Source organism: Pteropus medius, unplaced genomic scaffold (genome assembly GCF_902729225.1).
Source record: "Pteropus medius unplaced genomic scaffold, Ma_sr-lr_union100, whole genome shotgun sequence".
Taxonomy (NCBI): Eukaryota; Metazoa; Chordata; class Mammalia; order Chiroptera; family Pteropodidae; genus Pteropus; species Pteropus medius.
Window position 1 is genome coordinate 16112816 of NW_024349803.1, and position 241376 is coordinate 16354191.

Sequence of the window (241376 nt, forward strand, 5' to 3'; positions counted from 1 at the left end):
AAGCCCAACAACAACAAAAGCCTTCTCTCCCTATCAAAGATGCAGCTTACCAAAGGACAAAACTTTTAGGCAAAAACGTTCTGCTCCGGCCAAACACCACAGAAAGAACTGCAGCCACCACATACCCACCAGCAAAGCCCAAGTGAAGAACCTCAGACTTCTACTCTCATGGGGTGGTAATGAGGTACCTTCTCAACTCCCCACCCTGCCAGGGCAGTTTAAGAGAAGACCAAGTAGGGAGCCACAGGCAGCAATGAGCCAAACTCGCCCACTGTCACTGAGGAGACAGAATTCCCCTCTCTGCCCAGTAATACTGAGGAGCCCCCTCCCTTCAGGGAGCCACAGAGGCCAGGTGGAGAACCTGGACTTTCACTCCCACCTGGCAGTAATGAGAGAGTGCTCCCACCTCCCCTGCTAGCACAGAGTCGACAAAAGCCAACTAAAACAGAAGATTTAAATAAGATCCAGAGCCTCATAACATAATACCCAAAATGTCCAGATTTCCACAAAAAAAAAAAAAAAGAAAACACTGGTCATACTTAAGAAACAAGGAAAATCTCGAATAAGAAGGGACAATTGGCTGATACCAACTCCAACATGACACAGAAGATAGAATTATCTGACAGACTTTAAAGCAGCCATCATAAAAAGGCTTCAATGAGCAATTACAAACATACTTGAAACAAATAAATTAAAAAATAGAAGATATATAGAACTAAATGAAAGTTTTAGAATTAAAACAACACAATAACTGAAGTAAAAAAAAATCGATGAATGAGCTCAACATTAATATGGAGGGGACAAAAAAATGAATCAGTAAACATGAAGACAGAACATAGAAATTCCTAATTTGAACGATCTGAGGGAAACTAGATTGAAAAATATTGTACAGAGCCTCAGGGACTGTGGGAGTATAACAAAAGATCTACATTCATATCACTGGAGTCTGGAAGGAGAGGAGAAAGAGGGCAGGATTGCATTCAGGATTCAAAGAAACAATGTCTAGAAACTTCCCAAATCTGGTAAAAGACATAAGCCAACAGATTCAAAAAGCAGGTAAACTCCAGAAAGGATAAACCCAAAGAAATCCATGCCAAAACACATATTAGTCAAACTTAAGAAAACTAAAGACTATAAAGATCTTGAAAGAAGCAAGAAATAACACCTTACCTTTGGGGGGAAAACAATTCAAATGACAGCAAACTCATAGAAATTATGGAAACCAAAAGAAAGCACATTTTTCGAGTGCTAAAAAAAAAAAAAAAAAAAAAGAACTGCCAATCCAATTTTATTTTCAGAAAAAAAAATCTTTCAAGAATGAAGGGAAATAAAACATAGTCGGATGAAGGAACACTAAAAGAATCTGTTGCCAGCACATCTGCTCTAAGACAATGGCTAAAGGAAGTTCTCTAAACAGAAAGAAAATAGTAAAAGAAGGAATCTTGAAACATCAAGAAGGAAGAAAAAACAACAGAGAGAGTAAAAACATGGAAAAATACAATGGACTATCCTACTCATGAGTTTTCTAAATTATGTTTGATGATCAATGTACGTAAAGGAAATATTTAAGACAATTATAAGTAGGGGAGAGTACAAAAATATAAAGGGATGTAAAGTTTCTATGTTTCACTTGAAATGGTAAAATGCTGACACCAGCAGACTGTAAGTCATATATATACAAATATATATACATATACATCTATATACTGAAGCAAGCACTAAAAAAGCTATACAAAGAGAAACACTAAAAAACTATACATAAATAAAAACTGAATTCTAAAAAATGTTTGAATTACTCAAAGGAATGCAAAAAAAGAAAACAATAAAAAAAGATCAAATAGAAAGCAAAAAATAAAAGAGCCGGCTTAAACTCTAATATATCAACGACTACATTAAATGTAAATGGTCTAAATATATAACTAAAAACAGAAACTGACAGAGCAAATAAAAGACATGATCCAATTACATACTTTCTACAATAAATTCACTTTAAATATAAAAATATAGGTAGGTTGAAAATAAATAAATGGGAAAAAATACACCATACAAACATTAATCAAAAGGAGTTATATTAATATCAGATAAAGCAGACTGCAGAGCAAAGAAAATTTCCATGGAGAGAGAAGAACATTATGTAATAATAAAAGAATAAATCTACCCGGAAGACATAAAGCTAAATGTATACGCATTAATCAGAGACGCAAAATATGTGACGCGAAACTGAGGAAGCGAAAGGAGAAATAGACAAATCCGCAGTTACGGCTGATGACTTTCCACGTCCAACTGACTGAAGAGCTAGAGAAAAAATAAGCAAAGATATAGATCTCAACGATACTATCAACCTAACATGTAAAAAAACAAACAAAAACAAAAAAAACGTTTGACAGAACACTCTGTCCGACAACAGAATTCCTTTCAAGCACCCACAGAACATACAGCAAAATGGAGCATATCTTGGGCCATAAAACAAACTGCAACAAATTTAAAAGAATTCATAAAAGGGTGTGTTCTATGACCACAATGTAATCTAACTAGAAATTAATAATAGAAAGGTAATGAAAACCTCCAAACACTTAAATATTAGGCAACACACAATTAAATAACCCATGGGTCAAAAAGGATGTTTCAAAAGAAATTTTAAAAATACACTAAACTGAATGAAAAGAAAAGCAAATGAAAATTTGTGAGACACAGCTAAAGCTGTGCTGAGAGGGAAATTTATAGCACTAAATGCTAACATTATAAGAGGGGAAAAACTCTCAATAATTTAAGCTCACATGTCAAAAAAATAAAAATTAAAAATTAAAAAAAAGAGGAAATAAAAAACCCAAAGCAGGCAAGAGGAAGAAAATAATAGAGTAGAAATCAATCTAACTGACAAGCAATAGAGAAAATCAAGGAAATAGAATGTTGATCCTTTGAAAAGGTCAATAAAATTGATAAACTTCTACCAAAAAAAAAAAAAAACGAGAAAAGGGACAAATTACCAATATCAAGCATCAAATAGCAGGGTATCACCACAGACAATACAGACATCAAAATAATAAGGGAATTCTACAAACAAATCTACACATATAAATCTGACAACATAAATGAAATGGTTTGATTCCTCGAAAATACAGATGTCCACAATTCCCCCATAGAAATTAGGCAATCTAAACAATCTTAGCTAAATCTCCTATTAAGAAAATTTCATCTGGAACTTAAAAATTTCTGAAAAGAAACTATCCAGGCCCAGATGGTTTCACTGGAGAATCGCACCAAACATTTAAAAAAGAATTAACCCCATTCTGCACAACCTCTTCCAAAAAACAGAAGAGGAGGAAACAATTCCAAATTCACTTTATAAAGCTAATGTTACCCCGATATCAAAACCAAAAACAGCAGAAACACAGAAAACTATAGACCAGTACTCCTCATGAACTTATATGCAAAAATCCTTAACAAAATGTTAACAGCTGGAATTCAGCAATATAATAAAAAGAATTAGACACCATAACCAAGTGGGATTTAATCCAGGATTCAAGGCTGGTTTAATAGTCTAAAATCAAACAATATAATCCATCAGATAAACAGGCTAATAAGAGGTCACACAATGATATCAATTAATACAGAAAGGGCATTTAACAAAATTTGACACCCATGCATAATAAAATTCTCAACAAAACAAGAATAGAGAACTTCCTCTACTTGATGAAGAGGATCCACAGAAAGCCTACAGCTAACATCACACTTAATAGTAAACATTTTCCCTCTAAAATCAGGAAGAAGGATGTCTGCTCTCACCAGTACTATTAAACACAGTACTGGAAGTTCTACCCAGTGTAATAATGCAAGAAAGAGCAAAAAAAGGCATATAGACAGGAAAGGAGGAAACAAAATTATTCCTATTTTCAGATGACGTAATTGTCTACATGGAAAATCCCAAAGAGCCAACAAACAAAATCTCCTAGAACAAATAGTTCAATGAGATTGCAAGATATAAGACCAACATACAAAAATCAATTGCATTTTTATATACTAGTAATGAACATGTAGAAACCAAATTAAAAATAAAACGCTATTTACAATCACTGCAAAAAATGATCTCAATAAAGCTATAACTTTTTCTTTCCCCTCTTTAATTCCTCCCCGCTCCACTTCCACTCCTAACCTATGGATGTTGCCGTCTCCCCTTAAGAACTGGATCGCTGAAAGCAGGGTGTCTCTTCCCATGTGCTTTCGGCAGGCACCCAGGGCCTGGCGCCTCCTGCGCACTCGGGGGGCCTGGTGCCCCGGGGGCCTGGTGCACCCGGGGTATGGTCCGTGGCTCCACCTGGGGTGCGAACCCAGGCGTGTAAAGCAGACGTGCTAACCACTACACTATGGAGCCACCCCTATAACTTTTTAAATGAAATACTTAGGTGTAAATCTAATTAAACATGTATAGGACTTGTATGCTGAAAACTACGAAACACTGCTGAAAGAAATCAAAAAAGCTCTAAATAGATGAAGAGATATACCATGTTCATGGATTGGAAGACTCAACATAGTAAAGATGTTAATTTTCTCCCAAATTAACATACAGGTTTAATGCAATTTCTGTAAAAATATCAATAAGTCAGTTTGTAGATATGGACAAAAAAATCTAAAATTAATATAGAAAGGAAAAGAAACTAAAATAGCTAAAATGATTTGAAAAGAGTAAAGTGGAAGGACCCATGCTATCTTATTTCAATAGTCATTATATAGCTACAGTAATCAAGATGTGTGGTATTGGCAGAGGAACAGACATATAGATCAATGGAATAGAACAGAGAACCCAGAAATAAACCTACACAAGTACAGCCAAATGATTTCTGACAATGGTGCAAGGGAAAAAAATTATTGGAGGAAGGATAGTCTTTTCAACAAATGATGATGGAGTAATGGATAACTACAGGGGGAAAAAAAATCTTGACCTAATCTCACACCCTTAGTAAAAATTAACTCAAAATATAAAAAGTAAAACTATAAAAGTGGAAGAAAACATAGGAGACCATCTTCAGGACCCAGGGAAGAGTTCTTAGATATGACACCAAAAGCACAAGCTATAAAAGAAAAATCAGCAAATTGGATTTCATCAAAATTGAAAATTTTTGCTTTGCAAAAGCCCATGTGAAAAGGATGAAAAGACAAGCTATAGACTGGGAGGAAATATTTGTAAACCACATATCTGATAAGGGACTCTAGATATCTAGAATTTATAAAGATCTCTCGAAATTCAACAGTTTAAAAAAAAAAACACACAAACAATCCAGTTATAAAATGCACAAAGCACATGAAACATTTTGCCAAAAAAGATGTGTATACAGATGGTGAACAGACACATGAAAAGATGTTCAGCATCACCAGCTATTAGGGGAAATGTAACTTAAGATCACAATGAGATAATACTACATATTCTATGAGAAGAACTAAAAAAAATTTAAGTGACAATATTCAATGCTGGCAAGCATGTACAAACTATGTCTCTCATACGTTACTAGTAAGACTGTAAAAGAGTACAGTCACTCTGGAAAACAGTTTGGCAGTGTCTCGTAAAACTAAACATGCAATTACCAAATGATCTATCAGTCACGCTCCTGGGCATTTATCCCAGAGGAGTGAAAATTTATATCCACACAAAAACCTGTGTACGATTGTTCATAATAGCTTTATTTGAAACAGTCGGATATTAGAAACAAACAAAATGCCCTACAAATAGTGAATGGTTAAACAAAACACAGCACATTCATAGCATGTACTACTCAGCAGTAAAAGGAATAAACTATTGAAACAGAACAACTTGGATGAATGGCAAGAGCCTTGGGTGAGTGAAAAAAAGCCAATCTCAAAAGGTCACATATATATGAATCCTTTAATGTAACATTCTGAAAATAACAAAATTATAGAAGTGAAGAACTGATTAATGGGTGCCAAGGGTTAGGGATGGTGAGGAAGAGGGGAATGGGTGTGACAATAAAGAGACAGCGAGAGGAAAATCATTGTGGTGATAGAATGATTCTGTATCTGGATTGTGACAGTGGTTACAGAAATCTGCACATGATAAAATGGCACAGAACTATACACACTTTATATTAATGTTAACTTCCTGGATTTGATATTATACTACAGTTATGTAAGATGTAATCAAAGGCAGAACCTAGGTAAACGGTATATGAGACTTCTCTGTACTATCTTTGCAACTTCCTGTGACTATAATTATTTTTTAAAAAAAGTTGAAAGAAAAGTATTAACAGGGTCTTTATACCACTTACTTACTCATACTTTTTATGTTCAAATGTCATTTTTTAAATATCTCTACTAGAATAATCTCTTCTGCTAATTAACTGTAGTTCTGATGATCTGTGCATGAATACTGAAGAGCACATTTTACACTGAGCAGCTCCACAACTACATGACATTTCCAGATGAGAAGGCACTATCATCTCAGGATTTGTTAAAATAAAAGCCACCTACAGATAACTAGTATTTAGTTTAAAACAGGAAAGCAGTGGAATTAATCAGGACAATCATACCATAATTACAGAAAAAATGTTATCAATTACACAAGGACAAAAGCAGCCTCAGAGTGCTTACCCTGGGACACTAGACCATCTTCCAGGTCTTATCGGCATCTTCTATAGGCCAGCAGACCTTGTAACCAGGCACTAGGCTTGCCACATATTAGGAAGTCCTCAAAAAAAATCTGCTAAGCAAATGAATGAATGACCTAGGGGGCTGCCTTATCGTTGCTCCCTGAAACAAGAAATGTGGATCTGCAGACCTTGCCATATTCTGATCTATATTTTTAACATTTCCCACAGTAAATCTCTACTTGGAGAGAAAAAGAGAAAGAGGTTTATATAGATAGAATTTCTTAAAAGTAGAAACTGAAGTAGTAATCAAACATAAAGTACCCAAGGTACTACTAGGTTTAATAAAAATATTTTAATCTGCCTCTCTCAATTCCTAAATCCTCTTTTCAGCTCTATTTATAAACTGTTCATGTCACAGATTATCTCCATTCTATTAGCAAAGATTCTGTGCTTAGTTGGAGGCCACCTTTGTTCCCACTGTTTTTTTTCCCCTGCCCTTTGCCCTTAACCCTCTCCCAAACCCCCATCACACTTATTCCTCCTCCTCCCTCCAGAAAGAAAGAAAAGCAGAAAGAAATACAGCATTAAATGACCAGGCCCTGCAAAAAAAGTAATTTAAACAAGCAAAACAAGTTTCATTTGGCATACAAATATTCGAACACAAGTTTTCACTTGTGTTTCACAATAAGGCATATTGCCCACTCCTCAAATACACAATACAGAAGACAAAGACAAAACTGAGTTATGTCACCCTTACTGAATTCACCTTAAGTCACAGGACTTGAGAACTGGCTACTTAAATTATAGATCAGGCAGGCTCCTTAGTTCCACATTGCTTGGGGATGGGGTTGGGAAGAGGGTAGAGGTCAACTCTATTATTTGTTAAGAACTAGGAAGAGTAAGGGACTAAACTTGATAGTAACAATTATTGTATGTCAGGTACTGGGCTAGGAACTTTTACACTGATAATGTTATTTAATGCTCATAACTGTGAGGTAGACATAATCTACACAAGACAGGTAGGAAAATTGTAGCTCCAAGGCTCAAGTGGTAGAGCCAGGATCCAAACCCAAACTTCATTACTTGAAATGTTCGAAAGCCTATGATCTTTCCACTACACTCTTGCTTTTCTAAATCCACTCTTTGGAATTACAGCTACTCTATTTCTCTAAAACAATTTCTTCTGGGGCACTGATACTCAAAACTAATCACAGATCTGTTAACAGATGAAGGAACAAGGCCTAAGGTTTCACTTGTTACAACTGTTCCTTACTCATTGTATTACTTTGAATAAATCAGTTTTCCTCTTTGACCATCAGTCACCTTTTGGATGTAGTTGATCTCTGAGGCTCTTTCTAAGAATCAAAAACTTCGGGACCCCAAAATGTCCTCTGTGTTATAAACACTTAGAGCTCTAACAACATTGTTTAAAATATATTTTCCAGAGAAAACGCTATTAGGTCAATTTAATTCTATTTAGCAATACTAAACCATTCTCAATTATTTACATTTTTATTTACTGAAATTATCTTTACTGAGATTAATTCCTTTGTAAAATTTAATGACAATGTACCCTATCCCTATCCATCGATCTGAGCTTTATTTTATTTTTCTGCCGATGTCACAAATTTCACCAATTAGTTTTTACCGCTGGTAATCTTCTTTTGTGGCTTTGATTCCTACACTCCTAATTTTTCCCGGAGTGCCTTATCCTTCTGGTTCTGGAAGTCTGGAGATCTGGACGTAAACCTACAATGGACACAAATGTACACCACCACCTCCTACACCTGACGTTAAGAAAAGCTAGTCCAGTGCATCCAGTATTTGGCAAACCAATTCATCTAATATCGGCATGCTAAGGGAAGTTTGCTATTAAAATTAAACAATACTCTGATGTGAGCTTCGTGGATAATAAACGAAACAATCGCCCGCTCTCCCCTTTGGACACACCCCGTCTCCTCCCCCTGGAGGCAGCGCTCTACGCGCATCTGTCAGCTGAAGGTTCCTGCTGGCGCGCACCTATGGGTGGATCCGGAGTCTGGAGAGCAACCAGCGGAAGAAAGGGGGACAGATGACTCCGAGAAGCCCCACGAAGCCCGGTGGGACTAGGCTCGGCCAGAGGGAGGGTCGGGCCTGGGGTCGCCTCTCCAGGCCCGCCCTGTGCCACACCCGACCCCGCCTGCTCTCGGTAACCGGCCGCGACGCCCGCCTCCGCCCGCCATCCCTCACCTCGCCTGGACGGCGGCCTCCAGAAGTCAGCGGCCTGCCTAGGTGCCGCGGCGCCACCCGCCGCCTCCTCCACAGCCTTAGCCCACCGGGCGAACCCGGCCCGGTCTCTGGCGGCCCGGGCGCAGGTAGGCGCCCGTGCGCATGCGCGAGTCTTGAACCTCCTCCCCCGTTCGCTGCTGCTAAGGGATACCCGCACTCGAACCGACCAATCCTGGCGCGCCTCCACCGCCCGTCCCGACAGAGTGGTTAATGAACCGGTTCTTAAAGGGCTGCAACCCAAATGCAGAGGGGGCGTGGATGGGGAGCGCGCCTCCCAACTTCCTACGCATCTCCCGACTCTCACACGCTTGGGTTTGAGGTCCAGGCCTGTAATTCCCACGTCTGGAGATGCGAGGAGGCTTCGCGGTGTAAGCTCGATTCCTGCCAGGGTAGCGGACAGGACTGACAAGCCGAGGCAAGGAGGTTCAGCGTAATGGCGTGACACGCCCTGGGCGTGGGTTCCGCTGTTCGCGTGGCTGGGCGGGAAGCCCGAGATAGGCGAACCAAAGAGCACAGCCTCCTGCCAGCCTGGATGCGGTACCAAAGTCTAAGAACTTGCAGAGTGCGTGATTTAGTATAGGGCCTTGCGCCCTCTGACTGGTGCAGTTGGTGTGGCTCAGGGACCACAATGTGTTGAGCATTTTGGCTCTAGGCTCCAGAGGCTTCTTTTCCAGGCCTCTACCCCTCCACTTCCAGGGTCACAGTGTAGACCACTGCATCACCACAGAAGAACCCCACCTCTGAAGTTGCAAATGCAGACACCTGATCTCTGACTCACCTTTTAGATGTTCTCTGAATTCCTCCCACTGTTCTTCAGCCTGAAGAAGCCTGAAGTCCACTTGTCCTTCTACTTTGTTCTATTTATCACCTCCCACAAGGCTTCATTTCCTTCTCCATTAGCTGAAAGTCCGGGGTTCACCACTTCCATCACATTCTTTCCAAAACGCATACCTGCGTGGCAGCACTCCAACCCCAGAAAAATCCAACCTCTGCCTTCTCCGAATCTGCTTCTGGGCTACAAGTGCTGCTGAACACAATCTCACAACCACACAGATCAGTGCTATATTTGTACATTGCTAGTCTCAACCAGGTCAGCAATACTGCCCAGCAGTCCTGTGTTTGCCAGGTTGGCTCTCTCCATTTCTCCTCAACAGCAACTTCAAAATCCCCAGCAGGCTCCCCAAATCTCCCACTTTTCTACCCCCTTGCTCTCCCACGTGCTTCCTTCACTGATGAAAGAGCAACCATTAAAGTGATGCCACTCCGTTGCCACCTACTTCTGCCCCTCCAACTACCATCTTTTCTTTTTCCCTTTTACGGACAAACTTCTTGGAAAAAGTGGCCTATGTTTGAAGACTCTATTGCTTCACCTTTCCCTTAATTGCTCAGTCCTCTGCAACTCTGACTTCTGCCTCACCATATTTCTAAAAGTTCCCTCATTAAAGTCATCACAGATCTACTTTCTATCTTGCTTGACCTTTCAACAGCATTTGTCATTGCTATTTGTCCTATCCCACGCTGCCCTGGATTTCCTCGTATATCTCTAATTTCTTTCTCTCATTCTCCTTCGTAGTTCCTTTTCCTCTGCCGTGAGGGAAGCCAACACACTCTCCTTGGGGAGTCTTATCCACTGCATGGTTCCAGTCAGTTCCCACAGTGATGCTTCTTAAAGTTTATAATGCCAGCCAAGTCCTTGGCCCTGAGTTACGGATCCAAATAGCCAGCCCCAGACTTCAACATCTCCATTTAACATCACCTCAAACAGTACATGTCCACAGCTGAATCTGTCACTCTCGTTTCCAGTCCAGCTTCTCCTCCACTCTTCCCTACCTCCATGAATGGCATCACCAGTCTCTGAGTTGCCCAAGGTAGAACCCAAAAGTTATCCCTAATTGCTCCTTCTTCCTCTCCCTCCACCATTAAGTCACTAAGGCCTGCCGACTCTACTCCTAATATGTTTCAAATGCATCCTCTTTTAAATTGCTCCCACCATTTCTGGCCTGCACACCTGCAGCAGCCTTCTCGCTGTTCTTTTTGCTTCTCATCTGGCTGCCTCACCTGCCTTTCGCCTTCCACCAGGAAAACTCTAAAATGCATCCCTGACGCCATTACTTCTCTACCTAAAACCATCCGTGGCTCCTGTAGATCCTAGGAAAGAGCCAAGACTCTGGACATCTGTCACCTGCATAACTTCCACTTCCTCTTCACATTGAGACATCTGCTCTCCTGGAGGGCTTTCTCTGTATGCTGGACCAGGTTGATCTCCTGCACCTGCCCCACCTTAACTCCATCTGATGTCATTGTCATTTCTCATTTGTCTAAATAGGAATGGGGCTGAGTAGGACTAATCAAGGCCCGCACCCTGCTCTTGATGGTTCCTCCTCTGTCCACTCTGTTTTCTGCAGAACCTCTGGGGACTTTTCCTGGGGAGGGAGCCTGGTTTGGAGATAGCAATACAGGCTTGGGGACCAGGAAGCCCTGAGTCCTGGCCCAGCTCAGGCATGTTGCCCCACTTCTCCCGCTGGGTTTATCCATTTGTGAAATGAGACGAAAGCTGCCTCCTCATAGGGTTGAATTAAAAAAAAAAAAAAAAGATTGTGGCGGGAAAGATTAACAAAAGCAGATGATGAGCCTGCTCTGGATCTGGGCCACCACTCAGAGAAATGACATTCTAGGAGGCAGAACTGCACTCAGACCTCTTTTGAGAAGTAAAGACTTCTAAGACTTCCAGAGGAACAAGCTTGGTATTCCCTGCCCAGCATGGGTGGGCTGGACAAGCAAGAAGACAACCACTTTAGAGTTTGGGTGGTTGCCAACGGTATAATTATGTGGCCCAGGAGGGTAAGCTCTGCTTTCTCCCTGTATCTCTCAGCAAACCACTTTTGCAGTAGGTGCATAGGTGGTATGGGATAGTAGTTAAGAGTGAGGATTCTAAAGCCAGACGGCCTCTGCCCTTAGTAGCTACGAGAACCTGGGCAGGTTACTTAACTTGTTTTCTCATCTGTAAAATGGAGAAAATAATATCGCATTTTAGGGTTGTAAATCTAAGGAAAAATAGGCATTTATGCGAATTTCTCCCTCAGCAAAGGGTGAAGCGCACACCAGTATTTTCTTGGGCCCTACAAGGTCTGGCTTGGCAGGAGGCAATGCCCAGGGTTCACGCTCCAAACGTAAACCTAGAGGCAGGAGAGTGTCAAAAGGAGTGGACTTGGGGCCAGACATCTGGGTTCCAACCCCCATTCTCGTGTGAGCCCAGCACGGTGCTCCCGCAAGCACCATGCACTGCGCGTAGAAATGAAGGGGCTGATGACGGACCCCGCCCCACGTTATCTCTCCAGACTGCGCAAACGCGAAGGACCCGCCGATTGCTCAGGGGCCCCAGGGGCTGGGTCCCAGAGGGACGCTGAGTGTCGCTCCTGCGCGCCCAATCACAAGCGACATTCGGTCCGTTCCCCGCCCTCTAGGCGGGAGGACCCGTGATCCAGCTGCGCGGAGGTCCGCGGACCCTGAGACCCAGTTCCAGTCTGGCTTCCCGCGATGTCGGTGGCCTTCGTCCCGGACTGGCTGAGAGGCAAGGCGCAAGTCAATCAGGAGACGATCCAGCAGGTGAGCGCTAACGCGGGCGGAGAGAATGGGTTTCTTAGTCGAGAACCGGAAGGGCTGCGGGTAGCTTCCGGGAGTGAGCGGCAGCCCATCTGAGACTTATGGGATGCCCAGGGTACTGACTTTCAGTGGTGCAAGTGAGATGGGAACAAAGTCAGCAAGGGGGCTGCGGCAGGACAGCCCGCCACTGGGCTATGAGACCTTTAGGCAGGTTACTTATCGTCTTGATGTCGCGCTGCGCTGACCCTTTTTATGATCTTTCAGCTTCTAGAGGAGAATGACCAGCTAATCCGCTGCATCGTGGAGTATCAGAACAAAGGCCGGGCCTATGAGTGCGTCCAGTAAGTCCCCAACTCCCTCCCCTTTGAGTGGAGGGGAAGCAGCGGGCCTGAATTAGGAGTCTTGGGAGATTGCTTGCAGATGAGAGTCAGGTTACTTACCTGCCAAAGACCAAAGGGACAGTACATTGTGAAGCCCAGAATCAGACATGGCACCCTCTTCAAAACTTGGATTACGCTCACTGCAATGCCTCCATCACGTAAAGCCATGACAGCTGATGACAGCAGGGGTGGGGAGGATAGCACACGGAAAACTAGTATTACGAGATGAGAGTGGTGGCCACTTTCCCATGGATTCCTGGCTCATCCTTTTTCAGTTAAGTGAGGAAATCATGACCATTTAACTGCTTTGTAACACACAAAAGCCAATAAAAGATTTCTAACTTTGTAACACACAAAAGCCAATAAAAGATTTCCAAGTTAAGGTAAGGTAAATTCTGCACAGTAATTTAATGTGCTCTCTAACCATATACCAAAATGGGAGGAAATAATCTCTTTTCTAAATGTAGTTCAGGAATTACACCTCATTTATTGTTAAAAGATATTATTTAATTGTTACTGAAGACATGTTTAAAAAAGCCATGCTTTCCCCACCCTCTGAAAAAAATACCTACAGCCCCTCAAACAGCTCAATGGAATAATAGAGATATCCACTTTTAGATAAGTCTTTACATTTGACTCTGGCATTTGGTAATTTGCTTTTTTTCACAGTTTATAATAAACACTTTCTCATTTTTCTATATGGAAAATAGTTGTAAAACATTCCATTTGGTGCAGTGATTCCCAACATATGGGTTAGAAAGTTATCAAAATCTCCTGATGGGCTTTTACACATTGCAGAGGCCACGCTTCCTACTTCCTAGTCTGATTTGTCTTCCTGTCCCCCCGATTGAGAATCCCTACTATAGAAAGTTCACATGGATCATGGGAAGTATCTCGTCCCTTCTTAAGTTTGTTAAATAGATATTTTATAACTACTACTGAGTACCAGGCACTGTTTCAGCTACTGGAGAATCAGTACCAAAACAGATACTAGCTCTGCTGTCCTGGAGCTTACATTCTAGACTCTAACATCTAGAGGGAGGAAATCATATAATTAGGCACCTGCTAATGAGCTCTTTGAATAAGAATAAAGCCAGGTAAGTACAGGGAGGGATGTTGTTTTATACAGGGTATCTCTGATGTGACATCTGAGTAGATACCCCCGGGCTGTAGTGTGCTGGATAGTTAGCTTCAGGTGGTAGCAAGGAGACTACTGTGGCCGGAACTCAGTGAACAAAGAGAAAGTGCTGGGAGATGAAATCAGAGAGGTAACTAGAGGCCCCAGTTACATAGGACCTTAAAGGCCACAAGAAGGACTCAGCTTTACTCAATGAGATGGGAGCCTTTGGAAGATTTTAAACAGAGGTAGGGCATGATCTTAAATTGTACAGTGATCACTCGGGTTGGTATATGGAGAATAGAGTAGGGGTACAAAGGTAGAGCAGGGAGTCCAGTTAGGAGACTGGTCCAATACCACAGTCTAAGCAAGAAGTGATAATAGCTTCGCCTAGAGAGGTAGCTATGGAAGTGATAAGGTAGAACAGGTAAGATTCTGGATATTTTTTCCTTAAATGTGTTAACAAGAAAGTTGATAACACTTTATCCAATTAATGGATAAACCATTCCACTAGAGAAGGTAAATTATTTTCCAGTTTCTAGTTCATGTTCAGTAAAAACAAGCCTCTAATTTTTGCCTATTTCTCACCCATAGGTACCAACATGTGTTACATAGAAATCTCATTTATTTGGCTACCATTGCAGATGCCAACCCAACCAGTCCTTCAAAAGTAGTGGAATAATCTTCCGGTTGGCTGTTGTGAGGAGTAATTGAATGTAATCCGTTTCCTGAGAAATGGAGCTGGGAGCTTTACCAACTCGGCTGCGTAAAATATGAATGAAACCTCTGTGGCTCTTTTAAAAGTATGAAAGTATGAAAATATGAAGAAGCTACCAAGTTAACTATTTCAATGTAAATATTTATTTAATAATTAAACAGTTTCCCTCAATTAAGTTGCCGCCAGGTGTCCTCTTTCTTGAAATAGGTATATTTGGATAAAAAAAATAACAAAACATGGGCTTCTTCAAGGCTCCTTTTTTACAACCTGAAGAGGAAACTTAGCAGGTGTTGGTGATGAGCAGGAATTGGTGTGACTCCAGAATGAGACCCTGCCAGATGGACATGAAACTATTCTCTCTTCTATGGAGTTTTTAGTTGTAGAACCCCTGACTGCTCTTTTCGAGTTGCTTTGAAATAAAGCTTGCCTTTCCACAAAAGACTAATATTGAGGTATAGAAATGTTCATGTAATAAGTGTTCCATTTGGTTTTTCAGAAAAACCGTAAGGACTTAATATATACTACACCATTATCATTGCTAACAAAATTAATAGTAATTCATAATTATTAACTAATATCTAATAATAGATAATATTATAGAAGAGGAAAAATACCTTTCTTTTAAAATTCTCAGCTGGGACTGTAGTAAAAGACATTAACAAAAGAAAACCATACAGATTTATTTAATAGAAGTTTTACATGACGTGAGCCTTCATAAGGAAATGAAGCAGTTGAATGTGAGCATTTTTATACTGGGTTGCGAAAATGTGATAGGACAAAAAGGTATGAGCTAAGTGTAGTGAACTGGAGGAAACAGCAAGGCTTGTTTGTTCAGTTTCCATGTCCCTCAGAGAGATAAGGATGCTCTTTTCCTCCAGGTATAGAGAGGGCCTCTCTCACATGCGGGTCTCATGACCTGCTTCAGGGAAGGTCAAAGAGTCTTTCTAGCATCTGCCACTTCTCAAATTCCTTCAGCTCAAAATATTCAATATGCCCGGGTGCCATATTTTTGAGTAGCGTGTCCTGAACCCCTTTAATCAGTTTTCAATTATCATAAAGTGTCTTTTGGTCTGAATTAGGATCTAAATAAGATTCACAGACTTGTTTTTTGTTGCTGTCCCTTTAGTCTCTTTAAAAATACTTAATCCTTTGTTTTTCTTTGCCAATTGTTGAAAAAACTAGGTCATTCGCCCTAAAATTTGTCAAATTCTGGATTTACCTAGTTGTATCCCTGTTATGTCATTAAATATGTTCCACTTTTGCCCACTTTTCCTATAAGCTGGTAGATCTACAGGCTCATTTAGACTCAGATTCTAATATTTTTGCAAGAATACATCATAGGAGGTGATGTTTTTGCATCACAATAGGAAGTGACCTGATTTGTTATTAAGTTCCCAAAAGCCTTAAATTATGATCTACTCATCTTTGATCTATTATTTCATTAGGGATTATATAATGGTGCAATCGACTGCTTAAAACATTTCTATTTTATTATTCCCTCTGCCTTTATTGGCTTTGTTCTGGTATGTGCTGCCTAACTGAGCACTATTGGCTTTGTTTTATAACTTTTCCCCTTTGAGACTTATCTGTAAAACAAGGCAAAGAGATTATTTTAAATAAACCCTAACTTAGAATATCAGGTTCTTGCTCCTTTCGCTGGACTCAAAGATTGCAACCTAGGGAAGCTGTAAGGTGTAAATAGTGAAGAGAGACCTAATTTTGAGTCCAGATCTAGCACTCAACCTCTGAAAGCTGTTGCCTCACCTCTAAAATGGGAGTAATCAAAGCGGCATCTGCCCCTGAGGTGGTGAGATTGGGATAACGGAGTTGAGAGCAGGGCACATGGTAAACACTGAATGTGTGTTGGCTCTGCTGTGTCATCTGAGGGCTCTGGCCCTTTCTCGGCCTTCTCAAGTCTGGGAGGGGGCCTGTTCTTTGCTCCCTTGCCCATTCTGCTATCTTTAGGGTTCTAGCCCATTAATGGTCTCCTTCCCCCACTGGTCTTGGGGTTCGTGCCCATACTCTGCCAAGTGGGCTGCTCATGGGCCTGATCTGGTCAGCAGATAGGGTGGGCACTGTGCAGTGTTTTTATTTTGAATTAGTTGCTAACATTTAAAGATGAGAAGATTTCCCATTCAAGCCTGGATTTCTAGCAATGCTGATCTTAGAGATCCACAGAGCAACCAGCAGCTGGAGTGGGAAGGCAGCTGCCCCCCTTTACTAGGCAGCTTGACTTGTTTGCATAGGACCTGACTCTGGCTGGAATGTGAGCACACAGGCGGGTGTTTCAATTCAGACCTCCCCTGAAGCACAGCCTGAGAGGAGGCCTTGGCGCAGGTTGTTTATTTGGGAGATGATCTCAAGAAACACAAATAAGGTAGTGGGGAGAGTGAGACACAGCCAATAAAAGGGTTTTATTACGGAGGTCACTGCTGTAGGCAATAGGGACTCAATTATTGTAGGAGAAGCATATAGAATGTCTCAGAAGTGTCCACCTGAGACATTGGTTGGGGGTTCCCTACAAGGGAGTTAGCGTCCCCTACATTAATAAGCAGCCTTTGTGGCCAAGTGGGCCCCAGATGTCAGAGGAAACAGAAGAAAGTAGAAAGTCAAGGGCAGCCCCAGAAGTGGGCTTCTGCCAGTGCAAGGTGGGTCTGACCTTGAGGGATTGTCTGCTACTGGCAAGGTGGGTGAGGGTCTGTGACAGAGCAACAAAGGCTCCAATGCCTACAGCAGTCAAGTGCAGCTTGCTGCGTGGCAGGAAGTATACAGCCTTGAAGACAAAGCCCAGCTCTCCTCAGCAAAGAGTTTTGTGACCTGCTGTGTCCCGCTCCTTTTGTCTTGGATATTTCAGTCCACATGCAGAGAACTGAATTGGGGCAAATCAGAGCCTCTGAGAGCAGTCAAGGCTGCTTTAGACACAGTTTACCCTACACTCTAGACAACCTTTTTCTGGTGAGATACACGGGAGAAGCAGGCAAGGAGCAACAAGCCATCATCGTGAGCATTCCAGCCCATCTCTACATATCTGCTTCAGAGACAGCCTGAAGTACAAGCATCTGCCATCACTTTTGAAGGACCCAGAGTTCGGTACAGTTGTGAAAGATGATTTAAAAAAGGCAAAGACCAAACCTGACCAGCCTAAATTAACCACCTTCTCAGAGGACCTCCTGCTTCAAGAGTACAGCCTCCACTCAGCCTGTCAGTCTTTTTCCAACTCCGGGTCAAACTGCTCTCCCAATAGCAGAGACTGTTGTCCTGGGTTTCCAAGCCTGGATTTGCAACTGGTGACTTCTGTCATTATCACATTCTTCTGGGATGAGGATACAGTAGCTAAAATAAGAGCAGATAATTTGAGGTCAGGTTTATTCCACAAAATGATATTTTTCTACTTTGTGAGGCTTCCTAACACCACAGTCTGACCTTTGAGGACTCTGAGTAATGACGTGGCTAGGGAGGAAATGATGCTCAATGCTATCTCATGTACCCTTGAGCCTTTGCAGTAAACTTCCATTAGTGAGTCTATTTCTTGAGCAGGGTACGTAGTATCTTCATTTTACTGTTACTGTACCTCACACATGTATTGATTTGATTCCATTTTAATAAAAGCAATTTAAAGTTAATCTGTTCCCAATAAAAATTCCCAATAAAAATTCCTCTAGAATCCAGATGTTCTCCTTAGTCACTAGGGCATTCTCTTTCCTTCCTAAATCTTTAACAAGAGTATAGGATCCAAGGGGAGCTTGTTTTCATTTCTGTTGTCATTCATTCATTCATTCATTTAAAAATATTTTTTGATCAACTGGTATGTGCTAAAGGTACTGCAGTGAGGAAGCCAGACAATATTCCTGCTCTCATGGAACATTTATTCCTGTATAAAGAAGACAACACAGTATAAATCTACTTTTGGGGGAGACAAACAATAAAGTATAAGTCATCAAGGAAAGCTTCACATGGTAATAAGTGCTCTGCAGAGAATTACAACAGGGAATATTCTGGAGAGTGTCTGGATGGCTACTTTATGGAGTCAGGGATGACCTGAGAAAGTAATACTTCAGGTAAGATGAATAACAAGGAACCTGATATGTGATCATCAAGGGAACTAGTGCAGGCAGAAGCAAGATGCTTCATTTCAACTTTGTCTTTTTTTTCCTTTCTTGAGTCCATTATAGAACAGTATTCATCAACGTGCTCATCAATTCAATTATAATGTGAGTTCTCATTTGACCAGGCCTTGTGCTGGGCTCTACAGTGAGGAAAATAGAGGCGGGGCACTAGGCCCTGCTTTCAGGGAGCTCCTAATAATCTTGGCAAGATAAAAGAGACCCATACCCAGGCACGGATCAGGAGACCATGCAGGGCCAGAGATGCCTAAGAAACTGTTTAGATGATGAGGCTGCAGGAACTCCATGTGGAAATTATCAAGTGCTTCTTATATATCATAGAAGAAAAATCTATGCTTTTGAATTCCTGAGCACTCCTTTGTCTGCAAACAAAAAATTCCCAATTGTAGCAGAAGGTGTCAGCTTCCAACTCTCATTCCCTTAATTTTACTCCAACTGCATTGAACTTTCTTCCTTTGTCTTCCAACTGACTCCCAGAAGTCCATTTCTGTATCTCTATTTCTGAGGACTTTTTCCTAAAACTGGAAGTCTACTTTTCTCAAGCATAGCAGGCTGGTAGATCCTGGGGATTATCCCCTGGAGAACAGCTCTCAACGAATGACTCAGGTTTTCCACAAAAAAAGAAATCTAGGATTTCAAAATATATGTTCAAATTTTCAGTATAGATAGATTTTTTTTTTTATTACCAAATTCTGGTAATATTTCTGTTTTTGCTTCATGGATCCCAAGATCACCTCCAGGTTGGATGACTGGCTAGAAGGACTAATAGGACTTAGCACATAGTCGTACCCACAGCTATGATCTATTATAGCAAAAGAATTCAAAGCAAAATCAGCAAAGGGAAAAGGCGCAGGGGGCGAAGCCTGGAGGAAACCAGATTCAAATTTCCCTCTCCCAGTGGTGTCACATGAGACAAGCTTAATTCCTCCAGGGATGAATTGTGACAACATGTGAGGAATGTTGTCTACTGTAAGTTCATTACAGACTCAATGCTCCAAATTTTTATTAGAGGCTGGTCACATATGCATCCTCTGCCTAGCACATGCCAAAATTTCAGATTTCCAACAGGAAAGCAGGTGTTCTGCATAAACCATATTGTTTGTGCAAACAGTTTAGGCATAGTGAGGCACTCTTATAATGAAAGATTTCTATGAATGTAGGAAACATTACCATTCAAGTTTGCATCGAGATCACCCAAGGGCCAACCTGGTAAGTAGGCCTTTCTAAAGATAGCAGTCCCAGGCTTATTATATTAATTCTTTTCTGCACAATTCCTCATTTAAGATCTAGAATATCCTTTTATTTAAAAAATGGTATAAGGAAATAAGGCAGAATTGTGGTTATATCTTCTCATTGGATTTTTTCACTCACTTCTTGTCTCTCTTAAGTTATAAAAGTATAAAAGTTACTTTGGGGAGAGGTTGGAGTAGGAATCCCTACTAGAGGCTGAATCGTGTTATTCTGGAGGATATACTAAAGAAGCTGAGAGGCAATATATGGATAAGCAACACGCCACTGAGATAATCATGTGTCCTTTCTTTGATATGTTAATATGGTGAATGCTAGGAATAGATTTTCTGATGTTGAATCATCTTTGCATTCCTGAGTTAAAGCCAATTAGGTTACAATATTTAGGGTTCAAATACTGCTAAACTATATTTCTTAATATTTGGATTTTTAAATCCATGTTTATATAGAGATTGGTCTGTAACATTCTTGCCATTTTTGGTCTTAGTATCACAAGATAAATTAGGTAACTCTCTCTCCTTTACTATTTTCTGAAGTTTTTGATTAACAAAGGGATTATTGATCCCTGAAGATACAGCAAAATTTGCCTACGAAGCAATTTGGACCTTGTATTTTTTTGGAAAGAAAGACCATTTTTGTTAATTATTTTATGATGAGTAATTTCAAAGATTAAAAAAATAGAAAAGATAAATAAAAAACCCCCACATACTTATCACCTAGATGCAACAATTATTAAGATTTTGCCACAGTCATTTCACTCATTACCCATTTTAAAATATATTTTCTTTTTTCTTTGGTGAAGCATTTTAAAGCAAATCCCAGACAGACATCATGTGTCTTCATCCCTACATACTTAAGTATGCAGCTCTAAAAAACCAAGGACTTTTTTTACGTAACGAAAATTTCATTATCACACCTAGCAAAATGAAATATATTTCCTTGGTTTCATCTAAAATCTAGACCATAATCGAATTTCTCATATGGCTGTGTCACAATGTCTTTCACAGTTGTTTGGGGGGAGATTGGGATTACTAATTTAATTTCTTCAGTGGTTACTGGTTTATTCAAGCCTTCTATTTATTTTGAATCAAATATGGTAATTTCTACTTTCTAGAAAATCACGTATTTCATCTACGTTTCCCCACTAGCACTCCTGATTAGTTCCGTCACGGCCTTATCCATTGAAGTTGCAACTGCTGGTGTGATCCCACTCTAAAAGGCTAAATGCCCAGAATCATTACCAGAAAATTCCTACCAAGGGTTCTCCTTTGTGGTAATCACAGCGAAATTGAGCCTGAGTTTGTAAACTCCTTGGATAACAATTTTCTACCACTCTTGAGGATGAGGAAGAGGTATCAGTCCTATTGGTGGATGCTAGCCAGGCCTGCCTTGTCCTGGCAGTTTCTTCTCCTTAACCACAGCCCAAATAGCATACCTTACCATCAAATCATCTGAAATATAATTTCAACTCACAAAACGAAAGAATTTCGAGCAAGAAGGGAACTTAGATAAATGGTATTTCATCTTTCTTGTTTTACAGATGAAACAACTCTAGAGAAATTTAAAAAAAAGAAAATGATCAAATGACTTTAAAAACTACTTTACACAGCTACCATCAAAAACAATTTTTTAAAAAAGAGCCAGACTGGAAGAAAATATTCGCAATCATATATCAAGAAAAGATTTTGACTCAGAACATACATGTATCATCTATGTAGCAAACATTTGTATCCAGAACTCTTGCATTCAATAAGACGAAGAATGCGATTTAAAAATGGACAACGGACTTGAACTGACTCATAGAAGATGCAGAATCGCCATGAACAGAAACTATCCCAATGACACGGGCGCCAAAGCAGGAACGCACACACATCTCAGTCTTAAAGGCCTCTGAGGTGAGACGAACGGTCTAAAATTATGATGGCGTCATAAACTACTTCTAGCCGGGTTAAAAGGTCTGATGAATTTACTAAACCTCAACGACTTAATTCACATAGCTGGCTCGCGGCTGTCAACAGCGAAGCCTCGCGATATCGGGAGATGAGCGGAAGTTCACGGCCCTGTGGGACGACGAAAGTAGAGAGCGCAGGCGTTTCCAGGGCTCCCTGATTGGGCGACTGACTTCAATGGCAAAGAGGGAAGGGGCGGGGCAGAAAAGGACCAGCTCAAGTACAGGAGCGCCGGGCTGGAGGCTTCTCGAGAGAGCTCCCAGACACGCCTACGTGCGCCTCCTTTCGGTTAACCACCCCCTTCGAGACTGTGTTCTCGCGGTATTTGCCCCGACTCTCGCGGGGTTTAGCGTGGCACTAGGAGGCTGGGCCCGGGGAAGGGAGTAGTGGTCCGTTATCGGCGTTGGGCTCTGGCCGCTGTGGCCGCGCTTTCTCCTCTGCGCACGGGGAGCTGTTCAGGCTGGAGGCCAGCCAGGTGAAGAGCTCACCCGCTGTATGTGTGTGTGTGTGTGCGCGCCACCTGGGAGCCGGGAGGCTCGGGGCGGGAGGGGACGCCGTCTTACCATTCTGCACTGTCGCGACAGGCTGGCGCGAGGCGACCGTGGCTCGGGCTCCGCCCCAGCCCCTGCCCTGGCTCCCGACCTGACCGCTTTCCTCTCCCTGTCTCGCAGCTCTTGCCGTCGCTTCGGTAGCGATGGGGGCGCAGGACCGGCCGCAGTGCCACTTCGACATCGAGATCAACCGGGAGCCGGGTGAGCCGGAGACTGGGAAGCCCTCCTGGGGCCCGGGCTTGCCTTGGGGAAGGGGAGGGGTCTACCCTCAACTCTCCCCCAAACCTTTTTGGGAGTGGATAGTCTACACTCCCTTTTCTCCTGAGCTAAAATCTGTGGAGAGAGGGTGGCTCGGCTACACCACTCCCACCCTACTAGGAGTCCAGGCCTCGCCCTCCCAAACTCCATGCCCCCTTGCACCCCGATACTGAGTGTTCATCCCATTCCTGGCGCCAAGAAAAGAGGTGCAATCCTTTTAGGACTTTTTCTCTCCCAGTGTCTCTAGGGGGCAACACTCCCAATTCCAATTTCAGTTATCTTCCTCTGTACTGTGAGGTTTGGATTCGTATATTCTGTATTTCCTAATTCTCGAACATTAAAGGGTTAACTCTGCCTCTATTATTTCTTAAATCTTTAGCCAGAATTTCTTGGTTCGTGGGAAAGTGATCTAGTCAAAGTTGTGCGATAAATCAAAGCATTTTGTGCTAACAGACCTGCAGCATGCATGCATGCACTTAGCGTTAATGTGTTGTCTGTATATTTTGTTGGAAATAAAATATTTTCTCCTAAAGGGTAGTTGTTTCATTCTGAGTAGCAGAGCCTGTAGGGTTCCATACTGTGTTCTTAGCTTTTTTTGGTATCTGAAACAACTTTTAATATAGTCTTTGTGCAGCTTTTTTGTTCAGCAGATTCTTATTGAGAGCCTTCTACTCTTCTAGATCCTAGGGATACAGAAATGGATAAAACAAAGGCCTCACTTCCTTGTAATTTAGATTCTGTTGGGGGGAATACAGACAATAAACCAGGGGAAAAAATATAGTTGCTTGTAGTAAGGGGTATTATTTTAATAGTTTGGTCAAAAAAAAGGCCATTTTGAGGAGATGACATTTAAGCAGACATCTGAAGGAGATGAGGAGGTGAGCCATGTGGATATCTGAGAAGAGCATTCCTGGTAGAGGGAACAATTAATCCGAAGGTCCCCAGGAGGGAGTGTATGTACTTACACGTTCAAGGAACGTGAAGAAGGCTTGGGTGGCTGGAATAGAGGGAAAAGAGTAGCAGGAAATGGCTGTAGGCCCTTACTTAGTAAGGACTTTGACTCAGTGAGATAAGTTATTAAAGGGATTTGAGCAAAGGAATGATGATGTGGCCTTAGAAACTTTGTTGCATTCTCTCAGGATGTTTTGAGCCTTGATGAATCCTTATTCATAGTGAATCTATACTTGACAACAGGGCTTTTTTTTTTTTAAGAATTAAAAACAAACTCAGAAAAGTATAAGTAAAACAAAGGTTCTTTAGACATACAAAGTACTCCTTTCCTAGTACATGTTCATATCCTAGATTTGAAAATAACTTGTGAAAAATCTCCAGACTGTTTTGTAAATGTTGAGTGAACTTCGGTCCCCAGCATCCAAGGTAATTCATTATAATACCATCCAGGTGAAAGTGACTAGCACTCTTGAGAAGACTGAATCATATACAGACAGAATGCTTACATTGTTTTAGGTCGAATCCATTGGTAATTGGCAATTTCTTATGGTTCGTTCTCATGTAATACTTCTTTAGCACTTTCAAGTACTAGATGCTTGATTTTTACACTTTTAAGGATCATTTCAGTTGTTTGAAGGATCCTGCTTTGTGGGATTTAACCATTAGTACGTTTGTCTTTGAGTAATTTAATTACTTATTCAAGTAATACTTGACTTCTTGTGTAGTTAATAATTCACTTGATGGAAATACAGAGTAATATCTTTGATTTACTTTGATGAGCAAAGATCCTTTAAGAGTAACTGTACTGGCCACATTAATGAGATCGAGAAGTATTGATAAAAATTGAGTCGAATACAGCACAGCATGCTTTCTCATTATTATCAGTGGAAATGTATATGTTTTATAACAATCATATGTATATGTTTTATAACTAGACTTTTGAATTATAAAGCCATCTAATGAATACAAGTATATGTTAAAAGAGGGAAAGTCTTTAAATTACATATGAGTTTTTCTTTCCTAAGTCCAATAAGGTGGTTCCTATTTGAAATAATTCCAGGAATGTTCCACAGAAAAATTTTTCGAAAGGTTTTAAATTAAGATTTTCATTTCTTTAATAGCTAAAGAACTATTCGTGTTATTTCTCCTTGAATGAGTTTTGATAGTTTGTGGCTTTTAAGAAATTGGTCCATTTTATCTAAGTTATTAACTTCATGTGCATAAGGTTGTTTGACCTAGTCCCTTAATATCTGTGGGATCTGTAGTGATATCTCCTCCTTCATTCCTAATATTGATAATTTGTGCGTTTTGTCTTTTTTCCTTGGTCAGTTTGGCTAGAGGTGTATCAATTTTATTATTTCAACCAGATTTTTATGTCATTGATTTTTTTCCTCTTGTTTTCAATTTCACTGATTTCTACTCCTATCTTTATTTCCTGTCTAATGCTCGCTTTGGCTTTATTTTGTTCTTTTTCTTGTTTCTTAAAGTGGAAACTTGGATTGTTGACTTGAGACCTTTCTTTTCTAATGTCAACATTTAATGCTATAAGTTTCCCTCTGTATGAAGGACCTGACATTTCGTGTACCCCATGAATTTTGATAGATTGCTTTCTTTCAGTTCAAAATATTTTCTAATTTTCCTTGAGACTTAGTCTTTGACTGATGAATGATTTAGAAGTGTTTTGATTTCCAACTACTTGAATATTTTGCACTTGTCTATTAATGATTTTACTTCTTTCAGTTCTCTTACTTTTTGCTTCATTTAAGACTCTTCTGTTAGATGGATGCGTACACATTTAGGATTGTTATGCCTTCTTACTGAATTGACCCTTTTATCATTATGTAATGATCCTTTTTATTTCTGGTAGTTTTCCTTGCTCTTAAGTCTACTTTGATACGAATACAGGTACTCCAGCTTTCTTTATATTAGTGTTTATATGGTTTGTCATTTTCTGTCCTTTTTCTTTTAACCTACTTATATCATTATATTTAAAGTGGGTTACTTGTACATAGCGAATAGATGTCTTGTTTTTTTATTCATTCTCTCAATCTCTTTTAATTGATATATTTAGACTGTTTACACTTAATGTAATTGTTACATTTGGATTTGTCTAACACTTGTTTTTACTTTCTCTGCTTTCATTCCATTTTCTTGCCTTTTGGATTATTTGAACATTTTTTAGTATTTTTAATTTTTATATTGAATTTTTGATGTTTTTTCTATGGTTTTTTAGTAGTTAACTCTAGAGATAACAGTATGTATACATGGCTTTTCATAGAGCGCTTAGAATTAATATTTGCCACTTCAAGTGCACTGTTGAAACCATCCTACTGTATGATATTCCTTTATCTCACCTTATGTTGTATTATTATTTACCACTTCAAGCGCACTGTTGAAACCATCCTACTGTATAATATTCCTTTATCTCACCTTATGTTGTATTTGTCATATGTATTAGAGCTACATTGAAAACTTTTGCTTTCAATTGTTACACATACTTGCAAGAGCTTAAAAGGAGAAAAAAATATTTCCTTTAGGCAGGAACCGCCATCTTTCAGTAATCCACCAAAATGACCAACACAAAGAGAAAGAGGAGAAGCACCCTCTGTATGTTTGCTAGGCCTTTTAGAAAACAGAGTTGTTTCTTTGGCCACATGCATGGGAATCTACAAGAAAGGTGATACTGTAGACATCGAGGCAATGGGCACTGTTCATAAAGGAATGGCCCTCAAATGTTACCTTGGCAAAACTGGAGGAGTCTACAGTGTTGCCCAGCATGCGGCTGGCAGTGTTGTAAACGGACAAGATTCTCACCAAGAGAATTAATGTGCGTATTAAGGACTCTAAGAGCTGAGGTAGCTTCCTGAAAGGTGTGAAGGAAGGTGATCAGGAAAAGAAGGAAGCCAAAGAGAAAGGTACCTGGGTTCAACTGAAGTGCCAGCCTGCTACGCCCAGAGAAGCTCACTTTGTGAGAACTAGTGGAAAGGAGCCCGAGCTGCTGGAACCCATTCCCCGTGAATTCATGGCATGACAGGTGTAAAAAAAGAAAAAAACCTCTGTACTGTTTAAAAGAAAAAATACTCATATTTAGCCACATTTTTACCATTTATTTTGCTTTGTTCATTCTTGAAGTTCCAATTTCCCTCTGGTATCATTTCCCTTCCACCTGAGGAGTGTTTAGCATTTTTATAGAGCTTATCTTCTGCCAGCAAATTCTTTGATTTCCTTCACCTGAAAATTTTATTTTTCCTTTATTCTTGAAAGATATTTTCACTAGACGTAGAATTCTGGGTTGACACCTATTTTCTTTTAGCGCTTGAAAAATGTTCTGTTGCTTTCTGATCTATGTGGTTTCTTATAAGAAATCCATAGTCATTCAAATTGTTGTTACCCCATATGTAATGTGTTATTATCTGGCTGTATTCAACATTTTTACTTTGTCTTTAGTTTTTAGCAGTTTGATTTTGCTGTGCCTGGGTCTGAATTTCTTTTTATATATTCTCTTTGGGGTTTACTTATTTTTTGAATCTGTCTGTCTTTGCTAAAGGAAAGTTTTAGGAAGTTTTCAGCTATTATTTCTTTAAATATGTTTTCTTTCCAGTACTCCTTTTTCCTCTCTTTCTGGGACTATGATGACACAGATATCAGATCTTTTTTTTTTTTTTTTTTTTTTTTTAACGCCTACAGCACCGGTCTTCCTAGGTGGTAGTCTCCCATCCAACTTCTGTTAACCAAGTCCGACTCTGGTTAGTTTCCTAGACTAGAACGAGATCGAGCAGATAGGGGTTGTTCAGAGTAGCATGGCCATGGCCAGATCTTTTGATATTGGCCAACAGATGCTATAGCATTCACCCAAGAGGTCTAGGTTTATTCATCCTTCCCCGCCCCCCCCCCCAGTCTTTTCTCTCTTTTTCAGATTGGGTAATTTCTGTTAGTTGGTCTTCACATTCACTGACTTTTGCCTATGTCATTTCCATTCTGTTGATGAGTCCACCCAATGAATTTCTCATTTTGATTATTGTGTTTAGAATTTCCTTTGGATTTTGCTTAAAGCTTTCTATTTTTCCATTCTTTTAAAGAGTGTTCGTCCTTAGTGGAGTATGGTTGTAATAGCTATTTTAAAGTCTGGAATAATTCCAACATTTGTATCATTGTGGAGTTACTGTCTTTGATTGTCTTTTCCTTTAAGAGAGAGTGTTTACTCGTTCCGAGACCAAAAAGTTTGAGAGCATTACTCATTTTGTATTTGTCAGAGGCTTAAAATTGGTTTTCGGAAGTGATAACCACGGTGTTCTTTGAAGGAGTGCTTGACATGGGAATTTTTCTTTACGTGGGCCTCAGAGCAATATCATAAAACCCTGGCAATTTATCAGTATAGATAAAAATGGGGATATAGTTGAAATGGGTAGTTTTACTTTACTGCTTAAGGTTCACATGGATCCAAAAAAACTGAACTGAAAATGTGTCCTTAATAAGTGATACCGAGAAATTTGTTTTAAGTAAAGAGCCAGACAGAAATTTGAGTATTGCTTGTGATCTTGAGCAAACCACTTGACCTCTTTGTAAATGTGGTTGTAAAGACAGCAGTATGGCAGAGTTTGCTTATATTCAAAATTACCTTTAAACTTTAGACTCAAGATAGCTCCTACTTTGAGAGAGGGTGAGGAAACCGATTTGTATTGAGGAAACAGGAGAAATCCATCTCCTCTCTAGCTCACTCTGGGTCATACATAAACTTATGCATGAATAGAGTAACTGCATGCAGTGGTCTGCACTATTTAAATGATTTCTCCCGTTTTTATATACTCATAAATTAAAGAAGACTTGGGCGTAATAGTGCCTATGTAATGTTGGGAAGAGTAATTAAGTAATACAACTACCTGTCTTACAGATTATCTTTTTGTAATATGAATTTATTCCAATGGAGAAGATTGCTTAATTAAGGAGCACTCTGTTAATTAGGCAGACTACTGTTTGTGTAATAACAATCAGAACAAGGTAGGGAACAAGTGCTGTGGGAGGAGAGGACAGTTAAGCAGCGCTGCCATCCTGAGTTATTCTTGTCTGTCCTAATGCTAAGACAGTGCTGAGAGAGGAAGCCAAAGCCAACTGTGATCAATTGTAGGATTTCCTCAGTGGTGTTCAGGTTTTATAACATACCCTCATAGCTGAAAACACGACTATTGATACTCTTAAAGAAAAAAATCCTTCTTCAACCTGAAATTACCTCGTCCCCCAACTCCCATTTTGCCATGGAAACAGTTGTTTCTACATGTGATTTTGAAATGCAGCGTTTCTTTAAATTCTATCATGTTATTGAAGAGCAGACTATATTTGTAAAAAACCGAGCACAGCATCTCACATAGTCGTTTTTAAAGTTGCTTTAATTGTATGAGCATAAGCACTGGCACTGAGTCAAGGGGCTTTCATATTAAGGTATTATGCAGACCTTTGTAGATTAAGAATTTTTGTTCACATTTTCAGAAAAAGGCTCGTTTCAGTTTGGTTCCCCGCCCACTCCTTTTCCTTTATTCTTTTAGAAATTGGGCCTGAAGAATCCCAGTAATAACACCAGGCCTGTTTGGATGGTTTTGAAGGCAGACTCATATGGAGTTTTACTGTAAACAGAGGGGGTAATTCACTCATCCAAGTTCACATAGCTGGTACTTGTCAAAGCCAAAGCTCTAGCCTTGGTTTTCTCTCGTATCCATTGTACCGTGACTACTGTGCCAAACGGATGATTTAATAGTTTAATATTGTGGAGTTCCTTGCAGATTCAAGTAGGGAAGGGAAGCATTGGGTTGCTTGTTGGCTGGAGGGTGAAGCACCTCAGGAAAGAAGGTAGATATGGCTGGAGGGAATTCTTTAAAAAAAAAACCCAAAAACTTATTTCCTAAGTTTATGTTCCACTGTCATTGCATACAGAAGGGAATGAGAAACTTCTCTTTTTACTTCTTCCACCCTTCCTAGAATTTAGGCTAATAGCGTTCATTTTATTTGCTTAATTACATTGGCATTATGCAATCAGGTAGGCTTTTTTGGCTGTTCTCAGAAGTTACTTGCCATTTAAAACATTGTTTTTATTAGCAAATGCTTTCTGAATTCCAAATCACCGATTTAAAGTTGATTTTTTAAATGTGTGAGATTTAGGATGGAGACTGCCACTATTTATGAATGACACTTTAGAGAAAGAAAGGAACATTATCATCAGGAAAGTTAATTTGCGAGTTCTAAATTGTGTGACCTGAACTCTTGTTGCATCTGTTTGGCCCCCTTTAAGCCATAAAAGACTTCTTTGTTTTTCTGTTAGTAAAAATAGTACATGCTCATTATAAAAATTCCAGTCATATTTTTTAAAAAGTAAACTTGCCTTGAAGTCCTGCCATGCAGGGATAATCATAACCTTTTCTGAATATCTTATCTGTGTACATGTACACACACATTTTAAAAAAATAATGTGCTACATGCTGTTTTCTGACTTGACTTTTTCTGTTGAACAGCACATTCTGCACCTTCTTTTTCTACTTTAATGAATTAAGCTTTATATAATCTTTTAATGGCTATATAGTCTACCATGGAATGAAAGTATCTATTAGTTAGAATATATTATAGTGTTGATTGCTAAGATAAAGACTAAATAACAGTGATTTAAATAAGACATAAGTTTTATTTACTTTTCTCAGACACAGCTTCTGTAGCGTCTGCATATTAGAGCTGACAATCTTTGCCTTGTTACTCCATCAATCTTGACGTGGGATGAGTTGGTGAACCTCTTAACAGAAGAATTAAAGCTGGATAAATATCGAAGAAATGATGGAATTAGAAGAATAATTTTGCAACCCTCAGTATAATAATTGTTTTAGGAAAAGATCATCAATGGCCAAACCTTTGGTTGAAAGTATCTTTAAAGTGGGGGAGGGAGTACCTTTACAGCTGAGAGATCTGGGTAATACTTCATGTTAGTATCACCAGTAATGGGTCAAACTGACATAAGCTTCCTGGTAAGATGTGAAAAAAGCCATAAAGATGGGGATTGTTTTCAATTGAAAGAGACCGAAGCATGACAGACAACTTAATTCATAATCCTCGGTTAGGTTACTAGTTTTTTAAAAAAAATAGATATAAGGGGCATTGTGGAAACAGTTGGGTAAATCTGAACATGGACTAAGTGTTAGACTGTATTGTTAAATTACTATTACATTTCTTGGGTATGATAGTGGTATTGAGGTTAAGGAGGAGAATATCCTTGTTCTTTAGGAGTACATACTAAAGTAATTAAGCATCACAGTGTCTTTAACTTTCAGTTTGTTCCAGAAAAAAATTGTGTAGAGCGGGAGGGAGGAAGTTTATATGGCAAAACATCTTTATAGAGTTAAAAATTTCAAAATAAAGTTTGCAAGATCAAGAGCAGTGTTGTGTTGCATGTTCATTCAAATGACCAAGATCATTTTGTCAAGTTCCTCTGGAAATCTCATTAGTACTTTTGGGGCTTGCAATTAAAGATAGGTTTCTTTAAGTAAAATTTGACAAATTTGCAATTTTGAGTCTTCTTTTCTAAGAAAAGCTATGTCTCTCCTTTTGTTCTGGTTACCTTTATGCCTCTCAGAGTTTTGTAGTTTTGTTTTTGTAGGTCCCACACGCTTACGGCTAAGTAGCTTAATGTTTTTTTGTTGCTGTTGAGAATGTGATTTTTATTATTTTTTCTACTAGTTCTTATTGGTCATAAGACAAATATCAACAATTTTAATGACTGTTAATATTTTAGTTCTTTTAGGTTTTTTAGGTGTGCAGTCATGTCTTCCAAATAATAAATTGCTCTTTTTATTGATAAATATACTTCTCATATTCTCTTGTCTACTTCATTGGCTAGAATTTCTAGAACAACATTCGACAATAGTGACACTAACAAGCACTTTTGACTTGTTACTTACATTAATGGGATTGGTGCTGTATTAGTGTTCCATTGTTAACCATAATGCTGGCTGTTGATTTGAAGGGTGTCTTAGGATATTTGTGTTTATGGTAAAGGGTGAATGCAGACTTTCATCAAATGCTCTTTTGATTTCCATCACAGGATTTTTATAGAGTTCTTCCTTCATTTCAATAAATTATATTAATAGATTTTCTAATATCTAATAGTGCCTATTTAAAAATGAGACTGCTATATAGGGTTTTGAATTTGTTTTATATCTTTCTCAGGCTTTGGTTTCAATTTAAATTGCTTCATAAAATTCGTTAAACTTCATCTTGCTGTGCTCTGAAACAGTTGAGATGATATCACACTTTAATGTTACTTCAAGATGAGAAGTAATTTACCCATGTCTGTAGAGTTATTTAATTTCTTTCTTGGGTCTGTTTTTTAGTCTGTATCAGCACGAAGTTGTAATCCATACTTACAATTTTTTATTCTAAATTTTAGTATTCCTCCTTTGTTTTTTCCCCGAAAGAGCCAGTTTTGGAATTTATTTATCAAGTCTAGTATCTTTCTGTTGTTTTAATTCATTCTGCTTTTACTTTTATTAAAACTTTTATATTTTTCTTAGATTTGTTTCTTTTTATCTTCCTGAGTTGAGTGATTAATTTATCTTTGGTCTGATTGATTAATGAAAATATTTACGACTGTATGCATTGATTGGGACCAAAAAATGGTGGTATTTAACACTTTTTGCCTTATGAGACCTGGCAGCTCTAAGAGTTAGCATCATTTCCCAACATCCTAGTTCTTATAGTTCTTTGAATCTGAGCCAGTGTCCTTGTCAGCTAACTACATGAGCCAATAAATTCTCTTTCGAGAATTTTTACTTGTACTATCTGCAGGATACCTCTAACTGGTTGTTGATTGACATGTTATGAAAAAAGTTGTATGTGCCTAAATAATTATAAAGCTGTTTGGTCTTTTACCTTATCTTACATCTTACTTATGTTTTCTGACTGCTTCCTTTGTTTTGTATCTTTCGACATGGGTTGCTCCATCGCAGTCTTTTGAAAGATGTTTAATATATTTTTAGTTTTACAGGTGATTGTGTTTAAGTGTTCCTAAACACATATTTCCTCTTTATCTACTTTGACAAAGTCTCCCTATTGACCCTGCCAGTGAAATAGAGAAAATGTACCTTTTCTTACCAACCCTGGTTGCTAGAAAGATTCTTTTCCTTTATATATCTGAAAATAAATAGATTTTGTTAAGCTCTATGTCTTGATGTTCTACTTGTAATAACTTTTGCTGGTATATAATGAATACTTTTGATCTGTATATTGAAGTAGTCCTTCATTTATATTTCATTAATCTTTATCTTTGAATAATTTTCTTTCAAGTGCTTTTATTATTATTATTCGAATATTGAGTACTCATTCTGTACCAGGCACCGTACAAATCAGTGGCGATGAGTAAAACAGCCCTGCCCCGACACGTATCAGTCAGGCCCAGGTTGGAGATAAGTGTACTTTGTTCATACCACTGATCACTTATCACATTGTACAGCAGTTTGTGTCCATCATTCCCAGCTAAGATATGAGCTCCCCAAAAGGGCATTGTGTCTTATATACCGTTGGAAAACCTGATTCATGGAGAGGATGTCAGTAAATAATGTTGGAGTAAATGGCTTGATTTTGTTGAAATGCTTAACCCCTGAATTTCCTCTTAGATTTTGCTCTCTGCCTACCCAGTATGAACTTTTCCTACCTTTGTTCTTATCCTTATTCGTAATTGTGTATATGATTTCTTTACCTTTTATAGTGTATCATCTCCTACATTATTTTCCCCACCAGTGTTCATTTTTACAACAACCATATCTTTTATGTCCATAATATGTGTCTCCTTCCTCACCATTGCACCTGCAATTCCAGCACAGCTGTTTCTGAGAACAAGGAACAGTAATACTGATATTTGATTTTATTCAGATTCTGGGTACTTGCTGATTTTATTCCTGCCAACTCGGGATTACTACATGACATAGGTGTGTCTTGGCTTTTCCTGTCTGTAGCCAACATTTAAAATGTGTTTTTATTACCTGATTAATCTCAGCATTGTTCTCTGTTTTTCTTCTTTTTAAGGATCTGCATGTTGGTATGTTGTGATTAAGGTCAGAAGCCATTGCTGCTCTTTGTTACTATTGTCCTTATTCATGTATTTTTTACCTTAAAAACACCAAACTAATGCTTACACTAACTAGTTTCAGACTTTAATCTTTACAGAGCAGTGTATTCATTGGCATAGTGGCAATTCTTTGGGAGAAATCTTAGTATATATAAAAGGCAATGTTGACAGTAGTGACTGATTCTAAAAGATTATTAAATCCCACTAAAGTATAAGAAGAATTGAGTAACAAATATTCCTGAGAGCTTATTCATTCAGAAGCAGCATTAGTTTCCACAGGCATCAGCAGAGTTCCTTAACTCAGGAGACAATATATTATGATGTAACTGTTCTGACAGCTGATGGAACATGCACTTGTGTATTTTTATGTTTGAAAAATATCTGAGTTTTCATTTATAACATGGAAAATAACAATAAATATAACCCACATTTTAAAAGTGCAATAATTTTTAAGAGTTGAAAGGAGTCCTGAGACCAAAAAGTTTGTGAAATGCTTCTTCTCTATGGCATAGTAAAATCGAACTTGCAGACTTGCTTCTTTCCATTTCCTGTTTATTGGAGGGGTGTTTTTGTTTTTGTTTTTAAGGCACCATAACCTATTCTCTTTCCTGCTGTCTCAGGGAATAGAATAACATTTTTATTTGCTGTTGGCAGTTCAGGAAGTTGTCTATAAATAGTTCTTGTGCAGAGGTGCAAAGCTGACTGTCGAGGACAGAAGTTCTTTCCTCTAACATTACTGGCCAGAATGACTGTCTTAGGATGCGATGTGCTCTCATTACCGGAGGGGTCCAAGCAGAGATTAGAAAACTGTTATCCAGAGTATTTTTAAAGAAGATTAATAGTTCAAGTAGGGTTCTCTACTGAAAGGAATCTAATAGGGCCCCTTAAAAGACACTTAAAATCTTACACTTTTAGGGCTTGGGCTGCATGTGAATTCTAACACTAGCAAAACAGTGGAGTTCTTATAGTTGGTATTGCCCAGTTAAATTCTTTCATGTGAAACCTAAGAAATTTAAATGAATTATAAAAATGGACTTTCCAGTTTTGTTAATTCTGTTGACCTATTTTATGTCTCCCATATAAAATGTATATTTAATCAACTTGCTTACTTTTTTTTTCTCATGTGTTTCATTTCAGTTGGTCGCATTATGTTTCAGCTCTTCTCAGACATATGTCCAAAAACATGCAAAAACTTCCTTTGCCTCTGCTCAGGTAAATGAATTATTAAATTATTTCCAGTGAGAAGTCATGGCTTACAATTTGACCTTACTTAACAGAGTAGATATTTTCCTAAAAAGTAACGGGCTGTGAAATGAGTTTGGCAAATAAAAATATTATTTTCATTGATATGAAATCAGAAAACCATTTCTTAAAGGGAAGAGAGAAGATGTGGTTTCAAAAATGAATAATAAAGTACTAGTGTGTGTAATGAAATCTTCTCTATACATTGTAGTTTATAAAATAATAGCATTTTCAAAACTGATTTGTTTGGGTAGAATTTTACAAATTTTGGTACTCTGAACAAATATAGCACTCCAGATTTCACAAGAAATTTAGGATTAGAAAATAGAGGGGCAAAACATAGTGAAGTTATTTTTTTATTATGTATAATTGGATTTATATTTTCAAAAAGTAGAAAAATTGGGAGGAAAAACATCTATACTGTTACTTTAAAAATGGAAATAGCAAATTTAAAATGTGAAATCCACACTTGGACACACACACATGCATACACAATCTTTGTACTACCTTCTTTTACTGGAGTGATAACCAGTTTTGATCTTTTCTCCTGTAGCATGTAGAGTCTATACCACACAATTTAACATTTGCATGCTGCTTTATGTTATTTATTTTGGTGTGTATGTATTAAATTGTCACACTGTACCTCTTGTGTCTCTTACAGCGCTCAACACACAGGAGGGATTTGACAAAGGATTAATTGAATGGTACTTTCCATGGAAGGATGTTTTTGTAGCTAAACTTCTTTTTTTTTTTCCCCCCTAGGGGAGAAAGGCCTTGGGAAAACAACTGGGAAGAAGTTATGTTATAAAGGTTCTACATTCCATCGTGTGGTTAAAAACTTTATGATTCAGGGTGGGGACTTCAGTGAAGGTAGAGCTAAAAGTTATGCTCCTAATAACTTGATCTGTCAGTTTCTAAAGTGCACATTATTATTTTTAACTGTAAATATTATATCACTTACAGTATGATATAAGTATTAGGTAATCAGTGAGTAGTTATTGGATGAATGAATGTTGTAGACCTAGAATGTATGAAAAAGCAAAATACTAAGACATTTTGTTTTTATGCAGTTTTAATAATATTATAATTACTTGGTGAATTACCTTACAACAAATGCCAAAATACTGTTTGATTGTTTTTATTGTTCTCAAATTTTATTGGTGTGGTTACTGTTTGAAATAAATGGGTTATGGAGATGATTACTTTAACAGTATTTATTATAATAGGGTTGCACTTATATTTTCAAGATGAGGTTTATTGAGGATTGTTAGAACGTTGATTATCTGCAACAATTACAAGGCATTATCTCCTTCAGCAAATTGAAACCATAAAAAGTAATTTATATGTATTAGTATATTTTTACTTTTCATTTTAGTTTAATGTAGTTCCTTATTTGCAGGTAATGGAAAAGGCGGAGAATCAATTTATGGTGGATATTTTAAAGGTAAGCCTTAGTATTTTATGATCTCTTGTTTCAGTTCTGATATTAAAGCAAGTTTGATCATGTACTTTTAATGAGAAGAGGTTTACTTATAGTTCACTTTTTGCATGAAACTAATGCTGCATGAAAATACTTTATTTGCATGAACTTGGGGATAAATTATACTGTAATATGTAACTTTTAATTGACAAGATTAATTAAGGCTAACGTTACAGTTAAACATGACTTTCAGCATGGAGGTTAGGCAACTATATACATGAAAACTCCTATCTTCCTGCCTAAAACTGTCAACATATTCTTTTGTTTATAGAGAATGTGGTCTTTTGCAAAATGAAAAGGTAAGAGAACGAAGCTCAGTAACACAAACTCCAATTCTGTTCCCTTGCACCCTTCCTAATAAATTTATGGACAGTCTGGGTCAGGTTGTGGCTGGATTTCAGTATTGCTTGAAGACTTGGAAAATTTTGTATACTGTTCCATACATGCATCTGTATCTTTTTTCTTTTCCTGATGGGTTATTAGTTCCACATCAGGGCAAAGAATCTGGTTGTGTTTTTTTTTTCCCTAAATCAAGCAATTTCTTTGAATAAAAGTTGGTATTTCTCCAAGGTTTGTATGTTTTCTTTTGTATACTAGAACTATATGATTGTGTATTATTCCTACAGTAGTAGCATTTACATAAATCTAACTATTACACTTGCCCCAAAAAGCCTTAGAAAAGTCAGTTGCAGAGATTTATAATGGGATCCAATATTACTAGGTTTTAATGCCATGATAGCTTCAGTGTTATAATAGTGTTTTATATTTCTTTTGGGGAAAAATGGATTACTACTCTTTTTCAGAAGCCTGTTCCCAAGGTAATCATTTTTTAAAGTTTTCTATGTTTCTGTTTGTTCTAAAGAAAGATTTGTTTGTATGAATGTTAAAAGGAAATTTAAATTCTCAAGATACTTCTGCTGGAATTAAAATAATCTCTAAGTAATCTTTATGACAGTTTTTCCTTTGAACTAGTAAGAAACAGCTTTCTGGCTGGTTCTGTTAGCATGTAGCTTTGAAATTAATGCTGGTAGGCCACTTTAATGTGGTTGTTCCCTGTGGCAGATACTGTGTATCTTAAAATTGTATTTTGCCAATTAAGTTGTTTTTACAGGACTTTCTGCCTTGCGTAATTTTGTGATCCTGTTGATTAGAAAGAATCCACATACTTAATTTAAACATGTCCCTACAACTTAATTTATATTATTTTGAATTTTTGCTCTTATAGTCTATAACTTCAGTTCAATTAAATAATACATTTACCATGTAGAAATTAAGCACATAAGAAGATTATTAGACATCTCCCATGTATAATGCATTAGGCAGGATAATTGGAAATTTGGAGGACATGAGATTTACTAAATAGAGATTTTTCTAAAATTTCTTTACTAGTTTTCCCTGAAAGTTATAGCTTAAATATTATTTAGCCAAAGTACGTTACTATTAAAAGTGACTGTTCTAAGGCTATTTGTATAAAGTATTAAATATATGTTCTTTTCCTCAAAGCTTTAAGTAGTGTTTCTTGGTGTTTTTATTCTTTTGTTATTCAATTAGTTAAAAAATTTTTTTCTAAATGTTCAGTCAAGTATCTGTACTGACCAGAAGAGGAATTTCACCTTTTGCTTTCTATTTATTTCTGTGAACATGACACTTTAAAAGTGGCTTATAATTGGAGACTGACGGATTTGTGCTTTCTTCAAACAGACGAAAACTTTGTTCTCAAACACGACAGAGCGTTCCTTTTGTCAATGGCGAACCGCGGGAAGCACACCAATGGGTCCCAGTTTTTCATGTGAGTGGGCGTGATCCGGAGATGAGCTTGTCTTAGACAGAGAAGCGCTGTTCATGGGAAAGGTGGTGTAGTTAAACCAAGTTTAATGCTAGCATGCTGTCAGCTTGGGTTTTATTTTTAATTTCTGATATAGTAATCGATCAGTTCTAGCAGCCACCTCAGCATTCAGCATATATTCTGGTTTTGAAGAATGGTACTTAAAAGACGTAACTTGAAGATGTATACATTATCTTTAAAATATGTTGTCATTTTACAAAAAGAAATTGACTTTGACTCTTAACAAATTTGGGTGCTTAGTTTACCAAAGCTAGATTGGAAAATAAGCTATGGATGAACATTTAAAAATTGTTCATAGACTGGGACTAGATGTGCCCATAGCGTGGAAAGCAGTTGGTTTGAATAAACCATTGTATGGTTGCTTTTTCTCTTACTGTTGCTCTTTGAGCCAGTTTGAGAGAGATACTATTATTTTCTGATACTGTATAGAAATAAGTGATTCGCTGTTGAGCCAGCATTTTTAAAAACTCAAACCTTATGAGAGCTCTATGCATAATTGAGATAACTCAATGATGCTGTCATTCCCACCACAATTTATGAGAGTATCACTCAGGAAACTTCAGAGCGCTAAATTTGCTTTTAAAAAAAGAAACACCTTTATATGTACATGCATGCACAACCAAAACCTTACTTATTTCTCATCTGAAAGACTTCTGGCATACTTTTATATTCTTTATCTACAGCTACTCCAAAACCTACTTTTTATTATAATCCCATGATATAAAATATGAAAGGTAATTGTCTAGCATGAAGTTTAATGCTTTAGATTGGAAGTAAATCACTACAGTTGTGCTGTGTATATTGGAGAAATATTTTACTCATGGTTTAATCAGAAAAAGTGGTTTTTTAGGTCATCTTTCTGAATGGATTAGTATGAATGGCGCTTCCCTGTCTTTAAAGGAGTTCATATATAATAAATCTCACATTGTAAATTTGTCTGATAAATAGATTTCCAACATGATCTGATAAAGTTCAGATAAGGGGCATTCTGTTCCTAAGAATGTCCTAAAAATGGAAAGCTGATAGAAGATGATAATGCTTGGAGTCGTACAGGAAAAAAAGGAAGACCTTAAACAGTAGTTCCTATATCTTGTTTTGATCCCAGAGAGTACTCGTTGTTACATTTCTTTATAGAGTATTTTTCTATTCTTAACCTTCCTCAGGGCCAAAAAAAGTAGTGGGAAATATCTTGAAAAACTTTTTAAATGGTAATTAAATATAGAAGCTGTTTACTCTTTGATTGAGTTTTCCCATTTCCATTTTTAAGCTTATCTGAACTGAACATGATAAACTAATGATTCATTGGTCAAGAAGCTACCACCTGAGGGCTCTAAAGTTTCTTTTAGATTTCCTTTTTTTATATCAGTACATGTAAAATTTGATTTATCAGATAGCAGCAACTTCTCATTGTTATCGATTAGCTTGTTTCTAAAATGTTAAGAGTTAAAACCAGTGTACTTACATATATTAGTTAAAATCTAGTATATGAAATTCTCCCTTCAAAAAATTTAGTGTCTTTTTTCTATGTTATTTAGTACTTGCTTAAGTCTTTCCTCAGAATGTTTAGCATCAAAACAAAATTAAGGCTATTTCTTAATTTTATAGCAGACTGCTGTTTTTGACAAGGAATACCAAATGAAAATTTTAACATCAGTAAATTAAGATTAAAAATTTTAAACTTGTTTTCCTAATTAACTGTAGATGGCATTAAAATCACTGTGAACCTGTGAGTGAAAGAAAATTTTCTAGTTTTAGTTTGAAATTTACTTCTGGAAATGAGTTTCCAGTTAAAAGCAGTCTTGGAAGTAATAGTGTTTTTGCACACACAAACAAATTCTTATCAATTTTTTTAAAGAAATTTTTATGAATGTGCTTTTTTAATGCTGGCTTGAAAATACCAGTTCCCAGTAGATTGCAGTGTAAAAATCAAACTAATGTTCATATCTCTAAACAAAACATTTCCTTGCTTTTATAGAAAGGATAGGTAAAGTGGAGAAGGTTTTTCCCATAAAAGAAAACTCTTTGAAAATCCATATCTCACAAGCCTAAATCCTTTAGAGTCAGAAGTTGTAAAAAAGTACAATGTGCTATCTTCAGGTTGTATATGTGATCACAGGTAATAGCTCTGAAACTTGAGGTTTTGAGGGTTGGTGATCTCAGAGCTCAGACGGCTTCCCTGCCTTTTACCCTCTTACCACACTCTTTCTATGGCACCTTGGGCAACAGTTCTGCAGTTTGAAAAAAGAAAGGATATTGTAAGAATGGATGGTAAAATGCCAAGAATTGCCTTTATAGTTCCTCTTTTATGGGCTTACTAAGGACTTTTACTGTATCCTTGCAAAATCGTATTTGTAGTTTATGTTCTAAATCTGTTACTTTGCAATTCCTAAGGAGTAAATTTGGTGCTATTTGTGTGGGTATTTTCAAAATGTTCCTCAAGGATTCTTGTGCTTCGTGCAATGACTATTGTCTTCATTACTTATCCATTTAGAGCCTCTCCTTCCTATGCATGCACCATTTTTATTACACATAATTTTGCATATATTGCTTTTTTGGGGTGGAACAATTATGTATATGATGAAAATCAGATTTTCTTCTATGAAGCTATTTGTAAGTTTTGCAATAACTGCTCATGTCTACTACTGTATTAGTTGTAGTGATTTTGTTTTGGGGGCCTGCATAGAAGAAAACTGATTCTTTTGGAAATAGTACTGCTCAAGAAACGTGAAAGAAGTGATATATGGTACTGTCCCCAAGAATCACTGAGGAAATAATGGTTCCTGTTGAGGTGTTTTTGAAGGAATTCAAAGGCCTTGAACCAAAGCAATAACTAAGTTAACTCAGTATTTAATCATTTTATTATTACTTATGTTTTAAGCCAAAGATAGGAGAAGCCACAATAAAAGCTTTTGAATATAAATATAAAGTCTTAGAGTGGAAAAGGATTTAGAGATCATCTAGTCCAACACTTTCATTTTATATATAATGCTAACTAAGGAAGAAAAACCATGTGAAGTCCGGGTTACAGAAATTTTATTCATAATCTAGGAGAAATTGATAGTTAGAGAATGCTGCCCACTGTAAGCCATGTGATCTTATTGACCTTCCTGCTCTGAATTGATTTCAGTTAGGTGTCAGAAGCATCGAGCCATTACTGGAAAATAAATTGATACATTTAAAAAACGCCACACTTTTCTTTTCCTTCAACTGTAAGTAAGAACAGCGTAGTAATTCTGGCCTTCATTTTCATTATCTTTGTATACATCAAAAAGATAAAGAAAATATAGCCTAAAGTACTCATGAAAAAGGTGAGGTAGGGAGTTTATAGCTTTATATCAAATAACTGTTCTGGAGTAGAGCACTAACCTAGATATCAGGAAGCTTTAGTTTTAGTTTTATTTACTATGGACCTTGAGTTTTATCTTTCCTTTTCCATTTATAAAACACACTCCACTTTCTAAAATAAAGTAAATATTTTGGTCTGAAAATGTAGACAAAAAGAAGAAAGTTTTGTAGGTTGATGCTAAGTTTCTAAATATGCGGAATGATTTACATGCAAACATTGTCTTAACCTGAAGGACACAGTTGTAACGGCCTGATTTTCATCAGTCTGAAAGGTGCTGCAAGCAGCTTTGGGCTCATTTGCCTAAATCAGCAGCAGCTGCAGTCTCTTCATCCACTGCTGTTAGAACAGGGGTGTGTGGCAGTTGCCGTTGTCCCCCTTCTCTTAGTCTTTGCAGGCCTTATATCACAACCATGGAGCAGAAAGACCTGCAGAGCTTTGGAGAACAGTTTCTGTCATTGGCCACTGTCGGTGGTCATGATAGTTATAAAAAGATGAGAAAACAAGATAATACAGAAAAGTCAAACTTGCCTTTAAGCAGAAGGCATTTGTTATATTTTAAAGGTCATAAATAGGACTATAGGAAGAAAACAAAAGAAGTTCTAGGATGTGTTCTGTCACTTGAGAATCGGACTTGCAAATGGCTACTCACCTGAATGAGAGGGAAGTCCTGATCATTTCAGAGTAGTGTAACTAAGGAAGTTGGTTTGGTTTTAAGGGGTTTATAAAGCTGTGTTGACATTTTGGGTAGCAAAAGTCGATTGAATAGAAATGCTTTTTTCCTCCACATATTCGTGAATTTGTGTGAGAAGAAATGCTAGTAAGTGTTGATAAGCTGAGAAGTTCTAGCTTTTTCCTTCCATTTTTGGGATAATAACTTTGTACGTTAATTTCAAGATTTTTCATGAACAGAGATGTTCGTTCATGAAACTTAACCATAAGCCAAGTTCTCTGAATATCAGATATCATTCCTAATACTCAGTCTTAATATCACTTAGTATTTATGTGACATATGTATTGATGTGTATTATGTTAATATTAGCGCTGAATTTTTCACAGCTCTTCTATTTTGGTGACTTTTGGAACACAGGCATAGAGCACTGTAATGTGGCTTGGTTAGTTTCTATTGCCCTTACACAAGCTTTGTCATTCTGTACAATTTGTTGCCTCTTCCATGATGGTGTGATAGTTTCAGGAGTTGAAGGGGAAAAAAATTGCATGTTAAAGGCTACATTAATCAGAAATATGTTATTTTTGTTTATTTATCCCATTCTACTTTATACCTAGAGTCACATTTTTTTTACAACATTCATTGAAAACGCCATATTATTTGAAACATATTCTTTTTTGATAGTAATTCATGGATCAATGCCTTTATGACAAATTAAAGCTTGTTTTTAAGTATTTCAATATTTAGTATGTCCAAAACCCCTATATAGAATTTTGTCCACAGTTTTGATCTGAGTAGCATATATTGAAAGTTTAATAGAGTAAAAATTGGTCAGACAGTATATATCCTTTGAAAAAAATATATGGGGAAAATCAGAGATTAGACAGGAAAAGGAAGTACTGTAGCCAAGATTTAATAGCATACTTATATTTTCATTTCTCTTGCCTTTTTCTCTTTTGAGAAGTTTCTTAAAATTCTAGTTATGCTGTGACTTATTTTCAATGACTTAACTTACAAATGTATCTGCAATGGCAATGAACAATAACTATCGTCCAAACATTTGCCTATTAACTTCTAATGTCTGTTGTGATATGTGACTGAAAAAAAAGTTTTCAAATGTAGAAGCATGAATGGTTCTTTAACTATTTGAAGTGAATTAATAAAAAATGTTCCCAGAAATTTGGTTTGTTTTGAATTCTCTTAACTCAGTTCTTTCCATTGAAATCTTTGCTTTCCACTGCTGTTAACTGCTCCTGGGCATTTAGGTTTTATGTTTATGTTTACCCAGGATACATTATTCTCTTTTTGAGAAAGATGTTAGTTGATTTAGCTAGTTTCTAGGATTTGTGAAATGAAATGTAATGTTTTGCTAATAGCTATTATTAACACTCTGATGTTACAATATGAGCAGGTTCCAACTTTCACCACAAAGCGTTTCTTAAGCACAGTTCATCTCTACATACATACTTATGTGAAAGAAAATTTAGAGCCCTCCATTTTAGAAAGCTTTCTTGCTTTGCATAAAACTTGAAAATATTTAATTTCAAAGTTATATTGATATTAAAACATAGATTCAGTCTTGTCTTAAAAGTGTATTACAATTTATTTCTTGCCATTTTTGTGTAAAATTTACAGAAAGAGTGTTACACCGTGCGATCCAAAGGTAATGTCTCATTACTCTAAGGCTCTTTTTCTTTCTTTGCCTTTATCTCTTTAATCCTATTGTTATATGTTCATTGAACAATTTTAAGAAAAAACTCTGCTTGATCTGTATGGCAGCAATATGTGTAAAACAACTGTGTTTTATTGTTCGCAATTAATCCTGGGAAGTCTGTTTTAATTTCAGTGGCTTGTTTCTACCAGGTTTCCATACATCTTTGGGGTGGGAGTTTTGTTGTATATAAAGGTTTTAGATCTCATTTTAGTACAGAGCCATTAATTCTGTATAAGGCCAATAGCTTCTTTGATAATGGTGTAAAAATGTACATTGTTTTTTGGAGTAACAGTGACATTAGGATTCACAAGGTTTAAATGAACCCTTGCGCATATATTTTTAAAGTAGATTCAGGGATCGGGGGAACCTGGAAAATCATTGCCTAAGTGACAGGAGAAGATGGAAATGTGAAAATATTGAAAGCTTTTATAATTTGAAATGTTCTTTGTGGTTGTTTCTCCTTTAGGTGTTTTTTCTTAAGCATGAACTTATTTACGATGGTCTCTGGCCTTAAGGTCTTAACTTACTGAGCATATGTCACCACTGCATGGATCTGTACAACTGTATAGTTTTGAAAGACCAGTACAGTTAAGAGTGTTGGGATGAAGTCTTTCTGTTCCTTTTAGTAGAATTGAACAGCTCGGATTGAACATACCCTCTGTTTATCCATGTCTAGGGTCAGCCCAATGTCAGTCAGTAAGCTTGCTTTATGTGTTGGGATTTCAGCTCCTGGAACGTAGGCTGGAACCCTAGAAGGCTTCTTTTTTTTAAGATAAGGTCCCTTCAGTATTCTTATTATGTTGTCAAACCCAGTTAAGGTAAAATTTGTACTTCTGCATCCTGAATTGCAGATGTGAATAATGGATTTAATTATTTATACCGGTCTAGGTACAGTGGGCCAGCTGAAATTTGTCCTTCAAAGAATTGTTGCTGCCTTCTACACTATTGCAGAAAAGGACCAAGTTCATTTGTCTTCAGTTTTCATTTGAATTAAAAACAAAACATGAATGTGTCATACATTTAGCTATTCTATCTTCAAATTGAGTCTCAGGTAGTATATTCCTACATCACTGCAGTTAGCTAGAATGTTTTAATCTTACCATTTGCTCCAAGGTTTGCTATAAGGTGGCTTTTACAGCACTCCTATTAGCCGAAGTGGCAAATCGAATTGGGCTCTGTGTGTTTTAGAAAAATCTGTAGACCTTCCCCCAGTACCAGAAGATTGAGGGTTGTGAGAAAGAGGATCAAGGAAGGAGGAGGAATAAATCTAACCAATAAACTATCTCGTTTTCGCTGCTACATATTTGAGACTGATGCCTTACATGGTAGAACATTTTCACCTTTACATTTTTTACCTCTTCACATCTTTCATGCAATGGAATCACTCCCCAGCATATGGACTGATTTCTTCCCATCTTTAGTGTGCTTTGATTAAGTTTTATAATTGTGGGAAACACATTTCTATCTTAAAGTTATTGTCCAAGGTAGTTTCTGGATGCTAGTTTAATGATTTAAGCATTAGTGCCTCACCAGTTTGCTAGATTTTCTTTTTTCTGCCTGTTTTTATTTATTTTTACTTTTACATTACTTGAATTACCACTTCTCAATTTTCTAAGGATCATTTGAGACTAGTGGTTTTAAAACTCAAGATTCCCTTTAAAATTCTGTAACTTCTTAAGTTGACATTTTAATTTTTAAATTAAATTATGTAGTGGTCTGCCAGAACTGAATTTTATTAATGTAAGTGTAAGTGTTACAATTCTTTGTAGAATAATGATTTTTAGTCTTATCGTGAAGGTTAAGTTGTATTTTATTGACTTACATGTCTTAGAATTACCTTAGAATGAATATAAAAATTGATATGGGAACTTCTGGTACAATTGACTGCTTTAACATGGCCTGATACCCAGTGACCTTTCTCTCAAATATCTATTTCTCATTCTTATAAACTAAAATGCTTGTGATGTATGCTTCTGAGTCTAGTTATACCTGCTTTTGATATTTTTTAACTGCATTTCACAAGTATGAAGATCTTTGAAAATTCTATGGGAAAACTAGCTTGAGTTCAAAATACCTTAAATTACATGTACCCCATAGGCTTCCCAAGAGTGACTATCTGCCAGTTTGTGACCATGGAAGAAGCTGGTTGGGTGTTTTCTGGGCCATGGAAATTTAAAATGTCTATAATGTTATCCATCATTACTTAATTTGCCGTCGGAAGCCGGGCCAGCTGAAATTTGAAAGAAGGGTTGCTCCCTATTGCATCTTCAGAGTTGCTGTGAGTGGCAGAGTTTCACCTTAGGTGAAGGAAGAGAGCAGGAAGTTCTAGAGATAGAATTCCTGAGGCATCCCTCCCAATCCCCCTGCCTAAAAGATACAGACTGACTCAATATGAGAAACAGTAAAAGAACTCACACTCACTTCAGCAGCAAATCTACAAAGAGAACTCATTTAAGTGTGTGGAGCAAGTGTTGGTCATACACTTTTCTTTCCATAGGGCAGAGGATAGGTACTTTTTTTATCTTGATAAATTTTAAGTTTGTTTTTATTGTTTTGGATTTGAGAGTAACTTGAATTTTAATATCTGTGCTATATATATCAAACCTATTGCATATGTATACATATAAATAGTTTTCATATTGGAGAAATAGACAAAATTTTTTAATTCTTTATAATCTTTAGAGTTTTAATCAGTAAATCGGTTAGTATTGTTTTTAAGGTTCTTAAGTATAGATGTATATCATGTTTAACTTTTCCCCCCTCTCTTTTTTATCTTCACCTCTTTGTTCTCCACATGCTGTGCTTTAAACCCTTCTGCTCTGTTCACCTGAACACCTGGGCTTTGCCATCCTCTTTGCGTTGATGTTTATTACACAGCACCACAAAACCTGCTCCGCACCTGGATGGGTAAGAGTTATGTTATTACCTTGGGGAGGTATTTGGGTGGCCAGTCCAAAACAGATTGGACCCTGAGCAAATTCTCAAGGGGGCGCTCTTGGTCTCTGAGTTAATATCTCACAGCCACATTATTCCTTGAGGATCACAGGGTACAGTAGCCTTGAGACCCCATGGCTCTCATGTCACTGAAGGGGTCTTTACTGGGGCCCATGATGAGCTTCTCAGCCGTGTAGTTTTGAGTGACCCTGTAAGGGTGGTTTCTGAGTATCACATACAATCTGACTGTTACAGGACTCTACTATGAAATAGTTAAGAACTATTGTTTTAAAGGCAGAAAACTAAGTTCTAATTCCCTTCTAGTGGTTTCATACATGAAACACTCTGCTTTTATTTTTAGGTCTATGGATACGTCATGTTACAGTAATTGTCTTGATTACTTGTCTTGGCTTAATTTTCAGCAAACCAATTTTTTCTTGAATCTGTATTGTGACAGGGTACATGTTGTCTTTGGACTTGTTATTTCTGGTTTTGAAGTAATCGAACAAATTGAAAATCTGAAAACTGATGCCGCAAGCAGACCTTATGCAGATGTGCGAGTTATTGACTGTGGGGTGCTTGCCACGAAATCAACAAAAGATGGTAAGGATTTTTTAGGGATAAAGGAAGCTAGGGTACAGGTAATGCATGTTGAAGACTATAACTTACAGATACCTCCTGGATGTCGGTAGTGGAAAAAAACTCACAAGCGGTATAGCAATAGCCCTGATACCTCTCTATCATACCCTGTATCCAGCCCATCAGCAAATAGACTTCATGAAGGCAAGGGCTTTGTTACTTCACAATCTCACCAGCAAATTGTATTATCACCTTGAAAAAAGTTTATTTAAATTTTTGTTTTTAGTTTGCAATCCATAAAGCATGTTTTACGATACTTAGTAATCACATTTTTTTCACTCTGAAAGGTAAGCACTGAAATCCAGTACTAATATTTTTGTTAATATTTCTTTAAAAGTTTTTGAGAAAAAAAGGAAGAAACCAACTCATTCAGAAGACTCGGATTCCTCTTCCAATTCCTCTTCCTCTTCAGAATCATCTTCAGAAAGTGAAATTGAACATGAGAGAAGCAGAAGAAGGAAACATAAGAGGAGACCAAAAGTTAAACATTCTAAAAAGAGACGAAAGGAAGCAGGCAGTTCAGAAGAGCCAAGGAATAAACACAGAGTGAGCCCCAAAGGGTACGTGTGAAACCCTAGGATAGTCTTACCAAAAAAACAGATGAACTCCCTGGAATGGGGAAAGCGTAATTCTGTAAACTTAGCTTTCCTACCTTTTGTTGAAAAAGGATAGCATTTTTTTACGTTAAATTGAAATCTGGCAAATCTAGGGGATAGCACAGACATTTCATATCAAGGATTTATGTATTTGCAGAAGAAAAAAATCTCTGAAACTCTTTAAAAAGTTAGGATTCACTCGACAATGTTCTTATCAGAATTTTAGTACTGTGGATTTTTGCTTGGGTTGATGTTTTATATCTTCTCTTTGAGAAAACTGTATAAACCTTTGGAGTGATCTTTGTAAGGCATCAGTAGTTTTACTTTTCAATATCTTAATTCTGTGTGCTTTTATTATAATGAAATCCAAACATTACACATCTTAATTGGTGACTTAATTTGTTCTCTCTAAGTCACTCTGAGAGAAGTGATACCAGTGAAAAAAGGTCAGTCGATTCAAATGCTAAAAGGGAAAAGCCAGTGGTCCGGCCGGAAGAGATTCCTCCAGTGCCCGAGAACCGATTTTTACTGAGAAGAGATATGCCTCTCGTCGCGGTGGAACCGGAACCGTAAGTAGGATGGTTAACCTGTGTGTTGTCATTTCTGATTGATGATTCCATCAGCTTGTTGCAGTTCCACACTCATTTATTGAGCAGAACCCAGAGTGAAAAAGCACTCTGAAAGTTACTGTGAGAGCTGCTAGATGAATGAATGACATGTACCCTGCCTTTCAGAGTTCACGTTCTACTAGTGGGAAAGGCAGGTCAGTCAGGGGAGAAGTTCTTACTGGTGGTCTGGAAGGATTTCATTACTAATCTTAGATCCTTGGCTTTTCATTAGAGGTGAGATTTTGCTTGTCAGAATTAGTTGAACTCTTTGGATCCAATTGAGTGATAAAAGATGTTCTAATCTGAATAATGTAAATCAGTTGCATGGCAGTCAGGGATATAATTTAGTATCATAAATATGTTGCTGTCATTAACTTCCTTGGTGATAAGTTCTCTGTGTTGGAAAAGCTAATGTATAGCTTTAAATTTGGTCTCAAAAAATAGTATTTGACGTATTCTGTATATTAGAATCGTTTACAATTAAAAGAAATGTGTGAACAGTAAACAGAAATAGAATATTGCTGGTATAATTAATATTTCCTATGAAGAGTTGTATTAAAGACTGAGAAGTTATGCAAATGTCCCTGTTTACAATCAGGTCTCTATCATGCAGTTCATTAAATATTTTTAAATCCTTGTGTTGTCTCATTTTAAAAAGCTAGTACAAAAAAAAAAGCTAGTACAAAACGGGATGTATCTTTGAATTAATAGCTTAACATGCTGATGGTTTTATTTTTTAAAATTCTGACTTGTGAATAAATTTTAGTAGAACCTTTTCTTAAAATACAAAACATCAAGTTCATTGATAAATCCATTTGGCTTTCAGAAGGTAGGAAACTTGAAAGGTCAATTTCAGTGCCATATGGCAGAGGTCAGCAAACTATGGTCTATGGACCAAATTTGGCCTTTTGCCTGTTTTTTTTTTTTTTTTTTAATAGACCATGAGCTGAAAATGGTTTTTATGGTTTTAAATGTTTGCAGAAAAAATCAAAAGACGAATAATGTTTTGTGATATATGGATATTGTGCGAAATTCAAATTCCAGTGCTCATAAATAAAGTTTTACTGGAACACAGCCACATCCATTTGTCCACAATTTTCTTGGGCTGTTTTTTGTACAACAGCAGGTGCGCTACACACATGTCGTGGTGATGCAGTTACAACTCTTCAGTATTTCAAGTGCCACACATATAATCCATGTATGTGCAAGAAATTCTCAAAGGTGAAATACGTAAAATTTTGTTACAGATTAGCATTACCATATGAACAGCATTAACATGTATTTTGATAGGAAACACTAATTATGAACCCTAATTAAGTGAAATGTTAACCTCCCAAAAAAGAATTCCACTCCTCTCATTAGTAGATCTGTATTCCAAAAAATGATACTCAGTTATTGTATTTTGAATTTTGTTAATAAAATATTTGTGAAAATTTGTTTTCTTTCTTGTTATATAAGTACTTAAATAATACCCTTAATTTTCTTTTTGGCTTACATATCCTAAAATACTCATGGACTCTTTAGAGAAACAGTTTGCCAAGCCCTGTTATCTGGTGTAGTTAAAATAGTTTATACCACTGTCTTGCATTTGTGATCGAATATTACTGATAAGTTTATTTGGTCATCACTTTTTTGTCACATAACATCTCTGGAAGTTATTTTGTGCAGAAGTATTTTAAATCGTAATTGGCTGCTAGTCGTATCATACGAAGAGAGCAGAGTGATCCATTTTATTCGGATCTTTGAGATCTTGAGCAGTTGTTTGGGAGCTAAAATTCACTATGTGTCAAGAACTCAACACACGCAACAATAAGAAATGGACTGCCAGCCATAATGAGCTTGCTGCCTTACTGACTTACCAGCATTCCAGCTCATTATCACTTACAGTTTGCTTAGCAGAAGCTGAGCTCCACACTTGCTGTAGTTCATTTATTCTCAACTTCAGCTGCACTTTAGAATAATTTAGCAAGCTTTTAAAAATTGCTGGGCCATATAGCAAATAAAATCAGGATGTTATGGGGAGGAGCAGGAGAGTGGCAGTGTCGGGTCAGTATCTAAAAGGTTCCCAGATGAACTTTATTTATTTCTTGCTGAACACCTGTTGGTAAGGCATTTGATGTTCAGTACTTTTTTTTCTTCATGAGGAAAATGGAGCTAACAGTTTCCTGCCAAGACTACTTAGCCATCTCATTGTGAGAATCAGGTGATGTCATGACTATGAAATGACTGAAAACGTTATAATGTACTTAAAAAAATTATTATTTTTTTAGTAACACTGTATATTTATCTGGATCCAGATTACTGGAACCTTAGAAAACCCCACGTCATTGTTATAAGAGTCAAGTGTCATTTCTTTCTGTGATCTTGGGCAAGATTTTTAACCTCTTAAAATTCTTCAAAATGGTGCTGACAGTAGTAACACCCTGTAGTGTTGTTATGAGTATTAGATGAGCTAATGCCTTTAAAACGCTTATTAACAACCAGCAATGAACAACCTGAAAAGGAAATTAAGAAAGCAGTTTCATTTAAAATAATATCTAAAAGAATAAAATACTTAGAAATAAATTTAATCAAGGAAGTGAAAGACATGCAATGAAAACTAGAATATTGCTGAAAGAAATTAAAGAAGACCCTAAATAAATGGAAAGACATTCTAAGTTCATGTATTGGAAGACTTAGTATTGTTAAGATGTCGGTACTACTCAAAGTGAGCTATGGATTCAATGCAGTCCCTGTCAAATTCCAGCAACCTTTTTGTAGAAGTGGAAAAGTCAACACCCAAATTCATATGGAATCGCAAGGGGTCCTGAATAGCCAAAACAGTCTTGAAAAAGGACAACAAAGTTTGAGGACTTGTACTTCTGATTTCAAAACTTACTACAAAGCTGTAGTCATCAAAATAGTATGACTCTGGCATAAGGATAGATATAGAGACCAACGGAATACAATTGAGAGTCCAGAAATAAATCCACACATCTATGGCCATTGATGGTAGACAGAATGCCAAGTCCATTCAGTGGAGAAGGAATAGACTCTTCAATAAATGGTACAGGGACTACTGGATTTCCATATGCAAAAGAATGAGGTTGGACGCAACCTCCCATCATACACAAAAATTAACTCAAATGGGTCAACAGTCTAAATATAAGAGCTAAGCCATAAAACTCTTAGAGGAAAGCATAGGGGTAAATCTTTGTGAGCTTGGATTTGGCAACAGATTCATATTTGACATCAAAATCATGAGCGACAATGACAAAAAGATATAACACCAGTTTTCATTGCAATATTACAATAGGAAAAAGGTGGAAATGACTCGAGTGTCCACCAATAGATGACTGGATAACCAAAATGTGGTATATGCATATAGTGGGGTGTTACTTGGCCATAAATTAGAAGCCGAGGGAATGGGGATGTTGGAGAGTTAGTGCTTAATGAGTAGAGTTTTGGTTTGGGGTGATGAAAAAGTTTCAGAAATGTAGTAGTGATGGTTATACAACATTGTGAATTTAATGAATGTCACTGAATCGAAAATGGTTAAAATGGCCAGTTTTATGTTATGTATATTTTACCCAATAATAAAAGTATTTTTGAAATGCTCATTAACATAATGCCTGACACATAGTACTCAATAAAAGCTAGCCATTATGTACTAATAACATACAAAACAAACAGATATAAAAAAGCTCGTGCATGGAGAACTGTAGCCACCACAAAACTCACACTCTTAGAATTGCCTTACATAAGATGAGACAGCAGATTCAGAGCATTGAAGGAGGGGCAGTTTATTGTAGAGAGGTGGGGACAAAGGATTAAAGAAATATAGAAGTAAAATAAAAAACTACTAAAAACACAGTTAAGCATCAGAGTAAGGAATAACTCAGGATTCCTTTAGAACATCACTGTTGGAACAAGACATCTAAAAAATTTTTTTGCTTAAAAATAGCACCGTGCTTAAAAAGATAGCTACTGGTAGTATGTATTCCTACCTAAATGGGTTATTTTTTATTACAGTTTTGACATTTAAAGGGTTTGCTTAGAAAATTAGGTTTTGTGGAGTGCCTCATTTTCCCAAAGTGTTTTATCTAAACGAAGTGTTTTTGTTTTATAGGAACACAAATTCTGCATTTATACATTGAGAAGACTATTTGCTTATTTTTAATTTCCAATCTTCTTTTCCAGGAAGATTCCTGATGTTGCACCCATTGTAAGTGAGCAAAAACCATCTGTATCGAAGTCTGGACGGAAGATTAAAGGAAGGGGCACAATTGTATGTTTGTTAAGACTTTTCTTTTTTGAATTGCTTATCTACACAGTAAAATGTTTTTACTTATAGACAAAATAAACCTTAGCTTTAATTTTAGGTATAATCCAAGATCTGTTCAAGGAACTAGTTGTATTCGCCGTAGTTTTGGGATAGTACTGCCATTAGACCAAGTATTTGGATGAGTTTAAGTATGAAATGAGCATGTGAAACAGTCAGTGCGTATGCTGAGAAATCTTAGTCTGTTGAGTAATCTAGGCTAATGAATGTAACCATTAGGACTTAGAAGAGGAAATTTTCATGTGTCGTTACAGGTAAATGTCAGCCTTTCCCATTTCTTCTAGTCACTCTACATTTGACATAACTTCATCTCATCTTTTGGTACTTCAGTCGTTGTTGTCTTTGAATAGAGTCTGAGATTGGGTCTTATACCTAATTCTGTCCTATGGCAGACTGTAATTGAGAGCTATTTTTAAAATAGTAATTCCTGTCTTTGTTTTCAAAGCGCTATCACACACCTCCAAGGTCAAGATCCTGCTCTGAATCAGATGATGACGATAGCAGCGAAACTCCTCCCCACTGGAAGGAGGAGATGCAGAGATTAAGAGCGTACAGACCACCAAGTGGAGAAAAATGGAGCAAAGGAGACAAGTAAGGGCTTTGAGCATGTGCGCACTCCTGTGTTAAGGGCACAGAGACTGACTTCTGGACTTTTCATTAAAGATGTAAATTTAAAGTTCGACTGTGACCTAAGAGTACTTGGGAATCCTTGATAAAAGTAGTGCCGTTAACTAGGGAAGCCGATTGGCTTGGGGATGCTTTTCTCAGTCAAAATTGTGTTTTCCCTCACAAGAATATAAACCTGCTGGATTTCTTAAAGATTTCGTGCTCAATATTTTAGATAATCAGGACTAAAAATTATATAGCAGGTACTTTCATAGCCAGGTCTCTGAGTCACTGACAAATGAATTAGTAGCTAGGACAGTCTGTACCCGTGTGTGTGCATTAACGTCTGACTTTAAGGACTGTGGCTTCTACAGAAGTGGACCGATCTCTTACCCTCAGTGACACAGCACAGTAGAACTTCTGTCTTAGAAAAGGGGCTGGCCTCAAAATAGCTAGAGAAAATGTACCAATGGGACCCTCTATAATCGTTCATGGTAAAATTCTCTTTTACCGTGTGTGGGTGTCCTGTAGCATGTTTGAGATTGGAAGGAGGGAAAAGTGTACATCTGTACGGAGGTGGTTTAGACATAGTGCTACTGAGAACTCTCGATTTTGAGTTCTGACAGTACCACTCATCATAAAGCTTACATCTACCTTTAGGTACTTTTTCTTCAGTTTCCATAGTAAGTAGTTTAAACCTTAAGGGAAAGTCTCGATTACCTCCGTGGGACTGAGATAAAACAATAATCTTGCTAGCTTCTTAAGCAAAAGAAATTTCTCTTATAGTTCAGGCAGCTATCCTGTGTCTACAGAGAATCAACAGAATCGTTTGAGAACTTGGTTTGACATTGTTTCTGGAGCCAGAGGGTTATGAGCCAGGAACTCGGTATGTCAGCAGTGCTCTTGTGACGAGTTGGTTTGTTTTCAAAACCATTTTCCTATCAAGTTTGAAATCCTTTGCTTAGCTTTGAAAAACTTTTTGTAAGCGAATCTATTAGCAGCTCTCTCTGTGTCTCTGAAATTACAAGGTCAAGACCAGGCCAGTCTTTGATTTACCCTTTCTACATGTGCTTAAAGTGACGATGGAGTCAGGACTTTGTTGTTACTTGGCTTTTGTCAATGCATTTGTATTGACAACGAACATGTTTTAATTTTAAAACAAAGAAAACATGCTTGCAAATAATCACGCATATTGTATCCTTTTCTACAGGTTAAGTGACCCCTGTTCAAGCCGATGGGATGAAAGAAGCTTGTCCCAGAGATCCAGATCATGGTCTTACAATGGTTATTATTCAGACCTTAGTACAGCAAGACACTCTGACGGTCACCATAAAAAACGCAGGAAAGAGAAAAAGGTTAAGCATAAAAAGAAAGCTAAAAAGCAAAAACATTGCAGAAGACACAAACAAACTAAGAAGAGAAGGATCATTGTACCATCTGACATAGAATCCTCAAAATCTTCCACCCGACGAGTGAAGTCCTCTTGTGATAGAGAAAGGAGGTCTCGTTCTTCCTCCTTGTCATCTCATCCCTCATCAAAGAGGGACTGGTCCAAATCTGATAAAGATGACCAGAGTTCTTCAACCCATTCCAGCAGAGACTCATACAGATCAAAGTCTCACTCGCAGTCTTATTCTAGAGGAAGCTCAAGATCAAGGACTCCATCAAAATCCTCGTCACATTCTCGAAGTAGATCAAAGTCCAGATCTAGTTCTAAGTCAGGGCACCAAAGGCCAGCATCGAAATCACCAAGAAGGACAGCCTCTCAGTTAAGTGAAAATAAGCCAGTTAAAACAGAACCTTTGAGAGCAGCAGTGCCACAAAATGAAAACGTCGTGGTACAACAGCCAGTGGTGGCAGAAAATATTCCTGTGATACCACTGAGTGACAGTCCCCCTCCTTCGAGGTGGAAGCCTGGACAGAAGCCCTGGAAGCCCTCTTATGAGCGAATTCAGGAAATGAAAGCGAAAACAACTCATTTGCTCCCCATCCAAAGTACATATAGTTTAGCAAATACTAAAGAGACTGGAAGTTCATCATCCTATCATAAAAGAGAAAAAAATTCAGAAAGTGATCGGAGTGCTTATTCAAAATATAGCGGTAGAAGTTCAGAAAGTTCACCGAGGTCGAGGAGCAGATCTTCCAGGAGTAGATCTTATTCCAGATCGTACACAAGATCACGATCGCGAAGTCTAGCAAGTTCACGTTCAAGGTCTCGGTCTCCCTCATCTAGATCTCATTCACGAAATAAATATAGTGATCGCTCACAGTGTAGTAGATCATCTTCATACTCTTCTGTTAGCAGTGATGATGGAAGACGAGCCAAGAGGAAATTTAGATCCAATGGGAAAAAAAATAACACTTCAAGTAAAAGGCACAGCAGCAGTTCTGAAAAGACACTTCGCAATAAGTACGTCAAAGGCAGAGACAAGTCTTCATGTCAGAGAAAGTATAGCGAAAGCAGGTCATCTTTAGATTATTCTTCAGACAGTGAACAGTCAAGTGTTCAGGTTACACAGTCAGCTCAGGAAAAAGAGAAGCAAGTCCACGTGGAAACAAATAATAAACAAGAGAAAAACAGAGATGAGGAGAAATCCAAGTCCGAACGGGAATGCCCTCGTTCAAAAAAAAGAACTTCGAAAGAGAATCCTTCTGATCACTTCAGAAAGGGCAGTAAGCCCAAAAGGAAGAATTATGCTGGGAGTAAATGGGACTCTGAGTCAAATTCTGAACGAGACATAACTAAAAACAGGAAAAATATTTCCCGACCATCTTCTGATAAGGAGGAAGGTGAGGCCACATCAGATTCAGAATCGGAGTTTGGCGAAATGCACATCAGAGCCAAACCCACAACAAAGTCCTCAGCAAATACTTCACCACCTGATGGAGATGGCACTTGGAAGGCAAGCAAACAGCGGTCATCAACCTCTGATTCTGAGGGGTCCTACTGCAACTCAGAAAACCCTCGAGGGAAGCCACGTAAGCACAAGCATGGGTCAAAGGAAAATTTTAAATGGGAACACGCCAAAAAAGTGAAAGAGAAATTGAAAGGGAAAAAAGACAAAAAGCACAAGGTTCCAAAACGAAAACAAGCCTTTCACTGGCAGCCGCCACTAGAATTTGGTGACGAGGAGGAGGAGGAGATGAATGAAAAACAAGTGACTCAGGAGTCACATGAGAAAAAACGAGTGTCTGAAAACAGTGAAACCATAAAAGAAAACATCTCCCGAATTGGGAAGGCCTGTGAAGACGGCAGCCTTTCAGGTAAACAGAGTACAGAGATGATTTCATCAGATATGGAGCAGCCTGCTAAAGACGACAGTAAACGCAGCATTTCTCCCACAGCTGTAAATACTGAGGAAAACGTAGCCAGTTCTCCCCCAGACATTCAGCGTATTGAAGAATGTGTCCCAAGCGGAATGGAGGACGTGTTTCAAGCAGATGACAACATGGAGATCTGCACCCCTGACAGGAGTTCCCCAGCAAAGGTGGAGGGAGCGTCCCCTCTAGGAAATTCGAAGCTTGACACCTCGGACATAGGCCTTGTGGTAAAGCAGACAGAGCATTCTGAGGCAGAGGTGGTAAAACAGGAAAGCAGCATGTCTGAAAGCCCAGTGGTGGGTGAAGTAGGGAAAGTGGACAGCAGCTCTGCCGGCTCGGCCAGTGCTGCGGACAGTGCTGTGAAGATGGAGGCGGCTGGGAAGAGCCAGGTGAGCCTCCTGGATAATAAATGGAAGCCCCTGCAAGGCGTGGGGAACCTGGCAGCGCCGACTGCTGCCACGTCCAATGCTGCAGAAGTGAAGGCATTGACTGCTGTGCCTGAAATGAAACCACAAGGCTTGAGGATAGAAATTAAAAGCAAAAATAAAGTTCGGCCCGGGTCTCTCTTTGATGAAGTAAGGAAGACGGCACGCTTAAACCGGAGGCCAAGAAATCGGGAGAGTTCAAGTGATGAGCAGACACCTAGTCGGGATGGTGATAGCCAGTCCAGGAGTCCAAGTAGATCTCGAAGTAAATCTGAAACCAAATCAAGACACAGAACGAGGTCTGTCTCCTACAGTCACTCAAGAAGTCGATCGCGAAGTTCTACATCATCATATCGGTGAGCAATGGTCTCTTTCTTTTCTTTCTCCGAAAGAGAATCTGTTATTGTTTAGCTTGGAAGAACATCAGAATTAGGGACAAGATTTCTATTTCCAGATATCTGGAAGGGAGTAAGGAGAAGTCTTGTGCTGTGTGACTCAGAGAGCAAATTGAGGACATGAGCAGTCCATTTTAGGGAAGAAATTGGGGCTCAATGTAAATAACTGTCGCTGTCAATTAAAGCTCTCCGGCCACAGAAATGAGTTGCCGTGATAGGAGGCAAGTTCTCCATCTTTAAAGGTGTGAGGCTGCTCTTTGGCCTGTCGGTGATGCCTTACGAAGGAGTCCTGAATTTATGGAATGTGTAGGATTTAAAGATCATCAGTCTAACCCTCCATTTTAAGTGGGAGGTGAGGGCCAGAGAGGCAAAGTTACCTGCTCAAGACAAGCATCTAGTTGATCTCTGTTCAGGAGGTGGGGATAGTAAAAATCACCTTTAGATTTATTTTTTCTGGTTCAAGTTCCATCTAACGTTTGTCATCAGCAAGACTGGATAAAATTTTTTTAAAACTAAAAAATTTGGTAATGGTGACAGGAAGTTAGTAAATAACTTGTGTTCTTTATGTTGTAAATATTTCTTGTTTTTACCTCATTGTCTCTTAATTACTCAAATCCCTTATTATGACATGCTTGATTTTCATCACTTGAACTTAAAATGCAATAATAGTCTTTGACCGTTTTTTTCCTTTCTAGTTATTTGTCAGTCTTTCTCTCCTCTTACCTAGATTTCTTTAAAAATAGGAACCAACACTTGCCACCTGTAATAACTGTCTCCCATTTACTCCTCAGTTGCTTGCAGTCTGTCTTCTGTGCCTTCCCTCCCCCATCTCACTGAACGGACTGAGGTTTTCAGGTACCACCGAATGGCCAGTGCCAGGGCATATTTTCAGTCCTCACCTTCTGGAAGCCCTCTGCTAACTCCCCTCATCCCTCTCGGACCGTTCCATGCTTGTGTTGTGGGCTCCTCTTCCTCCTCCCGCCCAGACTCCCAACAGGCCCAGCCCAGTGAGCTGGTGAGTCCTGGCCGTTTCTCCCTAGGTTCATATTCCTAGGTGCAGTGACCTGTTGAGCTCCGCCAGCCACCTGTCTGCTCAACAGGTACCTTACCATTTGCGCTTTCAGAGCTCTGAGCTGTTGGTGATGCTGCCGCTCTCATTTGGTAGTACCTTCCCACCACTATCTTTGAGATGGGTGGTACTTCGTTTTATAAATGAAGACAGTGAGGCATAGAAAGGCTACGGCATTTGCTCTACGCTATGCAGCTAAGGGTGGAGACCAAGGTAGCTAAACTCTGCCTCCCGGTTTTGGTTCCTGGCCTGGGCCTTACTTCCCGACTAGGCTGTGAACTCGTTGACGTCTGGGACTGCCTTGCAGGATATCTTGGTCCGTCCTGTCCAATCTAGAGACTGCTGATCTGGAGACTGTTTTCCTACTCATCTTTTAGTCACCTCACAGGGTCTGCTTTATAATTGTTTGTTTGAATAAATGACTAGCATCCTACCAGGACATTATGTGTTCACAACTGAATAAAACCTGTGAAGATATTATGTAAATAGCCTACACATAGGGTTATTGTGCTGCTCCTGAATGACAGATATACAGTAGGCAAAGGAGGGCAGGGGGCCAAGTGAATGCAGAGGGGCAGAATTGCATTACTTAAGTTTTTTGTTTCTTTTATTAAATATTAAATAGATATAAAAATAAAACAAACGATTAAGGCATAAAAATAATTTAAAATGTCATCTGGCTTCAAAAATAGAGCTTTGACGTACCTGATGTAGCCCCACCCAGTGTCACCCTACTTTCTCTCGTGTCTCCTAGACTTGAACGTTATTCTGAACTTTTGTTATAATTTTGTTTTCCTTTACAGTTTCCCACAATGTTCCTATCCCTATGCAGCGTTGCTTTTCATGTTTTCATACAAAATCCTTTCATTTATATAGATGTTCTACATTTGCCTTTTTCACTCAACATCATGTTCTAAAGAGATATCTCTGTTAACATATGTAGCTCTAGTTCATTCATTTCCTACTGTAGAATATTTCAGTATATTTCTTTGCATTAATTTTTTTAACTCATGCTGCCATTAATGGAGATTTGGATTATTTCCTCTTGGCATTACATATAGGGCTCCTATCAACATACCGGTGCCAGCCTTTTCTGGCTTTTCTTTCTTTCTGTTCAGTTTAAACCCTCATTAGCTGTCACTGTCACACCCACTCTGAGGAGTTCATGAGAGCCCTTTCCGAAGACCTGTCCTCTTACTGTGTTTTCCCCTTCCTGCCCTACAAGTAATTAATTTTAACAGCGTGGTGAGTGAAAATAATTATAGTTTTCCACACTTAATTGTAGATCAAGAAGCTACTCTAGAAGTCGGAGCAGAGGATGGTACAGCAGAGGCCGCACAAGAAGCCGGAGCAGCTCCGACCGGAGTTACAGAAGTCCTCGGTGAGCTTACGAACCCCGCCCCGTGTGTGCTCTGCTCTTCAGGGCCTGCACGGGCAGAGCGGGCCAGCAAGAGTGGCCCTGACCATGACCTCCGCCTCCTCCCCACCCCCAGTGCATCTTCTTTAACCGACATTCACATCTGCAGTCACCTCTCGACTTGGGTTAGAGATTGGGGTAGGACAGTGGTTAAAAGGGGACCAGAGGAGGAAGTGGGCGGGGAGTGACCCTGGGTTTCTGGTTCTCCCAACTTCTTTGTACCCTCTTTTGCCTCTCAAGTATTTCCAGTGCTGTGGCTTTGTTTTATTTATGTGTCCTACCTGGGCAGGCCTTTCTTCCTCCCCATTCAGATAGAACCTCCCCAGTGACTTTCTTCAGGTGCGTTTCATAGAAGAGTAGCATAAAACATAATCTTTCTTATGAAATCCAACATGCTTTTAAAAAACCCAATGTACTTTTGATATAGAAACGAAATAAATATAGCTGCTGGATTTCATTGTGTTTTCTCCTTGATGGGCAAATAAATGTCTAGATTTTTGATGTAGCCTGTCCTGATCCACGAGATGATGGTCCCTCATGTGATTAATACTAGGACGTCCAGCAGGAGCAGATCCCGGAGCAGCTCGTATGATGTCCACAGTCGGTCCAGGTATGGGCAAGGGGCGGGTCAGAATCGAAAGGCCTTGTTTTATGAAACCCTTCAGTCCCTTTAAAAAGAAGCATTGTGTTTTACTGAGAAACTTAAACACGTATTTGTCTCATGTAATCACACCCTTTTTAAGTGAAGTCTTCTTGACATTTTTTTTTCTGTCGGCCTGTTATACTCTTGTGTCAAAAGTGACAACTCATGTCATATTGTAATGGCAGGTATTTATTGACTATAATTGCCTAATACCCACCAGATTCAATCCAACTAACTCAGTGTTAATTTTGTGATATTTTTCAATGCAGAAAAGAATTAACATTTTTCTGTTTAATACGGTAAGTCCTGTTTGGGGCAATTTTTAAATGTTTCCAATACTTGTTATGCAAATGTGTCCTCATACTGTCACACAGTGCCCATGTTCAAAGAGAACACTCTTAAGCACCTAAAAAGAAATGGGAATATGAGTGTTTGAATGGGAAAATTTAGTGTTTGTCGTTGCTGTTAAAGCAGGTCCTACACTTACGACAGCTACTACAGCAGGAGTCGGAGTCGAAGTCGAAGCCAGAGGAGTGACAGTTACCATCGAGGCAGAAGTTACACCAGGCGGTCCAGGTGGGTCTCCAACCGTCAGAGCACTGCCAGCTCCTGTGGGCACTTGGTTTGTGAGGGGGACACTACAAGATGAGAAAGCGCAGCCTGCTCAGGACAGGAACACTTCTTTCTCTTCTTGAATTTCAGCAACGCACAGGCAGCTACTAAATGTGCCCTTTGTATTAAGAGTTGCTGGCAATGTTTATTGGTTATCGTTAACGTTTGGATCTAAAATGGATTTTTAAGTATTCACATGTCGTTGGACAGACATTTCTCTTGAAAGGAGTAAAAAGAGAAGGCCACCCAAACCACAGTCCGCTTCTTTAGATAGGGCTCATTGCTAGAAATAGCAAAGCCAATTTATCAATTTTTTAAATTAATAAAATGTCATAATTATTTGCTTCAGGATTGAGATTTATATCCAGTCAATTATTTAGTAAAAATGTGTTTTTTATATATTATATATTTATAATATGTTTTTATGTAACACATTTTGGCTAGTACTGTAAAAGATTTTATGGTGACTTTTTGTCATGTCCCTTTCCTGGTGGCTCCTGGTCTTCCCTTCCTTCTCCATCCACAGAAGCTACAGCCAGTGATCCTTGTAGAGTATCTGTATGGTCTGGACCACCCCTTGTTTGAAACTCTTCACAGGCTCCGCACTGCCCTCGGGCAAGGGAGCTCCTTAGCTCACGCACAAGGCGTCTCTGCTTCCCAGCTCCTTCCTGTACTTCTCTGTCTTCCTGCTTTAATATGCTGGAACCTTGGCTTTTGTCTAGGGACACCCACACCACTGTCTCCCCTCCTGCCTCTTGAAATGGCCAGTTCCCTCCTACCCTCCAGGTCTCCAACTACCCCTGGGAAGCCCTCACTGACTGCCAACCCTGAGAGATGCTGCCTCCACCCCTGCCCACCTTATCTGTTGTGCCTACAATTCTGTACTATCCTTGAGCCCAGGGAATTGTACTTGCTTGGTGTGTGTGTGTGTGTGTGTGTGTTTCTAGTATCTAGTAAAGTGACTGGCTCTCAGTAAACATTTTTCAAAATGGTGGACATAACCCTGTCCTTGGACTCACTCTCCCTGTGGTCCTGTCCACAGTCCACTCCACTCTCAACCCTCTTGGACTGCCATTTTGATGTCCATATCTTTATTTATTTATTTATTATTATTTATGCCTACAGCACCTGGTCTTCCTAGGTGGTCTCCCATTCAAGTACTAACCAGGCCTGACCCTGCTTAGCTTCCGAGATCAGACATCGGGCAGCATGGCCGTAGGCCATTGATGTCCATATCTTTCAGTGAAACACTGATGCCTTTTTTCCTTACTTCCTGTCTTAATTAAATATTGATGTTCATTTTGGATAACATGGAAAATTAGTCTACTCATTTGCTTGAGTGGATTTCAAGTAATTTCTCAAGATGTGGTGTTTCATTATTTTTATCTTAACCTTGATATTACTAGTATCATGAAAACATCTCTGAAAAGCCCACAGTGGTGCCACAGTCAGTACCCCACAGGTCCACCCACTGTGCTATGCTACATCAGTATTGCTTTCAAGCCACTCATATCAAAGAAGAAGCTACTAGAGGAATTCAAGGGTTGACAGCTAAAAGGTGTTTGTGTATTGTCTTGTTCTGTTACACAGGAGTTGTAGATCCTACGGCTCTGACAGTGAAAGCGACCGAAGTCACTCTCGTCACCGGAGTCCCAGTGAAAGCAGCAGATATAGTTGAAAATGTACCCCTTTTTTGATATGAATTATATCTTATTTGTAAATATCTGGTAACTTAAAAGTTTAAGAAACTTAACGGCAGTCTGTTGTTCTATTTCAATATTAGAGATGAATTTCAAAAATAGATACTTCTTAATTGTTACTTGTTTACGTGTGCGCAGGATTTAAAATACAGATATGTCTCCTAAAAATATTTTTATGCCACGTTTTACAGTAGCCAACTATGGAAGCGAATTTCATTTTCTTAAGAAACCATGAGATTTAATATAATTTGCAATATTATTTTAGATAGACTACTCTCCATCTCGTGTATTCCTTAGAATACAGATTTCTTTTTGCCCGGTTTTCAGATTTTAGCATATATGCTGCCAAGCATAGAACTGTGAAAGAGAACTGTTAAAGGTGGCCAAATATTTATATACAATTACAGAGTCTTAGACATATGTGCTCTTAAAAACAAACCACCCAGAATTGATAGTGACAGTAGCCTGGGGGTAAGGCAGTGGCTCTAGGGTTCTTAATTCCTTCCTCCTCTGTTGTCTCAGAGGATTGGGAGAGTGGTCATCATACAGCCCCAGTGTATTACTAAAGGCTGGCAGGTGAGATATGAATCAGCCTTAACTATAAACACCTGCACTGTCTCTAAGGACCTAATATTTTATGTGCTTTCTAAGTTTAGACTGTAGAAAACAATTCTGTTCCAGTTTATGCTTTGGTGCTTGGTACCTTTTGGTGCCTCTTTAAGCATTGTTTTTCTATACTATACATTACAATCTCATAAGAGAGAGAAGTGAACATATTTTTTATTATTCACTGGCACCAAACATGGATCCTTCTGCGCTGTATTCACTTTGAATATTGGAGAGGTTCTCTCGAGCCACAGGTGTGGGCTGGGAGGTCTCCGGACCAGGCAGGATCAGCATAGAGGGTTGTGTGGCCACTCGGGTCTACTGCACTTAACTGACGTGTGCCTCTGGGAGGGTATATCGAAGAGCGGACTTCAAAAGTAACACCAAAACCTAACTGCCACCGTCCTGGCCATTTGGCAGGGCTTCTGAATCTTTCACATGAGAGAGAGACCACCCAGTAGTTGAACAGTTCTAGGCATCAGCACGTTTTTCCTGTTTCTGCTGTGATCCACATGGGCTCCGGGAAGCCCTGCAGGACATGAGTACGCCCAGGACAGCAGACAGGGAGAGAGGGGTATGGCGCTGCGTAAATGTCACATCTTTCACAGTTCTGGGTGGTTCCTCCAAAAATGATATGACCTGTAAAAACTGTGTTTTTTTTTTTTTTTTTACTCTAGTTGGAGTTTTTTCCCCAAGTGTACTTAATCACCTTAGTGCCAGTTTAATCCAGAGATGCAGAAGAAATTCATATTAGCTGTTTGACGTCGAGCTCTGTGCCATCCTCCCCCAGGCCTTGCCTGGTGTTCTTGGAAGTGGGGAAGAGCCCTCTTGGAGGGATCTGACAACCCTTGATGGATGGAGGAATGACCTTGGATGTATTTAAACTATTACCCATAAAAGGTTCATTAAGAGGGTTTAAGTGGTCAGTTGTTGCCAAGTTGATAGCCAAGAGTACATTAAAAACAGGAATTAAGTCAAACAGATGCGCTTGCTAGTGAATACAAAACGGTATGTGATCGATATGAAGGGTTTTCAGAAGTTACCTGCAATGGACACTATTGCTTTACTATCACTCAGTGGAAAAACTGCATTCAGAACCCAAACCAAAACTGCCAAATCTAATGATGTTAAGAAAAGTTACCCTTGGGCAGTGTATTAGTTTTTCTATTGCTTTGTAAATAATTACCCGAAATTTAGCAGCTTAAGACAACACCCGTTTCTTAGCTTACAGTTCTGTAGCTCGTGAGTCCAGCACAGGATGGCTGGGTTCTCTGCTCAGGGTCTCACAAGGCTGAAATCGAGGGTCAGCAGGGCAGCATTCCTTCATGGAGGCTCTAGGGAAGAGCCTGCTCCGAGCCCACACAGATGGCTGGCAGCACACGGTTCCCGCTGGGGCCTTCGGCTCCTCAGGGTGGCCGGTGGCGTGCCTTCTTGGGCGCTCCCCTCCATCTCCAAACCAGCAAGTCCTCCTCCCATGCTTCATTCAGATCTCTGCCTTCCTCCTCTGTTTTAAGGTTCATGTGATTAGATCAAGCCCGCTGAGATAGTCTCCCTGTTTTAAGGTCAGCCGCGTCACAGAACATAACATCGTCAAAGGAGCGCTACCATGTGCCCAGGTTCCTGGGCCAGGCATGGAATGAGGGAGGTGGGGGGCGGGCGTTTTAAAATTCTGCCACCACAGGCACGAACTTTGCCCATTGCAGCTGCAGGTGGAATTTTATGCTGAAAAGGTGTGGGCCCTAGAAACCTCATTTTCTCCATGGAAAAGAACAGCCCTGGGCTGCAGCATTCAACTTGTGTGTTTACTGAATGAACTACAGAGATAGCTTTTCTTCCTGAGGGGATTGTTCTGTATTTTAAATTATTTTTTAATAAAACTGAATTATGTTGTGTATTGTGCTTCTTAATAGAAAATGCATCATTGGACTGGTTTTGTAACATCCTGTTTACTGCAATGAAACATGACATAGCTGGTACTGTTTAAAAACTAGAAAATACTTTTGTACATATCGGCAATGTCTAATTTGTATACACTTCATTTAAATTCCCCTAACACTTGAAAGGGGGACCTCGTAGAAATTAAAATATATACTTAGTCTAAGTCTGAGTCTGTGTATGTTTCATCTTTCTTTACTTATCCATCATTCAAACAGCCTTTCTCAAATGGAAAAGGAGACACTGAGTCTCTCATCTAGCTGGTATTAGTGGCCCGAGCAGGAGCTAGAGAACTTTAGGCAGAGACGTTCACCTGCCCAGAGAATCACTGATGGAAATCTGCACAGTCCAGATTGCCTCCAGGCTCTGCTGTTGTCATCCAGCTGCGGCCTGCATACTGGTGTCCTCACGGAGGAAGGAGTGTGTCCCGTTCCATCTATGAGTTGCCTAGGGACCCCACATTTACCTGCTAACCCACCTATAGCCACTACACCTCCTTCCTAACATTGGTTCACCAGATGGGCACGTGGCACTCACTCCTGGAGGAAACATTCATGGCGATATTTTTAGCTTCCACAGGAGAATTTGCAAGGCAAATACAATTAACTGTTTTCTCATGAAAACTCAGAGGAATTTGTATTTGCCTAGTGAATACAACATGCCCTCGCAGTAAGACTTACAGAGAGGTTCAATTTGCAAAGTTTAGTAACCAGTAGACTCCCAAGTCAGGCAATTCCTTGAAAGTAGTCCAATCCATGCGTTGCTTTAAAAGTGAAGGAAAGTCACAGGTTTGCTGTGGGGAAGTCCCCAAGTGAGCTTCCTTTGGGGTCTTGTGTTTTCGTGAGCTCTAGGGTCTTCTCTCCTGATGAGCTTCATCAGCTGTGCCATACTGGGGGGAAATGTATCAAGGGCTTTGGTCTTCCCTGCTCTGAATTAGCTGGGCATCGGATAGGGAGGTGAGAGAATTCAAGGAAGACGCCCCCCTCACAAGCGACTGTGAGTGCTGGCCAGACATCACTGGAAGGGAAAGAAGACTCCACCCAGTGTAGAGTGAGACTAGTGAGAAGCTGCACGTTAGTCTGGGTGACCAGGTGAGAGACCTGGACGCCAGGCCTCACAAGTTGGAAGAGCCTGGGCTCAAGTGGCTGGTTTTGAGAAGAGCATCAACTCTGCTGTTGCCCTTAGTGAGCTGAGAGCCTTAGTCCCCTTAGGAACTCGTGATAGAAGGAGCTGGGAAGCGTGCCTGGAGGATTCCTGCTTGGCAGGGAGAAGGTCTCGGATGCTGTAAAGGTGGCAGCCTCTTGAACATGCACAGGTGTCGGGGAGAGGAGCTGGGTGCTCTGAAAGGCACTGCCTGCTTGCCTCAACAGACTGAGCAGCTCCAGTCCGTGCCTGAGGAGGGTGAGGCATGAAGGGGCAGGTGGCTTCACGGTCTGTTTAAAGGTTTCCGTAGAAGTAGAGACAGTGCTCCCTTGCAGAAAGATAGACTGGGTGGGGGCTGTGCCAAGCTCGGGGCCAAGCACTTCTGCCTCTTGGAGGCCTCACACCCACCATTCGCCAGCTATAGCCAGCCCATCAAGCTCCAGCTCCCCAGACTGAGCTAGTTTCACAGCCAGCAGGACCCAGGAGGGGTGCATCTCTTCAACCAGCCTAGAGTCCTGAGGACATCAGGGTAAAAAAAGGAGTGACCCAAAGTCTGAGGGCAGATACCCGCATTCTGCATCTGGAGGCCTGACCCTGGGCCTCTGGCTGCTTATCTGTAATATGAGGTTAACAACAGTCCTTACACTGCTCATCTCTCAACTCCTAAGCCGGAAAGAGGGTGCACATGACCAGCACAACCAGACATGAGAACCAAGAGTGCTCACCCCTTCTCAGACCAGGCTGGGGACGAGTCAGCCTCCCGGGCAGCCCACGGGGGTAGGGGGTTGGGCTGGCACTTCAGCCTCAGGTCACCCAGGGCCTCCTGCAACTAAAATCTACCACCAAGCCAGATTCCCAGAGAAAGGCTGAGAAAGGATCCCACTGGCCTTCATGCCTCTGGCCCAACTTGATTTTATTTTGAAGAAATAAAGGACCTCTATGAGCAACTGTTCTGTGGCACAGTCCTTAAGGGTTTGGGGCCAGAGCCAGACTACCTGGGTTCAAGTTCTGCTCTTCCACTTCCTAAAATTAACTTTAGAGAAATTGCTTGGCCTTTATGCACCTCATCTGAAGAACTGAGATACTAAGATCTCCTCCCTCCTACAACTGCTAAGGATTAAAGCTTAGAAGCGAGCACACATCAAAGTAGTTAAGGGATGCTGGTCTCTGGGCTTGCCTCCAGGAGGAGGGGAGGAGTCCCAAGGGTTTCCTGTGGAGGGTCAGGCTCAGTCACAAATGAGAGGCCTGGGGCCCTTGAACCAGCAGGGTGGGAGAGGATCCTGGATGCTGCTAGAGAGGCCTCGAATCCCAAGGCCATGACGTTTGTGCTTTGGGAGGGAACCGGGCAACCTGCTGGTTTGAATTAGGCCCCCACTCCACCAGCAGCTGTAGCCTATTAGTGCCGAGCTCAGTGGAGGCAGAACACAACAAGAGCAACCTCCCCGCTCCAACTCCACACCCAGAGATCTATGCCTCTCCACCCTGTAGGGCCCTGGGTCAGCACCTAGTAGGGGGCTTGAATTTTCCTGCCATTCCACCGCCCCCGTGCTGCATTGTCACCTTCTGTTTCCTGGCAATGGCCGCTCCGCTCTCCATCCTTCCCTCATCTCAGCTAAAGCAGCATGCCCCTCGGGAAGGCTGAGCCCTGCACGTCCCCCACCCCACACCCCTGGCTTGGGCTGGTCTTTCCAAGTTCAGCAGGGGCAAGTCTGGGTTCCCCAACCAAGCCTGGGTCTGCTAATTCGAGTCTGTCTGTTCTTGCTCCCTGCATTGGAAGAGAAATCTGGGGCTAGATGCTTAGGGAAATTGTGAAAAAACCTGTGAGCTGGTCTTCAGGCAGGGGCAGGGCTGCAGACCGTGCCAGCACCCACCTCCAAGTGTCTGAAGGATCCCTCAAGCTCTGCCCTGGTGTCCACAAACTCCTGGCTTTCAACCAAGCTTCTGGTCTAGGAGTCACCCTCCCCAGTAACCTAGTCCCACCCTAGCCCCTCCAGAAAGCCTGTCTTGACCAAGCATGAGGTGAAGGTCCCATGAGAGAGCAATTCTGCCTATCTCCATCCAGATGGGCACTCCCAATGGACAAGAATCTGGACTTCACTGCATCGAATCCTTCTAGATCCTTGCAGATGCTAATCTGCCTCCTGCCTCCTGCCTCCTGCCTCCTGCAGGTGCTCTTTGTCTGCCTGCAGTGCCCTTCCTCTCTCCTCTGCTTTAGTTGATGTTCACTCAACTTTTTAGGCCTCAGATCTGAGCAGCCCCAGTAGAGCCCACCAGACTGGGCTCTCCAAACAGCCCCTTCCTGCCAGTTCTAGTGTGATCCAAGTGCCAAAGTCCTCTCATAGAGCTCAGGCTCTACCTGGGGCTCCCCCAAGAGATGGGCTGTAGGCCAGACAAGCAAGAGGGCAAACGGCTGGGGTCTTCATGGAGACTGAGATTCCCATTTCCTCCTTTTTCACTCAATCTTCAGTCCTTCCTTTGGCTTGACTGGCACAGTCGAGGCCAATCCCAAAGGGGCCAGCAGTCCTACCTTGGTCACGCTGGCCACAGCCCTGACCAAGCCTTGGCTGGGAAGTGGGCCCAGGAGAGACCCTGCAGTCCTTTCTGCCAGGCTCCTCCCAGCCTGTAAGGGAGACCACTCTCCTCCAGCCTCCCCTTTCCCTGGCTCCTGACGCTAGTGCCTAGCTGTGTGATCTGCCCTGCTCTAGGCCTTATCCAACCAGAGGGTATACAATCCCCCACTTGCCACCTCCCAGGCTGGTACACGGATCCACTGAGTCAGATGAGGAAGTGGGCTGGGAAGAAGAGACAGAAGGCAGCCCTGAGCTGACTGGCTAGTGAGGCACGTAGGCCACTCTGGCCTGGCCTCAGCCCGAGACCTCTGGGAGCTGAGCCAGCTGTCTACGAACCCACCATGGCCACAGAAGTGCCGATGTCTACAGTGGCTGCCTCTGGGGGCATGTCCCTCTCTGTGCCCCTCCCTCTCTTCCCATCTCCTTTTCCACCAGGGGCTCTCCTCACCCTCCATCTGGCTCTGTGCATTCTTCCTCTTCCTCTTGGCACTCTTTGGTCACCCCTGTCTTCACCCCTGAGGTGTTTTTTCGCTGTCTCCAGCATGTCTTGTCATGAAGGTCTCCCATCCTCACCTCAGGGGAGGCCTTTGCAATCTTATAGGACAGACCGATAGATTACAGGATGGTGCCGGCCTGAGATCTTAGCCTCTGCTCCATTCTCTCTTGGCACACCCAGACCAAGCCACTCTGAACAGGCCCCAGAGTCCTTGTCCACTCATGAGTAAGACGGCATGCCCAGAGGATGCTGCTACAGCTGGGCGCGGGCTGGTGTGTAAGCGTTTTAGTGCATGTGTGTGGGGAGGGATGCGGGTACTGTGCCGTACTGCCAGGATGGGGTCAATGGGGCAGCAGTCAGCTTGGGGTGAAGTGGGGCTGATGACATGGCTACAGGAAAGGCCCACAGAGGCTCCTTCTCCATAATGGTGGCCCAGCCACCACCTAGGCCTTGCCAGGCCCAGCACCCTGTGGTCCTCACCCTACTGCCTGCTCAGCCTGGCAGCATTCCTTTGTAGCCTCCTGCCAGCACAGCCAGCCCCCTGCCCCCACTGGTGTCCATGCCAGAGCAGCATTCCGCAGGCCTGGCTGCATCTCCCCAGCAGAGACTGAGCTGGGAGGCTACTGAGCAGCGGGTCAGTCACTCGGCGGGGGGCACAGTGGAGCCCCTGCGTCTGGCCTCACTCCTCTTCTCTAATCCTTTCTTGGTCCTGGGCCAGTCACCTTAAAGGATTTGCTCACTGCAGCTGTGGTCTGGGTTCTTGTATCTCCTGCGTCGTGTGGACCTGTGCAGCCGGAGGAAGCCACCAGGTAGGCGTGGGTTGACCAGAACCAAGTCCTGGAAGCACAGAGCAAGATGAGCGCTGGGCCTCCCTGGGGCAGAAGTGAGGGGCTCTGCAGGTTGGGGAGCCCAGACTCACCCGCAGGTCAGAGCAGCCCAAGTGGGGTTGGTGAGTGCAGCTAGGGTGCAGGTTTGGTTCCTCGGCATGGGGTCGCTCCGGGGAGCAGGTGGAAGCCTTTTCTGCAGCTGGTTGGGGCGCGGGAGCACCCTGCGTCCCCATCTCGGGCCGCCTCCTATCCGACCCCGCCTCTGTGCCGCAGCTGGAGGGCACCCAGGTTAGACTCTCGGACCAACTTCCTAGCGGTGGAAAGGGGGCTCAGGGAGGGAAAGTGAGGCCGGAGACCATCCGCTAGGACGGGAGCAGCAGGGCCTGGCTACTGGCCCCAGCGGCCTGAGGCTGAGCCGGCTGCTCCGGGACGGCGCGCACCACGCGTGTCCGCGCCCCGCGCCGGCACATTGGGCGGCCTGGCCCTTTAAGCGTCCAGACGGCGGCCCCAGCTGACGCGCGGGCTCCAATCGGCGCCCCGCGCCCCCCGCCCGCCGCGCCCGAGGCTCTGGGGCCGCAGCTGCTCGGCGGCTGGACTCGCCGCGGCCCTGCGCCTCCGCCCGCCCGGCCGCGCCCCCGGGGGCCATGGTCGCGGGGCCCTGCGCGGGGGCGGCCCCCAGCGCGGCGCTTCATGGAGCGGCCCCGGCCCGGCCGCCGGGGGCAGCGCGATCCCGCGGGGCCCTGTGAGCCCCCAGCGCCTCGGCACCATGGTACGCAAGGCCCTGCCTGTCCCCCTGCTTATCCGCCCACCTGCCCGCTCTGCCCTCCTGAGCGCACGGCCCGCCGGCTCGGGGTGGAGGGGCTAGAGGGATCTTTCCCCTCGCCGGGTCTCCCCGACCCCTTTCTCTTCGGTCTCCGCGCGCCTGGAATGCGTCGCTCCGGTGGGGCCCTCGGCGGGGAGGGGGTTAAATTCCTGGGGTGGGGGCCTGGACGCGAGTGGCTGAGTCTACTGGGCACCGGCAGAGGGGGGCGCTGCCCTGAGCCTGTATGGCACCGCCCTCCGACTGGGTGATGGGAGGGGGAAGGGGGAGGTCGGATTCCCGCCTGGGCCTTGGGCCACGTGGGCGCTGGAGACGCCCTGCCTGGGGATTCGGGGCTCCTGGGCCAAGCCGGGTGTGTGTAGGGAGACACCCGCAGCTCAGGTCTGAACTCCTGTGTGACCTTGGGCCAGTCTCCCGCCCTCTCTGGTCCTGTTTCTCTGGGGAAAGAGGGAGGCATTTAGCGCAGAAGAGACTGGCATAGACACCCCCTCCCCAAAAGGAGGAGCCTGGAAGTCATGAGCCTCTGCCCCTTGCTCCAACTGCGCCCACCCACTGCTGCCTGGCAGTGGAAGGGTTCGTGTGGGGGGTGGGGGTTGCAGATGGATGTCCAGGTTTCATCCTGGGACCTCCAGGGAGGTCCTGTCGCAGGGTGGGGAGCCAGTGGCTTCCCGGCCATGAGGCAAGGTACCCCTCAGGTGTAGAAGTTCTGAACCAGCTGAGCAGCCTGGGCAGGTGTCCCTGGCACCTGGCCTTCCCCCAGCCTAGCTTGTGGGGGAGGGTTTGAGGACATGAAACCCCCTGGCAACAGGAGTGCCTGACGACTCCCTCCGTCCTGCATCTTAGCCAGGCTGGCCTGGCCTGGACTTGGAGGTAGGGTGTGTGGTTGCAGCTGGTACAGCCAGATGGGGAGGGGCATCTGCAGCTTCAGGAAACTGGCACATCTGGCTGGGGAGGCGGGCACAGCTGGTGGGCCCTGCATGGAAGGTGCCGGGCTAGGGGCAGCTGTGCCCTGCTGAAGGGCTGCCAGTCATAGACTCAGGCAGCATCCGTCCGCCTTCTCAAAGAAGCCCAGTCACAGTTCTCGGCCCCTCAAGAGCTGAGGAGGGTGCTGGCTTAGCGGGGGGTACTGCCTTGTGAATGGAGTCTTTGGGGCACCCCTCTCCCCGTCTTCCCCTGCTGAAGTCAGAGGGCCCTGGCCAGGCCTCACCTGGGCCCTGGGCCTGGACCTGCACACGGGAAGGTTGCCCTTTCCCCATGGAGGGCATTCTGTGAAGGGGGAGCAAGGTAGATTGTGGCCCAGTGGCCTGGGGTGGATGCCACCCCAACAGACCTTGTCCAAGCCACATTCTCGGCCGCAATCTGGCCCCTGGAGGCCCTAAGGAACCCCTGTTACCACCGAAGTTGCACCCTGACCCCTTCCTGGCCTGCAGGTGGCAGCAGCTCTGGGGGGGCGGAGGTTGGGGGAGAGAATCTGAAGAAGCACAGCTGGTCCCCTGGGTAGGAGGGTCCCCAGATGCCTCTTTTTGCTTTGTAAGTCATTAAAGCCCAAGAAATCTACGTGTCCAGCCCAGCAGGGAAGGGTAGCCTTAGCAGAGCTGGGAGGCCAGGGACTCTGCCAGTGCTCACTGTGGGACCCTCCCATTCTGAGCCTCAGTTTCCCCGTCTGTGCAATAGGAGTTGGTCCCAGAAGATGAATCAGACTGAGTCAGGGGAGGGAGATGGGAGGAGCTTGGCACCATATCCCAGTTAGATTGATCGGTCCTGGACCGGCCAGCAGCCCTGAGACAAGGGCAGATGGGTGGCTTCTCGGCCGGGGGGCAGGAGGTGTGGCGGGAGAACTTGAGGAAGATGGTGTCCATGGCCAAGAGCCTGGCCACACTGGGATCTGGGAGGGTGTGGGTGGGTGCTGCCCTGGGCTGCTCGGGGTATATGGTGGGGCCTAGAGTAGGTTTGGGAGCAGGTTGTCCCTGGTGGCCCCTTGAGGCCCATCCCGAGGCCCAGGGCAGATTCTCATTCAGGTAATTGAGAAGTTGAGACTAGAAACCCCTGCCCCCACATCCTTCTGCTCACTTCAGACCTACCCAGTGCTGCCCCACCAGTGGAAGGACTGGCATGGGGGTTATGGGTGGGCCATGGATAGGTGGGACTGGGGTTTCATCCCAGGGCCTCCATGGAGGTGCTTGGGGGAGGGAAGCCGATGGCTTTGTGGCAATGGGGCAAGGTCCTCAAATGTAGGATGCTCTGATCCAGCTGGACAGGGTCCGAGGAGGGCTAGAACCTGGAATCTGTGGGGTTGGTAGGGAGGCAGGGAGTCGACAGATATTAATTGAGCACGTGCTATGCACCGGACCCATGCAAAGGACTGGGCAGTCTGCTGCCTGTGCTGCCCACCTTTTAGGGAAGCCTCCGTGGTGAGCCAGGACAGATTAAGCTGGTCCCTATTGTGGGCAAGTCACAGGTGCTGGATGTGGCCCAAGGGCCTGATAATCCGACCTATCAGACTTCAAAGGCTCCCCTGAGGCTGCAGAGGCCCCAGATGGTGTGGTCTCCAAGGTGGGGTCATCTCAGAGCCTCTGGGCCTGGACCATACCTGACCTGGGGTCTGGGGGAAAGGGTCTGGGGCAGGCCTTGAGGGCCTCCTGTGTCCTCCTACTCCCACAGAACCCCTGAGAGAGGGGGAGCTGCTGGCAGCCAGGCGTTAGGCCATGGGCCGTGGCCTGGTCCAAGCTCTGGCCGAGTAATGAGGGGCTGGCTGGCTCTCACCAGCCTCCTCTAGCAGGACAGCAGGACTTGGTGGGGAGAAGTCACAGGCCCTGGATTACATATATCACAGAAGTTTCTGCCTCTGCATCCCTCAGGCCCAGGCCTTGAGGCCCACTGCTGGTGAGGTAAGGGGTTCCCTCAGGTGCTGCCCCCAGGAGTACAGTAGCCAGAGGCCAGGTAGTCAGTGAGCCTGACTTCTCTTCTCCAGGTGTCGGGTTGGGCAGGCTTGGTTTTATTTGTGTGAGTGACAGCCGGGGAGAGAATCTGTGGGGCTCAGGAAATGCTGAAGGAATGTCTGTGTCCCTGCTGGGGTGACCACCTCGTCATGGTTTGCCCATGATGGCCCTCGTTTTAGCACTGAAAGTTCCACATCCCAGGAAACCCCTAGGTCCATGGCACAGCTGGACAATTGGTCACAGTAGTCCCTTTTCCTCTCTTCCCTTTCCCTTCCCTGGATGACTTCCTGTTTCACAGCTGAAGGGCTGGAGGCCCAGAAAAGTTAACTGCTCTTTGGCCTTAGGAGGTCATGATTGGAGTTTGAGCTCTGAGGGGCAGCTGCCTTGGTCTTGAATCCCCGTTCCCCCTCGTCCTTGCTTGAGCTTCGGCTCCTTTTCTGTAACATGGAGCCAGGAGTGATGGGTGGGCAGCCTCTGGGATGGTGGGCCCCACTGGCCTTGACCTAACCTGTGCCCTCTGCCCCGCAGTTGCTGGTTGAGAAGACGACCGACTCACCGGCGGCCGAGTTCTCGCTGGTGGAGGACGTGGCGCTGCACTTTGCCTGCTTGATGGGCCGTCTGAACGAGCAGCGTCTCTTTCAGCCTGACCTTTGCGACGTGGACCTGGTGCTGGTGCCCCAGCGCAGCGTCTTCCCAGCGCACAAGGGTGTGCTGGCCGCCTACAGCCAGTTCTTCCACTCGCTCTTCACTCAGAACAAGCAGCTGCAGCGTGTGGAGCTGTCCCTGGAGGCGCTGGCCCCCGGCGGCCTGCAGCAGATACTCAACTTCATCTACACGTCCAAGCTGCTGGTCAACGCGGCCAACGTCCACGAGGTGCTCAGCGCCGCCTCGTTGCTGCAGATGGCTGACATCGCCGCGTCCTGCCAGGAGTTGCTGGACGCCCGCTCCCTTGGCCCCCCGGGCCCCGCCAGCACCGTGGCCCTGGCCCAGCCAGCTGCCAGCTGCACCCCAGCTGCGCCACCCTACTACTGTGACATCAAGCAGGAGGCTGACGCCCCAGGCCTCCCCAAGATCTACGCTCGTGAGGGCCCTGACCCCTACTCCGTGCGTGTGGAGGACGGGGCAGGGACTGCAGGTGGCACAGTGCCTGCCACCCTTGGGCCAGCTCAGCCTTTCTTCAAGGAGGAGAAGGAGGGTGGTGTGGAGGAGGCTGGCGGGCCCCCAGCTGGTCTGTGCAAGCTGGAGGGTGGGGAGGAGCTGGAGGAAGAGCTTGGGGGTTCTGGCACCTACAGCCGCCGGGAGCAGTCACAGATCATCGTGGAGGTGAACCTCAACAACCAGACGCTGCACGTGTCCACGGGGCCCGAGGGCAAGCCGGGCGCTGCCACTGGCCCGGCCACCATGGTTTTGGGCCGGGAGGATGGGCTGCAGAGACACTTGTGGGACCTAGGACGGGGACGGACGCAGGAGGAGGAGGAAGAGGAGGAGGAGGAGGGGGTGGCAGTGGGGGGCTATGAGGACGAGAGGAGGAGGAAGGTGGCAGTCAGGGGGAAGAGGAGGACGAGGAGGAGGACGGCCACAGCGAGCAGGAGGAGGATGAGGAGGACGACGAGGAAGGACACAGCGAGCAGGACCAGGAGAGCTCGGAGGACGACGAGGAGGAGGAGCGGCCAGCGGGGCGCAGGGGCAGCCGGGAGGACCCCCCGCCCCTCGGGCGCATGGCTACTCGGTCCCGCGAGAGCGCCCGCCGCCGGGCCGCCCCTGAGCCCGAGGAGCCCGGGCAGCGTGGCGGGAAGCGGCCAAAGCCCCCGCCGGGAGTGGCCGCGGCACCGGCCCGGGGGGCCCAGACCACGGACGGGTTGGGGGCCAAGGTGAAGCTGGAGGAGAAGCAGCACCACCCATGCCAGAAGTGCCCGCGCGTCTTCAACAACCGCTGGTACCTGGAGAAGCACATGAACGTGACCCACAGCCGCATGCAGATCTGTGACCAGTGTGGCAAGCGTTTCCTGCTGGAGAGTGAGCTGCTGTTGCACCGGCAGACGGATTGTGAGCGCAACATCCAGGTGGGCTTCCTGGGGTAGACGGAGCGGGCGGGGCAGGAGCCCAGCTGAGGCCACACCCCAAGCAGGCGGGGCCAGGCCAGTCTGGGCCCTGGGCACCTGGGGTCCTGCAGCCTGCATTGCCAGAACAATCTGAGGAGACCAGACTTAGCCCCCGCCCCCGACACACGATGGGACCAGCCCAGGCCCAGCGTGAGCCAAGAGGGTGGGGCCCAGGTTGGTAAGAGTGTCAAGAAGAGCTTCCTGGAGGAGGGAGGTAGCCCTGGCTTTGACACGTGGAAAGATCATATATGCATATAGAGTTGGGACAAACAGTACCCTTGGCCAGAGGGGCAAGGGATCATGGACTTGGGAGGCTGAGAGGAGAGAGTTGACTGAGCACATGAAGCTGGGGAACAGCCAGCTCTGAGGAGGGATGAGTCAGTGTTTTAGCAAATCCTTACAGCTGCCAGAAGGCCAGCAGGGCCACGGTGCGTTTTTCGGCTTATACAGGGCATGAAAACACAGATGAAGGGAGGAGAGGTTTGCCCAGAGGGGGGCGCCATTTTCCACTTGCTACAAAGACTTATGTAGAGCATCTGACAGCTGGGCAGGAAGAAGGAAGCCCTTGCATTCAGTGCTTTGGAGGCGCCACCTGGCCTAGGCCTGGGGAAGAGGGACTGGATGAGAAATTTGGGAAGAGCAGGGGCTACTGAGGCCAAGCGGAGAAGATGGGCCGGCTGCCAGGCCTTGGGCCAGCTTGATTCTCTGCCAGCCTGGCCTCTCTGTACAGGCAGCACAGGGCCAGCCAGGCTGGTTTTAACTTTCTGGCTGGGAGGTGGGGAGGTGAGGGTAGCAGGTAGGTGGATGCTAATTGCTTGAACTAATTGCTAATTGCAGTGCCCTGTGGAGAAAGTGTTAACTAGGGGTCACCTGGTCTCCTGCCCTACCCTGTGTAACTGTTCTCACATGCCTGCCTGCCGGGCTGCCCTTTGACATTCCCTCCACCTGCCACACACCCGAGCTACCCTCCTGAAGGGGAAAGACACTTGTGCCCCTTCTGACCTGGGCAACCTGACCCGTCTCTGCCTGAGCCCTGGCCTTGCCTTCAGGCTTCTGGGGGTGTCCTGCAGGGATGGGCAGGACAAGGGTCCAAGGAAAGAGAAGAAAAGTGTGGCCCCAAAAGTCCCACTGCCTGATGGGAGCTAGTACTGCCTGCAGTCCCCTCCCCCCAACGCCTGCCCTTTGGGACCTATCTCCTTGGGGATCTCCACGGTATCAGGGAATGGGTCCCAGCAGAGGGAGGCAGAAGAGGGAATTCCCTGACTCTCTGGACTTGTCTTCTGAGGGGCTTCTTCACACCCAGTGTGGCCCTTCAGGCAGTTATGTGTCGCCCCTCTGTGGAGAGATGCCTTGTTGGAATGAGCACAAAGGAGGGACTTCCTAGAAGAGGTGACCGCTGGCCCTACTTAGTTCAAGGATGAAGCAGGGCCTAGGCTGCAGCCCTGGGTGGTGGGCAAGTAAACGTTTGGGGGGTCCCCCTCCCCACCTGCCAGAACGTCAGAACTGGCTGGGCCTTGGACATCCAGGGCTTTCTCTCCAGCACAAGTCTGGTGAGGAAACTGAGGCCCAGAGAGGCGCAGTGACTTGTACTTCGTCACATAGTCCTGACTCAGGACCCAGGGCCTAAGGTCCTCTCACCCCACAGTGTGTGACATGTGGCAAAGCTTTTAAGAAGCTCTGGTCCCTCCACGAGCACAATAAGATTGTACACGGCTACGCGGAGAAGAAGTTCTCGTGTGAGATCTGCGAGAAGAAGTTCTACACCATGGCCCACGTGCGCAAGCACATGGTCGGTAAGTCCGGGCCAGTGAGCAATGGAGCCTGAGGACAGAGCTGGGCCACCCCCGGGTGTGCTGGGAAGGACTTCGCATCCAAGGGCAATGTGAAGGGGTGAGGGGGCCCCTCCCCGTGGGGAGGCCTGGGGAGGCTGGTTGCAGTGGTGGGTGTGGTAGGGACAGGCCCCGGGGCCAGGGCTGCCCACCACGTTCAGCTGGGCAGGTTGCACACTGCACAAGGGCTCCTGGACAAGGTGGCAGGTGGGGACCAGAATCCCGCTGGCACAAGTCCTGTCTCAGTTTGAGGACAGCTGTGCCTCTGATTCTTTCTCACCTTCAGGCCCTCACAGGGCTCAGGCTTCTCTGAATACAACCCTTTCCCCAGGGTCATACCCGGACACAATAAAGAGGCCCAGGTGTGTGCTGGGCCGTACCTCTGCCTTGGGCAAGGCTGTCCGGTTGTCCTTTCCCTCTAGGTGGGCCTAGCTGAGAGTCTGGTATCTCTGCAGCCCTTCCTTCCTTGCCTGTTCAGGGGCTGGGGCTCAAGAGACAGGCGGGCAAGTTGGGCCTGACTCCCTTTCTCCACCAGACAGCGCTGGGGGCCTCCAGCGTGAACTGACTGGGAGCTGGGGCCCTGGGGTATTGAGTCTTGGCCAGGAGATACTGGGTAACTCAGGACTGGTGATCCTTCCTGGGCTCAGGTTCCCCAGCCCTGAGTTCTGCGGGGACACTGTCTCCAGTTGCTTCCCCCTAGATCGTCCACCTCCCCTATCGTGTCGTCCCCTGTAAAGCCCAGACACTGCTGAGGCGCAACCACTCCTCGCCTTTATAGAAGAGGACACTGAAGCCCATAGAGGCTGTGCAGGAAGCCTGTGGCTGGGCCAGGATTTGAGCTGAGGCCAGTCCCATTGGGATCTTTTCATCTTTCCCCAAAGCTTGGGGATCGAGGTAGCCTTGGCTATTGCCTTTGGCCAGAGGCTAAAGAAGCACAAGGGCCTCCATGCTTCTGACCAGACTTCAGAGCAGACAGAGACCTAGCCCAGGGAGGGGTCCTGGGACAGAGGCCGTGAGGGCAGGCCCCAGGACAGGTGGGGTCCCCCAGAGCTGTTGACGGCCATGGTGCCCGCCCCGTAGCCCACACCAAGGACATGCCCTTCACCTGCGAGACCTGTGGGAAGTCCTTCAAACGCAGCATGTCTCTCAAGGTGCACTCGCTGCAGCACTCCGGGGAGAAGCCCTTCCGATGCGAGGTGAGTTCCTTCCTCCCCCTGCCCCAGGGTCTAGTATTCAGAGAGGGACCCCCCCCTCTGTTATCTGAGGCCCTTGGCTCCCCTTTATCCTTACCCAGTCAGTCACCCACCAGCCTGCTCGCCACCACCCCACCCTTAACCCAAGCCACACACATTCTGCCTGGGCTGGAACCATGGGGCAGGCTTTCTGGAGAGGGGGAGAGGGGGAGAGAGGAGCCTCTCAGGCAGGGATGAGCGGTGGAGCTGCAGGTGGGGATCTGGAGACCTTGCTCCAGAGCCGGGAGGCCTCGGCTTTAAGCATGAGGTCTCCCTCCCTCTGCGGCCTGTCCTCACTTTGGGCCCCATTCCCATCTGGGCCCTGTGTGCCCCTGGCCTCCTCACCTTACCCGACGGGGCGCCTCCCGACGTGTGTCTTGGGCAAGGGCTTCCCTCCCCGAAGGCGGCCTCGGCTCTGGCCCCGGCCTCACCCCTCACCCCACCCTCAGAACTGCAACGAGCGTTTCCAGTACAAGTACCAGCTGCGGTCACACATGAGCATCCACATTGGCCATAAGCAGTTCATGTGCCAGTGGTGTGGCAAGGACTTCAACATGAAGCAGTACTTCGACGAGCACATGAAGACGCACACCGGTACGGCTGCCCCCGCCTCCCGGCGTCCGTGCGGCTGGTACAGCGCGGGCCAGGGTGGGGAGGGCCCGAGAGGGCCAGGGCCGAGCCCCACGGTGCTTCCACGGGCACAGGGCGGCTGGCCCCGGGCTGGGGTGCGGCAGCCGCACAGTGACACCCTGCTGCCCACCTCCAAACCCCAGGGGAGAAGCCGTACATCTGTGAGATCTGCGGGAAGAGCTTCACCAGCCGGCCCAACATGAAGCGGCACCGGCGCACTCACACGGGCGAGAAGCCGTACCCCTGTGACGTCTGCGGCCAGCGCTTCCGCTTCTCCAACATGCTCAAGGCGCACAAGGAGAAGTGCTTCCGCGTCAGCCACCCCCTGGCCAGCGACGGCCCCCCGTCTGCCCCCGGCCTGCCCCCCGCCCAGCCTCAGGCCCCTGTGCTGCCCCTGCTCCCGGGGCTGCCCCAGACCCTGCCGCCCCCGCCGCACCTGCCGCCCCCGCCTCCGCTCTTCCCCACCACTGCAACCAGCAGCGGGAGGATGACCGCCAACAACTAACCCCCACGTGCACACGCAGGACCTGGGGCCCGGGGCCCACTCCAGGAGCGACCCCGCTGCCCTCGCCTCCTTGTGGGAGGGTGGCGACACCCAGAGGTGGCCGGACATGCTCTGCCTGAGGCCCTTGCTGGGAGTGCAGGCTGGTGGCCCCCGGAGCTGGTTGAGGACACCTCGGTCCCCTGTTAGTGACTCCTTGAAGCCTTTGCTTTTTTTTTTTTTTTTTGGAAGTAGAGGAAAAAGAAAAGAAAGGAAACTATTTGCAGCCCCCCCCTCCAGGCGAGGGGGGTGCTGGAGGCAGCAGGTACAGCAGAAGGTGGGGGGGCCTGCAGAGCAGGTGCAACTGGTCACTGCTGAGGCCTGAGCCGGAGGGCTTGTCCAGGCTGAGCCTGGGTCTTAGCAGCTCAGCCCTGCCTCTCCTGTGTTCCCTAACTTGCCCCTTTGTCCCGGGGGGTCTGGGGAGAAGCTGGGATGCCAGCCCCCCCGTGGAGGAGTCGTGGATCCAGTCTGACAGCTGTGGACACCAAGGCAGGGGCTAGAGACTGAATGCCCATGAATGTGTTCGGTAGGGAAGGACAAGGTGTGAAGACCGCAGATCCCGCTCTGCGCCACGTGGAGTCGGGCAGGCAGGGGCTGGACCCCAGGCATTTGCATTTCCACCCATACCCTTGCCAGCAGGCACGGGGATCCCCGACCTGGGCCTCAGTGTGCTGTGGGCAGGCCTTGGGTGGGCAGAGAGGCAGGCTCCCGAAACACCAGTTCCCAAGGGCTACAGTCAAAGAGCCCCTGCAAATGGGTGGACCCCAGGAGCAGGGCCCTAAGGAGGAGACTTGGGCAAATGTTTTAAGGTTTCAAGGTGCTACCAGTGGGGCAGGGGCGGGGCTGCTGTCCGCAGAGCACTCCGCCCTTCACCAGCCCTGGCCGTGTCTCCCACGCTAGCGGAGACGTGTATGTCTGTGTCCGTCTCTGCCCCCTGAAGGCAGTGCCAGGCCTCATCCTCTCCCCAGACCCCACCACAACCTGCCCGCGGCTGGTGTCCAGCATCCTTGTCCCTCCTGAGCCTCTGCCCTGGCAGCGGGGTACCTGTGGCATTGTCAGTGGGAGGAGCCTGCATGTTCAGGCCCCAAGGGCCGGGGCGGGATCCTGGGGAGACCCCAGCCTGTGCCCAGTGCTTGCCCCCATGAGGCCAGCACTGCTAGGACACCCTTCTTTGTTGTCATTTAACATCTTTATTCCTGCCTTTAAAAGGGTGAGGAAGGTTCCATAAGCTACATGTTTCCTAGTTAAGCTCTTTCTTATTGTGTTTATATGGTTTTGTTTGTTATACTCTTTGCACCTTAAAACCCCCATGACTACCCCCACACCACCACCTTCCCAGCATGTGTGGAGCGGGAAGAGGCCTGAGCCCAAGGGGTCAGTGGGGGGACTGGGCCCCATCAGCCCAAGGGCTGAGGGGGTCGGAACTCTCTGACCTCCTTGTGAGGCCCGTGGCACTGGGGCAGGGGGCTGGGCACATTTTAATCATCAATAAACGAAGCACTTTATTCTGTACAGATGTGGGCAGGCCCAAGGAGCCCGAGTGATTTGAAGGTCTATAATGCAAGCCACACAACCTGATCGCTCTCTAGGCGTGGAGGGGGCAGTGCCCTGGCCTGTTTGAGTTTGGGGTGCAGCAGGAGCGGTACAAGCTAGAGCCTACAGACACCCCCTCAGGCTTCCTCTGGGGAGAGAAGGCTTCCTGTCTGGCTCCCAGCTCTGTGGCTCCCATCCCAAGGCTGGGCCTCCCAGGGCCCTGCTTTACTGTAGCTCTTTCCCGCTCCCGCACCCCTTATCTCTGGGCTTCCATGACGTCCTCAGGGTACTCCCCCCCCCGCCCCCCCGCCCGACAAGCCGTTTCCCCTCTGCCTTGCTATTTCTAACCTCTGGTCCCAGTGCCTGGCAGCTCTTCAGAGCTGACTCACAGTTTCCCCAAAAAAGTCGATCTCCCGCAATGGTCTGTAGACCAGGCCCCCCATGGGTTACACAATCCCTGTCACTGACACTAGGGGCTGGTGGCCTTGTCACCCACAAGCCCTACTGCAGCCTTAGCAAGCCTGGGAATGCTGGCCAGGCGGGCCGCTGGTCTGTCAGCCCGGACTTTGCCAAGCAGAGGCCGGAGATGGGTGTGGGGTGCTGGTGAACCCCTGTCTCAGCGCTCGGGCTTCCTGTCCTTATATACCTTCCCTCCTAGGGCAGGAGACGTCCAGACAGCAGGCCAGGCCCTGGTCAAATGGTCTTGTTGCTGTGAGTAGGCACAGCCAAGCCCTCTCCTGGGAGGCCCCATCCCAGTGGGGACAGGACCCCTGTGTCCTTGGTGCTAAATACTTTTGTCCCCTTGGGCCACTGTGGGTGGGAACTCCTTTCCAGCCAGATCACGAGTGTCTGAAGCAATAATGCAACCTCAGCAGTGTCAGTGTGGGTGAGGTTCTTATTTTACCAGCTTTTCCATTTCCTTTTTATTTTTAAAACAACAAGCCCCTGGATATTGGAATGAGGGGACTGGAGCGTTAGACCCACTTCCCGGGGCTGGCGGTGGTGGGCAGGGGGCTCAGGCTCACCACTTCCTGCTGGAGTTCAGCTCAGGGGGTGGTCTCTCTGTCCAGTTGGATTCAGCCCATTTGGCCAGACCTCAGGTCCAGAATCTGGGCCTGTCCCTACCCCAGTTCCCTTTGGGTTCCCTGGTCTTGGGCCAGCTGCGGGTGAGTGCCCAGAGAGATCAGGTGGCCTCAAGCCCCATAACCACAGTTGCGGGAGCTGGGGCTGGGCTCAGCGCCTGCGACACAGTGACCCTCACCGCGATGGCAGAACGGCTGTGCCCAGGCCCCCGGTGTCTGGTCACAGAGTTCGTGGGGGACAGCAGGTGCGTGAGTGAGAAGAGGGAATAAAGTTAGTGCAACTGTTCCTTGGCCCAGCCTTTTCTTTACATGTTGCCTGCCCTGATCTGGCTGGTAAGACTTGGACCAAAGCAAGGGACCCAACAGCTTGGCTGCGGACCACATGGACATTGAGCGCTGGAGCATCTGCGGACCCCACCTCCTTCCTTTAAGGGTGTGCTGGACTTTGGGGGACAGCCAGAGTCAAGATCAGAGGCAAGAGCAGAGATGCATCCCCAAACTGGTGCTGATTCTTGGGCGGAGTGTAGAGGGGCTTTAAAGAGGAGAGGTCCTGGGGTTACTGAGTCGAGGCCCCAAAGGCAGTGTCACAGGAGGCCAGGGCCCCCGCAGGTGTGGTTTTCTATGAGCACCGGGTGTGTAGCCAAGGAAGCCTCCCTCCTGTTCACGCGCTCAGCTCTGGGGGTGCTGTGGTGAGCAGTATGAACTCATCCATCCTTGGCAGGCAGGGGAAGTCTGAAGGAACCAGCTATCAGAGATGCTGACATAGTGCCTGGGAGGATGGCAGCTCAGATGGGAGGTAGTGGCCTCTGAGGAGGGAATTTGAGGCTCTCACAGGCAATACATGGAGCACTGGCTCTGTGCAGGGTGGAACACTAGGCCCCGGGGATACACGGTGAATGAGGCCCCTGCACTTAGTTCTGGATACAGGGGAAGGGGTTTCTGTGGGGTGGGGGACAGGAGGCTGGTGGGCGGGTTCATTAACCAGCCATAGAAGATGCCCAGGTTGCCATAGAAGACGTTGCCTTTCCACATAGCCCCACTTCCTTGACTGAAAGGAACGGGCTCCCTCAGGTCATCCTGAGTAAAAGGCCAGCTGGCAGATCCGAGGGCCTGGCTGCTCCCCCGGTCTCTTGTGGGGACTCTGCTTTTCTCCGTTTCTGCTCTCTTCCCTCTTGCTGCCCATCATTCGTGTGGCACCTCGCTACACACCCTTTTCCTTCAGCCACACTCCACCTCGCTTGTTCTCAAAATACAGTTGCCCCTGGAACAACGTGGGGATTGGGGGCGCCAAACCCCACGCAGTGGAAATCCCCCAAAACTTAACTAATAGCCTGCCGTTGAGTAGAAGCCTTGCCGCTAACGAAGTCGATGGACACATATTTTTTAATATGTATTATATCCTGTATTCGTACATTGAAATAAGCTAGAAAAAGGAAAATGTTACGAAAATCATAAAGAAGAGAAAATACATTCATAGTACATATCTATTAAAAATAAATTTGTGTAGAAGTGGACCTGTGCAGGTCACACCTGCATTATTCAAGGGTCAACTGTATTTCCAAGTTCACTCTCCAGAGAGTCTTGGGCGTGCGTCGCACGAGGCTGGGAGACAAAGGCCGCTGGGCGACTGCAGGCCATGGATGGCGGGCACCGTGGCTGGCATCTCTGGAGCATTCACTCTCCCCAGTTTTGCTCTTTGAGACTAAACAGCTCACTAACAGCTAACGACCTGGAGTACAGGCCAGGGCAGGGCCGGCCTGCTGGAGAAAGTTGGGCTTTCTTTCCCGCTCAGGCACAGTAGGAGTCAGTAAGATGAGAAAATGATGCTCCGCTGGCTTAGCAGTGCCCTCGGACCTACCCCCTGATTATGTGGCTTTCGAGAGCCATGACTGGTAAGTCAGGAGAGGTTATGCTCTTCTGCAATAACAGACCATCTCCAAGCCTCAGTGGCTCAACACCAGTGACTCAGAGTGAAGCTCTAGGGCAGCCTTTCTCCATGTGATGGCTCAGAATGCCAGGCTGCTTTGACCTTCAGGCATCTCTGTATTGACAAAGATCCTTATTGACCACAGCTCTTGTGCTGGGAAGGCTTGATAGTCACCCTTCACCTCACAACCTTCTAAGGTGGCCGAGGACCTAAGGAAATGGAGGCTCAGAAAGATAATGTAATTTTGTGCTTGGGCAGAAAGTGTTGAAATTAGGATTCAAATTCAGGTCTGATTCCAAAGCCAATGAACGTCCCCACGTTTGACTCCTTTGGGTCCCCTCCACTCAGCAGAGTTGGGCGCACAATGGTGTTTAGGAGAGAGCATGGCTGTGGATGGTGAACCGTGGCTATCGGCTGCAAATAACAGAGCCCCCTCTAGCTAATTTAAGCAGAAAACAATTTAACGAAAAGGCGTTAATGAAATCTCCAGGAGAACAAGAGACTCAGGCTCTTGGGTGACTCATCAGAGAACAAACCCAAACCACCCGGCAGGACTTGCCCCAGGGGAGGAGTGACTGCCGCCCCATCTGGGAACTAAGGATGCTGAGGGCTGTGCACTAGAAATGGTTTCTACCTCCCTCCAAAGCTAATCACTCCTCGACCACCCTCACAAAATGCCAGAGTCTGTGTGACGCCTGCTTCCTTGTTTCCTCTCCTCTGAATTGGTCTTGCATGGGTGTGTCTAATTGGCAGATCCAGGTCAAATATTTATACCCTAGCTGCAAGGGAGGCTGGAAAAGTGAGTTACGTTTTCTACTTTGGGCAGGCGGGACTTACAATCAGAAAAAGGCTTTCCAAATGTGCTGGTGGCCACGAAGTGTTAACTGATACACACCACAGTCCAGCCCTTCACTGCCCAATAACGACACCTTGACATCTTGCCTCATACAAAGAAAAAATGCGTTTATCCTCTTCCCAAAGGGGACAGCATCACTTCTCATCACTGACTGCCAACGGCCCCCAGTCCAGGATCTGCAGCGATAGCTGCTCTCTTCCGGTTCAGCTGGGATCTCTTTCTGTGTGTTCTGACGTGTACAGACTGTATTGTAAACGTGACCATCACCAACTAGACACTTTAAAAAATAAAAGGAGAATAGGAAGGGGAAAAGAAAACTAGACTAGTGAGAATGGACGCATATATCTTACCCAGCAATGAAGAACACAGGCAGAGGCTCACACCCCCATCCAGCTGCTGACGGGAAGGCCAAGGTGGTGCTGAAGATTTCTCCCTGCTCTCCCCTTGGATGTTCCCCTGCCCTCAAGCAGCACCCTAGAAGGTCACGGGAACTCACCCGGAGGATGCCTCAGGTCTGCAGTCTTGAAAAATAGGAGCCCCTGGAGGTCCTGTACGAGGTTGCTCTAGTCGCTCACTTATTTTTTTTTTTCAATTTTCTATTGAGGCGAAATTCACATTACATAAAATTAACCATTTTAAAGCGAACGACAATAACATTAAAAAGTAAACTTTAGTGACATTTGGTGCGTTCACCATGTTGTGTAACTACCACCTCTATCTAGTTCCAAAACATGTTCATCGCCTCGAAAGGAAACCCCACAAACACTAAGCAGTTGCTCCCCATTTTCCCTCTTCCTGGCCCCTGGAAATCACCGATCTGTGTTCCATCTCTATGGGTTTCTCATTCTGGATATTTCATATAAACAGAATACGTGGCCCTCCGTGTCCGGTTTCTCTCCCTTGATGTAATGTTTTCGAGGTTCATCCACGTTGTAGCATGTATCATTATTTCATTTCTTTTTATGGCTGAATAATATATTCCATTGTCTTCTCCCTCCCAGTATGGGGCAACAGGAATCACTCAAGAGGATCCCTGGGTTCCAGATGTGCTTCCTCCCCCCATCGTGAGGCAGCAACCGGATTTCCCCTTGAAGGCCAGGACCGATCACCCCAGTCCACACAAAGGCTCCCTCTTTTGCTTGTTCCAGGGGCACAGAGCCCCACATCGAAGGCCAGTGGCAGTCTCAGTTTCCGGCCGAATGGAAATAGAATTGAGTCCCCATGAAAACAATCCTCTCGGAGATACCACGGCCTCTCAGTCATCAGAGTCCAAGACGCAAGAACAAGGAGCAAAGTCCTGTGATTGAGCTGCGGGCTATAGGGGAGAGCAGGGTTCCTCTTACCCCACATCCTGATTGTGGGACCCAGGCATCCCGAGTACGTGTGTAGAGTGTATACCGCATCCCGTAGGAAGCCGGTGCTGTAATTGATTCTTCCCTAGACAGTGTCACCTTCCATAGTGTCAGCCGCTCCTGGGCTGTGGGTAAGACCAGGGCATGCTGTGAACACACCAGCCCAATGTCACGCAGCACTGTTTTCTATAGAATTCTTGGGAAAATGTCCATTTTTTTTTTAAATTAAAGTTTTACTTGGATGTAGTTTAAGAACCAAATATTTATAGAAGACTTTTTAAAAAAATAAGTGCGTGGATTCTTGCACCTCCTCTTTTCCAACTCCGAATAGGCAACCAGTTCCAAATCAGCTGGCATTTTTCGGTTTTACCTTTAGGATCCGGAAAAGTATGCATCCAACGCTGCTTCCTGATTTTTTTTTTTACAGTTTTAAGGCATTAGCTATTGATTTATTTCTTTGAAACTCCCATCTCTCTCTCTCTCTCTGTTTCTCTCTCTGTCTCTGTCTCTGTATCATCTCTCTCTGTCTGTCTCACACACACACACACACACACACTGCACACACACACAGGCTTCCCCTCCTCCTTTCTTCCAGTGTGGTTATATTATTATTTTGGGTTAGATTAATATTCAGTGTATATATTATTATGACCATGTAAACACTGATCTCAACTAAGCCATATAATAGAATATGATTCTTGAACAAATTTTAATTTTTGTCTTTTTTTTTTTTTTGGCGCCTACAGCACCTGGTCTTCCTAGGTGGTCTTCCATTCAAGTACTGACCAGGCCCGACCCTGCTTAGCTTCCGAAATCAGACAAGATCAGGCACGTTCAGGGTGGCATGGCTGTCGATTTGTCTTTTTTAAAAAAAATGATTTATTTCGGTTTCTACGTGCTCATTACAGCTGAGTCTCTGAACTCTTTGCCATGAAGGCAATTCTTCTTGCACTATGTGCAAACACAGTACATGTACTACTGGTTTCACTTGTCGTTATCTCTCTAGAACCCTGGTTCGAATCTGGACTGGCTGATCTTCCAGCTGCCGTCCGGAGAGACCTTCCTCCCCCACCCTCCTGAGGCGCCCCATGACCTGTTTTTTTGATGGAGCTCCCATTTCCCTGAATCCTCTCCCTTCCTTTATCTGGGCTTGCTCCCTCGATTTGGTGAAACGCATGCTCCAGGGGCTTCCTGACAAGGGGCTTGTGGACACATGGAAAGCCGTGGTCAGGCCTGATGTGACTGACTGGTCCTTCTCAAGTCTAGTATCGCAGGAAGCAACAGAACTATTGGTCATCATCACAGCTGCAAAGTGGCCACACACCGACAACACATAACCGTTATTGTAACCTGTGAACAGGGCAGCAAGATGGCTCTGCTGTGCACAATGCCGAAACCATCTCCCATAAGGAGACGTGAGAAATCGCTTGACAACACGCCCCAGTTTGACGTTCCTTGTCTCACTTTGCTGAGACTACATCACTCTGAGCCCACTGCAGAAATCTTTAACTTCTAGAAGCTTTATGTCTCAGCGGACTACTTTTTCCTAATCCTGAACTAAAATTTACCTTCTCCTCAGGACCACTACAGTGAATTAAATTCTGAAGATCTTGACCGTTTATTCACCCTGAGAGAGTTTGCCTGAGTATAGAGTTCTAGACTGGAAATTATTTTCCTTCAGAATTTTAGATGCCAGCTTTCAGGGCCTTTGCTTTGTCTCCAGTACTTGGTGTAGGTTTTTTCTCATCCATTCAGCTGGATTATTGATGACTCCTGGGAAACTTTTTTGAATCATGGCTTTAAATGGTCCCTTCCCTAAGTTTTTATCTGTGCTCTCTTAAGCTCCCGTTACGTAGGTATTAGACTTCTGGGATGGTTCTCTAATTCTCTTACCTAATCTCTCACATTCTTCATCTCTTTTTGTTCTACTTTTTGGGAAATTTCCTCCAATTTATCTTCCAACCCTTCTATTGAGTATTACGTTTCTGCCATTATACTTGTTAAATTCCAAAAGTTTTCTAGAAGTTCCTTTTTCACAGTGCTTTTTAAAAATAATTATGTAAGCATCTTATCTTTCCGATGATATTATTAATAGCAGTGCTTGAATTTTTTTCTGCTTTTTTTCTTTGTTTCTTCTAATTTCCTTTTTTTCTGTTTTTTTTTAAATTTTATAAAATTTTTTTAAATTTTTTATGTTGGAGACTTCCTGTAAATGTTGAGTGATCTTTGATCATTTTTTCAATTGAAAATTTTATCAAGATAATTATAGATTCATGTGCAGCTGTAGGAAATAATGCAGCCAGTTTCTCCTGATGGTAACATTTTGCAAAACTAGTATACTATGACAACCAGGATATTGACTGAATCCACTGATCTTATCCAGATTTACACAGTTTTACTCATCCTCATTTGTGTGTATATTTATTATATAGAATGTTATCACATGTTTAAGTCTATGTATCCACTACCATGATCAAGATATAGAACCGTTGTATAAAATAATATTGAATGTCAACTCTAATTGAAAAATAAAAGTGAAAAGAAAAGGACACAGAACTGTTTCATCACCACAAAGATCCCTCTCTTGACTTTTACAACCACATAGAACCCCCTCTTGCCACTGCCTACTCTGTCCCTAACCACTGGCAACTACCAATCTGCTCTCCATTAAAAAAAGTTTGTCATTTTAAAATGTTATATTAATGGAATCATACAGCATGGATGTCATCTTTTGGGATTGAGGTTTTTTTTTGTTTTTTACTCAGCCTAATTCCATGGAGATTGATCCAAGTTATTATGTGTATCAATAGTTTATTCTTTTTTATTGCTGAGTAGTGTTCCATGGTTTGCATGTACTACCTTTATCCACTGAGGGAAAACAGGGCTGTATGTAGTTTTTGCTATTATAAATACATCTGCTATGAATATTCCTGTATATGTTTTAATTTTTCAGAGATAGGTGCCCAAGGAGGCAAGTGCTGGGTTTCATAATAGTTTTATTATATGTTTTTATTACGTTTTATTATGTTTCATTTTACAAGAAACTGCCAAGCTATTTTCTAGAGAGGCTGTACCAGTTTGCACTCCTACTAGCAATGTCTGACTTTATCATTTTGGTGTTGTCACTATTTTTTATTTTAGCTACTCTGGTAGGTGTGTAATGTCATCTTATTGTGGTTTTAATTTGCATTTCCCTGTTGAGTAATGCTATAGAACACTTTTCAGGAGATTATTTGCTATCTGTATATCACTTATTTTCTAGATGGATTTTTTTTTTTAACTGTTGAGTTTTATAATTTCTTTGTGTCTAGATATTACAAATATTTTCTCCCAGTCTGTAGCTGGTCTTTTCATTTTCTTCACATGGGCTTTTGCAGATCAAAAGTTCTTTATTTTGACGAGTCTAATTTATCACATTTTTTTATGTATCATGCTTTTGATGTTGAGTCTAAGAACTCTTTCCCTAGCTCAAAGCTATTCTCCTGTTATTTTTTTTTAAGTTTTATAGTTTTATTTTACATTGTTTTTAAAAAGATGCCCATTTACTTTATTCTCTGAGTGAAATCCAGTCCTGAGACTGCCAAGGATCTCCGTTTTTTGTTGTTGTTGTTGTTTTTTTTAAATTGTAGCATAATATACATAACATAAAAGTTACTATCTTAATCATTTTTAAGTGTACAATTCAGTGACATTAAGTATATTACATTGTTGTGCGGCTATTACCGTCATCCATCCATAGAACTCTTTTCAATTTGCAAAACGAAATTATGTACCCATTAACAATTATGCCCTATTCCCTCCTGTCCGCTCCCTCAGCCCCAGGCAACAACCATTCTACTTGCTATATCTATAAATTTGACTATTCTAGGTACCTCATATAAATGGAATCATAGTGTTTGTTCTTCTCTGATTGGCTTATTTCACCTAGCACAATGTCCTCACAATTCATCCATGTTGTAGCCTGTGTCAGAATTTCCTTCCTTTCCAAAACTGAACAACATTCCAATGTATGTATATATGTGTGCGTACTACATTTTATTTGTACATTCATCTGTTTATTGTCTATTGTCATTTGGGTTACTTCTACCTTTTGGCTATTGTGAATAATGCTGCAATGAACATGGGTATACAAATATCTCATTGAGACCCTGCTTTCAATATCTTTGGGTATATAATCAGAAGTGGATTACTGGATCATACAGTAGTTCTATGTTTAACTTTATGATAAACTGCCATATTGTATTTTTGTAGTGGTTGCACCATTTTACATTCTCGCCAACTGTGCACAAGGCTTTCCATTTCTGTACATCTTCCTCACCAACACCTGTTATTTTGTTGTTTATTTTTTATAGTATCCATTCTAATGAGTGTGAGGTGGTAGCTTGTGGTTTTGGCTTACATTTCCCTAGTTTTTAGTAACATTGAACATCTTTTCATGTGCTTGTTGGTCACTTGTATATCTTCTTTGGGAAAAATGTCTAGTCAAGTCCTTTGCCCATTTTTTAAAATCACGTTTGTTTGTTGTTGTTATTGAGTTTTAGAAGTTCTTTATATATTTTGGATATTAACCCCTTATCAGATATATGATTTGCAAATATTTTCTACTATTCCATGGATTGCCTTTTCTGTCGACTGTGTCCTTTGATGTACAGAAGTTTTAAATTTTGATGTAATTCAACCAATTTTTTCTTTTGTTGCCTGGGCCTTCAGCGTCATATCCAAGAAACCGTCAGAGCCAACATCAGGAAACTTTCCTCCTCTGTTTTCTTCTAAAAGTTTTATACGTTTAGTTTTTACATTTTGAGTAATTTTTATATATAGTGTAAGATAACTTCATTCTTTTGCATATAGAAATCGAGTTCTCCAAATGTCGTTTTTTGAAAAGACTGTCTTTGCTTCTTTGAATGGTTTTGACACCCTTGTTGAAAATCATTTAACCATATATGTGAGGGTTTATTTCTGGGCTCTCTATTCTATTCTAGTGGTCTATGTATCTGTCCTTAGGCCAGCACCATACTGTTTCGATTTCTGTAGATTTGTAGTAAGTTTTGCTATTAGGAAGCCTGAGACTCTCAATTTGGTTCTTCTTTTCAAGATTGTTTTAGATGTTTTACATTTTAAGTCCATGATCCATTTTGAGTTAATTTGCTCACAAGGTGTGAGATTTAGGGTGAGGTTTGTTTTTGGCCTATGGATGTCTAATTGCTCCAGTACCATTTGTGGAAAAGTCTATCCTTTTTCCACTAAATTGCTTTTGACCTTTGTCAAAAACAGTTGAGCATATTTGGATTTAATTCTAGGTCCTCTCGTACATTCCATTGATCTATGTGTCTATCCCTCTGCCAGCATCACACAAGATTATTGTAGCTACACAAGAAGACTTTAAATAAGATAGAGTGAGTCGTCCCATTTTATTCTTCTTTGTCAGGATCATTTTAACTATTCTAGGGCCTTTGTCTTTCCATGTAGATTTTATAATAGCTTGTCTATGTCTATTAGAAACTTTTCTAGGATTTTAATAGGTGCTGAATTAAACCTATAGTTCAGTTTGGGGAGGACTGACATTTTTACTATGTTGAGTCTTCCAACCTATAAACTCAGTAATTGTCTCCATTTATTTAAGTCATCTATAATTTCCTTCATTACCATTTGGTAATTTTTGGTGTACAGATCCTGTATGTATTCTGTTAAGTGTATTTGTAAGTATTTCGCTTTCTTTGGAGTGATTATAAATGGTATTAAATTTTAAGTTTCGGTTTCTACATGTTCATTGTCAGTAGGTAGAAATGTAATTGATTTTTGTGTATTGATCTTATATTGTCTGACCTTGCTAAACTCATTTATTAGTTCCTGGAGGACTGATTGATTGATCGATCGATTGATTGATTCTCTGGGATTATTTCTTTTTCATTCCTAAAAGATAATTTCACCAGATATAGAATTCACCATTTCCAGTTCTTTCAGCTCTTGAGAAATGTCGTGACATATCCTCTTGGCCTCCACGGTTTCTGATGAGAAATCCATCATCATTTGAATTGCTGTTCACCTGTAGGTAATGTGTTGTTTCTCTCTGGTTGCTTTTGAGATTTTTTTCTTGTCTTTAGTTTTTGGAAGTTTAATTATAATGTGTCTTGGCATGGATTTCTTTGGGTTTATCCTCATTGGTATTTACTCAGCTCTTTGAATTTGCAGGTTTGTGTCTTTCAACAAATTTTGGAAGTTTTCAACCATTATACTTCAGTTACTATTTCAGTCCCAATCTCTCCTCTCTGAGACTATAATAATGCAAATGTTAATTTTTTTGTTGTTCTTGTCCCATGGGATGGAAATATCTTTTTTTTCACTCTCTCTGTTCTTCTGTTTGGTCATATTCTATCAATCTGCCCATGAGGACACTGATTTTATCCTTCGTCACTTCCTCCTCCCACCTTTCAGAGTTATCCTTTGAATGCCTCTTCTTTATTTCCATGGTATAGCACTAAAAAGCCTTTGGAAACCCAGCATTGTAAAGGTCCTTGTTAAATGCAGGGCATCACTGTACAATGATCTGGCCAGGTTGTTTCTTTGAAGTCCATTAGTTATTGATCTCTCTCTCTCTCTCTCTCTCTCTCTCTCTCTCTTTTTTTGGTCTTGGGATGTCAGATGCCAGGGAAACTGAGAAATAAGTTCTGGTTTCTACCTTGGGGAAGGACTACTGATATGGGAACTGTCCCAAATATAGGAAGGCTATTTGGGAGATGGGAGAAGATCACCCAATGTGACAATATCTGCCACATAAAGACATAGAGCGTGGCTACTCAAACAAATCCTCAACAGCTGAGTCACAATCCAGACCCAATATCTGGGTGGGACCTGCTCATCCAGGGAGGGTTGCAGACTGTGTTGTGTTTCTTGGTAAGGGGTTCTTTGACCTTGGCAAAATGAACGTAAATTTTCTGAAAAATTTCACATGGCATTTCTCTTAAATAAGCCTTGTGATGTGCTAAGATTCCTAATGAAGGCAGAACATGAGTAGACAACCTGGTTAAAGCTCAAAATAATTATCTGAGTGAAAGAAGTCAAAGAGAGAGAGAGAGAGAGAAAGAGAGAGAGAACACACTATATGATTCCACTCACATAAAACTTTAGAAAATGCAAATGAATTACAGTGACAGAAAGCAGATTAGTGATGGTCTTCTAGGCTGCGGGTGTTATGGGAAGATGAGGGAGGGATTATAAAAAGGCATGAGGAGATTTGTGTTGATGGGTCTGTCCTCTATCTTGATTGTGGTGTTGGTTTCATAGGTGTATATACATACATCAAAAGTGATCAGATTGTATGCTTTATGTATATACAGTTTATTGGATGTCATTTATGCCTCAACAAAGCTGTTTAAAAGCAACATACGACTGATTCCTATTTGCTGGCCATCTAAATTCCAGTGTCATAATTTTGGTGATTTGAAGATTAAATGAGTGAAGATTAAAAGGATGAAGTGAGGTGACATTTTCCTTCGATTCAATGAAAAGCAGTGGAGTCATGCTTTCTCCCTCTCTCTCCTACACCCGCATCCTACCCTGGGGCATCTCCCTGGGTGATGAACAGAGTGGGTGTGGCAGAGATCACGTAGGACTGGCCATGAATTGACAGTTGTTGAAATGGGGAGATGAGTACATGGGATGTCAGTATGCTATTCTACTTTTGTATATATATGCATTTTCCATAATTATAGCTTAAAAATAAACAGCAGCTCCGTATTTCACTGAGGGGAAAACCAACATCATCTCCTTCGAACCTGGTCCTGCCTGGTTTCCCCGACCCTTAGCTCTCTGACCTCATCTCATCCTACTCACTTCCTCGTTCACTGCTGCAGCTGCACGGGCCTCTGCGCCGTTCCTGGAATGTGTCAGTCACTCTCCTGCTTCAGGGCCTTTGCTCAAGTTGTTCCCGTGCCTAGAATCCTCCTCTCCCACAGCTTGAACCTGCTCCAATGTAGTCCTTGCAGTGAGTCCATTCTGATTACTCCATTTAAAATTTTCACCGCCCCCACCTGCCATTCTCCATACCCCCTTTTCTGCTATTTGTTATCATCATCTGACATCCCATATAACTGTTTATTGCTTTCTTCCCCGCCCCGCCCCTGTTTGGCTGATTGTAAGCTCCATTACGACCAGAATTCTTGCCTAATGTGTTCACTGCTGAATCTTCAGCAGTTAAAATAGTGCACAGTAGGTTCTCGATGAATGAACGAGCCACATATAAATATTCTAGTGGAGTAGGGAGTGAGCACTATCAGATTCATCGCAATCTAAAAATACATCATGGAGTCATTTGATAAACATAAGTTAATTGTTCGGTCAGTACCTTCCGTCTTGGCCTTTGGAAAAAGTGAGTACAATTAGTGGACCTTTTTTGTTAATTCATGAGAAGCAGCAAGGTAGGAAGGCACTCCTACAGTCTTTGGAGGTGGGCAGATCGGCTCCAAACCTAGGCTCAGCCACCTGCCAGCTGTGTGATTTGGCCGAGTCTGAGCCTCTCAGAGCCTGGTCTCCTCACTGACAGTAACTGTTGGAAGTGCCCTGCAGTCCGAGGCTGGGTTGGAAGCCCACCACTGGCCCTCCTCATCCTTTCCGAAAGATGGACAGGACCACCCCAGGACCTTCCCAGGTGCTGTGCCCTGTGGGACCTGCTGGTGGGATGGGCGAGTGATGGTCAGATGCGTTCATTGCTCAGGAGGGAAAGGCAGTGACATTGCTGAGATGACAAAAGCGGAGGTGACTCAGTCCTGGCTGGGCCTGAGGTTGCTTCTCCAATACCCCCGCCCCCAAGCCTGTGGTTATAAACAAGTGACTCAGAGGAATGATGGGAGAATGCCCCAGAAGAGTTCACACCAGCGTCTCGGGGGCTAAATTTAACCCACAGCTGCAGCCTCTGGCACTTTGGGAACAAGTTAATCTTGGTGGCTGAGGTTGTTGCGTGTGTATGAAGGGGGGTTGGGGTGGTCAGGAGTCCAAAGCAGTGTGGGCATGGAGACTGGCTGTCCTGGGCCTCCACCCTGACCCCTTAGATGGTAGACAGGGCCAAGCCTAGTATGGACCAAGATCGATAATTATAAACAGATAAAACCCTAGAATATTAAGCTCTTCGAGTGTCACTTTTTGAACACTAGGATCCAGAATGTCAATCCCTCATAACGTTAAAACCCTGGGGGTTTAAACACCTCGAATAGTCGAATTCTAGGAAATTAATTTTCTAGACACAATGTTAAAACCTTATGACTGTACTCGCAAGAATACAGAACCTCAGTGCTTCTGAGCCTCCGCAGCACTGACCTGAGGCTCTCAGAGTCAAATTCCTCCACCTCCTCATTGGGTAGGAAGGGAAACTGAGGCTGGACAGAGAGATCTGATCTGCCCTAGGCTCCACAAGAAAGTGGTGATCTTGTTTACCTCAGGCACCCTCTCGCTTTCCCACACAGTCCAAGGAAGTTCTCAGAGCTGGGGCAGAAAGAGGGAGAAGAAGTTCCCATTTTAAAGGTGGGACAATAAGGTCCCCAAAGAGTGAATGTCATGCTCAAGTTCACTGAGCACAAAACCCAAGCACACGGTATCCAGGGGTGGCTGGAGTGAGACATACTCCAGGGAGGAAGACAGAGGCACCTGGACAGAATGTCCCAGAAGGGATGAAGTAAGGGAGACTGGGAATTGGGACTCCAATGCTTGCCCCTCCCTGAACTGAAGGGCAGAGCTTGGGGCATCCACTTCCCACAGGGGCATTGCCCAACCAAGGCATGCTGCGCTCCATTTAGAAATGGGGCGGCGAGGCCCTCATCTTTCCGGGATGGCCCAGACACCCCGCTCTGCTCCCATGAGTCAAGGCTGCCCTGGAAGGGGGCCTCTGCCCAGCTGTCCCCTCCGCGTCATATGCAGGAGGCCAGGCAGCTCGCCTTACAGGGCCAGGTCCACCTCTATATATAGCCCCACGAAGACAGCTGCGTGGACAAAGCGCGACCCAACAGGAAAGCAGGGAGGACAGAGGAGGCCCCTGGAACTGTCGCCGCACCCTTGGCCACCCACCATGGCGCTGAGCTCGGAGCAGGCAGAGGAGCAGCGGTTGTACCAGCAGACGCTCCTGCAGGACGGGCTCAAGGATATGCTGGACCACGGCAAGTTCCTGGATTGTGTAGTGCGGGTGGGCGAGCGCGAGTTCCCGTGCCACCGCCTGGTGCTGGCCGCCTGTAGTCCCTACTTCCGGGCGCGCTTTCTGGCCGAGCCAGAGCGCGCGGGCGAGCTGCGCCTGGAGGAGGTGTCCCCGGAGGTGGTGGCCCAGGTGCTGCACTACCTGTACACGTCGGAGATAGCGCTGGACGAGGCGAGCGTGCAAGATTTGTTCGCCGCGGCGCACCGCTTCCAGATCCCGTCCATCTTCACCATCTGCGTGTCCTTTCTGCAGAAGCGCCTGTGTCTCTCCAACTGCCTGGCGGTCTTCCGCCTCGGACTCCTGCTCGACTGCGCGCGCCTGGCGGTGGCCGCCCGCGACTTCATCTGCGCGCGCTTCTCGCTGGTGGCGCGCGACGCCGACTTCCTCGGGCTTTCGGCCGACGAGCTCATCGCCATCATCTCCAGCGACGGCCTCAACGTGGAGAAGGAGGAGGCCGTGTTCGAGGCGGTGATGCGGTGGGCGGGCAGCGGCGACACCGAGGCGCAGGCCGAGCGCCAGCGCGCGCTGCCCACGGTCTTCGAGAGTGTGCGCTGCCGCCTGCTGCCGCGCTCCTTCCTGGAGAGCCGCGTGGAGCGCCACCCTCTCGTGCGGGCCCAGCCGGAGTTGCTGCGCAAGGTGCAGATGGTGAAGGATGCACACGAGGGCCGCCTCACCGTGCTGCGCAAGAAGAAGAAGGAGAAGGAGAAGGAGGCCGCTGGGGCCAAGGCGGCTGACAAGGGCGCAGGCGAAGCCAAGGCAGAGGACGCCGAGGAGGAGGCCGAGCGGGTCCTACCCGGCATCCTCAATGACACTCTGCGCTTCGGCATGTTCCTGCAGGACCTCATCTTCATGATCAGCGAGGAGGGCGCCGTGGCCTATGATCCGGCGGCCAATGAGTGCTACTGTGCCTCCCTCTCCACCCAGATCCCCAAGAACCACGTCAGCCTGGTGACCAAGGAGAACCAGGTCTTCGTGGCCGGGGGCCTCTTCTACAACGAGGACGACAAAGAGGACCCCATGAGTGCTTATTTCTTGCAGGTCCTGGCCAGCCCTGGGAGGGGCGGACAGTGTTGAGCTCTGGGCACTGGGGTCAGCTTTGAGGCCCAGGAGAGGCCTGTGTCTCCTTGTTGGGGAATGTCGTGGGTCTAGGGTGAGATGTAGACCAGGGAGGTTCACGGACAGCCACCGCCTGGAAGTTGAAGACAGTTACAGTCAGTTTACAATGAGCTGTATAACTTTGGTGTCTCCGTTTCAGAGGCATGTTGGCCCTGGGATGGTCTGATGTGTTGGAGGCCCTAGCTCTGCACAGGGTTTGGGTCAGGCACAGTGAGAAGGAGAAGCAAGGTCAGTGTAGGGGTCCTTGCCAGGGCCTTTGCATGAGGCTGGGACTGGAGTGGAACCGAGTGTCCCAGGCAAAGGGACCCTCCTTCCTAGTCCTCCCATTGTACAGATGAAGAAACTGAGGCCCAGGAAGGACCGGTAGAGCGGGATGCTCAGTCCAAGCTGTAGTGCGACAGTGGGGTCGCAGAGGACAGAAATGGAGACTGGCCTTGTGGGTTTGAGCACTGACAGTTGGGTGGAATTTGGGGACATGAAGGGGAGGGTGGTGCTGTTTCTGGCTAGGGAATGGTGAGCAAGGGATGAGTGACAGGAACGAGCCTCGCGAGTGGTGCATTCAGTGAGGCCTGACCAGGTGTGCGGGGGGTGAGGGCAGCTTGGCGCCAGGTTTAAGCAGAGGAGGTTGGTGGTGGTGGGGGCAGCTCCACCGGTTACCAGCCAAGGCACATCGTGGACACATTGTTTGTTCTCTCTGGGCCTCTGATTGCTAATGGGGATAGTCTCTTTCCTGCTGGTAAGGTTGTTTGAAGGTTAAATGGTGGTTATACAGCGCTCAGCCCTCAGAGAACATTCCCAAAAGGTGCGCTGCTAGTGGTGCTATCGTAAGACGGCCAGGTGGGCGGGGCCACAGACTTACGCTGTAGATCCTAAGGGGTGAGCAGCAGGGCTGTACCAGGGTTTTCTGTGCAGTGGGATGCGGTGGAGAACAGGGGCAGGCAGGTCTCAGTCACTTCAGGAGTTGTCCTGGGGAAGGGCCAGGGCCGCAACCGGCCGCCCTCTCAGAGGCCCGGTGTAGAGCTGCCCCACCGAGGTGCTATAATAATGGTGACGTCTGGGCACCTACCTGTGTGGGGGCTGGGGGTGGGGGACTCGGCTGTTGTCAGCCTGATGGGAAGAGAGACACTGTCTTCAGAAACCCCCTCCAGGTTGCACTGCCCCAACCGGGAGGCCCGGACTCCTCCGTGACCAGGGGTGGCCAGACGAGGCTGAGCTGTGGCTGGGGCTACGGGCTGGGGGCGTGGGGGGCGGTAGCTGACTGGACGCCCCGCCCGCAGTTTGACCATCTGGACTCCGAGTGGCTGGGAATGCCGCCGCTGCCCTCGCCGCGCTGCCTCTTCGGCCTGGGAGAGGCTCTCAACTCCATCTACGTGGTCGGCGGCCGGGAACTGAAGGACGGCGAGCGCAGCCTGGACTCGGTCATGTGCTACGACCGGCTGTGAGCGCGGGCGGAGGGCGGGGCCGGCCCGGGGGCGGGGTCGTGGATGCGGCCCGTGCCCGGAGGCCGGGGAATGGTCCTAGACGGCCGGCGCGGCGAGGGAACTAGATAGAGCCCCAGGCTTGGGGCGGAGGCGGGGTTGGGTAGCGGCGGGACAGTGGGGTTGGCAGGTGAGGTGGGAGCGAGCAAAGGAGACGTCTGGGGCGTTCCGGTAATGCAACGACAACGTGTTGCGTGGGGGCAGACAGGGACTTGGCGCGAGCCTGAGCCAGGTGTTCGCTCTACCCGCCTCCCCTCCCCTCCAGGTCGTTCAAATGGGGCGAATCGGACCCGCTGCCTTATGCCGTGTACGGCCACGCGGTGCTCTCCCATATGGACCTTGTCTACGTCATTGGCGGCAAAGGCAGCGACAGGTGAGGCTCGGGGCCTGGAGTGAGTGCAGCAGCAGGCGGCAGCAGGGTTGCACATTAGGAAAGGGAGCAGAATCTCCCCGAGGCCATTTGTCCTGGCTGCCTTGGGAGGCGGCTGGGAGCAACTGGGCCCAGGGGAGGGGCGCCTCTGTTTCTGCTGCTTTTCTCTCACTCACTGCCCCCCACCCCACAGGAAGTGCCTGAATAAGATGTGTGTCTATGACCCTAAGAAGTTCGCGTGGAAGGAGCTGGCGCCCATGCAGACTGCCCGATCGCTCTTCGGGGCCACCATCCATGACGGCCACATTTTTGTGGCTGCCGGGGTCACAGACACAGGGCTGACCAGTTCAGTGGAGGTGTACAGCATCACAGACAACAAGTATGGCTGTCAGCCTCCCTTCTTCCCGGTATCCCCCAGGCAGGACAGCCAGGGACCAAAGGCCTCATTAAAACTGCCTGGCTGTGTGGCTTTGGGCCTATGCCGGCCCTCTCTGTGTCTGCCCCACGGACACCATAGCCCCTGTCTTGGGTCTCTGCGGTTGAGCTCGGACAGCGGCACAGAAATAGCCCCTCTTCCCTGGTCAGTAGTGACGTGAGCTTCCCCCATAGGGTGGGGCAAGGGTTGTGGCCAGCCTGGTCTGCAGGAGAGAGCCCCCGGCCGTGGAGCAGGAGGTGCCAGGTTCCTCATTCAGGGACTCACACCAGGCACTGGCTTGTGCTAGGGATGTGGCAGTGGTCAGGCCGCCTTGCTCTGGGAGGCCCAGAGGAAAACAGCTGGTGGGCCAGTTGGACACAGCCAACAAAAGAGGAGCTGGGGACGGATGCCCCCGGCAAAGGAAAGCTGGTGCCAAGGCAGTTAGGAGAAAAAGGCAGGTCCGCTGGTGGAAAGGCCATTGCTCAGGTCGATTTGAAAGTCGCAGGTGAAGGGTGGGGAGGGGCACGGGGCTGGGGAGGTGGCAGGCGGGCTTTAGGGCTTTATCCTGAAGGCAGTGGAAGGGCTCTGAAGGGTTTTAAGCTCACGTCTGTGTTTTACTAAGATGAGGGTGATCCAGGGTGGGTTAGGGGGCAGGTTGGATGGAATGACGGATGGTGAAGGGAAGTGGGAGGCACAAAAGAGGGGGCGAAGGAAGTGGAGACCAGAGGGAAGGGGGAGGGCCACAGGGCTGGGACATCAGGCATTCCTGAGAGGGTCAAGAAACAGGAGGTTGAAGGGGTGCAGCTCGAGCTGTAGGCACAGGGGCGGGACAGTCCCTGGGCTTTGAGGCCCAAGGTGATGCATTCCTCCCCACCTCCCCGCCAGGTGGGCGCCCTTTGAGGCCTTCCCGCAGGAGCGCAGCTCACTCAGCCTGCTCAGCCTGGCGGGCACCCTCTATGCCCTTGGCGGCTTCGCCACACTGGAGACTGAGTCTGGGGAGCTGGTCCCCACAGAGCTCAACGACATCTGGAGGTGAGCCTGGCCCCAGGGAGGTGAGAGGGAATCATGGGAAAGGCTGATGGCCTGGGCACTGTGGCCAGCCACCAAGACACCTGGCAGGCTCATCTGGGGGCGCAGCTGATCCCTCTTCCAGGGAGTCTTGTGGAGAAGGGACAGCAAACACGCCCTGCCCAGCCCAGCCCAGCCCAGTTCTCTCCCATCTGGTTGGGAAAGTCTGGGTTTGCACACAAAGCATCAGGCCCCACTGTGGGGCCTCAACAGTGTCACAGTCAGGAGCTGACCCCAAGCTTGGGGCACAACACAGACCCACGGAAACAGGCCCCAGGAACAGAGGGGCCCTAAGAGGCAGCCACACTTTTCTTCTCCCTGCCCTCCTGGGTGCTTGCTCTGGGCCGGGGAGCTGGGGCCAGGATTGAGAAGTTGCTGGACTCCAGCTCTGCAGAGCCATTGCTTTCCGTGGCTGGTCCTTCCTGGGGAGGGCGGGAAGTGGTTTCGGCCACCTGGGGCACCTTCTTCCGAACCTTTAGTTATCCACTGTTGCAGGCAGCCCCTAGGGAGCAGCGCTGTTGGGAGAGTGGGAGTTGGGGGGACTTCTTAGAGTGCTGAGTAGGGAAAGTCTCAAGAGAAGGAGAGTGGGGAGATGTCCACTGCCTGGAGGAAGGTGACCCTTCCTGGAGTGTGTGGGGTGGGGGTTCTCTGGGGGTGAGCCTTGTGGGGGCTCCCTTTCCCAGAGCAGAGGAATTCTCCAGGGGCAGATCTTCCTAGAGATGGGGTGGGGCTGGGGTGAGGGAGCACTCCTCAGGGGTGGGCCTAGTGTGCCCAGATACTCCTTCCTGCTGGGCCCCACACAAGCTCCTTGTCGCTCCCGCCCCCAGATACAATGAGGATGAGAAGAAGTGGGAGGGCGTGCTGCGGGAGATTGCCTATGCCACGGGCGCTACCTTCCTACCTGTGCGGCTCAACGTGCTGCGCCTGACCAAGATGTGACCAGCCCAGAGGGTCTGAACTAAGCATCCCTCCCAACCTGTGGCCCGCACAGGCTGCGCCTTCCTGGGGCTCCAGGGAGGAGGCTGGGAGAGGCCAGAGTCCACCTGGATCTGTCGTGGTGCCCGCATGGCTGCTTCAGCCAGGGAAGGTAATAGCTGCCTCATCTTAGCCTTGGGGCAGGGACTAAGACCTTTAGGCCTCTCTGGTGTCTCCACATCCCCCTGTTCTTGGTCCATGAGCCGGAACCACAGGGCGATGTCCCAGGCTGCATCCTGGCCCAGCCCCCGCCTGGCTGTGTGTACTGGTAAACTTCCCACAGGATTTACTCCTTGCCTGTCAGATGGAAAGTGTCCCCATCAAGTGTACCCTGAAGCATAGATAAGTCTCCTTCCGTAAGAAGAATAAAGTGCCTTCTAAGCAAGCAGCTCAGGGTCTGGAATCGGGAGCCCCAAGAGTCAGTGACTAGCTGGTTTGAAGAGTCAGGGCTTCAGTGTTCAGCTGTCGGGTCACCCAGGAGATTAGTGTTTTCTGCCCTCATGTAGGTGTCCCCTCCACCCTCTGTGCGCCAAGAGCTTGACCTTCTCCCCGAGGCCCGGAACCCCCAGCTCCCCATCCAGCACGGACGAGGAGCCAGGAGACTGCTGGGGAGAGGGCAGGGAGCAGCCGCACTGTGGTAGAAAAGTCTTTTATTCTCTCGGTCGGGCCCCATGTGGTCTGGCCTGGGCCGGGGCCCAGGAAGAGCTGAGCAGAGCCCGTCCCTCCTCCCCCTCCCGCCTACTCCGGCTTTTCTTTGTCCTGCTCCTGTTCCTCCTCCAGCGCCAGGGTTCGCTCTCGCTCCTTCACCAGCTGGACGCCACAGTAGGTGACAAACAGGATGGCCAGGGTGGTCTGGGGGAACCCTACAGAGAGGAGGTCATCGATGCCTGGGAGCGACACTCACCTTGGCCACTGTTCTCTGCCCCATGCCTTTCCCCATCTGACTGGCCCCTCCTGCTGAGTCACTGGGGAATGGGGTGGGGTGGGGGCATTTCAGAAGGTCACAGTCCTCAAAGTGAACTCCTGGCACGTTCTGTATCCTCCCCTCCTCCCCTTCTGTCCCTCACCTGTGAGTAGCAGGCGCCGGGCAACCAGCTCTGTGAACTCAAGGCTGTTCAGGCTTACAAGGTTGTACATGATGATAGCCCAGAAGTTCATGGCCCCAAAGATGGCTCGGACCCTGCGAGACATCTGCTCCGACAGCGAGGCCTGCCCGGTTCAGGAAAGCATGGGCAGTGTGGCAGAGGCCCAGGGGAAAGAGGACACGGGTGGTCAGAGGTCCTGGGGGTGTGCCTGTCTCTGAGAGTCCCAGGTCAGCGCTCCCTCAGGGCTAAAGATGGGAAACTGAGGTTTGGAGAGAGGGCAGGGCCCGACCAACACCGGGAAGCCTGGATGCCCCACACCCCACAGAAGGTAGGGGGGACCAGGTACCCACAGGGTAAGCCATCGTCCTGGCAACCAGGAGGACGGTGCTGAGAAAGTTCGGGACTGGGGGCTCAGTGCGGCTGGAAGCCTCCACAGAGCAGCAGTGCCACCCGCTCCAGTGACCCAGCCACCTCCGGCCCCAGACCTTCCGTGCTCACCTCAATTCGTGCCAGGGGCCCCCACTCTGCCAGCTTCTGTACCCAGAGCTCAAAGTTGAGGCCAAAGCAGTTAAGGATTGACCACAGGTAGACAATATCACAAGGCCCAAGCCACAGAGTGGTGATGGCAAACGTGGCCACTGTGGCCACCAGCTCTGGGATCACCGCAGAGTGCTCCCCACCGATATGGTCATACACATACCTGTGGGAAAGGCGGGAGAAGAGAGGGGGCCGTGTGGGAGAAAGCGGGCAGGGGGTGGGCCAAGGACACGTGGCAGGGACAGCCTTCCTCAGTGCTGTCGCTTGGCACATTCAACATTCCTGACCTCGGGGGGCTGTTCTTCTTCCCAACTTCGAAATGTGGAGGGCTCAGCCTAGAACTCCGTACCTTCTCTAGCTAGGTTCAATCGGTCCCCAGATGATCTCATGCAGACCCAAGGCTGAAAGCTGTATCTCTGCTGGCGAGCCCCCCATCTGTCTTTAGCCCAGTCTCCTCCCGACTCCTATAGCCACTTGTCTCCAGACATCTCACCTGAACGACTGATTCCCCCATCTCTGCCCAAAGCCGCTTCATCCCCACGTCAGTTAATGGCACCGCCATCCGCTCAGTTGTAGGCCGGAAGCCTTAGCGCCATCTGGGACTCTCGCTTTCCTTCTCCACCCACATCCGAGCCGGCAAATCCGATGGGCTCCACTCAGTCCTGGCCACTCCACCGCCTTCCACGGCCACCACCACCACCCTAGTCCAGGCAACCTTCTCTTCTCACACGGATTACTGCAAGTCTCCTAAATCGGCTCCCTGCTTCCGCCCTCGCCCCTGCCATCTGTTCTCCACGCCGCAGCTAGAGGCATCCTTTACGAGTGTCACTTCCACGACCAAACCCTCCCCCAGTCGCTCCGCATTACAGTGCGAATAAACACAACTTCCTGCTGTGGCTGGAAGACCCCACGTTGTCGTTGTCGGGTGTCTGTCTGCCTCCCAGACCTCGCCGCCCACTCGCTCGCTCGCTCGCTCGCATTCACCCTGTTCTGGCCTTACTGGCCTCTGTCTGTCGCCCACGCAGAGCTGGTTTCTGCCTCGAGGCCTTTGTGCTTGTTCCCTCTGCCTCCAATTTCCTTCCCCAGAGTCCCTTATTGATCAAGTCTCAGCTCAAATGTCATCTCAACGGCCTGTGCAGATCTCCACTGAAAAAGCTCCTATCCCGTGGGCAGCTTCTATCCAATTACACCGTCTTTTTATTTATTTTTTTCCATAATGCTTACCGCTGTCTGAAATTACTTATGTGTTCGTTTACCTGTTTATGGTCTGTTTCTCCCCACTAGACTGTAAGCTCCATGAGTTCAGGGTCTTTGCCATGTTCACGGCTGTATCCCCAGTGCCTAGAACAGTGCCTGGCACATAGTAGGTGCTTAATAAATATTTGTTAAATAAATTCAGGAGAAGACCCTTGACCTCCTCGTTTCCAATGGTCTCTTCTCCACTCCGCCTCAGCCGCCCTCTCCCGTGGCTACACCCCAACTTTGTCACTACTTGAAATTTCACTCATTCCTAATTACCATTCTCCCCCCAGCCCCTCCTGACCTGGCCCCCCAGCTCCAGTTCTCCAGTTTCATCGACACCCGCCCTTCCTCATCTTGTGACCCCTCCTATCCACTATCTTCACCACCCTCCTTAGCAGTGAGTCACCGTTATGAATAACCCCAAACCCCTTATTCCCCACCTCTTCCTTCTCACGCATCTGGGAGAGCCCAGTCTCCCACTTTCTGCTCACCTGCGCCTCAGAAGCTAAGTGCTGTTGGGGAAAATCTCACACTTTCACATATTAGAGTCAATGAATCCACTATCTCTGACCCCACCTGGGCCCTCGATGCTCAGGTTTCTCTCCCAGGGTCTGTAGTGACCACTCCACCCTTATCTCCCCTTGCCAAGTATAAGTGGGTGTGGGGGGACCTGGGCAGGAATGGGGAGGACACACAGATACTATCTCCTTCCATGACCCCAACCCCGCCTCTCTCAGCTGATGACCTTGCCTCCTACTTCATGGAGAAAACCGAAGCCCTCAGGTGGAACCCCTCACCGTTCCGCGTTAACCTGCCAGCCATCCTTCCGCCTCACACTGGCTTCTCTACCTCCTCCCTGTCCTGAAGCCATCTCCTCCCTCTTCAGGGACCTCCCTCCATCCATCACCCCTCTCTCCAGCATCACCAGCTTCTTCCTCTCTCTGGAATAACTGCTCCCAGCGCCCGAGCATGTGCCACTACTTCCTGTCTGTGGAACGCCCCGCTCCTTCCTCGAGCCAGTCCTCTGTCTTCCCCGTCAGCACCAGGCTCCTTCCAGGAGCTGTCCCCACAGGGATTCATTCCCCTGTAATCCCTCAATTTCCTCTCACTGCTCACCTGCCTCTGCCTCTCCGGCGAAAGGCTGAACACCTCCATGCCGCCAACACGAACGCCGTCTCTAGCTTCCTTGACCCCAGCAGCATCTGACCCAGTGGCCCCCACCGTGCCTGGACGGTCTCCTCTTCGTTCCAGGGTGTCACAGGGCCTTGACTTTCTCCCTGCTCCTGCGGCCACTCCCCTCAGTCCTTTCTGCTGGCTCTTACTTCCCGGAAGCAGAGTCCTCCCAGGCCCAGTCTCAGCGCTCCCTTCCCTTCTTACTCTACGTTCTCTCCTTTCCGAAGGCTTAAAGGCCCCCCCACCCCGCACCCATGATGCGCAGAGCTCCACCAGTCCTCCAGACTTCTCTGGACCCCTGACCCAACCACCTCCCCGAACCGCCACAGTGATGTCTCCCAGATTCCAAGCAGACATTTCTCACATGAAACTCCTTTCTGGACACCGCCCCTCCACCCTTCTCCAGGCCGTCCATAGGAATCTGGAAGTCATCACCCTCTCCTTCCTGATACCCCAATTCGTGGCCAAGTCTTGTCCGGCTACTTGCTGTGTGTCTCTCTACTCCAACCATTTCTCTCACTTCTAAGGCTCCACCCAAGTTCAAACTTCTATGTCTTTCACCTAGACCTCCACAACGACCTCCTCACTGCCCTCCCTGCTTCCTCTGGCCCAGCGGCCATCTTTTTAATACGTGGACCGATCTCTGCACTGCCCTGCTCAGACCCCTGGCAAGATGGCTGTGAGCATCTCCCCACCGCACCCCAACTCACTTGCAAAGCCAGTCGTTGATGCCACGGTCAAAGTGCCTGTGGGAGGCGGGCAGAGGTGCGAATCAGACGGGAACGGGGCTCCCGGGGCCATGCGGGGAGAGGCCGAAGGGAGGTGGGGACCCCAGGGGCGTGTCCCCCCGACGCTCGCCCCGCCCCACTCACGTGTCTGCGAACACGTAGAGAGCCGTGATGCACTTGGGAGGCTGGGGTGGGTCCAGGTGGTCGAGGCGCGCCACGGTGTTGACGACGCCGAAGAGGACCGCTGCCTTCACCCAGTCGTACACCAGGTTTGAGTAGGCCAGGCCCGCTGGGGACAGCACGTCGTCACTGCCCGGGGGGCGTATTGCTCTGGCCTCCCCTCCCCCGGCACGCAAATCCTGGCGAGGCACTGCGCCCAGCCCTCCCCTTCCAACACAATCTCCCCAAGTCCGGGAGGAGGTCCTTGCAGCGGGACCACCCCCACGGAGATCCCACCGCCCACTTCCTGGGCCCTGGTTGCTCTGGGGAGACACCATCGGGTCATGGAAATCAGCCATCGCCCCAGTGAAATGAGAAGGACTCCGTCTGATACAAAGCTAACGAGTCCCACCATTTCAAAAACTAAACCCTCCTCCCTACCCCCAGCCTCTCCACCCGGGGGGAGGTGCTGTACCCTCTCGGGGTGTCAGCTCCGCCAGCTGTGAGGCCTTAAGGAAACAGAGGGTTTGTCTTTCTGGGGTGGCGGCCCAGCCCCCATCTCTGTTTTACCCCGCACACCCACCGAGGGCGCTGTCTGGGAGGCGGCTGGCAAACTTGAGGTCACTGGGGATGGTGAGGATGTAGAAGAAGTGGAAGAAGATGTCCACCGCCATGATGGCCACCACGCTGAGGCCCGCCTGGGCCCGAATGTGCCACAGCTCGCCCTCACGCCTCACCGGCTCCACCTGGCTCACCTGGGGATGCCAAACGTCTGAGGAGGCAAGCCCTGACAGAGGGGCTCTGTCTGAATGGGGAGTCGCCAACGGCCTGGGGGTGTGAGGGCGGGGGAAATCTTGGCTCCATCCTGACAGCCCTGCCTGAGGCTGGAAACACAGGCCACTCCGGAGGGTTCACAGCCTGCCAGGGAGACCCAGGCCTAACTTGGGAGTCCCATTTAAGCAGGAGGAGAGTCCTGTCTGAGGGAGGAGACACATCTCCATCCCGCGATCCCTGTCTGAGTGGGGGAAATGTGGCCCAGTCCGGGGGTCTGAGGAAGGGGAGTCGTGGCTTCGTCCTGGAGCCGAGCCTGAGGATGGGGACACAGCCCGCCCTGGGAAGTCCCTGTCCAAAGAGGGAGAGCCAGCCCTGCTCTGGGAGCCCCCGGGGCGTCCCCTCACCTGGCTGTGGAAGCGATCAAAGGTCATGATGGGCCCGAAGAAGAAGAAGGGCAGGTAGAAGTTGTACTTGAGCAGGTCGGCTAGGGCGTAGCGGCGATCCGGGTGGGCACAGCTCTCCAGCGCAAAGCTGGTGCAACGCAGCACCGTGAACCCGCTGCCCCCGTGAAACAGCACCTCTTGAAGATCAAAAGTGCCTGTTACAAACCCGTTCTGGATGGGAGAGAGCAGGCCGCCAGCTCACCAGGCGCCCCTGGTCTCTGGGAAGCCCACCCAGCTTCCCACAGGGGCCCTGCCTGGTTCTGCCCCTTCTTCTCTTCCAGAGCCAGTCAACATGGGCCGTTCAGGGCTGACTCAGGGTAAGCGCCGGGACAGAGCCGAGACCAAGCCGCACGCATCCCTGCCTGCTGGAGCTGACCACCGTGTAGGCGAGGGATGCTCCATGGTCAGAGGCGTGGAGACAGCTGGGTTTCGGATGGGGCGAGAGGTTTGGGGTCCTACCCCTGCACCCTCCACCCTTACCCCTCCCCAGTTCTCACCTGCCAGGAGATTAGGGGGTCCAGCTTGAACGAGGCGAGGCTGGCCATGCCTAGGCCAAGACAGAGCCAAGGCTGACCCGAGAGTGAAGCCACATAGAGGCCGACACAGTGGCTGAGTAGCAGCAGCAGGTACCAAGGGCCCATCGTGCCCAGCACAGCCAAGGCCCCGTAGGCGGCGTACATCCAGGAGCGGAGCTGTGGACAGCGAGAAGGCTTCGTTTACCTGCCACACACACGGAGGTGGGGCCCCAGCACGGAGTCCCCACAACTCCTGTCGCTGAGACGGAGCTGGTGGGGGGAGGCTGGGGTGGCTCAGGTCGTGCTCACCTGGGGGGCAACCATCGTGCAGAGTTTAGCAAACAGCACGTGTCCGGAGAGGGCGAAGATGATGACGTCGCGGAAGGAGGTGAACCACATCACCCACTCGAAGTCGGCCACGTCCTGGGGCAGGCCCGGGCAGGTTAAGGTGGGGCGGGGGCAGGATGTGCTGCCACCTAGTGGGTCGGAGTCCCCGCACCATCCCAGCCCCCACATCCTTCTTGTGCCATGCTGGAGGGGAGTACCAGGGAAGTACCGGCTAGGGGATGGGAAGCACCAGCGTGAGGGCTGCCCCGCCCCTCGGAGCTCCCCCTCCACCGCCTAACACCCACCGTCGGTGTGCTGTTCCCGGGAGGGGTGGTGCTGGAGGCCCCTGCTAAGGCACGGCTCGATTTATTAAATGAGCAGGGTCTGGGATGGGGGGACTTGATGTGGCCCCAAGAGGACATAGGAGGGGCCAGCGGAGAAACTGGAGGTGCTGAATCTCAAGCCAGAGGCCCCATTGTGAGGCCCCTGTTACGTGGGAACATCTGGAATGGGGGCAGTCAGGAAGGGTTCGGGATCAGAGAGATGTGCCAGGGGTCAGGGACGCCACTCAGGGACCCTGGGAGGACCTACCATCTTCCGACCAATGTATTCCCAGCCGGGTCTCATGGACTCCCGGAAGGCCTTCCTGTGGGCCCCATCTGAGAACAGAGTGTGGCCTCAGGGAGAGGAGACCCCTCACCCACTCCCCGATGCCGGCCCCTGCGTGGGGGGGATGCACCTGGGGGGAGGGGGCCGGGTCTGGGTTCCTCTCTGCCTCTGCTTCTCTCTGGGCCTCACCGTGTGTCTGGGGCCATTTCTCCCCAAGCATCTGGGTTTCTCTCTCTCTGTGTGGCTCTGTGCCCCGGTCTCTGTCAGTGCCTGTGCGTCTGTGTCTCCCTGTGACCACACCTGGCTCAGCCTAGCCCCCAGGGCTGAAGGAATACCCTGGGTCTGGAGCCTCTGAGTTTCTGGCCTTGCTGGTATGAACTGGGAGGCCCCCAGGAGAAGGGCCCCACCCCACTGCCCAGAGCCCAACTGTTACCTTGCGAAGCTTCGAGGAGGCCCCGGCCAGCATAGGCCAGGGCCCCACTCAGCACCAAGGAGTACAGGCCCAGCTCTGCCGCGGGCAACGCCGTCTTGATGCCCATAGCCTGGATGGGGCTGGGGGAGACAGGCTCGGTGAGGGCGCCGCTGCCTAGCCCCACCTCGTGGCCCCCACTGAGGTCGTGAGGGCCCCATTCTTGAGACTGCCCCTCCTGCCCCTCGGGGCTCTCATGCCATCGTTCCCCCCTGCTCCCATCCCCAACTCCTCCCAGGCCCTCTGACATCTGGCCCCCCGTCCTAGCTCTAGCTCCTGCCTTTCCCAGTGAAGCGTAATCTCCACTCTCACCTTCATTCACGCCTCCTACCTTGCAGGTGGACAGGTCCCCACCTGCTGCTCAAACTGCTCCTGCCAAGGCCTCAGGGGCCTTTCAAGTGGAGAAACCCCACCTGCGTCACCTTGATTATGTTTCTGGCTCCCGGGGGTCCCCATCCCCCTCAGTAAGCCTCCCTCAGCCCCCGACAAAAGCCCACCACCCTCCCTGTCCCTTCTCGAATTCCCACACCCTCCTGGGACACTTTTCCTTTCTGTGACCTCTCCAGGTGGGGCCCACACCACCAAGCCTCCATCTCTCTCATTCAGCCTCCAGCTTCTCACTGACCCCCCATTGCCCCAACTAGCCCCTGAGCCCCAGCCTGCCATGTCCCTGGTCCCTGGTCCCCAGAGGCCACACCGACACAGGCCACTCTCTCAGTGCTCGGTGTATTCAGGCCCTGGGTGCTGGCTGGAGGCTGTGCTATTTGAAGAAGTGCCCTGGGGTAGCTGGAGTGAGGTCAGGCGGTCACCAGGCTGGTGCTGGCCGCTGTCCAAGGTGCTGACCAGTATTCTGCTCAGAGTGAGCCTAGCCACTCCCTCCTATGAGGCCTAGTTTGTCCCAGGAGTTCTACTGGTCCATTCTTGGAGCCTCAGTTAGCACCTATTCCCTTTCTATATGGCTCCGACCTGGCCCAGGACCTTCCCAAGGACCCTGTGGGTAACAGACTCAGGGCCCAAATTAAAGGAATACGTCCCAGTATCCTCTCGGTCTGGGCTGAGCCAAGAGGTAGCTGGCATGTTTCTCCCTCCCTCCGCAGACCCTCTCCCAGCTCTCCCTCACCAACTATGAAAACACCTCTCCTGGGCCCCACAGTCAGCATTCTCCCTGTTACACAGATGGAGGGGGCACGGACCAGAGAGGGGCAGGGTCAAGGTCACACGGAGGAACCGGGACAGGGTCGAGTGTTCTCAGTAAGCTCCTCCAGAGTCGCGGATAAGAGAAGGCAGTCCACTGCCCCTGCCCACACCGGGGGTCTGCTGGGCCTCACTTCTGCACTGCCGGCCCGAGGGCTGAGGTGCTTCCTCATCAGCCAGGTGGGGGTGGGGAGGCCCCAAGGATCAGGTTAATGGAGCAGGAGCTTGAAACCGGAGCACGGTGAAGAGCCCGCGAAATAGCTTTGTCAGCTGCCTCCCACTCGCCACTTTCCAATTTTAGCTCCCCATGGCCGGTGTGGGATGTCCCCAGTGAGGCCTCTGTGAGCAGGGCCAGGGCTGGTCGCTAGCCCGGGACCTCTCCCAACAGACCCCCGGACCTGGACCAGCTTATGGACACAGGGGTCCCCCTATCCTCTGGTCCGGCCTACCTCAGGGACCCTTGGGGTCAAAGCCCGTTTTGGGGCCTGAGGTCTGGGATGAGGGGCCTGGGGTGGGCTCCGAAGTTCTAAAGGACCCAGAGTACCTGCATCCCCGGCTGGCACTGACCTTGAGGAGGCTGAGAGGGACCCTGGCACACTGCCCACCTCGAGGCTCCGGGGTCCTGTGTCCGACTGCGTGTCCGTCCGACCAGTTGGGCTCTGGGGCCACGGTGGGGTGTGTCCAGCCCTGGGGTCCCCACCCCCTCGAGGCTATGAGCGGTGAGTGGTGACAGCAGGAGAAGGGGGAGGAGGAGGGCAGGGAGGAGGTGGCCTTCCTGGAGCGAAGCTGAGCGGAGTGGAGTGGAGCAGAGCCGAGCCGAGTGCTGCAGAGCCGCTGGCCGCAGGGAGCCACAGGGAGGATATTGGAGGGGGGCGGGGAGGGGGAAGGGGTGGCCAGTGGCTGAGACGGGGACACCTGGGCCTCACTTCAACCCGCCTCCTCTGGTCCATAGAGGCTGTGCCTCCCTCTCACTGCTAGTCAGAACTCCTTTCCTCCTCCAGGAAGCCTTCCGGGTGGCCCCCACCCCATGGACACACACACGCGCACACACACACATGCATGCACTTTCACGCTCATCTCCATGAACTCCATCCTGCACCTTTACATGCGAACTCCCAAAGGCCACCCCAGGACAGACCATCTAGCTCCTCACCCGGTCCATTTTGTCATGCCAAGAGTCCCGGCTGGCCAGTCACTAGTGCCTGGGGGAGGACTGACTTGTCTAGTAGGATTGGAACTGGCACAAGACATGTGGCTGAGGGGGCCCCTGTACTCTAGCCCCACGGCCCAAGCGGAGGGGTGCGAGCAGGGTTACTTGGCCAGGCTTGAGTGGGTGCTTAGAGTGGCAGCCTCTCGATGGCAGGGTGGAGGCAGACAGTAATGTCCTGAACCAACTGGGACTCCTCTGGGAAAGGGCTTGGGGTGGGGACCGTGGCCTTCACAGCCAAGGCCTCAGCCCAGCCTGCCTGATGGGGGCAGATATCCTGAAGGCTACCCCTGAGAGGACAGGAACCTCTCATAGTTCACCCCGCTTTGGGACGACAGCCTCAGAGTCAGTGGAGGACTCGTCATACATGTGTTTAGGGGGCCAAGGCCTGGAGTCTGGGGTCAGATGGAGCTCTGTGACTGTCATCAGTCACAGGACAGGTCCTGGAGGCCCTGCTGATTGCAACCACAGCCCTGGGCTCGGGTATGACTAGGGGAAGAGGCGGCTGCTTCTCCACCCCCAACAAGGGCACTTCCAGGGCCTGAGTGAGGCCTGGGAAGGGGGGAGAGACTCCCACTGTCCCACAGTGCCTTTAGCCCATGAGCTTTTCCCCAAACATCAGATACGCTGGCCCAGAGGAAGGAGCAAGGAGACCCCGGCACACACTCGAAGAGAACGTCTCGGGGAAGCAGACAGGGTGGTTTGGCTCCATGGTCAAGAGCACAGATCAAGCCAGTTCGCTTGAACCTGAGCTGCACCTCACTGATGTGACCACTTCTCTGAGCCTCACTCAGATCCTCACGTATAAATAAATGGGCAGGCTGCTGGCTCTGACCATATTGGATTCTCCGGGTGTTCAACAACTCACTCCTTGCATGACAAGGGCTTGGCTCACTGAATCGGTCATAAAGGGAGGCTGTTGGAGACAGAAGCCCTCCCACTCCCGAGACCCAGAGAGGCAGGACTCACACACAGCAGGAGATGGTCACTGGGTTGGCCCCTCGCAGTTGGGTCTGTAGGGAGCAGGGCACGTGGGGCGGCAGGAAGAGGGAAGGGCATGGGAGGCCCCTCGGACTTGGAGCTGGAGGGCCAAGGTCAGCCCCACCCTGTGTGAGGGGTGCTGGGAGGAGTGCCTGGCGTGGCCAGCCCACAGAACTAGCAGCAGGAAGCTGACTGGGTTAAGACCAGCACAAGGACCTGGGGGCACTTTGCAGATGTCACAAGAGCCACTAGGAAAGGCATGGAGGGCAGAGTTCCTTTTCATCTCTTAGTGTTCTGTTGTTGTTGTTCAAGGTAAAATCGTGGGGAAAGTGTCCTGCATGTGTGTATAACTGTTTTGTGTTGGTCGTGTGTGGGGTGTGTGCTTATGTTTTGCATTGTATGTTGTTTACAGCATGTGTTGCGTGTGATGTGTGTACGGTGTTTGTGTGTGTGTGTAAGGCTCAGGGACTACAGGGGAGACAGCATGTGTGCAGAGCGGTGGGCAGGCAGGGACTCCCTTGTGGGTGGTGGAGGTGGACCGGCTGTGGGAGGAGATGCGGAGGAGAGGCTGGTTCTAGACACTGGATGTGGGGGCTCGGAGGAGGGGCTCGGGTCAGCCTGAGCCAGACTGCAGCCTTGTCCAGCTCAGCTGTAGTGCCCCAGAGGCCCCACGGGGACAGTGGCCAAGCCACACCCACGGCTCAACTGGGTCTCACCTGTCAGTGTGGGAACCTGAGCGCCCAGGACTGCGGCCCCCACCTGGGGTGCAGCCAGGGAGAGTTCACACGTGAGGCCTCTCTGATTGCCCTTGCCCCTCCCCCTACCACCTGTGGCTCTGGGCACATGTTCCCAACTGTGAAAAGCATGTCCAGCCCTCTTGCTGCCTGGGGGCTGGGAAGGTCATCTCAGGACCCCAGGCACAGATGGTGCTGCTCAGGAGGGGCCCCGGGCATTCACTCGAACGGACCGGGCTGTCCCACTCCCCACTGGGCCACCTGGGCTAGCTCCTGCAGGGACCCTGCCCTTGGTCCCTTTGACAACCCCTCTTTCCTTTAAAAATCCTGTTCCCAGGCTCACCTGGGCCTTCCCCTTCCACCCTCCCCGACTCAAACCTTAGGGAGATGTGGACAGCCCCCTCCCCACCCAGATCTGGGCAATGAGCCTGGGAGCTGAAGCAGGGGAGGTGGGAGGCTCTGAGGTGCCACACTACCCCGACCCTGTCCCCTCCCACCTGACACGGCCCTCTGTTTCCCAGGCCTCTCTGACTGGACCAGGAGCTCCGTGAGAGCTGCAGCAAGTCAGGTTCACCGGGAGTCCCTCACAGGCCCCGAGAGGCTGGCGTGCAGGCGGCACTCGCTGATCCCGATGGCAGGCCAGCTGGGTGGATGGGGGCCTGGGACTCACCTGGCACCCCTGTGCCTGGGGCAGAGGAGCTGTTCGATAAGTACTTGTTGAACTAATAGAGGTAGTACTAAGGCTAACATTTATTGAGCGCTTTCTGTGTGCCAGCTGCTACTCTAGCCCTTGGCACTTTTTAATTCAGTGACTCCTGAAGAGGGAGTCTGATGGGGGATGGAGCGGACCTGGTCTAAGTAAGCTGGGGTGCTGATGGCAGGTACCAGCAGACGTGACAGGGACCCCTGGCCCACAGCTCCACAGCAAAGCTCGCGAGGTTGCCCGTAGACTCCGTAAACTGTTAACAGCTGTCTTTATACCCACCTCTGGCCTAAGCAAGGACTGAATGCCCAGACCGATCTCTGCAAGATGCCGGCTAATCAGTTTACCCAAAAACGTGCAAACTAGATTTACTATGCCTGACTGAACTTTGCCCTCCTCTCTTTTACATAAATTCTGTTTTTATCTCTGTGGACCGAAATCAGTCTATCAATACTCGTCCCTTGTACAGAAGTAAACGGCAAGCTAATAATCAGTTACATGTCTTTGAGTTATTCTTTGACACCTGTGGCAGCCCTGGAGGAAGGGTTCTATTATTGTCCCCGTTTTACAGATAAGGGCATGGAGGATCAGGGACGTTTAGGAACTTGCCTGAGGTCACACAGTTGGTGAATGGGGAAAGAAATCTGTCCCACTCACCCCCATCTGTTCGGACCCTGGGACAGAGTGCCCCTCGCTCTCTCAGATGCAGCCCTGAGACAGGAAGGACAGCATCTGAGGTGACCCCTGAGGAAGGATGGCTGGTCCTATGCTTGTTTCTCTCCCTCAGGGACTCCACTGAGGGCCAGAGCCTGCACCCCTACGCACTCAGATCAATCCCAGGGGTCCCCAGAGCCAGCCGGTGAAGGCGGGTGACAACTATCGTCCTGGTGTTGGGACTGCATTGGGCCCACTCCTATCACACAGGCCCCGCCCCACACTGACCTTCGCCCTCGCTCTCTGCCTGGCCGGGAATCAGAGAAAAGCTCTTCCTTCTCACGGGCCTTGAGATCCATCAGAATCAGCGGCTTCTTCCTGACAGCCTTCCTTGGTCTGCCAGGCAGGGTGAGGGCCTCCCTGACTGGGGGTTCGGCATGGAGTCCCTCCACGGCCCTGTCCCGAGGAAGGGCCTGAGCAGACAGGGTCCCAGGAGCCCCAGCTGGCTTCCCCTGGGGAGGGGTGTTTTCCCAGTATGTGCACCCCTGTTTGTGAGTCACTGCACAAGTGACACGGGGACTGTTATTCATGCGTTGGAATGCGCGTCTACAGCCACCTGCCTGCTGTGTGCGCGTGGGCCTCTGTGGGGGGCCTGAGTGTGGGGTTGGCACTGTCTGTGGGTATGCGTGCGTGTACACGTGCCGTCGGTGCTCCCGGGTCTGGTATCTGTGTATGTCCACATCTGCGTGTGCACCTGCGCGTGCACAGGCATGGTCAGGGTGTCTGGGTCAGGCCTGGGGGCTCTCTGGCTGCAGATCTCCCGGCTCACCCCTGCACTGCAGCGAGGGTGGTGCACCACCTTCGCCTAGACTCACTGGCTCAAAAATCCTCCTGCCTGAAGCTCCAGCCCAGTCCCACCTCTGCCCCCTGCCACCAGCGGCCACCAGCTACAGCCTCTGGAAGCACGTGGAGGCGGCTCTTGGAGCAGCTGGCTGGGAGCGGAGCTGCCCAGCAGTGGGGCGGGCACGTCTGCCCTGGCTCATCTGCCAACTAGAGGACCCGGTTTTTGGGGTCAGGCTAGCCAGGGTTAAATATTAGCTCAGCTTCCTTCTGTGAGCCTCAGTTTCCTCATCTGTAAAATAGGGTGACAACCCCCTGGGTTACTAGAGGACTAGATGGGGTGAGGTCTCTACAGTAGATGCTCACTCACTGGGAGCTGCAGTGATTATAAAAAGAATCATTATTATTACAAGTCCGAGGGTCTGCATCTAAGGAAGAGCGCTGAGGCGTGGGCCGACAGGTGGCTGAGAGTGTGGTGCCCCAAGTCTGCAGAGGGTGCGGATGGCCTTGGATGGAGCCATGAGGCCGAGAGAGGTATAGGGACGGGGTGGGGCTGGGTGGCCTGGAGGGTGCTCCCAGCCCCGAGCACGAGGGCTCTCCTGTGTATACGGAGCCACGTGGGCATGCAAGGGCCCCTTGGGCCCTAGGACAAGGGCGATAAGCACCTGCCCAGTGGACGCATCTGTCCACAACCGGCCTGCTGTCCCAGAGCTCTTGCTGGCCCTTCCCTGTCGCAGCCACATCTCCCCGGGGCTCCTCCCTTTCCCTCCTGGCCTGATATGTTGGCTCTGTCACCCTCGGGGGGCCTCTTCCAGGAGAAGGGGCCGAGCTGACCGCTCCCGCTTGGCTTCCGGGAGCAGGTGGCATCCTTCGACAGAGGCTTGTCCTTTTAGGGCCTGAGGTTGCCCCGTGTGGCCAGGGTGACATGGGGCCACTGTCCTAGTGCTTGTCCGCCTTCTGCTGCCGCAGGGCCTGCAGGAAGACCCCTTTCACCTGGCCCAGGGTCTCGTGGTACATACGGAAGTCCTCCTCCTTTCCCCGCAGGGCGCTGGCCAGGGCAGCCTTCAGCATTTCATTCTCCTCCACCTGGATGGCCAGCCTGGACCGCATGGAGAGAGGGCTCAGTGCGGCCCGAGCTGGCGCATGTGTGTACACCTGTACCAAGGACCCTGTGTGTGTGTGGGATGGGGGGTGGGGTGGGGGGGTGGGGAGCGCTGACAGCGCGGCTGCTCTTCAGGCTCCGGGTTCTCTCTGGCCTGTCCCCTCCTCCCACAGACCTTTGGGGGAATACCATGTGGGATTCCTCTCCGGGCCGGCCCACAGCCCTGCGGCTGGCACCTGTTTGTTCCCCAAATGTTGGCCGCCTCAAGGATGGCACAAGGAGTGGTTCCCCTCCTTCCTGCCCCATCACTGCATTTGACCTTAAAAGATTTAACCGAGTGAGAAAAGTGGATTCTGCAACCCATGCTTAATAAAACTTCTCTTGGGACTTAGGGGTCATCAGTCATGGCTAAGTTTCTCTGCCCCCTGGGGGCCAGAGGCTGAATTGCAGGCCTACAACCCATGACGGAGAAAGATCAGCCTTCTGGGCAAACAGAAGTCAAGGGGCGCGGTGGTGGTGGACATCATCCTTTTGCCCATCAAAGCACCTCTACCCAGACAACGCCACCCTCAGGAAGACGGGGCCGGGAGCACCTGGTGGTCAGCTCCTCCATCTGGGACTCCACGGGCACGCTGGAGAGCTGGGCGACTGACGGGTCCTTCCTCTCGCTCTCATTCGGTTTGTGCCTGGTGTTAGAGGTGGGCAGACCTGTGGGGCAGCAGTGGCCACTTTCTGTGACGAAGCCATGGCCCTGTGTTTTCACTCTCCTTCTCCTCCCCCCAGCTGCCCACTTTCTGCTTTTCCACGCGTTGAAACATTATACCTCCTTCAAGGTGCAGGACAAGGGCTGCCGCCCTCCAGAAGCCCTCCATGATGTCTGCTCTGCATTCCCCGGGACCCTGGCTTTGTTCTCTGCCGTAGCACTGACTTTGGACCAGGGTAGTTCCTCTTGTTACTCCCTCCATCTTTGTACCTCATGAGTTTCTGGAAGGTAGCTGGGCCTGAGGTTTGGCCTTAGGTTGAGCCTGAGTCTAGGCTGTCACTTTATCTGATGCCCTCCCTCCAGGCCCTCCCTCCAGTCCCTCTCTCAGACATACCTACAGAGGGTCCAGGGTGGCTGGGGCCAGGGACCACAGAATGCTCAAAAAAAGATATCAAAGCCCAGCTGGTGGAGAACTTGGGCACGATCGCAGCATCAGAAAAACTCCACGGAAGAGCCCCTCGGAAGTGATGTAGCCCGGGGGAAATCACCTGGCATCAGCAGGCCTGGCTCTCACCCCCTCCTGTGTGGCCTCAGGTAAATCATCCACCTCTCTGAGTTCTGAGGATGATAGTTCTTGCTTCTGGAACTTTTTGAGACCTGGGTGAATTCACACGTAGCCCTCAAGACCCTGCGTGTTTGGACCACCTCCTCGGCACCCCGTGACTTCTCTGACCTCACGTCACATTTCTGTCCCTCACTACTCTCCAGCTCCGCCGCCTCCCTGCTCTTCCTCCGAGCCTCCGGCCAAGCTCCCGGAGCGATGCCTTGGCACATCCTCTTCCTTCGTGCTTCCGTGCCCCATCCCCCACTGCCACCACCTCTGCTCAGATGTCAACGTGTCGGCCGGCGAGGTCTTCACTGGTCACCCTATAGAAAACAGCTGCTCTCTCAGACAGCTCGGCCCCTTCCTCCGCTTCAAGCCAGAGCACCTGCCTCCATCTGACCTATCACGTCTTTTCCTGGTTTATTTATATGTCATCTCTCTTCCCCGCTGGAGTGGAACTGCCACGAGGGACCACATTCCAGAATCGGGTCCTCCTCATTTTACAGATTGCAGGGGGCGGGCGGGGTGCGCTATGCTTCCCAGAGGAGTATTGCTCTGCCCATGTCCCAGGCCAGCAGGTGGCAGAGGCCACATGGGCACTTTTGGGCAGTCGCTCCTCACTGTCCAGGCAGGATCGAGGTGGTTTTTCCCACCATGGCTTAGCCCTCCCCGGTGAGGAGCCTGGCTGCTGGCCAGGAGGTGAGCCCAAGGCCAGGAGACACCACATCCCGAGGGGACCTGCTCCTGACAGTCAGCAGGGCTACGCCCCAGGACCTTCCTCAACTCGGCCCCTCAGCAGAGCCTGGAAGGCCCCTCGAGTCCTGGGCCCTGCTGGTGAGAAAAGGCAGATGAGCACAGTTCCGCCTTTGTGTCTCTCTTCTGAAACGTTCTTATCTCATCTGGGCTGGGAACAAAAGTCCGAGTGTCCTTTGCTGGAGAAGAGATCGGGGGAGGCCTGGGGCGTTGAGAGGCAGGGCAGTGGGGACAGCACCTCCACCCCAGGGTCTTGTGGGGGTTGGGACGGGGATGTCAGACACTGGAGAGGCTTCCTCCCTGGGAGTCGGCCACCCCGGAAATGGCTTCTGGCTCTGGCAGTCTGTACCCCTAGCTTGCCCGAGCCCCACAAGATGCTAACACGGCTGGTCTGGAGACCAAACCTTGAGCACCACGGTGTTGGAGCAACAGACCTTTAGTTTTGGACAAGAAAAGCTCCCTCCAGAGCTGGGCATGGTCACACGACTGGGGTCGGCCCAGGGGAGGAAAGCAACTTTAGGGTCATTTCCTCAAAAGGCAAGGAGCAGGGTGTCCCCTGCCCTTCTGCCCTTCCTACTGCTGGTGGGGAAGCTGAAGAAGCCACCTTAGACTGGCTTAGGTGGCCAAAGGCATTCAGCGAGGGCACTGCCACCTTACACGAAGGGCCTGGGCCACCGGGCCACCAGGGCCTATGCTGCTCTGGGACTCCTGGGTCTGACAAGGAGGCCAGGAGAGGACGCGCAGCAGCAGGGGCCGGCAGAGCCCCACCTGGAAGGAGGCCTCTGCTTCCCACCTTTCCCTCTCAAGGCGGAAGGGGTACTGCCGATCGGCGCCTCCACGAGCCACAAGGCCCCTCCCCGCAGCAGCCACCGGGGCCCCTGGTCCAGCCTTTACCTGCTTTGCTCCTGGAAGCTGCCCTCTGAGAGGCCGGCGTCCTCCCCGGCTCCAGGCGCATCTTCTCCAGATGTTGCTCTAGCACCACGGCGCGCAGCCGCTCCTCCTGCAGCTTCCTCTCTGACTCCAGGAGCCTGCCGTTGCCGTCCTCCACCCTGGCGGGGACAGAAGAAGGGCTGCCACACTGCCCGGCAGGCAAAGAGGTGGGCACGCCTTACACTGGCGGTGGTGGGACTTGTTCTTCTTTATTTGTGTTGCGGGAACATAGGAACATGCATTTAAAAATCATATCGTTCTCTCCAAGGCTTAAAATGAAAAAAATCTGCACCCTCCCCACTCCTCCTCGCTCCCCGTTCCTGCTTGCCAGAAGCAACCGCTTCTAACACTTTTAGCTGCTTCTGTGACTATTTACTGCCTTCTTTCCACAGATGCTTTTCTTTTCATGCTGTTAGTTTTTAAGGTTTAAATATAATCTTTTGACTTCCTGCCATGCAACATGAGAATTTAGTTTTATTTCTGTACTCTTCCCTTACCAAATTGAATTGCCCGTCCACTTTCCAATGTGGTTATACTACGATTTTTTTGGCTGAATTAACATTAGGTGGTGTAGTTTTCTATTGCTGCTGTAACAAATCGCCACAAACTTAACCGCTTAAAACGACGCTGATTTATTCTCTCACAGTTCTGTAAGTCAGAGGTTCGGCAGGTTCTGTTGGTTTCTCAGCTCCGAGTTCCAGTGAGCCAGAATCAAGATGCTTGCTGACCTAGGCTCTTACCTGCAGGTTCTGGGGGAGAATCCGCTTCCAGGCTCATTCAGGCCGTGGGAAGAATTCAGCTCCAAATGAAAGACTGAGGTCCCTTTTTCCTGCTTGTTGTTGGCCGGGGCATTCTCTTTTATTTTTCAGTCGAGGCAACCCTTGGTTGACCTCACAGATTGCAAGGACCTTGTCCGCTTACAATCCCTTATTTATCTTTATTTTTTATTTTTTTTTATTTTTTACGCCTACAGCACCTGGTCTTCCTTGGTGGTGGCATTTCCATCTTTTAGGGGCCACTTGGCCTCCTCCATCTTCAAAGCCAGCCAGGTACCCTTATCATGCTTTGAATCTCTCTGGCTTCTGCAGCATCTCCCTGACTGACCCCAGCTGGAGAAATTTCTCTGCTTTTAAGGGCTCAAGTGATTAGATCAGGCCCACCTGGTAATCCAGGATAATCTTCCTATTTTAGGGTCCATAAGGAAAATTACATCTGCAAAGTCGTTTTTGCCATATAAAATAAAGTATTCACAGTCACAACAGCAGAAAGCAAAGGGCTTGGGAGACAAAATCTTGTTTACCACAGAAAGTTACATTAGAAACATAACCGTTCTATTTTATTTCTTTAATTGTTTTTTTTTTTTTGTAGTTATTGCTTTCCGTGCATTACTATTATTACTTTCTATGTGCCTGTCATGAATTCATGGGCCTCGAAGGCCCTGTTATTTGATTACTTCATGTGAAGGATTTGTTTAATCTCACTGAGGCTGGGGCTGAGGTCCTTCCTGCGGCTAGGCGTGGCATTTGAGACTTCTGTGACACTAAAGGCTAGGCTAGAAGGCCAGGACTCCCCAAGATTTAACACGGGCAAAGCTTATGTACTCACACAGATCAGAGCGGCAGCCTGGAAATTCAGTGTTGGCAAAAATGATCTTTCTGCTTTGGTAGAGAGTCAAGAAGAAACTGAATAGTGACAATTTTGAGCACTAACAACTACTAACACACAGTATGCTCACACAGTACACGGCCACGAACTTCTTTAAGCACGTTCCTTGAAACTCTTTGTAAAAGCCAAAAAAACTCAACCTGAAGATCCTACAACAGGGGAAAGACAAAGTAAGTGGTAACATATTCCTACTATGGAATACGATGGAAATTGACAGAGTTGCACTGGTCAACCCAGGGGCCGCCATCTTTGTGTCCACCAGCTAGCCATTTAAATTTAAATGAATGAAAATTACATAAAATTTAAAATTCCGCTCCTCAGTCACACCAGCCACATTTCAAATGCTAAATGGCTAGTGCATTGGCCGGCACTGAGAGAGAACGTCTCATCGTCACAGAAAGTTCTACTGGTCAGCACTGCTCTAGTGAGAACAAAGGAAGAGGCTATCTATGTATCTATACATACGAACGTGGACAAAGCTCCGAGTCACAGGACTGGAGAAAAGGAGCAAGTGCCGCACGGATACATTTAATACCCTTTTGTAAATAACTGGTAAATAAATCAAAGTGGATTAACGCAATAAAATACTCTGTAACCATGAAAAGAATATGTACCGACGTGGTGAGAATGTCTGCAATATATTACTAAGTGAAATACATAGCCGACTATGCAAAATATATGATCTAATTTTAAAATGTGTAACGAGTTAAAAATTAAAAACAAGTATTAACGCTAATGTAATCTAGCTGACGAATTAAAATTTAGGACTATGCAGTGGATATTGACTAGTTCGTTATCTGTGGGAGAGGGGCTTTGATTTTTCTATTGCATATTTCAGTAATGCCGGCATTTTGTTTAAGTTTGTATTCCCTTTGTGATGGGGGCAATAGTAAGAGAAAATAACAGCAAACGCCATATAAAACGCTAAGGCACTTTCTGAATTCTTATAAAATTTAGGAACAACCGCACTCTGAATTTCTCTCCTTCTCCCCAAAACGTGCCTTCCCCATCTTGGTAACTGTCACCCATCACTCAGGCAGGACCTTGGCCAAAAAACCCGGAGTCACTTGTCACTCTTGCCTTTTCTTTCTTCCTGGCTGCTTCAGGTTCTAATTCATCAGCAGGCCCTACAGCTTTTCCTCCAAATGCGCACAGAGCCAGGTGCTTCTCACTCCTTCCCCGCAGCAGCCCGCCCTTCGATTTCAGGTTCTCCTCAAGACCTCTCTGACCCACTGGTGTTCTGGTTATTCTCTTTTGGCCAGTCTTCGTTCTCACGGATTTTTTCTTCTTTATTATTTTCTTCATTAACTGGGCTAACCAACACAGCTAGACCTTCGTTTGGCAATGGCTCTGGGCGTGATTCTAACAGCTCTCCAGCACCGTGTGCATCAACCTCATGAAATTCCAAATATTTGTAGAGATTCGCCTTTTTACTTTGGAACTGATTTTTCATTCTATTTTAAGAGTTAGATCCAATGGCAGTGTGAAGGGATAAATATTAAGCGGTAAAGTCATCGGTGAATGCTTTGATGTTAAAAATTTGCTTTCATGGGGACTATCGTTGTTGGGATGCTGATGAAGAATACTCAGATTAGGGGGTGCCCCTACGCAGGAATTAATTTATACAAATGAGACCAGATCTTTATGAAGACAAACATACTCGGTATTATACATTACGTACATAAGACTATGTACATAATTTGTAAGGAGCTCTTTACAGATGTAAAGAAAAAATAGAAAGAATTCACTAAAAATATGCAATAGTATAAACAAGCAGTTAACAGAAAAGGACATGTAAAAGGTCATAAACATGTGAAAAACATGCTCATCCCCACTTTTGGTTATAGCAAAGTAGATAAAAATAACAATGAGATCTTAGTGTTTCCTTATTGGTTTGGCAAAAATGTTAAAGATTGATAAAACTCAGTATAGGGGAGGGTATGGGGAAACGGTCAATACTTCCTTCACATTATTGGCGGGAATGTAAATTGATTCATTTTAAAAGTACAATTATCCATTCGTTATTTGTAAACATTTTAAATGTGCATGTTCTCTGATTCAGCAATTCCACTGTTAGAAAGTCATGATGCTGATACACTCCATGAAAATATCAAGATGTATTTAGTGTGAGTCCATCTTTTAATAACATGCGTGTCATTTTTATAACGTGTGCATATTTATTTTAATAACATATATGTGCATATTTGTGTATATACGTATACACTTATATGCATGCATACTTTTGGATGTGCAAAGAAAACATTTTGGAAGTTCTAATAGTTCTTTTCTGTGAGGAACGGGAAACTGGGGGCGGAAAAAAGAGACTTTTTTGCAATAAGTAAGCGTACGTTTGTAACAGCGAAACTAATAAAACTTCCAATAGCATGAGGCAGGGGTTTTAATGCCAGTATGAGAGCAGAAGACATAAACTTGGGCTCATACAAGGCAGCAAGGTGCAAGCGAGTTCTCTGTATAATTCCGGAAGCCTCAAAAGCATGCCTTGTTTCCGATAAGAGGACTGAGACACTGTCCATCTATGAGCCAGGGAAGTGGGAAGGAAGCCCGCAGCCTACCAGGGCCTCGGTGGGGGACAAAAAGTACGGATCGTGAGAAAATTGTGCACAAGCAAAGCGCTCATGTGTTTCGTAAATCCTAAACCAACAAATTCGCATAAAGCACCAACCAGAGACCATAGAAACCCCCAAAGCTCCACAGTAACAAAAGCAGAACCACTCTGTAGAGTATTATCGTAACCTAAGAACCCCCACAAGTGAAAAATACACCGAAAACGAAAATACAAACCACCTGGGGAGATAATTCACCATGAGGAGCAGTCGACAGATGCCACTTAGGATGCTCAGTAAAGAAGATAACAGAGCAACTTTCAGGGACTAAGTCAGTTTAAAATTATTAAAAAGAGAAAGGCAAGAAATCTTAGTGAAAAAAAACACACAAATGCTATAAGGAAGAGAACAGGAGGTTTCACACAAAAAAGGAATGGCTAGAAATGAAGCGATACAGTTATTAAAATGAGTTTCATGGCAGACGCAGTGCAACTGAAGAGATGGAACGAGCGGAAAATAGATCTGAAGAAACCATCCAGTGATCAGCCCAAAATATCGAGAAAGTGTTAAGAGTTAGGGACAGAATAAACCAGTCCTAACATATGTTGACTAGGAATTTTAGATGGAAAAAAACAGAGACGACGGGGAGAGGCACTATAGGGATGGAAGTCCTCAGATCCAAAAGCACACTCGATTCCTAAATAGGAAAAATAAAATAAAAGACCTAGACACATCGAAGTGAAACGTCGAAATATCAAGACAAAGAGAAAGCAGAAGGGACACATGTACCAAGCAACAACATCGATCTGACAGCGCATATCTTTTAGCAACAGTGGATGATGCTCCAGGATGACGGACCATCTCGTAGCCTCCGAGTGCTGAGAAAAAAGACCCGTCTCTCTGGAATTCTGTGCTCAATCAAATTCTCGCTCAAGAGAAAGGCATAACAAAGACCTTTAAAAACAAACAAAGGCTCAGAGCTTGCCATTCGTATGGCCTCACCGAACTAGAGGATGCGGTTCAGTAAGAGAGAGAACGAGCCCAGAAGGAAGACTGAGATGCAAGAAGCAACATGTTTTCAAGCAAATGTTGGCAAAAGGAAATGAATATTGACTATTGTTTTTTTTTTAAGAAGACAAATTCGTAGGGTTCATTTTGGAGGGTTTTACAAAACGTAGAAGAGAAATATTAGAAAATAGTAACATGGAAGTCACAAGCAGGGAAATCAGAGTTAATGCATTGTAAATTCATTCCGTTGCTCAAAGCGATAATGAAGAAGCCCACTGACTTTAGACTTCCTGAGTTTTACGTTAAAAGTTAAGGGTAAGCCCCGAAAGGATAGAGAGAGAGTGTGTAACCTCTAAACTCGCAGAGAAGAGAAGGAAATAAGACTTGATCCATCCAATACTGTGAAGGAGAAGAATGAAGGGGAAAAAGGACACGAAACAATCATGGCAAATAGAAAATATTAATTGAGATGATCGATTCATTTGCAAATATTCCGAAAAAGAAAATGGGTTACGCTTTAGCGTTAAAACACCAACTCTCAGGTGGAATTTAAAAACAAAGCCAACTGTATGCTTTTTCACAAGAGACCTATTTAGTGACTCCCCTCGTGGCGGACTAACCGGACTAGTCCCTCCTGCTGTAAACGACTAGAAAAATGGCCGGTCGAAGAACTACGTTGTCCTCGGACACCGGACATTGGATGCAGGACTTGAGGGAAGAGAAACACATGACAGGAACTCTACCACCGTTTTCAGCCTGAGGCCCCTGTTTGCACAAGGGGGAGCGAGGGGGGATCCCAGGCAGAGCACGGGAGTCTCACTAGGATGCAGACCTGGGATGGGGGAGTCAGGGGAGGGGTGCTGAGGCAGCTGGGGTTTGTCGGCAGAGTCTGAGAAAGCTACACAGATCTTTCCCTGGGCAGGACTGGGACAGACCTTCCAGAGAAAGAAACGGACAGACAGTGTGGATCCCTGAGAAAGGAAGGTCCTGTGCTTTGGGGTGAGAAATCCAAGTAGGTTTGGAGGGATCTGAGTGCAGGGGGACCTGGGCCCCTTTTCCTTGTTAAAGTCCAGGGAGAGAGCAACACCCCAGAAAAGAAAAGGCCAGTGGGCTTGGGAAAGCCTCACAGAGCTCCCCCGTCCCCCAGAATGACCGAGCAGCAGGAGGAACCCCAAAAGGTCAAGGGTGTCGGCTGAGCATCACACGCACGTGGGAGTGAGTACTCCCTTGAATTCCGAGCCCTATGCCTCGCTTGCTTGCCTCGCCCTAAGCCCAGCTCTGTGTGAAGAGGCCCTGGAAGGCGAGACACCATGTGGAGAGAGAGGCCACCCGCGGAGCTTCCAGCTGGACAGGGCCACGTGAGTGGTCCCAGCTGGCGTTATGTGAGGCAGAACCACCCAGGCAACCCACAGAATCATGAGAAATAATAAACCAGTGCGTTCGAAACTACTACGTTTGGGGTGGTTTCTTTTGCAGTGATAGATAACTGAGTCACCTTGGTTCGCAAGGCCCCCAAAACTCAGAAGCAACGCAAAGGACATGGGAGAGAAAGCCTGGAGAGAGTATGTTTCTTCCAGCTGCTAGACTGGAGGCTGGTACTATTATTATGTTTCGGTTATAGGAAAAGAATTCCTGTTAATTTTCTCATATACCTGAGTATGTCTGAAATTCAGATCCTTTATGGGAAAAGGAAAGAATGAAAGCTGACCACTCTCACGGCCGGGGAGCAGCCATCTGTTGACCACTTCCCGGTGGCCCTAACTCCTTCTGTGCTAATGGCTCTCCTTTCTTGTCTTTGGCAAACTGCCCCTCCTGCATCTGTGAGCACCTGGCGGTCCCTCCAGTCAAGATGCCTGGCCTGTGTCCAGGGAGGGACATATGGGCAACCCAGGCCGGCCAGACCTTCTCTCCCGCAACCCACTGGCACTAGGACCGAAAGCCACTGGGCCTGTGCCATTCCAGTGACCCAGGGGAGACCATCCAAGGGCTCCTGCTACCAAGATTCATGGACCTGCTTTAGCTTCTCTCCTGCTCTGTGCCTCGAGGTCTGCCAGAACCTTCCGAATATCTATCTGCCTTTCCATTCACTTAGCCAGAATTGGCTTCTGTCGTCCATCACCAAAGAGCCTGGACAGACATGTGATATGGGCTGTTAGGGCAGAAACTCAGTGGCGTCCTTTGTATCTTCCCTGTGGAGGTCACATGGTTAGGTCACCTGCTGGCCTGGGCACCTGCGTTTCTTGCCAAAGGGGTCACTTGAGTGAGGAGCACTGACTTATCTGAATGGAAATCTGTCAACAACCCCTCGGAGAAAACTGTACCTCCTGGTCTGCTGCCTCTGGCCACGCGCTCCCCTCCCCCACCCCAGAGAAGTCTCAGCTCCCCAGTTAGCAGCCACTTTCTTCATCTTTGTAATTCCAGACGACTCTCTAGCCCAGTCTTCTTCCCACCAAACCCTCCAGTGGCGCCGAGTGTAGTGCCATGCTCACCATAGATCTGAATTATTGGTGGGTTAATCTGACTGATTTAACTACTCCAGAGAGTCTCTCCTCCGAGACTCCCACCTCATGTCCACAGGCATGCACTGGTCCCATTGGGGGCATGTAGGACAGGGCAAACCACAAGTGTGACAATAGTGCCCCAAGGTTGTGGGACAGGAGCAGTGGGAGCCAAACTCTCAGTAAGGGGAGCCCAGTCATGGACGAGGCCTGGTCCCGTCTAAGGGGGATGCCCCGTGCCAGGCGTCCACCCCCAGCCCACGTAGGCCCATGGAGGGTTTCCCCGGACGTCACGTGTTACCGTTTCTGCAGGACAGTGACAAACTCGGTGAGCCGGTCGCGTTCCACCTTGGTGGCCTGCCACAGAGCCTTGAACTCTGTTACCTGTGCCTGCCAGCCTTTTTGTTCTGGGGAGTCCACAAACCTGGGGACCAGAGTGGGAGATCAGAGGTCATTTGAGGACTTACCTGAAGACATACTTATCCCTGTGATGGTGGGAGACACTGGAAGGACATTCGGGGGTCCTCAGAAATGGCCAGAGAGAAGGAAGTCAATCTAGTCCCTCCTGGCCCTCCTCTGGCTTCTCCTCAGCCCACCGACCCTGTTCCTGCCAAAGTCTCTAGGCCTCATATAGTGGCTCCAAAGCCAGACTCCAGCAGGGCTAAAGCCATCTCAGCACCTCTGTCCATCCAATCCCTGTGGGGGCCTGGCCTTAGCCTGGCTGCTATAGCGGTTGGCTTTTGGGGACCTGGGGTGCCCTGAGTACCTGTGCGGCCTGTTGCCTTGCCAATGCCTGCCCACCCTAGCCCTCCCCGTCCCAAGGTCAGTCCACCTGCAGGGAACCTGGACACTCGGCTTTGAGACTCATCTGTTTTCTGCAGCCCTGATGCAGCCCGTCGCTGCTCCCCTTGTGACCGCTGGGCCTGCCTACCAGCTCCTCACCTGCTGGCTGGGGGCTGGACCCCAGATACCCCAGACACCCGGAGCCCATGTGCGAGTCTCAAGCTGCTCTCTGCTTTGCCCTCACCTTTCCCTGTGAGACCTTGGTGACCTTGGCCTTGCTCTTCTAGCACTGAAGGACACAGGCACACAAGCCCAGAGGCTGATGGCTCCGTGGTCCTGAGCAGGTCCCTTCCCCTCTGCACAGGGATGGGGCCGGTCGAGATGGGCTCTCGGGCCTGCAGACTCCTAAACGCACTCCTCTAAGGCCTTGCTGCTCAGAGTGGGGCCTCTGAGCCGGCGGCTGGGGCGTCGCCTTCGAGCTTGTCGAAAATGCGGGACCCCAGTCTTTGGCCCAGAGCTGCCGAATCAGAACCCGCATCTAACCTGGAGATCCCAGGCGGTCGGTGTGTGCACTGCAGTTGGGAAAACCCCACTCTAGTCAGCTCTGTGATCTCGTGTTGGGGGGAGCAGCCTCAGGAGGAGGAAGCTGACCCCCTCACTCTGCCCTTCTCCCCGGCTCCCCATCAGAGTCCCCACGCCAGCCCTGACAGACACACTCTCTGGAGTCACTCCCGCCCTACGAGGCCTGTCCTGTCACTGATGAGATGGGGCTGTGGGCTCCAGGAGGTCGGGGCCTGCACGGTGTCGGGCTCAGTAAATGTCTGTTTTGTGGAAGAAACAAGCTTGAGAACTAGCAGTCTGGGCAGCCCAGGAGGACGCCAGTTCCCGCATCCCTATGGAGTGCAAAGGTCACAGACACATAGGCCTGCAAGGGACCTGGAGGGGTCATCTGGTCCATCTCCCTGCTCCTGCTACCATGACTAAAACCTCGGACAGACAGAGCTGGTCCACCCTCCCTGCGTTGTGAGGACAAGTGTGGCACCAGCTCAGAGTTGGCCCACGACCCTCGTGCCTTTCGTCTCCGGGCTGATGGGGATGGCAGCTGCAGGGCTGGCGTTGGTCCCTGGTCCCTGTGCTGCCGCATGTCAGGCCAGAAGTTTCTCAGGCACGGGGAGGACCAATTTGCCCGGAGCCACACAGCAAGTCAAAGGTGGGATTGGTCCCACTCAGAGGCCCCGACCGGAACCTGAGCTGATCTGCTTGAGAGGTCGGGGTGGGGGGCTGACAGCGGGAGCATGGCTCCAGTGGACAGTGGGCAGGGCTCAGGACAGGGCTCGGAGACAGGACAAAGCCACCCTTTGTCTGTGAGCTGGCAGGAAGAACAAAGGGCCCATTTTAGCCCAAAGGCTTCATTGGGGCCAGAGAGCTGAGGGATATCAGTGCCTTAAAATGGGAACGCATATGACATGAAATTCTCCCCCTAGAGACTGATTCTCAATGGACAAGAAGAGATGGGGGAAGGCGCTGGGCCCTGGGCCTTGGGAGGCTCCTCGCGCGACCTCTGAGGTAGCAGAAACACTAGACCGTGAGTCAGCGGCCAAGGCCCTAGTTCTGAAGCCACCTGCTCTGTCGCCGTGGACAAGGCACTGGGCCTCCCTGACCCTCCATGTCCTGATGTAACTTCAAAAGAGGCCATGGACTTGGCCTGGCCTTGGTTTTCCCTCCTTTCCATGGGATGGCAACATGGGCTGAGTGCTTGAGGATGGGGAGGGGACCGTGCTGACCCGGGTTCTTACCTGGGCGAGGCCCCTTGAGGGCTGGGCAGGGAAGGCCATGTGAGAGCGGACTCCACGAGCGTGTGGCCCAGGCTGGTCACAGAGCTGCGTGGAGGCAGAAGGGGCACGTCACCATGGGGAGGGAGTTGGGAGGGAGGCCAGGGCCAGCAGGAATCGGGGGAGGCCGAGGAGGTGGCCAGCAGCCCTGTGGATGTGCTGCCCTCTCCCCAGAACTCTTGCTCAAAACGAGACAGAACCAGGAGCTATCAGGGCCTCGAACAATCCAACACAGGACCATTAGTGAATCCTGGAAGCAGGTGAGCTCCGAGAGGATTTTATGGGAAGCTGCAACCAGACACTCTTGAAGAAATATCTGGGCCTAACTGCTTCTTCGCACAGCTGCAGGGCTGATGGAATAGGCCAGGCCCACATATTGGAACAACAAGGCCACGATCATCTTAAAATTGTGCTCTGGCTTCCCATCAGAGGCAACGGGAAACATCCTGTCTTCTGAATAATTAATATTCATGCTCCAACCCCCCCGGCTCATTTCTTTCTCACCGAGAAGAGCCGAGCCTGCCAACGTGATCGCCTGCCGAGGCCGGGGGCTTGGTCAGGTCAGGGTCCTCCAGGAACTTGGCGTAGGCAGGGCTGACCTCGGGCTCACTGGACCCCTCGCCCACTCCTTTGTGCCGACGATGCTGCAGGGAACAGATGTGGGTTTGATTCTCGGGGCTTTGGCTCAGAGGCCTGGACAAGGCAGGAGGGGGCCCTGGCTTGATTTCGGGGCTTTCAGGGGATGTGAAAGAGGCTTCTTTTCAGGAGTGAAAAGCGAGGCCTATTTGGGGAAGGCACTCCTTGCATGATAATGGCATCTAATAATGCCTCTCTTCAGAGAGGGAGCGACATGACGTGAGGCTGGCGACTGGGCCAGGAAGCTGTTCTACATTCAGGTCCCAAAGGGAAGTGCACGGCCTGTGATGCGGAGCGGATCGGAGACTGACCTCTTGAGCAGGTCCTCCTATCTGGGCAGCCCCGCCCCCACGTGGATGAAAGCCAGGTGTGACCAGAGGCCAGCTGCCTTTGTCAGCTGGAGACACTTGGATCTTCCACACACGGGGTGCACCAGCTTGTCTGGTGGGTTTTTGGCCCCCATCTGGCTGGTGACCTCTGAAGTGAGGATCAGTCCTCTTTTGTGTGGCGGGAGCTGGGGTTGGGCTGCCTGGGCTCCCACGCCCTGTGCTGGACCACAGAACCCTGGGAACAGAGGACAGGGATGCTCTGCAACCCACCTTTGGCTGTACCTGCCAACTTGGCTATGAGGCTCCTCTGTCACTGGGAAACTGGTATGAATGGCAAGGAATCCTCCCCAGAGACCACTGCCCCACCTCCCCTGAGGATCACCACCGCCACGGGGAGTGGCCACGGAGCCCACGGCACCTGACTCCTGGCAGCCCAGGCTGGGCCCTCAAGGCAGCTGCCAAGGCAGAACCGCTTCAGGAGCTCACGCATTAGACAAGCCTTTCCTGAGCATCTATCGTGTGCTCGGTCCTGTGCCGGGCACTGAGGCACCATGGTTTGTGCTCCCTCGAGGGGAGTTCAAGGGAGAAAATGGGAAATGATCGCACGATGTGACAGGAGCTTGGCTTGGGGTTGCACAGGGAGTTCAGGGTGCCCAGGAGGGGCACGTAACACAGAATGGGGCCTTGGAGCTTTCCTGAGACACTCACACTAGGTAAGACCTAAAGTCTGAGGAACAGCTGGCCAGGCAGGGGCGGTGGGGGAGGAAAGGGAAGGCATGTACACAGGCCTGGAGTCGGGAGAAAGCAGGGCCACGTGAGGAGCAAAATGACATCCTTGCGGCCAGAGTGTGGGAAAAAGGGAGGGGCAAAGAGAAGATGCAGGAGGAGTGGCAGCAAGCGCTAGTCACCTGGTGCCCTGCAAGCTGGATGAGGAAGTGTGGCCTCGCTACTGCCATCCCGCTGCCTGGAATGGGAATGTAAAGGCTGGCATTGTAGCTGCCATCTTGGGTCACGAGGATGAAGGCCACAGCTGGGGAGGGAGAAGGTAAGCTGGAAGGAGCCTGGACCCTTGAGGACTGGGCGAGGCTGAGGGTGACGGGGAGCCACAGAGAAGTTTTACGCAGAGCAGGGAGACCATCAGGTTTGTGCTTTAGAGAGGAAAGGTGTGGGAAGAATGGGCTGGGGAGCCAGAAGGAAGCAAGGAGCCAAAGTGGGACCAGGTAAGACGTAGTGCAGCCGCAAAAAGGCAGGTAGAGAGACGTGGACGTGGCTGAGATTTCTCTGGTTGGTGGATGGACTTGTCAGGACCTAGAAATGGATGCTGGGCCGAGCCAGTGCTCTACTCACCTGCACGCTGAGCTGCCCAATCTCCAGCTCCAGCTGCCGCACCTTGGCCTCCCGCTCAGCCACCATGGCCCGCAACTGGGCGACGAGGCTGCTGCTCTGCTGAGCCTCGTTGTTGAGCTGCTGGTCCAGGCGGTGGTGGGATGCTCGTGTCTTTTCTTCCTGCAGACTCAGGCTGCCCAAAATCTCCTGTAGCTGCTTCAGCTGGTCCTGGGGGGCCAAGCAGGAGGGCAGACGAAGATCAGCCATGGCCCCTGGGTAAGGAAGGACAAAGGAAGAACCCTGCCTCCCTGCCACCACCAGGAAAGGCCCATCCCCTGCCCCTGCAGCCACCTAACAGCAGGACACTAATGCTCCTGATGCAGGGGGGCCGGCTTCTTGCCTGCCCTCAGGGGGTTTCACCAGGCAGGTGGGGGCCATGCCCTTTTCCTGTCCTCATTTCTTTCTTCCTGAGATGGGGGCCGAGGACATCCAAGGGGCTTTCAGGACAATGGAAAGCAGCTTGGATGGTGGCTCCTCAGCCAGTGGGGGAGGTATGTGGGTAAAAAGGAATTCTCACCCACTCTGCTGGGAGACCGCCCTTGGAGGCAGTCCCGAGACCCCTCGCCAGGGATCTCGCAGTATCTGACTGAGGCCTGTCCCATGAAGATGCCCCCCCAGACACTCCTGGGGTGGAGGCTTCCTGCCTGGAGGTCGGGAGGACCATGATGGTGACTTGGAACAGGTGTGGGCTATCGTCCACACTTTGTAGTGGAGGAAACTGAGGACCTGAATGTAGAACAGCTTCCTGGCCCAACGCTGGTGAATGGCAGCGCTGGGGCTGGTTTGCAGCTCTCGAGTCCTCTTCAGTGACAAGGAATGGGACCTCAGAGCACCTTATTTAAAAACTGGGAGCTGAGGCTCAGAGAGGAGATGCAACTGGCCTAGGGTCACAGTGAGGTATCAACAGAGGCAGGCCCAGATTTCAGGTCTTCTGTGCCCCGCCCGCCACCTCGCCTGGTGAAATTATTATGGAATAAGGGAGTGCCTAAGCCGGCTTCAGTTCCCCCACGCACCCCAGTCAAGCCAGGCATGACCACCCCAGGAGCCTGTGGGCACAACTTGGAGTCCAGAGACAAAACTCTGAGGTGCCTGAGGCCCCGGAGCGAAGAGACCAGGCTAAAGTGAAGATAGTAGTGTCACGTTGCTAGTCAAAGAAGGTTTTACAGTCAGACGAACCTGGTTTGGACTCAGTTGTGTGGTCTTGGATGACTTATCTAACTAACTGGAGTCTTAGTTTCCCCATCTATGAAATAGGATTATAATATTTGACCCTAGGAGTTACCTTGGTGACGAGCTATTATAAACCGGACCTCAAGGGCCCAGAAGGGGAGGGGCTCTGTGTTATCACACAGACAAGAATTTATACCGGTCCCTCAGTTGTCCCTTCCATTCCTTGATGGAAAATAACCCAGGATGTGATCCCAGCTCCTTTCCCCACACCCGTGTCTCTCTCCTTTCGAGTCCACAGGCCCAGAGGCTCATGTCCTCTGGCAGCCTCTGAGCTGCTCCTGTTCCTGGGGTGTGGCTTCGGGGCTGGAGCCCATCAGGTGGCCATGGTGGCATCTGGGGGGGCGAGTGAGAGCTCACTGCGGCTGAGGCTGAGGTGCAGGTTTCTGGGCCGGGTCGGGGCCCGTTCTGTGTTGGGAGCCAGGCTCCTGGCTAGTGCCCTGCCCGGCGGCTGGGCCGTACCATGAGGGCATCGATGAGCTCGTCGTCGTGCCTGCCCTTCTCCAGGACGGTCCCCATTTGGCTCCTGAGGGTCTTCACTTCACTTGACAGCACTTTGTTTCGGGACCGCACGCCCTCGAACTTCTTTTTCAGGTCTTCCAGCTCTCTCTGCAGGGCATCCCGCTCGCTGGCAAGTTTCTGGAATCAGAAAGTGCAGTCCTGGGCAGCGGGGCTGCATGGGACCTTGGCCACAACTGGTCCCTCGCTTCTGCTCACCGGCGAGGCCCACAACAGGAAGGGACTTGTCCAAGGCCACAGAGCATGTGAGTAGAGCCAGGGCCTTGATTCCCAGCCCTTGCCGGAGCACGTGACAGACGTCACCAATGGACGACAGCACTCCCCTCGGCCTAAGCACAAAGATGTCCAGGCAGCTGCCCCTGCTCTGCCAGAGTCAGACATGGGAGGAAACCCACTGGCCACTCCTGGGCTGTCCCCACCCCTCGACCCCCGCCTGAGCTGGAGGAGAAGAGAAAAGCCATGCTTTAGTGAGCAGTGCTAAGTCTGGGGTTCAAACTGAAGCGCCTCACCCCACCAAGTGGTCGGATGAGAAGGGAGGCCCCGCCTGCCACTTCACCTGTCACGTCACCCCAGAATGCACCTCGCTTTGGTCAGCCACAACCTGGAAACTCACATACTGCACATGTCTTTGGAATCTCTCATTCATTCATTCCTTCTCAAATATGTCCTGAGGGCCTAATATAATCTTGGCCTTGTTATAGGTGCTGCGGATCCATCTGAGAACAAAACAGACAGAGCCCTTGTCCTCAAGGAACTGACATCCCAGTCGGGGAGAGAGATAATGCCAAATAGTGACAGATGCTCATTGAAAAATGGAGGAAGGGACTGGGGAGACGGGCTTCTCTGGACAGGTGACATCTGAGTAGAGACTGGGGGAGAACAGGGTAAGTACAAAGGCCCTGGGGTGGAACGTGGGTGGCTGGAGCTCAGTGAGTGCAGGGCAGGGGCAAGGTCGGAGCAGGCAGAGGTCAGATCGGGTAAACCCTCAGAGCCAGCACTGAGAGACACTGAGGCAGGCGGCTTTTGGGCAGTGAGTGATAGAATCTGATTTGGTCTTGAGGGTTAATTATCACTGGAAAAGTGTTTTTAGATCCTCGATGAGAATTATAGAGATGAAGAGCGGTGAAGCATGACACACCTACAAGGCCGCGGCTCTCTGCGAGGAGGCCGCCATTGTTCCCCCGTGGCCCTGCTGTCTGGCCCTGGCACCCGCCAGAGGAAGCACACACAGGAAATCATTTCCTGCCACTCACACTGTGGCTGGCGGAAGGCCCGACGATTCCCTGAAATTCCGTTCTGTATGAATGTGTGAATCTGAGCCAGGTGCACCTCAAACCTAACTCCCGGCTCCCTGGAGCCCATTCCCTCTCTCCCCCACCGTCTGTTACGCTCACCGCAAGTCCTCCATACGCTTCCTGCTCCTCTCCCTTCCACATCTGGTCACCGAGTCCTATACAATCAACCTTCAACGTCCTAGGCGTCTGGCCCTTCTGCTAGAATCCTACCGTTTTGGTGCAGGTCCTTGGTCACGTCTCAAGTGGATTATGGCTTCGGCCTCCCATGCCTCCTCTGACCCAGATCCCATGCCTGACTATATGACCCTTCCAAAATGCACGCTGACCACGTCCCTCCACTACTTAAGCTCTTTGCTGGTTCTGCACTGCCTTTAAGATAAAAGCTCAAATCCCAGGCCAGCACACAAGGTCCAGCAGGGTCTGCCCGGCTCTCCAGTCTCACCGTTCCCCTCCTTACACCTGAGGGTCTAGGACGCTGGGAGGTACAGTATGGCACTGGTCACAGCCTTCCGAGTACAGGGCCTAGCACGGGGCACTCACACATGGAAGCCTCCCCGTCAGGCCGCACTGCCAGGAAGCCCAGTGCCGGGGCTACTGCGGTGGCCCTCGCGGGCTGCCAGCACCTCCTCCTGCTTCTTCCTCTGCTCTCTTTGAGGGAACCCCTCTTCCCCACTCTCAGGCCAAGTTTGGGGAGACTGACTGACTCCCCAGACCCGGGGCCCAGTACCTAAAGCTCGGCCAATCAAAGCACTCTGTACCCTCGCTCAGGGAGGGGCAGCACGTGGCCTACGCCAGCCAATGACAATTCTGGGACTTTGTCAGAATCTCTCTGTGGGGGCCGGCTTGAAGGACAGAAGCTGGGACCACCAGGAGTCCCCATGGGAGAGAGTGAAGCGAATCCAGGAGAAAGTGGTGCTGAGACCCAGTCCCCAAACCCCCGCATGCCCCTGGAGCCAGGCCACCTCTAGCCTGTTTCCCTACCCGGGCCAGCACGCGCCCTTCGCCGCCTTAGCCTGGCAGAGTTTGGCTGCCGACACTCCCAGTTCAGCCAGGGAGATGCAGGCCCTGGGAAGGCAACCAGCCCACCCATCTCTCTCATCAGCTGCGCGCTCCTCTTTCAAGGTCCGGCGAACCCTAGCACGCCTCTGGGACTGTGACACTCTCCCTATCCTTCCACGGTGAGCGCTCCAGGTCCAACATCTCCAAAGCGGCCACGGCGAGGCCGCCCAAAGTCCACGAGACGGGCTCTGGGTGAGGACCCACTCAGGCGGCTCAAGGGGGATCGATGGGACATAAGGGACATGTCAGAGGTGACCCAATCCCCACCCCACCCCACCCCGAGTCCCTAAACTTCTAGGCATCCTAGGAGTCCTTGCAGGGGCGGTCATGACCTCTGGGTCCCACGTGTCCTGACCTCCCCCACCCCCCATGGGGTGTGCTTCCTTCTCCCAGCCTTCCTGCTTCTCCCTCTCCAGGTTGCGGATCCTCAGCAGGTTTCTCTCCTGTGCCGACAGCTTCCTTGGGTCTGGACAGACAGACAGCTCGTCACTGGCTGTCCCCACAGACCGGCTCTGGGTCTGTTCCAACTGTTTCTCAAGCTCTCGGACCTGAGGGTGGTAAAACAACCTCATGGATTGTCCCACATCCCGTCTGCAGTCAGGCTGGACCACCCAGAGGGGCCGCCCTGAGGCGTGGTGGGTGATCCCACTGGACAGAGGACACCACAGTTCCAGATGGATGTGGAAGCCCCATAGGAGAGGGACTGGCGTGCCGAGGGATGTGGCATCTTGAGCAAAACAGAGAAAGAGAAACTTCCAAGTAAATGAGAAAAATCACCCCGTCCCCGAGGGGCTGTTTGAGGCTGAGAAGCACACGTGTGTCCCCAGGGACCTGGAAGGGAAAGGAGGTGGAGGGTCTCAGGACCAGGAACAGCTCTCGAAGGGACAGGCCACCGAGAGGGCGTAGTCCGCCCGGGAGGCCCTGGGTTCCTGGTGCTCACAGGAGATGCGGCGGACAGACAGTGGGGTTTGCAGGCCAAGAGACCAGCTCAAGCCTCACCGGCTGTGTGACTGCGCATGGATTACTCCGTCTCAGGTCCCCCATCTGTGAGATGGGCGTAAGGGCACACCCCGATAATGTTGTTAGGAGCATTCAGGACCATGAACTTGCCTGAGCCTGGGAATTCCCAAGCCACTTCCTGAAAGGACAAATCGTGGAGCCCACTCCAGACCGACAAATCAGAGCTCCGAGGGGAGGGCCTGGGAACCTGCATTTTAAACAAGGGCTCCGGTGATGTTTAGGATTAAGCAACTTTGAGTTACCCCAAGATGGCCCAGATGAAGCCCTTGGCCCAGAGTCCAGAACTCGTAGGCTATCAGCAAGTGGCGGGTAGGTGGCATTCACACAGAACGATGGCTTTACCACACTAGGGTTCAAGTGGGCAACTTCTAGGGTCCTTCTAACCCTGGTTTCTATGTCGACAAAATACAAATGATAGAACGAAGTTGGGTAAACCTGAGCCGGGGCAAAATTTACTAGGATCTCTGGTAATGGCAGCAGTGCAGCTGTGGAAGCACACAGCAGTGCCCTCGTGTGGCCCTGTGTGGTAATTCCACCAAGCATTAAGTAAAGAACACAGGGTTACTTGCAATCATTTATTTTCACCATTTAACAACAGCAGTAACTAATGTGTTGAGCGTTTATCATGTCCGGGCACTGTGCTCGGTGCTGTACAAACGTTCTATTTCACATGCAACAGCCCACAGGGGAAGCACTATCGTCTCCATCTTACGGGTGAGGAGGCTGAGGCACAGAGGGGTGTTTTGCCCAAGGTCACGGAACTTGTAGATTAGTGACTCAGGCCAGGCTCAAACCCAGGTCTCTTGAACTCCAAGGCTACACACCGGTCACTGATTACAGTCTTTTGGAAACCTTTCCCCTTCATGTGGGCTTCAAGGATGTCACAGGAGACCCGGAGGATAAAAGCCACCCTAGGGCTGTGACTCCGAAGTCCCTGAGGTGAAGGCAAAGTGCTTAGCGAATAGTGGAAATAATACACCTACTCCTGTGGTTCTTGGTTTGAAGACAAAAAAGAGAAAAACGACCACAGCTAACCTTGGGGTGGTGTTTCCTCCATGCCAGGCACTGTGTGGAGAATTTTACACATATTGAGTCATTCAGTCCTCCCGACGGCCCTGTGCGGTAGGTACGTACTATTGTCATCCGCAGCATACGGATAAGGAACCGGAGGCACAGAGAGAGGAGTGTCATGCCTGAGGCCACACGGCTCAGCTCGAGAGCTGGGATTTGAGTCCAAGCTGTTGGGCTCCACAGCCCCCAGGGAGTCTCCAAATATTTAGAACACAAAGCGGGAGACAAGGCTAAGTTTTTACTGAGTCGTTAAAACTGTCAAAAGTCTACCAAGCATCTGGACGAAGCTGGAAAAAGCCTACAAGTACAATAGTTGAGCAAATTTACGTAAACTAGGGGGAAAAATATGCCTGGAGTAAAATAAACCGAGAGCTTTGGCATTTGTTAAGCGCCAGTGCCTGGCACATGGTAAGTGTTATATAAGAGCTTGCTCATTAAATAACAAATTAAATTCAGGCCGGCTGGGGAGAATGCAGAACAATAAAAGTTCTGTGTGTCTGATGCGGGTCAATGTGGGTCTTCCCCGGGGCATCTCGAGCCCTACATTCGGGGCCAGGAGAAGTCCGGCGACTCACTCACCTTGCTCTGCAAAACGAGAATGTGTTGAGCGCGACCCCTCCAGGTCCCTGGTGAGGCCAGGAGCTGCTGAACACTCACATCTTCTCCGATCTCGCTGGCCAACACCTGCAGAGGGGGGACCTTCAGTGTGGCCAGGACAGAGCCCCCTCTCCCCACCCCCACCCCCAAGCCCCAATGCCGCCATGCGTTCAGAAGCTGTGCTGAGTGCATGGGGCTCCTCAGAAGGTCCCGCCTCTGGGGCACAACCTTCCTCCCACCTCTAAGGCCACGTGACCCCGCTCCAAAAGCATCTCTCCCTGGGAAAGCAGTCACACCCTCGTCCCCAGCACCGCTTGGCAATGCTTAGAGTAGACGAAGAAGGGCTGACTACGCCCGGATGGGGCCCCTTGCTCTTGACATTCTGGGATGAGTAGACTACAGAGTTGACCAAAACCTGCTTCCTTAATTTGCTCACGGTCACCTAGAACTGAGCTCGTTCTGGATGGCTACTGGAAGTGCATTGCCATAGGGCCTCGCCCTCTGTGAAAAGCCACTGATGAGGGGCTATGTCTGAGAGCGGCACGGAGGAGGGCCTCTGAATGCCATTTGGGGATGTCCGGTTCCAGAAGGGCCCAGCTTCGCGGCTGTTGAGGAAAGGTGTTCAGGTCCCTCATGGCTCTGAGGTGGAAGTGACAGGCTCAGCGTGTGCCCTGGGCCTCTCTGCAGCCTGTCATGGAAACCTGATCTGGGAACAAGTCTCTGATGCTTGTTTCCACAATAGAACACTGTTTTGGAAATCTTGGCTGGTCCGAGGGGTTCCAACAGGGAGGACAAACGCCAGAGAATTCGCTATGTAAATAAAAATAAATAAGGAACTAGCTGGGCCTGCGTCCCAAGTCTGAGTATTTTCCTTTGAAAGGGGCCTTTAATGCACAAACAACCAATTCATTTTCTAATATTACAGACAGCAGAGGGCAGGAGGTGGGTCTTGGCAGGCTACCAAGTCCAATGTGGCTTGTGAAGGAAAGACCCAGGATCTACCTTGGTGTACACAGCACGAGGAAGGTTCAAGGACCCTCCTTGGGAGGACAGCACTGTCCTCCTCGGTCCATGATTGGGCAGGCACCACAAGGGCATGTATGCAGGGTCCCTCAGGCAGCCAGCAACCCCACTCACCACATGGGTCTGTTTCAAGAGCTGCTGGAAAGAAGTTACTGGATCTAGAGCCTGACGCAGAGGAAGCAGCACGATGCTCACGGGGCTCAGCACTCACTGGTCCTGAATTGAACCCACTGTCCCTGCCACCCCCTTTTCCGATCCCAGCCCCAGCCCTACAAGCAGGCTTGAAGCCTGGCTCTGGAATACCTTCTGGGCCATTCGGAGCTCCTGCTTCACGGATTGCATTTGGTTGCGAAGGTCAGTCATCTTCAGGTTCATGGCTGCCAGCCTGTCCTGTAAGGCCTTCACCTCTGGGGTCTCCGGCTAGTTGGGAAAGACAGCGGGATCAGTCACTTTTTGCCTAAATGATGGTCATAATCGTAGCCCCCATTCGTCCGAGCATGTGCTAGGTGCTGTGCTAAGTGCTCCACTTGGAGCAACTCGTTTAATCCTCAGCCTCTTAGAGATGCAAAGCAGAGGCCAGTGGAGGGTAGGTCCCCGTGGCTCGGGTACCTGGCTGGGAAAGGGCAAAGGTGGGTGTGAGTCCTGGCAGCATGACTCTGGGGGCAGAGCCCTTTTCTCAGGGTGTCGCACACACACACGCACACGCACACACACACACGGACACGGACACAGACACGTGTGGTGGCCACGGAGGGGGAGCCTTTGGAGGAGGCCTGCAGGCTCCATCCACCCCAAGTACTCCCTGGGTGCAGACTCTTGTGCTCAGCGACTGGCATCATAGCTGATCCCTCTTCACTCAGAATACAGAGGGAACCAGTTTCTTCACAGGTGACCCCAGCTCGGCAGGAGGGCCATGACCATCCTAACCCGGGGCCTTCCTCTCCTGGAATTGTCGGCTTGGGCCTTGGGCTCCCTTTCCAGGCAATGAGATCACTGAACAGAAATAAAGACCCCATTTAATTCCCAAATGCTCAATTTTTGTGGCTTGAAGAACTGCAGCAACCAGGAAAACTTCCCACTGGAACTCACTCTCTCTCTCTCTCTCTCTCTCTCTTTCTCTCTATCTCTCTCTTAAATTCTTGTTTTAAACTATTTGGATGTAACATTTTCTCGAATGCGCTGCCTTTTTCTCTGTCTTCAACAGTGACGTCCCTGAGACTCGCAGAAGTTTGGCATGAAAGGGAGTCCAAGAGTTCGGCCCACGCAGACCTTTCCGTAAGTGATGAAAACAAGGTCCAGAGAAGGGAAGTGAGCTGCCCTCAGGTCCACAGCTGGTTGGGTGTGACAGCGGTGGGATTGGAAGCCCGCTCGTTCCCCTGCCATGGCCGATTCTCCCAATTTAAAGCTGTTGCTGACGCCCAGGCATCGTGGCAGCAGGAATATCGGTTGGCGGGCCGAGCGTCCCACGGCACCGCGACGCTGAGGCTGTGTGCTCCTGCCCCAGCAGTGCAGGCGTGCTGGACTTCTGGGAAGCAGGGTGGGGACAGCGGTGGCTCTCCGATCTTTCCTGAGCAGGCACAAACAAGGTCTCCCATGAAGACCAGTGTGGAAGACAGATCCAGGTAGACTGGGTCTGGGGAGTTCCATGGACCCCAAAGGCTCTAGGTAGCCCAGCCAAAAATCGCTGGTCGGGAAAGCTAGACCTAGACACACCGTGCAGAAAGCCTGGCCTCGCCTGGTTTCCTCGTCTATAAAATACCGCCCTGTCTCGCTCCCTCACAGGGCCACCACGAGGCTAAACAGAATAACTAATGGGAACAGAATTTGCAAACTGGGAACTTGCATAAAACCCAAATGTATCTTTTTTTAACCCATTTTTTTCTGCACGTCCTTCACCCACCTGGCTGTCTGCCATCCCTTCCCAACGCTGCCGAGCACTGTCTTCCCCCTGCGTGGGGGTGGGCAGCAGCAGCACCCCCGCCTGGGGGATCTCGGGGGCCATGCACACTGCTGGCCCTGCCCGGCGGTGGTGCTGAAGCCGTGAACACGCCTGAGCCTCCCACACGCCTGCCGTGACCCCGCTTGGAGTGCGGGAAGAGCACACGGATGGGGTCTGGACCTAGAACCCAGGTGGTGACACCCCCTCCAAGCCTCATTTCCTCATCTGTAAAACGGGGGTATTTAATACCAGCCTCAGGGGGGCCGTGAGTGTTGATTGCATAACGCATGTGAAGGGAGCTGCCACCGGGGCAGCTTCCGACAGGAGGTAAGGCGGGGGGCCTGGCCTGGCCGGGCGGGGCTGGGATGAGGGTCAGACGGTGTTCTGGTCAGGGCTGAGCCCACGCACACGAGCAGCCATCACCCCCTGCTCCTCCCCTCCTGGGCAGCTGGGCCGACCCTCCCTCCCTGCCATTTCAGAGTTATTTCTGCCCAGAGTGAAATTCCGCAGGCTCTGTGGGGGACTCGGGCACGGGCTGTTTTCTCTGAGGGAATAACTGAACCTCAGTCCATGGGAGCAGACCTCGCCAGCACCCCTCACACCACTGCCCCCCACAGCCCCACGCGGAGGGCGGCCCGCCCCACGCTGAAATGAGCTCTGCAGCTCCGGCCGGAACGTGGAGTGAGTGGCCCGCAGGCCTCTGGAGTGTGGCATGGGCCGCCGGAGGAGTCTGATGAGAGGAAACACCGCTCTTGTTGTCTCTCTGCTCAGAAGACGCCTGGGGGGTGGGGGGGGTGGGGGGGCATGTGGTACTGATGAACTGGGACTTGCCACCCACCACCTGCTTTGCTGTCAGAAACCTTCCGGGCGCCCTGCAGCCACAGCAGGAAGTTGAAACTCCTCCTCCAGCGGCCATTCAAGGCCTCCCTCCATGGGTGAGCCCACCCCAGCTTCTTTTGCCTTACGTTCCCCCTTTTCCTCTCACGGGCCCTGAGCTGCTGGTACACTTCATCCAGATGACACCCGGCTAGCCAACGGAATAGGAACAGCGGCCACTCTCTGGCCTCCGAGCCCGGGCGGGCACCATTCCTGCTGGAAGGCCCTCCCTCGTCCTCCTCCTCCAGCGAGGCCGACCTCAGGAACCCCTCCTCATCCTCTCTCCCAGCTGCCTCAGGCGGAGGGTGTGCTCCCTCTGTGACCTCAGAGCCCCGGCCTCTCTCTGAAGGCCTTGTCCCCCTCCTTCCTTCAGAATGGCTACTCATCTTCCCTCTTGGACTTCCCCGTGGACAGAGGCCCTGTCTTTGAATCTTTGTGTCACAGGACTCAGAGAACCCCAACAAGAGACTAGATAAGCAGTGTCCCATCCAGGGTGGCTCTAGCCAGGGATGTGCAGCTGCTCGATGCTCTGGACAAATCAGGGGCAGCTTAGCAGTGTCCCTCGGAGCCAGGAAAGGCCCGGAACACTCAGTCCAGCCACTGCTGAGGGTGGGGTCCCTCTTCTGTCTCCCCAGCCGTGAGACAGGTTTACACAAGACCAGCCTTTGGGAGACATACCCACCCCTGGAACCCGAGGGGCCCGTCGCCTGACACCGAGGACTGAATTCTCCTCAGGACAGGCATGACGCAGCTGGACCCTGAGCTGTAGGCGGCAGGGGAGGCGGGGCTGGAGAAGGAGCACTGAACTGCGAGTCCCGGAGGCTTGAACCCCGGGGTCATCAGCTGGGCTGGCTTCCCCTGGGGAGGCCTCCTGCGATGTTCCCGAGACTCTGGTGCTATTGACTGTCTGGCGTGGGCTCCACGCCCCTCCCTAGTAGCCCACTGAGTCAGACGGTCTTCCTTTCAGGCAGCTGCAATTCCCATGTCCTGCGTTTCATCGACTGCTCACCGGCTTAGCAAAATGGGATCTTGGGGACAAGCCCCCATTCCCAAGAGTCGTTTTTACTCTATAGACTTGGAGCTGCACAAAGGGAAGACTTCTCACAATATAAACTGCCCCCTCCTAAAAGCAAGGGCCCCATTGGGAACGCCCTGTCCCTGGGTAAGGTAGAGGCCGATGTCCCCCAGTGCAGATGCTATAAGGAGCAGCTTTACAGCTGGGCCGAGAGCAGGCAGCCACTTGGACCAGGCCTTCCCTCCTGGTCCTTGAAATTCTAGGGCTCCAGGGTCCTCGGGCACCTCCTGACCTCCCTCTCGGGGGACTGAATCAGAATCAGACCCTCACTGGCCTCGACTGGGGCATTCCTGGCTTGGGGACTGCTGCCTGGTGGCTGCTCTGCAGCTGCTGCGGTGGTGGCACTGGCTCAGCAGTGGGGTGCAGGTGGGCCCCGGACAGAGGCACCTACACTCCCATGGCAAAGGGGAGGCCTGGCCCGTGGCTGCCTCACCGAGTCCCCAGCGCAGAAGAGAATTCATACCAAGGCTCTGTCTCCCGTCTGGGTCCTTGGCGTCTTGGCTCCTGCATCGGTGGCCCCCTTGGCTGGCAGCCTGGCTAGGGCCATCTGCAGCTGAAAAAGCAAATCTCACGCTTAATACTTAATCTGCTCAGCAACTGCGGGGCCCGAGGGAAGCGTCACCGTTGGCCATGCGGTTACCCATCTTGGTGGCGGCCTTTCATCTCACGCTAGGATTACTGAGGGACGAGCTCTCCTTTACCTACTGCTCTGACGTGGGGGACGGTTTGATGGCTTGTCTGCTGAGTGCCCCAGCTGCACGGAAGGGCACCCCCTAGGATTCCCTAACAGCTTGATAAATAATAACACTGCAGCCAGGGTCTGCGTTCTAACGACAGCCTGGGCGGGGAGGGCAAAGGGGTCACGGACTTCGCGTTACAGACGAGGAGACAGCGGCAGAGACACCGAGGAACTTGCTCTGTGGTCTCACGCCTGGCAGCCAAGGCCACCACGGTATCCAGCCGGCGGCCGACCCTTCACTGGTTTCCTTATCGTTCTTCCCACAAAGACCCCACCCTGCCTGACAAGGCGGGGCAGGACCCGCCCCCCAGCGCTCGGACCTGATCTTGTTCCATTCTGGCCACATGGCTCTTTCCAGGCCTTCTGCCCCACTCAAGACTTTAGCCCCTGCTGGGCCCTGCATAGAAGCCGCTCCCCAGCCACTCCGAGTCTGGCCCCTTCCCATCCTCCGGGGACCTGGTGGGCTGCTCCCTCCTAGAGGAAGCCCTGGGGGCTGGTCCGTCCCCCAGGAGGGCAAGGACCAGGCCTGTTTTGCTCCCCGAAGTCTCTCCAGGGCCTGGCTCAGAGCCTGCGATGATTCTCAAAATCTCTGTTGTAGAATAAAGCAGCTCTGATTCCGCGCCAGGTACAGTGACTGGAGAGGATTTTGGAGAGCAAGCGAATCGGACTGGAAACCGGCATCACCACACACTGTGGGGCTTGAGGAAGCCTCTCAACTGACCTCTTCCAGCCTCGGCTTCTTCAGCCATATAAGGAGAAGCAGTGTAGGTTCTCTCTGGCACATGGATTCCGTTCTAGCTCCTCAGGGACCATGAACTGCTGGGGCGATGCCCCTGTGCGACTGGAGGGGTTTGTGATTAGCAGTCGGGGGCAGGGAGCAGCAGCAAGAGGAAGATGGACAAAAGGGACACCAACCGGTGGAATGCTCCTGGCAACAGCTTCGAATCGGCAAGGGTCCCCATTAATGTATTTAACCAACGTTTATCCAGTGCTCACTACATGCTCAACCCTGTTCTAAGCACTTTACAATGTTAAGCCATTTAATGCTCAGAAAACCTAGGGTGAGTATTTATTCCTGCACGTGATGGATGGAGGAAACTGAGGCACAGAGAGTTGATGACTCCCTCGAAGTCACAGAGTAAGTCGGGAATGGAGCTGAGATTCGTACCCGGGCAGCCAGGCTCCGGGTCCGTGTCCTAACCACTCTGCCAGGCCGCCTCTCCATGACCTGTGTCCCTCTGGCTTCTGGACACACTTTCCCCTCTCAGGATGTGACAAAGACTGTAAACACTGACCCACAAGCCCTTCAGAAGGACCCAAAGCATCTAAGTGTGGCTCCCACTCTGGAGGACGGGCCCCGGGTGCCGAGGTCCCCTCCGGAGGGAGGGATGACCAAGGGCCTCACTTCCCGCTCCAGCTCCTGGGTGCGATTGCTCAGCTGCTTCTCTCTGGTTTTTGCGCCCTCCGACTCTGCCATCAGCACCCGGTTCTTTTTGGACAGCTCGACGATTTTGGTGGCGATGGCGTCCCCCGCCATACCGGCCGTCCCTAAGAAGGAAAATAGTGAGGTCAGTTAAAAACCGCAGGCCCACGCCTCGAACTCACGGCACAGAACAAACAGCCTTTACGAGCTCGAGCCGCTTGGTGTGAATGCCCGGGGCGGAGCAGAGGCTCGGGAGAGTGACCGCACACGCGGGCACCCCGAAACCCAGCTCCAGTGAGTGGAGACGCAGCCACTTGGAGGTTCAGCATGTTCTAGGAAAATTATAAAATCAGGAAACAGAGTTTTAATTCCACGGGCGATAAGTTTATTGTGCCAGTTCTTCATGCCCTCCTCACTGAAAGGGTTACACACCCACACCCTGGGTTCTGCAATTCTGCGGTGCCCTCCAGTGAGAAGGGTGTACTCCCTCCACCCCTCTATGCCTGCCTGACTCTGGGATCAGCCAATGGGATGCTAGCAGATAAGGTGCAGGTGGAAGTTTGAAAAGCACTTGTGTACTTAAATGCTCTTCCCACAGAAACACAGGCAGGCCAGCTGCCTGGTCCCAGGAAAGGAAGAGACACATGGGACAAAGCTGAACCACCATAGCCAAGCCCCAGCCTAGATCAACTCCTCCCCAACTAACCCCCAGATGTTTGAGCCAAATCAACGCTTATTGCCAAATGCTGCCGAGAGTATGTGGTTGTTTCTTACACAGAATTTTGTGGTAACACCTAAAAATACAAATGCGTATGCTCATTTAGTAAATATGTATGGAGTTTCTACCAAGTGTTGAACACTCTGAGTGTTAGGGATGCAATGGCGAGTAAAAAAGACACTGAATTTACATTCTAGCGGGGGAGACAGATAATAAAAACCAAACACATAAACATGTATTGTCATACGTGGGAGTAATGACTGCTATGAAACAAACAGGCTGAGCTAGGAGCTGAGAGGGATGGGGGTGATGCTATTTTACATGCAGTGACGTCAGGAGAGGCCTCTCTGGGGAGGTGACGTGTGAACAGAGACCTGGAGGAATGCAGTGAGGGGTCGGCCGTGAAGAGCGCTCCCAGCTAGGAACAGCGATTCTGAGCCGAGGAAATGGCAGGTGCAAAGTCCCGGAGGCAGGAAGGGGCTTGGCGTGTCCGAGGAAGCAGCCGGAAGGCAGCAGGCAAGGGCCGGAGGCTGTACCAGGGCCGATGAAGGGATGGAAATGGGGGCGGTTGCGCGGCGTGGGGCCGTTCAGGAGCAGGCGGCGGGAGCTGGCTAGGTAGCCTTGTGGTCCATCCGTCCATCCTCGCCCTCACTGGAGGGCAGTTTCCCCACGCGTGCAACAGCGGTTTTGACCAGAGGGTCACCAAGTTCCCCGAAGGCTGCTGACACTCCAAGCGGCGGGTGAGTGGCAGAGATACCTTCTTGGAACTACTTTTCAGACTGCGATGCGCCTCAGAACAAGACTGAGAGTGACAACGGGTGGAAGGTGAACAAAGGTGTTCGATGGTTTTCAAATCAACTCTGCCCAGCCTTGTGCAGCTGGCCTGAGCCAGGCAGTGAATAGGTTGCCCTTGGCAACCTCCAGTCCACTGAATAGGATGAGGAGTCCTCAGGAGAAAGGGCCTAGGATGCTGGGATGGACACCAGGTCTAGGGGTACGAATAGTCCAGTGGTGAGTTCTCTGGGTTATGTCTTCCTCCCCGGACTGGAGAGCATTAAATATCCTGGAACCAGACCTCAGGAAGAGGTCTAGAGAAGCCCTCTCTAGTCTAACGGGCAGGAAGGGGCGCTCAGAGAGAATGGGGAGAACCCTCTGGTTTTTTTCCTGTTGTCTCCCGAACCTGTCTACGGACAAGCTCCACCCTTGAGCTGCTAACCCATAAGCGAGAGGGGGAGGGGGGGCGCGAGTGAATGAACAAGCACAGAAATGCTCGACATTTGGGTAAGAAGAGTAGACTATTTTCGTCTCCTTAAGTTCTTTAAAATACATATAATGGTTGAAAGCAAACATGGTAATACCGTCTGATGGGATTTTTCAATATATATAGAAATAATACAGATAAAAGCTGCGATGGGGTGGGTAAAGGGAACTACGTGGTGGCAAAGTTTCTTCATTCCATTCGAAGTGATAAAATAGTAATTCTAAGCAGACTGTAAAAAGTTAAGTCTGTACACTGTAATCACTAGAGTGATCACTAAAAAATAGTACCGAGCCTACGGCCATACCACCCTGAATGCGCCTGACCTTGTCTGATCTCAGAGGCTAAGCAGGGTTGGGCCTGGTTAGTACTTGGATGAGAGACTGCCTGAGAATACTGGGTGCTGTAGGCTTAAAAAAAATTAGTATCAAGAAATAGAGTTAAAAAAAAAAATCCACTAAACTATAGCAACCACTAAAAACACAGTCCATCGCCTGCCCCGCAGCCTGTCACTCATGGCCTGGTTTAAAAACATGAACCGGGCCAGTCAGACTTTTCTCTTTAAAACCTGAAGCCGGAAATCAGAAACGGTGACTTCAGAGTGAGGCCTGGATTTAAGAGGAGGGGCATGTAAGATTGATTTGGGGCTGGCGATCAGAGGCCATGAGCAAACTGGCAGAGACCGATAAGAGAGAGAGAACTCTCCTGGGGCAGGAGGGAGTAGCCCAGTCTCGCAGGTCACCTGGGGTGGGGAGGCTGTCTGCTCTCCTGCCGGAGCCCAACCATCTTCTCTGCAGCCTTGCAAAAGGGCAAGCGGCCCCCTCACATCGGAACCCTGAGCCAGGTTGAGAGCGTTTCCGTCCCTTACGACACAAAGTCTTCTCTTTGGTGTGCTTTTGTTGTAGACAGAAAAGGCTAACAGATGGAGGGAGGCACACTTGGCTGTCAAGGGCCTTTGAGATGCCAGAGTCTCTTGTTTTTTAATTCAGTGCTGGTCCTCTGAGTGGACTCACCCTTAAAAGCCTTTCAGATCAAAGGCAGGAAGGGATGCTCTGACAGATGTCTGGTGAGGCCTGTTGCTCTCTGGTGACACTGACTTTGTGGTTTATTAGTCAGACACTTGGGAATTGCTCCACGGGCATACATGGAGCAGAGGCCAAAGATCTCACCAGCTCTGCAGGGCCAAGGTCTAGCTCATAACTGCAGAGCTAATGTCCAGCCCACACCCACAGGGCTAAGGTCATCTTAAACGCTCAAAGCGAAGGTCCCCACCACATCCACAGGGCCAGTGTCTCCACTGACAGAGACAAGGTCTGGCCCAGACCTGAAGGGCCAAGGTCCACTAAAGCCGTGGGTCCTAGGAAATCCTGCGTCATCCACCTTTCTGGAGAAGCAATAGCAAATGCTATAGAGTAAATGCCTGTTCCTACCAGCACTTTTCACGTCCACAGTTCAACAGGGAGCCAGAGCACCACAGTTAAGTGGATCCTGCTGGCCCAGTGAACACACAGCGAGCATCACGGAGTGATGAGTCCCAGCAGAGTCACCAACACTGCCCAGAACGCCTGCCTGCCATTCTGGGCCTCCCACTTCCTGGCGTGCGGGCGTCCTTGGCCTGGTCTCCCCCTCTATCCTCGCTCTCATTTCCAGGACTTATCTGGACAGCTTGACCACACCTGACCCTTGGCACTCTTTCTTGGGCACCTGCCCTCTGGAACCTGCGCTTGCCGTGCCGGGAAGGCCCCACGGCAGCGGGGCCTGGCCTTCAGGGCACCTGGGCTTTGGGGCGGGGGCTGTTCCAACAATGGTGGAGTTACCTGTGAAGGCAAATCTGTCCTCTTCTATTTTCTTCTTGAGGTGTTTGATCTCAAAGTCCCTTTCCTTCAACAGCTTATACAGTCGCCCGTTCTCATCCACTGTTTCCCTGAGCTGATGGCGAAGCTGCTCAATCTCATCTTCAAGCACCCTGCAAGGCAAAGGCGAGATTACTGTTTCTTCATGGGGACCGATGGGCAGGGATCGGTTCTTCACTGCCCAGGGTTGTTTTACCTCGTTGGGCTCTGGGTGATGATCAGAACTGGTCTGTACAAAACAGGAAAGCAAAATTTGAAAAATCACAATGAGCAGATTTTAATCTACTGTCCTCGAAACGGAGTGATTCAGCACACACATGCACACACTCGCACACACACATTTGAAAGGGGAAAGAAGTTTTCAATAACATAGTTTATTATGTTTTCGACAGAGAGATATAAAACCCCCACTCAGAGAATTTCTATTCCTTTTAAGCATCCATAGAACATGCATAAAAAGTATATTTATTAATATAAGCTACAAAGAACGGACATCATACAGACCCTTTTCTATGATGGCAATTGACTATAATTAGAAATCAATACTAAAAATATAGCAAAAATAAAATAAAAAAACAAAACCCTAAACCCATCATATGTTTAGAACTAAAAAACAAAACAAAACACACATCTAAATTAGTTATGGGTTAAGATGTAATCAAAATATGTATTATGAAGCATTTAGAATGAATTGACTGCAGAATCGATATATAGCAAAATGTGTGATGCTTAGAAGGACATTTATAGTCTTAATTGCATATATGTATTATAAGAGCACAGAGGAATGGTCAGAGCCGTAAGTCCTAGGCAGTAGTTTTGCAGGCTTTTTTCAGAACATGAGAAACGTGTGACCGATGGATCTGTGATCACTTCTATTATTACGCACACGACAGGCTCCCTAGAACAGTTGCTCAGGAAGTAAGTCAATTATAGAAGTTACAGTTACAGTAAGTATGGGGTAACAGCTATTATTATTATTGTTGTTTTTCCACCAATGGCTCAAGTCTCCATCAATTAGTTTCTCTGATTTGGGGAAAGATCATTTGGAAATGGATCTGGGGTTAATTTTGAGCTAATATTTAAGAGCCATATGAATTTTTTTCAATTATTGAGAAATCTTTGTTTTCTCCCAATTAGCATTTTTTAGTAGAACATGTTGAAAATTGAGAAATTATAAAAAGTGGAATTTAAAGATGGAAAAAAAGATTCTGGGTGAAACCAGAAGCAAAGAGAGAGCTTAACAATTGTTGGGAATTTTTTTAGTAAATTAACTAGCAGAGAATTTTGTATCAATACAGACTCCCATTTCTAATAACCAGTATAGATCAATATGCACCTGTGTTGTTAAATTTAGAGCAAAATGAGAAGATTCTGGACTCTTTCCAACTTTTCCACCAACTGTAAATAGCAAGGAACCCACAGAGTGTTCCCTTAGGACAGGCAGGCTTATGTGTTGCTATGTGTCAGGAAAGGGAAATTGGCAGAGACAATAACCTCAGATGAGATCTATAAACCATCAGAGTCAGCCAACCAGCTCCTCAGAAAACCAAACACACTTTCCACGAGAGATTTTGCATAAGAAAATTCATGTGACTATTGTACACCTGAAACTAATATAATATTGTAGGCTTCCATTTATTTAAAAATTTCTAATTCAAGTGAATAAACTATATGCTTATGAGTTTTGAAATTTCAACTTGACTTTAAATGGTTTTTAAGCACATTTCTTATCAAATTATTTTCTCGGGAGCACAGATCTATCGGATGCCAGTCTTCAATAACATCCTCTGTGTCAAAACCTCTTCGTCTCAGTTTATAAACACGCATCTAATCAACCTTGTTATGTGTCTGTAATCACTTCTCCCCCACCGCCCTACCTCCCTGCAGTGCTCCTGGGAGAGTTCAGACTTGCATTTACCTCTGCTCAAAGCTGTTTTTCAAGTTTTGCTCCCCAGCCTGGAGAAAACTGAGGCCATCAGAGATCTCCAAGGGTTCTTTTTGGTCATCGACTTTGCTGTTGAGACTCAGTTCCTTTTCCTTCTTTTTCTGCATCTGCTTCTGTAACCTTTTGTGCTGCATCTCCTGCATGGCCTTGAACTGGAGCCGCAAGGTGTCCTGAGAGGCTTCGTCTTCTGCCATCTTGCCCTAGAAGTAGAAAAAGAAATCTAAGCTGAAGCAATGTCCACAAAGCGTGCAGTTCCCAAGAACGCTCAGCACACAGTCAGCCCTGTCCATAGCCGCCAACCCTGGAGTTTTCTGCTTACCTTTACATGTGTCCATGTGGAAGCTTAGAGACCCACCTTAACCTCAAATCCCCCAAAAGCCAAAGCTGAGCATCCTTCCCTGGTCCTGACCGTGCCACCAGACTTCAAATGGCATCAGAATATTCCCCCATCACTCCGATTCAACACTTCACCCCTTCCTATTCCTAAAACAGTTGCCCTCAACTCCGGCTGACCATTAGAATCTCACAGGAGCTCCTAAAACATAACAATGCTTAGATATATCCCTGAACCAACGAAATCCCAATTTCTAGAAATGGGCTTGGATGTCATTATTTTTTTAATCGAGGTATAATTTATATACAGTAAAGTGCATAAATCCTGAGTGTACAGCTCAACGAATCTTCACATAAGTATACACCCCTGTGGTGATCCCGGATCAAGGTGTAGGGTACTTCCTGCCCCTGCTCAGGTTATGTTGTGCCTGTCCAGTCAAGGCAGTCCCCCAAGGTAACCACTGTTCTGGCTTCTGTCACTGAAGATGAGTTTTGTCTATTTTTTTTTTTTTAACATCAGTTCCATCGAAGTATGATTTGCACAGAATAAAATACACCGATTTTATGTATGCAAATGAGTTTTGACAGATATATACACCTGTGTAAACCACCGCCACTATCATGATCAAACATTTCTATTACACCGAAAAGCTCCTTTACACCCCTTTGCAATCAATCCCCCAGGGAGTCCCAATCCCAGGCAAACTCTCATCTGCTTTTGGTCACTACAGTTTTGCCTTTTCTAGAATTTCATATAACTGGAATCATACAGTAGGTAATCTTTGTGTTTGCTTTGTTTTTCCTTAGCACTATCTTTTAGAGATTCACCCATGTCGTTGCATCCGTCATTAGTTCATCCCTTTTTATTGCTGAGTAGTATTCCATTGTACAGATATATCATAATTTGTTCATACATTCACCTGTTATGGGACACCCGAGCTGTTTCCATTATGGGCTATTATGAATAAAGCCATTATGAATATTTATATACAAGAAAGCCTTCACGTGGACATATATGTTTATTTCTTCTTTTGGGTAAATACCTAGAAGTAAAAAAATGCTGGGTTGTATGGTAAATTTATGTTAGCTTTATAAGAAACTGCTAAATTGTTTTCCAGAATGTCTGTACCATTTACATTCCCACCAGCAGTGCGTGAGAGTTCCAGCTGCTCCACATCCTTGCCAACACTTAGTATGGTCAGTCTAAATTTTAATCTTTCTAGTGGGTATACAGTGGTATCTCAATGTGGTTTCAATTTGCATTTTCATGATTGAGCATCTTTTCATGTACTTACTGATCATTTGCATATCTTCTTCTGTGACATGTCTATTCACATTATTTTGCCCATTTAAAAAATTGTGTTGCCTTCTTATTGAGTTCCTTATGCTTTCTGGATGTCTGCCTACTTTTGAACGTCACATAAATAGAATAATAGAGCATGAACACTGGAATTTTTAAATGCTCCCCACATGCTTTTAAAGCATAGCCAGTTAAGCATCCCTGACTTAAACCAAACTCAAGTTGCATCATCCACCCACCAACCAATTAGTCATATGTCTTGTTGATTCTCCACAAATGTTTTCGATTCTGTCCCTATATTTCCATCCCTGCTGAGACCGCTATCATTATCACGCTCATGGCCACCCCAGGGCATTTGCAGCTGCTGTTCCCTCCCCTGGATTGCTTTTCCCCAGATGTCCACCTTGCTCGCCTCTCTCAAATGTCACCTTATCAGAAAGGCCTTCCTCCCCAATTCTATTGTAGAAAGCATTTCTACCCTCACTCCCCGTGCCCATTACCCTGTTTTATCTTTCTGCATCACGCTTAGCTTCACCTGACACATTTTATATTTGTTCGTTGATGGCTTGTCTCCCTCCCAGGCAGCTCCACCATGGCAGGCACTGTGTGATGTTCACCACTGGATCCTCAGTGCTGGTACCAGGGCCTTGTGCATAGCAGGCATGAGATGAGCATTTGGTGAATGAATGATGGATGGTTTTGTCCCCGGGACTGCTAGAACAGGTCCCCACTGCCCTCACTGCCCTTCTCCCTCTCCCCTCTTACCCTGTATTCGCTGGCGGAATACCTTCTCTAGAGCACAGCCCTGAGCCTGACGGGCCCCCGTTCCGAAAGCTTCAGTAGATGCCCATCCCAGCCTGTTCCCCCTTCACGACGCCAAGTTCTCATGTCACCGTGCTCCTCTGTCCCTACACCTCACTGGAAAAGTCTGATTTGCCTAATTTTGCAACAATGAGTCCAATTTACTTTTTTCTGTAACTATTTTAGACTTTGTGGGCCTTATGGCTTCTGTTGCAACTACTGAACTCTGCCCACTGCAGTGGAAAGCATGCCGTGACCGTGACCGGCATGTAAAGCCGCAGACGAGATGTAAATGAGCGTGTGTGGCTGTGCTCCCATTAAACTTTACTGCAGAAACAGTGCGCGTGATTGGGGACCTTGGTCTGCCAACCTGACACAGAGACACTTGATCTGAAAAGGTGTCTAGAGATTGAAGAAAACCCTACTGAGCCCGTTATTTGAAAATGTAACTAATAGAATTTAAAAATAAGTTTATCCTGTGATTCCCTATTTTTGCAGATTATAAGAAGGGACCACAGACTTCATTTTCCAAATCGGGTCACTTTGGAGAGTGAAAGCGAGAGCTATTCATAATCATTTGGGTCAACAGCGAGTCGGGAAAGCAACTCGGAGGCCGTGACCAGCATGTAAAGCAGTGGTGAACTTGGCTCTGTACTGGCTGTGTGAGTCTAAAAAATTTCTCCACCTCTGCAGGCCTCAGTCCTTCCTTCAGTGAGCAGAAGGTGATGACACAGAGGCCATAGATGTGGTGAGAGGCAAAGGCAAAGGTGTGTGCGTGAAACGCTTTTGTCAGCTATGTGTTGGTAAGAACAAAATGTTATTCTTGTCTCCCCTCCTGGTGGTCTCCCTTGAAGAGTCCTTTCCTCCTCCTCTTGCCCCACATCCAGGCGCTTGCTGCCCCTCACAGTGATTCTTATGACCCATCCACAGAAAGCCTTCCCTGGCTGCTGGGCCCACAGTGGCCAAGCCCCACGACACGGCTGCCTCCAGCATCCACAGCCTCTGTTTCACATCACAAGGTCAGTCACCTCCTCTGCACCTCATCTCCTGCCTGCTCCAGAAGTTGGGTGGCATCAGGCTCACCCCAGTATCCCCCCAGTGCCTCCCCATCTCTCTGGCTACCTGCTTCCCGTCTTAGCTCCCTGGGTCTCGTCTTTGTCTCTTTAATCTGTACTGCACATGACCTTTCTAAAACCAGATCTAACTGGCTCCTGCTTCTGCAAGGCCTTGCCAAGACTCGCAGAGGACACTCTGGCTGGCCCAAGGGCTGCATCCAGCCCACAGATATTTTTGTTTGACTCTCACGGGATGCTATGTTAGGATTTTACTTTGTTTCCAACATTCAAAGATCTGTAGATTTCAATTAAATCCAGATTTCCAGCTTCTTTTATAAAAGTTTACAGATCTGGCTATTCTGGGCCCATTGTCCCACATGGACAGCAGCTGCTGACAGAGGGCGTTCCCTATAGGCAGAGTACGTTCTTACCACTCAGCCACGGTCCCTCCCACTCCCAGATGCTGCAGCTGGCACATCAGCTGCCTGTTATAAGTGCAGTAAATGCTGTTCTCTCCCTGAGACCTGCTGCATTCACCCACTTTCATTTGCAATCAGCCCCTGCAGGTGTTTGGGTTTGTGACCGTCATCAGCCACTTGACCTGCCTGGGATGCCTTCTTCCCCAGGCATCCCTTCTCCTTCCCACAAACTCCCATCTAGCCTTTAGTGCCCTGGTGGCACTCTGTGGACTCCTAGAATCCCCCAGATATCCACTGATCACTAAACTTCAACGTATTATAATTATCTGTGACTTTCTTCATATTCCTTCCTTTTACTAAGAGGCCTCTTAAGGGCTGGGGTCTAATGTCTTATTCATTGTTTAATTTTCGGCATCTTGCCCAGAATAGGCTTTCAATTAATATTTGTAGAACTGTCACTGAATGAATATAACAGGTGCTCAAAGATGAGAGAAGGAATAAATGAATGGGTAAATAAATAAATGAACACAGCAACTTGTAAAACCTTTTTCCTTTTCTATTTTCAACGTGCAGTTGGAGTCACTAGGGAACAGGTACTTCTGGACATACACTGTTTCCTGGGCAAATTACTTAATCTCTCTGTGCTTCAGTTTCTTCATCTGTAAAATGGGATGATAATCATTATATACTTCACAGGGTGGTCGTAAGGATTAAATGACAGAATGAATGGAAATATAGTGCCTAGCATATAAGCACTCCTAATAGTTTAGCTGTTATTATCTTTCTCATCATATATCATGGAGTATCCTTGGCCCAATAAGCCTCTGGGAGACAGACAGCATGCCTGCACTAACAAGACATTTGAGGTTTAACTCAGCCCCTGTAGTGTTAGCATCTACTCATGCAGCCAGTGGAGATTTGTATTTCACTTATCTGGACTATGGCCTGGGCATCTATTTTTTTTAAAGCTTCCCAGGTGAGTCTAATAATGAGCCAGAACTGAGAATGAGGGGTGGTAAGTGCTTTGAGAGATTGGCTGGGAAGACCCATGTACATGGATAGGAAGACTCAACATTGTTAACATGTTAACTATTCCCAACTTGATCTATAGATTCAATGCAATCACAATAACAATAAAAATCTCACCAAGTTACTTTGTAGATATTAACAAGCTGATTCTAAACTTTATATGAAGGGCAAAAGACCCAGAATAGTCAATGCAACATTGAAGGAGAAGAACAAAGTTTCAAGATTGATGCTGTTGGATCCAAGACTTACTATAAGGCTACAGTAATCAAGAGAGTGTGGTATCTGTGAAATAATAGACCAATAGATTACAAGAAGAGAATAGAAAGCCCAAAATTGACCCATACAAAAAGAGTCAACTGATCTTGTTCAAAGAAGTAAAGGTAATCCAGTGAAGAAAAAATAGTCTTTTCAACAAATGGTGATGGGAAAACTGGTCGTCTACATGCAAAAAAAAAAAAAAAAGAATTAGACACAGTCCTTATACACTTCACAAGAAATAACTCAAAACGGATCATGAACCTATGTCTAACATGCAAAGCTATAAAACTTCTAGAAGATAATATGGAAGAAAATCTAGATGACCTTGGGTTTTGGCAATTAGTTTTTAGATACAATAGCAAAAGCATGATCCGTGTAAGAAAAATTTGACAAGTTGTATTTCATTAAAATTAAAAACTTCTGCTCTGCAAAGGCACTATTAAGAGAATAGAAAGACAAGCCAGAGACTGGAAGAAAATCTGTAAAACAAATATCTAATAAAGGACTGTATCCAAAATACACAAAGAATTCTTAAAACTTAAAAATATCAAAACAACTCAATTAAAAAGTGAGCTAAAGATCAAAACACACAACTCATCAAAGAAGATATACAGATGGCAGATAAGCCCATGAAAAGTTCAAAATCATATGTAATTAGAAATTGCGAATTCAAACAACAATGAGATGCCACTACACGCCTATCAGAATGGCTAAAATCCAAAATACTGACAACACCAAATGCTGACAAGGATGTGAAGCAACAGGAATGTTCGTTCATTACTGGTGGAAATGCAAAATAGTACAGCTGCTTTGGAAGACAGTCTGGAAGTTTCTTTCAAAGTTAAACACAGTCTTTCTACATGATTCAGCAATCATATTTACCCAAATGAGTTGAAAACTTATGTCTACACAAAAACCTGTAAGCAAATGTTTATAGCAGCTATATTCATAATTATCAAAAATCAGAAGCAATCAAGATGTCCCTCAATAGGTGAACAGATAAACTGGTACACCCATACAAGGGAATATTAATCATTGATGAAAAGAAATGAACTTCAAACCACAAAAAGACATAAAGGAAACTTAAATACATATTGCTAAGTGAAGAAGACAGTATGAAAAGTCTGCTGTATGCTATATGATTCCAACTATATGACATTCTGGAAAAGGCAAAACCATAGAGAGAGTAGAAAGATCAGTGGTTGCAGGGGTTAGGGAGATGGAAGAAAGGATGAACAGTGCAGCTCATGGGGATTTTTAGGGCAGTGAAACTATTCTGCATGAAACTTTAATGGTGGATACCTGACATAACCCATAGAACTGTACAATACAAAAATGAACCCTATTGTAAACTATACACTTATAAAGTTAATAACAACATACAGGATTATCAGTGGTAACAAATGTACCACACCAATGTGGGATGTTAATAATGGGGGAAAGGAGAGAGGAAAATATGAGGACTTTCTGTATTTTCTGTCCAGTGTTTCTGGACAGAAAATCTAAAACCGCTCTAAGATATAAAACCTATTAATTTTATTTATTTATTTATTTTTGACGTAAGGCTAAGGCTGCATGGAAGGAACTCTCGGCTCAGGAAGGACTTAGAGCCCTGGGACGGGGAGAGGGGCACCCACCCACCGCCACTTCCTGTGGCGAAGCCAAGATTCCAGAGGCAATCAAGCGCATAGGGGACAAGGGACAGGGACCAGTGAGGAGGGCTGCGGCCCCATCCAGGCATGAGCCTCCCTTGCCCCTAGCAGCCTGACACTTTGTCTTTCTTTTCTTCTTTCTTTCTTCCTCCTCCTCTCTGCTTTTTGTTTTGTTTTGGGTGCTTCCCCCTCCCCCCCATATTCTCGTCAAGTATTCCCAGCAACCATCTGGAGTCCTGGGGGAGGAGAGAGGACGGTCCTGAGAAGCCTAGTTGGGCGCCCTGTACAAGGCTGCAGAACAGGGCTCACTGACTGCGGGCCAGGCCAGCATCAGTGCGGGATGAGTCTGGGCTGGGAATGGGGTGAAGATGACTGGTTCTCTCGGAGGGATTCCCGCTCTGAGGGGCACTCCCACCTTCGTGTCCCCGGTCCTGTGGGGGCTGGCCCTGGGGCGGGAGGTTGGGGGAAGCGGGTGCCGCCAGGTCGCGCAGTTCCCACTCCACCTCTAGGCGCGGTGCGGAGCTCAGTGGCAGAGACCAGAAGAGGGCGCTGGTCAGGCGGACCCGAGGTGGAGTTCGGACTGTGTGACTTCGGGCAGGCGATCACCCTTTGAGCCTCACTGATCCCTGTACCGCGCGGAAAATAAGTGTCTGCCTGGAGAGGGGAGGGGGCTGTGTGTGGAGACCCATCGAAAGAGGCAAGAGAGTCCTCGCTCTGCGTCCGGCCAGAGGCAGCGCGCTCAGCCGAGCGTGTGCGCTCCCGCTCCAGGCCGGGGTCCCCCGCAGTCCCAGGCTCCCCAGCTCCAGCCCGCGCCCTCCCGCACCTCTCCGCACTTACCGCGCTCACTCCTGCCTTCTGGCAGCCACAGCTCTAGCACCTCTTCCCGACGCCTTCTCGCGTTGCCCCGGCAACGGTCACCAGGGAAACCAGCACCGCCGCCCGCGAAACGTCACCACGAGTCTACGGCGGCCTGGAGGGCGCGGAGAGTTCGGAAAGAGAGAGGCTCAGGTGGTCCAGGGCGCGGCGGTGTGGACATAGGCGCGGCGGGCTGGAAGGGGGCATCTGGTGCCTGAGACTAAAGTCAGGCCAGTGATCCGCTTGCGGAACAAGTGTTTTACGAGTTTTGTGGACCAAAGTTCTGCACGGAGATGCACAGTCCGCAGTCCTGCAGGGGGAGCTGAAAAGCGAATGAGCCCATCACGAAAATTAACGTAGCCATTCAGGAGGTCTTTGAAAGACGTAAAACATTGTGAGGAAAAGGTCGTTTGTGATGATGAGTGAAAAAAAAGGACACAAAATAGTAACTGCTAAATAAATAAAGTTGTGTTTTTTAAAACCAGGCACAGAAACAAGACTGGGAGGGATGCATAGAAATATTAAACGTTACTATATTTAGGTGCTGGAGTTGCAGTGCTGTGTTTTTATTTTTGCACTTTAGAGGATTTTAAATATAATGAACATGGTTCATTGTCATAGTGGAAAACACTTGTATGTTTGTTGCCTTTTTTTTTTAAAGGCACTTACCAATTTAAGTCAGTACTATATTCAGGGCTGTATGGGTGTGGGAGACAAATTTCTGGGAAAGGCTATCCATGGAAGGTTTCCAAAATTTAACCAGGACTTCGTAATTTGAAAAGCTTCACGTATCTCATAGTGTTTTTCTTTCATTTTTTCCCTTGTAAGGCATTTATCTATAGATGTGCGTGAAGATGCTGTATCAGACATTTTGCGAAACTCTAGTACATCATGACCAGAATATCAACATTGACACAATCTATCTATTTTATTCAGATTTCCTCAATTTTACTTGTATTCATTTTTGTTTATTTAATTTTATACAGTTTTATCACATGTGTAGATTTGACCATCAAAGTCAAATCACAAGGACGCCTGCCTTGTCAGACTTTTATAACCACACCGGCTTCCCTTTGCCCCACCCCCACCCCAAGTCCCTAACCCCTCATTGACTGCTAATCTGTTCTTCATTTCTAAAATTCTGTCATTTCAAAATGTTATGAAAATGAAATAATATAGTATGTAACCTTTGGGGATTGACTTTTTGACTCAGAATAATTCTCTAGAGATTCATCCAAATTGTCACGCGGCTCAATAATGTGTTCTTTTTTATTGCTGAGTGGTTTTCCATTGTATGGAAGTACCGGGATTTATTTAACCATCTACCCATTGAAGGACTTCTGGGCTGTTTTCAGTTTGAGGGTATTACAAATAAAGCTGATATGAACATTCATTTACAGGTTTTTATATGAACCTGTTTTCATTTTTCTGGAACAAATGTCTAAGAGTACAGTTGTATGTAATCATGTCTTTAGTTTTATAAGAAACTGAGAAACAGTTCTGTAGAGTGGCTGTATCATTTTGCATTCCCACCAGTGATGTGTATGAATGATCTAGTTTCTCCACATCTTTGCCAGTGTTTGATGTTGTTACTATTTTTTATTTTAGCCCTTCTAATAGGTATGTAGTAACATATCGCTGTGGTTCTAATGCACATGATAAATATATCGAACATTTTTTTCATGTGCTTTTTTGCCGTCTATATATCCTCCTTGGTGAAGTGTCTGTTCATCTCTTACCGAGTTTCTAACTGTTGAGTTTTCAGAATTCTTTATATTCTTGGTACTAGTACTTTGTTGGGTATGTTATTTGCAAATATCTTCTCCCAGTTTATAGCTTGTCTTTAAATTCTCTTGACATGGACTTTCGCAGAATAAAATTTTAAAATTATGATTAGGTCCAATTTATCTATTTTTCTTTTATGAATCATGCTTTTGGTGTCGTGTAAGAATTCCTTGCCTAGTCCTGGATTCCCAAGATTTTTCCCTATGATTTCCTAAAAGTGTTAGAGTTTAATGTTCATGATTTACTTTAATGTAACTTTTGTATAAGGTTTAGGTCAAAGTTTGTTTTTTTCCCCTATGGATGTCCAGTTGCTCCAGTACTATTTGTTGAAAGGTATCCTTCCTTCACTGAATTGCTTTTGAATCTTTGTCAAAAATCAGTTGAGCAAACTCAACAACAAAACCCAATTCAAAAATGGGCAAAGGACTTGAATAGACATCCCTCCAACAAAGATAGACAGATGGTCAGTAAGCACATGAAAAGACGCTTCACATCAATAGCCATTAGGAAAAGCAAATCAGAACCACAATGTGATCCCACTCCATACCCATCGGATGGCTATTATAAGAAAAGAAAGGACAATAACAAGTGTTGGCCAGGATGTGGAAAAACTGGAATCCTTATATTTGGCTGGTCAGAGTGTAAAATGGTGCAGCCACTGTAGAAGTCCCGCAGTTCTTCAATATGTTAAACATAGAATTACCATATGATCCAGCAATTTTATTTCTGAATATTTGCCCAAAATATTAAAGCAGGGGCTCAAATACTTGTACACCAATGTTCATAGCAGTATTTCTCATAGTAGTCAAAAGGTGGAAACAACCCAAGTGTCCATCAACAGATGAGTGGGTAAACAAAATGTGGTATATCCACACGATGGAATAATATTTGGCCATATAATGAAATTCTGATACAGGCTACAGCATGGATGAACCTTGAAAACACCATGCTAAGTGAAATAAACCAGACAGAAGGACAACTATTGTATGATTCCACTAATATATGATTCCATCTAGAATAGGTGAATTCATAGAGACAGGAAGTAGAATAGAGATTGCCAGGGGTGGGGTGGGGCAGGAAGGGAAATGGGCGGTTATTGTTAAGGGCGTGAAGTTTCTGTTTGGGCAGATAAAATGGTTCTGGAGGCAGATGGTGGCAATGGTGGCACAGCATTATAAGTGTACTTAATGCCTCTGAAGTGCACATTTAAAAATAGTTAAATGGTAAATTTTGTTATGTATATTTTACAATAAAAATTTTTTTAAATTAGTTGAGCATATTCGTGTGGGTTTAACTGTTCTTTTTTCTAATTCCCAGATTAGGTCCTTTCCACAGTTCAATGTAGCTCTAACTTTAAAGTGAGACCTTTATCCATGCTTATTTTTCTTTTTAAAGTTAAAGTCAACAGATTTCCCGACTGAAATTATATTCCCTCTCCCACTCATAAGTAAATATAAGTGGTTAGTGATCCTGCGCTTACTGAGAAGCAAAACTGAATTAACTGTCAGAAGTAAGAATATATGGGATTTAATTCTGTGACATTAGTTAAGTCACAAATCCCAACTTTCTTCTTAAAATATCAATAGTACCTGTATTACCATGATAATCAAATTGGTCATGAAAATGTTTTGTAAACCGAAGTGCTCTTCAGTTGTCATGTATTATTACAGATTTAGCTGTTTTGCCTCAAAATGGAAGTAAGCTTTGCTGCAGCTTAAAACCAAGGTTCCATTTGGTAATTCCAGTTCAGAGTTCTTTATTTAATGAACCTCAGCTTTGCAGGTCCAAAATCTAATTTGGTCATCCTACCAAATTAGGGCTAGACCTACACGAGTCATAGTATTAAATGATTGACATGTAAACCAGAACACAAAGCCACCAGTTTACTTTAGGGGATTGTGACTGATAGTCTGAGACTCTCCCTTCCCAGAATCAGACACCCATGAAGCCAGGAGTCATCAGAAAGACATTTTGGGCATGGATACAGAGCAAACAGAGGCAAAGTGGCTTGAGGTATTTTTGACCCAGGGTCAAGCCTTATTATTCCTCTTCATAGCTGAGAGCCCTCACATAGATAAAAATATTTCATTTTCTCCAGGTTTAAGTTCCTTCTTGCTGGAAGGAGATGGATACACACTGGCCAGTTCCACCTCTCCAACTTGCCATAGATTTGGGCTTGCTTTATTGCCCACCGTTCTCTCATAGATTACCCCCAGTAAACTTTGTTTAACGCTATTTTGGTCTTAAAACAAGTCGTCTTATTTTATCCATGGAGCTATTTTGTCTAAGATGTGTTTGTATACATGGTGATCTCATTCATCATATGTTGACTGAGGATTTTCATATATGAAAAAACTCTGAGATAAAGATCTATAGTGTATGGGGGAAAATATTAGACTTTGGGACCTTGATGGGGAGTATGTGTGTGTGGCAGAGGATGAAAATGAAGAAGTATTTCTTAAACAGGTATGACTTTATATATCTGCCCTCCCTTCCATCATGCAGTCTCTCCATGTGACCAAGGGTCTCAAGTTCTGGTTTGTGCCCCAGCTCCGTCACTTTTCACTTGTATGGCCTTGAATAAATTATAGCTTTCTTCATTGAAAAAGTCAGGACAATATGTACTTCAGAGTTTTTGTGAGGAACTAATGGAAGACTATTAAAGCAGAGCATTGTACGTGAGTATTATGATAGTGGAGAATGTGGCAAAATTTAGAAAAAGGTAAAGTTCACTGTGGCCTGGAAGAGTACAAAACATCTTTATCAAAAGTAGGATTTGGGTTGGGTCTTTAAGGAGAGCACCGAATTCACTGGGAGTGGAGGAGGGAAACATTCAGGAAGAGTAGAGCATAAGCAAAGGTGTCAGGCAGTGGTGAGCACAGGGCTCTGGCACCACTGTCACTGCTGGAGTTGGGTGGCAGAACAGGAGGTGAAGGCCTTGGGTTTAGTGGTGGCAACAGGCAGAGGAAAAGGACAAATGTGAGTGATGAGAGACTTTGCTTATGAAAAAGTGGCAGGACTCGGTCCCTGGTTTAGTAGTGATAAGTGACAGGAGAAAGGAAAGGGGCTCCTAAGATTTTGAGCCCAGAGTATGACAGTGGGAGATGGAGCACATCACTGACAGAAGTGTGTGAGTCAGTGGGCGGGGAGGGGAGGGCAGAGACCAGCGGGGAAGACACTAAGTATGGTTGCACATGAGTTGGCTTTAGGTCATAGGGCTCTGGCTGAAAGGTATGATGGCATTTTCCCCTCACTTTGCAAAATTTTAGTCACTGTGACCCTTCAGTTACATGGGGGACAGGAAAAAAAAAAACAAAACTAACACCAATATTATAAGAAGCTCAGAATACTAGAGAGGACCTACTCCTAAGTTCCTCTGAGGAGACCAAACAGACGCTGGCCTCAACTCTAGAACCATTATCACTACTGAATTTAGAAGAAAGTTCCCTAACTTATGTCTTGCTAAAAACAAATTCTTTTGTTTCATTTCAGTGACTAAGGGGAAAGTAAGCTCTGCACGTTTGGTTTCCTTTCTCAAATTTCCCCATTCTAAGTGAAGAATTTTCAAACAGGACCACGTTTCCAATTGCACTATGTGACACATAACTTTAAAAGACTTTGTTCCTTTAGTTTTGTTCTAGTTGAGTAGATATGTTGCCACGGGCTGTAGGCTTACATGAGGATTGATCCTAAATTTCAAATCCCTGAAACTCTCTGAACAGCCTTTCTTCATCTGAGGCAAGAGGCACAGACTGCACAAGTCCTCTACTCCAAAATTCTGACAGAGAAGAGAGGGTACTTAGGGGATTTATAGAAGCGGGGAGTCAAATTCCAACTCTCACCACCAGATGTCACTGTTGCTAACAAGGTGATTTTTTTCTCTGGGGACATCAGGACCCTGAATGTGAAAAAAATGTAAAATCTACTTATTCTACTTAATTCAACAAAGACTTTTTGAACATTTATATGAACCAGGTACTACTAATGCCAGGTGCTTTGGATGAAAAAGATCATCATGCCCTCAATCAGACAAGTGGAAGAGAAAGGCTTGGAAGTAATCATTCGCCAGTATTCCAGAAACATGCATTAAACCAAGGAATCTAAACTTTCTCAGTGAAATCAGCTCCTTAAGGCAGAACATCACTTTCTCAGGGATGCTTTCTCTGATTCCATCTCAGGGTTAGGCCTCCCAGCCAGATGCTCCTGCCGCATCCTATACCTACTATTCATCATGCCTTCTGTAATCACTTATTTAATGCCAGCCTACCCTGCTAGACTGTAAGTTGTGAGGGCAGGGCTCATGCATCTCCTGTGCTGTTGCATTCTCAGCTGAGCCCAGTAACAGGGGAACAGCAACCATTTACTGAGTTTACTAATCTATCAGGTGCTACACTAAGCTCTTGACATTCACCATTGCATTTAATCTTCCCAACAACCCTAGACTACTAATATTGTCTCCATTTTACAGATGAGGAAACCACGGCTACTCGGCTAGTAGGTGGCAGAACCTAGGTCTAATTCAGTAGAAAATAGTGCCAGCCTATTCACCCACCCTAACTTATAATTCTCATCTTCAGGCAAGCAATCCCACTGATGATCACATAATGATCATTATCATCTCAACGCTTACTTCACTTTGTTCTTCTCTCTATCCTCTGGCATTTGTCTGGACCAATTTCTCTCAAATTAGCATTTATTTAGTTTCACAAAATCAGTAATATACTCATCTATTAGAATGATGATTTTCTGAAACTTGTTCTCAAATTTGTTCTTCTACAGGCGGCTTATCCTTCATGAAACAACTGTTAGGACTGCCTACAAGCATCTCCTATAATGTCTATTGGAAGCTGATTAAAGTTCCTAGTAATAGCTTATATTTTTAAGCACTTTCTCAGACTCACATAATGATCTAGAAGATAAATAGGACCATAGAAATGGCCTAGACTAATTTTTCATTTCATAGCTAGGAAAAGAGTGAGAAAACCCTGATTTGGTCCAGGTTACGGACTCAGTGGTGAGTCAAGACCATGCGATGACCTCCTGTCTAATTTTATAATTGCTGCCACTCCAGCATTAACTTCACAAAGGCCAATATTTCAAGTTTCTTTAACACCGGTTGGCATCTACCACTTGATTACTCAGGTTCCAGTCCCAAACCTACGACCTTTTCTAGTGAACTTGGGTTACCTAGATTGTTCATATCTCGGTTTCCTCTTATGAAATGAGGATCATAACTCCTACTTCTTAAAGTTGTTAGGAAACGTAAATGACATTATATGTGAAAAGTGCTTAGAGCAGTGTGTGCCACACAGTTAATGCTCAATAAATGTCAGTCATTATTCCTATTTGGTAAGAATTCTTTTAATTCTGGTTCCCACCAAAGGCATAAAACATTCTTCTGGAAACTTAATTCTTATGCTACTTTGAGAAATGATTAATTTTTCCAAATTGAAATAAAAACAAGACATTCGATATGTTCACTTAGTTTAATAATACTACATTTACCATGATGTCACCATGGAATGTAAATTCAGGTTAGACAAGAGAATTTCACAAGTGCAGAAAAGCCTTATTTGTGTCTAGTGTCTGACCAGCTTGCTCATAATTCGTTAATCACTTCCATTATAGGTAATTTTTTGGTTTAACATTTATGATTCTTACAGAGAAAATAAACATACTGCACACATTCCAAAAGCGTTTTTCATTGCCTTTGCATTAGCACTGAAAAACATATTTCTATTTCAAGATGACATTTAAAAGAGCTAAACTGGGATCCATAATTAAGTTATTCTTATGTTGACAAGTACGATTCTGAAATAAATACTATCTTCTAGCAGCTCTGCTTCAGCATTTTAGATTTGGCTTAAGCACACAAAACACACACATTTAGTTGTGGGGAAGCTTGTAATGTTATATGCCATGCACGGTTCTGAAAGGTTCTTCAGGAGCCAACCAGCTCTAAAAACTGAAGTACTCATTCAGTCCACGACATTCACCATTGCATGGCAGAAAAAAGTGACATTAACTGTAGCGAACAGGATTCCTACACAATATCAAAAGCGTGTGATCTGTAGCAACTGGGAGTACTTCAGGACTGCCATGTTGTCTTCTTTAGAACTAATTTCATCAGGAGAGTTTAACAAAGTGGACATTTTATCACTATCAAGTGCATTTAAAAGTGACATGTTTCTTGTGTGCTAATTTGACTCCCCTGAACGACCTAGTTAGTGAACTAGTCACTAGTAATTTAGTCACAAGGCAAAACAAGCCTGCAAGAAAGGAAGCTAATATTCAAATTACCATGTTATTGTCAGACCCACTCGTAGGATTTATTTTCCACGTAAACATATAACCTCAATATGAGATGTCTAACTATAGCAAGTACCACGAAGACCAAGGCTGCATCTCTTCTTCTAAGGTTTAGGTTTTGACCAGAATTCCTGATACATGGAATAGCCCATACCTAAAAAAAAGAATGCTAGTTAAAATTTAGATATGAATAAAATTAAAAACAGTTCATAAAATAGATAAATGTAGCATCCTTGCTAGCATGCAATATTTACAAGGGGAACAAGACCTTAGGCTGCTTACACTATTGCCTTCTTAAACAATGTAAATTTCTAAAAATTCTTTTCAGTTTTCCAAGTAGCTTGTGGCTAATATGACTAGCTCAGACTATTAAAATATTTGTTTTAAAGGACAATCAATATTTATCTGGCACCTTTAAAAGGAGTCACTTTTGCTATACAATACCAGATAAAGTCAATGAATTATAAAGCTAAGAAAAACATGTAATACCTACATTAAAAAAATTTTTTCCACCTTCAAAAACTCAATAAAATAGCAATCATGTCTCTTCCAGATAATGGATATTATTTCCAATCCTATGTGCATGTCTAGACTCTTCAACGAAATTATAAATCAGTGATGGACAGGATTGTCTTTTCTTTCTTTCAAACCTTAGTAAGATATATCATAGACAGTAAAATTATGTTACTACTTGAACTATTTTTATTAATTCACTTTTCCATGAAAATAAATATAAGTGTTATCTGCAGACTGCTTCAAAGTTAGCTAAAAGTATCTACTTTCTTTTATTTACAAAGAAATGCATTAATGAGGAACCATGAATTTGAAAATTTCCTGTAGGAACCTACCAAGAGTCATTGCTCCCACGACAAAGCCTTGGGCTGCCACACGCATGTGGATCAGGTGGATGGACATTTTAGTATTTCCCCTGCTCTTCAATTTATATAATCCATATGCAACGATTGCTGCAAAACCTGCCATTCCTGTAAAACAAATAGCCACGAGTACGTCAGACACACGGGGACAGGGAACGGAGATGATTTCACCATCAATCAACGTAGTTGCTACTATTTTTTATAAGGATACTTTATGAGACCATTAATTAGTTAACATACACGCCGAGTTTTTAATTCCCGCCCCCACTCAGAACCAAAAATCCAAAATTGGTGGCAAAGAGTAGGAGATCCAGAAAGTTAAGATCTTCAAAATGTGGGCTTGTGAAGCCAGTAGAAAAATTCCTTTAAGAGCACCAGGGGGACGCTTCCTTTCCGTGCTACTTCCATCTCTGAAGAGAATCAGTTAATATAAGAGACTGTAATAAACCATAACTGTGAGTATATCAGCTTTTTTGAAAGTCTTGTGAGTCCTTCTAGCAAATCATGGAGACATGGTGGTCTTAGAGTCCCCTCAACACATTCACAGAAATACGAGTCAATAAAACATGAAGTCTAAATACACACAGAATTTTTATAATGAGAGTTATATAGTGCCAACCTCAACATATTTCAACAACATATAAAAAAATATTTGAAAATAAATGCTTTACAGATGTACTTGATGAATGATCACACCTCGATTGTGTTAAAACAGACAACAGATTATTAGAATGTCAAAGTCAAACTTACCAATGGGGACGAACGGTGCCTCTTTAGCTTTTCGGATAAGTTTAGATCCCTGACCTTCGTCATACGAAGAAAGAGAAACATCTGTATCAGATGACATAGTGATTGAAGAATCTTTCTGAAAGAAAATTTCCATGAGGTTCTGCAGTGAAAACCAACTAGAACATTAAATGATTGGATGTACTTAAAAGAATCCTAGTTTCCATAAAAATCTGGTATATGCTACCCACGAACTTTAAAAAATATTCTTAGAAATCAACTTTATTTGTAATCCATGGCCACCTTTAGGGAGAGTTATATGTTTTTATGCCTCCTACTGTTTTGACGTTTCTCCCATACGACCAATTCCTTTTTAGTCTCACACTGTTAATAAAAGCGAACGAAAAAATTTAAAATTATTTTTGTCGATTAAAATTGCAGTTATTAATGTTCTGTCTTGATCCTTAATCAACTTCAATTGACATCTTTAAATTACTCAAACCAAACTAATAGTCCTTATTGCATCTTCAATATTATGTTGAAAATCCTACTAAATATTTTTAAGTGTAGTTAAGTGTAGTCTTTATTGCTTTCAACTGCAACTGACTTATTTATTCCACCATGTTACCTGGCTTCAGTTCTCACCTCTGAATAGTTTCCATTCTATTACATTAATCTCTATTATTGATGGTGGCTGTCTTTGGGGAAGATTACAGTTTAGTCTGAATAGCAAAAATTTCTACTTAGCTCATTATTTACTCTTTTTAAGGACAAAGCTTTTATCTTAAATCCGATTGCTAGAAATGTCTCCTTTTAAACATAATTTATGTTCAATTGAACTTTTAGTTTTTTATGACTTAGGGTAATCATTTTTAACTTCTCCTTAGCATAAAATTGAACTATCCCCTCAGGGTCTTCTTAATGAATATCTCCTAACCTTTAGCTTTCCTCCTTTACACACCTTACATTCCCAGGGCTTCCCTCTTAAAATTCTTTAACTTCTTTAATAATAGTATTCCTTGAAGTGGTCCCCAACAGGGCAAGATACTAGGCCAATCATTATACGAATAAGGGGACAGGAAAAAAATTTCATTTCCATTATCACAGAGACCAAAGGCTTCCTTCATTCTCCCTTTTCAGTCGTCTTCCTTTACACACAATGTTAATAGGCGTTTCATCATGATGAGGTAATAACGAATTCAATTTCACCTTAGTCACAGTAACTATGTACATACTTCCTTCTTCACTAAGCTGATTTTAACTGCCTATAAAATTTACCTAAAGATAAAATAAGGGAGTCAAATACAGTATGTAAGTGCACAAGTTTCCAACGTCAATTACAATAAACTCAAGTCAACCGCCCATTCAACTACCCATGTAAAGCTTACCTTCAATACTGAGATTTTCATGTGCATCATACTCGCTTCTCTAACAACAGCTCCCATTCAAAACCTTGCTATTCAAGGGGTGTTAGTAGTGGTTAAGGCTCTCAAACGAAATCCAACTCTATAGAAGTGAGGCTTAGGTTTAGAAGTAAAATCATCCTTCCAAATACACATCCCCATTGGGAAGAGTCAAATTCTGTCATTTGACAGAGAAAACAATCTTAATCCAGAGGAGTTGTGCAGTATCACACAACTAGATACGAGAAAACTCAGATTAGAACTAGACTTTCTCTCTCTCTCTCTCTCACTCTCTCTTTTTTTACTCTATTACCTGCTAATTGAATAAAACCCTACTTACTAAGCTTTTATTATATACAAGATCTAACAAGCTCAAGGTTCAGAACACTCACTATATATTGAAAAAGATAAGACATAAACGTTGAAATAATTAAACGGTTCAAAAATTATATTTTTTAAAAAAGATATGACAGTATGATTACTTGCTAGTAGCATAATAGAGACAATGAGAACTGAATTTAGTGTGATATCTTTTAGCTAAAGTAGGTTTGGGAAGTTTCACAGAGAAATATTTGAAATTGGCTTTCAAGAAACTACGTAAATGGACTAGATGGAGATTAAATATTGTGTTTATTTTAGGTAAGTATACGTTTATTAGTTGCCCTCATAACTAATCATAAACTTCTCAAAGGCACAACTTTTATCAACAATTCTCCTTCTACCTCCCTTGCCAAAGCCACATGAGAATCACATTAAACTTTTTATAGATGCTCTCTAGAGCTCCAAGCTTTTGCACAAGCTGATTCCCTTTCCATTTTTCCTCCCTTTCCATTTCCTTCATATACTCTTTTTCCTGGCTAACTCTTCCAATTTTTCAGGTTCTTATCTTAATTGATCTCCTATAAGTTTATGATAAGTGTCTTGGTTATGCAGTCCCATAGAACTCTATGTTTTCTCTATAATAACTTTCTTATAAATGCCTGTTTAACTGTTTTTCTTGCTAGAATCTGTAAAGTCAGGAGGCTACACTTGCTATAAGATTTTGATAATCTGCCCTGCTTGTTTCTCTCTCCATTGCCTGGCAAAATGCTTTGCATATAGTAAGTACACTACAAAATGCTTGTTGAATAAATTTAAAAGTAATATTTTTCAATAATTAAAATTATTCTCAGGTAATTTATTTAGAAATATTTAGTGAAAAACAATAACAATGATATACATTTGTAGAGTTTAATCAGTCAGTTAAAAAATGCCAAACTGTATATGCCTAAGTGCTTATTTGTTTTTTATTCTTATACCATGAAAGAAGAAATGATAACCTGAGTAGGTCTCAATTTCTTGCAACCACAAAAGACAAAACTATTATATATCACAATCCATTTTTAAAAACTAGCACCTTCTTTGGCAGATATAAAAGCATGTTTTCTTCCTTTGCCTTAATTTGAGAATTGTCTTTAAAAGCAAGAGAGGAGGTAGGTTTTCCTCTAACTCTCATTCTGGATCACTGTAATTGTCCAAGAGGTCTATAAAGCAAGTTTTTTCCCCCACTCCTTTCAGAAGGGAGGGGGATGGTGGTCTCTGCCATGTATATGAAAGAACAGAAGCAAATCCATCCATCTCCATTTGTCACCTATGATACAAACTCTAAAGTTTCTATGGGTTGGAAATTTGATCTGGCTTTCAGAAAGCAGTACCTGGGGTTAAGAATCAGGGCATGGGGGGGGCCATGTGGTCATTATTTGCTTTAAGTGATTAATGATAATTTATCTCTGAACCAGGACACTTCATATAAACATTTCAAGATAAATAAAAATATTAAAAATCCAACACTTATATCAAATTATATTTTATACAACCTTATTGATTTTTGCAGTGTTATATTTATAACACTTCCTGAATATAAGATTTTGATAATTCTCTTCCTAATTACCACCTAGAAGTTTCCCAAGCATTCATGATTTACAGCCGCCTAAACTGAAAATGGTTAGCTTTTAAAGTATCAGAGTCAGTAACTATAAATCAAATAATTTAAGAATAACAACCCAGATGATTAATTCATGCCAACAGCCTTATTTTACAGAAGGAAAAAAGGGTTAAGAAGGGTTATATAAATTGCTCAACAGCAGGAATTCATTTCTGGCAGGGTAGGACTAGAACCCAGTTCTGATACACAGTCCAGCATTCTTTTGATTGACAATATATTGCCAACTTATCAATCTCATGATGTTGGTACATTTTTAATCTGAAAAATACTAAAATCCATTCCTTAACAGAGGCCAGCATTTCTTATTTTAATTAAATTTACTGTGGTGACATTGGTTAATAAAATTATATAGGTTTCAAGTGTACAATTCAATGTCATTGTTTAAATTAAATTTATTGGGGTGGCATCTCTTTCTTTGAATTGTAAAAAAATATGTTAAGTCATGCCTAAAATTAGAGTTTCTTCTCCCAGAGATCTATGCAACAATTTCAAATGTGATTTTAAAATATTTTTTTCACTAGCACCACTTGTAGATTTTCCTTTATTATCATTTCCTCATCCACCCACAGCAATTGACCCAGACTCTGTCAGAAGGTCCAAAAGTGCAAAAAAAGGCACCAGTAACCAGATATTCAAAGCCAGTTTGGAATACACAAATTACTCTGTACACCAAGTAAGATACTACTGAAGACCTTTCCAAATGCATAGGAACCTACCGAGAAGAGGCATAAGGGAAGATGAGCTGCCCAGCATCGGGCGATGCAACCGACTGAAGGATCATCACAGCCTGTCATTTTGGTATCACAAACTAACAATGGTGTCAATTTCGCATCGGTCACCTGTAGACTTGTTTAAAAATGGCTGCCAAGGCCCCGCCCTGAAGATTCTGATTCATATAGTCTGGGACAGGGCCCAAGGAACGTGTATTTTAAGAAGCCCCCTTCAAGTGATTCTGGTGCACACGAAGTAAGAGAAGCTCTGGTTTACAGGACTCAAACAGGTTTTCATGCTGGGGCCTGGTACCGCTTCAATCTGTCAGAACTTTTCATCCTAACTCGAGAGTGCCTGGGTACCTCCCGAAGCACACATGCCTTTGGTGCGGATTACCCCAAAAGGGGAAACAATCGCTTCCCACGCCGGTAATAAAAAGATAAGGGCGAGTTACAGTGCAGACTCATTTGCTATGTTTTGTAATCTCTACCCGGAAGAAATTAAAATTCCGTCACTGAGGCCTTCTCACCTTCCTAGGGCTCGAAAGAGAGGGTCGCGGTGGGTGAGTGGAAACACGGGGTCGGGGAGAAGAGGAAGGTCGTGTGGTTTGACGCTCTCCCCTCAACCTTCCCACCTTCCTCCTCTCTCTCTTTCTGTGACCTTGATGGGACTGCCTGGGCGGAGAGCTCGCCGTCCCAATCCGTCCTCATCCACCACTCCGCCCCACGCTCGGGGTACGGTCCGTGCTACCGGTTTCCCGGCGCCGGCTCAGCCTCAGCCCGGCCCCAGCCCCCAGCAGCCCCAGCCCCAGCCCCAGCCCCCGGCCCAGCCCAGCCCCCTCCACGGGTCTCATGACGCCCCTAACCGCCAGTCTTCCCTTGGCCACGATTCGCTCCACAAGTGTCGGCTTCATCTTCTCGTCGGCTCCGTATCTCCTCACCCGACAGGGCATCAGGCCTTGTCTTTGGATCTCCCACCTCCCTGAACCACGAGGTCCAGCCGAGACCCGCCAGTGATACTTCGCCCACTTCATTCCAGGCCTCGCTCCACTCCCAGGCCCGCGATCCCCAACTCTCCCAAAGTGCTCTCAGCTCAGCCGAGCGCGGCCCCACTTCCTCCCGCCCCACTGTCGGGCATCCCCAGCTCCCAATATTCCTCCTTACTTCACTTACCGAAAACAGATAGGGCCCCACAAAACTCCAACCAGCTAGCTTCAAGACCCCTCCGGCGCTCGCAGTCTGGCCTGCTTTCCCCGTCCCGCCCACAGCCGGCTCCAGCCAATCAGAAGCCGGGGCCGGCCCGGTTGGTGTGTGCGTGTGCGCCGTGGGTGGGGCGGCCCGGAGCGGGTTCCGGATTGGCTGGGGCGACGCGTGGCGGCCCCGTATCCCCGGATCTCGCGAAGGGTTCACGTCAGAGGTGAGCGCTCGGTTTTGAGATAGGTTGTTTGAGGGCGTTTGGCTTCTGTCTAGGGGGTAGCTCAGATTTCTCTCGCCCTTTTCCGCTCGGGCGGCGGAGACGGCGGCGGCCAGCACCGCGAACACAGTGTCCCGAGCGCGGGTGGGGCAGAGCTGGGGATGCGGTGTTTTGACTGCGGCCAGTCCGTGGGAGGCTGCAGGTGAAGTGAGAGCGCGGTTCTGCTCTCCCGCGCGACGGCGGCGGTGGGCCGACGGATCGCTCGATCCATTCCGCTCCCTTAGTGGACATCCGCCACGAACGCGCGCGGTCGGGCTTGCGATGGAGCCATGGAGCTTGCACTGTAAAGAGGGGCAGCCATTAATTGCGGGTCACTGGAGCCGTGACCTCACCCAGATCAGGGGAGGTTTCTCTGAGGAAAAAAGTGTCAGAGGCCCCTCGTGACAGTGAACTTAACGGGGACAGAACCCTTGATTTGTTCGTAGAGTAGATAATCAGTAACTATTGGGCGAATTGATGCAAAGCATCAACGACTGTCGCGTGGGGACTATATCTGTGACTAAATTAGAATCTCATAACCACAAAACGAGGTGGATTGCCAGGTGCTCTGTCATACAGATAGGAAGAACTATGTGCCGTGGACTTAGGATTTTGAAAATCTTTTGTCTCATAATTGAGTTAAAACGCATGGAGGAAACATTCACGCTATGTTTGATAAATGAAGAACCTCACCTTGATTATATGTAATGCTTTCAGTTCCTTGAAGGCACATATTTTGTCTGTTTCATGCCGATATCTCCTTGAACTCTGTTTTTGAGATCGATAGGAACCAAATAATGTTAAATGAAGAAAAGACATAGCCGATGCAGTAACTAGAAGGCTTCAGAGATAAGTAGGGATAATCACGGACTCATTTAAGATCATTAAAACGTTGAAAGAGCCTGACACACTTGAATCTGAAGGTAAACCAGAAGTCAGTCAGTCTCTTTATTTTGTAAATACAAAGGCTAATAGCAGCAGTGACCAAAGCATATTCATTCTGGAAGGAGATTTTTATAAATCAAAATTTAGCTAATTTGCTGATTTCTAAAGAATGAGATTTAGGGTCAGGCTGACCGGAGTCCCAGGTTGACCACATACTAGCCATGACCTTGGGTTGTACTTCTCAAAAGCACTTCCATTTGTAAAATGAGGATAATAGTAGTGATGGTTAGTTAACGAGATACGTGTAGGGTGTTAGCCCAGTGCCTGGCATGAAATATGTTAGCTATTGCTTGAAAAATTCCTGTGCTATACATCACATGGAAAGAGCCAGACCCTGCCTTATTTGTGTGAGAAATGATCTCTTTCTATCAGTATGTAGAAACCAAAGTCTTGATAAATGATGTTAAATATCTGAAGTAATCAGATAATGCAGATTATTTTATGAAGATCATTCTGCTACACTTTATTCTGCATCGCATTGTAAGACTTGTTTTGTAAGATGCAGCAGTGACAACTGACAAACTATTATTACATCTTTCATAATATAGAGATAATTGGTAACAAATATACAACACATTTTATTTCATTCTCCATACTTTGTGTCATTTTGAAGTAGAATTGATGCAGAAGAGTTAAAAAAATTATTTGGGTTCTCGTGTATTAAATTAACCCAACAGTAGTTTATAGAAAGAAAGGCAGCACAAGAAGTATTTGCCTGCTTTGCTAATTTCCCCTCTTTAAAGAGCCTTTGGAACTTAACACATTCAAGTAGTAGTCTACACATGATCATATCTACTGTAAGAGAAATGGACTTCTAAACTCAGATGTCTCTGTAGGTAGAGGCCCAGCTTAAAGCTGCATTACCCTATTTTTTACACCCTTAAAATTACTGTGATCTTTGTGGAATTTTGTCTAAAATATTTTTTGAGAAAATTGGCAATATCTATGGATATTTTAAAACCAGAGTTCAGAATCACCTTCAGCAATTACTGATCATGTATATTGTGCTATTGTGCTCCCTACTGTACTGGACTCAGAAGTTAAAGACTTCCCTACAGTAATTTATAATTGATTAGACAGAAGGAACAGGTGTAGAAAAACATCAAAGACAGTCTGATAAATGCTTTGAATGGAAATTCAGGTAGATATCATAGTGAGCAGTTACAAAGGAGGCTTCTAGGAGCTGACATTTGAGTAGGCTTTGAAGGATGATTAGCATGTAAATAAATTGGGAGAATGTTACAGAAAGGAAACTGGGCAGAAGAATATAGATAAACTCTGGGATTGTAGTTCTGGCATGGAGGGCAGTGACCGGGGAAAAGGCAAAAATTTATGACTAAAGCAGTGTGAGAGAGTGATGAATAGTAGGTTTAAGCTACACTGGAGAGAACTTTAAATGCTAATTAAAGAACGAACAATATTCTGTTAGGTGGCCCTTGAAGCTTTTGGAACAGGGTGTTGACAAGAGCAGAATACATTTGAGGTACTCGATAGTGAAGCAGAATGGATTAGAACGGGAATATCAGTATTACTCAGCCAGAAAATTAAAAACTGTTCAGTATGTAGCTCATTAGTCTTTGTATTGAGGCCACATCCTTGGTCTTAAGGATCTGGGAGGCCGCTACATGCAGTAGTATTATCCCTCTACCACCTTGACAAGGACCACCGCTTCGAAGCAGCAGTAGTCCTTACAGACCGGTCCCCAGAGAGAATTGGCTAGGGTCCAGACCATCATAAAGTACTGCCCTGAAGGGCTACTCATAATGTTACAACTCTGTATCTTTTACACTTTGCAGGATCGTGGAATAGTATTTACGCTGCTCGTTAACTTCCCAAGCACATTAATTGTGGGTTTTAAAACTTGCCTGAAAGGTAGGAGCTTTTAAGCACACAAAAAAGTCTCTCTTGGCAAAAAGTAATTGGGCCCCTCCCTGGACTGCTCATTCAAGTGTTTTATAAGAAATGCTATTTTTCCCCCCTAAAAGGAGCAGCTGATAATCCTATCAGACCACCATGTTCCTCTGCTCACGTTTTTATCTTTCACAATTTATACATGCCAGAACATTAAGTCTGAAGGTATCTACCTGGTCCATTCCTCTGCCCTTTAGGACGAATAGTTCTTAAATGCAATCTCAAAACTCTCCAGAGGGGGAGAAGTCACAACCACCTTTTAAATTGCATAAGAGGCAGTACAGGAGTGTTTAAGACCACAGACTCTGGTTAGCATTGCTTCTTACTACCTCTGTGATAATGAGCAAGTTACTTAATCATTCTGTGCCTCAGTTTCTTCATTTGTACAGTCATAGGACCTACCCATTAGGCTCTTGGAAGGGTTAAATGATGTGTAAAACCCCAACATTGATTTTTCCACTGATGCACTTAGTATTATTTATTATTGTTCGGGGTAGCATCATTCTTTTTAACAAGTGCCAAGGAGAAAAAATATGGTTGAGTGGAAAGGGGACTGGCTTGGGGCCCCAGGATTGCTACCATGCATGGAGCCAAAAGATACAGATACGAATGCGTATTAGCATTATGACCTTGACCAAGTTATTCAACCTCTTGGAACCTCAAATTTTTTTAATCAATAATATTAGTACCTTATTGGATTGCATTGTGTGATCTAAATAATCTTATATAAAACACCAAGGACAGTGCTTGGGACCTACTAGCACTCAGTACACGTCAGTTCCCCTCTGCAAACCAGCCCCCTTCCTCTTACTGCTATATTCCTAAGCAGTAACAGTAATGCGACCTCAAACAAATCACTTTTCTTCTCTAGACCTCCAAGTTTCCTGAATCCCGCTCTAACTCACCCTTTTATTGATCTTTGCTCAGCCTCACCTTCCATTCCCCATATCCCCACTAACCCTTTTCAGTGAGAGCATTGAGAAATTCTGTCACCTTCTTCCCTTCTTGTTCCCACCTCTAGACTTACCTGCGTTCATATCAGTCGTTTCTTCTGGTCTCGAGTATCCTCTTCCTGTTGAACACCAGTCATCCTCTGTGCTCTCTACCTAATCCACCAGCTATTTGCTCTCCCACCTGTAATTTTGTGCTCTCTCTCTCGCTGTAGGCCTCTCATACTCAAGACTCTTCTACTTATAAAAAATCCCTTCCTAGCCAATTTGTCCTTCCTCTAGTTGCTCTATTTTTTTTTCTCCCTGACTTAGGAGGAAAAAAAGTGTACACATTATCTCCACATCCACCCCACCCCCACCTCCCGTTCACCCACTGTTTCTATTCCTGTCGCACTACAGAAACTACAGTAGTGAAGGACATAATTCGATGGACATAACCCAGTTTCTCAGCCCATACCTTGACTCCTCTATCTTATTTGACACCATAAATCTTCCCTTGACACCTTTCATTTGGTTCTCCCTCCAATTTGGCCATTTTTCCTTACTGTCACTGAATTTACTTCCTCTGTCCCTTAAATATTGGTGTTTTTCAGGATTCTATGCTCACTCTTTCCTTCTGCTTCTCGTCCCTTCTGTTGGGATAATCTCATGTACCTTTATGATTTTTTACTCATCTGTATTGATGTTCGCTTCTCTGTGTCATATTTCTTGCCTGAGCTCCAGAACTGTATATTCAGTTATGTTTTGGACATCACGGATTGCACAACAATGTCCATAAGTGAGCTGAATTAATCATCTCTCTCCTCTCCATCCCCCTCTCCTTCCCCCACCTCCCCATAAGCCTGCAGTTTCTCCTGACTTGGTTGGTGGAACTGCTGTCCATCCCATTAGCCAAATATGAAACCTGGGCAAATCCCTGATGTGACTCCCTCCTTTGCCCACATCCAACCAGTGACATCTGAGCAGAGGACTGAATGGTGAGGGGCCAGCCCTGTGATCTAGGAGAAAATCTGTGGCAGAGATGAGATTTCATTCTCATACTGTGCTCATCATACCATGCTCTGACCAAACTGTCCCAGATTTGCCTGATTCCTTTATGCAGTGACGTTGAGAGGATCATTTGTACAGGAAAGCATTCAAACAGAGCAAATAAGAAAATACATTTACATCATTTTAGACTTGACACAAGACTGTTTTCACTGACAATGTTTTCAAACCCAAAACTATGAGATTGTCACTGAAAAATAGATCTTGGATTTATTGCAACTCAAAATTTCTTTTTGTTCTTCCTCTTAGTTATTTGGGGAGGGTCGTTGGGGAGATGGGTGTATGGGGTGGTGGGCACAGAACTTCCCTAACTTAGCTGAAGCCTTCCTGCCTCTTTGCCTGGTATGGAAGGCAGTTAGTTTTGGGATTAACAAAACAACCATCTCTTCTTAAAAATTTATATAATTTTATATCCCACAAATGTTGTTACTAAATCTGTCAGTAGAGAATGAGTAGGGCAAATTTAGTCTTTTTAATATTCAGTTTTATGTGGTTTATATCCTGATTTTAAAAGTTAGAAAATTTGTAATCTTGTATAATCTATATAACTAAAAAGATTGACTTATTTTTATAATCCGTCTTTATGCGGGTATGAGACTAGATTACATAGAAACAGAATTGATTACTGAAAGCAAAAGCTTTCTGCTTATCGCAGGTGAACAGCTTTTTCCTGGGGAAAGGGTCAACACTATTTTCTGGGCTCCCAGGCTGGTTCCTGACACTTGGTTTGATGTTGAGTACTGTGGTTGTGCACGAACATTGGGTTACAAGCACCCTGGCAGCAGAACTTCTGTTAGATTTTCACCCACAGCACCTGGTGTTATTCTGCACATAGGAGGCCTCCAGTAATACTGGTCAAATGGCTCTGGCTATCTCTTTGCAGAGGTGAGTACTTGAGTTCAGTGATGTTGGCTGCATTTCAGCTACTTCAGCCTGTGGCTTCTCTTGATCGTTTACCATTTAGACACTTTTGAAAAGAACCTCCCTCACTTCTCCTCCACTGCTTTGGGATTTCCTCTCTGCTTTCTCCACTCTGTCTCAACAATGAGTTAAGACTATTTTTATAGTCCGTTGATTCTCTGAGAATGAGGCGCCTCCTCTGGGAGGCCCTGCCATGCTCAATGGCACTGCAAATAGGTTTTTATTGACTGATCTCTAGGCTCTACATATCACTTTGCCCTCATGCTGAGTGTGGGGCACTATCTGTTTATCTTGATAGCATAATGAATTGAGGGCTCATAAATGTAGTTGACATCTAAATTAGATCACATTAAGGACAGGATAATGATCTCTTTTGCCAGAGATGGATGGATAAATTACTTTTATAGTTCTGGGAGAAAAAAAAATTATGCAAACAGACACGTCACCCACATTGGTGGCCCTGAGTGACTCTCCTTATGCTGATGCTCTTGCTCAGAGACAGAAACCTGCCTGCCCTGTTTCAGGGAAAACCAGAAAAGAAAGATTATCTGCCTGACCAAGTTCACTCAGTGAATCAGCAGTCAAGTGCTAGCCATCAAAGTCCTTCTACTATTTCCCTTTATAAGGGTCAGAAAAGTCTTTCAAGAATGTTTAGTATTAAAGTAACCATTAAAAATGTTAGCCTAGTAACCTGGGCCTGTTGCCCAGTGCGGTATGGCTGATCAGAGGGAAATCACAAGCAGCGAGGTGGCCAAGTGTTATGTGTACTGTGCCCATTGTGATTTCTCTAGAAACTGGTTTGGCTGTTCCCTCTCTGTGCTTGCTTTTCTCTGCCAGTGCCTGTTCTCTCTTACCTTCTACTTCCCCCGTCAGAATCCTTATCGATCACAACTTTTGTTTTGAAATAGATATGCATACATCTGTATGTATGTGCATATATCCACAAACACATGCACTTTCATATCTATATATCTATTGATATTTATAGATATATTTTTAGGTAGATATAGATATAAATAAATACAATGAACAAAGATATACTCTTCAAATGTTAATGGTGGTTTTATTGGAGTAGTAGAATAATTTGTGATTTTCCTTTTTTGCGTGTTTCTGTACTTATCAAACTAAATTTATATTATTATTGTGATTAGAAAACAATTTTTAAATACTTTCACATTCTTTGAAGTTATACGCCGCTATGTGAGTAAAATCTTTCCTGATCTCCAAGCCGATGCTGCCTTTTCCTCTTCTGAAACACACTCCATTTCCCCAGAACTCTGTATTTTCCTGGGTCATTTCTAGCATGTCGCTTTGTAGTCTGTGTAACCTCAGTTTCCCAGGGCCTACAGATTCAGAGGGAAAGAGTCTGGGAGGCACAGCTAATAATAAACATGGTCACAGAATAATTGTTATTCTAATCTGCCCCTATCACAAAAACTGGGTTTTTCCTACTGTGTCCACCATATCCCAGACTTACGTCTCTTCTCATCCTTGCAGGCTTGGCCGTGTCTCCTCCACGTTGCTATTCCCATGACATGAGTCAACCGTCATGCTCTGGTGTTTGTGCAAGATGCTGTCCTTTCCTGTCACTTGGTACTAAGCTAGGCCCTGTTATCTCATCAGGGCCCACGCGGTCCAGGCTGTGCCTCTGCTCTTCTTCGCTTTACTGAAGTGGAACAAGGACCATCTGCTCCCACCCAGGTTGTACTTTTAAAAAGTTTTCCCTTCCTCTTGTTTTCTTACTCTCTGATAAAACCCTTTATGTGACAATTCTTATGTTTGAGTTTTTCTGTTTCTTACAGCGTCCTCACCCCTGTCCCCATTGCCTAGAGGAACCTGTATTAAACTAGGTCAGGAGTCGGAGGAATCTGGCCCAGTCCTTCCCTTTTCTTTGTCAAGGGCCTCAGACAGAGGGAGCACAACTTCATGCTCCCGCACGCGCTTGCACATGCCTTCCCCGGCCCCGGTCTGGGAGATCAAGGTGTGATTTCATTCTGTAATTTATTCAGGTGCCCTTCCTCTAGGCAGCCTGTTAGCCTCATCTCTCCAAGTCATTCTCTTTCCGGGGAGGCTTGTCTTGGGTATCCAGAACTGGAAGCCTGGTGGCTGCTCAGAGATGCCCAATGCTCCGTACACAGCGGAGCCAACCCTCTTGGGGCTGTCAGTCCACTGTGTCCTCTTCTAAGCCTCCCCATTAGCCTCTAAGACCCTTGTAGAGGAGCTGAGCACCATTCAGTGTTCACATGCTGAAGCAACTGGCACAGTTGAATAGGATGGCAAGAACTCCGTAAACTTTTGCAGAGTCTATTTCTAAAATCTACTGAGTTTCGTGCTCTGCTTCTCTCATAACATTATTGCAGGAAACAATCAAATAAAGGTAATAAGTCCCACTCTGTTCTGCACTGTATATCACACTGATTCCATGACTTGCCAGGGTTTTAAAACATTGAGATATAATTCACATACCATAAAACTTACCCCTTTAAAGTGTACAATTCAGTGGTTTTTAATATGTTACGGAGTTGTACAACCATTACCACTGTCTAATTCCAGAATGTTTTCATCATGCCGAATATGGGTGGCACCCATTAACTATCACTTCCCGTTGTCCTTCTCCACCCTGACCTCATCCCCGCCTACCAGCCATCATCAGCTAATCTATTTTCTTCCTCTATGAATTTGTTTATTCTGGACATTTCATAAAAATGGAATCTCATAATATGTGGACTTTTATATCTGGTTTCTTTCACTTAGCACAATGTTTTAAGTTTCATCCATGTTGTAGCATGTATAGGTGTTTCGTTCCTTTTAAATGGCCGAATAATGTTCCACTGCATGGGAAGACCTCATATTATTTATTCATCAATTGATGGACATATGGATTGTTTCTGCCTCTTGACTATTATGAATATAGTTATTGGGAGCAGTCATGTACCTGTTTTCTCTGGACATATGATTTCACATTTCTTGGACATATAATAACTCTATGTTTAATTTTTTTAAGGCACTGCCAAATTGTTTTCCAAAATAGCTACACCATTTTATATTACCAACAACAATGTATATGGGTTCCAGTTTCTCCACATCCTCACCAACACGTTATTTTCCACCATTTTGATTATAGCTACCCCAATGTGTATGAAGTTGTATCTCATTGTGGTTTTGATTTGCATTTCTATGATAGCTAATAACGAGTGTCTTTTCATATGCTCATTGGCCATTTGATATTTCTTTATTAGTTTATGGCATATTTTTATCACAATAGGGTGTTAAAGATTGTCAAGTGCTTTTTCTGCATCTACTGAGATGATCATATGGTTTTTGTCCTTTATTCAAGTAATATGATATATTACATTGGTTGATTTTGGGGTGTTGAACCATCCTTGCATCCCAGGATAAAATCCCAATTGATCTTGGTAATAATACTGTGGTTAGATTTGGTTTGCTAGTATTTTGTTGAATTGTGTGTGTGTGTGTGTGTGTGCATGCATATGTGTGTGTGTGAGACCATATCCACAAGGAATATTGGTCTGCAGTTTTTTTTTTTGTCTTATAACATTTTGGCTGGGTTTGGGTATCAGTAATAATGGCATCATAGAATGAGTTGGGAAGTGTTCCTTCCTCTTCTATGTTTTGTTAGATTTTGAGTGGATTGGTGCTAATTCTAAATATTTGGTAAAATTCACCAGTGAAGTCATCTGGTCCTGGGCTTTTTTATTTTGTGAGAAGTTTTTTCATTATTACTATTATTATAAATTCAAGCCCTTTATTTATTATAGGTTTAAGATTTTCTATTTCCTTCTAAGACAGTTTGTATAGTTTGTGTCTTTCTGGAAAGTTGTCCATTTCATCTAAATTATTTAATTTGTTGGCACACAATCGTTCACAGTATTTCCTTATAATTCTTTTTATTATCCCTCTTTTATTCCCGATTTTAGTAATTTAAGTCTTGTCCCTTTTTCCATAATCAATTTAGCTAGATGTTTGTCAATTTTGTTGATCTTGTCAAAGAACAGCTTTAAAAAACTTATTGTATTTCTATTCTCCCTTTCATTTATTTCTGCTCTGATATTTACTTTGTCTTTTCTTCTATTTGTTTTGGGTTTAGTTTGCTTTACTTTTTCTAGGATCTTAAAGCAGACTATATCTAAACTCAGACTAATGTTCTCTTTTTATAGCACAGCTTTTCCAACATGTCTGTAAATTACAAACTGCACATCCCTTACAACCTCCAAAGCTCTGGTGAGACAGAAGCAAAACTATGTTACTAAGCAAAACCTAAAAACTTTTTGACAAGCAGGAATTTTAAGAAAGAACCCAGATGGAACGAGCCCTATGATGTTCTCTTGACCATCCCCAGGACTCGTTCTGTGGGGCTCCAGACCATCCTTGAGGATACAGATGACACATCACAACTACATCAAAACTGACAGCAAACAAGTAAATCTGGATACAATTCATAGAGACCATGAAAGCCCTATGGCAGCTTTAGCCTAGAAAGTAGAGGTGGTTACTGTGTGGTAGTCAAGATGAAAATCACAAAGAAGTTTCATAGGACTGTGCGGAGATGCCAGATAAATAACCTGTGTGAAAAGGGAGACTGCTGGTCTAATACTATGGATTCTTAAGTCTTTACCTTGCTTACCACATAGTTTATTGCTGCATATCAGGAAGGTTCCTCTTGCCTGCCCCTTTCCACCATAACTCTCTCCTTCAAACATCTTTTGCAGTGGTGACCCATGACCACCCAGTAGTTGGCGCACAACGGATTTCAGTATTGTCTCTAAATTTCTCTAATGGCTGAGTATTCCACCTTTGGGACACAGCATGCTAGATGCTATAAAAATTTCCCTCCTCTAATGACTATGTGAGACATGGATACCACCTGACATAGTGTGCATGTTGGTCGACTGCTTTGGAGTACAGAGAACTCCTCACCTGTAGGAACATTTGGTTTTATGTCTTTTATCTAGGTCTAATCCTTGGAATGGGGAATTTTGAACTTGGGAGTCCCATATTAAATCTGTGGGGATTCCAGAACAAGGCTCAGTGCAAGTAGGAATGCCATCAAAGCTCTACAAACTAAGGAGCCTCTATAAGGGAAGAACAAAATAAATCATGAACTTTAACTTGGCTCCAGGTAGATAGAAAAAGATACCCCTAAAATTAAAGAAATATCCCAGTTTCTTCACTCCATCGGAGAGAAACAAATCCTTCTATTGGTTCACGTGGATCCTGGACATTGGTGGGCAGTTATTAAAAGTTATTAATTACAAGTCAATTATCTTGATTGCGAGATGAACTCACTATGTCTTTGTTATGCTACTTAGGGTTTGCTTGTCATATTACATTAAATAGCCCTCCCTCCAACTCTTAACTTTATGAAAGGTCAAACAAATGAGCCTCTGAGGAGGAGAGAAAGCCAAGACTATGTGAAATTATGTAAATAGCCTGAAAGGGCTTATTATAGCCTACTAAATAGATGGTACATCTACCGTAGATGGTACATCTATCAAACGGAGGATACAAAGAGGGAAGCAGCCCCCACAATCCCCAGAACTTCATGTCATGTATTCTGAAAGATAAACTCTGAATTAGCTGAAATCCTTAACTGTTCACTATGTAGAGAAACTATGACCTTCCTTATACAGCTTCAGTGTTTTACTAGACATAACCAGTGACCCCTTTCAAATGTATATTATCAGAAACCCTTTTTAAATAGCCTTCTGAAGTTTGCTAATATAGGTTCATTGATCATAGGCCTAAATGTAAACTCTAACATAAAATTTCTAGAAGAAAACATAGGAGATAATCTTTTCAACCTTAGGGTAAGCAAAGATTTCTTAGGAAGGGCATGAAAAGTGCAATCTATAAAAGAAAAAAATTAATTAATTGGACTTTACCAAAATTAAGAACGTCTGCTTTTCAAAAGATACCGTTAAGATGATGGAAACATAAGTTGCAGACTAGGAGAAAATATTTGCAAATCATTTATCTGCTAGGACTTGTATCCAAGATATACGAAGAGCCCTCTATACTTAATAGTAAGAGAACAGCCCAATTGTTTTTTAAAAAAATGGGTGAAATATTTGGAAAGACACTGCAAATGAGTGTCTTTCCAAATATGAGCTTATGAAATGAGCAAATGAGCTTATGAAAATATGTTCAATATCATTAGTTCTTAAGGAAATGCAAATTGAAACCACAATAAAATACTACTTTACACTTACTAGAATGGCTTAAAGACTGACCATACCAAGTACTTAGGAGGATGTGGAGCAAATGAAACTCTCAGATTTTGCTGGTGGAGATGCGAAATGGTATGGCCACTTTTGGAAAACAGTTTGCCTCGTTTTGGACGCAAACATACACTCACCATACAACCTAGCATTTCCATTCCTACTATTTCCCCAAGTGAAATGAAAACCTATATTCACATAAAACTCTGCACATATTTATAGAAGCTTTATTTGTAATCATAAAAAACTGGAAACGAACCAAATGTCCCTCAACTGCAGAGTGGATAAATAAACTGGTACATCCATAGATGTTGAGGGAATGAAATGTGGTCCAGTTATTACCCCGTGACAGGCTTGCAGGGTCTGCCTGGATGTCTGAGAGGCCTGGCTGAACTGCTCTCCCACTGTATCTCTGATGCTTGTGGAATGCTGTTAAGAACTTGTCAAGACTAGCTGAAACCAGTTGAAACCAAGATGACTGTCAAACTCTAAATGACCTCCAAAAGATTTTAAAGCTCATTATAATATAATCTCCACGCTAAATAACACAGTACTGGCACCACGACAGTTAATGATGGATCGCCATGAAGAGGCGGGAAGAGATCATAAACAGAAAAAAAGAGGGTGGAACCCTGATTCCGGGAAAGCCACTGCCCCTCCTTCGTGCTGGAAAATTTATGAATATTCTTCCCACCTATTTACCCAACTTCTCTTTCGTTTCTACTATCCTATTTAAAAAGTCACTTCTCTACCACCAAGGGACAAGAGATTGATTTGAGAGCTGTGTTTCCACTTCTCCAGTCTCTGGCCCTGGAATAAAAGCTTGCACTGTTATCACTCACTTTTTGTCTGGTAATCGATTTCCACATCTGAGGGGAAAAGGACCCTGCTTGGGTTTCTCAAAAAGGGAACTTTCACCCCTTGGTAACATGATCACATTGAAAACCTGTTTGGCAGTATTCACCAAATTCGAACATAGACCCCAGCAATTTAACTCCCAGAGACATAACCCAATAGAAATGTAGAATACGTTTGCCCAAAGGCTTATACGAGAATGTACATAGCAGTACTGATATGGGACATCACTTGTAAAATTCTTTTAGCAGGAAACGATATGGGACATCTCTTGCAGAGGTCTTAATCTTTTTAGTAAACCTAGTTAAGTTTTCTTTCCTCCTTTCTTCGGGAAAAAGACCCTCTCCCTCAAATCCCAATAATTGCCCTGAAACTGGTGACTCAGATCTTCTGGCTATTGATAAGGGTCATTGGCCCATTGTTAGCAGAAATGGTGTTAGGCCAGACAGGGCCCTTAGAGTCTGACATGGTAGGGGACTTTAGGCCAAAGGTCCCTTTTTCACTCTTTAAGAAATATATTAACCAAGCCTCTTTCTCTTTACTCACTTAATGGGCAAACCAATAATAGAAATTAATATATGATTTAAATAATAAGTTTGTATCTTCTTTTCCTTGTCTAGGGACTGAGGTGGCACTTCAGCAGGAAATCCAAGACCCTGCCCTGACTGAGGCAGAAAGGGAAAGAGCTCCATGAAACCCCAGTAGGCAGGGACAATGACCTTTCTCAGCAGGAAGCAGATACAGAAGAAGAGACTTCCTGTCCCTCAACATCCATACTAATAATAAGGGGGTTCATGGCTCTTAGAAAAGAGTTAGACAGGAAAGTTAGGGGATTTCGGGTCTGCCTGCAAAGACACTGAGGTTCTCCTATCCTAGAAGTGGTCTGCCCTAATCCACCCACAATTAAGCAAGCCAGAAGGCATTTTTAAGCTAAAAGTGACTTCTACAAAGAAATAAGTAAGCAGAGAATTAGGTACCAGTTTAAGCCAGTCACTTATACCTACCATTGAAGACCCCAATGACCTTCACCTGAGCCTCATTCTACCATCATTATAATATGATGCATGTGCCCAGAAGTTCATTAATGTCATTATAACACACTGAATTCTAGGAACAAACATGCGCAGAAAGCAAATGATGGATCACTGAGTCCTGTCAATGTTAATTGTCAATCAAGGAAGCCCACCCCTCTAAGAAAAATAACCATCCACAGCAACTAGGGATAAAAACCCCAAATGCTTTGTTACCAGGCCTTCAGAGCCACGCTTCTCTTTCTCAGGCCGGGTTCCACATCTGGAAGTGTACCTTCTCTTTTAATAAAGCTTTGCTTTTCTGCTATGTTTTGGCGTCTTGTTCAATTTTTTGTTGGAGACATCAAGAACCTGAACAATGCGCCAAGAGAGGACCCCGCTCTCCAGGAACAATACCAGTAATAACCCTGTAATCAATCACCTGACTCCACTGACAGCCTGCAAGCCCCATCACTCCTTTTCCTTTTTGCCCCACATCTGGACATCTGGATAAGAAAACCCAGGTGCTCCCTCCCTTGTCCTGGGAGGCAAGTTCAAACCACACAGACTCCCCAGCCGGTGGGAGAGGAAGTCTTCATTCTGGAACCCCCGCCCCACAATCTATAACAACTAGATGCACTTGCCCTTCTGCTCAAGCCAAACAGCCTGGCTTGAGCGTGGGCCCCGCCCTCTCCAGAAAGCCTGCGCCATCCTCTCGGAGGAGCAACCTCAAAGGTTATCCCCAAACTGGAAACCATTCAAGTGCAGAGTCGCCGGATAAATGGGCAAATTAATTATTGCCCGTTCTCCCAAGGGAACCAACAGAGCAATGAGAATGAATGAACTACAACTGCACGTAATCTCACAAACATAACGTGGAACAAAAGAAACCAAAGACTATATTCTGTATGACTACATTGAAATCAAGTTTAAAAACAGGCGAAGCTAACCAATGATATTAAAAGTCAGGATCGTCACCACCATTCTTAGAGTAGTAGGTTACTGGAAAGGAGCCCAAAGGGAGCATTTACTGTATGTCAGGCGCAATTTGAGAATAAAAAACAAAAACGAAACCGGTGGGGTAGAGTGGCAAAGTGAAGAAGTCTGGCCCCGGCCCTGGTTGGGCTGTTCGATTAAGAAGGTGGACCAGCTCCATCCCGTGGACAAATGTGGGAATGCATGTCAATTCTTAGGGAGACGACTGGCCTTTCCTGGGATCATAATGCGTCAGCCGTTTGGGGGAGTTAGGTACAGATTTGGGGCTAAGAAATAGGATAGCGTCTCTAAGAAGGGTATGAATAAGCCTTCCTGTCCAGCTACAGGGAGCTGGGCTCAGCCATGAGAGGAGAAAAATGACTTCTCTGCTGGATGTGGTAGGAAGCAGAAGGAAAGATGGAGCCTACCCCAGCTAGGGCTCCACTATCCCCAGGCTTTGTCCGTCTCACCAGGCAGCCTAGTCTGGGTTTAAACATCACCTTTACTCAGGCGCTAGGATCTAATCCAGTAAGGTGGATAGTAATCCTCATTCTACAGGTGAGGGAATTGAGGCCCAGGAAATTTGGCTTATAAATGGCAGAATTAAGTCTGTCTGGCTCCAGACGTGGTTCTGAACCAAGATTATGTAGTGTCTTAACCTTGTTTGTTCCATGGCTCTCCCAGGCAGTCTGGTGAAGCCTAGGGACCCATCTTAGAATAGTTTTAAAAAGCATAAAATACATAAGATTACTGATACTATTGAAATTGCCGAGAAACGCCAATCCTATTATATTATATACAGATTATATACTATATATAAATGCCAATGCTATATATATTATATACAGATACCAAGGTGCTTTTTCACTTGTGGCATGGTATGTGCTATATGTGTTTTCTTATTTGTGTTTTGAATACAAGGTCTAGCAGTGGGTCTGAAAACAACCAGAATTTCCAGGAAGCGATGAGTGTGAATATTTTTAGATGTCTACTACAACGGTGATGTGAAATGAAACTATCAGTGACTTTACTGGTGACAAAGTCAAAGGTCACATTCCATTTGAAGGAAATGCTGAAATCCATCAGAGGTCAGTGAACGTAAGGATGTAATCTTGTTCCCATCTAAGTTTACAGACCTCTGTATATTACGTGTGCATCCGCTGGGGATCTGGGGATCCCAGGTTAAGACTCCTTGATTCTGTTGCCTCTGACTCATCTCTCTTTCCCCTGGACTATTCCCAGGGCTTCATTGGAAACCAGCCTCTGAGTTGACAAGCCAGCAGAGAGTATCAAGTGTTTGTTAAAGAAGGAAAGATCCCAGGGCCCTGGGGCACTTACTGAAGGCCTCCGATGCCCCTGACTGGCTTCTGGATCCAGAGATGCACAGAGGAATAAGATGTAGCCTTCCCTGCAAGAAGCCCCCAGCCTGATAGAGGCAGGGTCTCCAAGTACTTTATGATTAATCTCCAAATGAATTAAACAGGCAAGAAGTGAGTACCGTGGGAACACAGGAAGAGCAAGCCAACAGGCCCGGCAGTCCAGGAAGTTGTTCTGTAAGAGGCCACACTGGGGCTGAGATTGGGGACGGGCAGCTTCTGAGGGAGGCAGTACAGCATAATTACACAGGCCCTGTCATCAGATGGCCTGGGTTCGAACACTGGCTCCATCACTTCCTAGCTATGGGCAAGTCTTCCTGATCTTTTCATATCTCAGTTTCCTCATCTGTAAAATGGGGTGACTCTAACACTTTATAGGGTTGACGTGAAGATTAAATGAGTTTCAATGCTGTGAGCCATGATAATGGTGCTAATTGTCATTGGAGAGGTGGACAGTGAGAAGGGTAAAGTCTTTCTGGAGGTTAGGGACAGCTCAAGCTATACAGAGGCTGGGTCATTTTCTTGCGAAACTAGCTCAGTGATTTAAGGCGGAACCCAGAAATCATGTTTTATTTTCATCGTTGTATTTTTGTTTTATTTTGCATTGAGGGATAACAGGAAACCTTTGATTTCACCAGTAGTACTTATAAAACAGGGCTAGTGTGAGTATTTAAGTTTTAAAGCAATGAGTTGATTTAGAAAGAATGTTCATGCAATAATGCATAGTACAGGTGGCGTGGGGATGTGGCAAAAAATGCTGAAGCGGTGGCAATGCCTGGTTTGAATCGCTGAGTCAGGAAATAGGAACCACCTTGATTTTATGGAATTTTAGAGATTCTCCTGGCTCAGCCCAGTGATTCCTGCAGTCTTGAATGGGATACACAGTATTGAGAGGAAGTGAGAAATACTGTCCACACCCTTTTATTCCTGGATACTCAACAACAGTATCTCGAACTGTGGGTCACCACCCAGAAGGCCGATTGTGAAATCAACTAACGGGTCATATCCACCATTTAAAAAATATGAAACAGAATAGAATAGAAAACATCAAAGTGCATTGTGGGTACTTAGGGTAATGATTATTTTGTGAAACTTGTGCGATGAATGGACCACCAGATAAAATGCATTTCCTTCTGTGAGTTACAGGCAAAAGTGTCTATTCAGGTGGAAACAGTCTGGCTTCTTGTCCAGGTCCTGCTCCTGCCCAGTTGTCTGGCGGGGTTGCCCCCAAACCCTCTGAGCCATGGCCATGAAGGCAAATTACTTTTGCTGGGTGGTTAACTGAGATATTCAACTGCTATGTTTATGCTCAGAGTTAATTTAGCCAAAGTATTCTTGAGCCTATTTATATGCCCAGATCAAGGGACTGAGTTTTCTAGGAGGGAGGGCTGGGATCAGGCCAAATAGGCCCCCGGGGCTTTTCCTGACCTCATCCAAATGTTTCGTTTTCCAGATTATCAGTCCACACCCAGGACTCTGCTTCTAAACATTCCATCATACTTCCTCTTACGGCATTTCTTTATCTCTCATGGCTTCCTTAGTTTGTGGCCACACTTCCCACTGTGGTATGCAACATCTGGATGAAACATGAACTCAATGGGAAGCAGCCTCTGGGTTGTCATGCCCCATCTCTCCAGGGGTACCCTTTGAAACCCGAGGAAGTGGAATGATCCTCTGTAGATCTCAGGGGTTCGGCCCCCCAGGTTTGGTTCAGCAGTTTCCGTCCATTGACACTTCCCAGAGTGGCGGGGGCTGGGGGACCATTCTTGGATAGAGTATGTAGATAACTATCTTAGCAGACCCTGAGATAAAGACTTAAGTGGAAATTTTAGTTTGAGTTACAGCAGTCCCCTCTTATCTGCGGAGGATGCCAGGGGATGCCTGAAATTGTGGAGAATACCGAACCCTATATATACTATGTTTTTTTCCTATACATACATACATACATGATAAAGTTTATGACAACCATAAAATAGAACAATGATAACAATATACTATAATAAAAGTTATGTGATTGTGGTCTCTCTCCGTCAGAATATCTTCCTGTACTGTACTCATCCTTCCTGTGATGATGCAAGATAATACAGTGCCTTTGTGATGAAAAGTGAGGTGAGTGACCTAGGCATTGTGACACAGTGTTAGGATACTATAGTGGTTACTTGCACACAAGCACCATGATACCGAGAGTCATTAGGATAACCAGCCTAGCTACTTAGTGACTAATGGGCAGGTAGTGGGCAGGTAGTGTATAGGTGTGGATACAAATGGATGAGTCATGTCCCAGGTAGGATGGAGCAGGACGGCGTGAGATTTCACCACGCTACTCAGAATGGCACACGATTTAAAATTTATGAATTGTTTATTTCTGGAATTTTCCATTTAATATTTTTAGACTGCAGTCGATCTCAGGTATCAACTTGTGGAAAGGGAAGCTGTGGGTAAGGAGAGATGACTGTGTAAGAAATTGCTGTTTTTAGAAGTCAAACGAGGCCAACTATTGGCGAAGTCACGTAGTTGAAGTAGTAGTTCGTTTGGGGGATGAAGGAGACACAGGCAGGAGAGTGGGGAAGTGAGGCAGGGAAGGGAAAGCCCCTAGTAAACGCGGGGTTATCAAGCCCATCACCCCTGTGGGCAGCTGGAGCGTAATCCCCCTGCAGAAACTCAGAGAGACAGCGTAGGACACACACCTCAGAGTCATTCCACCTGAGGGTAAGGGAGGAGGAGTGTTTTTGCACCAACTCACCCCGGTCATTGGTTGAGGGCTCTTGAGGGGGCATGAGTATTATTTTCCTGGAACTTGTGGATGCCATGCTTGCAGATGGTGGGGGAGGGTAAAACAGGCTTTGTTAGCCGGAGCTCGCCCTCAGACAAAGCAATGTGGGCAATGCCAGCGGGAGTCAGCCAGTGTATACTGAGTACAAGAGGGCAGGGTATGGGAGGGCCACCAGCAGTACCCAGTGTGCCCTTGGATTCTGAAAGCACTGCTAGTTCTTGGCCACAAACTTACGTGTACAAGAAAATCTGATCATATTTTTCTAGAACGATTTTTTCTATGTTGAGACCTAATCCATAGGATATTGGAAAATAAATCTCGGTCACTGCAAGGGTCACCCCTTTCCCACATTTGCATCGGTTCTGAGATTCAGTTAGTGCCATGGCCCAGGCAATTGTCATGCCACCTGTTTTGGGTGGCTCTGTCCATGTGGGCCTCCACTTAGACATCATTTCCTGCCTCCCTGTTGGTCAGCGGTCCCATACATCCACACTCACCATGTTCTACAACACCTTCAAGCCTGCCCATCCATTGGGTACTTACCTGGTTGCTTCTGTGCCAGGCTCGGGCATGGGGTGGGGCTGCCTGTGCCCCGCTCCACCTTAGACTCACCATGTGCCACATCTATCTGCCCCTCGATCCCATGCATCCCAAGACTCTGGCCAGGAGGCATGGGGTCTCTCCAATGTCTAGATTCCCTTGGGCATCTCATCTTCTTCCCAATCCAGAAATCATTTTTCAGTTTGATACAGGATAGAAAAAGAACCTTTATTTCTTCAAACCCCTACACTTAAAGGGCAAAGAAAAATTTGAGAACCTTTTCTGAGATCAGGCTCTTTGAATGGAGGGGAGGTCCATATGGGGAAACACCAGATAACATTTCAAAAACGTCCCACCGTCCATGACAAATGCAGTGTGACCACCATCTCTTCCACAGATGCTCCCTCTAGTTTTTGCTCTTTATAGCTTGTGTAATGGAGGAGGGAGAGTTGCCATTTTAAACAAGGCAGAGGTCCTTAATGTAGGGGTCCATGATATAATAATTCAGGGAACCCTGAATTTGGATAGGAAGAATTTTACATTTTTATTTTTATTACAATTTCACATTAATCCCTAAGAAAATTAACATCTTCGATTATGAATGTAGGCAACGAAACACAGTAGTATTGGAAGGACCTTGTTACAGGTATCTTGAAATAGATTTATACTCATCACTGCCATGATGGTTGTAAGATGTCACTAGATTTAAAAAAAAAATGTGTTAATAATGAAATACACATATTACTATATCATAAATGTTTTAAAAATATTTTAATAACTGTATTTCAGAATAATAGTTTAACTTTTTATTTTAAACTAAAATTATCTTAATTATAGACATGAAATTGCAAGAAATAATACCGCGAGATCCTATATACCTTTTACCCAGTTCCTCCCAATCTTGTAAAACTGTAGTACAATACCGCAACCAGGAAATTTCGAAACAATCCATGGCCTTATTCACATTTCACCAGTTTTCTGCGACCTCATTTGTGTGCGCATGTGTGTGTCTTTAGTTCTGTACAATTTTGTCGCATGCGTAGATTTGTGTGACTACCAGAACAGTCCCATCACCCCAAGGATCCCTCATGCTATTATTCTTTTATAGCCAGACACTTCCCTCCCTCTCCCTTCCCTTAACCCGGGCATCCACTAATCTGTCCCCCATCTCTATAATTTTGTCATTTCAAGAATGTTATATAATGGAGTCTATACCCTTTTTACATACTTTCCAAACTATATAACCTTTTGAGATTGGCTTGTTTTCATTCTCTGTAATTCCCTTGAGATCTATCCAAGTTATCGTGTAGGTAATTGTTCCTTTTTGTTCTTGAGAAGTGTTCTATGGTCTACTTTGTTTGACCACTTGCCCACTGAAGGACATGCGGATGATTTCCAGTTCTGAGCTATAATCGTTTTTCAACATATTTTGTTTTATATTTTTAAAAACATTATTCTGAGTGGGAATCCAAGGCTTTGCCACACTGCCCAAGGGATCCGTTGACACAAAGACGTAGTTCTAAGAAGAAGGAATCTGTATCTCCACGTAATTTTCTTCTATCCATAGCAACTGGGTGGGAAGAGGGACAGGGAAGAGCAGCATTTCGGAGCCTCTGTCAAGTCTCCTGTGCTGCTGGGTGAGACCTGAGGCAGATGGTGTCATCACAGCAACATCACTGAGCTGATCACTGGAAGGAGGAGAGTTCGTCTGTGGAGAGGAGAGTCCTACGGAATACCTGGCGCACACGCAAATGAGTCATGTGAGAGATTTTTCAGGAGACAAAGTAGAGCAACAGGGCCGAGTCCCACACCTGGATTTGCAGGGGTAGGGATAGGGGCAGGGGACAGATGTGGGACATGAGCTGCAGATGGGCTGGAGAATTCAAGGAAGCAAATTCTAAGACCTAGAAGTGATTGCGACAACATGAGCCGCAGGGGATTTTGGTAGGGCCCTTCCCTACTGGAGGCAAGCCCATTTCATTGTTTCAGAGGACGCTGTGATCTCAGTTGACTGAACTAAAGTTGATCTAACCTGTTGAGAATTTTCTTAATTTAGGAATCAGGGCTAATATTGTGATGACCACTGAGCCTCCTGTTCCCATGCCCCCTCCAAGAACAGCTCTCTAACAGGGAAGTTTCAGGTAGAAATTGTACTGTCTCCTGCTCATTATGCCCAGCCATATCTGGTACTTTGTAGCCTTGACAGGAGTCTGGTGACGAAGTGCCAAGGAACGCCAGCAGCTAAGAAGCCATTTAGGAAGAATATGCTAGAGCAAGGTCAAGGGCATGCAAAAGTTTGCAGGAGGAGACCGTAAGCGGTCTAAAGTTAGCCAGCCACCATTGTCCAAGCCCTAAAAAATGAATGGGCCTGGGCATGGAATATCCATGGCAGCTCACCTCACAAGGAGAACAACAACCAGACAGTCCGTGCCTCCTGAGGGATGAACAGCACCATCTGTGAAGTATCCGAACCGACTCTGGCCAATGTACATGAAATGCGGAGGGCAGAGAAGCATGTCAAACTGTGTCAAGGATGCGGTCAGCACCATCCAGGCTGCGGGAACCCTCACATACTGCATGAGCAGCCACTTTCTTCAATAAACAGGTTGTGAGGAAAAGCAAAACGATGGAAGTGAGGAGGGAACCTATAGATTTTAAAAGATTTAAATATGTCAACCACTCACATCGCGTAGACTTTATTTGGATCCTGATTCAAACAAACGTACATAAGGGGAAAATGTATGAGGCCGGCAATTGAATATTCAATGACATGAAGAAATTGGTGTTAACTTCTTTAGGTGTGACCGTAGTCAAAGTCCTTATCTTTTAAAGGCACATACTCAAATATTTACAGATTATATGATATGATGTCAGGTATTTGCTTCAAAATAATACAGGAAGGGGTAAGTGGGAGGGAGCATCAGTGAGAAAGATTGGCCGCTAGTTGATAATTGTTGAAGCTGGATGATGGACACAGGGAATTCGATTCTACTATTCTGGTACTTTCGGGAGGCGGGGTATATGTTTGAAAATTGCCACAGTAAATCTAATAAAACGATGAAACTTATCTGATGAGGAGGAGAAAACATCTAGATTTGGAAGGCAGTTGCAGTCAGCCAACCGGCGGGGGCTGGAGGGTGGGCGTGGGGTGTAGTCAGGCTTCCCCAGGGACAGGAAAGACACTATGGGAGGGCCTCCTGGGTGGAGTGAAAACGTGAAGGAGTGGTCAGGCAAGGCTTCCAGCTCTCAACTGTTGATTGGCGGTCAGCTTCTCAGTTTCCAAGACCTTGAAAGTGCTGAAAAGAAAAACATTTCAGAGAAACAGAATTGGCTACAGAAAGCTGGCAGCTCAGTCTGTCCTTGCCTCCCACTCACTTCCAGGCTTAGCTGTGAGCACTGTCAGATCCATAAGCAGCCAAAGTAAAACCAATGAGTCATGGAAGTAGTAGTATAAACTGATTATGCGCACACCAAAAAAACAGTTTGCAAACTGAGAACACTCAAACCAAAACATGGAATGAGGCTTAGGAGTATGTTGTTATAAAGTGGCTTATATAGTGAGAAAGCGGTGACCATTTATTCTTCAGGGTGATTGGTTGTACTATTAGAATTTTCACAAATGATAGGTCAGTGGTTACCTCTCATCAACTTTTGGAAACAGTTCAATTTTTGCTCATGATTTTCAGAGCCATCAGCGAGAAATGACCAAGCCATCCTCACAGGCAAAGTTCCAGAGCCAACAAGAGGGTGTCACAGTGATGGAGTATGGGTATCATAAGTTCAACCTTCTATACCACTCTACAGACAGGAAAACCAAGCCCCAGAGGAGCCCCAGGGAATGGAGGCTTTGTGTACAAAAAGTATTGGGACAAGTTTTGGGTAAGAGGAGGTGATCTCGGAAGGCACTCTACAAGAGAAGCATGGGTTGACCCAGCAGACTTTTGTGGAGTTTCTACTGCTTGCCAAGTACTGGCTGTGCTGTGAAGGATCCTCAAATGGTAAGAAATAACTTCTTTCCTGGAATGACTAACTAGATCTGAGCTGGAGGGGTTAGAGAGAAGGAAGGAGCAAAGAATTAAACAGAATTTTCATATACATTGTGAGTGAGAGAGCACTGGAGTGGGAGTCAGAAAGTCCAGATGGCTCCTACCAACTGCATCTTTCTGGACAAGTGACTTTCTGTCTCCGAGCCTTGGCAATCCTGTCTACAGTGGGTGTGATAACCTCGGCTTGACCTAACCCACGAGAAGACATCTGGAGAACTCCTGCATTGACTCTTACATGGAATATATGGTCGAAGGTATTCTGACGAATGAATATATTGATTTCAAACAAATATGCTGGTATCAAGGCAAGTGGTGGAAAGGTTACCCCCAACCCCCATTAGCTGAAAGCAGTGCCCCCCACCAAGGCCCCAAGCATAAGACCCAGGCAGATGCACAAAAGGAGAGACAACGCATGTTGGGTGGCTGGAGGGGGCGGCATGGAAAGAGGAAATGGCAGAGGCGTGAGGAACAACGCTTCCTTCCTGGTGTGCCGTCGATGGAGCATGATAAGAAGAAGTTGGTCTGAGGTTTGAGTACAGCATCTAATTGAGGTGAGAAAACATGATTGCTAACAGAACTTCTCAATTTGAGGGCAAGTTTGTGGTTTAGAAATTCCAACTTGAAGACCTCAGAGATGGACCAGCCTCTTGTGGGCTCAGCTAGAACAGGGCGAACTTTGTCCAAGGAAGACAGAAATGGAGAGAGTTAGATAGAGCATGAGACGGGGGCCAAACCGGGGCTCTTCCATCAAAAAGCCAGTTTGCAAAGCGCCGGCTGGGCTATGTCAGCAAATCAACCGGCCAGCAAACCAACTCTGCATAGGTAGCACCAGGTACTCTGTGGGCAGATGAGCAAGGCGTCCGACTATGAGGAATTTGCATTCTTGTAGGGAGACAAATTTGCCCCTGAATAATAATTCCAGTACTGAGTTGGGAAGCTCAGACCAGGGCCTCGGGGAGCCTAGAGAGGCTGAGTGAGATGGGCCTGGAGCTGTGTCCCAGAGGACGGGATCGATCAGGCTGCAGGCAAGAAGTTCATAGTTTCAGTCAGTGCTTGGCTGAAGAGAGAAGCAGGCGTTTCGAAAATGTGAAGCCACTTTTCACCTTCACAGTAGATGTGTCCAACGCGTTAAAAATGTAAGTGTGTTATGAGTAGGTCAGAAGAGTAAAGACCTTTGAGTTCTCTGAAGTCAAAGCGGCCTTGTATCCTGTGCATCCTGGGTGCCTGGCTTTAGAGGCTGGGTGCATTCCCTTCTTAGGGCAAATGATCCTTGCACACCCACAAGAGAGCAAAGATGAGTTCAGAGCTTTCTTCGTTAAGCCTCCCTTTTCCTTGTCTAGCTTTTCCTTGCTGCAGCGCACTGCTGTCTCTGCTTTGGCTGCCCTTGGGCTGGCGGAGAACAGTGGGTACTCTTCCCTGGGTAGAGAGAATCTGGGCAAGTGCTGCCCAGCTCTCTGCCACTTGGGCTTCTCAGCAACATTCTCTGCAGCAGGGCAGAGGAGAAGGAGTCAAGAAGGAAAAACTCAGGGCATGAGGTTGGCGGGTGCTGCTACTGGACTCAAGACTAGGGTGGATCTATGAAGGGCAGGATGATCGACTGGAGAGCAGCAAGAGGACCTGGGCCTACCTGGCCAGGCTCATCCTTCCTGGAACTCCGTGCACCTGGAGCTCTGACTGACTTCCCTTGACTGGAATCTGCCCAATTCTAGGAAAAGGCTGGAAAGATGCCTCCGTGAGTTCCAGGCAAACCTGGCTGCCCATCCAAAAGCTCTGAGTTCCTCTGCAACCTGCCCTTTGAACCAGGGAGTAGGTGTTTGGTGACCTGTGGCTGGAAAGTCAGCTCAACAGGAAGCAGATGTGTTGAGATTTCAAAAGAAGATGAGACAATTCGAACAGCGACGTAAATAATGATGATAATGGAACAAAATTAACACCCATGGATCCATACTGAAATAATAGATAGATAAATAAGAAGGGATAACTCTGTCCTAGAGTAAAATTCCAATTAATAAATGTAGAAAGAATAATGGAAATAATCACCAATTTGCAAATACCACCATACTAATTATTGTCAGAAAGTATCAACAACAGATGCCAAAATTGGTGGGCAAAAGTACAAGAAACAGGATATTTGCATAGTTTCAAATTACCCCCTCACAAGATATTTATTAACTGCGAATGAATAAACGATAGTTTCACAGTGGAAAAAACCTGGTATACACACCTGACCAAGTGATCGGAATTAACATTGCTAGTAATGCGCCATATTGAAATCATGTGCCTCTGGACCGATGCCCCCGAGGAGGACACGGCATCACTTCGGTGGCGTTTTTGCCCCACATGCATAACCTTAATCTAATTATGAAGAAGCATCAAACCACAGTTTAGGGCCGTTCTCCCGTTCTCTTCAAGACTGTCAGGGTCACGAAAGGCAAAGCGGGACTGAGGAACTGTCTGAGAATGGAGAGATGAAGAAGAAACAGCAACCGAATGCAATGTGGGATTCCGCTTTAGATCCTGGACCAGAGAAAGGACGTAAGTGGGACGATTGATGATGACATTTGAGTCAGATCTGTAAATTAGTTCATAGAGTTGTGTCCGTGTTAACTTCCTGTACTGTGATTTGTAAGATGTTAGCGTTAGGGGCAGCTGGCTAACACGCATGCAGGAATTTTGTGTACTGTTTTTACAAGTCTAAAAAATATTTTAAAATAAAAACGTTTTAAAAGCGGGGAGGGGCAAGCGGATGAGGAAGGAGCCCCGGTTCTAGAACTTAGCTGTCCCCCAGGATGGAACCAGGACCCTGTGGCTTTTGTTGTGCGGCTCCCTGGGCTTTATTCTCCCTATTAGTAAGTAACGTTTGCTCTGGAGAGACTTGGAGACCCATCCACTTGGAAGGGGCCCCTGTTCTCTCCTGTTGGAGTGAGAACCCATCACAGGCTTGGCCTTCGCTCTGGGTGGCCTGTGGACCCCAGAGAAAGACAAATGTCTGCGTCCACGTCCACCTCTGGGAACATTCAGCTCTCATCACGCCTGCCCGAGGAAGGCACCATCACCGCCCCGAATACAATCTGAAAACCGAAGTTCAGAGAGGTAAAGCTGCCATCTCGAGGTGACATAACAGGTACACACAGAACCGGATTCAGATCCTGCTCTGTGTGACCCCAATGCCAGTGCCTGTAACCGCTTGGCATGATTCGATAACTGCTCGATTCAGGTAGAGGCAACAGGCATTCACCAAGCACCTGCTGTGTGTCAGCCTGGCAGTGGGGCTGGAGGTGAAGGCGGCGGAGATGTTGACCCTGAGGCTGTCCTGGTGGGGAGGAACCCTCATGCTGCCGAGCCTATGGCAGGCAGAGTGTCACACACACACATATTTGCTCATTCAGTCTCTGCTCTTGCACAACCCTGGTCTCAGGCTGATGGTCAGATATGGTCCTTGCCCTGGGAGCTCTTGACCCAGTGGGAGAGCAAACAAGTAGACAGACAGCTGTCTAGACAGATACATGCCATCATGGGGGTGGCAGGGGGAAGCGGGGAGATGGGCTAGAAGGTCTAGGAAATGAGAAGATGGCTGTCACACTGTGGATGAAATAGATCCTGCACTGCTTGAAGGGAGTTATGACCAGAAAAGGGGAGTTGGGGGCGAGGGGGGTATGATCCTGCTGGGGAGCTGTCCAGGATCAATGACGCTAGAGGTTGTGATAGGGGACAGGGTAAGTCAAAGCCTGGAGGTCTGAACTGAGGCTGTCAGCGCCTTGGCCCAGCTGCTGGGGAATCATTTCCAGAGAGGTGTGGTTGGGTACACATATTTTCCAAAGAAATTAGACTTATTTTGTCACAGGATTGAGGGGGGGTGGTATGGGATTCTACTTATTAGGGGTGGGCGTGTGGTCATTTGAGCTTGACTCATATTCTATGAAGGAACTATCCAGCGGTTATGCAGCAGAGGTGGGGCTGGGACAGACACAGAGTGGTTGGTGCTTTTCAGCATTAAACAGGATGTGCGCCGGATACTCTCCAGATTGGGAAAAGCTTACAAAGGGAATCACTCCCTCTGCACTTCCCCAAGGAAGAAGAACCCAGGCGTGGCTGCTCTCCTGAGCACTGGGTGGACATCCCCAACAAGCGGGTCTGGCTCTGGTAGGTATGGCCGCTCTCAGAGTGGGGTGGGCCCTGCCCAGGGACTACAGGGAGATACCGGGTCCATGGCCTGGAGAGAGGGGACAGGTGTGGAGCTTTCTCTCCTAGGGCAGCTTTTGTCCGCTGGCCCCTTCCCTGGTAAATGTTTAACGACCAACACTCTGTGCTATGGGGGTGGGAGAGGGCACATGCAGGAGAGAAGGGAAGCTCCAACCACCAACTTAACATTTCAAGCTACCAACTTAACATTGCTGAAGGCAGAATTGGTTAATTCCATGATTTGTTTGCTGAATGCCTAGATGTTGCTTAATTGGCTCTCACAAGCCTGTAGGAGCTGGTTCCAGCTCCTGACTGACTTTGAATCTTCTCTGTCACTTGTTGATGAGGCCAGAATTCCTACGATCAGAAGCTCATTCTTTAAGTTCAAGTTTGGTCCCTATTGAAAAGGGGAGCCCTTGAGTCATTAGGGCCATCCAAGCCTGGGTCCATCATTTGCTGATGTGAAGCTGTGGACAATCGGGCTTCACCTCTTCGAACCTCAGTTTCCTCTCTGGAAACTGGGGATCATAATAGTACTGCTTCCCAGGACATGGTGAAGATTAAACGAGAAAATTGCACGTGAGTGTGCAGCTCGGAGGAGCTCAGCTACCATGGCTGCCTTACTGTCTAGAAGGACGTAGCACTATCCTCTCTCGTTGCCTCCGCTGAGACTCCTCTGAGAGGCCTTGAGATACTCTGGAGGGGACATTACTTTCTCGCCAGAGATTCTTGCTCAGTCAAAGCTGGAGCCAACCCAGGCCAGCCAGCAGTCTCAGGAAGTCACCAAGAGGGTGATGTTATTGCCCTGGAGATAAGCTATGGTTTGCCTCTGTGCCCTTGGCTTCATTATAGACCTTGCCCTTGCTATCCTCCCTTTTTTAAGTTTCCCTCTTTAGCCTCTGTATAATTCTCTGGATTCCCCCAAAAGTCCCACTGCAGAGCTTAATTTGGGGTTCCCTTACTACCTGCTAATTCATACTAGGATGTGAATAACTAACACCCCCATTCATTCTTCTCAAGGTGTTGCTAGATAAACTAAATGAATTCTGGCAATAAGCTAAAGTGAAAACAGAAAAAAGAAAAACAAAACAGAGTTAAGGGTGGGGTAACAGAGACCCAAGGGCAGCCAGGAATATGGGATTCAAGGCTCAATACAATCACTGACTACTCACTGTATGCTTTGCACAAGTTGTATCTCTTCTTCGAGTCTCAGTTTCCCCACCTATAAGTTGAAGGAGGTGGACATGATGCACTTCTACTCCCTTAGGGCACAAATAGTCATAGGAAGTATATTACCTATTGACACTGTATCAAATGCCACAAATTCAGTAGCTTAACACAAATTTATTATCTTAAAGTTCTAGAGCAGGGGTCCCCAACCCCCGAGCTGCAGAGTCCGTGGTCTGTTAGGAACCAGGCCACACAGCAGGAGGTGAGCGGCAGGCGAGTAAGCAAAGCTTCATCTGTATTTGCAGCTGCTGCTCAGCGCTGGCATCACCGCCTCAGCTCCACCTCAGATCATCAGGCGTGAGATTCTCCTAGGAGCTCCGGTCCCTGGTGCCAAAAAGGTTGGAGACCGCTGTTCTAGAGGTCAGATGTCTAAAATGGGTCGGCAGGGCTGCATTGCTTCTGAGGGCTCAGGGAAGAATCTGTTCCTTTTCTAGCCTCCAGAGAATGCCTGCATTCATTGTCTGGCAACTCCATCACTCTGACTTTTGCTTCCATTGTCACGTCTTCTCTGATTCAGACACTCCTGCCTCTTTCTCATAAAGACCATTGTAATTACATTGAGCCCACCTGGATAATCCAGGATACTCTCCCCATCTCAAGATCCTTAACTTAATCACACGTGTGCAATCTCTTTTGCTATATAAAGTGACCTATTCACAGGTTTCAGGAATCAGGGTGTGGATATCTTTTGGAGGCTGTTATCTGCTGACCATAGGGAGGGTATATTTTGCAAGGAGACTCAATAACGCCTTGGAGGGCATTAATGGTGGAATCTACAGAGGCCAGACTAACCAATGAGAACAATATCCTGGGCAAATAAGACCTCCTGAGCCCGAATTACAGCTCTCTAGTGGCCTTTTTTGGGTAACTGCTGGGTAGATAGGTCCGAACAGAGGCCAACTATGAGATGGGACCAGATACAAGGCACTGTTCCTGGAGTCTGAAGACCTGGGATTCAGATGCAGCTCAGCCAGTGACTTCTTATGAAATGGTGAAAAATTGCTTTGCTCCTGGGTTAAATGGGGCTGGCAGTTCTCTCCTGGTTCGCCTTACAGGTCTACTACAGTGAGTATGAAGGTGCCCAGCCAATTGCACTTGGGGATGCTGGTTGCTGTTGTCGTTGGTATTGTTGATGAAAGTGATGGGAGAGGCTGGTGGCCTCAGAGATCAAGAGGACCTGGAAAGATTCCCAAAGTGAAAGGTCAGGAGGCCAGAGACCCTGAGAGGAAAGGGGACAGTGTTCCAGGTGGCGGGAGCATTATAAAGGTGGTGTGGTCCAACCTGGGGCCTGCTGACCCTAACATCTGGCTTTGATGAAAGCAACCATCAGACTCAGTTGTTTGTTAAAGCAAAAGTCAAGGAGTTTGAGAAACCAGGTCAGGATCAAGTTCAGCGCTCACAGACCAGAACTACTGATGTTGAATTAGCTGCAACTCCCGACTAATAAACCCTAATCAGTCCCAAGTGCAGAAGAATACTTCCTTCTCCCAACCCCAGCAGCTTACAGACTCCCAGCACCAGTTATATGCTGGGGATGTCCTTACTGCTGCCCAGGAAAAGAGGAGCTCAGGGACAGGAGACCTCAGATGTACAAGAGAGGAACGAAGGACCGGGAAAGGAAGGCATAGGACCAAATTCCTGAGGCCACTCAAGAGCAGAGCCTGGCCCTAGAGGAAGCTGCCTAGCTGCCATTGGGGCGGGAACAGGGTGCGTTTACAATTTTCCCCAACATCTTGCCCAGATGCCGTGTGACAGATTTGAAAAGTAGGAGGACTCCAGGGCTCTCCTGGGAGAGGCTCTGCCTCAGAAGCATTGGTTATTTCCATCAGCTGTGAGATCACAGTCTCCAGGATACTAGAAAACTTCTACCAGGAAGGACTGGGGAAAAAGTCTGCAATATACATGTAAAAAGCTAAAATCCTTACTATATAAAAACTTTTGTAAAATGAGAATCCCATTCATTAAAACAGTAAGCCATTCACAGAAGAAATACAAACTGGCACTGAACATACTGAAATATTCAATCTCACTTGAATCCACAAATGAAAAATAAAATGCAGAGGTACAAGGTAGAGTTGATTTGTATTTCTCTGTGGCCTGTTATCACCATCAACCTACAGGCCCCGCTCCGGTGGCTGTGCATGACTGCCTGCGTGGGCCACGTGTTCTTTTTTTTTTATCTCCTTCCTCTCTCCTTCCCACTGATGAACAATCTAATATATTGAACATGAAGTTTTTCTCCTTCTGAAACACAGAACAGGATGGAACGTAGTCCTTGGTTCGTGACAGTTTCTATCACTGGTTCATGCGAGGCTCTCTTTTCCTTTTTTTGTCTGTATTGAAATATATTAGACAATTAGTTGCTTGTATTTACATCGCACAGTTCAGAGGTTTGTTTTTTTTTTTTAATTATAGTTGGTATACAATAATATACCAGTTTCAGTTGTATAGCATAGTGATCAGAGATCCATATAACTCACAAAATGATCACCCCACTAAATCTAGTACCCCTCTTCCCCCTTACATATTTATTACAACGTTATTAACCATCTTCCCATGCTACACTCTACATCTCCATGTCTGTTCTGCAACTATCTATTTGTACTTATTTCCTTTGCCTTTTTTTTGTCCTCCCCAAACCCCCTTCCATCTAGTATCCCTCTAAATATTCTCTGTATCTATGAGTTTATTTCCGCTTTTGTTGTGTTGTTGATTTTGTTCTTTAGATTCCACGTGTATGTGAAATCATGCAACATTTGTCTTTCTCTATCCGACCCATTTCATTCAGCGCAAGACCTTCTAGGTCCGTCAAGGCAATATATTTTTCCATCCCCTTCCTGTTAGTCTGTGTGTGTCTTTTAATCTGAAGTGAGTCTTGTTTTCTTATCCATCCAGCCACTCTATCTTTTGGTTGGAACACTTAATTCTTTTCCATTTGAGGTACTTGTTGATAGAAATGTAGTTATTGCCATTCTTTATTCCTGTTTTTGATACATGTTTTTTCTTCTTAAAGAAATCCCTCCAACATTTCCTGTAAAACTGGCTTGGTGATGATAAATTCCTTTAGCTTATTTTTGTCTGGGAAGCTCTATCTGTCTTTCAACTCTAAATGGTAGCTTTGCTGGATAAAGAATTCTTGGTTGTAGATCCTGGGTTTTCATCACGTCGAATATTTTGTGCCAAGCTCTTCGACCTGGATAGTTTCTTTTGAAAAATCAGCTGCCAGTCTTATGGGTGCTCCCTTGTAGGTAACTGATTTTCTCTTCTGCTTTTAAGATTCTCTTTGTATTTAACCTTTAGCATTTTAATTATGATGTGACTTGGTGTGGGCCTCTTTGGGTTCCTGGTTTTTGGGACTCTCTGAGCTTCCTGAGGTTTTATGTCTATTTCCTTCACCAGCTTAGAGAAGTTTTCCATCATTATTTCTTCAGATAGCTTTTCAATATCTTTTTTTTTTCTGGTACCCCTATGACACAGATATTTTTACCTTTAGTAGTGTCCCATAGGCTCCTAAAATTATTATTATAGTCTTGACTTCCTTTTTATCGCCATTCTGATTGAGTGTCCTTGGCTTTCCCGTCTTCTATATAAGTCATTTGATCCTCTTCTTTATTCACTCTGTTTATTCCATTTAATATACTTCTCATCTCAGATAATGTGTTCTTCATTTCTGATTGGTTCCCTTCTATAATTTCCATTTCCATTTTTATGTTTTTTAACTCTTTGTTAAATTCTCACTGAATTCGTTTACACTTCCTCTAAGTTCATTGAGCATCTTTATAACCAGTGTTTCAAACTCTGCATCTGTTAGATTACTTGACTCCATTATATCTGGATCTTTGTTCTGTTCTCTCAGAAGGTTTCTGCTTCTTTGTCTTCTCATTTTGTCTTCTCATTTCGGCTGCCTTTCTGTGTCTGATTCTATGTACTAAGCAAAGCTCTTAAATCTCTCAGTCTCATTCCTGTGGCTTTGTGTGATAGGTGTCCAGGGGCACAGTCCTGAGCGGGGTTCAGCTGCAGGCCAAGTTTAGCTCCAGCCTGTGCCCTTCCAGGGCCCCCCGTTGAGATCCAGAAAGCAATCCACAGATGCTGCGCTCATAGTTGCCTCAAAAGGCCCCACCAGAGACCGAGGCCAGCTGCCTCCAATGTGAGTCTAGGTGCTGCTCAGCAAGGGGGACGTGACTCGCTGAGGGTTTACCTGGATGTGGCTTGGGTGGGGCAGCCAGTTGGGTGGAGTTTCAGGGAATCCTCTGGACGGAGTGACCTCTGTTATCCGGTTTGATGATGTCTCTGCTATGGTGGCGCTGCTTCAGCACACTGGGAGTGGGAGAGGGCTCAACAGAGGAACAGTGGCTACCACAGGCACTCTGTACAGAGCGAGTCTTGCCTTGGCCCTCGTTCCGACAACTCCATGTTCCCCTGTAAGTCCCTGGTGCCCTCTGGGCAGCCAAATTGGTGCAGCCAAACTGGTACAGCCAAACTGCCCAGAGCGAGCAGGTCCGTCACCGCAGAAGTCCGGACACGGCCCCTTTAAGAGTCGTCTGCCGCTACCGCAGCCTCCGCCCTCTCAGCCGCTCCGGACCAGGCAGCCCCGTGTCCTCGCCCCGTCCTACCTTCTGCCGTTGCAAGGTAATTTCTTAGTTCTCTCCCTAGTTGTATGGCTTGTTCATCTAGATCCCACGTGATTTTCCTTGCTGTTTGCTCCTTGTTTCTGTCACAGCTTTGATTTGGTCACCAGAGGGATGAACAGAGCCTCTATCACCTACACCATTTTTTTTTTCCCCAGCGAGGCTCTCTCTTTTAAAAATTATTTTTGATAATGCAATTAAAATCTGGGAAACCACTGCCTCAGAGGGAACCTGATCATGGACAATGACCTGCCGCCATCCCATGCCTCTGTCTTCTGCCCCGGTAGCTGCCATATAGAATCCTGTGTGTGCCTGTCATCCACTGGCTTTCCCTTCCATCTTTTTGACTCCTCAAAGTACATATATATATATATATATATATATATATATATATATATAAATCTGTTACTTGATAGGTATCATATATATATTTTTATGGGACTTGGGGATGGTAGATCTATTCAAAAGGCAGCAGGAGGTGGAGACTCACAAGGTCGTGGTAAGTGGGATGAGGAGGGAATCTGGGATGCCTCCCACACTTCAGCCTTAGGTGACTGAGGAGTTGGTGGTGCCATTCAGTTACACAGACACAGGAGAGAGGAGGTTGGTGGGAAGGTGATGGACTGTTCTCGGCAAAGCAATAATTTGCACTAACATTTATTGAGTGCCTACTATGTCCTGGGCACGCTTCATAGGGCTTGAAGTGCTTCCCATGAATGATCACATTTAAGCCTCACAAGAACCCCATGAAGTAGGCGCTATTATCATTATCATTTTAAAGATGGGAAAACTGAGGGATGGAAAGGGTTAGTAGGTTCTGAGTCTACCAACACAATGGATCACGCCTTTCTGCTAAAGCCTAGAAATGCTGGATAAAATATTTTTAAAATATTAAATATTTTTAAAAAGAAAATATTGATATAAAACTAAATATTTATAAATAAAATACCTTATATAAAACCCAGGGAATGCTCAGGTGATAGAAGTAAAGAGAGCTCAAAGCCAGAATGGACCCACTAAACATTTGTAGATAAAACAAGCCCCACTGAAGATAAGCTCTCATTTAAAAAAAAAAAAGTCATAAGCCACACATGAGGAAGACTATGGTGACACAATACATAGGTGAATTGGTAGCCCAAAATAATGACGTCAAAGACGTTAGTAGTCTTTTTAAATGATGGGGGAGAAAATAAAGATGGGAAATCATAATGAAAGAAGGGGATGCTATGAGAACACCTGCGGTTGTCACCTACTCAAGGTGCCGTAACTGTTCGTTGGTAGACTTGGGCCCCCCACGCTCGTGCTCATGCTCGCTAGACTACGGGTACAGATGTAAATGTGAAGAATCTGCTGGACATCTCAAGCGGTAGCAAAAGGGGGTTTGGAGAGAGGCGGGGTCTCTTCTTACTTCTCTCACACTACCCTCTGGTCCGCAGAGCTCCAGGACTGGACGTGTCCTCCCCACATGGCCTCACCTCTGCCGCTCACCACGGAGGCCGCCCCTTCTGACAACAGCAGCTCCTTCTACGACTATGAGGACTACCTGGACCAGGTGGCCTTCATGCTGTGCATGAAGGAGGAGGTGCTGTCCTTTGGCAAAGTCTTCCTGCCAATCTTCTACAGCCTGGTCTTTGTGCTGGGCCTGGGCGGGAACCTCCTCCTCCTCGTGGTCTTGCTCCGGTATGTGCCTCGCAGGCGGATGACTGAGGTCTATCTGCTGAACCTGGCCTTCTCCAACCTCCTGTTTGTGGTGACGCTGCCTTTCTGGAGCATCACCGTGGTCTGGCATTGGGTCTTCGGGAGTTTCTTGTGCAAGATGGTGAGCGCCCTCTATACCATTAACCTCTATAGCGGCATCTTCTTCATTAGTTGCATGAGCCTGGACAGGTACCTGGAGATCGTCCACGCTCAGCCCCACTCCAGGCTGAGGACGCCGGCCAGGTGCCGGCTCCTTGCTGCCATGGTATGGGCTGTGGCCCTGGTCGTCTCCATCCCTGACGTGGTCTTTGTGCGGACTCATGAATACCCCACGGGTGTGTGGAACTGCTATCCTGATTTTGGGGGGCATGGGACCCCCTGGAAGCTCTTACTCCGCTTCCAGCAGAACCTCCTGGGGTTTCTCCTTCCGCTCCTTGCCATGATCTTCTTCTACTCCCGCATCGCCTCTGTCCTGGTCAGAGTGAGGCCGCCAGGCCAGGGCCGGGCTCTGAGGATAGCCGCAGCCCTCGTGGTGGCCTTCTTCGTGCTGTGGTTCCCATACAACCTCACCTTGTTTCTGCACTCACTGATGGATCTGAAAGTCTTTGGGGACTGCAAGGTCAGCCAGCACCTGGACTATGCCCTGCAGGTAACAGAGAGCTTCGCCTTCTTCCACTGCTGCTTCACCCCCATCCTGTATGCCTTCTCCAGCTGCCACTTCCGCCAGTGCCTGAAGGCTTTCCTGGCCACTGCGCTTGGGCGGCACCAGGCTCCTTGCCCTGCCCAGGCCCCGCTGTCCAGCTCTTCTGACATTAGCAACCTCACTGCTCAAGAAGAAATGACCAGCATGAATGACCTTGAAGAAAAGCAGGCTGAGGACTTCCCCACTGACGGGGAGGTAGGGGGAAATGAAGCTTAAGCGGCCATGCCACAGTCTGGTGAGAGCAGATGGGACCCTGCTCCGTTGGGCATCCACTCAGTCCTCTTTCCAAGGGCCTCATTGATTATGTTGCTCAACCCAGTGGTCACTTCTCAGTTCTCAGCCATCAGCAGCACTGGCTCACTCCGGTCTTCTTCCTCTGCTGTCTTCCTTGCCATCCAGGACACTATTTAAATTGTGCCACAGTTGGTCCCCAAATTTTTCATCCCGTGCAATTCAACTTTGCCAGCTTTCCCCAATGGAACCGTCTAGAAAGCAGGGTTGCTTGCTTTTACTGCCAATCCCCGTACCAGCTACTCCTGGAAGCCTTCTTCCATCTGGCCCATTCCATCCTCCGGCCAGAGATGGCCTCCACCCCAGGGGCTTCCCTGGCACCGTTAGCATCACAGCACACCTGTGATACACACTATGTGTCCTTGCTTTTTTGTATCCTGGTTGCCCCCTCCTGTCCCCTTACCCAGATTGGAGCCCCTAGAGCTTGGTATCTTATTCTTTTCATCTCTGATCCCCGATTCCATAAATGTAGATTAAATGATAGAAACCTGACTTCCGGTCTTGGCTAATTTACTTCATGTCCTCCAATCATTTCCTTCCCTGCTGCCCTCGCTCAGCTTTCAGGCGTGTGAATGATTGGATGGATAGCGAATCAAGCAGGCTATGACACTCTGCCCACTCTTTCTTCTCCTTGAGCTTTGGATGGTTTACTCGCAGCACACGTGTCGTGAGCAGGGCTGCCCTGAATGTCGCCTGCCTCGGCCTCGTTGATTTTCACTCTACCTCTGCGCCCACCTCTCTCGGCACTGGAGCCTTCAGCCCTCTCTCCCGAAGGCCGCAGATGCCCCACTGTCGGAAAGGACTCCGAGTTCCCTCTGTCACCTGGGAAACGGAGCTCTGGATCTGAAGGTGGCACTTTGTTTGAGGATGTGGGGGATGGGCTTCTATTTTAGAGCTCCTGAAGTCTTGCCTCTCAAGGGACCTCAGTCCTGCCCATGTGGCAGCCTGACTGGTGAGAGACAGCCTGAGCTGCACTGACAGGCTCTACGTACCCAGAGTCCTTGACTTTGTGCCCATGATGCACAGATGGGTAGGGCAAGATATGTCATGCAAGGGACACCCAGCAAGGCTGGTCACCAGCATTGTTAGAGGTGTGTGTGTGTGTGTGTGTGTGTGTGTGTGTGAAGTGTGTGCAGGTGTCTTTGTTGCTCCGTGGGCTATGTGTAGTACGTGTCGCTGTGCGTGTGGGTCTGACTCGAATGCGTCGCTATGTCCACATGGCTCTGGGTATCTGCCCACAGGTTTTCTGTGTGTTCCTATGTGCCTCTCTAGCTGTGTAAGTGTGAGTGTGTGCCCTCTGCAAACAGTATAAGAAGTGCCCTGAAGCCTGTGCACAAAGGAGAAGAAAAGGGCTGGCAGGCGACCTATTGGTCACTCTCATTGTCCCGGTTGCCAGATACTGCAGCTGACCCTAGTGGGGACTCCGACTGCAGTGCTGTTTGGAGAAGGCATGCTGGCACTGATCCAGGAGTGAGCTGGTGGGGGCTGTCACAGCCCAGGCCAGGACAGAGTTCTCTCCATCCAACGTGACTTCCCAGCCTGGACCTTGGTCCCTCTTGCTGCTCTCTGTCTGCCCAAAGGCCTGGCTCCCTGTCCACACGGCCCAGACCTGCCCGAGAACTCTCAGAAAAGCCATCAGGATGATCTTGGCCCTCAGGCTGTGAGGCAAGGTAGGCTCTTCCCACAGCCGACCCAGGGAGAAGGTCAGGTATGGCTCTGCCTGCGAGCAGGGTCGCTCAGTCCCCACCCTGTGAAGCGTGAGCGCATACACACAGTTACTGCCTAGGAAAACAGTTCCGCCGCGGACATGTCATCCCTGATCTTGCTTTGTTATAAGCTGTCCTCACAAAATATACACAGTGGGTTTTTCTATGAGAAAAAAAAGTGTTGGTGCAGAAATGAAGACTTGGGGGACAGAACTGCTGTGTCAGGACAAGTAGTGTCTGGGTGCGTCCTTGGGGGTCTCAGTCTTCCTACCGCCTCGAGGCCTTTGCTGAGGAAGGAAGGGCGGCCCTTGTAGAGGATGTCTCCAGCAGTCCCCATGTAGGGGCGTAAACCGCAGGTGCCAGGGGCCCCTGCCTTGCTGGCAGATGCCAGCAGTGGTGGGTATCGGCCTCTACATGCACACTCTGACCCCAAGTGCTCACCACTCCCTGGGAGGCCTGTCGTTATGGTGGACATCCCTGGCTGTGAGGCGGGACCCTTGTATTCACCCCATACCTGACCCACTGAGGCGCCCTTGGCCCAGGCGTACTCCCAAACAGATTGCAGGATCCTTGAAGTTCCTGGGCGAGCTGCACGTGGTCACTCTCGGTTGACACCTCTCAGCCTTGACTCTGGACTTGGGCCCCCAGCCCTTCCCCAGCGTCAGCACTGAGCTGATGGAGAAGGGAAAGTTTCGGTGGTGAGACGCCCGGTTGAAAGAACACTCAAGGAGCCGACATGAGAATGACATGGCAGGCACCAGCTTGATTGCGAGGCGTGCGCTCCAGCACTAGGGGCCCGCACGGGCTTTATGTGTGTCAGAGAACAGTAGCGGCACTCTGCCACGCATGCGTGATGCAATAAGCTGAATCATGCTTACGTAAGTTAGGCGCAGGCGCCCTACTACATTAATGTAACATTCTAAATCCAGGGTCCTATCCCTAGCCGTGAGCCTGGATCACAGCCAGACCTGGGACCCACACTCCACCCCTACAGGGTCACGGTGAGGGATCTGAACCAGAGGGTGCTACCCTGGGCCCACAATCCACAACAACAATATAAAGAACAACAAAATACTACCAAACTACGGGCTACAAAGGCTAGGATGGCCACTGCCCACTGCCAGGAGGACCCAAGGACTTCTACCAACTTGTCAGGGGGTCTTTTCCCAGGGCATGGATGGCTTGGACTTTAGCATCCATTTCCTGGAGGGCTGCCTGTGCCTGGTCGGCATGATCAGGAATGTAGACACAGCATTCTACATGGAGTAGGGCATAGGTGCCGCCCTGGGCAGCAGTTAGGAGGTCAAGGGCCATGTGGTTTTGCAGAGCTACTTTCCTCATTTGCATGTTGTCATCCATTAGAAGGGTTACAGCCTGATGCATAGCATTCAATGCCTGTGTGGTGCGCTGGGCTAAAGCTTCCACCTGCAATTCTACATCTATGGATCTCACCCCTGGAACGAATGATGCCAGAGGGTAGAACCACATGCTGCCTGTTTCTGCCAGTGCCAGCAGTGATGTATAGGATCCCAATTACGAGGCAACTTGGGCAATGTAGGTAACATATGTCCAGCTAAATATGGACGTCCCCAGGTGCAACAGCTTGTCCAATGAGCTGGCAAGTAGGTAGCCGGTCGGTAGGCTCTGTACCGACATAACACTGTCCATTCCACCAGACCTTGGAGATATTAGCAAGGGTGGTGTTAGCACGCAGCTCAGGGGGTAGCCACCCCGTGATACGGTCGGGCGCAGATCTCACTTGTTCTGTGCGGTGGGAGGCCCGCTTCCGCAGTTCTACATGTTCTCCCGCCAGCCATTCCCACCCACTGGAAATGGCACAGCCTGTGAAGGGTGGGGAGTTGTGAGCAGCACTTCCATGGCCCGCTGCTGCTGGTCCCATTCAGGTGTGGTGCTCCAGGTATGCAGCCACGTCCAGTTCTCAGCCGTAACCAGAGCAATGTGCCACGGCAGTCCCTCGGCTGCTTCCACTGGTAGTTCAGTACACACCTGGCAGCGGGAAGTGGACAGCAGCAAACCCATGAGCCCAGGACATGACACTGTTCTCCATTGTCAGGCTGGGTCATAGGATAGAGCAGACAAAGGGACTGTTAAGGGCAAGTCCCATCCTTCTGGGAGGACACAGGTCACTTGCCCATCTTGAGATAAAAGGGTCGCCCAAAGAGGAGCTGCCCCGGCCTGGTACCACACAGTTTCTCCAAGGGTAGCGGGCCAGGGGGTGTCCACTGGCATCACAGTATAGAGAGGAATGGGCCAGAAGCTGAGGGCAAAACTCCCCGTTAACAGTGAACCCTCCGCAGTCATCGAGAGTGACACTCGCAAGGGCGTGGGCCAAATATAAATCCAGAGTTCTACCCGCAACCCATTGCATAAGCCCTGTCCCCAGGGCTCCTCCACCAGGGCCACCTGTATAGTCTAGGGCCACAACCAGGTGACCTGTTTACCTGCTGCCAAAGGTTCTGGGGCCGGCAAGAGCAAAGCTTCCTGGTAGGCCCAGGGCAAGAGCTGTTCAGCAGTGGTGCCCAGGCACACCTTGATAGCCCACGGCAAGCCTGCTACAACCCTGTCAAGGGGAGACAACCCTGTTCTCTGGGCCTGCTCATTCAGAAGGCGTATGGCCTGTGGGAGGTTAGTGTACCAACAACCCCAGCCCAGGCCCAAGGCGTGCAGTTTGTCCTTCAGCAAGCCATTGAGTCATTCTACCATTCTACCTGCCAGAGGTAGGGGCCCAGGCGTGCACCTCCTGATACAAGTGCACTGCGGGCAGTCACTTCCACGTGGCTAAATCTTAAGCCATGAGACCACGACACAGGATAGGGCTGTGCAGATAGCCCTGGGAAAGGATGAGAAATGTCCACTGTCGCCCTTCCCAGGTGAAGGCAAACTGTTCTTGGCTTTCTGGGACTATGGCAATAGAGAGAAAGGCATTTGCCAAGTCCACCACGTAATGATATCATCCAAGTTCATGTGACAACCGATCCATAATGTCTGTGACATTCAGTATGGCTGCATGCAGGGGCGGCGTAACCTTATTCAGCTCCCGATAGTCAACCGTCATGCACTAGGAGCGCCAGGCTTCTTCCCTGGCCACACGGGGGAGTTGTACGAGCTATGAGTAGGACGAATGACAGCAGCTTCTTCCAGCTTCAGAATGATGCGTCCTATTTCCTCATGGCCGCCCGGCAGACGATCCTGTTTTGTGTTCACTACCCGGGTAGCATGGGGCAACACCAACGGGGCATGGTGTGGATGTCCCCAGATGATAGTTCTTACCACCTGGATGCAAAGGCAGAATTCACCAGCAGTGGTATTCACAGTCAAGCTTTGCAAAAAACATCAGTCCCTAAAATATACTCCTGTATGGGGGATATGTACATTTGGTACCTCCGAGGAGGCAATTGCAGATACCCAGTGTCACAGGGACCTGCCGCACATGCATGAGTCGACCCCCATACCCTTCTATGGTTGCGGTGGGCCCGGAAAACTTGTCCGGATTCCCATAAAGCAGGGTGCTGTTGGCACCCGTGTCCACGAGGGCTTATAATACCCTCTGCACATTGAGGGGGGACCAATGTATAGTCAGTTCCACACGTGGCCTCAAGTCATCCGGCTCCCCTGCCAATAGGGTGTCCCAGCCTAATCCCTAATCAGGGAGATAATCTGCCAGCCGCTCCCCACGGGCCATGGCTTTCCCGGGAATAGGAGTGAACTGCTGGTCAGGACACAGCTGATTCCGCAGGCCCAGCAGCACTTCATTAGGTCGCTGCTCAATCTTTTCTGCAGGACCCCTGCCGCGAGGAGATCAAACCACATCTGCTTGCGGCTCACTTTCACGGCCTAGGGGCTGGGGGCTGCTCTGCCCACCCTCCCCCCTTTTCAGCCATGCCTCCATCCGTGCACTGGCCGGTTTGGGAGGGCAGGGGCTGGTACGGCAGGCGCTTGGAATGCTCCTTGTGTTTGACTTCCACATCCCCAGCCTAGCCATGGCGGGTTACCTCGTGGATCCGTCTATCCACGTAAGGGGCCAGCGGTGCTTCCGTGGTGCCAGAAGTACCGGCTGGGCCAGAGGTCAAGATCAAGTCCTTCATATAGGTTGTAAACACCTCTTCATCGGGGCTAGTATACTGGACGCAGAACACCATCTGTCGCATGCCAATTTGCCAAATTATCTGAACCAGATCTAAGTACGTGGTCCATCTGCTCGCTGTCTCTGGCAGCTCCCCCGGGTGGGCCCATGCTGTCTGTGTGGCGGACATGAGCCGGCTAGTCAGGGAGTGATTACCCGCACCCCGAGCCAGGTGCGCCACATTCCGGAGATGCCGGCAGAGGGACAGTATCACCGTTGCAGAGGCCAGCTGAGCCATCTTTCAGAAGACGATTCAGTCCCTTTGTCTCCATCCTCCCAAGCCGCAGCAGCCACCCCGGAACCGTCTCCCCGGCCTCTGCCGTACCTGTCTCCCCGGCTCTCTGCCGTACCTGTCTCCCTGGCTCTCTGCCGTACCTGTCTCCCCGGCTCTCTGCCGTACCTGTTTCGTCAAGTCTCAGAGTTCGGCGGTGGTGTACTGAATCAAGGTGGCATGCTTTTTAGCCTGGGGGTGCCCCCAGCTTGCCCCCACCCCCGGGGCCAACGGCTCTTCCATTTCAACCTGCTGCAGCATCACCGGCCGTGCCTTTCCAGTGCTTCTTCCTGACATTGCAGTCGCTGCACCCGATGAGCCTGGTCCTGAACCTCCAGGCCGGCCGGCCGCAGCACCGCCAAGAACATCCAGGCCACCTGACCCGCTGCCTCCCAGTGAGCAGTTGGGACATTCGGCTCCAGCAACTCCAGGGCTTTCTGGACGTCCTTCAGTCGCAGCTTCTCTCCATCCCAATCCTCTGGGGGCATCCACGTAGCCAGATACGCAGCCACGGGATACCCCTGGGAGGTGGGGGCGGGGAGCACTTGTCCTCTACCCAGAACCGTACAGAGCTCTGGGGGCCGTACCCACCTTATCCTGCCAGCTCCGCCATGCGTCAGCACCGAGCTGATGGAGAAGGGAAGGTTTCGGTGGTGAGACGCCCGGTTGAAAGAACACTCAAGGAGCCGACATGAGAATGACGTGGCAGGCAACAACTTTATTGGGGAGAGTGTGCTCCTGTGCTAGGGGCCCGCACGGGCTTTATGTATGTCAGAGAACAGTAGCGGCACTCTGCCACGCATGCGTGATGCAATAAGCTGAATCATGCTTATGTAAGTTAGGCGCAGGCGCCCTACTACATTAATGTAACATTCTAAATCCAGGGTCCTATCCCTAGTCGTGAGCCTGGATCACAGCCAGACCCGGGACCCACACCCAGCCTGTCTACAGCCCAGGCTCCAGATCCATATTCTTTCAATGCACCTAGGTCTGAGCAAGGTCAAGGAGGTGTGTGAAGGCCCCACCTCTTTGCCCTATCCCCACCTGCTCTGGCACAAGACCTGACTTGTGGGCAGGTTGTTGGGCAGCTCCCCATGGATGGCTCCTAGCCTCCCAGCCCCCTTCTCCCTCTCCTGTGCTCCTGGCTTCTTATGGAACAGGATGGGATAGCCTGTCTTCCCCCGGCCAGTCGAAGCTCTTACCAGGCAGACATCATAATTTTAGGACAGCTAGACCCAGAGAAAGGTGGGCCCTGGCTCAGAGTTACATAGCTAATGGGGACAGACTCCTGTCCCCAGCCCAGGCCCCTGCCCACTCTAATAGCATATTATCCTGGCAAAACTCATGTCAGAACACACAACCTCCACAGAAAGGAAGAGACCAGTCAGAGATGTAGGATAGGAGTAGCAGAGAAAAGCCCCAGTGGGTGGTCCTTGCAGGAGGTCCATGCTGCAGGGGCCTCCCTTCTCTAGGACTCTCCAGCTCCCACGGTCACTCCCCATCATGTCCCAGCCCTAGCTAGGGCCCTGCCATCAGCCAGCTACAGGTCTGGCAGCAGCACCCTCTCGCCCTGTCCCAGCCCTGGTAGTTATGTCTGGTAACTGGGATTGTCTCTAGTTCATATGCCTGAAAGCTGAGTGAGGGCAGTGGAGAAGGAGATGATTTGAGGACAGGAAGTAAATTAGCCAAGACCGGAAGTCGGGTTTCTATCATTTAATCTACATTTATGGAATTTGGAATCAGAGATGAAAAGAATAAGATACCAAGCTCTAGGGGCTCCAATCTTGGTAAGGGGATAGGAGCGGGCAACCAGGATACAAAAAAGCAAGGACACATAGTGTGTATCACAGGTGTGCTGTGATGCTAACGGTGCCAGGGAAGCCCCTGGGGTGGAGGCCATCTCTGGCCGGAGGATGGAATGGGCCAGATGGAAGAAGGCTTCCAGGAGTAGACGGTACGGGGATTGGCAGTAAAAGCAAGCAACCCTGCTTTCTAGACGGTTCCATTGGGGAAAGCTGGCAAAGTTGAATTGCACGGGATGAAAAATTTGGGGATCAAATAGGACACAATTTAAATGTCAGGTATGTGAAAGGGATGGGGAGCCAGAAAATAAAAACAGTGACAATTAGAGGTGCTTTGGGGAAAAGATCTGGCAATAGGCTGGACAGGGGGCCTGGTATGGAGAAAAGTGCTTGAGTTATGAGCTATAAGAATGACAGCAGGGATGCGGAGGAGGGGACACGGTTTCAGAGGCACCACGGGGCATCAAGCTGACAGAACTGGAACCTGAGGGTGTGTGGGTGAGAGAGAAGGAGAGGGCGAGGGCCTCTCTTCTGTATCTTCCTTGGGGGCTGAGGTGGGCGGTGGTGTCCTGAGCAGAGAGAGATGGGGAAATCAGAGGAAGGTGTGGTTCAGGGCAGAGGTCAGGGGGTAGGGAGGGGTGGCAGAGGCTGAGTTCTGAGTGGGCTAAATGAGTCAGAGGTGTTGGGAGTCCACCAAGGGGAAACTGGGGCGTCTGGGGGCAGGAGAGAGCTCTGAGCTCAGCAGTGGTTGTGAAAGCCAAGGGAAAGATTGAGCTCACCCCAAGGTGGGGGTGCAGAGAGGGCACCGAAGAGGGACCTCGAATAACTCCTACATGAAAGGCAGCATTTCCCTACACCTGCTCTGTCCAGTATGGCGGCCAAGCATCACATGTGGCTATGGGGCACTCGAGGTGTGGCTGGTCTGAATTGAGACGTGCTCAAAGGTGAAACGTCAAAAGGTAAAAAAGACCAGATTCTGAAGACAATACAAAAAAAAAAAGAAAATGTAAAAATGTTTCATTTGTATTTTTATACTGATTACAACTTGAAATGCTACTATATGGGGTTAAGTAAAACATATTACAAAAAAGAATTTTACTTTTTAATTGCTTCTTTTGTAAAAAAAAAAAAAATGTGTCAACTAGGAAGTGAAAAATTACACATGTGGCTCGCCCCATATTGCTACTGGACAACACTGTTCTAGAATATAAATTCCACAGGATGTGGAGTAAGTATCGAGGGGAAAAATAAAGTGGGGGCAGGGGATGGAGGCGAACATTTGCAGGATGCTGCGCCCCTCACGGTGACCGGTTGCTGCGCTGCGGCACTTGTCGAGGCATGAACTATCTCCCAAACTGAGTTGCTCACAGATAGTTTGCCTTCCCCCGGACTTCCTGTGAGAGGAGTTTCTGCAGAACCCACTGTGAGAGATGGTATTTCAAAGAGAGAACGATAAGCCTGGGAGGTGGCTAGATGGAGGCCAGAGAGCAAGGAGGACGACCAGGACAGAGGTGGGGGGGCCGCAAAAGCAGAGGGTGGGGTAGTGGGTGGGGTTCTGGGGCTTCAGAGGGGCCAGAGGAGCTGGAGACCCCCAGGAAGCCCCGCTGGCCGGGCCGTTGCCCCCCTCAGCAGAGCTTACACAGGAGGCCTCAGGCGATATCGGAAACGCACATCGTGACTGGGATGTGTGGTGCCAAAGCCCCAGCGCTGGGGGTCCACGGGTGGCACAGGTGTGTCAGGGTCCACCAGCTCCAGGTCGAAGTGTGTGATCATGAGCAGGACAAAGAGCTTCAACTCACTGAGGGCCAAGAACCTCCCAGGGCAGATGGACATGCCCGAGCCCCAGGGCATGGTGTAGTGGTGGATCTTTTTGCCTGCCTTGTAGAAGTTCACTTTTCGGCTGCCATCGGGGTTGAGGAAGCGGTCGTACTTGAAGGCCGTGGGATCAGGATGGATTTCGGGGTCCATGTGCACTGAGAGGTAAGGGAAGAGGGCCACGGTGTCCCCATTGCGGAGCTGGTACTTCTCCCCACTGGCCATCTTCAGGATTTGGTCACCATTCACGACCCTGAGGAGGGTGGGCGCAGCCTTCAGCCTCAGTGTCTCCTCCATCACGCTGTCCAGCGCTGGGCTGTGGTGCAGCGCACTGACTTTGAAGTTGCAGGACCACCCGGCATCCAGCCTGGCTTCTCCCAGGACCCGGGCAGCCTCCTCTCTTAAAGCCCGCATGGCTTCTGGATGCTTCAGGAGGAACAAGAGGGCCCAGAAAGAGGCAGGCCCCGTGTTTCCCTGAGAGACCCAGAGTATCATGAAGTTGAACTTGTCCTGCATGGCTGGGGCTACTCCGTGCTCCCTCAGAAACTGAAGCATGTAGGCTATCCAGTTGCTTACGCCATCCTTCTCCAAGTTGTGTTGTGCAGAGAGCATCTTGTGAAAGAGACGCTGGAGCCGGCCCACTTCTAGCCACTCGCAGGGGCCCAGCAAAGAGTAAACAAACCTGGGAAACAGACGGTCAAACTTGAGAAACTGTGCAAATAACTCCTCCGCCTGTAGCAAGTCCTGCTCCTTATTCTTTGTGCGGCCAAACAAGCTCAGGTAGCCGGCCTTGAACAAGGCGTTGTAGCAGAAGTGGAAGAGACCATCTTCATGCCAGCAACTGGCATCTGGACTCTGGCTCATAGGCCCCAGTATGACTAAGGACAAGCTGTCCAGCATGGTTTCATTGAGATCCTTCAAGCCGTCTCCCATGAGGTACTTGGCGCTGGCTGAGTGTATCATCCGGTGGTCTCCCGGCACCACGTCGTATCCAAATACCTTTAGCACTAGTTTTTCCGCATACTTCACAAAGTCTAGTTTTCTCTGGGCATCCTTGAGGATGGGGCCAAAGGAGAGGGGGTCCATGACAAAGGTGAAGTACTGGCCGCCTAGCTGCACCGTGAACACGTCCCCGTGCTTGGTCCGCATCTGCTTCAGGAATTCAAACATGTTCTTCCGGAAAGCTATGGCATGGCCCAGCCAGGGCACAGAGCCCTTGTCCAGAGGGGGTTCCTGGGGTCTGCGCTGCCGGAACAGCCCCAGCAGACACAGATACCCCACAGTGGCCACCAGCAGGATTCCCAGCATAAGACCCCAGAGCACCATGGCTGCGCTCTTCCAGGTTAAGCTCTGGATACACCGTTCTCCGGGTGCCAGAGAGCTTTTGAAAGGTCTTGACAAGTTGGGAATAGACAGGTCTGTGTTCCTGGACCTTGCCCTGTGGCTGCAAGTTATAGCAAATAACCCTGGGAAGACAGTGTCTGGGAGTGGATTTAGCTCTTGCTGGAGCCTGGTCACGTGAGAAGAGGAGGTGGGACCAGGAGGAGGTTCAGAAGGAGGCTTCTATGGCCACAGCACCCTCACCAGCTTCGGGCTTTGCTCTGACCTTTCAGACTCAGTGCCAGCATTTTCTCTCCAAAGCCTTTCTTGACCCCACTCCCACCGCCATTTACTCGGGCATTTGCTATCTCATTCAGCAGAAATTCAACAAGCACTTACGAAGTTTACACGTCTACTCCTTCTTCATCTTTTGAAGACCCGTAGAGTCTCCCGGACTGAGGACTGTGCAAGCAGAGGCTCAGACTACAGCTTCTAAGCCTCTCGCCCAGAGCACTGCCACTCACCCAAATGGCTTCCATATTTCCCTAGCAAGAAGGACAGACTGGGAAAGTTGTAATTATCAAATGTCAGAGATGCTAGGAACTTTAACCTAATTGCTTTATTTCACAATAAGGATCTAGGCTCAGAGTGTCACAGGAACTTTCTCTCGGGTTGGGTCCACGCCAGCAGGCTCAAGAAGGAGAAAGCTGCTCTACTGACTCTCAGGCTTTAGTCAAGCAGTCTAGTCCATTGTCGCAACAGATGAGGTTCAGACTCCATTCGACCAGTTCTGACAAACCTTAAGTGAGTCTAACTTCCTAAATGACCTGCAAACAGGGACTGTGTCTCCTCAGAGGTCTAGGATCTCTGCATGCTCTCTTGAGTGAGCTCCCTTTGCCTTGTAGAGCTCCCCTTCACAGGAGATGAAAACACCCACACTCCGCCTCCGGGAAGTCCTCTCTGATTTCTCAGGGCAACTGCAGCAAGTACTCAATGCCATTAACCCTCTCCAGCCTTAGAATCTAGTCAGAAACTGTGGCTAACTCCAAAGATCTGAACTTTGTTTTTAATGGCTGGCAGCATCATCTTATATTCATTCTCACCTTTATTCACCCATTCACACCCACTCATCCATTCAACAGATATTTGTTGGGCACTTTCTGCCAGAAATTTTGCAACGATCGTGAATGAGACAAACACAGTTCCCGTCCTCTTGGAGTTTATGGTTTAAGGAAGGGGAAAAGATAATAAATCATTGCCCAAAGAAGTCTATAATTACAGCTGTGTGAAATGCTGCAGAAAAGGCACCGAGCGGGAAGCAGGTGAGGAGTCAGGAAGCAGATGGTCAAAAAGTGGAGGCCTGGAAGACGCCTAGGCCAGGTCAATGTGTGTTGTGTGTGGCGGTGGTGTTACAGGTGGAGGTAGGAGTGTGTGTGTGGGTGTGTTGCTCAAGGCATGCGGCAGCGGCGTCCAGGGTACAGGGTGTGTACCCACGCACTTTGGGGCCCACGTGGCTGCAGAGCTCCGCAGCGAGCACTGCGAGCCCGCGACACGCCTCAGCCTTCCAGCCCTCGGCCGCAGCTCCGCAGGAGGGTAGGGGCAGGATTACGGTGGTGAGCAGGGTGGCCTGGAAGGATCAACGACACCCAGAGGCGGTCGTGCTAGAGCGGCCACGGGCCGGAGGCCGGAGCAGCGGTGACGCACCGCTGGCCCCGCGGCCTCCGCGATGGCGTCTCTGGGCAGGCGGTGCGGGCCACACCCCGCGCGGAGGCGCCCCAGGTCGGTGGGTCCGCGGGGCTTCGCGACCCGGTGCTGCGTGTCTGCCAGTTCGTCTGCGCAGCATCCGCAAGGGGGTGGGGCTGGGACTGGAGAAGGACGTGCGGCGGGGGGCCGCCCCCTCGCTGTGGCCAACACGGGCGCTAAGCGAAGCCACCACTTCGGCCCGCACTCCTGGGCGTTCTCATAAGCCCTGCGCCAGCATTATTTCTCACCTTTTTTGCACATTCCATGGTGGTAGTGGTGGTGGTGATGGTGGGTGTGTGGGGTTTGAGTTTTCCAGACAGGGATCGAGTGGGTCTGGTCCCGTCCAGTCTCCTGTCTTCGTAATCCATATGTGGCCCAGAATATTGAGCAACTGGCTACCGACCAGAGGGTTCTGTTTACCTGCTGTGGCTCCTATTTGGGGTTCTCTGTGGGTTCTGTAGTCCGGTTGCCCTTCCTATCCCCCCTCCCCCAGCCCCGAGTCTTGTTTGCCCTTTATTCCAATTCTAGATGATACTGCCCACTTCCCCCATGCCTGCCGCTTCTTGCCCACCGCCTTGGCCCCCCAATGCAACAGCAGTACCGGTGAAATGAAGATACAAGTGAGAAATTATTTCACTGTGTTTAGGGCGTATAATAATAGTCTCATTTAAAGTAGGGATGGACTGGCTTATGGCTTTCAGGTTTCCTCCTTTTTTCCGGGAATTGGGTGAAAGCCCTCCATGGCAGCTGGGTTTGACAGCCTGGCGCCTCAGGTTAACGATCTTCTACTCGCCATCACATACACCAGTGTTAACTTAAAAATAAAAAGCTGAAAGGAGAGACAGTAAGTGTTTGAGACCAAAGAATAGCTATTTGAGAAGCACTGTTTTGGGCAGAAACCCAAACAGTGTTCAGATTATGTGGTGAAGACAATGTTTTTGTCTGTTTGTTTGTTTTTTAATGAGAAAAGGAGGAGATTAGTTACATGAATATACAAAAAAGAAAGAGACTGAATATATATATAAAAAAAGAGACTGAATATACAAATGAATAATGGCCAGACCATATAGAAAAATAGAATTCTTACCCATAATCTGTAGCAACCAGTCCGGGAAGCCACAATAACCTCTATACCCCCAAAGAGCCAGAATTTGATGAATGTGCTCCCCCAAACAATCACATAAGACCCTCTGCTCTAGCCAGTCCCCGCCATGCCAGCCTCCAATCAGCAGACCTGAAGCCTTCCCTTTTTTCTGCTTAAAGCTTTCCCATTTCTCTGCCTGACTTCTGGTCTCTGCCCAATACAAGTGAGAATGGCGGACTCCTTTGCTCTAACAAGCTTTGAATAAAGGGCCTTTGCTTTTCATTTGGGCTGTCTTTATTTATTGCCACAACTCTGTTTAAAAGTTTAACTTCCTGACATGCCATTTCCTCTCTTTGAGCCTTACTTTCTTCAACCGAAAAACTGGCTTAACATTTATTCATTATTTTATTCCCGGCACTTTAAAGAAATTGGGCTCTAAGAAGTTGTAGACATTGAGCGGATGTTAGAGGCACAAAGATGAACATATCAAGGAAATAATCCGCTCTCTGGATGTAGAACCTAGTAAAGGGAGGCAGACGCATGAACAGGCCCAGTCAAGTGAAGTATGTGCTACCATCTATCAGCATCCATCTTGCAAGGCTGCAGCAAGTGGAGAAGGGTGGTCAGTGGGGAAAGGGCCGGGAAAGGATTCCTAGAGGAAGTCTCCTTCCCAGCTGCCCGCTCCCCACCACCCCCACCCCTGCAGCAGCGTCCTGGGGCAGTTGGTGTCTCGGATAGCAACAACTCCACACAACTTCTTCGCAGGGAAGAAAGGAGGACCACAGAGATGCGGCGCCCTCCGCCGTCCTAGAGAAGCCGGAGTGGGACGAGCGCTGCATCCTCCACCTGTCGGGCGCAGAGCTCTGGCCTGCGCAGAGCGTGGGATTTCCCGGTGTGGGGTAGTTATGTCAGTCCCGCCCCGGTCCGGAGCGTCCCCTCCCGACCGCGGGCGGCCCCCGGGCGGGCCCGCCGCACGCTCTCTTTCCCATGGGCGGCCCGGGCCACGGCGAGCGGGGCCCGCTTCGGCCCTGTGTTCGAGCTGCTGCCGGGACAGCCCGCGCCCGCCCGGGCGCGCCCGGTGAGTGCGGGGCCGCCGGCAGGAACCTGGGCTCCGCTCTGCCCCGGGCTCCAGGCTCAGATAAGGGGCGGAAAGAGGGCAGTGCGGCGACCGGGAAATTGAGGTACAGCCCAGAGTGGAGGGCCCTGAGGAAGAGACAGGGGGCAAAGTGGATTCGACACCCCTCAGACTTGCACGGGCAGAAGCACACGTGCAGCTACCTGCACAGGCATGAGCCAAGAGCTGGGTAAGAGAGATGTTCACAGCGCTGTGCGCGGCGACCAAAGGCCAGAATTGCCATGACACTGGTTTTACAGAGCTGGTTCTGTGTGAAGTGGTCTTCAGGTGAACGTGAGCTTGCAGGCAGTGGAGGGAGGGGCTGGATCTTCAGGAAGCTGGAACTGCAGGAGCAAGAGCACAGATCTGGGCAAAGACAGGGTCTGGGTTCATAACAGGACGGTGACAGGATAGAGGATGAGGTTGGTGGCTCAGGAAATGATCCTCGGCAGGTAAGCTGGGTCCCTAAAGAGTGAATGGAATTGTTTGTGGTACAGATTTGGACAGACAAAGGTGAGCCAGCCAAAGCCTGAGCCCTGGAGTGCAGGATAAGTCCCTGTGGGACTTGACAGGGCAAGACCGACAGGAAATGGACCAGAATGGGTGCCTCTGCAGTATGGAGACTGCCATCTTGAATGAGGCAGTGGTTGGGAGTCATAAGACGTCTTGATGGCTCTTAAGTTAGCACTGTTAATGTTTCCTAAGGAGGAAGGTGAGAGAGAAAGGAAGGAAAAGCTGCCGGAGCTTGGGCTCCTGGAGATACAGAACAAGGGCACTTGGATACTGGGATGTGGGGAAGTCAGACTAGGGTGGGATGTTTTAGAGAGTGTGTTGGGGTGGGGAGTGCAGGGAATAAAGTCAGAGTTTGGGTCCGTCCTATTGAGTACAGTTTCCAGAACAACCTGAGTGTTCTGAGGAGCCCTTAGTTGCCTCTTTGGCTGGTGGCAATGACTTGGAGGGAAAGAAGAGAAAGGGTCCTCCACAGGGGCAGACGCGGTGGCAGGAGAGAGGACAGAGCCAGTGTGGCATAGTAGGTAAGAGCCAGAGGGCGAAACAGGCCCAAGTTCTGTCTCAGTTCTGTATCTTTGGGGGAAGTTAATCTCTGAGCCTCAGTTTCCTCTTCTGTAAAGTGGATCTAATACCTTCCTCAGAGGCCGTGAGGCATATACAAAGTAATACATGTAAAGTGCTCAGCACAGGCTCAGTAGTGGTAGTTGCACTTGTTATCGAGGGTTGGTGACCTCTGAAGGACACATTGTGGAGAAGGGGTGGCACCTAGAGCGCAGATAGTTGTTTCGGGCATAGGGATGAAGAGGGAAAACTTGCTGAGACTCATGAAAAAGATGAGAGGATGTTTGCTGAAGTAAAGAGTCATGGGGAAACTGATGGCCGATCTCTTTTATCTTTGTAAGTAGAGGGCAGAAATATGCTGACAGTTCCTTTAAACATTCAGAATCCAGAAACTCAACCAGCATCCCCTCTAGTACCTCTTAGTGCCTGGTCTACCCCTTGCCCCACAGGTCTGGGTCCTGGGATTGTCCCAGGGCATAGAAACACATGTTGTTTTAGGAGTTAGTGACCTTCGAGGACGTGGCCATCTACTTCTCTGAGAACGAGTGGACCTGCCTGGCCCCGGCTCAGAGAGTTCTGTACAAGGACGTGATGCTGGAGAATTATGGGGCCGTGGCTTCCCTGGGTAAGGGTCTTTCCCTTTGGACTCTCTCCGCCCTTCAGTTTCCTGGCTCCTCCCTTCTCAGAGGCTCAGGCGTCTTTAGGAGTCCTGGGTTGAGTAGCAACTTCAGGCTCTTGGATTCATAATGACCCGTCCTCAGTGGTTGCTGGGAACTCCTGGTATCAGTTTGGGCCTCACCTAGGACCTCCTTGCCCCAGAGTGAGAGCTGCCCGCACCTAACCCCCGTGCTGTGGGTACGGTGGGGAGACAGCAGCTTCCTGGTGCCCCACGCAGCCCTCAGTTCCCCACGCCCTCAGTTTGGGAGACCTGGTCCAATACCAAGCATGGCCATGCAGATGTCTGCACTTGAGACGGCTCAGTTCTTCAGTGAGTGAAATCGTGCATCTGCTCGCTCAGATGTTATTGAGCACCTCCTACCCTCCTTCCCAGCCTTCGAAAGCACCTTTCCCCTGGGTCTCCTGCCCCTTTCCCTGGACTTCTTTGTCTTGTTCCCCCCTCGTAAATTCCCTTCTTTCCTCTCCTGCCCCTGGAGACACAGGCCTGGGAGGAGCCCTGGGATTGCTCTGTGTCACCCCACTCACCTGCCTTCCCATTTCCTTCCCCTCAAGCAGCATTTCCATTTCCTGAACCGGCTCTGATTTCCCAGCTGGGGCGAGGGGAAGCGCCCTGGTGCTCAGCAACTCAGGGAGCTCTGGATGGAGAGGCCCCAAGGGCCATCTCCTCAGGTGAGTGAGGACACATGTCAGTCATCTGACCGGTTTCCTTGTCTTGGTCTTTATGTTGTAATAGGTTTGTGTTCTCTTAACCTAGTGCTGTACACACCAGTGGGGTTCCTGTTTGTCCTCTGTGCCCTGTGGTTTTCCACCTTCTTGTTTTAGTCATCCTGCTCCGCTGGGGGCCACCTTCATTCACCTGTTTCGCTTCTTCCCTATCTCTGCCGTTTTTATCATGGCCGCTATTTATCTTTACTCTCTGACTTTTCTGTTTACTCTCTGATCTGAGGTGGCTTTTCTGCTTTCCTGGCCTGCTTAATGTTCCAGCAGAAGATTCTGACTGCCCTTGGGGGCATCACGGCCATCTCTATCATTAGAAATCAAGAAATTTTGATAACTCCAAACCAAATAGTTCCTATTCCTCGGGGATTTCTGGTGGGTAAGGCCCGGCCTTCCTTCAGGTTCAACACAGGGCTTTACTGCTCCTAATTTCCCAGCGAGAACTGTGTCCCCTTATTGCCATGGGGGCCCCATTCCATCTTCTTCCCAGAGGGGCTCTTTTGTGGGTACAGTGGGACTCGTGTTACTCTCCACTTCTCCATTCTCACAGTTCTTTGCTGTGTCTGTCAGTCTTTCCATGTTAGAAAACTCTGGATTGCAAGTAACAACCCAGTTCAAACTGGCTTAAATAATAAAGAGGAGTTAATTGTTTCATGTCATTGGGAAGTCCATAGGTAGAATGGGCTGAAGGCAGTTTGATTAGAATTTCAGTCTGCTCTTCTCTGTCTCCTTGTATGTTGGCTTTGTGTACAGTCTGGCTGCTCTCATGGTTGTAAGGTGATTGGTAGTTGTGAATCACACACCGAGGGAGAAACAGGGCAGGTCTTCCTCAGACTTCAACCGTTGCTAATCAAAATCCCCAAGTATTGTTCCAACGAACCATCTTAAGTCTTACGCCAGCTCCAAATCCATCATTGAGGCCAGGGAAATACTGTGCTCTGATTGACTTGGCTGGACTGTCGATCCCTGAAGCAGCCTGGCAGGCAGTGGGCGGGATGGCATCACCTGCTTGGCTTAGACTGGTGTGGGCCGACATGAGTGGCTGGAGTCGGGCTCACTCCCAAAGGGCATGGCTACTCCACAGTGGGGGAGGGGGAATGGATGCAGGGAGATAACCACGCTGTTCCTACGTTCTCTCAGGATCTCAGCGCTTCCTCTCCTTGCCACCCAAGGAGATTTCTCATCTTTGCTTTAGGTGGAAAGCCAACAGCCAAGTTATTACTCAAGCAAGACCTCAGCTCACTGCCCTGCAGCAGACCTCCTTGGAGTACGTATTCCTACTCGAAGTCCACTTTTGTCTCTGAGAGTACCGAGGGGACACATAGTCCCTGGCTTTAGCAGCACGAAAGGTCATCATTTGGAAGGTGTAGAGTTGATTTGTTTCTTAAGAAGCTTTGGATGGGAGTTACAAAGAGGTGGATCTTAGCTAAGCCTGAACAATAGTTTATGAGAGTGGACCTCTGTAATCAGAGATGACTGTCATTAGAGTAAGAAGTGATCGAGTGAGGCCATTTCTTATGGATGCTATAGAGAGACCCATTATTGATCCTTTGTGGAAAGAGAAGGCAAAAGATAGCTGGATAGGAAGGAGAGAAACAGAGATGCGGTTTCCCGACATGGCCTTGGGAATGGCTCTTTGTAAGTCCATCCTGTCCTGATCCTTTCCTATGTGGACTGGCTTCGCCTCCTAGGGGCAGGTACAGAAGAGACCTTAGTCCTTCCAATTTCTCCTTGACATTTTAAAATGAGTGATGTTTTCGTATTTTGAGGAACTGGTAGAATCGCAACTTCCCGGTACCTCTATTTCTTATTCGTTATATTCTTATGCCCCTCGAGTTTCAGGTCACATGTTACCATTCCTTCCGGCCACCTTCATTCTCCTCTTATAACTTCTGTCTCTGCGCCTTCCCTGTTGGGCCCCACTCCTTCCACTGAGCCGTCTTATTTATATCTTGACCTGGCGGGCTATCCATTTCTTTCCTTTTTTTTTTCGTCGTACTCCTCTGTGCCCTGCATCAGAAGGCTCGCCCCCAGACACGGTGTCCCCTTAATGCAGTGGGGCTCCGCAAAGGAAGGCTTGTACTGTACAGTGTTCCCCCAGTGATGTGAGGTCCCACAGAGCTCACCCACCACCACGGGACGTGCTGTGGGAGGCCCACCCTGGGCATGGTGTTCCCTTGATGCAGGGCCCTGCGTCAGGAGGCTCACATCCTTGCAAGGTGCTCCCCTCCTGCCGCGGCGTTCCTGCCTGCTGGCATCTCCCATCTTGAGCAGATGGAAGAGCCATTGAACCTGAAACCACAAAGAGAGGGTCCAAGCCTAAACTGTACCGGTAAGTGAGAGGGAAATGAGCAGGTTTGTCCCAGTCATATATTTTCCTGTCTTCCCTTTGTAAAATGTCAAAAATCCATTTTACCATTTATGTTTTAAATAAAAGATCCTCTAAAAATGCCCAAATCAACCAATTAATCAAGAGAAAACTTAAACCCCAAGCTTCAAGCTTTCATTTCGACAAGCCTAGTTAATTATACTTGGTGAATTTTGGGTCTTAGACTTGAACTGAACAGATGGCCTACCCATCTGGCCACAATGGTCAATCAGTGTTTTAAAATTAGACACTTGTATTTTACTCATTGTGTTAGTTGCTTGGGATCAAAAACGAGTATTATATTTTGACCCCTATCCTGGAAGGGCCCACAGTCTAATGGGACATTATATAGAAATGTATAATTACAGCAAAATGTAACACTAACAGGTGTGAATAAGACCCTATGGGAGCGAAGAGGAGGCAGTCTTTGCCCAGCTCTGCCCAAAGTAGTTTGGGGAAGCTCTTTTCATGGCACACCTGGTGATTGATGTTGAAAAATATGATGAAGGACGTGGTTCCATGGTGTAGCGGTTAGCACATCTGCTTTACATGCAGAAGGTCCTGGGTTCACGCCCCAGCGGAGCCATGGTCCGTGGTCTACAGCCATGCCACCCTGAACAAGACCGATGTCTGATCTGGGAAGCTAAGCAGGGTTGGGCCTGGTTAGTACTTGGATGGGAGACCACCTAGGAAGACCGGGTGCTGTAGGCACAAATAATAATAAATAATAATAAAATTAAAAATATATATGTATAACAAAAGCAAAATATGATGAAGATTCTTCTTGCTGCTCCCCCTGTGTGTGACAAGCTCAAGTTTCCCAGGTGTACCAGGTATACTACCCTGGCCTACTCTCATGTTATAAACTGGGCTGACTACCTGGACGGAATTCTGAGTTGCACTCCTTAGAGTCAGTTCAACTGTTTCCTGAGAGTGCCTCTCCCTCCATGCCTGGTCTCGTGCTGGGAATCACAGCCCACAGGAACTCTCTAGTTTCTGCCTTTTGCTTTTAGTAGCTTTCTGTGTGTTAAGCTCTGTTTTGCCATTTCAGCTAGGTCAGAGCCACTGAGACAGAGGGGTGGCACTTGGAGAGAAATGAACATATTACCACCACTTGGTGACCTTAATCACTTTATGATGACATCTGCAGCTCTGATTTCTTCTTCCAGGGGGTGTGTTGAAGAGCGAGGAAGAAGATTTTACTCTGAAGGAGGAAATTTTTGAGGAGCCACAGGACCACAGGGTGCCATCAAATGGACCCTGGTGCTGTGGCTCCCAGGAATTCTGGTTTGGAAAAACTTGTGAAGAGAAAAGCAGATTAGGGACATGGCCTGACTACTCCAATGGGGGAAGTGTGGGGAACACTACAAATGATATTATAGAAGTGATTTTCAAAGATGAGATGATCTCAGTAGAAGACAGTTCAGAAAATATCAATGTTAACACTCACCTTGTTATACATCAGAAAATTCTAAGTGAGCAGGTATCCTATATATGTGAAGAATGTGGCAAATGTTTTGGTCAAAATGAAGACTTTGATCAACATCAGAGAATTCATAATGGAGAGAAGGTCTATGGATGTAAGGGATGTGGGAAGACTTTCAGTTTTAGATCACATTGCATTGCACATCAGAGAATTCACGCTGGGGCGAAACCCTATGTATGTCAAGAATGTGCTAAAGCATTCATTTGTTAGTCAAACTTGATTCGGCACCAGAGAACACATACAAGAGAGAAACCCTTTGAATGTAAGGAATGTGGGAAGGGTTTTAGTCAGAACACAAGCCTTACACAACATCAGTGAATCCACACTGGGAGAAACCATATACGTGTAAGGAATGTGCGAAAAGCTTTACTCGGAACCCAGCCCTCCTTCGACATCAGCAAATCCACACTGGGGAGAAGCCTTATGAACGTAAGGACTGTGGGAAAGGCTTCACATGGAACTCGGATCTTGCTCAGCACCAGAGGGTCCACACTGGGGAGAAGCCTCATGAGTGTCCTGACTGTGGGAAAAGCTTCATTTGCAAGGCACACCTTATCCGACATCAGAGAATTCATACTGGGGAAAGACTCTATAAATGTAATGACTGTGGGAAGGCCTTCAGTCAAAATTCTGTTTTGATTAGGCACCAGAGGCGCCATGCTAGAGAAAAACCCTATAACTGTTAGATCTCCCACCTTCTTGAACATTAGAGAATACATAATGGTGACACTTGTTTATAATTTTCATGCTACACGTACCCCAAGACAAAATGAGATGACCGTCCACACTTGCTGTTACTCTAATAGCCAGTATTATCTTTCTCCTTCTCCAGAACAGATACCCTGTACTCTAGCAAGACTGGTCGCTCTGTTCAACCATGTTTATACTAAGCAACATTTAGTTGAGCACCTACTCTATATCAGGCACTTGTGCTAACCATTTTACATACATTCTTTAATTTTTCTTAATCCTATTAAGGTTGATACTCTTATCTGCATTTTACAAATGAGAAATCTGAGGTTGAAACAGGTTATAAAACCCGTTTTAGGGTTGCTCAGCAAGTAAGTTATAGAGCTGAGACTGGAACAAGGCCTATTTGACTCGAGTCTACTCTTCATTTGTGTACATTTTTGCTTCTACCCATTTTTATTTGCTAAGTTTCCCTGGGCTAAAAGTTCCCCTTCCTCATCTAAGACTCAGCTCCTCCAACTGAACAGACCTCTCCTCCTATTCTACTTGTAATCTGTACCACCCATGTTGGCATTTAGTTATGTGCTGTCTTATATTTTTCTAATAGTCTCTTTTTTGTTATTCCAGCTAAATTGCTCCAGCTAAATGGCTCTTTGAGGATAAACTGTATTTCTTTTATGTTTTTCAATTTTGAAACATTTATTTTTTACTAGATATAACATGCTCATGATAAAAAAAAACAGAAATAGTTCAAAAAGGTGCTCAGTGAAACAAATTTCCTTGTCACTCCTGTCTTACAGTCTTATTCAGGGACAATTATTATTACTGGTTATGTATCTTTCTGGACAGACACACAGACACACAAGTATTAATACTGCTTTTCTAAGTCTACCTCACTTAAAACCACATTTGATGTAAATGATGTTGCAGTTACATTGCCAACTCTAGGACCTTCCTCAGAAATTGTCCTCTTGAGGTCGCCAAGGCAACCTGAGAAAAGTCGCAGAGGGTAGTCTGGGTTGTGCAATCTCGAGAGACCTGACTGTCTTTATGTTCTAAGGTAGTACTCTGAGACTGGGAAAATGTAAACCAAATGGGAGTTTTGTTTTGTTTTTCCTACAAATTTGTATAGCTACAACCCCTCTCATTGCACCGTTGTCCTAAGTCCTCTCCCTTCTTATTACCATAACAGCTCGCAGCCCAAAGTAAGCTGTGGGGCCACCACCACGTGAGAGAGACGTGGTAACTCCGATGATGGAAAATTTTGTGTTAGGTAGCCTCAGCCACTTGGAAGTTGAATTATAACCCAGTATCTTGGCATCAGAGTCACAGATGTCCTTCTTTGGTCCAGGATCAAAGGCAAATGCTAGGAACTTAAGGATTCTACACAGCAAGTAAGGAGAAAGTGAGGAATTCCAAAATTATACTCGAAATCAGGAGGCTATAAAACATTTTTAAGAGGGCGATGCAGGCTCTTAATACTATGAAGAAGGGTCAGAGAACCAAATGCCCTATTCATAGGAAGAATGCCGGCCAAACAGATTTGGAACGTCTGTTGCAGACCTTTCATTTTTAGAGCCATTTTTAGAGCCATTTTCCAGACTATAGTTTGCCTCCCTGCTCTTTAGGCATTTCACTTGATAAGCTTCCAGCCAGTTAGTATAATTCTTGAATGAGGAGCAAGGAAGAGAAGCCAAGGTCTGGTTGGACCAAACTTCTACTTCCTGAAAGTTATAAACGTGTTAATAACTCGAGAGTCCCTGATCGCTGAAGCCTAAGCCATGTAATAAGGAGAACTTGGCCTAGTGTTATAGTCCAGCTAGGGTAGCTTCTAATAAGCAGTAACAGTTTTGTACTACATGGAACTAGGAAATGGAAAAGAATGATTGTTTGTTTATTTATTTTATTTACTTTTTGAAGCTAGGTGGAAATGAATGATTGTGAACAAGTGTTGGGGGAAGTTGTTTATTAAGCAAATATTACTGAGCACCTGCTTATATTCAAAGCACTATGTCAAGTATTGTGTAAACAATAAGACCTCCACCCTGCTAATTAGAACATTAATCTAGTGAGAGAAACCAATCAAAAAAAATGAAGCAAAATTATTAAAAATTGTTAAGTGCTGTGAAGAGAATGGGCAAGCACAGAGAGGGAGGGAGGGAGAGAGAGAGAGAGAGAGGGAGAGAGAGAGGGAGAGAGGGAGGAGGCCTTTATTTTGGCATGTTCAAAAAAACTGAAAGGTTTTAGATAGAGCACGATGTCAAGGGTATGTGTGGCACAAATTGGTTTGTAGAGATGGGGGATGTTCAAGTCTATCCTCAGTGAAAAGTCATTGAAGGATATTCAAATGAGGAATGACATGTTTGGTTCATATTTTAAGACAATCACAGGCTGCTAAGGAGAAAAATGGTTCGTAAGGACAAAAGGGAAGTGAGAGATCATGCTGGAGATTGCTAGCAGTCCAAGTTAGAGATGATGGTGACCTAGAGAGGGTGGTGATAATGGAAATAGAGGGAAGGTGGATTTAAGCTATATTTTGGAAATGAAACCAGTGACCTGCTAATGGATTGGATACAAAGAGTAATGGAAAGAATTGGGTAGCTTTCTGGTTTCTGGTTTGAGCTACTGGGTTGGACAGTGGTGCCATTTTACTGGAATGAATACGACTGGAATGGGAATAGGTTTGGGGAGGGAGAAATCTAGAACTCTGATTTGGATTAACATTTGAGAGATGTGTGAGATGTGCAAGTTGAAATTTCAAGTTGGTGGTTGTATATATGGGCTGGCGCTCTGGGTTAGTCATATCTGGAGCTGTACATTTGAGAGTCATCAAACAAGCGGAGGTATTTAAAGCCATAGGAAGAAATTGGTGAAATCCCTTAGAGCTGTTTTATCCATTACAGCAGCCACCAGCCACATGAGGGTAATTAAAATTAAATGAAAAATTTGGTTCCTTAGTCACATGGGCCAGATTGCAAGCACATAATAACTATATGTGGCAGTTGGTCACCATACTGGGTAGTGTAGACATAAAATATTTCCATTATTGCAGGAAGTTCTATTGGACAGCACTGCCCCAAGAGATTATAGCAAAATATGAGGATTCAGAATGGAATCCAATTCAGTATTTAGGGGAGTTGGACAACGGGATCTGCCAGTCGGAGATGATAAGAAAGAGCAGTCAGTGAGGGATTGGCAACATTACCAAGGATGCATGTAGTCAGCTGTTGAAATAGGGTTGAAACCTGGACCAGGGATACAAGGAGGTGATCATTAAAATTCTAAATATTCATAAGGATTCACAACTCCACTGCTAGAGAGACTGATGCATATGCTAGATGAGATCAGTATCTTAAGAGAAAGAATGGGGATATGAATGGATAGGAATAAGAATGAATGGAAATGGAACCATGAAATAGAAGAAACAGTTTGGACTTGTGGAGGAACATCATGGAAGTTGATAAAACCTAGAAACTCTTTCCCTCAAAGGTAGAAATGTTTGTAGGCAGAGTGGTGGAATGGCAAGACAAATTTTAGAAGTATCACGATGACAGGATTACCGAAATATGGCAAAAGATAGATATTCCAAGATGGTTAAGAAATAACATATGCCCTGATATCAAACGATACTACAAATCTATAATAATCAGGAAAGTATGGTACTGGCATAAAAACATATATAGATCAATGGAATGGAATAGAGCCCAAGAATAAATCATTATACATATGATCAATTAATCTATGACAAAGAAGGCAAGGATATACAATGGGGTAAGTACAGTCTCTTCAATAAGTGGTGTTGGCAAATCTGGACAGATACATGCACGAAAATGAAGTTGGACTACTTTCTTATACTGTATACAAAAATAAACTCAAAATGGACTAAAGACTTAAATGTTAGATCTAAAACCATAAAACTAGAGAAAACATAGGCAGTAAGCTCTTTGACATTGCTTTTAGCAATATCTTTTTGGATATATCTGCTTGAGCAAGGGGAACAGAAGAAAAAATATAAACGAGACTACATCAAACTGAAAAGTTTTTGCGCAGGAAAAGGAATCATCAAGAAAACAAAAAGACAATCTACTGAATGGAAGAAGATATTTGCAAATGATCATTTGATAAAGGGTTAATATCCAAACTATACAAAGAACTCATACAACTTAACACACCACCACCACCACCACCACCACCACCACCACTACCAACAACAACAAAAAATGAAATCCAATTCAAAAATGGTCAGAGGACCTGAATAGACATTTCTCCAAAGAGGCATGTAGATGGCCAACAGACATGAAAAGATGCTCAACATCACTAATCATCAGGGAAATGTGAATTAAAACTATAATGAGATATCACCTCCCATACATCAGAATGGCCAGCCAGCATTACTAAATCAACAAATAACAAGTGGAGAAAATGGAATCCTCGTGCACTGTTGGGATTGGAACTTGGTGCAGCCACTACAGAAAACAGTATGGAGATTCCTCAAAAACTTAAAAATAGAGCTGCCATACAATCCAGCAATTCCACTTCTGGGTATACGAAGAAAACGAAAGCACGAATTCAAAAAGATACATGTACCCCTATGTTCATTACAGCATTACTAGTAATAGCTAAGATATATAAACTACACACACACACACACACACACACACACAGATATTATTCAGCAATAAAAAGAATGAAATCATGCCATTTATGACAACATGGATGGACCCAGAGGATAGTATGCTAAGTGAAATAAGCCAGACAGAGGAACACATACCATATGTTCTCACTTATGTGTAGAATCTAAAATAAACAAAACAGAAACAGACCCATAGATATAGAGAGGAAGCTGATGGTTGCCAAAGGGGAGGGGGCAGAGGTTGGGAATTAAAAAGAAAAATAGCATTTGGAAATTGATGGGCCCCATCAAGAGAATTCCTAATTGGTCTTTTCATTACCAGAGGCCCAGAGACAGGCACTTGGACGCCCTGAGCCCATCTCAAAGACTCTAGAGTTTGTGATGAAGAAATTATAACATGGAAGACCTTTCGATTTGTAATGACACTTTCCACACATCTCTTCTCAGAAGAATACAACTAATACTCAGTTCCTAAATTTTGGAGAAATATAAAAGGTAGAAATGGAAGATATTTTCTCATAAACTTTAATTAACAACATATTAAAATGGACTTTTCAGCTATGTGAGCCAACACACATCTTTTGTTAAATTAGTTAATTTGGGGTTTTTGTCATTTGCAACTTAGTCACACTGATACAGACTTGTATTTGAAAGCACTGGTTTCTCATACAGCACCTTAGTGTCACATTCTTTCTTGCTTTGCTGTCATTCTAGCTCCTCATTTGTATCTCAGTTGCTTGGAGGTTGAGTGTCTAAGTAGCTATACTTTTGCTTCTAATTTTCAATCACATCTTGTTCTTTCAAGGAATGAGTAAATATAGACGTATAGGTCAGTGTTTCTCAACTAGAGATGATTTTTCTCTGTTGCTGGCATCTAGTGGGTAGAGGCCAGGGATGCTGCTAAATATACTAGAATGCATAGAGCAGTCCCCTACAACACAGAATTATCTGGCCTAAATGTCAATTGCGCTGCCGTTAAGAAAATCTTGTATAGGCCAACCACATCTACATCTAGAAGTGTGCTGATCATTTCTTCGAGCCTTTAGAAACTCACTACAAAGGAAGAACAAGTTTCAGCATAAAAAGAACACCATAATGTAGATTTATTAAGAGGGAGACGATTTTTACACAGTAAGCAGTCAAATCATTTGCAAGTTCAGTTGTATTCTGCCAACCTACAAAGACAATTTTCTCCCTT

General features: G+C 46.8%; 11 protein-coding genes, 3 long non-coding RNA genes and 3 pseudogenes across 34 annotated transcripts in view; 9 read left to right on the top strand and 8 right to left on the bottom strand.

The window, feature by feature from the left end:
* Nucleotides 1-9283, bottom strand: part of SEC22C (SEC22 homolog C, vesicle trafficking protein) — a 28583-nt gene extending 19300 nt beyond the window's left edge. The window contains exon 1 of one of the 2 annotated variants that reach the window (XM_039837429.1): nucleotides 9172-9283. The gene's annotated coding sequence lies outside the window, so the exon portion shown is untranslated. Of the gene's footprint in view, nucleotides 1-8828; nucleotides 8984-9171 lie in introns of those variants that run through there. The other variant, XM_039837428.1, reaches the window with a different exon arrangement.
* A 3012-nt stretch (nucleotides 9284-12295) lies between these two features.
* Nucleotides 12296-14860, top strand: SS18L2 (SS18 like 2). The gene is made up of 3 exons (XM_039837430.1): nucleotides 12296-12473; nucleotides 12735-12811; nucleotides 14562-14860. Exons 1-3 carry the CDS (start codon nucleotides 12405-12407, stop codon nucleotides 14647-14649), a joined length of 234 nt encoding a protein of 77 aa, XP_039693364.1. The 5' UTR covers nucleotides 12296-12404; the 3' UTR covers nucleotides 14650-14860.
* A 2220-nt stretch (nucleotides 14861-17080) lies between these two features.
* LOC120582217 (uncharacterized) lies at nucleotides 17081-23090 on the bottom strand. Of its 2 annotated transcripts, none has more exons than XR_005647505.1 (2): nucleotides 22570-23090; nucleotides 17081-18018 (listed from the first exon to the last, which is right to left on the bottom strand). It is a non-coding gene; the product is annotated as an uncharacterized LOC120582217 (long non-coding RNA). The 2 variants fall into 2 exon arrangements; XR_005647504.1 differs by lacking the exon at nucleotides 22570-23090 and adding an exon at nucleotides 21759-22108.
* Nucleotides 22267-66156, top strand: NKTR (natural killer cell triggering receptor). 12 transcript variants are annotated; one of them, XM_039837418.1, is made up of 17 exons: nucleotides 22322-22481; nucleotides 22678-22758; nucleotides 35000-35074; nucleotides 35867-35974; nucleotides 36504-36548; nucleotides 38286-38373; nucleotides 47035-47064; nucleotides 47549-47694; nucleotides 48068-48290; nucleotides 48740-48895; nucleotides 53114-53201; nucleotides 53701-53846; nucleotides 55072-57963; nucleotides 60357-60452; nucleotides 61042-61098; nucleotides 61603-61707; nucleotides 63334-66156. In XM_039837418.1, the coding sequence occupies exons 2-17, from the start codon at nucleotides 22701-22703 to the stop codon at nucleotides 63419-63421; spliced, it is 4401 nt and encodes a 1466-aa protein (XP_039693352.1). In that variant the 5' UTR covers nucleotides 22322-22481; nucleotides 22678-22700; the 3' UTR covers nucleotides 63422-66156. The 12 variants fall into 12 exon arrangements, 9 of the variants coding, with proteins under 9 accessions (XP_039693352.1, XP_039693354.1, XP_039693355.1 ...); XM_039837420.1 differs by having other exon boundaries at nucleotides 61606-61707; XM_039837421.1 differs by having other exon boundaries at nucleotides 48143-48290.
* Nucleotides 66157-70528: 4372 nt separating this feature from the next.
* Nucleotides 70529-71993, bottom strand: LOC120582215 (uncharacterized). The gene is made up of 3 exons (XR_005647503.1): nucleotides 71830-71993; nucleotides 71113-71330; nucleotides 70529-71030 (listed from the first exon to the last, which is right to left on the bottom strand). It is a non-coding gene; the product is annotated as an uncharacterized LOC120582215 (long non-coding RNA).
* Nucleotides 71632-82629, top strand: ZBTB47 (zinc finger and BTB domain containing 47). Its single transcript, XM_039837427.1, is given in 7 exon segments — nucleotides 71632-71789; nucleotides 75308-76273; nucleotides 76276-76842; nucleotides 78527-78674; nucleotides 79791-79906; nucleotides 80392-80536; nucleotides 80716-82629. Coding segments are annotated over 7 exon segments (2307 nt in total). The 5' UTR covers nucleotides 71632-71786; the 3' UTR covers nucleotides 81078-82629.
* Nucleotides 82630-88600: 5971 nt separating this feature from the next.
* LOC120582537 (uncharacterized) lies at nucleotides 88601-88719 on the bottom strand (annotated as a pseudogene).
* A 9186-nt stretch (nucleotides 88720-97905) lies between these two features.
* Nucleotides 97906-103850, top strand: KLHL40 (kelch like family member 40). Its single transcript, XM_039837431.1, has 6 exons — nucleotides 97906-99081; nucleotides 100437-100597; nucleotides 100903-101010; nucleotides 101201-101386; nucleotides 102308-102454; nucleotides 103318-103850. Exons 1-6 carry the CDS (start codon nucleotides 97921-97923, stop codon nucleotides 103427-103429), a joined length of 1875 nt encoding a protein of 624 aa, XP_039693365.1. The 5' UTR covers nucleotides 97906-97920; the 3' UTR covers nucleotides 103430-103850.
* Nucleotides 103851-104203: 353 nt separating this feature from the next.
* On the bottom strand, nucleotides 104204-112089 carry HHATL (hedgehog acyltransferase like). Its single transcript, XM_039837432.1, has 11 exons — nucleotides 111491-112089; nucleotides 111040-111107; nucleotides 110431-110544; nucleotides 110104-110298; nucleotides 109568-109777; nucleotides 108973-109144; nucleotides 108375-108519; nucleotides 108213-108248; nucleotides 105049-105250; nucleotides 104533-104674; nucleotides 104204-104328 (listed from the first exon to the last, which is right to left on the bottom strand). Exons 1-11 carry the CDS (start codon nucleotides 111774-111776, stop codon nucleotides 104204-104206), a joined length of 1695 nt encoding a protein of 564 aa, XP_039693366.1. The 5' UTR covers nucleotides 111777-112089.
* A 6434-nt stretch (nucleotides 112090-118523) lies between these two features.
* CCDC13 (coiled-coil domain containing 13) lies at nucleotides 118524-147883 on the bottom strand. The gene is made up of 13 exons (XM_039837434.1): nucleotides 147794-147883; nucleotides 146797-146886; nucleotides 142747-142863; nucleotides 141403-141507; nucleotides 139121-139280; nucleotides 136322-136500; nucleotides 134594-134800; nucleotides 132786-132925; nucleotides 132246-132329; nucleotides 129968-130090; nucleotides 121896-122050; nucleotides 119535-119649; nucleotides 118524-118938 (listed from the first exon to the last, which is right to left on the bottom strand). Exons 1-13 carry the CDS (start codon nucleotides 147854-147856, stop codon nucleotides 118779-118781), a joined length of 1698 nt encoding a protein of 565 aa, XP_039693368.1. The 5' UTR covers nucleotides 147857-147883; the 3' UTR covers nucleotides 118524-118778.
* A 339-nt stretch (nucleotides 147884-148222) lies between these two features.
* Nucleotides 148223-150710, top strand: LOC120582221 (uncharacterized). The gene is made up of 3 exons (XR_005647506.1): nucleotides 148223-148355; nucleotides 149048-149053; nucleotides 150700-150710. It is a non-coding gene; the product is annotated as an uncharacterized LOC120582221 (long non-coding RNA).
* A 54-nt stretch (nucleotides 150711-150764) lies between these two features.
* On the top strand, nucleotides 150765-150883 carry LOC120582455 (uncharacterized; annotated as a pseudogene).
* Nucleotides 150884-169227: 18344 nt separating this feature from the next.
* On the bottom strand, nucleotides 169228-177057 carry HIGD1A (HIG1 hypoxia inducible domain family member 1A). 3 transcript variants are annotated; one of them, XM_039837438.1, is made up of 4 exons: nucleotides 176937-177057; nucleotides 171691-171805; nucleotides 170914-171048; nucleotides 169228-170219 (listed from the first exon to the last, which is right to left on the bottom strand). In XM_039837438.1, exons 2-4 carry the CDS (start codon nucleotides 171785-171787, stop codon nucleotides 170170-170172), a joined length of 282 nt encoding a protein of 93 aa, XP_039693372.1. In that variant the 5' UTR covers nucleotides 171788-171805; nucleotides 176937-177057; the 3' UTR covers nucleotides 169228-170169. The 3 variants fall into 3 exon arrangements, with proteins under 3 accessions (XP_039693372.1, XP_039693373.1, XP_039693371.1); XM_039837439.1 differs by having other exon boundaries at nucleotides 171691-171801; nucleotides 176937-177020; XM_039837437.1 differs by having other exon boundaries at nucleotides 176928-177017.
* Nucleotides 177058-177096: 39 nt separating this feature from the next.
* ACKR2 (atypical chemokine receptor 2) lies at nucleotides 177097-214007 on the top strand. Of its 6 annotated transcripts, none has more exons than XR_005647509.1 (4): nucleotides 177097-177180; nucleotides 182777-182954; nucleotides 184614-184691; nucleotides 190705-190756. XR_005647509.1 is itself a non-coding variant. In XM_039837435.1 (3 exons), the coding sequence occupies exon 3, from the start codon at nucleotides 212310-212312 to the stop codon at nucleotides 213459-213461; it is 1152 nt and encodes a 383-aa protein (XP_039693369.1). In that variant the 5' UTR covers nucleotides 177097-177180; nucleotides 182777-182954; nucleotides 212281-212309; the 3' UTR covers nucleotides 213462-214007. The 6 variants fall into 6 exon arrangements, 2 of the variants coding, with proteins under 2 accessions (XP_039693369.1, XP_039693370.1); XR_005647508.1 differs by lacking the exon at nucleotides 190705-190756 and adding an exon at nucleotides 187169-189089; XR_005647507.1 differs by lacking the exon at nucleotides 184614-184691 and having other exon boundaries at nucleotides 190705-190762.
* An 8903-nt stretch (nucleotides 214008-222910) lies between these two features.
* On the bottom strand, nucleotides 222911-224636 carry CYP8B1 (cytochrome P450 family 8 subfamily B member 1). The gene has a single exon (XM_039836839.1). It carries the CDS (start codon nucleotides 224598-224600, stop codon nucleotides 223095-223097), a length of 1506 nt encoding a protein of 501 aa, XP_039692773.1. The 5' UTR covers nucleotides 224601-224636; the 3' UTR covers nucleotides 222911-223094.
* A 3690-nt stretch (nucleotides 224637-228326) lies between these two features.
* ZNF662 (zinc finger protein 662) lies at nucleotides 228327-237294 on the top strand. Its single transcript, XM_039837441.1, is given in 3 exon segments — nucleotides 228327-228499; nucleotides 234539-235183; nucleotides 235186-237294. Coding segments are annotated over 3 exon segments (1092 nt in total). The 5' UTR covers nucleotides 228327-228408; the 3' UTR covers nucleotides 235542-237294.
* LOC120582603 (uncharacterized) lies at nucleotides 233965-234080 on the top strand (annotated as a pseudogene).
* Nucleotides 237295-241376: the final 4082 nt, after the last annotated feature.

Bases quoted from the DNA above. Each gene is read 5' to 3' on its own strand.
- CYP8B1 (XM_039836839.1), bottom strand. From the start codon at position 224,600: ATGGTGCTCTGGGGTCTTATGCTGGGAATCCTGCTGGTGGCCACTGTG.
- ACKR2 (XM_039837435.1), top strand. From the start codon at position 212,310: ATGGCCTCACCTCTGCCGCTCACCACGGAGGCCGCCCCTTCTGACAAC.
- SS18L2 (XM_039837430.1), top strand. From the start codon at position 12,405: ATGTCGGTGGCCTTCGTCCCGGACTGGCTGAGAGGCAAGGCGCAAGTC. The intron at 12,474-12,734 runs GTGAGCGCTAAC...ATGATCTTTCAG, and splicing joins ATCAGGAGACGATCCAGCAG to CTTCTAGAGGAGAATGACCA. The intron at 12,812-14,561 runs GTAAGTCCCCAA...TCTCACCCATAG, and splicing joins CGGGCCTATGAGTGCGTCCA to GTACCAACATGTGTTACATA.
- HHATL (XM_039837432.1), bottom strand. From the start codon at position 111,776: ATGTCAGAGGGCCTGGGAGGAGTTGGGGATGGGAGCAGGGGGGAACGA. The intron at 108,520-108,972 runs GTGGGTGTGCGG...TGCTGTCCCCAG, and splicing joins CCTCCCAGACAGCGCCCTCG to CGGGCCTGGCCTACTCAAAC. The intron at 104,329-104,532 runs GTGAGGGACAGA...TCCTCTCTGTAG, and splicing joins CCGGCGCCTGCTACTCACAG to GGTTCCCCCAGACCACCCTG.
- HIGD1A (XM_039837438.1), bottom strand. From the start codon at position 171,787: ATGTCATCTGATACAGATGTTTCTCTTTCTTCGTATGACGAAGGTCAG. The intron at 171,049-171,690 runs GTAAGTTTGACT...TTTGTTTTACAG, and splicing joins GGCACCGTTCGTCCCCATTG to GAATGGCAGGTTTTGCAGCA. The intron at 170,220-170,913 runs GTAGGTTCCTAC...TCTTTTTTTTAG, and splicing joins CGTGGGAGCAATGACTCTTG to GTATGGGCTATTCCATGTAT.
- KLHL40 (XM_039837431.1), top strand. From the start codon at position 97,921: ATGGCGCTGAGCTCGGAGCAGGCAGAGGAGCAGCGGTTGTACCAGCAG. The intron at 99,082-100,436 runs GTCCTGGCCAGC...CCCCGCCCGCAG, and splicing joins TGAGTGCTTATTTCTTGCAG to TTTGACCATCTGGACTCCGA. The intron at 101,011-101,200 runs GTGAGGCTCGGG...CCCACCCCACAG, and splicing joins GGCGGCAAAGGCAGCGACAG to GAAGTGCCTGAATAAGATGT.
- NKTR (XM_039837418.1), top strand. From the start codon at position 22,701: ATGGGGGCGCAGGACCGGCCGCAGTGCCACTTCGACATCGAGATCAAC. The intron at 35,975-36,503 runs GTAGAGCTAAAA...CCTTATTTGCAG, and splicing joins GGGTGGGGACTTCAGTGAAG to GTAATGGAAAAGGCGGAGAA. The intron at 61,708-63,333 runs GTGGGTCTCCAA...TCTGTTACACAG, and splicing joins AGTTACACCAGGCGGTCCAG to GAGTTGTAGATCCTACGGCT.
- CCDC13 (XM_039837434.1), bottom strand. From the start codon at position 147,856: ATGTGCCAGAGAGAACCTACACTGCTTCTCCTTATATGGCTGAAGAAG. The intron at 146,887-147,793 runs GTCAGTTGAGAG...TTGCTTTTTCAG, and splicing joins AGAAGCCGAGGCTGGAAGAG to CTGCAGATGGCCCTAGCCAG. The intron at 136,501-139,120 runs AGAAGGAAGCAC...CTTTCTGATTCC, and splicing joins GGAGAAGCAGGAAGGCTGGG to AGAAACTTGCCAGCGAGCGG.